Source organism: Peromyscus leucopus, chromosome 5 (genome assembly GCF_004664715.2).
Source record: "Peromyscus leucopus breed LL Stock chromosome 5, UCI_PerLeu_2.1, whole genome shotgun sequence".
NCBI classification, from domain to species: domain Eukaryota; kingdom Metazoa; phylum Chordata; class Mammalia; order Rodentia; family Cricetidae; genus Peromyscus; species Peromyscus leucopus.
The window spans coordinates 14672122-14960479 of record NC_051067.1 but is presented as its reverse complement, the minus strand read 5'-3'; the positions used below and the strand labels follow the sequence as shown (position 1 = coordinate 14960479).

The 288358-nt window shown below is 47.7% G+C and overlaps 2 protein-coding genes and 1 pseudogene across 2 annotated transcripts; all 3 read right to left on the bottom strand.

The window, feature by feature from the left end:
- Positions 1-75751: 75751 nt before the first annotated feature.
- Phf2 (PHD finger protein 2) lies at positions 75752-149708 on the bottom strand. The gene is made up of 22 exons (XM_028867662.1): positions 149497-149708; positions 111796-111881; positions 108196-108310; positions 104493-104653; positions 101361-101502; positions 98549-98735; positions 96196-96358; positions 95075-95162; positions 94591-94697; positions 94095-94186; positions 92903-92992; positions 92045-92413; positions 90958-91077; positions 90477-90592; positions 88391-88569; positions 88235-88305; positions 87441-87604; positions 81737-82008; positions 79919-80014; positions 79330-79439; positions 78403-78787; positions 75752-77691 (listed from the first exon to the last, which is right to left on the bottom strand). Exons 1-22 carry the CDS (start codon positions 149592-149594, stop codon positions 77603-77605), a joined length of 3300 nt encoding a protein of 1099 aa, XP_028723495.1. The 5' UTR covers positions 149595-149708; the 3' UTR covers positions 75752-77602.
- An 8940-nt stretch (positions 149709-158648) lies between these two features.
- Fam120a (family with sequence similarity 120A) lies at positions 158649-255405 on the bottom strand. The gene is made up of 18 exons (XM_028867661.2): positions 254688-255405; positions 234591-234837; positions 229235-229317; positions 214029-214157; positions 213033-213129; positions 205683-205780; positions 205215-205498; positions 196893-196980; positions 194639-194866; positions 192127-192301; positions 181508-181757; positions 177247-177361; positions 171870-172079; positions 170471-170654; positions 169842-169979; positions 166344-166485; positions 165645-165741; positions 158649-160532 (listed from the first exon to the last, which is right to left on the bottom strand). The coding sequence occupies exons 1-18, from the start codon at positions 255159-255161 to the stop codon at positions 160221-160223; spliced, it is 3351 nt and encodes a 1116-aa protein (XP_028723494.1). The 5' UTR covers positions 255162-255405; the 3' UTR covers positions 158649-160220.
- A 9401-nt stretch (positions 255406-264806) lies between these two features.
- LOC114692113 lies at positions 264807-267186 on the bottom strand (annotated as a pseudogene).
- Positions 267187-288358: the final 21172 nt, after the last annotated feature.

Genomic DNA, 288358 nt, shown 5'->3' with positions numbered 1-288358 from the left:
GCTCAGAAATTTTGGTTCCAGGGCATTGTCAAAAACAATAAAACAATCAGTTGATAATGAATGGAGCCTGCAGAATGGAGGATAACAATGAATAAAGGGGATGGCTTGCTAGAGCGATCAAGAAAGGGACAGTCAAGAGAGCCTGGAGGAACAAGAGCCACCCCAGCATGACTGTGTGCACTCAGGGTAATGCCCTGTGGGGAGACACACTGTCTGTAACTCTAGTTCCAGGGGATCCCATGAGCTCCTCTGGCCTCCTTGGGTACTCAAGGCTCATGGCACAGAGACATATGCAGGCAAAAACCAATACACAAAAAATTAAATAAATCTTAAAATTTAAGGTAGTTATCCAAGAACATTTTTAAAACATAATAAATGATGAGAATTTTCAACAACAATTTTCAACATGTATGTGTGGCTCTTTTACTGGGCCTGAGAGTGTAATGTATTTGGCGATACTAGAGCAAAAGGCATTGGTTGGAATTGAGGAAATGACACTGTGTGGGAGATCCACTGACTCCAGGGACAGGAACCAGTGACTAAAATTAGAAATAGTAAATTAGAAGGTTAATATAGTGTATGTGTGCATGTGTGTGTATGCGCGTGTGTGTGTGTGTGTGTGTGTGTGTGTGTGTGTGTGTGTGTAGAACAGGGTTGACGGTGGTCTCACCAGTTAGGCTAGGCTGTCTGGACACACTTACAGTCAACTGCTTTATGACAAGCTTAGTGTGACAGTTCACTAGAGGAAAAAAATGGTCTTTACTGATGCTGGGCCAACTAGGTATGCATGTGCAGAGAGACAGGAATCAGCCCTGCTCACACCATGCACAAGTTTCTTCAAAACTGACCTGGGATGGAGTGCTCAGCAGTTAAAAGCATTTGCTGCTTTTCCAAGGGTGGTGTGGGGGCAGGTGCCTATAATCTTAGCACTTGGGAGGCAGAGGTAGGAGGATTAAGAGTTCAAGGCCAGCTTAGAATATGTAATGAGTTTGATGCCAACCTGGGCTATATGAGACCTTGTCTCAAGCAAAGAGAAACAACTGGAAAGGCTAGGAAGAAAAAAGTATTTGCAAATCATGTCTGATAAGGATTTAATATCCAGAATTATCTACAAATTCCCACATCTTAGCAACAAAAAGAGAAATGACTCAGTTAAATAATAGGGAAATGGCTTGAACAGACACTTCTCCAAGGAGAATATGTGAATGGTCAATAAGACGTGAAAATGTGTTCAATTACACTAGTCATAAGGAAACTATGAGTCAGAGCTGGAGAGAACACCTCAGCCTCACTAGATGGCTCTAACGAGCAGTGCTGAGGGTGTAGGGTAGCTGGAGTCCTCACACACTCGTGGTGGGAAGTGCGGCCGCCACTGGAGAAAATATCCTGACAATTCCTCCGCGGTAAAATCCAGGCATACTCAACCTGTGACCGGAGACCGTGGTGTCCCAGGGTAGCTCTAAAGGGTGTCCCAGCACATTTGTAGATGACAATATCGTGTTCAAAGGGGGGACAAGCCTGAAGCAAATTATCAGGGATCTAGCAAATCCGTGTGTGTGTGTGTGTGTGTGTGTGTGTGTGTGTGTGTGTGTGTGTGTGTGTTCGTGCTCAGGTATATCCTGGTGCAATCACTGGTGTGCTCATGTAGAGGCTGGAAGTCAATGTTAAGTGTCGTCCTTTATTTCTCTCCACTCTATTTTTTGAGACAAGGTCCCTCACTGCACCTAGAACTGATACCAGACCAGCTAGCCACTGCACCCCAGGAGTTTGCCTCTCTGTCCCCAGCACTGGGTTAAAACTTACCAGTGTTCACACTTTACAGACTATCTCTATTGTACATAAGTTATACTTCAATAAGGTAAACAGAATTCTGTGCACGGGTGACTTTGGCAAAAAGAAAAATTGTATTTGGGGCTGGAGAGATGCTCAGAAGTTACGAACACTTTAATCTTCAAGGACCTACGTTCTATTCCCTATACCCACAAGGCAGCTCACAACCACCTTTAACTCTAGCACCAGGGGACCCAACACCTTCTTTTGGCTTCCTTGGGCACTTGCATGCGTGTGTGTGTGTGTGTGTGTGTGTGTGTGTGTGTGTGTGTGTGTGTGTGCGCGCGCGCGCGCGCACACACACACACATAAATAAATAGTCAAATAAATCCTTTAAAATTGTATCTGAAGGGAAAATTACATCCTGATGTAGTCTGTTATTCTAGCAATACAAATACCAAATTTCCTAATTCAATATAATATACTGAATATAAATATGGGGGGCAGGGACAGGAAAATCTCTGGATCTCATTGGCCAGTCAGCCTAGCTGAATCGGATCAGCAAGAAACCATGTCTCAAAAAATAAGGTAGAGGTCAACTGAGGAAGTCACTGATGTTGATCTATGGCCTCCAAATGCACACATTTGCACATGTACACTCATGTTCACCCACCCATAAAACATATATACATATAGCGTGTGCACACACACACACACAGTGCCTCCTTAGCACTTATCAGTCTGGCTGTGACTTCAGACTCAACCTCAGTTTACCCTTGCCAGCTCTATGAGTTGAGAATGGAAGTCCTGGGGCCTGGGGACATGGATGGTCCTGTGGCACCTTTCTCTGGCTCCCCAAGCCTTGGTCTCTCCATCCATAAAGTGGAAGTGTTGAGCACATCCTTCCCCACCCACAGGCCACGTGTGATGAAGGGCTCATCCTCAGGTAGTGCTGCTGCTTGGTGGGGAAGGCAGGAGAAACTGGAGGAGATCAGATCTGGAACAGGAAGTTAGCTCACCGCATGCCCTTGAAGTGGAAACCGCGGCCCTGGCTCTTCCGCCTCTGTGACTTTCTGGCTGCCATGGGCTAAGTGGCTTCACTCCACCACATGCTTCAGCCACAACATTCTCACAAAAGCTCCACAGCGAAGGGCCCAAGCAGCCCTAGACAGAACGCTGTCCTCTTCCTCGTGGCTGACAAGCATAGATTGATAGAGCATCTTCCTAACATGTCGAGGAGGACCTGCCTACGGAACAGTTGGATGTACATGGTGCCAAGGAAGATGGCCTCTCACATCCCACCATGGAAGGACACACAGTCCTGCCTGGGTTTCTGTAACAGAGCTGGAAGATGTCACATGCACCGATAAAGGGAAGAAGACAGGGAAGAATGCAGAAGGGAAAGGAGAGGAGGCCTGGGCTCCTGAGGAAGCTGGACCAGTTGTAAAGTGAGAAAACCTGGAAGGGTTGGAGCCGATTCCAGGACAAAAGGGGGTCCAAGGTGACATCCAGGGTCCTGGGACAATGGGCCCCTCAAAGTCCCTTCAGCAAATGCCCAGGGTCCATTAACATAGCATCTTGTGGCCTCCCACAGGTTTCAGCAGCCTCATCTGGGCAAGGGAGGGGTGAGGGAGGAAGAAAGGGATTACCCTACTGTAACCCACACTCAGCTTAGTGCCTCACAGCTGCCCCTCACACAAACAGCCCTGTGGTCACTCAGGAGCAAGGGCTCCCCTCTGCCCCTTAGGGTCCCCACAGGTTGCGGGGGAGCTCTTCACCCGCATGGTCCTTGTGTCCTCCAACATCTACCCCTGAAGCTGAGCCCTGGTCGGCTGCCCCCCAGGGCCCAGCTCTGGACAGCCTGACTGTGCTATGAATAGTACACGGCCCTTTTCCTTTCCAAATATAAAAATGTTTGCTTTCAATCAGGGGCGTCTAGGGAGATGAAAATTATAGGATTGGAGAGTGTCCTTGGGTAAAGAATGCTGAAAGCTCGTAGGGCCTCTGATTAGGGCTGGAATAATTCCTGCTGTAATATAAACAAGCCTCGCTGGGCTAATGGGGGGCGGGGGCGGGCCAGGAAATAGGGGCACATGCCACGTCTTTGTTCTCTCCTCTCCCCGAATGCCAGCGAGCAGGGCCTGGCCTAGTGTCTCTGGCAGCCCAGCACTGGTGGGATCATGGACTGGTCCCTGCCCAGAGGGTCTGGGGTTCCTACTATGACAGGTAGAGACAGGCTTGTGGTGTCCAGTGCTGGATTTTCAGTGCCCTCCCTGCCCCTGGGCCAGGGGAGGAAGGCTAGCGAAGTAGGCAAGATTGAGCTGAACTATGCATGTGGACTGGGGCCAGCCAAGGGAGAAAATAGGCTGCCTGGGAAAACAGCACCCAAGCAGGCATTTCCTCTACACTTCCCCAACAGTCTGCTAGCCAATCAACAAACATGCAATGGCCCTTCCTGGTGACATCCATGGTGAAATGTCCTCACCCTCATGGGTTGCAAAGTAAAGTAACAGATACACAAAGGGTAGGTCTTAGCGTCGTGGTTGGGGCAGTGACCCAGGGAGGTGGCCTTAGACATCTGCACCGATACCTGGCTGGGAGTCTCTTCAACTCTTGCTGCTGTCTTTAACAAACAAGATTATTTTTATTCTTGAGTAGGTGTGTGAGTGTACGCCACGTTCATGCCAGCACCCACAGAGGCCAGAAGAGGACAACATATCCCTTGGACTTGGGGGTTAGGTGGTTGTGAGGGGCCAGACGTGGCTGCTGGGAACTGAACTCTGGTCTTCTGAAAGAGCAGTTAGAATCTTGACTTCTGAACCCTTGCTGCTGTCTTAAATACCAAACTTCGTCTTTTTTCTCGGTGTGCAGGTGGATGGTTCCCACCTCTCTTCTTTGAAGCCCAAATCTAGATCTGGGTTCATCTGGGGGGGGGGGTCCTGAAACTGACTCTCAAAGAGATGTGGCCTGGGGTTGCAGGAAGTGTCAGGAGGATGCCGAAGGAGGCAGCAGGGGCGGGTGCGGGTTCTGGGTCACTGTTGCTGGGTCATAGTCTCTCATTTGTAAAATGGGTGCAGACAATAAAGAAAAGTAGTCTGTAGTGGCCCTAAGACTTCCGACTGGAAGTCTCCAGGCAGCAGGCACCCCTCCAGCCCAGAGGAAGGCAGTCCAGTTCCATCCTAGGTGTGCTGGGGCGGGCCTGCGTGTTTGGCAAGAGAAAAGGAATCTCCACCATGAGGACAAGCTCAAAGTGCCCACGGCTCAACCCAAAGCCTTCGGTCCCAGGGCTGAGCCCAGCAGGGAGCAGGAATTCAGGTGGCCAAGGACAGAGCCAACATGTGACCTCAGGACAGGGTCCGGTCCAGCGTGACACCTGTTCGGTCTCCCCAAGACAGGAACACACCGAGGCAGGGCAGGCCAGGGCCATCATCCGCCCTCCCTGCGTGGCGGGAGGTATAGTACGGGGGTAGGAAGCTCCCTGGCGCGCATCTTCCTTGGGATTCTGCGGCGCCCTTCGAGAAGGGCAGCACCGCGGACTGGGAGGTGGGAACCGGGAGGCGGGGACCATTCCCGGGGCGGGGGCGGCTCTGGAATGCGGCCGCCTAGCAGATGGCCCCTGCGCGCCCTGCCGGGGCCGCCAGCGGTTCCGTATTTACACTACATTAATAATGGTTTAAACGCTCTCATAAATACATGCTGATTAATTGGCAATCCATTTGCCGAGGGCCGGCCTGCCAGACGGTTTCCTGGAGGCCCCGCTCCACATCCCGATAAACACGCCGGGCCGGGCGCTAATGCACCGCCCCGCCCCGGTCCCCGAGCCGAGTGGCTCAGCTGCGCCTCCTGGGGAGCAGGAGACTGGCCGGGAGCTCCGGGGGCACGTGCGTCCCGCAGTGGCTGGCTCCCGGAACTCGCGCCCTCCTGGCCGTGCCGCCTGGCTGATCTTCCTGGAGGATCCGGGTTCCGCGCCTCCCTAGGGACCAAGAGATCCTCTAGGGAGGAGGTGCCTAGGCGCTGGGGTGAACCACGTTGCCTCACCGTGCGGGGCCACCACGGTCCTCCGGTCTTCTCAGCCGCTCAGCTCGGCCTCCCTTCTCATCACCTGGCCCAGCCCCCTCTTCTAGAACTGGGGGTGTCAGGAGGGAGCGATTTATTTCCCTGGAAGCAGAGCGGAGCCCCTAACCAAGTCTGGGTAGCGGCTGTCTTCTGAGGGCCAGTCCCGAGGGAAGACACGCCTAACTCTGCCCCTGTCCTTTGGCAATTAGCGCTGGCCCCGCCCTCCACAGCCCTTCGGAGTCCTCAGCTTCCAGCTCATCAATGCCAGCTGTTTCGGGCACATCTCTTGCGTCCATTCTGCAGGTGGAAACATTGATGATCGCCTGCCAGGTGGCCTAGCTGGCAAGTGACAGCTCAAGACACCCCCACGGGTCTGTTCCAGGCTAGAGTGTTGAAAGAATGAATGAATGAACACTGAAAGCTCAGATGGGGTGGTGGGTGAGGGAGGGGTGTGCCCCCTCTGGTCCCTGCCCTGATGATTGGCTTTTAAGCGCGGGCAGACCTCGAGTGGGGAGGTCAAAGGTGGCTGCTGATGGCTGTCACTCAAACAAAATAGGCCCGTTTTCATTTTTCACTCGGGCCCAGACCCCTCCAAACAGACAGTGATTAGGTCCTGATTGAGCCTTTCCTCCGCCTGATGACTCCCACATGTGACCCGCTCCCAAATTACATGCAAATGTTCCCGGACGAGCTGCTGAAAGCCCCAGCGGGCCCCGGAGGGGCCGAGTCCCTGCAGCGCCGCACCCCTCCCCCGCAGGTGCTGGCGGCCAGGTCACCGGCCTCACCTGCGGGGCGGGGTTTCCAGAGCGCCGCCTGGCGGCGACGCGGAGCACTCTCCGTTTGCTGCGAGTGGATGATGAAGGCAGCCTAGCTCCATGGCCTCTGTGGACGGTCAGCCCACCGCTTGTTGTGTTCCCTATGAAGAAGAAGGTGGCGAGGTGCTTGTGATGACAGTCACTGCTGTGGCAGTGTGTAACCAAATAGGTGAGCGCACAGACAGAAGCCTCAGCGAGCACAGCCTTGGTGCTGTGAGGTCCCGGAGCCCTTGGAGCTCTGGCGTGGAAGTCTCGCGCCCTCCCCCTCCCCACAACACACACACCTCCCGTACCGTGTGCTTAGAACGTGATAGCGTCCCTATTCGCACCATTGGATTGTGCACGAAGGGACATCGTGGGCAGCAGCCTACAGTAGTGCTCCTGTTTTACCCTACACAGGGATCGCGGCAGCGGGCTCCACAGCCAACGTGGCTCATCTTCATGCCTAGTCTTCCGAGTTGACTCACATAAACAATCCTCTGACCGAGGACACGGTGGTCCAGGGAAGCTCATCAGCCTGCCTGTACTCACACAGCGGGGCAGCAGTGAAGACAGCTGGGACCAGCCACACCAGAGCTGAGGCTCTGACCTCCGCAGGGCAGCAGGGCAGCTGGGGCTGACCCAAAGGCTTCAACTCATCCTGGACCTTTCTGTAGGACCAAAGCTCTCATACGGAAAGACTCCTCCTCTACAAACATGGCAGTGACGGATCAGTCCTGTGCCTGGTGGGGGCTGCAGTCCCAAGTCAATGGAGGAAAAGGCCTTTTTGCCATGTAGCCACCCCTTCCTGGGTCCCAGCAGGACCTCAGGACCTTTCTTCCTCATTTACCCATCATCCATCCATCCATCCATCCATCCATCCATCCATCCATTCATCCAGGGTCTGTCTGTTGGCTCTTGTCTGGGTCCCTGTTAGATCTCCAGTGTCAAGGGAGGAGCCAGCCTGTCTTGCCCAGCTGATCAGTCACACTAGAGAGGAGTCCTGGGGCTTGGGGAGGGGGGGATTCAGAACACTTCTGCGTATATGTGTGCAACTCTGTATGTGTGTGTGTGTGTGTGTGTGTGTGTGTGTGTGTGTGTGTGTGTGTACTTGCATAGGGAGGCCAGAAGTTGACTTCAGGTGTCATCTCTGTTTTGATTTCCACTTTATTGTTTAAGACAAGGTCTCTCCCATAATCCGCAGCTCACTGATTCATCTAGACTGACTGGCCAGTGAGCACCAGGGACCCTACGGTCTTCATCTCCCAAGGCTGGGATTACAAGGGCATGCCGCTGTGCCTGGCTTTTTACATGGGTTCTGGGGGTTCAAACTCAGGTCCTCATGTTTGCGTACACAGTTTGCTTACACTTTACCAACTAAGCCATGTCTCCAGGCCCTCCGCACACATCTCATTTATTTATTTATTTATTTATTTATTTATTTATTTATTAATTTATTTATCTATCTATCTATTTATAATAATTGTGTATGGGCTTTTTGGCTAAAATCATGTATATTTTAAACTGTTTCATGAATGCATGTATGTGTGCATGCTTGTGTGTGTGTGTGTGTGTGTGTGTGCAGGTACTGGCAGAGGCCAGAAGTGGGCATCAGACCCCTGGAGCTGCAGTCACAGGTAGTTGTAAGCTTGCAACATGGGTGTTGGGAATGGAGCTTGGGTCCTCTGCAAGAGCGGTAGGTGCTCTTACCTGCGGGGCCGTCTCTCCAGCCCTCAGCACATGTTTAAAATGCTGTCTCTCACAGGGCCAGGAGGCACACCAGACCAGTTCACGGTGACTCCTAGTTTCCAGGGGGGCACCCAGGGACGGTGACAACCACAAATGAGTAGTCATGCTGTGCCAACTGCCAACTGTCCCCACCCCAGGTGGGAGAGACAGTGAAGCTGTGCGCTCAGGGATGCAAGGAAAGACGTAAATCTGGGAAGGAGATGGCCAGCACTTGAGGCAAGAAGATGCATTTCAGAGAGGCTGGGCAGCAGATGGCCGTGGAGGCAGGTGGGAAGTGGTGATTTATGCTTCAGAGTGGGGGAAAGGGGAGCGAAGCGGGTGGAGAGGAAGGTAAGCATTAGAAACGGGAGGTGTAGAGAGGGAAACCATAGGTAGAGAGACAGGGTTGAGGTGTGGCCTTCAGCTTCACCCAAGTGGAAGCAACCAGGAGCCCCTTCTAGGGGCAGAGGGGAAGGTACTGGAGACTTGAGCACAGCCATGTGGAGGACTGCTGTGTGAAGGATCCAGCCTCCCCTGCTAGGATGGAGTGCTCTGGGGGCGAGGTTGCATCTGCCAGCCAGCAGGGGCATCTTCTCCATAGTCTTAAGGAGAAAATTAGGGGAGAAAGACCGTGAGTAGCACGGCCCCATCTCCACTCCCCACCCCCACCTCGTGGCTCCCTGCACAGCAGTGGGGTGTCACTTCATTCCATGGTAGGCAGGAAGCAGTCGTGAGCCCCACCCTCACCAGCAGGTGGGTGGCCCCTCATCAGCCTGCTGTGGAAAGTGAAATCACTTCTTCCAATTATGGTCGAATCTGGAAACTTTTTGTGCCTCCGACATTTCCTCCTGCCCAGGAGTTAATCAGCCCTCAGCTGTCCCCGCTGGGGCCAGGGTGTGGGGCACCGGGCCGTGGTGCCCTAGAAAATTGTTTCTCATCGCCAATTATTGCCCATTAGAGCTAATGGTGGCACTTAATCACTGCACACTTATCTGGGGTGTTTTAAGCCACTGGAATGGCCTCCCTTCCACCTCCCCCACCTGGGCTTGAGCACAGCTCAAGCTGTTGCCAGGAAAAAAAAAAAAAATATTTGTTTGAAAAACGATCTGGCCTCCCCTCCCTCAAGTCTGCTGGTCACACAATGAAGTGTGGGGGCAGCAGTGGATTCCTTGAGGGCATGTCACCAAGGCCTGGGGGAGGTAGGGCAGCCCTACCCAGCTGCTCTGGAAAACCCTGAGCCCCAGTTACAGATGGGGAAGGTGAGGCTCAGAGGAGGAGGAGGAGGCTCAAAGCAGAAGAAGGTCACCAACAGCGGCAGGAGTCAGAAGAGGGAGACCCAGCTCTTCCTGCTTGAGTCCAGGTTGGGGACAGGGTAGAAGGGTGGCGGTGTGGATTTACCCTTGGGACTGGGGCAAAGGAAATGGGGTGGATGGACTTCCCGGTCCCGGCCCTGCCAGTCCTAGGCATAGGGTAAGACAGAATGGGAGGCTGGCAGGATGGCTCAGTGGGTCGATGTGCAAGCAGAAAGACCTGAGTTCAAAGCCCTAGTACTCACAGCCACTAGTGCCTGTAACCCCGGCAAGGCAAGAAGGGTCGCTGGGTCTTGTTAGCAACCAGCCAACCTCCAGGTTTAGTGAGAGACCATGTCTCCGGGGTATACAGCCTAACAGCCAAAGTCCTCTTCTGTCTTCCACTTGTGTGTGCAGGCCGGGGATGGAGCCCAGGGCCTTGTGCATGCTTGGCAACTGTTCACTGAGGCGCAGCCACAGCCTTTTTATTGAGACAGCACCTCACTAAATTGTCCATATTTGGATCAAAGGTGCTCTGCAGCCCAGGCAGGCCTTGCACTTATGATCCTCCTTCCTTGGCCCCCAAGGAGTTGGTTTGGCAGGTCCTCGGTCCCCATGCCCTCCCAGGCAAGGAATCTCCGTAAAGACATCGGTGTGGTGGGCTGACAAGTGAGGGTGCTCAGATGTTCCGTTCTCACCGACAGAAGACTGTTCACGGTGCCCCAGGTTGAAATTCTTGGGCTGGAGTGCACCCCGCCACTTCTTTCCAAAGTGGATCCCTCTGGGCTTCTGCTTCCTAGTCCTCAGGTGAGGTTCTGGTTCCTGAAAGGCCTGTGAGGTGGCCCCCATGATAGTGCCAGGCTGCTTCTCCTAGCCACTCAGGGGAGTGCTGGGTAGTTAGAGCAACCGGACCGTGGATTACAAGTGAGCAAGGGTAGGTATGAGGACACCTCACGACTGCCCAGCGATGGTCTGCCCCAGGCCGGGTCTCAGAGCACGTGGTGCACAGAGCTGAATTCTTGTCAGCTACCTGTAATGAAAGCCTGATGACTGACCCGGGCAGAGCTCACGGAGCCCCCTTGGACTTCTGAAAGGTCCATGGCACCCCAAGCTCACAAAATACAGAATAAGCCAGTGTCCAATCAGAGAGGAAGCCAAGAAACAGGGAAAGTGGATCCATCACCCAGAAAATTCTAACATGTCCCACAAAGAATTTGATGGGGTGATATGCTAGAACTAACAAAGCGACGTGTGGCCTCCTCCCTCTGTCCCCCCCCTCCCTCCCTCCCTCCCTCTACCTTTTCTTTCCATAGATAAGGAAGAGAGAGGAAGAGGAAGAGGAGGGAGGGAGGAGCTGGGAGAAGGGGAAGAGAGGAGAGGAAGTGAGGAGGCACCAGGCCCAGGGGATGCAGAAAGTGGGGGAGGCCTGTGTGCTGTGTTTAGGGGGGCCCTGGAGGAGTAAGGAAACATAGGCCTCCTGTGTCTCGACTCCTGAGAGTCCTGGCTGCCCGTGGTTGCCACCCTTCTATCATCCCCTGTGTTCCCCCTCCTCTGTTGTCCCTCCCTCACTCCCTCACCCCGTGGAGGCCTGTGCCAGGCTGGGGCTGGTATCCTGTCTTTGGTCAGGAGGTAGACCCCAAAGGGCTGTGACTTCAGCTTTGGAGGTAGAGGCCTGTTCAGTAGAACTCAGGATGGATGCTTAGCTTCATGAAACTACCTCCACACAGCTACCCCAGCCACCTTAGGCACCCAGCACCTGCTGTGGGGATCTGTCCATCCACAGACCCATTACTATCCCCACCTCACCACCCAGAAGGGGCCAAGGCTGTGTCAGAGAGAGCCACCTTGAAAGCCACCAGGACACAGCCCAAAGGCAAGATGGATGGGTGTCACTGGCCACTTTAAGGCTGTGTTTATGGGACACCCAGGCAGCTGGTCAATCCCTTGGGGCCATCACTCACTGGGCTACCAGGGTCTCTGACAGGCTTGGAGATTGTGTGGTCACCGTAACTGGGCAGCACTTAGCATCTTAGCCTGAGGCCTGTGGCAGGTCCTGTCCTAGCCTCAGGCTTGACAGATGAGGCACTGTGACCCCGAAGACAAGGCGGGTACAGGCCAAGAGCAGGAGCAAGGCGGCTCGAACCAGTGCCTCCAGCCCAGCTCTCCACTGTGTTTCCTGCACCAACAGTCTACCTATGCCCCAGATGCCAAACTCGGGGCTCTCTCTAGTAGATGTCAGACCGCATAATGGGCCAGGTATCACAGTGGTCCACCCCACTCGGGACAGAGTCCCAAGCTGCTTCTTCCAGGAACTATTGGATGCCCCTCCCTCCCTCTGACTTTCTTTTTCCATGGGTGAAGGGAATAACTTGGGAAGTGCAGAGCATGCTGTTGCTAGTTCTACTAAAAGGCAAACGGCACAATCGGCCACCCAGTCGGTCAGTAGCTCTGTAGGAGGACAGAGCACTCGAGTTTGGAGGACCCCTACTCGGCTTGTTTGCAGAGGGGTGGGGGAGGAGCCTGAGGAAAGACTCACTCTGTCCCTCTGGTGGCTCCTGGTTACTTCTCTATCTGAGAAGCATGGTCCCTAACCACCAGGTCCAGAGCTGGGTGAAGACGGAGCCAGCAGATGGGTAGACACTGGGCTCCTTACAGGGAGACCAAGTCCGGGAGCGGCCTAAGCAGGCTCATGGCTCCCTCACAAAGCAGCATTTCAAGGTATTCAGCTGCAACCCAGGCACTTAGTCTCAAAACAACGTGCAAACCCATTCCGTGCAAACCTAAAGTGGATCAAAGATAGAGTGCAGGAGACAGAGCTGCCAAGCTCTTAGGGAGTCACAGGGCTAAGTCTCTGTGGCCGTGTATCTGATGATAGATCCTTAGATACGCCACCAGAATGCAGATGAAACAAAAGAATGGACGAATGGGTCCAATCCAAATGAAAAACCGTTGTGCTTCAAAGGAGGCTGTCAAGAGTGCAGAAACATGGCCCAGAGAACGGGAGGAAATATTTACAAATCACGAATGTGATAAAGGTCTTGTGCCCGGACCAGACAAAGAACTCTTAACATTTGCCGGTAATGATGAGAGCCCCGCTTTAAACCAGGCAAGGGGCCGAAGGGACATTTCTCTAGCACAGCGGTGCTCTGAAGAGGAAGGGATGGGGGATGCAAAGTGGAGGGGAAGGGAGCTAAAACCTGCAGGTTCATAATGACATTGTTTACAAAAGCAAAAACCACCCACGTCCGGATGAATGGATAAGGACGACATGGCAGCTAGGATGGCCGCTCACACCTGTAACCCCAGCAGTTAGGAGTCGGAGGCAGGAGGATTGCTGCATTCCAGGCTAGCCTAAGCTACAGAATGAGACCTACGTCTTAGTTATTTTCCTGTTTCTGTGATAAAATACACTGACAAAAGCAATTTCAGGGGCTGGAGCAGAGGCTCAGCCGCTAAGAGCACTGGCCGTCCTGCCGGAGAACCAAGGCCTGAGCCTCAGCACCCACAAGGCGGCTCACAGCCACCTGTAACTCCAGTCCTTGGGGGTCTGATGCCCTCTTCTGGCCTGCACCACATGGACATGGTTCACAGACACACATGCACGCAAAACACCCACACACAGAAAATAAAAAGGAAGGAAATTCTTAAAAAAGCAACTTGAGGAAAGAGGGGTTTAATCTCAGCTCACAGTTCAAGGTACAGTTCACCATGGCAGGAAGTCAGGGCAGCTGGAGCCGGAAGCAGCTGGTCACATGGTATCCACAGTCAAGCACAGAGGGACAGATGCATGCATGCTCGGCCACTTTCTCCATGCTGCACAGTCCAGGATCCCCTGCCCAAGGAATGCCTCACCCACAATTAATATGGTCCTCCCACATCAATTAATGGAACCAAGATAATCCTCCAGAGGTCTCTCTCCCAGTTGCTTCTAAATCTCATCAAGTTGGCAAATAATTCTATCACACCCCGTCACAAAAAATAAAGACAGAGAGCCATGGTGGGTGCACACCTGTAATCCCAGCATTGAGAAGTAGAGGCCCAAGGATCAGAAATTCAAGGTCATTATTGGCTACAGAGGCAGTTTGAGATTAATCCTGGCTACATGCAACCATATGTATTTTCTCTTCCATATATAATATGTACATATATACAGCAAAAGAAGTAACCAATTTTTTTTTTTTTAAAAAAGAAGTAACTCAAAGGGCTGAAAGTGATATGCTCCTTTTACCAGCATCATTTTATCAGGTGACACAGGCCAGGGTTGGGGGGGACAAAGGCCCCATCTTCAGCCCTCAGATGGGTCACTAAGGCATTGGAGGAGGTAATGGGAGTGTGGCTTTGCTTGTGAGGTCACGTGGTAACTTCTTGTACACCATGTCCACATGTTTGGATCATATAAACCCTCAGAGGTATTGGCAGAGCCTGCCACCTGCCACGCTGGTCCTCTCAGGAGCCCTTCCCACGCTGTAGTGAGGTTCACCTGTCCTGGTCTGCATGTCCTTCAGCTGAAGCCACGCTGGCCTTAGCCACTTCACTGGTACTTATGGACATGGTGAGTCTCTGCTTCCTTAGCCTTCCTCTCCCTAAGCCCTGTGGCGGAGTATAATAGAAGAGGAGGCCCACAGGAGCCCGGGCATTTCCAAGTGGGGTACACACCTGTGCCGCCTGGCTCGTAGGCCAAGCTGAGCTGCCCCTTTGGAAACAATGAGGTCTGGAGACCAGAGGGAAAGACTGGCCCACACAGGCCCCACACCTCTGCTACAGCTCTGCCCTGCCTGACTGGCAGGCGGAAGACACAGGCCTGGGCCTCAGTGTTCCCTCCAGACGTCAGAGGTGGCGGGCAAAGCCAGTGTAGATGGGTCTCACCCTGCCTGAAAATGTTCCAGAAAGCAGGAAGCATCCTCCAGTCCTGTGTCTGTCCTCCAAACCCTCCTTTGTGTCTGCCCTGAGGCGGGGGGTGGGGGGGTGGGGGGTGGGGGGGGTGGGGGGGGTAGAGGAGAGAGTGCACCCACAGTCACTGGAGTCAAAGGCCTTTCCTAAAAGCCTCCTGGGCTGTCAGAGGCCCATGGGCAGGGTCCATTAGCACAGGCTGGTGATTTGTGGGCTGCTCCTGTAAACACAGGGCTTAGAGAGGGGAAGGCCAGGAGGCAAGGGCTCACCCTGTGCACCTGATTCTGGGACACCCCTCCCAGCACAGGGAACCAGGCTGGGGACCACCAGGGGTGTTTCTGCCCACAGGGAGAGGAGATAAAAATGCAACCCATCAGAACACCCTCCTTCCCACCAGAGCTGGGGACAGAATTCTGGACAGGCACTCAAACACTCCCTGCCCTCCGCCTGTGCCGAGCTGCGGGGCTCACTCCTCCTCCACGGGTGCGTCCAAGTCTCGGGAGCCTTCATGCTTCCTCCCTCCAGGCTTGCTGGAGTTTACTGTGTCCGTGACTGTCTGCTTGACAAAGGGAGCTTGCTGGAGGATGCTAAGGACCCCACTTCCCCTCCCAGCGCTAACCATCAGCCTTTGAATGAACAGATGAAGAATGATTGGGGGCCGGCAAGATGACTTCAGTGGATGAAGCCTCCCAAGGTTGAGGACCATAAGTTCCATCCCTGAGACTCACGAGGTAGAAGGAGAAAACTGACTCCTAAAAGTTGTCCCCTGACCTCCACACACACCATGCATAAACACACACATGCACACACAAATAAGTAATGGAATAAAGAATTAAAAGCAAAGACTAAATGAATTCTTGGGCATCTATCCTAAGGCAGGCCCTGTGAGGAGGCTGAGGACACAAGAGGCGATAAGCTTGTGAAGGGTCAGAGAAGGGTCGATGCTGAAGAGGACGGTCCCTGGTAGATGACAAGATTGGGATGGGTTGGGCTTCCTGCAAAAGAGGCTTTGGGAGGGCGAGAGAAGCAGCTTTGTGGACTGGGGCCTGGGAAGGTGTTCTGGGGAAGAGCAGGTGCAAAGGCCCTGGGGCAATGCTGAGAGGTCCGGGCTCAAGCAGCAGCATAAAGGCAGGATGCAGCCAGAGAGAAAGGAAGGGGAGGAGGGTTAGATCCTGCCCTGGTAAATCTTGATGTCAACCCTATTCCATCTCACAGGCAAAGAGGTCTCAGGTGACCCCACCTGATTCGCTGGTTCTCAAGACAACACATAATGGATTCCAAGGTCTGGGCTTGTTTCCCTCTGTCCTTTGTTTCTTCTCCTATCACAATTGCAAGTGTTAAAATGTCTGGAGGACTCCCCTGTCCAGCCTCCTCCTGGTTCCAACCCCAGGGGTCCTGAACCCCTCCATCCCTGCCAACCACCCTCTACATTTGGGCTCCCTCTTATCTTCAACACATCTACCCAGGGGACCAAGGAATCCCCAGAGTTCAGTCCTGAGAGGTACCTTGGGAGAAAGAGTCAAATGCATTTGGGAAGAGCCTGGAAGAGTTTCCAGATACAAACTGCAGGTTCTGAGAAGTCCCGACTGGAAGCCTGTCCAGTTCACCACACTTCTCTTTCTCAGGTTTCAGGCAAGGACAGGAGGAGAGGTAAATAGATAAGCTCTTTCACATGGACATCGGACAGAGGCATAGCCTCCCAAGAACTGCAGTTCAGTGTGCATTGATGTCTGGAACTCTGGCAGCTCCTTTGTGCCCATGAGTGGAGTAGAGGATTAAAGCTGCTGGCCCTGTACCCTGGTGGGGAGGATGGATGTTCCCCTTACCCCTGCACTGTCTGAACCCAAGATCTAGTACATCCCACATGTCTCTGACCCACGTCACCTCCAGAACCACCTGATGCAGAACTTTAGACCCTACTCCATGACATGTTTTTCTTCACAGTCCCTTCTCCCACAAACACATACATTCTCTGCAGGCATCTCCTCTTGACATTCCTCATCAGAGCATTCAGCTTTGGAAGCTTGGCACATGGGTTTGCTTTTGCTCATGCAAGTGTTTATGACTTGCAGCAGGACCTGGCAGAGATCAGCCTGATCCAGACATGTGTCACCCAGTGCTTGGTGAGGGCACTTGGTGTGAGACAGTGCCAGGGTAGGAGAGTGGGGGTGGGGCTGTGCTCACTTTGAACTGCTGGTGTGTCCCCCCCCCACCTCCTAATGCAGAGGTAGGAAGAGGGCTGTGGCTCCCAGAGGCTGCTCACCTGCAGTGGGGCTGACCAGAGGAAGGAGGAGAAGGAAGACTGAGGTGGAGGGATCTCAGCCAGAGTTATTCCTGAAATAGGACGGAATGCCTGCTCCCATGTAACACTGCTACTACAACTGAAAGATGCAGGAGGAAGTCAGTGCTTCTGACTCCAGTTTCGTGTGTGTGTGTGTGTGTGTGTGTGTGTGTGTGTGTGTGTGTAGAATGCAGGTATGTGCATGCATGTTTTTACATGTGCATTTACTTATGCACACGAAGACCTGAGGTTAATGTGGGAAATAATCCTTAACTACTCTTTCACCTTATTCAAAAAGACAAGGTCTTTCTAGTAAGTCCAGAGCTTGCTGACAAGGCTGGCCTTTCCAGCCAGAGATGACTCTGGCGATCTCGTCTCCACCTTGTAAGACCACCTCACCCACCCAGCATTGAAATGAGTTCTGGGGAATCAAAACTCTGAGCCTCACACTTGCGTGGCAAGTGACTTAGCTAAGCCATCCCCTCAGGCCCTCACGCTTCCTTTTTAAAGGTGTGTCTCAACATAGGCAAGCACAGCGGGCGGGAATCATGTATGTTCCGGGTTACACACAACCGACAATGTGGGTGAGAGAATTCAGAATTCTGCAGCTTGGCTCAACACCTTCCTACATGTGTGTTACACACGTACAGCTGTGGATGGCGTATGGTGGAACAGATGCACAGTTACGCCGGAGTCCCCTGGAGGGTCGAAAGCGCAGGGTCAAAGCTTCACAGAGCAGTGTGACTGTCCCATCCCTTTGGGCTGTGGTGCAGTGGCCCTGCCCATCACGGCCAACTTGTTCCTAATCCATTCCTGGAGACAGTGTGGCCTAGGGGCCAGGATCCCCCAGTCAGGCTGTGAAGGCCCTCCCTGGATGGGTGGGGGAGGCCCGCTTACTACACTGCGCAGATCAAGGGCAGGCAGCAGCCTGGCTGGAGAGCCCTCTCAAGAGGCCGGAGATGAGGGGCCTCTGTGTATAATAAAGGTGACTGAGTGTCAGCGGGATGTTTTTATGTTCTTCCAGAGGTCCCAGCTGTCTCGTGGCCGGAAGGATGAGTTTTTAACCAGCGGCTAAAGGGCTTGAAAAGGTTCCAGGCCAAAGGGGTTTGGGGTGGGCTTGGGCACATCTTTGAGCCCCTTTCCACTCCAGTCAGCCCATGCCTCCTCCCTGCAAAGCCTGGAGGTGCCAATGGGTGTCTTTGGTGATGGTGACATGCTGTTCTGCTCTGAGGTATGGTTCTGGGGATACTCTGCTCCAGCCCAGTGTCCCAGAGACTAGTCCAATTTCCAAGGGGTGCATCTTGGGGTGGCCCCAGACCCTCAGGGCTCCTAACTGTGGGCTAAGTGTGAGTAGTCTTAATTGTTACAAGGTCTCCTGTCCTAAGGGTGCCCATCCCTGCCTTCTGTGGAAGCCAAGAGGCTGTGGTATGGTGTGAGGTCAGTGGGACCTCTTCCCCAGGATTGGCCCTTAGGACAGTTCTCCATCCCCAGGACCAGTACTTGGGACAGGCTCAGTACTCCACTAGTTCCTTCCCATTCCCAGGACTGGTACTTGGGACAAGCTCAGTACCCCACTAGCCCCCCACCTCTTGATACTTACTCCTTTCTCCCAGTCTGTAGTGAGTTTCTACCAAGCATGGGAGTCTGGTAGTGTGAGGTGCTCATCCAGGCTGGGCAAGGACTCCTGCTCACCAGAGTCTACCATCTGCATGTCTAGGGCCTCCATGACCTCCTTACAGGCATGCAGGACTCTTTCAGCCACTGCCATCTGAGGTCTCAGATCCCACCCGATCTCATGGGCCCTGCAGTAATGTGTCCCCTCACCTTTGAACAGGGGGTCAGAAAACACACAGTGAACCCAAGACACAGGGGCAAGTAGCTCACAGGGGTCTCCAGGCCCGGCCCTAGAGGGAGACCCTGAGGTACATGGAGGCGTGAGGCACAATCAGAGGTTCTGAAGTGACTATGGGATGTGTATGGCCTGTCACCTTCCCCACAGCCAGGAGCACTCAGAGCTGCTGCTGAAAGAGTAGAGGGTGAACCTGGAACAGGAATTGCAGTGTCCCAGTGTGTGGTTTTGCAGCCTAGGACCAGGCCAGGGCCACCGCAGAGCTCGGCGTTATCAGAACCACAGATGGGAAGGGACCGGCTGAGGGTGGGGAGGTAACGGCCTCACTGGCAAAGCACCTGCTGAGCGAGCATGAGGACTTGAGTGCTCCAGGACCCTGTGAAGAGCCAGGCATGGTGACGTGTGCTTGTAATCCCAACACTCGGGACGTGGAGACAGGAGGATCCCTGGGCTCAGTGGCCAGCCATTCTGGTGACCTCTGGGTCAATGAGAGACTCTGTTTCAAAGGAGTAGACAGTGTTCCTGAGAAGGACATCCAAGATTGTCCACCAATCACCACGTGTGCACACACAATACACGTATTGTACATAAAACAAAAAGAAGAAAAGAGAGAAAGACAGTCTGGCTCAGCCACCTGGGGTGGAGGAAGCAGCATGCTCATCATGTGTCTTAACAACCGGAGTCTGCTGCCCAGCCCTCAACCACTGGATCAGGGTCAGTATTAGGAATCCCCCAAGCAGGAACCTGAGCCTCCAGGGACTCCTGGGACACCTGTGGCGTCAGCCCCAGTGGGTGGGGGCAGCTTCAACTCCCCAAATATGCAGGAGTGAGACCACCCCCTTAGATCCCCGATCCCCTTAGACTCCGCTGCTCTTGGCCTTCTCCTGTACCCAAGAAATCCCCTGCCTGAGCTTGGAGGCAGATGGGAGATGCTTCTTGGGTCACCCCTGGGGCCTGTTGGGCTGTAGAAACCTGTCCCCCCAGAGCCTCTCAGGTTAGATGGGCCTCTGCTCCCTGAGCTGAAGTAGGAGAAGGTGTGCTCACAGCCAGCATGACCAGACAATGTCATCTCAGGCCCTCTGGGGAAGTCTTTGTTGAGACAGTCACTCTTTGATGGTCGTAGTGGCCGTGGGCTCATACGGGACCACAGGGTGTGCATGGGCAGACGTATAGCCCGATACACTTTCTCTACCTTCTAGAAGCGGTGATCCGTGAAGTCCCGTGACCTGGAGCTTCTAAGCCCGCAGACAGGAGGAGTGTTGCACGTCAAGGTTTCGCTCATCTGTAGGTCACCACGGCAACGGCACTGTCAGCTGATGGTAGTTGACAATAGAGCCACACGTGGAGCGGGTGGGTGCCAAGTAGAGCGGGCATGTCTCACCTGATGCTAGCGTGGCAGGTGTCTCCCACGGATGCCACATGGCAAGCATTGGTCATCTGGGGGTTGCACGGCCAGTATCTCACCTGGATATCGATACTTGGATGGCAGCATGGCAGGTGTCTCATTGGGAGATCAATAGAGCAAATGTCTGACCCGAACTTCAGTACGGCAGGAGCATCTCCCCTGGACTCCAGTACACAGGTTCTCACCTGGGCACTGGTGCACTGGAATTCCGGTACAGCAGGTGCTTCTCACCTGAATGCCAGGATGGTGGACATCTCACCTGAATGCCAGGATGGTGGACATCTCACCTGAATGCCAGGATGGTGGACATCTCACCTGAATGCCAGGATGGTGGACATCTCACCTGGATGCCAGTACAACGGGTACTCCTCACCCAGACAGACGCCAGTACAAACGTGCACTTTTCTTCTGGGAGTCAGTACAGGAGGCCCCTCCCCTGGACTCCAGCCAGTACTGCAGGGGTCTCACCTAGATGTCACTTACCAACCGTCAGCAGCAAGCAAAACCAATGCTGAAGGGCTAGGGATCTGTTCTTCGGTTTTGAATGGACAGTGCTCTGTCTGATTCAGACAGAAAGCTTACCAAATAGGAGAAGGTGACTTGTCTCCAGCCACACTTAGTGCAGTGGGCAGTGGCTCCCTCTCTGGGCTCTGGTTTGCAAGTGTCTGGGCCGGGTGGCTCACCTTCCAGGGCCACGGCCAACTGAGGCTTGGCTGGCTTTGGGGACACTCCCAGGAGTCATCACTGCCCACCCGCCCTGGGCCTCAGGTCAGGTTTCCGTCTCCGTCATTAGGCAAATGTCAAACTCAGAGGGGCAGCAGTAATTTGGACAATTACGGCCACTATTATTACTTCCTCTCCTTAAACGGGGGCCAAATTACTCACTTAAACACAACCACCAGTTGCTGGCCACAGGCGGAAGGGGCCACCGGTGGGGGGAGGGGCTCTGGGGGAGCACTTGAGAAAGAGGGGACAGTTCCGAAACCTCACCAGCCCATGCACTGGTGACTGTCTGGCAGGTTTGGGTGACATCCTAAAGTCATTCTGCCAGGGAACTCAGTCATCTTTTGGACAGGCAGGGGTCTGTTGTCACACTGGCTCAGATGGTCACTACGGACGGGATCAGAGCAGTAATGCCTCTTTGGAGTCCAGGGGATGGTGTGGGCTAAGCTTCTGCCCAACAGGCTTGGCTTAGGGCTGGGTACAGGCAGAGAACTGGAGAGCCACTGGCTGGTCTGGATTGCCCCCCATAGGCGAGTGTAAGATCATTCTGAAAAGCAAGATCATTCCTCAGGTGCAAAGCAGGTCAAGGTAGCCTTCTGCTCATGTGGGCAGGTGGCCCTAAGACCTGATCCCCAGCCTGGTGAGAAATGGGGGCCAGGGCAGGTGGCGGCATGCAGAGAAGGAAGGGGGGTTGTGGCAGTTTGAGTGTAATTGGCCCCCATAAGCTCATAGGGAGCGGCACTATTAGGAGGTGTGGCTTTGTTGGAGTGGGTGTGGCCTTGTGGAGGAAGTGTGTCACTGTAGGGGTGGGCTTTGAGGTCTCATATATGCTCAAGCCACACCCAGTGTCTTAGACCATTTCCTGTTGCCTGTGGGATCAAGATGTATTAACTCTCAGCTCCTTCTCCAGCACCATGTCTGCCTGTGTGCCACCATGTCCTGCCATGATAGTGGACTAAACCTCTGAAACTGTAAGCCACCCCATTAAATGCTTTCCTTTATAAGAGTAGCCATGGTCATAGTGTCTCTTCACTGCATTAGAAACCCTAAGACAGGTGTCAAGGCCTGTCCCACTTCCCAGAGCAAGTGCAGCCAGGTGAGAATTGCTGCCAAGGACAGCAAGCACTTACGTAGCACCTGCTGTGTGCATTTTCTATACACTAAATTCCCAGAGAAGCCTTGAAAGTCAGCTCCAATTTCAGCCCCTGTGGCTGTGGCTGCTTCAGTGAGAGGTGCTGCTGAGGCCATCCCAGTACAGCCCAGGACCTAGAATCCCCACAGACACAGCACTCCTGATGCACTGTCATTTTATTACTGTGCGTAAAGTGGATGACCAGTGTTGGGGAGACTAATAGGGTAGATCTCGCCTTGTCCTACCGTAGTTGGTCCCATGTGATGCTGGCCAGATGGATGTGGTCACAGGCAGGGTGTCAAAACCTGCTTTGATGCCGGGACTGCCCCGCTGCACCTCACCCCCATGTGAGTCCAGTGTGACTGTCCCCTCTGAGGTGTCACCGATAGCCTGGTACCTGCCCTGCCCTCACCCACCCTGGATCTGGACTCATTCCCTGTACCGTCCTAGGAAGTTAGCTCACAGTGCAGGCCTTAGACACTTGCTCTGAGTGTGTCAACATTTGCCGCTTGGATGGCCAGAGAAAGTCCGTTTGTCAGCTCTTCACTAACTAAGAGGCTGGTGGCCATGGACCTCAGAGCGCTCCCACACCTCCGGGGACCAGGACTGTGGCTCCGAGATAGACATATGACAACTGGAAGATGACTGACGGTTCCTAAGGCACCCTTGGGTGCTCTGCACTTCCAGGGTGTCATGTCCTAGCGTCATGATCTCATGGAGCGAGAGAAGCTTGACAACCTGCCCAGAGCAGGAGTGTGGCACAGCCAGGGACAGACAGGTCAGGGTGGAGTTAGTGCAACTTCCTGGCTCAAGAACTGCTGTTCTAGTTCATTTTCTGTCTCTATGAGAAAACCCTGTCCCCAAAGCCACTTGGGGGTGGGAAGGGTGTATTTGGCTTACGGTTACATCATCAAGCGGAATCAGGGAACTGAAGCAGGGACCATGGAGGAATGCAGCTTACTGGCTTGCCACATCTGGCCTGCCACATCTGGCTTGCTTATCTATTTTTGTTATACAGCCCAGGCCCACTTGCCTAGGGATGGCCCTGCCCACGGTAGCCTGGACCTTATTGCAGCAATTAGCAATTAAGGAAATACCCCCCCCCAAGACATGCCCACAGGCCAGTCTCATAGACTGATTCCTCCGCTGAGCTCTCCTCTCCACAGGTGACTCTAGTTGGTCACCTGGAAATGACTGTTGCTGCTCCCTCAAGTGTTCAGCCCCACAAGCCTTCATTATGACTCAGCTGGTTCGGCTCACAAGCAGCAGCCACAGCTCTCAGTGGGCTCAGGCTCTTCTAACATGGGGCTGTCTTCTAAAACAAGGATGCTCTGGGACTGGCTGAGGTATGGCCCTCAGAGATCCCCAGCCTGGTCTTTGGATATCAGCTCTACAGAGACAGACCCAAACACCAAGACATTCTATGATCTTTTTGTACCACAGGAAACTCCAGGCTGCCCAGCACTAGCTAATCAGGAAGGCTTTCCCTAGGAAGTGATGTTGAAGCCTGTCTTAGTTAGGGTAACTATTGCTGTGATGAAACACCATGACCAAAAGCAAACTGGGGAGGAAAGAGTTAACTTGGCTCACACTTCCACAGCATGGTTGTGATCCTTGGAGGAAGTCAGGGCAGGAACCTGGAGGCAGGAGCTGATGCAGAGGCCACGGAGGAGTGCTGCTTACTGGCTTGCTCCCTATGGCTTTTTCAACCTGCTTTCTTATAGAACCAGGACCACCAGCTGGGGAATGGTACCCCCTACCATGGGCTGGGCCCTCCACCACCAACCGCTAATTAAAATACCTAACAGGTGTAGACCTTAAGGAGGCATTTCCTCAACTGAGGTTCTCTCCTCTCACATGACTTCAGCTTGTATCAAGTTAATATAAAACTATTCAGCACAAAGGGATTCCCAGAGTAACCCTTCAGCCTCCTGAGAAGGTGAGCCGCAGGGCCCACAGGAGCAGGTATCATGTGTGTGTGTGTGTGTGTGTGTGTGTGTGAACACAGCAGGATTCACACACCAACCTTCAGGACCCGCAACTGACAGCGTTACCCCTGTGGGGCCGTCATAGGACTTTCCACGAAGCTCCCTGCTCAGGTTACACAGGTCTCACACCCCATCTGCTGACGTGCTGATTGAGAAGCAATTCCCCACAGGTTGTCTCTACAGGACACTTCTTTTTGTTTTAGTGCGCGTGCGCGTGCGTACGTGCGTGCGTGCGTGCGTGCGTGCGTGTGTGTGTGTGTGTGTGTGTGTGTGTGTGGACTTGTTCACACATGCTTCTGTGGGTGGACATTTGTGTGGCTGTGTGCACGGTTAGTACTGATGGTCGGCTCAACAAAACTGAGGAGACAAACTTCTGCACAGGCCTGTGAGAGAGTTTCCAGATTGGGGTAACTGAGTGGGAAGATGCACCCTAAATGTGAGTGGCGCCCTCTCATGGGCTGAGGTCCTGAAGCGAATAAGAAGAAAGGGAGCTGAACACCAGCACTCAACTGTCTCTGCTCCTGGCTGCAGTCTGAAGGTTACCTGCTGCCTAAACTCCTGCTGCTGTGCCTTCCCTACAGTGGACTGCACTCCCTCAAACCTGGAGCAAGGATGTGGTGCTTTGAGTAAAGATGGCCGCCCTGGGCCCATAGGATGTGGCACTACTAAGAGATGTGGCCTTGGAGGAGATGTGTCACTGGGAGATGGGCTTTGAGGTCTCAGAATGCTCAAGCCAGGCCTAGTGGTTGACAGTTCACTTCCTGATGTCTGCCAATCTGGATGTAGAACTTTCAGCTCTTTATCCAGCACCAAGTCTGCCTGTGTGCTGCCATGCTTCCCACCATAAGGACAATGGACGAAACTTGTGAACTGTAAGCCAGCCTCAATTCAATGTTTTCCTTTTTAAGAGTTACTGTGGTCGTGGTATCTCTTCACAGTAATAGAAATCCCAAGACAGAAGTTGGTACTAGGGACTGGGGTATTGCTACGATAGGCCTGACCATGCTTTTGTTTGGAGGAATGTGGACTTCCGGTCCTCAGATTAGAAAAGCAGTTGATTGATTTAAGTGGGGCATCCTAATAGGAGCATGGATGATATGGTACTGAGGGCGATTTGAACTGTGGGGGTCTGGGTCAAGAGGTTTCAGAGGAGAAGAATGTTAGTTTGTGGACTAGAAACTGTCCTTGTCATATTTTGGTGAAGATGTGGCTGCTTTCTGCCATTGTCCAAAAAATTTTCCTGAGGCTAAATTGAAGAGTTTTGGACTAATGACTTTGGCAGAGAAAGTTTCAAAGCAGGCTAGTATTGACTCTGTCGTGTGGTTATTAGTATTCACTCTTATGGAGATCTACAATGAAAAGGAGCAAGCTGAGCAAGGAAAACTACAAAATGTACAGTTCAAGGAAAAAGGGGCATGAGGAGGTGGAATGGGGCTAAATCTTGTGTTCAAGGAGACAAACAGATTAAAAAAAAGCATGATGATAAATGGAATAAAGGGAGTGGAGACCTCAGGGTAAGGCCCCACCCAGCTACGCTTCCAACGTGGGAAAAGAAATTAAAGAAAAGCTTAGAGCCAGGTGTGGTGGTGCACACCTTTAATCCCAGCTCTAGGGAGGCAGAGGCAGGCAGGCCTTTGATTTTGAGGCCAGTCTAATCTGCAGAGCGAGTTCCAGGACAGCCAAGCTTAGGCAGTGAAGGAAGGTATCGAAACAGAAAATTGGTGAAGATGTAATTGAATGAGGGGGACATGTTCCAACCCCAGTAAGCAGCAGAACTTGGCAGCTTCGGCCACATGGTTCTGGCTTTAAAGTCAAAGGTAGAAGAAAGGGATTATGGAATCTCCCTCTGTGACTAAGGACAGCTGCTGAGGTCAGGCTTGTGTCTGGAATGTCCCTGTGTGGAGGCCTAGAGAAGCCATTTTGTGAAGCTGTGAAGGTGAAGCCTGAGTTGCCTTGGAGACCCCAAGATGTTAAAGATGCCAGCGTCATGGGATACCTGCCGAGGAGAGCTGCTAACAGGGAGAGGAACCAGGCCAAGAAGAAGTGTGCTGCAGTCAACAAAGCTGAAAGGAGCTGGAGATCTGAAGAACACTTTGACATCAGACATGGAGATGCAGAGTTTGCCCAGCTGGCTTTCTGTCTTGCTTAGGTCCAGTATTTCCTCATTACACTCCTTTCCCTATGTTTTGGAATGGTAATGTATATGCTTTGCCATTATATGTTGGAAGTATGTGATCTGTTTTTTTTATTTTTATTTTATAGGGGATTACAGTTAAGAGATTGCATGAATCTCAGAAGAGACTTTGAATTTTGGACTTTTAAACAGTGCTGATATGTGTTAGACTATGGGCACTTTTGAAGTTGGACTAAATGCATTTTGCATTATGATATGACTACAAGCCTATGGAGGCCAGGGAGTGGAATGTGGTGGTTTGAATAAAAATGTCCCCATAGGTCCATAGGAGATAGGCCTTGTTGGAGAAGGTATGTCTCTGGGAGTGGGCTTTGAGGTCTCAGAATTCTCAAGCCGGGCCTAGAGTGGCATTCACTTTCAGCTGCCAGTGGATCAAGATGTAGAACTCTCAGTTACCTCTCCAGCACCATGTCTGCCTGCTTGCTGCCATGTTTCCTGCCATGATAATAATGGACTAAACCTCTGTACCAGGCTTTTTCTTTTTGGCCACCAACCAGCTCGCAAATCATGACATGGAGATTCCTTATTAGTTATGAATGCTTGGCCTAGCTTAGGCTCGTTTCTGGTTAGCTCTTTAAACTTAACCTGTTTCTCTTTATCTTTTGCCTTGAGTCTCTTTACCTTTCTTTCCTTCTGTATATTTCACTTTCACTGCCTCTCCTGTCTGGTGGCTGGTGTCTGTCTGGCTTCTGGCCCCGGGCATCTCCCTTGTTCTTTCCTCCTCTTCCTTCTCTTATTCTTCTCTCAGGCTTAGATTTCTCCTCCTATTTTTTCTCTCGGTCCTCCAGCCCCACCTATCCTTCCTCCTGCCTAGCTATTGGTCGTTCATCTCCTTATTAGACCTATCAGGTGCCTTAGGCAGGCAAGGTGAAGCAGATGGGACACATCTTCACACAATTAAGCAAAGGCAGCAGACACAAAAGTAACACACCTTCACACAGTTAAAGTAACATCCTGCAGCATAAACAAATGTAACACATTTGCCCAGTTAAAATAATATTCCACAGCAAACCTCTGAACTGTAAGCCAGCCCCAATTAAATGTTTTCCTTTATAAGAGTAGCGGTGGTCATGGTGTCTCTTCACAGCAATAAAACCCTAACTAAGACAAAGACAAAGAGAAGATAAACCCATCCTGTCCTCCTCTAAGTTGTTTCTTCCAGGTATTTTGCCGCAGCATGAGTAACTAACTAATACATCATCCTAGTATGTGGGTGAGAAACCAAGTGACCTGCCTACCTCAGGCCGACTTACATCTGAGGCCTCCCTCAGCCCTCAGTGTCTGGAGAGAAACAGTGAGGCCACAGTCCCAGCAAGCTGCTGAACCAAGTCTTTGGCCACTCCGAGGAGTGGAGATGGATGAACCAATGCTCCATCAATGAGCAGATGAAGCACATGTGGAGGGCAGAGGACAACGTGAAGGAGTCAGCTCTCTTTCCATCGTGTGAGACTCGTAGATGGAACTCGGGTCTTCAGGCTTGCTGGTAAGTGCTCTTCCTGTGGAGCCATTTTGATAGTTAATATTCTAGCTCTTTAAATATTCTAGGTACTAACCTGTCAGATATCTGGCTAGCACAGATTTCTCTCCCTTCTTGTAGTCTGTCTCTTCCCTCAATTGTTTCCTTTGCTGTACAGACATATTTAAATGTCACGTGCTTTCATTTGTCAGTTTGGGCTATTGTTTTCTGAGCTGTTGGGGTCCTTTTGATCTTGATGTGCTTTACCTGTGTTTTCCGTAATAGTCTGAGAATGTCGGGTCTTATGGTAAGGTCTTAGTTAGAGTTGATTTTTGTACAAGGTGAGAAACAGGATCTGGCTTCATTCTCCTACATGTAAACATCCAGTTTCCCCAGCCATTCATGTCAGAGAAGCTATGTGGCGTAATTCCAGGTCCTTTTACTTCATTAATCTACATGTTTGTTTTTGTGCCCGTCCTATGCAGGGCTTTGCCCCTATGGCTCTGTTCCGTGGTGTGCACCATGTGTACCACGGACTTGAACTCAGGTGTGAGATGCTTCTCTCTGCTCAGGCTTGCTTTGCTGCTCTCTTGTGCTCTTGTAGGATATTTCTGTGAAAAACTCCATTGCATTTTGGATGGGGATGCCGTTGAACCTATAGGCTGCTTTTGGCAATATAGCCAGGCAGAGTAGCACGGGCCTGCAATCCCAGCTCTCCGGAAGCTGGAGCAGGAGGAGGGGAAAAATTCAAGGCCAGTCTGAGATACGAAGCAAGACACTTAAAAATCAGTAGACCAACACACACGCATGCACACGCACGTACAAACACATGCACACATGTTATGCCTTCATAGATGCTTGAATGCTTGAAACTCTGTTTATTGTTCAGACTAGTACCTCTGTATGTATGTATTGTTCAGATTGAAGAAGTACTAGCGATCTGTCTTCGAGTTCATGGTTCTGTTCTCTGTTTGACCCAGTCCACAAGTCAACTCGAATGCTGCATTTTTCATGCAGGCACTCTTCCACAGAGCTACACCGCAGGCAGGTTCTCCACCTCAGAGCTGCACAGTCCCAGAATTTCTCCACAGAATGTATTGTTCGAGTTCTGTTTAAACCCGCTACCAAACCTGTGGTTATGTGGATTTTCTGTTCCCTTCAATAAGTTCTGTAGTTTTTGCACTTTACCTCTGGGTCTATCCAGTTGTTCTGAGTTGATCTTGTTTAAATGTGTGTCTAGGATTTTTCCTCTCTATGCATATCACAACTATTTTAGCGATACATATTTTAAAAAACATGTTCTTTCCATTAAATAGGCTTGGGCCTATTTCTGGGCTGTCTATTCTGCTCCATTGATCAGTGTGACTCTTTTTTGTCCACCAGTGTTTTAGTTATTAGTCTGCTGGAGTTGCCATGCCAAGCATTGGAGAGCGCGTGACTCTAACAACAGAAATCTGCTTTCTGAGATGAGGCTTCCTTCCCAGATGCTGTATTCTCTGACCACCATTCTGCTGTATTCTCATATGTGTCTGTGTGCATACAGAAAGGGACTGGAAGAATTTGGTCTCCTCTTTGTGTGATATATATATATATATATATATATATATATATATATATATATATATATATATATATATCTGATGCTTGTATGTGTGCTGGTGTGCATGTCCAAGTAAGATGTCAAGTGTCTCTCTGTCTCTCTGCCTTATTCTTTGAGTCATGGTCTCTCTCTCTCAGTGAAGCTGGAGCTCACCCATGTGGCCAGACTGTCTGGCTAGTGAGCCCCAGGAATCTTCTCTCTGCCTCCCCAGCACTGAGTTACAGGTGCATGCAACCACACTTGGTTTTTCACAAGGGTTCCGGGATACAAACTCAGGTCCTCATGCTGCATAGCAAACGCTTTACCAACTGGAGTCTCTCCTCAGTGCCTGTCTTCCTTTCTTTAAAGGAAATTTAAAGATTCCATCCGCTCAGAGCCTAACTCCCATGTCCTCACTTGGCCTACCTCACCTCCCTTCTTCTCCAGTCTTTGTTTGAGGATTAGGGCTTCAACATAGGAATCTAGAGAAGGGATACGACTCCATAATATTTTGCCTATAGCTCCCTCCTCCAAGTTCATAGCCTTCTCACAGGTAAAATGGTTCCACTTCTTTCTGACAGCCCCTAAATTCTTAACCAACTCCAGCATCAGTTTCCAGTCCAGAGAGTCAACAAAGATTCCTCCTACCTGTGGACTTCTGAAGCCAGAACAAGATATGTACTTCCCAAATACCAGGCACGTAGAGCATGGCATGCTCATTCCAAGAGGGGGTATGGGAAAGGAGAAAGGAGTGAAGAGCCCGGGGTTGGCAAGGTGGCTCAGTGGGTAGAGGTGCCTGCCACCAGGCCTGACAACCTGAGTTCTGTCCTTGCAGCCCACAGTAGATGAACTCACACTAGTTACACACACACACACACACACACACACACACACACACACACACAAATAATAATAATAATTAACATTAGTAATAATAAATGAGATAAAAAATAAAGTGGTGTTTTTAGAGAGTTGGTAAGTCCCAAGCAAGTTCAAAACCAAACAAAGCATACTCCATCAGACCCTGAGGATGGAGACTAACTGTCCTGAGCCGAATCACTGTCTTGTTCCACCTGTGCTCACTGGAGCACCATCACCCATTCAAGTCGGCCAGCTGCTGCTCTGTGTGGCTGGCCACATTCTTGGTGGTCCAGCCTCTGAAGCATTGAGTGGGGTGGCCTGGCCCACACAGCCCCAGGCTTCGAAAGCAAAGAGGACACTGCTTTGCTTCCTGGAACTGTGGTGGCAGTCCTGATGTTCTCTGAATCACCCGTGGGTCATTCTCACGTTTTCCTAAAGGATAAAGTGTGTTCACAGCCAGAAGCTCTGAAATGCCATCTTATATGACACCAGGGTTTCAGAGCCTTCCTTTATTCCCCTAGCACTTATGCCTTTTGGCCCCAGCTAGCAAAGTCTCTTGGGTATAGTCATTTCTAGCTTAGCGTGTGCTGACATGGCTGATTAGCCCACCCTTAATCTCACCAACACCTTTAGCATTCTTAGAAAAAAAAAAAAGCTTTTCTCTCTCTCTCTCTCTCTCTCTCTCTCTCTCTCTCTCTCTCTCTCTCTGTGTGTGTGTGTGTGTGTGTGTGTGTGTGTGTGTGTGTGTGTTGGTGTGTATGCACATTCATGCACATGTAGGGTGGGACAGAGGTAATTCTTAGGTATTTTGAGATAGGGCCTTTCATTGGCCCAGAACTTGCCACCAGGTGAGGTTAGCTGGTTGGTGAGAACCAAGGACCTAGATGCCTGTCTCCAAGTGTGTACCCTCCATGCCCAGCTTCTTCACATGGGTTCTGGGGATCAAACTCAAATCCTCAAGTTTCTCACTGTTCTGAAAGTTGAGATGTTCCCGGTCATGGTGACAGAATTATCTATGGCAAGGGCTTCATTGACTATTGGAAGTATTAGTTTATGTCCTTAGATATAATCCTATTAGAGAATCTTCCAGAAACTCCGGGACCAATTTAGTAAACTCATTTTTAAAAATCCTGTTCCACCAGAGCCACGCTGTGATGGCTGCTCTTGATTGCCAATCTGACTAGATTAAGAAATGCCTAGGCACTTAGAAAAGCACCTAAGGATGTCTTTGAGAAAATTCCAGAAAGGATTAGAGGGGAGGCCTGCCCTGAATGGCACCATCCAATGAGTTAGAGGGACAGAGGGAATAAAGGAAGAGAACACACACACACTCCCCCTCCCTCCCTCCCTCTCTCCCCTCCTCTCCCTTGTCATCACAATATGAACTAATTTGCTCCATGACTGTCCTACCATGGCCGACTAGAACCTGTGAACTAGTGAGAAAAACCAACCAGAGGATCCTCCCCTGAGCTGTGCAGGGTAGATACTTCATCACAGCAACAAAAGCTGAGAGTAACATATATTCTCAGTCCCACAATCTGTCTCAGCAAGAGTACTTCAGAGAAATGAAACCAAAGTCTATTCTAACTTCCCACGCATGTGTAAGTAGTGATCCTTATAGGTGTGTGTGTCTCACATGTACTTGTATACAATGGTAGAGATGGGGGGTTGGTTCATGTGGCTATGAAGTTATGTAAACACCTGGATCCTTATTGTAAACCAACATACCTAGGACCCAGTGAAGCCCATGGTTTGGTTCCAGGCTGAATCCCAAGGTCAAAAGAGAGTTGGTGGTATGGTTCTTGCCCTAAGACTGACAGGCTCACAACCTTGGGAGAGCCTGTGTTTCCATTTAAGTGCAAGGATAGGAGAAGAGTTGATGCCCCAGCCAGAGACATCAGGCAGGAAGAGTTTTCCTCTACTTGGTAAAGGCTGGCCTCTCTGTTGTAACCATAAGCACTTCATCTGTTTGGATGTGGCCTGTCACAATTATAGCCTCTCTTTCAGCACATGTCTTGGCTGTAACATTAAGCTACTTAGTGCTCTTTTCCTCTCCAAACTGTGCATTAAAATTCTTTGATTGCCCTTTTAAGTTGTAAACCAGTGTAAGAGTAATCAGGAATAACTGTGCCGCAGACTCAACTGTATGCTGTCTTGAAATTTCTTCCACCGAAGAAATTAGTCCACTCCTTTTTAATCCAGCCTCACGCAGACTTCCAAGACAGTCATAGTGCAGCCGGAGTTTTAGGCTGCTTATCACCAACTGTCTCTAACCCAGGTCCTGGGCATGTCCCTGCTTCCCTCTGTGACCTTGGGAGCTGGACCTTTTTGCCCACGTTTCTTTCAACATCTCTGACTTCTAAGTTTGCACAGAATATGAAGTGTTCTCACAACACTCAATACTTTTCCTGCCCATAATTTCAAGGTTTTCCACAAAATAGTCCAAACACAGAAAGGCCACACGGTCAGGTTTATCAAAAGCACTCCTGTGTCTTGGTATCAATTTCTGTATTAGTCTCTTCTCTGTTGCTGTAATAAAATAATGTGACCAAAGACAACTCAGAGGAGGAGAAAAAAGGCTTATTGCTTGCCATTCCAAAGTCCATCATCCCGGGGAAGTCACGACAACAGGAAGGGACAGACAGCGGTTATAGATCAGGGTACCATAGTTGGGTTGGTTGGAAGTTCAGAAAACACACTCTTTGGGCCCCTCCAGAAGCCAGCCTGCATACAAGCCTTCAGGGCAGGTAGCTTTCCTGAGGGCAAGTCCAGGAAGTCAGAAAGGGAAGGAGGGCTGTGATGCAGAATTGGGGAGGGCAGATGAAGAGACGGTGTATCAAGATTCTACTAGAGTCAACTAGAGCCTAAGCCTACAGGAGAACTCAAGGGACCATTGCGAAACTTGCCCTTCAGAGAGACGCAGCCTGGGGGACAAGAGAGCTGGCGTGTTGGCTGAAGGGGTGTCCAGAGGGCCAGCAGATTTGGAAGATTTGCTGCACCTAAAACAGGCAAGGCTCTGGGAACAGGGGTTTATCAAGTGTCAGGTTGGTCCAGCAGGGAGACGGAGGCTGGAGAAGGCCAGCGGAGAGGGCAGGGCATGGTGGTGGCCAAAGGCCGGCTCCAAGCAAACCTACTCTTCAGCTGCGGAGGGAAGGTGGAGAGGAAAATAGCACCAGGGGCTGGGAACAGCTCCACTGGCAGGGTGCTTGCCTGGCATGCATGAAGCCCTGGGTTCCAACTCCATCACTGCGCAAACCAGGTGTGGTGGTTCACACCTGTGATCTTGGGGGAACCTGATGGTCAAGGTCTTCCTTGGCTAAAAGAAAAGAAGCAACAGGAAGGAAGGAAGGAAGGAAGGAAGGAAGGAAGGAAGGAAGGAAGGAAGGAAGGAAGGAAGGAAGGAAGGAAGGAAGAAGGAGAGGGAGGGAAGAGAGGAGGGAGGGAAGAATAGAGGGAGGGAGGTGGGGAGGGAGGGGAAGGGAAGGGAAGACCAATTATGTCTTCTGGTTGGATTGCTGTTTTGCTGGAAGCTTCTCCACCCAGATCCCCTGGATCCATCAGTGTGGCTCTGTGCTGAGGTCTTCACCTGGAGAGCAGCTGCCTCCCCAGAGCACCCTATCCTCGAAGTACCCCAGGGAACCTGTGTTGTTTCTACCTGCGTTTTACAGGAGAAATGTGCTCGAGCTCTGTGACTTATGAAGGACAGAGGAAGGAAGTCGGATCCAGAAAAGACCCATAGCGTCCCTACCCAGGAACCCTATCCCTGAGCTTCCATGGTCCAGAAACAAGTGTTGAAAAGGCCGTGCCTCCCATTCCTCTCCACATCTCATGAATTAAAAACAATGTTCCTGAGGTCATTTCCATGGGGCTCAGGGTTGGCTGTGTAAATATTTGGCCTTCGGGGCTCTTCTCAGCCAAGCTCCTCAGGGTGCTGACGTTAAACACACTCCAGGAAAAATGCAATTGGCTTCAGGAAGCCCCCAGAGCCGGGCGCTCAGAGGGCGTCTGCTCAGAGTAATGTTTGACAACACAAAACCCATTTTTCCTATGACTTTTTCTCATTTAAGACAAGAAGGATAGCCCTCCACTCGCCAGCGTGCATACTCAACCAGTCATTAAGACGCAGGCATTTAAAAACATTTGCAATCAGAAAGGTCTGTGTTTTCTCATTGCTTTAAAGAGTCAGGGAGATTTGAGAGTGCGAGCAAGGGATGAGGGTGGGGAGCAAGGGGGGGGGGAGAGGGAGGAGGGGGAGGGGGAGATGCTCAGTGTCCACCAAGGGCAGTCTTGTGAAAGTGTTTTCTGTGTCTATGGGAATACTGCTCATCTATGTAAAGTCAGCCTAGGGACCCAGTGTAAGTGACTGGGGATATTTTAGTACAACCCCAGAAGTTCTGCCTTGGTACCAGCAGGGCTAAGGCTGTGCATGGGAACAGCCATTGAAGTTCCTCTAGGTGAGGGGTACGTTTGAGGCAGGGGGATTTTAACCTTATTGCATGATGAGATAATGACATGAATTTTCTGGGACTCCCCAAAGGACCCGAACCTTAGTGGTTTGAAAATATTCCCACAGACATGGAGTCTGGAAGGCTGAGGTCAGGTGCTGATTGGAATGTGAACTTTCTGGAAGTGCTGGGGGAATCCTCTCTGCTTTGGCTGGCTTCTGTGGCTTCTGCCAAGCTTTGCTTCTCCTTGCTTGTGGTTGTAACACTTCAGTCCCTGCCCCTGAGGCCACGCAGCCATGGTCTCCTGTGCCTGTGTCCTTATAATGATGTCCCACGTGTTGGATGGGGAGGCTGATGCAGTATGGCCTCACTGTAACCTGTCACGTACGTGATGGTTCTGTTTCCAAATGAGGAGCATCACAAGGTCCTAGGCATCCGGACTTCAGCATGACTTCTCGCAGGAACTCAGTACAGCTCATAACACTCCAAGACAAGAAAAGAGCCCTTGGCAGGTGGAGGGTGGCCATGAAGGCACCCATTGCTAGAAAACTCTGTGTTCCTGGCCAGACACAGGTTCCTCTCAGCCCTGGCTGGCGTCCCAGTGGACAGTGTGTTCTCACTTGAGATTCCATCTCTAGGGAGGCAGCCATACCCTCCTCAAAGAGGATGGGTTCCCAGGAGGCCTAGGCTGGAGAACTCCAGGACAAGGGTCTGAGGTCAGAGTCAGCTGTCCTCGCTATTGCCCATGAGTGTTGGGGAATGGTTTCCTGGGTTATTAGGAATGAGAGTGAGAGAGTGGGACCTCTCAGGATGAGCTGTTGGAATAGAGACACATTGGGGATATCGTATCAGACTATCTTACGAACACTGTCCTTTCTGAGGGCCGATCTGGGACACTGGGCCTTTCACAGAGCCAGGATTGACAGGACTCCAGCAATGAGCAATGTCATCCTCTCTGTCCAAGGATTGCCATGGGAAGGAGAGCCTGGGAGGAAGGCAGGGCCAGAGTGATCTGAGCATGACTCAGGAGAGAAGGATGTAAAATCATGGACTCCTTAATAAAGGCTCATATGAGTGATTTTCCATAACCCGTGTGTTGTATGAAACATACAAAGAAATATGCACCCAGAGCCACCATGAGCCTAAGGCAACCACACCCATGTTCCAGGTTCCAGGTTCCATTTGTTTAGACCCCATATCTCGTGTGCCTCCTCCCCTTGTGTGATGTAAGATGTCCTTTTACTATTCCAGGCTTTATTGTCTTATTTTTCATGAATGTGTGCCAGTTATGGCCATATGTCCTAAAATACCCGCCAGCAGATAGGGTGGGGTTCTAAGGGACATGGTGACCTTGAAGGGAGGTCACGGGCCACCAGGAAATTGAGCCTCCAGCTATCGGAAGGCACCTTCATACCCAGTCTGTGAGAGAAGGTAGAATCGGGAGTTGTGACTGGCAAATACCAACCAAACCACATGTATGTGGGACAAATAGGACCCATTGAGGCAGGAAGGCTGGCCCAACCTAGACAGTGGGACCCAACCGGGAAGGAAGGATGATGTTCAGCCTACTGCTGTGAGTGCCTGGGGCCCCCATGGAAGAGGACCAGCAGCTGACCTCCTTTCCGTGCCCCCCTCCCGGGGGAGGTAACATCAGCCTCTGGGTTCTCACACAGGGCTAAGGCGCCCCCTACCTGGAGAACCCATGGACCACCTCTACCCATCCACAGGAGTTCCCCAAGCCTGGCTGTCATGAATGTAGTCCACTACAGAGGAGGCACCAGCAGCTGCCCCAGCACAGGCTGAGCTGACCTCCTCTCCAGCATGGCTCCTCCCTAGGCCAGGGACCTGAAAGTGCTACACTGAGCTGCCATCTGCAGAGTGGGTCACACTGCCTCCCTCCTGGGACTGTTAGGCATGCAAATAGGACTATGGACCGCTGGACTGTCATAAGGGCCCCTTGGCTTCTGGTGACAGGTCATGCATGTCTGAAAGCCGAACCTTGAGCACGTACATGGTTCACAGACAGCAGGAGGTGGCCATGCCTCAGCCGGCTATATTTGAGACCCCGTGTGAGGCAGTGGGATGCTGGGAATGGGAGTCCTGGTGACCCAGTGCCCAGGCTCCTCCAGCTCTTTCTTCCTAGTCCATTATCACCTTCCTAGTGTTGTCAAGGACTCTGAGCTGTGGTAGTCCTGTGTCTCGCCCTGAAGTCCCAGTTTGAAACTAGGTCCTCTCTACAATTCAAATGTGTGGGGTCTTGACTCATGGCTGCCTGGCTAAGTACAGCACAGTGAGGCTAGCCTGGCAGGTAGGGAACAATTCCCATCCTCCACTCAAGCCATGTACAATGGCTTTGGACCACCAACACTGGAAAGGTCCCTTCCCAACTGATAGGTCAGACCCTTACCCAGGACAGCTTCCCTTCTGTCCATGGCGAGGCCCTGGTTAATCCTTGGTCCTGGGTAAGGTCTAGGGTCCCTTGAAAGGGGTCATGTAGTGGCCACACACACCATGAGCATAGAGAGCGGGGAGGAAGGGAGAGGGAGGCAGAGGTCCCAACTCCTTGGGCTGGGAGACGAAAGGCCCAGCAGTTCAGGTGAAATTTCTAGGGGTCTGAAAGCTTCAAGGTCAGTATCACTCTTACTCCCTGAACGGGACGGTGCCTTCAGGAAGTGTTCTCTGTCCAGCTTGCTGCAGACACCAATCCACCAGCATGTCCAGGAAGCCCTGAATTCAAAGAGTGGATGGAAAAAGGAGAGAAAACACCCGCTCAGCATCTGCTGAGGGCAGGGAGCCATCATAGGAAAAGATTACCTACAGAGGGAATGGTAGCCATGGCGACGCCTGACCCCAATCTCCCAGAACTCTAAGCCCCATTCACTGCCCTCTACCACAGAGCTATGAGGCAGGTGCAGAAAGAGCCTCAGAGGCGGGCTCTGAGGGGACACAGTGGAGGCCAAGGAGCTGCAGGTAGTCTCCATGCGACCTCTACAAGTCACCCTACTTCACCCATGCCCAGGAAGATTGAAAAGCTGGGGCCCCAGCTCAGCTGTGGAGAGCTTGCCTAGCATGCACAAAGCCTTGGGTTCGAGCCCCAACAACTCACAGAACTGAGGTGTTGGCACTCACCTGTAATCCCAATGCTTGGGAGGAGGCAGGAGTTAGTCTCAGCTACATAGAGAGTCTGAGGTCAGCCTGGGCTTCATGAGACCCTGTCTCAAACAACAGCAGCAACAACCAAAGTCCACGTGTGTAGGACTTCCCAGCCCAGGCACCCAGGAGCCCAGGAGCACCACCCCAGCACTGTTATCTGGGGTGCCTTTCACAGGCTTGACGGGCCTCTCATTCCTACCATCCCTCACCCCCTGACTCCTTAGCTGCTTATTCTCAGCTATGTGGAGAAGTCATAAACCATGGAGCCTGCCCAGGTATTTATTTTAGTTAGTAAAAATGCTTTGCACTTTGCCAAGAGCCATTTGCCTTTAATTGGAAACTTTTGAGGCATTAAGAATGCACCGAGGTTCAGGACCGTCTGCAGGCTATGGAGTCATCGATCATGCAAGGGAGGCTTTGGACCAGGTGGAGCAAAGGCAGCCTTTTAGTGAATCCGCCTCCCTTAATGGACTCATTTATAACTCACAAGACCGGGTTGCGCTTTTCCTCCAAAGCTTCAAGAAGGCCTGCCAGCATGGTGGAAAGAGGCTCACAGCTGTTGGGGGTGATTGAGGAACCCAGGAAAATGAAAACAGGAGGAGACAGAGGGCCATGAAAGGAGGGGACCCATGCCCCCCCACACACACACATACACACTGGCAGACATCTCCCCTATATTATTCAGGAGGTCAAAAGAGAAGGACCATCTTTAGTTCATTCTAGAAACATTGTGCCATTAGCCTTGATCAGGGAGTTCTCTATGGGTGCCAGACCCTCAGGGCCAGAAACAGCCCTCACCTCTAGAACATTCCACCAGCTTCTCTCAGACTCCACCCCATTTGAGGATTTTGCATGTTTTTTACTGGAGGACACCCGACCTGTCTTCTTGTCTGTGCTAGCTCACGTGATGACCCCCCAACTTAATAACTGAGAACTGTGAACCCTTATTAACATGTGGCTTTTGTGAATCTGGAAGGCAGGGACAGCTTGGCCATATGGATCTGGGTCTAGGTCTGCCCTGAGGCTGCAGACACAATGTCATGTGATTTACTGGGGTCAGTGGACCTGCCTCTGAACTCACCCTATGGCTGTTGCCTAGAAGCCTCAGCTTCCCACCACAGGGGCCTATCCCACGGCTGTCTGAGGGAACTCCAACATGGCAACTGACCTACCCTAGAGTGTGATCCGAGAAAATGAGAATAGGGACAGAACGGAGAGAAAGAGACAGAAAAAAGTATGCAGAAATATTTTATGTCAAATATTGGGTTGAACAATTTCCCTCAAGACCCAGATATACCCAGAACCTTGGAATGTGGACTGGTTGGGAGATAGGATCCCGCAGATATGACAGAGCGAGTTCCAGGACAGCCAAGCTTAGGCAATGAAGGTAATCATCAAAAACAGAAAGCTGGTGAAGATGTAATTGAACAAGGAGGCCATGTTCCAGCCCTCGCAAGCAGCAGAACTTGGCAGTTTTGGCCACGTGGTTCTGGCTTTAGTGTTAACGACAGAAGAAAGGGGCTGTAGACCAGGCTGGCCTCAGTCTCAGAAATCCACATGCCTCTGCCTTCCCAGTGCTGGGATTAAAGGCGTGTGCCACCACACCTGGCTCTGAGCTTTTCTTTAATTAATTTTCACAAGTTGGAAAGTTAACTGGGTGGGATCTTGCCCTGAGGTCACCACTCCCTTTATTCCATTTCTTAATTCGTTTATCTCCCTGAACACAGGATTTAGCTCTATCCCACTTCCTGGTGCCCCTTTTCTCAATCTATTCATTTTCTATTTTTATTTGCTCAGCTCGCTCCTTTTCATTATAAATCTTTATCAGAGTTAACACCAATAACCACACAACAGAGTCAAAACTAGGCTGTTTTGAGATTTCCTCTGCCAATGGAATTAATCCAAAACTCTTCACTTTAGCCGCAGGCAAACTTTGCAGACAAGAGCAAAAAGCAGCCACTTTCTTCACCAAAATATCACAAGAACAATCTTTAGGCCACATATTAATATTCTTCTCCACTGAAACCTCTTGAGCTAGCTCCTCACAGTTTAAAGCCCCCTCAGCACCTCGGTCTTCCATGCTTCTACTTGTTTTTGTTTTTTGGTTTTTTTTTTTCGAGACAGGATCTCTCTGTGTAGCATTGTGCCTTTCCTGGATCTCGCTCTGTAGACCAGGCTGGCCTTGAACTCACAGAGATCTGCCTGCCTCTGCCTCTGCCTCCCAAGTGTTGGAATTAAAGGCATGCGCCACCACCACCCAGCTCCTACTTATATGCTTAAAGCATTCCACTGCTTTCCTAACCCAAAGTACCAAAGTCCAAATTCCTCCAAATAAAAATATGATCAGGCCTATCACAGCAATACCCCAGTCCCTGGTTCCAACTTCTGTCTTAGTTAGGGTTTCTATTGCTGTGAAGAGACACCATGACTATGGCAACTCTTATAAGGAAAACATTTAATTGGGGTGACTTGCTTATAGTTGAGTTTCAGTCCATTACCATCATGGTGGGGAGCATGGCAGTGCAAGGCAGACGTGGTGCTGGAGAAGGAGCTGAGAGTCCTGCATCTTGCAGTCAACAGAAAGTGGTCTGTGACACTGGAAGTAGCTTGAGCATAGGAGACCTCAAAGCCCACCCCCACAGTGACACACTTCCTCCAACAAAGCTACACCTTCTTGTAGCAGGATTCTTAGAGAGTCTTATTAATAAAATCAAACCTGGAGCCAGGCATTGGGATGAAGCTGGAAAATCAGAGAAGGAGAACAAGCCACAGCTACCTCACCTCACCGGATCCTCCACTGGTCTTGTTTCCTCAGACTGGAGGCCTGTGAGTCCTCATCCAAATGGATCTCAGCTGAACTGTGCTGCTCGAAAGCCTGGAAGCTTAACCAGCCAAATGCTTCTAGTTTCTGGTCCTCATGCCTTATATACCTTTCTGCTTTTGCCATCACTTCCTGGGATTGAAGACTCACTTCTTGGGATTAAAGGCGTGTTTCACGATGCCTGGCTGTTTCCAAAGTGGCCTTGAACTCAGAGATCCAAAGGGATTTCTGCCTCTGGAATGCTAGGATTAAAGGAGTGAGTGCCACCATTTTCTAGCCTTTGTATCTAGTGGCTGTTCTGTCTCTGACCCCAGATAAGTTTATTAGGGTGTACAATATTTTGGGGAACACAATACCACCACACCTTCTAATAATGCCACTCCCTTTGTGGGCCATTTTATTTCAAACCACCACATGTGGTAACTTGGTAGCTGATCCCGCAGCCCGTCCTCCCATTTTTACTGAGACCCAGCAGCAGAGCAAGCATGGACTCGAAGGAGAGCTGCCATCTATCCCTGTCAGGGCCTTGCTCCCAAATCCCAGCAACCAGAAATTCACCTGACAAAAGTTCCAAACACCATCTATATTTGTCAATGACACACCATTGGATCTGCTGGAGCTGTGGCCCAAGTCTCCAAGTCACCTGTACAACAGCCTGGACCTATTGCAATGGAGTCCAATTCCAGACCACACTGAAGGCCTGCCGCTTTTGGGTCACTCAGTGAATAGGTCAGAGTTACATCTCCTCGGTGTAAAGAAGCCCATGAGGCCTCAGGCCTTCTTCTTGACTGTGTGAGTGGCCGGATGCAAGTTCATCCTTCACCTTGTATGATGGTTGATACTGATCACCAACATGACAGGGTCTAGAATCACCTGAAGACAAACCTCTGGGCGTGTCACATCTGTGAGGGGATTTTGAGATTATAATAAGTGAGGTAAAAAGACCCACCCTAAATGTAGATAGCGAAGCCTCGTGCGCCTATCACCATGCCTTCCCCACAATGAACGATGGACTGTGTGCCTTTAGAGTGTGAGCCAGAATAAACTCTCTTCCTTAAACTGCCTTGTCAGGCATTTTGTTACAGCAACAACATGTCCCATACACCAGGCCTGGAGAAACTTTGCCGAAGTGGAAGTCTCTGGACATGTCACACATACCACATTGTCTACTCTGTGGTGTGTCAATGTCTTACCTATCAGTCTAGATTTGTTACCATTTCCTCAAGTACAATCACCACAGTACTATCACTTCAGGAGACCAGCATAACGTCCTGTCAGGGAAAGCTGAGAAGGATTCCTGGGAACAAATTCTAGCAGAGTTAGAGACTTGCCGAGCCTCTGAGCAAGGATGATGGGTGAAGGTGTACTGCTGGCCTTGTTGGCTAACAGCAAACTACTTCTGGTGGTGTCCGTGGACAGGGATGTTGGAGAAGTATCTGTTGCATCTGATGCTACACATCAGGTCCCAGAGCATGAGTTCATGTATCCAAATAATAAAACCACATCTGGTATGGCACCTGCAAGGGGAGTCCCCACTTGGCTGAGTCTAGGGCAGTCTACATCCTGCTCCTGAATGTCTCTCTTCTTGAATGGAAATAGGAGATTTGAATGGCAGGGGGCAGAGCCACCACCCCGGGACTTATACCTCTGGTTTCCCAAAGAATTATATTCAGTTGACTGTCTTAGAGGTGGAGAGGATTCTAACAGTTCCTACTTGGCCCTTCCCATCATCATGGAAAACAAATGTGGGATTCTACCAGGCCCAGGTTCTTAAGGACCCCAGACCATTCATAGGCTGAATACCATGAGATGCTCATACTCTTGTATGATTTATGATGGATTCTTTGTTTCATATGTCAGTCAGCCAACTAGCAATCAGCATCACTCCTATAACAGCAAGCCCAAATGCCCACCCACCAGGAGGCACAGACCAACAAGCTCCTCCTGCCCGGCATTGTACCCCTCCACCGTTGTTGTACGTCCTTGGCATCTGTTCATTCTCATGTGTATTCCCCCACATTTCTGTCTGAATTGGGGCCCAGGAAATGGGTGGTTTTGGAGTAAAGCAAATTTCCTTGTTGATCATGAATACCTCTTGCCTTGCCTTGAGTGCTGCTGGGCTTTACATCTAGTTTCAAGTCAATGGCTAGCTTTTTCTTTTCTCCTCCTTTCCCAGCACCAGAGATCACACCCAGGGCCTCACACCTTGTGGGACACAGATGCTGATGTCACAGAAGTGGAGTCACAGAGTTGCATTCTCCAAATCAGCTGAAGGTCTTCCCGTACTGGTTATCTAGTCTTCAAAGATTTAAAGGTGCGAATAGCCCTGTTCTCCGTGGTAAGGAAGACAGTGCCAGGGCTCTGGGTGTAGCTTGCTTGCTCAGCAGGAGAACATTTGCCTAGCACACAAAAGGCCCTGGGTTCGAGCCCCAGCATGGCAAACAACAATGAAACAAATAGCTGGTCTGAGTCAAGATGTGGTGAAATACTGAGATTATTCCTGTCGGACATTAATAACCAGAGAGTGTCTGTGTAGTCAAATATTTGCTACATTAGAACATTTGAGTTAAAATAAGAAGGAGGATGGTACTGAGTGGTTTTTTCCTAACTGAAGGGGACTGGAAGAAAACAGGAACTCAGGCTGGAGTTCTTACTCAAGTTCTACATTAACGACACAAGAGTCTCTGCCTGCCCTGATACCCTTGTCCCGGACAGCCACGGGGCTGAGATTTCTGCAAAGTGAGCTCAGAAGCTCATTCTGTGTATGGCTGTATCACACGGCTCACGGTGGTCAGCTCTGTGAGGAGGTTCTATTCCCACCCTCACATTGCCCTCGCACTAAAGTAAAAGCATCACGTGAGAAGGAATGGGAGTCTTCCAGGGGCAGTCATAGGGGTCGAGGGGAGTAAAGCCGAGTAAACCAGGGACACCAGACTTTGAAATCCCACTGCATTCTCTCTGCTGATGGAAGCAGTCTTTCTCACCTGCCTGGGAAGGTAGACCTCTGCCTGCCACATCTGAAGGGTCCTCATTTTTCTCCCCTGCCTGGGAAGGAACAGCTGCAGAGTCTGCAGGACCTTACCCGTCCCAGACAGCTGTTTCCCAGGGCACTGCCTGCTTTCCACAGCACTCACCTCCATCATGTATTTTTGGTTTGAGGTTTGGAACTGGCCTCGCGCTTGTGTCTGCAATGAAATGATCACAGAGCTCTGCATTCTGATCTGATGTCAGGAGAAGCCTCACTAGAAACTGCGGAGTCCACGCAGAGGTCGATGAGACACATGTGCCGACAGACTGAACTGCACGATGACACCCGGGGAATAATTACAGTCTCTGCGTTGACAGAGACCCAAGCCAGGTGCAATGGCACACACCTGGCATCCCAGAGCTCCCGAGGGAGGCAGACCACAATCCCAAGACCAGCTTGGGCTGCATAGTAAGTTCCAGAACTGGGCTACACAGTGAGACACTGCCTCAAAGTAATTAAAGTAATTAATCAGCTAATTAATTAAAAATAGACACCTAATAGAAACTCCTCTAGGGCAAACACTGCTGCTGACAGGTGTTCTCTATCAGGAGGAGATTTTGTAATAAAATACAATATACTATTATTTATACACAACTATTACAGTGGATATTTGAAGTTTTCTAAATATTTGAATGTTTGTGATTTTTTTCCTATTTGGATAAAATATTATTTATAACTTTGGCCCCCTCATCAAAATTCTCCAGACGTTTTGTTATTTTTCTTTCTAAATTTTTTTTGCGATCTTATTTTTACTTTGTGTATATATATCTGTGCACTGAGTGTGTGCAGTGCCCATGGAGGCCAGAAGAGGGCATCAGATCCCTGAGACTGGAGTAATAGAAGGTTGCCAGCTGCTGTGTGGATGCTGGGAACTGAACCCTGGAAGGGCAGCCACTGCTCTTAACCACAGAGCCATCTCTCTAGTTCCTTATTATTTATTTTTTCAACTGAATATTTTGTTGTGGTCATCACAAATCCATCCAAGCAGTGATAACAATGTTCTATAGACAGATTCTGTGGACCTTTGGCTTTGCTGTGCTTCTCCTGAAGTAACATTTTGTAAATTACAGTACAACACTATACAGCCAAAGTATCGACAGTGGGTGGTATATATGCTCTAATTTCCCAGCTTTTTTCTGCGGACTTGTCCGCCTGTGTGCCTATGTGCTTGTTTAGTGCTGTGCAAAATCTAGTGTAGGTTTGTGGCTCTACCAACACAGTGGAGGCAGAGGCCCTCCATCAGAGCAGCCTTCCTGCCGTCCACCAGGGCAGCCTTCCTGCCGTCCATCAGAGCAAACTTCCTGCCGTCCATCAGAGCAAACTTCCTGCCGTCCACCAGGGCAGCCTTCCTGCTGTCCTTCCGTAGCTCCCCAATCTCCCTCACAGTTCAGCTGTGCCAACTGCCAATCTGTCTTCCATTCCCGTAATCGTGCCATCTCCAGAATGTAATACGCAAACTTTGGGGATTGGTGTTTTTGCTCAACGTAACGTCCTGGGGGGTCATCCCAGTTGTTAGGGCGTAAAGTTCCTTTTCTTTTACTCTGTGGCACGCTACAAGTACCGGCTTGTTTAGCCACTTATTGAAGAACCTTGTTTTTAACCATTTATTACTGATGTGTGTGTGTGTGTGTGTGTGTGTGTGCGCGCGCGCGCACACGCATGAGGTCGGGGCTTGTGTTAGGAGTCGTTTCTCTCTCTCCACCGTGTGCGTCCCACATGAGCAAACTCAGGTTCTCGGCTTGTGAGCAGCACCTCTACCAGCAGAGCCATCTCACTAGTCCTGTTTTTTCATTTTGAGACAAAATTAAATCTCACTAAGTTGCCTAGACTGGACTTGAACTCATGCTATAGCCTCAGACTTTCAATTCTCCTGCCTCAGCCTCCCAACCAATCAGATGTCAGGCCTGTTCCATCAGGTCATCTAAAATGGCTGTCCTATGTGGATGTTCCTGCCCAGAGGGCACAGCCCAGGGAGCACAGCCCAGAGAGCACAGCCCAGAGGGCACAGCCCAGGGAGCACAGCCCAGCGGGCACAGCCCAGAGAGCACAGCCCAGGGAGCACAGCCCAGCGGGCACAGCCCAGAGAGCACAGCCCAGGGAGCACAGCCCAGAGGGCACAGCCCAGAGGACACAGCCCAGGGAGCACAGCCCAGAGGGCACAGCCCAGAGAGCACAGCCCAGGGGCACAGCCCAGGGAGCACAGCCCAGAGGGCACAGCCCAGAGGACACAGCCCAGGGAGCACAGCCCAGAGGGCACAGCCCAGAGAGCACAGCCCAGGGGCACAGCCCAGGGAGCACAGCCCAGAGGGCACAGCCCAGAGGACACAGGCCAGGGAGCACAGCCCAGGGAGCACAGCCCAGGGAGCACAGCCCAGGGAGCACAGCCCAGAGGACACAGCCCAGGGAGCACAGCCCAGAGGGCACAGCCCAGGGAGCACAGCCCAGCGGGCACAGGCCAGAGGGCACAGCCCAGAGAGCACAGCCCAGGGAGCACAGCCCAGAGGGCACAGCCCAGGGAGCACAGCCCAGGGAGCACAGCCCAGAGGGCACAGCCCAGAGGACACAGCCCAGGGAGCACAGCCCAGAGGGCACAGCCCAGAGAGCACAGCCCAGGGAGCACAGCCCAGAGGGCACAGCCCAGGGAGCACAGCCCAGGGAGCATAGCCCAGAGGACACAGCCCAGGGAGCACAGCCCAGAGGGCGCAGCCCAGAGAGCACAGCCCAGGGAGCACAGCCCAGAGGGCACAGCCCAGGGAGCACAGCCCAGAGGACACAGCCCAGGGAGCACAGCCCAGAGGACACAGCCCAGGGAGCACAGCCCAGAGGGCACAGCCCAGAGAGCACAGCCCAGGGAGCACAGCCCAGAGGGCGCAGCCCAGGGAGCACAGCCCAGGGATCACAGCCCAGGGAGCACAGCACAGGGAGCACAGCCCAGGGAGCACAGCCCAGCGGGCACAGCCCAGGGAGCACAGCCCAGGGAGCACACAAATCCCCAGTCTTGCTAGCAGAGGCACCAGATAGTCAGAATAGAGACAGCTCATCACCATAGTGTCCTGCCTATCTCTGACCCACAGAACGCAGGAGAATAACATTGCTGCTATTTTGAGCAGCAGAGCTTTGAGGTTATACGCTATGTAGCAAAAGATAATCAGAAACTAGGATTACTGGCCCAAGATCCAACACCACCGTGGACCATTTGGGCAAATCTGAGTTTCAGTCTCCCACATGCAGGGGTCTAAGGTGATAACAGAACTTAAATGACAAATATACAGCTTACTCACTCTCCTTCCTGGGCAGACATTATTAGTTGAGCACTGTACTATGGTGATATTTTATTTGTACTGAAATATAATTTTAATTTTATGTTAATAAAGTTGCCCTGGGGTCAGAGCTATTAGAGCCATAGCAAGAGCGTGGTGGTTAGAAGAGCTATGTAGATTTCTGTGTGTTCAGGGATACAGCCAGTATTGGAGACATATGCCTTTAAGACCTGGAGGGCGGTACTTACAGGCAGTGATGAAGCAGTCATGTGGTTGGGTTTACAACCAATGAGAAGGCAGAACAGAAAGACTATTTAAACACAGACAAACAGGAAGTAGCTCTCTCAGGGAAGTTAGGAGCACTGCAGGAGGTAAGATTTTATCTCTGAGCTCTGACCTCTCGGCTTTCTCTTTTACATTGGCTCTGTGTTTCTTATTTTAATAAGACGATTGGTTACATCTACACTGTACTGTTTTCCACCCTCACTCTGGGTCCTCTAGGGACCAATCCCAACCCACTCAAGCATTCCTTGGACATGCCTTCAGTGCTAAGACTCCTGCCTTCTAGTGCCCTATAGTGACTGAGGACATCCACTCAAGGCCTGGCTGACACTGGCACCCAGCTGCAGCCCAATGGTCACAGTGCCTTAGTTCTAGGCAGGGGAGAATCAAGAAAGGGTGCTCAGGAAGGATGGTCTGGGGGCTCCGAGCGAGCTCCTGTTTTCAGACAGAAAGACAGAAGCAGAACAAACAACAGCTGTCACGATCCACTTTGTCAGAACTCTGAGATGAGGCAAGGCCTTACAGCATCTAAAGGAATGTTCCAGAAGGAAAAGGTGTTTCGTTCACCTGTTGCTGCCTTCCATCACAATCATCCATAACCTCGATTGTGAAGTGGTGACTGTCTGTGGACCCAGACCAAAACTCTGGACCCTCAGATAGAGTGTAGACAATCTTACTGACAAACTGTTGTGTGTCTGTGTTCTCTGGACCCTTGGATAGAGCAGAGACAATCCTGTTGACAAACTGTTGTGTATATGTTCTCTGGACCCTCGGATAGAGCGTAGACAATCTTACTGACAAACTGTTGGGTGTCTGTGTTCCCTGGACCCTTGGATAGAGCAGAGACACCCTTACTGTCAAACTGTTGTGTGTGTTCTAACAAGTTGAGCAGACACCTGCAGGACTGGGCAGATACTGGCCTCACCCATCTGACTCAGGCGGGAAAGTGGTAGATGCCACTTTGTAGACGCTTCACTGTAGACCCAACACCCACAAATGCCTGGGGTAAGAGGTCATAGGTCAAGACACAAAATAAACCACCCAAGACCCAAAAAGAAGCTCTGGTCAGAGTGTTTGGGAAATCAGGGAATTCAAAAGTGATCATGAGACCAGTGGGCAATAGCACTTGCCACCAAGCCCGACTACGGGGGTTCCATCTCCAGGATCCATATGATAGAAGAAAACCAATGCCCTCAACTTACCCTCTGACTTCGACATGTGTACCCTGGCATGTATGCCAACCCCCCACCACACATGCACTAAATAAATAAATGTAACAAAAAATTTAATGATTATACATAGAGAAGTTTAGGAAGTTGTGTATACACAACAAAGAACTTCTATGTAATAATCCTTCTGTACACTGTGGAAATGTGTTGCTCTCATTGTTAATAAAAAGCTGATTGGCCTCCCAGCACTTGGGAGGCAGAGGTGGGTGGATCTATGTGAGTTTGAGGCCAGCCTGGTCTACAGAGCAAGTTCCAGGATAGCTTGGGCTAGTTACACAGAAAAAAAAAATCTGTCTTGAAAGTAAGACATTGAGTTTGAGGCCAGCCTGGTCTACAGAGTGAGTTCCAGGATAGCCTGGGCTAGTTACACAGAAAAAAACATCTGTCTTGAAAGTAAGACATTGTCAGGTAAACGAGTTGTTGCCGTCAAAGTGTCCTTGCAAGAAATGCTGAGAGGATTGATCAGTCTGAAATAAAAGCCTACCAAATACAACTTGAAGCAATAGAAAGAAATAAAAACTTCCAATGAAGATAAACTCATGGGAAAATATAAACACCAGACCATTTTTAAAATTCTATTTTTTTATTTACTATAGGATCAGAAAGACCAATGAATAAAACAATGTGCACCTACTTTGTTGAGCATGCAATGTGCAAAGATGTGGTTTGTGACATCAGTTACCTGCAGGAGGGGACAGAGCTGTGTAGAGCACAGCACAACACACTGTGAAAGTCAATTTGGTGTCAGTTTGAATTAGATTGCTATAACTTGGGGCTGGAGAGATGGCTCAGTGGTCAAGAGCACCTGCTGCTCTTGCAGGAAACCTGGGTTCTGTTCCTAGTACCCACATGGCCGCTGTCTTAGGGTTTTTATTGCTCTGAAGGGATACCATGACCATGGCAACTCTTATAAAGAGAACATTTCATTGGGGTGGCTCACTTACAGTTTCAGAGTTATCATCATGGATGTGGCACTGAAGGAGCTGAGAGTCCTGTATCTTTCAGGCGAAAGGAAGTTGACTGAACAGTCACACTGAGGGAAGCTTGAGCATAGGAAACCTCAAAGCCCACCTCCACAGTGACACACTTCCTCCAACAAGGCCACACCTCCTAATAGTGCCACTCCCTTTGGGGGTCATTTTCTTTCAAACCACCACAGCCACTCACAACTGCCTTTAATTCCAGCTCTGGGGGACTCTTCTGGCCTGCATGAGCACCTTCATTCAAGTGCATAATATACCACACACACAGACATACATAACTAAAAATAGTAAAAATAAAAGGAATGAAATAAGCATGTCCACTTTCACCATTTCTGTTCCTCACAGTGTTAGAATTCTTAGCCTGACCTAGGTGTGGTGACCCATGGTGCAATCCCAGCACTAAGGCTAAGGCAAGGAGATAACTATGAGTCTGAGGCCAGCCTGGGCTACACAGTATATATCAGGCTAGCCAGGGCTGTGTATCAAGACCCGTCTCAAAATATAAAATTAAAAAGTCTGAGCCAGAACAATTAGGCAAGAAAAAGAAATAAAAGGCTTTCAAATTCAATTACTTCTTGTAAAATTATCTTTATTCAACATCATGACTTTATATAATGCATATTATATAATATACACCCTATATATAAGATACATAGAAATGCCTTATTTATATATTAGATAACATATAATACCTTAAATAATGTATATATATTCTATATAGAAATGACTGAAATTATACCTGGGGGGAAAAGTGAAACAAAAAAACCTATCAGAACCAAGAAATGAATTGTCAAAAATTCAGGACACAAAAGCAACATGCCAGAATACATTGTGTATCTAGAGACTAAAAACAAAAATGAAATCATGAAAATTATTTGATTGACATAAAAAATGACGAAGTTCTGAGAGATCCCTGTAATGAAGGGCGTGAAGGACCTGTGTACATGTACAGTCTTTCTGCTAAAGTACAGCAGAAAGAAACCAGAGAAGGTGTGAGCGGGAGACACCCGGCATCCCCTGCACCCTCTGGAAGGCTGCACACTGTCAATATCACCAATGGCCATAAATGCTTCCAGGGTCTCTATGGCATTTTATAGAAATGAAAGCCCCACATTTAAACCCATGGGGAACCTCAAAAGAATCCAAAGAAACAAAATAATCTCTAAAAAGAATAGAGTTGGAGGACCTTACCAGGAAGCTACAGGCACCAGAAGTGTGTGGTCTGGCAGGATGACAGACACACAGACCAGCGGGATGCAACCCAGAAGAGGAGCTAGGCCTGCCCATGCACAGGGAGGGATTTTCTATTTTGCTGCCAAGACCACTCACTGGGAAAAGCATTCTTCAACCAAAAATGTTGGGGAAACTCGATATCCTCCTCACAAGAAAGACCAGCATTGGGCCCTTATCTCATACCATTTATAAAAATTAACTCCAAATGAATCAAAAACCTAAACCTCAGGGCTAAAACTAAAAACACAGGGATGAAAAGACAACACACATTCCAAGAGAAGAGATTTGCAAATCGAACCACTGAGACTCGTGCCCAGGACACATTTGAAAATCTGCTGCCAGGGGCTGGTGAGATGACTCATCGGGCACTTGCTCCCAGGCCTGACCACCGGAGTTTGACCTCCAGGACTCACCTGGTGGAAGGAGAGAAACAGCTTCTGCAAGTTGTCCTCTGACTTCAACACACGTGTGCACACACATACAATAAACACATGCATGCAAAGAAAATGTTTAACCTACTACCATACAAAAATCACAACTTACAAATGGGCAAAGGACTGAATAGATGTTTGGCCAAAGACGACATCCAAATAGTCAATGAACTCATGTAAAGGTGTTCAACACTGTTCATCACGAAGGAAACACACTCAGAACATAGGGAGTAAGCAGTTCACAACCCCTGGCACAGCTTTGCTTTTAGAATGGAAAAAAACAAATGCCGGCCCGATGTAGAGAAATTGGCACCTCTGTGCACCGCCGATGGAACTCGAGAGTGGCATGTTGCCCAGCAACAGCCTGGTCGTTCTTCAGGAAGTCAAATGATGAGTGATCATGTGACCCAGCAATTCCATTTCTGGGTATGCCCCCTCGAAATGAACAGACATCAAGGACTTGAAGAACATACAGCCACATCTATAACAGTGCCATTCCAACAGCCCAGAGCCAAGGCAACACAAGTATCCATCAAGGGATCAATAGAGCAGTAAAAGGTGACTTGGACATGGGGTGGAATATTATCCAGCTGTGAAAAGAATGGACATGCTGACACACCATGGAAGAGATGAGCCTTGAAGACACTGCATTAAGTGAAAAGAGGCAGTCACTGAAGGATGCTCACTGCATGACTCTCCTGACCTGAAGTACACAGAGGAGATGGATTAAGAGACAGCAACTGCCAGTGGTTGCCAGGGCCCAGGTGTAACTGCAAATGGGGACAGAGGTCAGCTGGGGATGCTGAGAAAGCTATGGAGATAGATGGAGAGAATGGTAAACAATACTGCGATACGGTCTTTGTCTGTGCGTGCGCGTGCGTGCGCGCGCGCGCGCGCGTGTGTGTGTGTGTGTGTGTGTGTGTGTGTGTGTGTCGGGGGGTATGATGTGTGCATGTGTGAAAGCATCCATGCCACGGTGTGCATGTAGAGGTCAGAGGACAGCACTGGATGTCTCTCCTCCCCTTCTATCTTCCACCAAGGTCTCTTTGTTGTTTATAGCTGTGTATACCAAGCTAGCTGGCCCCTAAATTTCTGGAGAGTCTCCTGTCTCCACCTTCTATCTCCCAGTAGGAGCTCTGGGATGACAGGGGCATGTTACTGTGAGTGGAGTCTTGGGATTTGAACTCAGGGCCTCATGCTAATGTGAGAAGCACTTTTGTTTCTTTGTTTGTTTGTTTGGTCGGTTTGGTTTGGTTTGGTTTGGTTTTTTGAGACAGGGTTTCTCTGTGTAACAGCTCTGGCTGTCCTACAAACTCGCTTTGTAGACCAAGCTGGCCCTAAACTCACAGAGATCCTCCTGCCTCTGCCTCCCAGGTGCTGGGATTAAAGGTGCGCACCACACCTGGCTACCATTGTGATATTCTTAATCCTGCTCAACTACATAATTAAAAATGGAAAAACCAAGAAAATCATGTTGTGCATATTTTGTCACAATTGAAAAAAATAAGGGTAAGGCATGAAGGCAGCTGAACAGTCAGGTTCAGTGGCTCGTGGTATCAGATGGTTCCAGGACTAGGTGACTGAGTTTTTCTAGCTCTTCAATGAGGAAAATATCAGTCTCTGAGTGGAGAGTCCTTATAAGCAGTGGAGTCTGTGTGCAAGTAGTCGACCAGAGCTGGTTGAAGTAAGCCTCCCATAGGCTCAACTAATCCAGGCCATAACCAGATTTCTTGCGCACACCACAAGGTTGTGGTCCTTTCTTGTGTCCTGGGTAGCCCGCGGAGGTCTCTGCCATTATAATCACTCACTGTAATTTGTCCTAGTCTCCCATTTGGAGAGGGATCCTCATCACAGCCAAACATCCAAAAGGATGTTTGCATCCAAAAGGATGGCCCACCTAGTCTGTCACTGCGAATATTAAGTACTCATCTGAGTCCCTGCTTCCGATTCTTCAGCGTAAAACCTCAGTGGCAGAACAGCTGTGTCGCATGTCAATTCTGTGCTTGATCTCTTCAGGGAGATAAAGAAACGTTGTACTCCAAGTCTTCTTAGTTATTCATTCTCATTGCAAAAGTGGAAACCAATAAGAAAGGCTACACTTCCCTTCACTCCTGCCAGATTTGTGCAGTTGTCAACAATGATCACAGAAGCTTGTGGCTGCAGTGGGTAGTGGTTAATTCAAGACTGTTAGGGGCTGGGAACAACTGGAATGCTTGGCTGCAGAAACATCTATATCAACCACCTCTCCAGGGCTCTGGGAACATTTCGGAAGAGTGGCTGGAGAGAATGTAGGAGCTGGAGGATGAGGAGGAGCAAGAAATGCCTTCTGGACAGTACACAGCTGTTGTATACAAGATCTCACACCCAAACATTCTCAATGTAACCAATTGAGGGGGGTAACCAATCCCCCTCAAGGCTTGCGCAAGATCAAACCAGTTACAAATTTCAGCCTGGAGTGGGCGGGGTTCCCAAGGTCCCACCCCTCGATGAGACTGGCTGCTGAGGGAGGGTAAGTCACTTTTCCTTAAGAGTATGGACACTAGTAGGTTCCCATGACTAGTGGGTGACTCCATGCTCATGAGAATTCAGGCAGTACAAATTGTACTCAGGGGGCTAAAAAGGGAGGGATGGGGGAGAGAGAGGGGAAGGAAGGAAAGAAGGAAGGAAGGAAGGAAGGAAGGAGGGAGGGAGGGAGGGAAGGAAGGAAGGAGGGAAGGAAGGAAGGAAGGAAGGAAGGAAGGAAGGAAGGAAGGAAGGAAAGAAGAGGAAGAGGAGGAGGAAGAAATAATTATGAAAGGAGTACACAAAGTTAGGAGGAAGTTGGAGGGAGAATGTTTGGGGTAGAAGTGCTCAAATTACATTGTATACGTGTGTGAAATTTTCAATGAATAAATAGAAATTTATATTTTTGTTGTTGTTTTTGTTTTTTTAAGACAGGGTTTCTCTGTGGAGCCCTGGCTGTCCTGGAACTTGCTCTGTAGACTAGGCTGGCCTGGAACTCATAGAGATCCACCTGCCTCTGTCTCCCAAATGCTGGAATTAAAGGCATGTGTTCCCACAGCCCAGCCCCAAAGTTTATACTTTTAAAAAGAAAGCATATAGAGGCTGGGAATGTAACTCACAAGGCTGGTAGAGTGCTTACCTAATATGTATGAAGCTGGGTTCCTCCCCAGCACCCAGTAAACCAGGCATGGTGGTGCATGGTTGTATTCCCAGTGCTCAGCAGGTGAAGGCAAGGGGATCGAAGTTCAAAGTCACCATCTACACTGACAGTATGAGAACACTTAGCTACATGAGACTCTGTAATGAGGAGGAGGAGGAGAAGGAAGAAGAAGAAGAAGAGGAAGAAGAGGAGGAGGAGGAGGAGGAGGAGGAGGAGGAGTTTGGTTTTGCCTCCAAGTTCCCGGAAGCAAAGCCCTGTTGTCGCGGGGGCCTTCTCATGTCCACTTTCCCTCCAGCTTCCCAGCTGCCCCTGTATTTGAACCCACCCCTCTGAACGCTCTCCTTGGAGGCAAAGTGCCCCATGGGGTCTTCCCTGTGTATCACTGGGACCCCTGAGCCCCCACATGCCACCCCAGTCAGCCTTGCAGGTGCTGGGGCCCACTGCCTGTCGTGCCGTGGCGACGGAGCCAATTGCAGGCCACACTCGAGCTGTGGTGGGGAGTTGAGTTTCTTTTGGCAAACTCGAGAGACTGACAAAAATACTCACGTCAAAACATTTCTACTGCGAAATTCATGAAAGCATTTGAATTTGGCCTGGGCATTTTCCCCTTCTCCCCCTCCCAGCCCCCTCCCTGTCCTGACTTAGGGGCGGGAACAGAGATAGAGTCCAGATGGTGGTGGGGATTACTCCACGCTCAGCGCCTCCCTGCCCCTCTTGCCAGAGACCAGGAATCAATGGCTGCTGTGTGCCACGAGGCACAAAGGCCCTGGGCCTGCTCGAGTCTGGGTGAGCCCCGGGAAGTGTCCCCTGCCTGGAGTCTGCCCCCTAACCCCAGGGTCTGGGGTAATTGTCTACAGAGGCAGCCTGGGGCTGAGCTGGCCATAATGATTTAGGCAGGATCGATTTCACTTCAAGCCTTTTCTACTCCGAAGAGGCCTAATCGAAAGTAATCTGAAAATTAGGGAAAATAAAAACCATGCCCACAGCTACATAAATACCCATTTCCTCACATCGGCTGCTCGAAATCACCTCATTCCAGTGCCACGTGATGTTTTCCTGATGGGCAAGGCCAGGCCCTGGGGGGGCGTTTGATCTGCCGCCTGCTTTACCTGACAGCCACCAGCACCCAGGCGGAGGCGGGGTGGGGAGGGCGAATCTGAGGCTGGTCTTGGCACTGACCCGCCTGAACAAAATCCCTGTGGAGGCCAGTGCTCCTGGTAGACCTCAGTATGTGACCTGGGGTAGGAGGAAAGGGTACGGGCTGGGTTTGAAGGGGCCTCGCTGAGTCCCTAGTAACTCAGTCCTCTCATTTCTACTAGCATCCCCAGAGCCCTCTGGATGGCCCCAAGGGGCATGCTTCTCACACCCCTCTTGACTTCCTTGTTTTGGCCCACGGATCCTTCCAGCTTGGTGGCACCCCAGCGCCTTTGGCCCCTGGGACCTTTTTGTGGCTTATAACTGTTTCCTGGAGGGTCCCTCCGCAGGTCTGAGCTCCTCTCCACTTGGTGTCGGGTAGCAAGGCCTTTCTAAGGACCCTCTCTCTCTTGCAGCTTCCATCCCATCCTGCCTGCCCGGGACTGGTGTGTTCCCGTTGCTTTCTTGTCTCACACCCCCACCGTGAGCTCCAGGAAACAAGGCTCGTCCAGCTTGGCCACTGGGACTGGTACACGGTGAACATTTGTGGACAGAATGAATGTTTTTCATGCGACTTTAATAAGCAGAGGTTACCCAAGCAGAGGGTGTTCTGCACCCCAGGAGGCAGGCACCAGGGCCAAATCCCGCCTGCACTGCATGCCTGCTGCCTCAAAGGGACCCCAGGGATAGAAGCATCCACTCATAAGGTCTAGTGCACAAGCAGGATTCGGGGGCACAGGCCAGGATGAAGCCCAGGCCCAACCCTGGGAAAGGTCATGTTATTCTTGCCATCTGTGCTGATGGGACATTTGGCTGCAACTAGTTGCTACTTTTGATGTGTCCTCCATCCAGAAGTAGGGAAGTGGGGTCCACATCCCTCCCCTGGAATGTGTCCGGGCTTGGGAAGTCTTTGACCAACAGAGTGGGGGGAGGTGACTCAGTGACAGTCTTCCGGCTACAGATGCCATAAACCTTGCCTGGGCTCCCGGGAAGTTCTCCCACAGAGCCTGGCACCTCCTAACAGCCTTTATCTAAAGAAGGTCACCATACCACCACGCAGCCCAAGTCTCACAGGGTCACCCCACCCCCAGCTAGATGTGTGAGCAAGGAAGCCTCTAAATGATCCGAAAGCATCCAGTTGCCTGCATCTCTCAAGGCAGTTCCTAGCTACAGTGTGTCGAGCCCCTTCCTGGGCTGAGTCACTTACTTGCCATGGAGATATGGGGAGAAATCGATTCTCAGATGGCCATGGTTACCAAGAGAGTTGAAGAAGCAGAGTGCAGAATGAGAGGAGCACACATCCCAGGTGCTGCTGGGTACCAGAGCACTCCCATCAGCAAGACCTGGTCCTTAGTTCACGAAGGTTGCAGTATCAAAATGCCAGAAGCTGGGCCATTTATAAAGAACAGAGATTGAATTCTCGTGGTTCTGGAGGCTGGGGTTGAGGATGAAGTACCAGTGGCACCTGGGCCTACAAGGCTTGGTCTCTGCCCCCAAGATGGTACCCAATGCTTCATCCTCCAGAGGGGGGCATTGGAACCTCCAATGACAAGGCAGAAAGGCCAGTGAGCTGAGGACTGCCTGGAGCCCTTAGAAAGAGCTTCAATCCCATCTGAAAGGGGGTGGTATTCTGGAATAGCCATCTCTTCTTCATCTCTCTGTCCCTCTTTATGGGGGCCGGGTGCAGCCTGTATGTGTGTGTGTGTGTGTGTGTGTGTGTGTGTGTGTGTGTGTGTTCATGTATGTGGATGCACGTGTGGAGTCCAGAGGTTGTCATCAGGTGTCTTAATCAACTGCCCTCTACCTTACATATTGAGGCAGGGTGTCTCCTTAAACCCAGAGCTTGAGAATTTGGCTAGCCTAGCAAGCCAGGTTGCTCAAGGCATTTCCCATCTCCTCCTCCTAAGTGCTGGAACTGCAGGTGGGCTGCTATATCCACGCAGCATTTATGTGGGTGCTGGGGACCCAAACTCCAGTCTGAACACTGGGGCCAGCGCTGCTCAGCCCCAGATCTGTGCCTTGATCCAGCTTGGCCCTGAGGGATGGTCTAGGGGAACCTGGCAAGATTCTGGAAGCTAGGAAACAAGAATCCCACCTTCAGATTTGATGTGAGGCACAACCCTGAATGCCAGACCCACCGAAAGTCCTGGTGTCCACCAAAAGTCGGAGCCGGTGGGCGTCCTGTTAGCTGAGGGCCCCATGGTGTGGTGTAGAACACACAGGCCTGGGGAAAGTGGACAGGGCAAAGGGGCCCAGAGACCCAAAGCCTCTCTGCTGAAACCGGAGCAGGAATCTTCCTGCCTTGGAAGGAAGACTTGGCTTAGGAGCCCAGCTGTAGACCGCGGATTGCACCAAGCCAGGGCGGCTGGTAGGAGGCAAAGGCCTGAGGCCAGGAAGCTACCAGCTCCTTCTTGCCAGGAGGAAGCCCTTCTAAAGCCCAGCATCTGTCTGGGTGCTGGTTGGGCTGGCACGTGTTAGACCTTGAAGCCGGGGTGGAGCTGTGGGGCTGCAGGCCTTGGCAGTAGTCCGGAGGGGTGGCTCGCAGAGGCTGCGGGGCGGAGCCGGGTTCTGTTGCAATTACCCGTAAGCCTGGTGTTTACACGGGGTTTACAGGGAATTCAAAGCATATCTTCCTGTTGCTCTGGCAGCCGAGGCGTATCAAGTGCGTTCAAAAGGGCCGAGCCGCGTTCGCCAAAATAAGAACCAAATGGCTGAGTAATTTCCACCAGAAAAGAACTTATTCTCGCAATTGCACGGTCTATTTAGCATGCTTTCATAAAACCTTTTAACGAATCAGCTCAGAACCCTCCCCAACTGCTGGGCCCGCCCCACCTGTCAGGCTTGAATTTCCAAACACAGGTAGGCCTCTGAGATTGGATGCAGATCTCCTGCCTAGCACCGGGTCCTGCGGAGCAGGGGATAGGAGTCCCAGTGGAGATCCCTGCCTGGAAGAGGGATCCCAGCGGAGTGCGGAGCAGAGCATGGCTTTCTAGGAGGAATCAAAACAACACCAAACAACAGGTCAATCCTGAGATACCAAGGGCTGTGAGGGACCCACAGGGAACCAGGCTCAGCCTGGAGCATCCTGAAAGGCTTCCTGGAGGAGGCAATCTTGTCACAGACACCAGAGGAAAAAAAGGATCCAGCTGACCGAGATGGAAGGGGAAGGACGTGGAGATCAAGCCCCAGAAAGGTGTTGGTGGGTGAGCCAGTGAGTAGGTAGTTGTTTAATACGGTCTGCCCACAGGAGACAGAGGGAACATGCTGTCACATCAGATTTTGACTGGTCCAGACCTTGGCCCTTCCCTTGTTGGAAGTGACTTTCAGGATGTGTTTCAGACCTGATCAGAAAAGGGTTCAGGGACACATGGGAAAGTGTTAAAACCAACTATATTGGGCTAAGAGAACTATAATTCAGGGGTAGACCACTTTCCTAAGAAGGCTCCGGTCTTGAATCCCATGCCCAGCATTGCCGGAAAAACAAAAACTAAAAACAAGGTGTGAATTAGGTGCCACAAAACTCATTCTGTGACGAGTTGTCACCACTGTGAAGGTAGGGAGCCCTTTCATCTCCTTAAAATGTTCCCTGAAGCCCATGCTGCCCCGCTTGCCTCTCTGGTGTTGCTCTGGGGCTCTGTTACCTCTTCAGGCCCCCAAGCCCACACCTGTGGGAGGCCATCAGCTGCTCATCCATTCAGAACTGAGCAGACTCGCTGCTGACAGACCAGTTTTCTCACCCTTCTACCCCTATGTGGTTGGGCTTCTCCATCTAACTCATAAACCCAGCTACTCTGGGGGAAATGCCCACCCCCAAAAATCTTAGATGGCCTCTACAGTGTGTTTAACTTAACAGGCAACCAGCACAATGTCTCACACAGTGGGCCTGCTTCCTTCCCAACCTGTACTGCCCAAGAGTCAAGTCCACGTTGATCTCTCTAGTGCATGCCTAATGGGTGGAACCTTAGCGTAGTTTTCATTTGCATATCCCTAAGAAATAATTTCAAGTACTTCTCCATATGCTAATTTTTATTTGCATATTTTCTTAAAGCATCTTGCATCCAATGTTACTGTGTTGTGTGTCTTACTATTAATCTGTAAGAGTTCTTTGTCACTTTGGGGGTCTATACATTCTAGTTAGATTTTTTTTTCTTCTACAATGTGACTTTTTACATTTTTTAATTTGGATACTGATTGCAAACAATTTTCAGAAAACTGTACAGGAGAAATCCTGCGCACACTTCCTTCTCCCAATGGGAATGGATCATAGAAGAAGAGCAGGATATTAAAATGAGGACATGGACATCAGTTAATGTTAAACATGAGCATGTGTTTGCATGCGTACATGCTCTGGGGCTCTGCAGTTTTATCTTGCATAGTTTAAGGTGACTGTCCCAAGAATCAGCTCTCTCATCCATACTGTCTTATAAAGACTGTCCCATAACAACCTTGCCTAACTCTATCTCTGACCGGTAGCAACCTCTAATCTGCCTCCATCTCTATAATTATGTTACTTAATGAATGTTCTAGAAAAAGAATCATACCAGACATGTCCTGTTGAAACTGGCTTTTATGGCTCAAAATAATTCCCCTGAGTCACATTTCTCAAACATCAATCAGTACTAACTCCTGGCCTGACCCGGTAGCCCAGTCTTACAATTCCAACTACTTAGAAAGCTGAGGCAGGGGGATTATAAGTTCAAAGCCTATCTGGGGTGCAGAACAAGGTAAAGGCCACCCTGGTCAACTTAGTAAGACCTGTCTCATAATAAAAAGTATAAGGGCTAAAGATCTAGCTCAGAGGCAAAGTGGTTGCCTAGGATGTGCAAGATCCTGGGCTCAATCCAGCACAGAAAACAAATAAACCAAACTCTGTGTGTGTGTGTGTGTGTGTGTGTGTGTGTGTGTGTAACTGTGTACATGCAGAGGCCAGAGCAGGATGTCTCTCTCCTTAAGACTGGGTTTCTCACTGAACCAGAAGCTTGAGGTTTTCAGCTAGGCTGGCTGACCAAAGAACCTTCAGGATCTTCCCTCTCTATCTCCCAGTGTGAGGTTATGGGCATGTGTAGCCATGCTTGACTGTTCATTTGGGTGCTGAGGATTCAAAGTCAAGATTCCATGCTTGCACCCCAAGCGCTCTTACCCACTGAGCCATCACCCAGCCCCTAACTCCTTTCCATCCTCCAGACTATCCATGCTGGGGATGCTCGGCCATGTATGTCAGTGTTCATCTGTAAGGTTATCGAGGCTGTTTCCAGACTTTGTGCCATAGAAAACTGATACAAATATTCCAATGACAATAATGTTCATTTTTCTCCTCAGTGCCCCAGAATGCAAGCTGTATGTCTTCTGCTTTAAAAAAACTGAGGGTGCTTTCTTGAGTGACCCCACCATTTCCCATTCCTGCAGCAGGAAGATCCTGAGTGACACAGTTTCCCAGGTCCTTACAGCCTTAAGTGCACCCCACTTTTCAGACCAGCTGCTGTGATAGGTGTAGAGTGATACACTTGGTGTTTTCGTCTGTGTTCTCTGCTGGCTGGTGATGCCAGACCACTTATTCCTTTAGCATTTGCCATGTGCTTAGCAGTTCTAGGGAAATGCCTCATGGGGTTGGGAGTGTTGCTCAGTGGTAGGGTACTTGCCTAGCTCCAAGGTATTTGGACGGTCCTGGCTTCCATCTTTAACAACAGTAACAGAAGTCGTTACCTGCGCTAGTGTCCCAATGAGACGGCTTGTTTTCACAGTTCATTTTGAAGATCTAGATCTTGTCCTTGGGATCTCTGTGTCTGTCTGTGTACCTTCTCTGTGTGCCCAGCATCCTTTTAACAGTGTCTTTCTTAGAGGAGCAAAGGCATTTTGTTTTCACCAATTTTCCTTTCCTGGATTGGTTTGGTGTTGAATCCAAGGACCCTTGGATGAGTCTGAAAACTAGAAATATTTTTCTTTTTTCTTTTTTTCTAAAACTCACACAGGAGTGTTTGTTTTGTTTGAACTGGGAACCAAAGCCAATAAATGTAAAGTATAAAACTTTTATACTTTTATACTAAAGTGATCTGTTTTGAGTTACTATTTTTGATTATTTGTGTGCATGCATGTGCTTGTACCCATGGCGTATGTGGAGGTCGGAGGACTATTTGCAGGAAAGTATCTATTCTCTCCTTTTACCATGTGGGCTCCAGGGATCAACTTCAGGTGATCAGGCAGGCAGTCTGTGCCTTTTCCCCACCGACCCATCTTACCAGCCTGGACTTCATTTTTAATAAGAGGTGATAGTCAGGGGTATTGAGAGGTACCTCAGCAGTTGAGAGCTCTTGCTGTTCTTGCAGAGGACCTGAATTCAGTTCCCAGCACCTATGTTGTGTGGCTCATGAGACTGCCTGTCACTCCAGCTCCAGGGGATCCAACACACCTTGTCTGGCCTCAGTCACCCAACCTCACATGTGCGTATGCAGACACACATAAACACGTACATGAATTTACAAAGTGAATCTTTTTTATAAAGATGTAAGATTATTCAGGCTCATTGTCTCACCCATGAGCATTACCATTTGTTGAAAAGCTATCCTTCCTCCCTGGAGTTATTTCTACATTTCTGCCAAAAGCCAGTCACATGTGCTTGGGAGAGTCTCCTTCTGGATGCTCTCTTCCATCTCACTGATCACATGTATCCACCACTGGGGCTGTGCAGAAATTCTTGAGTTGATCCCAGGTAGCTCCTCCCACTCCACCCCTCTAGTTCTACGTTGCTTGGCTAATTGTCTTGTTTCCTAGCACTGGTGTAGCCCAGCGCCACAACACAGGTGGCTTAGAAACAGAAATGTATTCACAGTTCTAGAGACTTAATGTTCAAACCATGTTCCCTTCTAGGAGGGTCGGCTCCTTCTGGCGGCAGCGAGGGAAGGATAGCTCCAGTCCTCTCCCCATGGCGATGCAGATGGCCTTTTCTGTGCTCACCTGGCATTCTCTGTGTGCGTGTATGTGTGCATGTGTGTGTTTGTGTGTCCATCCAAGCTTCCCCAAGCATCAGTGGGATGTGTCAGGACCCACCCTAATAACCTCATCGTCATTTCCTGTCTCTTTCCCTGTCTCTAAATAAGATCACATTCTGAGGTACTGAAAGTTAAGAAATCAATGGGAGGCTTTGGGATGACACAATTCCACAGCTAACAATGCTCAATGTCCTATGCTTTTGTATATACATTTAGACGATGATTGCCTTGAGATTTTAATAGAAATTACATTATGTCTATATGTCAAGCTTCGATCATTGCCCCCGAGGGTTCTTCACTCCATGAATGTGGGATGCGTCCCCATTTGTTCTAATTGTCTTTGATTTGATCAGTCCCAGCTTTCTGTGACTGCTGCCATTTCAGAGCCCCAACCCACCTTTTCCACTGGGACCCTAGTGTTCCTGCTTCCTTTTCTTTTCTTTTCTTTTTTTTTTTTTTTTTTGGTTTTTCGAGACAGGGTTTCTCTGTGTAGCTTTGCACCTCTTCTGGAACTCTATTTGTAGACCAGGCTGGCCTCGAACTCACAGAGATCCGCCTGCCTCTGCCTCCCGAGTGCTGGGATTAAAGGTGTGCGCCGCCGCCGCCGCCGCCGCCGCCGCCGCCGCCGCCGCCGCCGCCGCCGCCGCCGCCGCCACCACCACCCCTGCTTCCTTTTCTTTGGGGTGTGAACAGAGCTGTTGGTTCAGCTTCGATCACTAAGCACTCATTGTTGGTATATGCAAACACCAACTTTTCTGTGTTAATCTTTTAGCCTTCAACTTTGCTTTGAGGTTTGTTTTGATTTGTTTCCTTTAGGTTTTCTATACATGTATGTCGTCTGTAAACAGGGACAGTTTTTTATTTCTTCCTTTGTAATTTGTGTGTGTGGAAGAGCATGCCATTAACTGTTGTAGAATATTATTTTAAGGTTTGTTACTTTTGTTTACGTTGCATTTGTTAAACTCTGTGAAGCTGTGTTACTGTGCCTGTCTAAAACACCTGATGGTCTAATAAAGAACTGAATGGCCAATAGTAAGGCAGGAGAAAGGATAGGCGGGGCTGGCAGGCAGAGAGAGTATATAAAAGGAGAAGTCTGGGAGGAAAAGGAAGAAAGAAATGGAGAGTGAGAGGAGGAAAGTAGCCAGAGAAGGAGGAGGAATCCAGGGGCCAGCCACCCAGCTACACAGCAAGCTATGGAGTAAGAGTAAGATTCACAGGTTTACAGAAGTAAGAGAACAAGAAAAACCCAGAGGTAAAAGGTAGATGGGATAATTTAAAGTTAAGGAAAGCTGGCAAGAATCAAGCCAAGATTCTTATAATTAAGAATAAGCCTCTATGTGTGATTTATTTGGGAGCTGGGTGGGGCTCCCCAAAAGACCAAAAATCCCCAACAATAATTAACTATAGGCTGCCTGTATATGCCTTTAGCCAACTGAAGGTGTTCTCTCTGCTCCTAATTTGTGGCGTTTTTTCCCCCTATGAATGGTAGTTGGATTTCATCAAAAGCCTATTATCACCAGTTGACAAACTCATAGGAGTTTTCTCTATTAACCAATCAAAACAATGGATTGTGTTGATTGGCTTTTAAACAATAATGCTAATTACTCATTAATTGTTGGCTAGATTTTTCCATTGAAAACAGATTGGGATGGAGGGGTGCAAACATTCTCTCCATGGTGAGTTTGTAGAGTTAATTTGCAAGCCTTGTCCCATTTCTGCTGTAGGACTTTGTGGCTGAAGAGTGTCTCCTCTCCAGTGGTCCATTGACTGTCAGAACTGTATGAGGCTCTGGGTTTAAACTCTCGCACCATCAAAAGGAGTCGCTACAAGTGTTCATTGCCATAAATTCCCTCAGCATGTTTTTAAATAAATCTCAAATGTTTTAATATGCTTTTATTTTTACTTATTTCCATTTATTATTGATCTTTCTTTCTTTCTTTCTTCCTTCCTTTCTTTCTTCCTTTCTAGATAGGCTCTCAGTATGTAGTCCTGGAACTTTCTATGTAAACCAGGTTGGCCTCGAACTCACAGAGATCTGTCTGCCTCTGCCTCTTGAGCACCAGGATAAATGGTGTGCACCACCGTGTCCAGCTATTATTGAATTTTCATTGTAAGTCTCTTTCTTTCTGCAAAAAAATGTTATTTTTCATACATTTTGAAATTTTCTTTTGACTTTGCCTTATAATTTCTAAATTGAATCAATTTAGTCAGAGAACACTTTCTGCATGGTTTCAATTTTAATTTGTTAAAATGTGTTTTATGACCCACAATATAGTCAATCTTGTTTAATGTTACATGGCTGTTTTAAAAAAAAAAACCTGCATTCCGTGGCTATTTGACAGGGTGGTCTGTGTTCCATCAGTTGCTGGGAGTCTAGTGTTGAGGTCCTAAACACTTGTGAATCTGTCTATTCTTTCTGCTTTATCAGAGTTTGCTTTGGATGCTTTGAAGCTGTGTTGTTTAGCACTTAAACTCTTAGGTTCATGCGGTGATATATTGTGTACCCTATAAACTTGCCTGAGGATCAGAGGACAAAGCCAGCCACTAGATTAGACATAGAGGTCAGGCAGTGGTGGCACACACCTTTAATCCCAGCACTTGAGATCTTATGCCTTTGCTTGGGAAGCACACACATCTTTAATCCCAGGAAGTAATATGGCAGGGCAGAGAAAGGTATATAAAGAGTGAGAAGACAGAAACTCACTCTCTTTAGGCTAAGGATTTCATAGAGGTAAGAACTAGTTGCTGGCTGCTCTGCTTCTCTGATCTTTCAGCTTTCACCCTGATATCTGGCTCTAGGTTTTTTATTAAAAGGCCATCTAAGATTCGAACAACAGGTTCATTGAGTCCTTCAGTAGACTGATGCTCATCAGTGTGCCAGTCTGCAGAGTTTTTTTTTTCCTCCTTTCTGTCATAACATACAGGTTCACTGCTCACAGTCAGTGCTTCTCTTGAAAGACTTGAAATGGTTGGACTGCTTCTACCTGAATAGTGTGGTTTCTGATGGGAAGTCTGCCTTCCTTGAGAAGTGGCCCTTCCTTGCTGGTAACAGCCAACTGAAATCTGATGTTTTTGAGATCTTTAGTCTCCAGAGCTTCTTCTGGCATCCCTTGTTGAAGTCGATTTCTTCAAGCTGTTCTGTATGAGACTCTCTTGGTCTCCCCGGGCTCCAGGTTTTTGCCTTTCATGGATTTTCTTTGAGACTTTCTTATTATGATTTGGCAAAAGGATTTTCTATGCATTTTGGTGAAGCCCAGTTTGCCAGTTTTTAATTTATGTTTTGTTTTTGTGTGGTGTGTGTGTGTAGCTTAAAACTTAACCCACATGTGGAGACTTTCCACTGTGTCTTTAAGAAAATACATTCTTTTAACATTTCATTTAGTTTCCTGGAGTCACTGGCCTTAATTCTTAAAAGTGATATGAGTTAAGATCAAAATTAGGGGCTGGAGAGATGGCTCAGCAGTTAAGAGCACTGGCTGCTCTTGCAGAGGACCCGGGTTCAGTCCCAGCACCTCCATGGAGGCTCATGACCATCTTTAACTCCAGTTCTAGGGGATCTGGCACCCTCTTCTGTGGCCCTTTGTCAACAAACACAGATGGTGCACACACACACATGCACGCAGCAAAAACACTCATACACTTAGATAAATCTTGAAAAAGTTTCTTTGAAAAATCGAAGTTAAGTCCCCACCCCCACACAGATGCCTTCTTTGTAAAGACCTCTTCTTTTTCATGTTACATTCCCAGGTCCTCTATTGAAAGATCCGTGCAGATTAACTTCTAGATATCATCTTCAGTTCCATTCCTCTATAGCTACTACTTTGTTCTGTTCACTTAGTTTACATAAGCCTTAAAACCATCACATCCAGTCTTGAAATCAACCACTGTGAAGTCATTCCATTTTGCTCTTTTCAAAAAACTCTTTCAAATGTTCTGGGTCCTTTGTATTTCCATGCCAACGAATTACAATAGCTGTGTAGAGCGGTTTGGGGGAAAACAGACATCTTAAAAGCACTGACTCTTCCAACCAACACATGTGTTTTATCTCTTCTTTTATTTAAATCCTTTGTAATTTCTCTCATTGGCTTTGGTAGTTTACCTTATAGGTTTGCAAATATTCTTGTTGAGTTGATCCATAAGCATGTTTTGTATTCTTAATGATATTTATGGAAATATGTGTATCATTTCAGTATCCAGATACCTGCTATTCCCATGTAGAAATTTGTTTTTTGAGGAGAGGTACACGTGCCCTGACACATGTGTAGAAGTCAGAGGACAACCTAACTCTTTCTACTTGTGGGTCCCTGGAATTACCTCCAGGTTGTCATGGCAGCAAACTCCCTGATGAGACACTAGCCAGCCTAATTCTACTTTTGAGACTGAAATAACTCTAGCCATGTAGAATACAGTGAGAAGTATTGCTCCATCTCTATTCTCAGAAAAAGATTTATATCATCATAAAATGTTCACTGCATTCACCAATGACATCATCTGAGCCTAGGCTTCTTTGTTAGAGGGCCTTTTAATTATGAGTGCAAACTTTTTATGTGCAGAGAGCTAACTGGATTTTCTGTTTTTTTCTTGATCTTTTTTCATCATTTGCGTTTTTCAAGGAACTTCCCAGGTCATCTAAGTTGACAAATGGTCAAACTCAGTTGATCATAATATTTCACTGTTGTGATTTTTGGGTTCCTTATTTTTTTTATTTTATTCACATGTCTGTGAATATGTGTGTGGTGTACATGCATGTACATGTGCACGTCTATCCATCCATTGTGCGGGGAGACTAGAGGAAGGCATCATGTACCCTGCTCTATCACTGTCTACACCATTCTCTTGAGACAGAGTCTCTCACTGGAGCTAAGCTAGAGGCCAGCAAGCCCTAGCAATCCTCCTGTCTCTTTTTTCCACAGCCCTGGAGTTAAAGGCGTGGGTGACTACACCCAGATTTTTATGTGGGTGCTGGGGATTTGAACTCAGGTCCTCATGCTTGCCCAGCAAGAGCTCTTACCTGCTCAACCATCCCAGCCCTGCACTTGTTGCTATTTTCATTTTTAAAGTACTTTTTTTCATCTTTATTTGTGTGTCTGCAAGTGTGTGTGTGTGTGTGTGTGTGTGTGAGAGAGAGAGAGAGAGAGGGGGGGGCACAGAGGCCAGAAAAGAGCATCAGACCCCCACAGAGCTTGAGTAACAGGTGGTTGTGAGTCGCCTGACGTGGGTGCTGGGGACTGAACTTAGGTCCTCTGCAAGAAGGGCTCTTAACCACCGAGCCATCTGTCCAGTCCTAGGAGTTGCTGTTTCTAGCCTTGACTAAACTTGTGGAATCTACAACCCTCACAGCCAAGCTTCTGTCTGTGGCCTTTGTCATGTGCATCCTCTCTGGGGTTTTGTCTTGTTCGTATTGGTTTTTGTTTGTTTTGTCTTCTCTAGGGAGTGCTATACTGATATTATGGATCTTAAAAATATCAATTTTTGGTTTTCATGGATTTTTCCCCTATTGTTTTTCTATCTTCTATTCCACTGGATTTTATTCTGCTGTTTAAATTTAAAGCAAAGTAATTAAAACTAAGTAAAAATTTCAACTTCCACATCCAGTCCTGTTAGCTACATCTTTGGTACCACCTGCAATGTGTGAACATTTCCACACTTGGGCCTGGGGTGATGACTCTATTTTAAAATGGTGGAAGGCGACCTTGGTGGGTTGGAGCCAAGGGACCCCAAAAAGTCACACCACACAACACAACTCACATGGAGGGTTTACTGGGGAGCTAAGAGCTAAGGAGAGAAGAAGAGGAAGATGAGAAGGGGCAGAGAAGGGGGCAGAGATCTTCCCCTGGGGACAAGAGCAGCAGTAGAGAGAGAGACAGGAGGTGGGCAAGGCCCGCCTTTTATAAGGGAACGTAGGGAATGATCAGGGGGTGCTCTTAGTGGCTGCAGCTGAGGCCATATCCTGTCAGGACCCTAAGGACAGACCAGTACAGATGCCTGAATGCTAACAACGACCCTGCTGCAAAAGGGTGGCGTTCACTGTCCAAGCAACCCCACTTCTCTTAGCTCAGCATCTTTTCTAATTTCCCCGAGGTTTCTAGGAGGACTTCTCAAATCCATCCTGTTCTCTCCATGACCCGGCCTTGGACCCAACTTTGGACCTGTGGCCACCTCCCTCCTTCCTAATCTTCACTTTTGTTGTTGTTTTTGTTTTTCGAGACAGGGTTTCTCTGTGTAGCTTTGTGCCTTTCCTGTAACTCACTTGGTAGCCCAGGCTGGCCTCGAACTCACCGAGATCCACCTGGCTCTGCCTCCTGAGTCCTGGGATTAAAGGCGTGCGCCACCACGGCCCAGCCCTTCCTAATCTTCAGATTTTGCTCTCCATTCTCATTTCTGCTTCCAGAGGCATGCCTCCCTCAGAGAGTCACATGCATCACCCTGCCTGACTCACGGCTCCCAGAACCTGGGCTCCTGTGGGCTTCCCCATCCAGAGGAGACATGACTCTCCCACAGGCCCCAGACATAGTTGCTGTTAGAAGGGGTGGACGGGATGGGCACCCTCTATGACCAACAGGGTAGGAACTAGGGACAGGAGCTGGCAAAACCAGAGTTCCTTGTGGCATTGGTTTTCACATCCCACCCTGGGCTGTCCAGAAAGACGGCTTCCATCTCACTGAGCTCAGCCAAGTTCAGGGTGACGCAGACTATTCAGGAGGTAATGAGTGACACCTTGGCCTGAGCGTGGAACGGGAGAACAGAGACTGCTTGTGTGCCATAGGTACTTTGGTAATTTCCAGACTGTGGCCTCTGGGCTTCTGGGAGGCCCTGGTTTGCCCACCAGAGGTGCAAGCAACTTGATCTGCCTCCCACTCAGGCCCCTGACCACCCGTCCAGTGCCCAGAGCCCATGAATCACCCGGCCCTCACAGGAGGAAGCGGTGATAACCCCGGACCTCAGCAGGGCCACCCGGATGCTGTCTGTCTTAATCTGGCTGATCTGGCTGAGCACAGCCTACTCCCCCGCCATCCCAGAACCTATCCAAGCTCCCAGTGTCACTCATGTTGGCTGACATACCTGTCCACTGTCCCTCCATGTCCCCACTTCCTCCTGTAAACCGTAGGGGATTGGAATCTCTTGCTTGGAATCTCCGTCCTTATTTGGCAGGCCACCATCTCTCTTTGTAAGACCCACTCAGGGAGTTCCTCTTCTAAAAACCATTACTGTTCTACTCTGTCTCTGCCAGGGGCCTGATCACTCCAACCTCCGTGAACTAAACGTCCTGTCCACCATCCTGGCTCCATACCATTGGGTATAGGGTCAAGTATGCAGACTGTCTTCTGAGACAAATTGGGCCATGGGGAGGCTTGCTTGACTGTAGAAAACTTTCTTGGACCACCAGCCCCCAAATCATGACATGGAGACTTATTATTAATTATGAATTATTGGCCTTAGCTTAGGCTTGTTTCTAACTAGCTCCTTTTTAACTTGTTAACCCATTTCTATTAATCTATGTGCTGTCCTGGGGCTCATTTACCTCATCTGCATACTATCATCTGTCCTGCTTTCCTACTTCCTCTGTGTGTGTCTGTCTGTCCCCTTTTCTCTCTGCCTAGCAACCCCACCTATCCTCCTCTATCTAGCTATTGGCTGTTCAGCTTTTTATTAGACCAGTCAGGTACTTTAGGCAGGCAAGGTGAAACAGCAACACATCTTTACATAGTTAAACAAATATTCTATTCCACAGCACTTGACTACACCAAGGATGTCATTCCCTGCTTAGCTGTGACTCTTGAGAAGGTAGGGGAGCAGAATGTTGACAGGTTGAGATGGAAGGTGATCAAAAGAGATGATGTGTCAAAGTTGAATATCAGGGTGACGAGGCAGTGAGACCCAAACAGGCCCTTGTTGGGGGTGTGGTCTCTGTACTGGGCCCCTCCTCTCTGAACCAGCAAAACGCAGCCTGAGGCCCTGGACAACATTCAGAATTGTCTCTTAGATCTGCAGTCTGTCCGTCCAAGGAAAGGGCAAAGGATTTGATGGGCTGGAGACACACACAAAGTCATGAAAACAACTAAATGATACAGAGTTTATGACAACAATAAGTAAACAAGCCCAGAGGGAAAATACAGAAGAGTAAACCCCAGAAATGTCACCTGGGTGTGCCCCCGGCCCTAGCTGCTCCCTGTTAACAGGAGCCAGCCACTCTGGCAGGCCGCTACCACAGACAACCCTAACCCAGCACCCAGAGAGTGATGGCGATTCCCCGGCAGGAGCAACCCACCCACTGGGAAACCAGGTCCCCTGTGGTACCAGTATGACACACAACATAGATCCCAAATGTGGGCGGGACATGCTGACCCCCAGCCATGAACTGCACTGTGTCCGGAAGGCAGAGCCACGCAGCTCACAGCAAAGAAGCAGGTTTTGTCTCCCCAACTCAAAGGTGAAGGGGTGGCCCAGTGACCCCACGTGGCCCTTCCAGGAGCTGGCATAGAGACGATGCAGCTTATCACTGTAATCCTGGTGGTGCCCCAGGGGATCATGGTTATTCCCAGGTCGCAGCTCATGGGAACTCCTCCCAAGTGGTCAGAGCTCCCAGATCATGAAGGGCCCTAGAAAAAGGGGCATGCTGTTCTCCTCAACTGCCAAAGGAGAAAAGAAACACTAACATTTCTCCAGCCAGGGCCAGCTGCACCCTGGAACCAATCCCACTGCCCGGGGACTCTACATGTTTGTATAAGAGTCCCTGGATGTGCATGTGGCTCAGCTGGAGGGTGCTTGCCTATCCTGCACAGTACCCTGGGTACCACATCAAACCAGTGTGGTGGTCATACCTGTAAACCCAGCACTCAGGAGATGGGTACAAAAGAATCAAGGTTATCCTCAGCTACATAGAGAGTTTGAAGCCAGCCTGGGCTATATGAGACTCTGTCTCATAGGAAAAAATTTCCCTATGAGACACATAAAAGAAATAATATCGGTCTATTACTATTGGACAATGCACAGAAAGAAATGTCCCTCTATGGCAAAAAGGAAAAAAAAAAGACAGTTGAAATGATATCTAGGTGGCCTGTGTGCTTATTAAATTAACCAACATGAATGGAAGTATCTCCAATCTCCTGTGTGACACTCAATCTGTCCTCTCCCATTCAAGGCTAGGTAGCCCCAGAAATCGGTCGAGGGTGGCATTTACACTCAGACCCCATTGCACTTGGCTCAAGCTCAACCACGTTGGGAGAATGGCACTATTGTCCCATTTTACAAAGAGAAAGCTAAGGTTCCTGCTCACTGGATTGGGCAAGGCAAAGGACCCCACCCTGACATCAGTACCAGAAGTGAGATTCACCCCCTCTTTCTGCTCCTTCCTGCCATCCCCAGTACATCCGCTGTTTGGTAAACACCATGCACAGGGGCAGGGCCGGATTCTGATTTGGAAACTACTCAGGCTGTATCAAGGGGCCCAGTGTGGCCCGGCCAACAGAGGACAATTAATTACTGGGATCATGCAGAGGCCGGGCTAGGGCCCAGCGCCGGGTGTTTACACCGTACTCGTCTGTTTGGGGCCAGCAAATCCGTGTCAGATGTTAATGGAACTGCATCATTTTTCTGCCGAGGTGGCATCCCTGGGGGGGGGGGGATGGATGAGAAGGAGGCTGGCTGGACTCAGACCGAGCAGTGGGCGGCTCAAGAGAGAGGACACCATCTGTCAGGCTGCAGGCAGACTGGCCAGCTCCCCTCCCATGGCCTTCCCTCCCTCCACAGTGGACACTACCACCCAGCATGTCCACTTCTCAATAGAGCCTGTGGCCAGGGTAGGGGGGTGGGTCTGGACACAAAAAAGAGTTGCAAAATGTGACAAAGTCTAGATTATAAGGACACCAAGACCCAGGAGCACTAAGTGTTTAATTAAGCATTGAGTCCGGCGAACACCCCAGAAGGCTCTGGCCACAGGGGTTCAAGGTTGCTTGGCATCTCTACACAGCTGGAGGCAGCTTCCACCTGTCCTCACGTCTCAGGACCAGCCATCCCGCTGCAGAAGCTCTCGGGGTAGACCTGGCCACAGGAAGGGGGACGTTGAATCCCTCTTCCAGCTGGAAACGACCTTTCATCAAGACAGCAATGCAAGAAATGGCCAGGAGGGGCAGGCAGCAGTCGTGGCGCACACCTTTAATCCCAGCACTCGGGAGGCAGAGCCAGGCGGATCTCGGTGAGTTCGAGGCCAGCCTGAGCTACAGAGTGAGTTCCAGGACAGGCTCCAAAGCTACACAGAGAAACCCTGTCTCAGAAAAGAAAGGAAGGAAGGAAGGGAGGGAGGGAGGGAGGGAGGGAGGAAGGAAGGAAGGAAGGAAGGAAGGAAGGAAGGAAGGAAGGAAGGAAGGAAGGAAGGAAGGAAGGAAGGAAAAGAAAGAAATGGCCAGGAAGGGCTGGAGAGATGGCTCAATGGCTCAGAGGTTAAGAGCACTGGCTGCTCTTCCAGAGGTCCTGAGTTCAATTCTCAGCAACCACATGGTGATTCACAGTCATCTATAATGAGATCTTCGGCATGCAGGCATACATGCCGGCAGGATACTGTATAATAAATACACAAACAAACAAATTATCTTTAAAAAAGAAAGAAATGGCCAGGAAAGGGAAATGGCCCTGCCCAAAGTCACAAAGGAAGCCAGGTCCTCTGGGAAGGATCACTTCCTACAGAGTCCTGATGGGGAGAAGTTAGCCCTAGAGTTTCTCTGAGGGAAGTCAGGGCTATTCTGCCCACTCTGCAGATGACAGAGCTGAGCCTACACAGCCAGAGAGGGCGAGGGCTTGTCAAGGGATGGGGAAGGGGGGGGGGGCTCCCAACCTCTTCTTTCCATCTACATCGCCTCCCAGCTCCTCCTCAACAAACTTGATCCTGCCCCAGGGCCTTTGCCCGCTGCCTCCCTTCAGGGTCTCAGTGCTCTGTGTGCTCGTCACCCCCTCAGAAAGGCTGACATGTACCCAGCTGCCTCTTCCATGGGCCTAGGCTTAGGAGCAAAGGAAGTCAGAAGAATGTGTGGGGGCCCTGGCCAGCACACAGCAGACACATGAGAAATGTGACCACACCAGCTACAGGGACACTTCGGAAAGCTCTGACCCTCACTCCTGATCCCCTGTGACTTACTCCAAGTTCTTGTGGCACCTTCTCAGAGGACACTTAACAGTGGACCCTCGACTCTCCTACTGAACCAGTGTCCAGTTTTCTGATGCCAGGGACCCTTGGTGGCCATGTATCCCAGTCCTGCCCTGCCTCAGTGTCCGCATCTGCAAAGTGCGACCCTTGTTTAAGGCAGAGCAGTCTAGAGTGGATGCAGACCCAGGTCAGTCTGGGGACAGAAAAGGACCCAGATGGGCGGGAGTGGTGGAGGGTGGCGACTGAGACCCTTGCAGGGGTCTAGGCCTCAGGGAAACCTTGAGAGCCTGCCTCCCGGCCACCATCTGCAGGAGAGTACCTCTCAAAGGCCCAAAAGTAGTGGAACTGATTGGGCAAGTCTGCTTTAGCAGCTGTGAAGCACTGTGCCTCAGTTTCCCCATGAGTAAAAAACACTCTTGCAAGACCTTTTTCAGAGAGTGGTTGTGTCATGTGTGATGTCCTGTGTATAAGAGATGATATTGACACTTGTGCTTAGGGAAGCTCCTGACTGAACCAATGCCATTTTTCTTGTCTCCTTCCCGGCACGTGCTTATAACTTTGTTTTATGCCCTAGGGGGAGAAGTAACCGCTGGTCACTGGCCTGTTCCCAGCCCTGCCCTGCCCCCTGGTGTTCATTCTGAGCACTGCCCCCCACGGGCTCTCAATACGATCGATTTCTTCCAATAACAGGTTCAGGGACAGCCTTCAGGACCAGGCGGACAAAGGGTCTAGGTATCTAAAGAAGGAGGACACACGGGAATAGAGAGCCATCATCTTGCTGCTCTCCTGCCATGCATAGGGAAAATGAGAACATGCCGGGACGGGGTGGGAGGGTCCCTTGCTTCTGGCTCACTTCTGCTCCCTCTGCCTACTTGGGCCAGCTCCTCAATGTGGGCTCCCTGGGGCCTGCTCAGGGGTAGCCATGTCCCTCATTTTATTTTGGCCCATGGGTCTGTCTGAGAAGCCTGAGGTCTAGCTGACCAGGAAAGTGTCAGCTCCAATTGGGCTGCACTGAGTGAGGCTCTTCTAGAAGCTCACAAAAGCCAGTGATGGTGGAGAAGGAAGGGGTCGTGCCTGGTGGGTCCTTCCTGTGTTCTGTGCCCACAGACATACAGGCTGCCTGGCACACAGCAAAAGCTCTCTACATGGCACAGGCTGGTTGGAAGGCAGCGTGGATTGGAGGAGGCCCTGGGAAATGCTGGGTAGCCTTGGGAAGTTCTTCCCAGATCCAAGATCCTCAGCTCCCCGACAGCCCTCAGGGCCACCTTGGGAAGGGGGTGGATAGATCAGCCTTGCTGCAGGAATCCTGGGCTCCAAGCCTGCCCACCTGAGGGTGGTGTGAGGCCCAGATGTTGGACTTGGGGGTATGGCTGCATGGAGGTACCCCGGGCTGGGTGCTGACTCCTGTTTCAGGGATAGGGTGGGGGCAACCCAGAGTAATCTCTGGGGGTGGGAGAAGGGCCATAAACCACCACGTGGCTCATTAGGGTTGAGGGCAGGAGAGGGCTTACCCAGGTGCCTGAAGCCTGCAGCTCAGCATGGGCCCAAGGCGCCACCTAGTGGCAACACTGGGACCCACCCCTATGGAAAAGGGGGTGTGGCTGCCCCTCCCCCACCACAGGGCTCAGTCACAGCTCAGGTCGGAGCCTCTCTTCTGAGCATCCAGCAGGCTCCAGAGAACATAATGCTTAAAGAAGAGGGGCTCACCCAAGGTCACGTGATGTGTTACACGTCAGTAGGCACGAGGGATCTCAGCCACCAGTCCATATCCCTCCCCTGGGCATCTGCTTCCAGGCTTGCTAAGGGTGTTGGCAGGGAGGTGTCCTGCTAGCTCCTTGTATCTAGATGACCTTGGCTACATACTGGCCTCCAGCTCATTCTCTAGAAAACGGGAGCCCACCCTCATGTCCAGCCCTGGTCACTATCGCTGGGTGACCTGCTCGGCAGGGGGTGGTCTTCTTTCTCACACAGTCGAGGTGCTGCCTGAGAGACTCACACCTGGTCGGTGGCTGTCCGCCTGTTGTGATCAGCTTCCTCCCGAAACAGAACTGAGCCTCATCTCAGCCTTTGCTGAGCTTCCTCACCTGCACACCGGACACCCTGTGATGACATTTCAGTGAATGGTACAGGAAGGGCGGCTGCTGCAAATGACATCCACGGTGGCCAAAAGAGGCCCCCAGGGACGCCTCTGGCCAGAGCCCACTGGAGTCAAGTAAGCCTCACACCGTGGGGGAGCACGGGAAGGGTGGAGGCCTCCTCACTGGGCTGCCACCCTGGGGACCCCAAGAGTTCTTCTGAGTGCACACTCCTGCTTGACATTTCGAGGCAAGGTGGCTTCGGAGTACCGTCTGAGGCTCTCCCCGGGGAGCGCTGCACCCACGGCCCAGGCAGGGGAGCTGGTCCCATCTTCACGTGCCCCATGGGGTGACAGAAGGGTGGTGAAGGAGGCAAGCACGACAGAGACATGGTTCTGTACAAAACCTGAAATAGTTTTACTTTTTTAAAACTTTGGTCCAAGTTGCCTTAGACCTCATGGACTCGATACAAGAGTAATATGAACTGGGAAATAGAACACTTTAATAGCCACGATAAACTTTGTTAGAAATGTACATGTCGCCAAAATAATAATAAAATTAAAAAGAGAAGGAGAGAAAACAGCTTGATGCCCGGGTTAAGATTATAGAAATGTTCACAAGGACAGGGTCAAGGAAACTTTAAAAACACCAGTTCTGAGTAAGCCTGGGGCCCGCGAGATGCCCCTCTCCCAGCCCCGGGCCCTGGGGATGGCGTCCCTCCAAACAGGTCAAATGGGAGTGGATAAGGCCTCCGCCAAGCTGCATCTCCTCATGGACAACACATCCGGGTAACGGGTGTAGAAACAAACCTCATAAGAAATGTACAAATATAAAAAGCTACAAACATTAATAAATTACAGCATCACGAAACACAAATACTTCACAAGGTGCTAGTAAAATAACTGCATCCCCGACCCCTCGTCACACAAGAAGGAGAGCCAAGAGCTGGTGTGAGATTGGAGACGCGGCTTCAGGGCGTGTGGGAGGGAATCTGTACTATCCGCTCTGAGAGGCAGAGTGTAAGGCTGCGCAGACGCCGTTGTTTTTCAGGCAATACCTTAGTTCCTACGAGGAAAGTAAGAGGAGTAACAAAAGGAAAGAAAGAGAGAAAGAAAGAGAAGGGGGTGGGGGTCGGAACCCGACCGTCCATCAGAGCCAGGGTGAGGGGAGCAAAAACTCGTATAAAGGTTAATGAAGGACTCTATAGAAAGAAATTCCTAGAGATACTTTTGCTCTTATAAAAAAGAAGTCATTTAAAAAGCTATTTACACGCTACATTCTATGAAAAATATGCTTCCGGAAATACATCTAAAATGAAAATACAGGATTGCCTGAGAAACAAACCCAGCCCCTCTGTGTTGATGGGTGGACACGCCACCTGGGTTGGCCCATGCTCATGATGCCACCCAGGGGCTCAGACAAGCGCTGCCATGCTGGCTCCAGCCCTGTGGCCCTGCCCACCTGTCTGCCCGCTCAGGGCAGGGTGCCTTGGCCTAGAAGTGCTGTTCCAGAGTGGGGCCCCTCCACGTGGCTTAGCCTGGGTCCCCTGGACCCTAAGACGTGGCTGAGCTGTCACCCTTCCCCTGGGACCCCACAGTGGCTCCTCCACCCACTAACACACCAACCTAACTGTGGGTCCTGACAACCGCAAATGTCCCCAGGCATTCGGGGTGTGACACCCACTATCTAGCCTGCTACCTGCCGGCCAGGAAGCTGGGGCGACCTCTCCTCACTGGCCAAGTGCGGTAAGACTCACTCAGGAAGAGGAGGGAGGGGACATTCAATAGCCCACAGCTCCTCTCTTTCTGTGTCCTTTCTTTCTTTGCCTTGTTTTACGCCTTTGGAGGCTGCCAGCCTGGGGCCAGCTCAGACTCGGTGAGCGTGGCTCACTTCGCCTTCCTTGAAGGCCTCATGCTCCCAAGCAGAGCCATAGAGGTCACCAGGCTCTGGTGGGGTGCCTGGAGGCTGTCCTGAAACCGGAATGGTCCTTAAGTTGGCAGGGCCACTTTCAGGAACTGGTCACTCTAAGCAACTTGAGAAAGGATGTCCATGTTCACAACAAGGGACGGCCATGCTCCGCTCGCTCCACCTGCTCAAGGGACAGATGCTCGCGTGGGGGAGAGGTGGCTGGGAGGAGGCAAGGCCCTCCTGGGCCAGGCGGCACAGCCACCCTCCTGGGAGGGGCTGATGTAGCGGGGCTCCGGGGGTCCTGAGCAGAGCAGAAGGATCCTGGCTTCCCAAGCCTTAGAGGAGCAGTTTCCCATTCCGATGGATCTTCAAGATCTTTCCAAGCCTTTGCTTGGCCGTGGCCATGCCCTTTTTCGTACGCTTTCCTACAGAGGTGAGGAGAGATTTTTTTTTTTTTAAATCAAGAGTGACAGCTAGAGCAGGAAGGGATCCCACCGGCCCCTAAGTGCCACCCACCTCTATAAAACCAGCCAGCTAGGCCGAGCCTTGGGCTCAGAAGTCCCTCATGGAGCCCAAGTGCTTGGAGGTACAGAGACCATCATGGACTTGGTTCAGGACAGTGTGGCTAGGATGTGAGGCCACCCTGGGCCCCAACCCCTGGCAACCCAGGGCCATCTCAAGGGCCACCAGTAAACAACCATGCCACCAAACTTTGACCACTAGGCTCAGGCTGGAGCATAGGTAGGTGGGGTGAAGGAGGCTACAGGGGTGCCACAGGCCTGGCTGGCGTGACACTCACCCACAGAGGGGCTTAACTCCCCAACCTGGCTCATATCATACCCATCTTCACCTGTGGCAAATGGCTGACCACGGGCCTGAGTCAGCGCCCTGAGCTGAGGACCAGTCAGTCCTTCAGTTCGTAACTGATAAGGCCTGTTCAGGCCGTATCTCCTGACTCTAGCCTGTTTCTTTCACTCGACTAAGCAGGCCAGCAGCAAACACTCGTGGGAAGGGAGGGGGCCGTGCAGATGCATGGACGTAACTGTCTCAGGTGCCCAGCACCTGCCGTCCTGAGGCCAGAACCCCCCTTACAGTGCTCTTCCTAAGGGCGGGGGCAGAACGGGCAAAGGGGGTACCTTTGGCAGCAGTGTTGTTGGGGGATGATGCAGAAGGCCGCCTCTGTGTGAGAAAGACTCCGGGGGCCATGGGCTGGGAGGCACGGCCAGCCTGGGCCCCTGAGAATGTGCCGGCTGCTGTGTATTCGTGGTCAGCCAGGCTGCTGCTGTGTGACTCAGGTGGGGGCTCAGGTGAGCTGCCCTCCTGTGAGGCCTGGCTGCTGGCTGTGCTGGTGGAGGCCGGGGTGGTGGAGGCTGGGGTGGTGGAGGCCGGGGTGGTGGAGGCTGGGGTGGTGGAGGCCGAGGTGGTACCCGTGGAGGTGGAGGTGGTGGAGATGGAGGGGGAGGCAGTGTTAGGAGTCGGCTTCCTTTTGGTGTTCTTCTTCTTCCTGTTTTTCTGCTCCTCCTAAGAACAAAGTGTGGAAGTTGTGCTACCCATCAGCTGCCCCAGATACACCACAGTGGGGCACGGCCAACTCTGCCTGCACCCAGATGCAGGCTTCAGGGGGCTCGGACCTCCACCGGGGAGGGAGCACAGAGAACAGTGGCTGGGAGGCCTCTCCACCGAGGTGGAAAGTCTGGCCCATGTGAGTTCTGCCAAGAGATGACCAACGAGAGGACATGGGAGGAGCAGGTGGAGACAGGCCCCAGCTCCTGCCTGTGCGCACCACTTAAAGCGCCAGGACCCCTGGGGATGGGAGGAGTTCCCAGAGGCATTTAATGAGGGCATCCTGGGCACCAGAGAGCAACCATGTGTTAGTGAGAGGTGCCTGTGTGGGGTAAGGGGCATGGGGCTGTGTACCTCCTCGGAATCTGGAGCCACTATCCGGCCTGACAGTCCCTAGCCCTGGCAATCTCCACACAGGAGGCAGTGGCTGAGGTGTCCAGAGGCCAGCCTAATTTCACACAATGGAGACTCACTCTTGTAAGGGCCCTCAGTCTCCTCACCTGCTGGGACAGCTTGGCTGCAGCAGCTGCCAGCCCAGTCTCGATGGAGGCCACTCTGGTCCCCTCACGCACAGGCCTGTCCTGTCTTGGCACCGACGGGCCAACCCTGGCTGTGGAAGACACGGGGAAGGCCAACCAATCAGGTTCTGGAAGTGGTGGCCCATTTACCCCAGACCATCTCTGAGTCTGGGGCACCACAAGCATCTAACTTTCTGGATGGGAAGCCATATCACATCTGTTCTCCCCAGGTTGGTGCCACGCTGAGGTATCTACGAGGGAGTATGGGAGGCCCAGCAAACTGGGCAAGGAAAGCCAGGTAGGCAGGGGACCTTGAAAGGGGTGGGCATGCCTGATCCCACCCACCACCCCAGCACGTGTCTGGTGCCCCTCCTAGATCTAACCGAGGACACTGGAAAGGAGGGGCCCAAGTGAGAAGGTTCTAGAGTAAGGTCTAGGCTCAGAGGTCCCAATACACAGAGCAGAGCCCCAGTCAGGGCCCTATGGGGAGCTGTCCAAACTCTTCTGGACATGCCTAGAGCCGCGCCTACGTCCTCAGTGGCCACGTGTCGGACCCCCAGCCTGGCTCTACCTGTGGGGCTGTAGGGGGCATCATCTGAGCCTTTCCTCTTCTTTGACCGGGACTTGAAGACAGGGTTATCTTCGTCAGACTCCAGGGAGGGGTAAACTGAAGGAGGCAATAAGAGAGCAGGCCCCTGAGTGGCTGGGTGCAGCCAGGGCTGGGGGGGGGGGTGCCGCTGCAGGGACCCAGGGATCTGCCCTTAGGTTCTCAGACTCGCTGTGCTATTGAAACGGCCACAGCAAGGGCACCTACATGTGGCAGGCGGGTGTGCAAGGGCACCTACACGTGGCAGGCGGGTGTGCACAGGCTGCCAGCCGCACCCACCCCAGGATGGCCTGGGCCTAAAAGCCCTCAGCACTTGGGATCACTGCTCACAGCTGCTTCAGGAGCCTGAGACATGCAGTCCTTCTGGAGGCCACTACAGTGGGGAGTGAGAAACTGAGGCAGCTGGGCTAATTCCACTATGTCTGAGGCCCCAAGACGCTCCTAGCAAATCAGATGAAGGTGCTTGCCTCGAAGCTTACATGGCCACTGGGGAGCTTCCCTGGTTCGGGGGCACCCCTCCCCCAGTGATCCCTGCACTGTGGGTCCTACTTCCCCGATCAACAAGGCCAAATGAGGAATCTCCAAAACTGGTGATTCTGTGGGTGGCAGCAGCACCTGGCCCTCCAAACCCACAAAGACAGTGGAAACGGGAGTTCGCTTTGCTGCCAGTCTGTCCATCAGTGTAGAGCGCGCACACACACCATGGGGCCTGGATCTGCAGCAGCTGCAGGGCAGAGCCCTCTTTCAGGAGCTCTCACAGGGGCCTAGATCAGTAAGTCCCAGCCTCTGGCCACCAGGAAGGTACTGGACTAAAACCCAGTCAGCCATGGGGGTGAGAAGCCCGGGCCAGCAACACTGTTGGAATGTTCCCTCAGGTGGGGTGAAGAAATCAGGTGCCTAAGTCAGGCAGATTCTGCTGCCAGGAGGCCTGGTGGCTGCGCCCATGGCAGAGGCCAGAGCCTTGTTGGTGTCTGACCTCACATATGGCTGCAGGGTCATCCTCAGGCCTCAGCTTTTCCATCCTACAGACAGGGTGGGTACAATGACCCCGAAGCCCTGTCACTGCTAAATGTCCAGCTGCAAAGACACCTGTCAGGCGAGACCTCAGAAAGCTCAATACACAGTGACCTTTGACCCAGCAGGGCCCACTCAGAAACACAGCAGCAGGACAAGAGTACAGGTCCCGAGAGGAACCTGTACCCACAGGTTCACATCAGCCAAAGGAAGAGGCCAGGGCCAGGGATAAACGCATGCATGGACTTACAGTGCACTTCCCACACACTGGAAAGAATATTACTCAGCCTGAAAAAGGAAGGACATCCTGGCACATGCCACGGTATGGAGGGCCCCACAAAGAGTCACATGTTATATGATCCATTTAGATAATGTGTCTAAAACAGATCACAGAGATCTGAAGAACCTGACAAGTGGTCAGGGCTGGGGGAGCGACGAACTGTGGATGGGGACAAAGTTTCCTCGCAGGGCAGACATTCTGAAAGGGACCATGGCTGGGGTACCCAGGCCACCAAAGGATCATTTGAGATGGGGTCTTACTGTGCAGCCCTGGCTAGCCTTGGAATTTACTCTGTAGATCAGGGTGGCCCAGAGCACAGAGATCCGCCTTGTCTGTGTCTCTGGAGTGCTGGGATTAAAGGCATGCACCACCACACCCCAGCCCAAGATGGATTTTACAGTCTGGACTGTGGATCACCGGCCTCCTTGACCTGTTCCTAGCCAGTGCTGCCCCCTACAGGCAGCAGCCCTGCCTGCAGCCACACTCACCGTAGTCTGAGTCCTTGAAGCAGGCATCCAGGTGGTCCTGCTCCTCGTAGTCCTCCAGATCGACACTGTTCTTGGCGGTCCTCTTCAGCAGGCGTTTGCTCGTGCCTTTGCTGCCACCGCCATTCTTCCGGGCACCGTGAGCTGCCAGCGACCCACCCTTGGCCTGGCCAGTGCCCCATGGGGTCTGCAGGCAGGAGTCCGAGGCCTGCAGGTTGGCCATGGACAGCATTCCCTGAATGGCTTCCTGTGTGCTGGGGGAGGCAGGGGGCTGGCTGGGGACACAGAGAGACAACAAGCACTCAGCCGTGGCCCTTGGCCCACAGCCCAGGACATTTGGATCACAGACTAGAGCCTGTAGCCCACGATCCACAATTTGTAGCTTGTAGTACAGTACAATTGAAGTAACAAAGGTGCCGTTACTCGAGTCCAAAGCCCAGAGCTGCACACACACTCAGCCTGGACAGCCAGTCGATGACAGAGCGATGGGCACGGGCTGGTGACGTAACAGTGGGTAAGGCCTGTCAGGCTCCTTCCTCTGTACACTCAGCCACACTCTGAGGGGGGAAAGAGGCTCTTGGGATGGAGCTGGGTCACAAGGAAATGCACAAGAGGGCAGATGGAGCAGCTTAGGTCTTACACTGTCATGCACTGGTTCTCACAATGTGAGTTGGCCAGAGGCTCAGCTGCCTGAGTCCTGTACCCTGCCAGCTCTCTATGCCCTTCCACGGCTGACCCTGACCTCAGTCCTAGCCAGGGGCATCCTTTCTCCTCACTCCTACATTGAAATGGAGAAGTCCCCACTTCTCTCCCATGACACACTATACCAAGGTGATCCACGCCCAAGTGTGAATCCATACCCTCGACACCTATACCCTTACCCACACCTGTATATATATATTTCTATACCCCATCCTATCTATACCTACACCCTCATGTCCACCTGTACACACACACACACTCACCTATACTCACACTCATCTACATCCACACCTACACCTGCATATACATCCATCTACACCTGTTCCTACACCCTCATCCATACCTGCACCCTCATCTATATCTGCACCTGCACCTAAACCTCCATGCATACCTGCATGTATACCCTCACCTACACCTGCATGTACACCCTCACCTACACCTGCATGTACACCCTCACCTACACCTGCATGTATGTCCTCACCTACACCTGCATGTACACCCTCACCTACACCTGCATGTACACCCTCACCTACACCTGCATGTACACCCTCACCTACACCTGCATGTATGCCCTCACCTACACCTGCATGTATGCCCTCACCTACACCTGCATGTATGCCCTCACCTACACCTGCATGTATGTCCTCACCTACACCTGCATGTATGCCCTCACCTACACCTGCATGTACACCCTCACCTACACCTGCATGTATGCCCTCACCTACACCTGCATGTATGTCCTCACCTACACCTGCATGTATGCCCTCACCTACACCTGCATGTACACCCTCACCTACACCTGCATGTACACCCTCACCTACACCTGCATGTATGCCCTCACCTACACCTGCATGTACACCCTCACCTACACCTGCATGTACACCCTCACCTACACCTGCATGTACACCCTCACCTACACCTGCATGTATGCCCTCATCTACACCTACATGTACACACTCATCTACCTGTACTCAGCCCTGCACTCTCAACATGTACACCTGTATGCACACCCATATCTATATCTGCAACAACACATCTGAGCTCAGCCAGGCTCCCCCTCTGGGTCCCTCCATGCAGACTTGCAAGCTTTCCCTTGCTCCCCAGTCTCCTCTCCTCTAGCTCATGGAGGAATGCCCACAGAGTTCCATGTGCATTCTTTGTGGAGTCCTTGTTGCCATGCCCTTTTTGTGCTTGTCTAGCAATGCCCTTATCTACTGTCCCATGCCCTCACCTCGGCTGCACTGGTGCCCTGACTTCAGAAAGAGCATGCCAAACTAGGTTCAGGGAGCAGTGCTTACCATTATACCACAGACCTGAGGCCTGGCTGCTGCTGAACTGCAAAGGCCCCTGGGGCTAGGTTTTAAGCCGCTCCTGGGTAGTCTCCACAATCTCCACCAGATCTTCCAACAGCATCTAGCTCCTGCTTCCTCAGCACCCTGGGCTGGCCTAGCCTGCTCACCTCCTCCAGCCTAGACTCCCCACCTGTATAAGCCAGAGCCACCTGAACTGCTTTAAAAATGCTCACACCTAGGCCCTGCCAGGAGATTCTGAATCAGGGTCTAGCACAGATCCAAATGTCCACATGATGCCCAGACAAAGAGCCAAACTTCCCATGACTCCATGATGACCTGGCCCAGTAAGAGCTCCCTCGGGGGACTTCCTGTACTTAGTTTAGCTCAGCAGCCCTATACCTGAGCCCAGCCTAGAAAAGAATGTCTTACTCCAGCTGGTGAAGAAAAACTCTACCAGCACCAGGGGTACCAGCTACATTAGCCACCTATATCAGTCCATCATGGTCCATACTAGAGGCACATAAGATCCCACTGTCCCCACCCTCTTTGGTCCCTTTTCTCCTAAGACTCTTGCATCAAAGTCCTCTTGTCTCCAGCTTCTACCTTGCTATATCCTGGGAACGGCATCCAAGTATTTGGAGCACTTTTAGAAAGACCTTTGCAGGAGAAAGATTGCCAGCCTCTGAGAAGAGGGTGTTAGGAGATGATCTCATGGCAAGCCCAGGACCAGAATGATGATGAACGGCAGTGAAAGCACACAGCACTGTGCAGACCAGGTATCCCCTCCACGCCTCCCTCCACTTGCTCAAGATGACACACGTGTGAGACAGAGGTGGGCAGACCCCCCGCCTTATGTGCAGGCTGAAGGAACAGGCAGAAGGAACCTAGAAAAGCCACTGCTCAGAAGCATGAGGATTCTGGAGACAAAGGCCCTGTTTGCAGGGAAGGGGTGTCAGAAGAGATGGAACAGCCCTGCCGGGGCTGGACAGGCAAGCTTAGACAAAAGCTGTCTCCTAGGCTAATGCCCTATGGACCGAGGGACACGTCCTGAGCCTGAGGAGGAGCGGGGAGCCACTGTCTCCACAGCCCTCCAAAGCAGCCTCCTAGTCTGAAGTCAAAATGGAGGGTCAAGTCCCACAGCCCTGAGTTCTGCAAAAAGCAATGCTGAAGTCTCACTCGTAAAGCCAGCCCTGCCCTTGCAAAATGCCTGGGCTACGTTTCACAGGCCAGCAGCTGCCTGGGCACTGCCCAGCTGTGCCAGTCTCATGGACTTCTCTGAGCAGGGGCAGATCACTGTCAAGAACAAATCGCTCACCTTATACTCACTCTCTAGGTGCAGAGCCCTAAACGCAGGTCCCAGGGAAATGCCAAGACATCCACCATGAGGGTCCAAAACACTGAGGGTAGGACCCCCACGAGAGCCCATTTGGGCACGAGCTCTACCCACCCATGCCATCTGGGTGACCCCAGACCCAGCTGGCCCATCTATCTGCAAGGTTGCTGGAGGATCAATGAACAGAGTTTAACCAGTCAGCGTGGAAAATAATACTTTAATCCTCCAATTACCATACCCAAATCCCCTCCTTTTCCCACAGCGGTAAACACCAAGCAAACCATTCACAAGAAATTAACATATTTTCCTCCGTTTTCTTCAGCTGTTTTTTCCCCAAACAGTCAGTACTTAAAACAGAGCAATTGGACCATCAAAAACTGACCTATGCTCCAAATGGGAGACTTTGGGAGAGGAACTGCCCGCGGCAGGCTGAGGGGGCTGGCTGGCCTCCGAGGCTCCGGCAGACAGAGCAGGCACATGTGTGAGGACACATGCAGTGTCTGCTGAGCACTCTCCCCAGACTTGGGGCACAGGGCCACGGCAGCTCCGGTTTCTCATTAGCAGGCGGTCCCCTCCTGGCCTCACAGATAAGGGCTCAAATGGCCCCATCTGTGTTCCATCTCAATGCCACCCAGAGTTCCCTCTCCACAGCACCCATAACAAGGTACCTGATGGCTAGGACCCAGGCTCTATCTGCCTTCATCTTGGGTGGTGCCACGTTCACCCCATGTTCTAACTTCCCAGACCTTTCCATTGAGGTCATGGGGGATCCAGGGTGTTGAGGAGTCTCTCAGACCCCAAGATGAGTCACTGAAGTGTTAGTTAGCATGTACTTTCTGCCAGAAGCCAGGCATCCCGACCACCATCGACTGTAAAGTCCTGCATGGGGCCACAATCTGGAATGTGGAGGGGCTGTCGCCCCCAATGGGGAAGAGGCCACAGCCAGGCTTCACCAAGCCCTCACCGCATCATGTCAGGCTGAGCCAGGATCCTGTGCCCAAAGCCATGCACACGTCTCCTATCATGCTTCACTCTCACTAGGAAAGCGCCTGAGGCTGGCTAGCTGTGAACATGATACTGCGTTCAAAACAGCAATCTACGAAATAAAATATGGCCAACTAATTTAGCGAAAGCTTGTTTCAATCAAGCCCTTAATCCACCTTCCCGGAATCTTCATATCATCTAGGCCTGACCTAGGCCTCCACCTGCCAGGGCAGCCTTGGAGTCGGTGGGAGTGGCTGCCTGAGGCAGTCATCGAAAAACTGCTCAGGCAGATGAGGGAGCAGGCACCCAAGAGGGGCCTATGGGACTTGCCTTCCTGAATGTGAGGGACCGTGAGGGACTGGCACTCACAAGTGGACAAAGCCCAGAACCCAACAACTCTTCAGCCACCCCAAGTTGGGCTCCTGAGTCAGGTCAATCCAGTGTTGTGGAATATTAGTTTAAGATGTGTTATATTTGTTTATGTTGTGGAATATTTGTTTACTGATGCAAAGATGTGTTGCATTCTTTTATGTTGCATTTGTTTAACTCTGTAAAGCTGTGTTACTTTGCCTGCCTAAAACACCTGATTGGTCTAATAAAGAGCTGAATGGCCAACAGCAAGGCAGGAGAGAGAATAGGCAGGGCTGCCAGGCAGAGAATAAATAGGAGAAGAATAAATAGGAGGCTCAAAAAAAGAAGAAGGAGCAAGAAAAGGAGAGGAGAGGAGGACACCAGGGGCCAGCCACCCAGCCACACATCCAGCCACAGAGTAAGAAGGAAAGAAAGATATATAAAGAAAGGTTAAAAAAAAAAAAAAAAAAAACCCAGAGGCAAAATGTAGTTAAAGAGAAATGGGATAATTTAAGTTAGAAAAGCTGGCTAGAAACAAGCCAAGCTAATGCCAGGCCTTCATAAGTAAGAATAAGTCTTCGTGTATTTATTTGGGAGCTGGATGGTGGACCCCCAAAGACTAAAAAAACACCAACTACAATCCAGAGCCTGGGCCTGCCTCTGCTACCTCTAAGCTGTGGGGCCCTAAGAAGGCCAAGTTCCCTGAGCCTCGGTTTCTTCAGCTACACAGTTAGAGTACAAAGCTGTCATGTGACTAGAGAGTTGGGAGGAACTACTGCTGCTGGTGTCTTAGGGAATGCAGGCTGTGCCCCCTCGGTCACCGGTCAGTGCCACACCTGGAAATGCCATTCAAGTTTCAGTGAGAAATAAACAACGGACAAGTGCTTGAAACTCAAATCAACGAGGTGTGACAGGAGGTGGGACCATCACGAGGGAGATGAGGCCTACCTGGCTACTCCGCAAGCCTGAGTCCCACTGCGTGACCCGGCCGGTGCCCCGGGCCAGCCATGCTCTCTGAGTGCCGCACGATGCAGCCAGGACCCACCTGTTGGGGTTGTACTCGAGCGCCCCGACCTCCTCGCTGGCCTGCAGCAGGTCCAGGATGCCTGCTGCAGAACTCCCGCTCTCCTTCTTGACTTTGGCGTTGCGGCCTGGCTTGGTGTCCGTGTCGATGTGCAGAGAGTCCTCGTCAGAGGAGTCGTCGTCACTCTGCAGAGCCAGGGACAGAGCAGCCAGTCAGGACAGGGCGCTGAGGGCGGCGGGGGAGGGGGAGCTTCGTCCCTTCAAGGGGAGATGAGTTTTCAAGAGCTCTGTTCTAATGAGCGCTACAGAACAGTCTCAGGCTCGTGCAATGGACAAGGCCCTCATGAGACAGATGTGGGTGCCAAGTCTTTCCTGGGTTCTTGAAATCACAGAGGTTACAGTTGTCTTCACACCCTATACTGCTTTTCCAAGAGGAAGCCCCATAATTCCATCAGGATGCCGTGACTAAAAGCCTCTGGCGTGGATAAGCTTATCCCAGCAGGTGGTTCATGTTCTTCCTGGGCTCCCATGGGATCTCGAGAGCCAGTCTTGGAGATCATCTTAGTATAAGAGCCCTGCTGGCGGGGAACCACTCCCTGTCACTCCTTTACTTGGGGACAAGCTTTGCTGCATTCATCTCCCATGGATCAGGTCCAGAAGTGCAGCTAGTCTTGGTACCATGGACTGAGCGAGACCCTGCCCTTCCTATGCCAACCCCACAGCTGAGCCCAGTCCACAGGCAGGGCGAGGGTGGGTATCCTGGCACATCAAGCAGAAGCAGACTGCAGAGGCTGAGGGCACAGCTGGCTGACTCACCTTGTATACCGCAGAGTCCAGCTTTGGCTTTGCGGCGGGCCTGAGGAGAGCCTCCTTCTTGTCCAGTAAGACTGAAAGCACAGCAGACAGACGTCGGTGAGGCCTCCAGGAGTCTGCCGAGACCTGGAACCTCCCGCCCACGCCCACCACACTCACAGGACAAGTCCCTTTTGGGGGCATTCTTCTTCCTCCTGATGGGAAACTCGTCTATCTTCAGCTCCCCATCATCCGATACATACTCATACTCATCGCGTACAGGCTTGGCTTTGTCCTCCTTGAAGCTCTGCAAGGTCCCAAACACACCAGGGCTGCCCGGGGGCCTGAGGGCCTTGGAGCTGGAGTAGAAGGGATAGATCAGCAGGTGACCTCAGGGCCCTGAGGCCAGCAGGCAACAGAACCTTACAGGGGCCTGGAAGAAAGCTTCCACTTGGAAGGCAAGCAGCTGCTTAGGGGCTATACAACCATTAGTTCCACTGTGGGAAGTCTGCTCACAGGGAGGCACATGGCCCAATCCTATAGCCTCGTCCTTCCTCCATGCCACCTGCAGAGAAAGATCTAAGCAACTGAAGTTCTGGAATGATCGATCCATTTTGGTTCTGACAAGCACAGCCTCCACCCTCCTTGCCAGCCTGCCAGAGTTTAAATAAATCCAACCCTCATGTCTTTTTCTCCGTACTTATTTTTGAAAAACAAACCAAACAAACAAACAAAATAGCAGCACCCAGGGCTGAGCCACAGTGCACCTCCTCTGGGCTATGAAATGTTGTTTATCTCTCTTCTTGTTACATCAAGGCAAGGATGCTGTGTTTTCCCCAGGAGTAGGTCAGACTTAGGCCATTCTGGGCCTTCAGGACAGACTTTTCTCAGTAGGAAGGACAGCAAGCTGAACAAAATGCCAGCCGTGTGGACAGACGGCACACCAGGCCATAGCAGCCTCCAGCAGCCTCAGGAAAGGCCGCCGCGCTGCAGACTTAGAGCACAGACCACCACCCCTGGGCACATGTATATACATATGGCTCTAGAGGCTTATCTATTTTGTGTGCGTTTCTAAACTACGTGTCATAGAACTGATGTTAGCGGAGAGCTGCTCTGGGACCCAGAAGGGACACTTCTAATGAAATGACAAGCAGACTCATCAAATCAGGGTAGCAAGAGCAGGCCTGTGTGGGTTCTACTCCACCGAGTAACTCTGAGGGCACCCACTTGGCTACACTGTTTCTCCATCACCCACAGGCCTTTCCCTCCATTCTCAGGAGAGAAAGCAGAGGCTGCCACTCCTGCAGGCAATGGGGATATCTCAGCAGGACACGTTCGTCACCCTACACTGTGAGGATGATGGATGCAATAAAGGTGCTTGTGTGGTCGTTCTTCCTGCTCACAACTGAAACCGAGGCCGCAGTGGCCATGCTGAGGCTCACCCAGCTCCAGAGCTGGTGGCTCCCCTCTCTGAGTTCAGTACCTCTCCTGAGGCCCTCAGCACACAAATCCACACATTCTTCCCCATGGAAGTCATGTGGAGTCATGAATTTACTGAGTGCACCGTCGTGCCCTACTGGCCACTGGGCTCAGAGAACTGTCTCCTGATCCTACTCATATCCTCAGCGTCAGCTCATGCCAGCAGCCATTCTGTCAGGGTGCCCCTGCTGCCTTGCTGGCCCCCACTACAACTGTACTCTCCATGTACCCTGCAGACTGTTCTGGAAGCAGAAACCAAGGTGTTCAATGCAACAGAGCTGTGAGTGAGATCAATGGCTTGGAAAAGAATCACTCAAGGGTGTCAACCGAGCGTGCGTGCATGCGTGTGTGCGTGCGTGTGTGTACGTGCGCATCTATGATGTGGGGGTTACATGTAGTGTGCGGCATGTATGGAGTGTAGATGTGAGATGCCTATGGGATGACTGCATTACTTACATATGTATGGAATGGGTATGTGATGAGGGTATATAACTATCTGTATACATATGGTGTGTGGATATGCATGCCTGCTATGGACAGTGTTGGTGGAGGTTATGATGCAATGTATATGTTTGTGTGTGCATGATGTCATATATAAATGGGGACGCATGGTATGAAGTACAATTTGGAACGTCCACTGGAGTGTGCATGTGACAGATGTGTCTGTGGGTACAGGATGACACACAGTATTTGTTGGGTGTGTGGATTGCATGCACAGTATGGGGACATGTATGTGATGTGGGACATCTGTACATTTACCCTCACCCCTTCCCATGCTCTCACATACCCTAGAAGTTTTCTGTTGGAGAAAGAAAAGGAGAACTTGTCCTTGTTCCCAGCCAGGGGTGATTTCTCCAACCTCTGCTCCTCCTCCATCTTTAGTAAAGAGTCAGGTTTGCTGTTCTGAAAGAAGACCAAGGTTGTCCCTGAGTCCAATGAGGGGCTAGTAGTCCAACCCATGTTATTGGACATAACTGGGAACCAGAACATTCCCAGGAAAGCTGTTCACAGATGGCTGCCTAGCCATCAGCATGCAGGACCCACCCTGGGATGCTGCCCAGTCTCAGGGAATGGGAACACGGACCAGAAATGGGACCGTGAAGAAGGTGAGAGACAGTGGAGGAAAAAATGGCGAAGGCACGTTTGGTTTCATACCCAGGGGATGGTTTAAAGGAGGTCATGGGCACTCCAGACTCACAAGACTTTCCTTAGGCCCCGCCTCCTGGGGACAGGACATCCCCTACCACAGGTCTACACCCCATCCTCACCTTGTACTTCCACTTGGCCTCTGATTTGCTCTTAGTTTGCTCTCGGATTTCCAGCCTCTCCATATCATTCTGTGTGTGGACTGTGTCCTTATTGGGAACACTCAGGACACTCTTTGGGGTCTGCAAACAGAGCAGCCATGACCCAAAGGTAGACATAGAAGGGGAATGGGCTTGGGTTACAATGTCACAGAAACCCAGTGGTCCACTCCTGCTGGTCCACACACAGCACATCCATCCATTCTTTTATCTGCCCATTTATCCATCTGTTTATTTAGTCTTTCATTTCTCATTCAACCATTCACCTACCTATCTGTCCCTCATCCATTTATCCACCTGTCCACCTGTCCATCTATCCATCCACTGCCCATCAGTGACCTAACCACCCATTCACCTACCCATTCATACATCCACCCCTCTCTCCCTCTTCCCTCCTTGCCCCAGAAGAACAGTACCAATGGAATATTACAAGCTATGAGGATGGCCCCCAAGATGTAGGAAAGAAGTGTACCCGTCCTGGAAGGGGTTCATGACCAACAGTCCTTAATCTCATAGGTTCAGTAAGACCCTTTAGTGAGCCCATCTCTCTGTCCTCAGTGGCTCAGGCCCTCCTAACAATCCCTTCTCCTAACCTTCTGCCCTCTCCCAGTTCCTCCTCAAACGGATGCCTTGTATATCTTCAGGACCTTAGCCCAGGGGTGGGTTCTAGTACTTGGGAAAACTAAGCAGGGTGGCCTCTGCCTAGAGACCACCCCGCATCAATCCAGTGGCTTCCTGAGTGCTACCCCTGCCACAGAACAAACAGGCTGTGCTACCTCTCTCGGGGGGGGGGGGCTCACTGCTCTGCAGGATCTGCCTGGGGTTTTGGCCCCATGTGCAGGCCTAGCAGCTGGCACAGACAGGGAAGTACTTTGTACAGATGTATTGATAGGCAGACCCTGGACCCCATGCACTCTCTGGAGTCCATACCCCACAGCTGGTCTCCCCTCTCCACCCAGTGACAAAGGAGAGCAAAGACATGTCAGCCCTAGTTGGCCAAGGCAGGGGCTGAAGGGCCTCAGGCCATCAGGGGGAAGAGCTCAGGCCTCACCTTTCCTTTCTTGGGTGGCTCCATCTTGGTCAGCGCCTCTTTCGTGTGGGCCTCCAGCAGGTCCAGGTTGGGGATGGTGGGTGAGGCCGACTCCTTGCATTTCTTCCCTTTCTTCTTGCTTCCATCCTTGAGCTTCAGGGTTTTGGGGGGCTTGGGGGGCTTGGGGGGTTTGGGAGGCTTGGGGATTTTGGATGGCTTGGGCATCTTCACAGTCTTGGGAGTCTTTTTTTTGGACACTTTCTCCAGGAAGGATCGAGGTGGGGTAGTCTCAATGGGAGATGGCGGTTCCTCCTTCTCCCTGTCCCCGTCACAGACCTCATCTGAGGAGGCGACAGCATTTACTTCAGGTCGGACAGTTTTGGAGGTGTTCTGGTATGGGAAAAGGAAAGGGTCATTTGTGTTCCCTCTAGACCATGCCAGGACTCTGGGGACCCTCACAGCCATGTTGGGAGAGGCTGTCAGCACACATAGCCCATACCACGTGACACACTCATCTTTGTTCCACGTTGTCAAGTGGCATGGTCATCACACTGTCCAGTAACATCAAGAAACGTTCACACAATCTACAGCCCTGTGTGACACACTCACACTGTCCCAGAGCATCATCACTCAGTCCCCACCTCCTGGGGCTATTCTGCCCTCCCCAGGCCCAGGAGGAGCCTGGCTGCCCACTTCCTCCAGACTCAGGAGAACTGGGACTCAAAGACTAGACTCAGGGTTCTCCACCCTTCTCTCCCTTCACCTCTTCTCGCCAAGCACTCTCCAAGCCCTGGGCATGACACTAAGGCAGAGGGATTTCCCTGGCAGGCTCTGGGCCCACCCTTGTCCCAGGGGCCCGCCACCCTGGCATGGCCTTACCTCGCTGAGCCTGATCTCTTTGGCCAGGTCCTTGATGAGCTGTGAGGGCCTGAAGTGCTCGGGGAGCTCGTCCTCGTGATCTGCCAAAGCCTGTGGAACAGTGGGGGCAGTGCCAACTTGGCCACTGTGTACCTCAGCCATTCCCTGTCCACCCCGCCAGGGCCACCCCCTGGGGTGAGAAGCTGCCGTGGAGCAAGGCCTGGTGCATAGGATTCTGGGGCCCTGCCCAGTGAGGCAGCTTTCTGTGAGTCACCTCTGTTAGTGAAAAATGTATCAAGACTGGGCCTTGCCTGATGCCACCACCAGCTAGCTAGCTGGCTGTGAGTGGACGTAAGCCAGCTCTCTTTTCCTGACCATGTGGTGAAGGGGAGGTGGGAGGGACCCCTGGACTGTCCCGGCTTTGAGTTTCAAGAAGATGCTAGCCACAGGATGGTCCCAGGAGAACATTGGCAGCCCACCTCATCCGGCCCACGCACGGGTGGAAACAGGCCATGGACATGGTTCCCTACCTGGCCTCTGCCTCAAGGCCCTCAAGGCCTCCTAACTTGTTCTCTCTGACTTAGAAGGGACCCCTTGTCCTTCAAGTGGCAGGTGGACAGGTGCTCTGAATAGTGAGAGCCCTCATTGGGAGACAACATCACAAGGTTACGCTAAGCTAAGCCAGACCCTGTAGCCACAGCCCAGGTAAGAGGAGAGAGTAAGTGGAAAGCTGGCATCCTTGTGGCCTTTGTCTGAGAAACAGCTCCCAGGGGCTGGAGGAAACCAGTGCACAGGATCAGAGGAGAGGATAAGGAGGAGGGAAAGGGGTTCCCAGGTCACAAGGCAGTTTGGCTGGGAGGCTACATCCACACCAGACTTTACAGCAGCTGAGGGGCACGAGCCACATGTGCATCCCTAGCACTTCCTGTCCAGATCCACATGTGTGGTCAATGTACCAGCTGCTTCCTGGGGCCCTCTCTGCCCTTTCCAGATTAACAAAGTTGTCCTTGCCCAAACTCCTGAGGGAATCTAGCCCTGGGGCCAGTGACCCCAGGCTGGCCCAGACAATCTCCATCAGGGGATAAAGGCGAGTGTCAGAGGCCAGCTTAGGCCAGCCTGGGGAGACAGTGCCTACTACTTGTGGGACACACCCTTGGTATCTTCCCCCAATTCCTTGTTCCCGCAGACAAGTACACAGTGCGCTGCTTCCTACCTGCTTCTTCGTCCATGACCTGAAAGCACCATTGAGAATTTTAGCTCCTTGAACTAAATGTGGGGGCAGCTGTTTCCCAGACTTGTGAGAACCTGGGAAGGACACGACAGGTTAGTGTGGTGGCTGCTTAACCTGCCCCAGCAAGAGGCCTGCCAGAGGCCACTGCCCCAGGCCACCCGTCCAACTGCCAACGGTTCTCCTTGGAATCTGGGGTACCCGCCCACCTGGCACCTGCCCTGCAGGGGAATGACTGACCTCCTGTCTCCTCCCATCTCACATGAAGCTTACCCAACAGGCCCCTGAGCAGGCCACTTCTTTTTCCCCTCTCTGCCAAGGAACCCTCAGCCCTGTCTTAGTGGGTCAGAGCTTACACCAAGCCCCCAGGGACCTTCTTATCCTGTGTCCTAAGGGGTCATGATCAGGGCTCACAAAGGACCAAGATGTCCCTTAGTCCAGGGCTGCCAGCTCAAGTCACCCAACCTGGAGTGACAGGTACCTTTGAATGCTTCCAATAGGTGCTTCCCCATGTACCAGCAGGCAGTTTCAAAGTTGGGAAACTGAGTCAGGCTGCCTAGTTTTAACCTTCTTTCCACCTCATATGCCCTGGAAGCCACAGGAAAGAATTAATCGGTGCAGGAAGCATCAAGTAGGCCACATCAAAGGGAGAATCCAGGCTATCGAGCCAGCTCAGGCCTCCCCACTGGGCCCGACGTAACCCCAAGTGATGGCCACCATGGGTGGAAGCAGTGGGCTGTGGTTACTAGAGAGGCTGGCCATAGTCCAGGAAGATGACAGCGGCCTTAACGATCCCAGACCACCACTGGGCTTGCTCTAGCCCAGACCATGGAACCCATCCCTCCTTCCCCTCGGCACAAAGAGGTCAGCCTAGCCCCCCACAGCTGGGCCCAGCCAGGAGTCTGGCCGTGACGCCCCCTGGGAACCCTGGTCCGAGGGTAGACAGCAGTGCAGGAGACCCCTACCTCATCTGCATCTCCACACTGAGGCTGTGGAGGAAATGTCCAGCGAAGGCCAGGCAGTCCACGGGCGTGAGCGTGGCGTATATCCAGCCTGGGAGAGACACGTTTAGCCTCTACCTTGCCCCCGTGACTGCTTTCACCTCCCCCACTCACCATGGACTCCAGCTCCTGCCATCCCAGACCTTTGCCTCATTGGTCCTCCCTGCTCACGACAGGTAGGAACCTCCGAGAAAGATGGAGGAGGGAGTGTGTCTGAGGTAACATGGTGTGTCTGCTGAACACCCTGCTACCAGACAGATAGAAACTGGGGCCTAGGAGCCAAGGGGACATAGTCAGGACACCCCTGGCAGCACTGCCATCAGGAGAGGGAGCCCAGTCTCAGACCTGCCCACACAGCGGCGAGAAGAGACGGCTGGAACCGCCACTCTCCCCAGAGGCTGAGATTTGGCTTTAGGTTATTCTAGGGGGCGGAGCTGGGGCCGGACTCCAGAGAACCTATAACTCCTCCCGAAGTAACTGTGAGGATGTCTTCGGGGAAGGGGAGGCCCTAGAGCCAGGGTCAGAGGCCACGTTTAGTCGGGTTCTAGGGCCTCATTTGGATCCTGATTGTAAGTGAAAAACCATATACATAACCACAAAGAAACCTGCAGGCGGATCAGCTCCTACACGGTACAGTAGGGGGGCCTATGCTTTACTCTCAGGATGTGGTCAAGTTACATTAGAGGGAAGGAGTCTTTTAGAGGGGACTTTTCAGCTCTGAGATTCACCCTTCCAGGAGAACAGGGCAGCCTCGGCTGCTCAGGGCATACTATATTACATTAGTTCAAGCATTCCTTAGGAACACTTCTAAATCCTACCCTCCTCCTCCAGAGCTACTGACTGAGCCAGGTCTCCCATGCCAAAGCTAGCTGGCCACCTCCCTGAAGTAACCTGGTGCTGACTAGGGCAGGTCCCGCACACAGGCCTCCTGCTGTGAAAGGCCCACTGCTGGTCCTTCCATGAGGACTGGGCCAGGGCAGAGGCCAGCCAGGGAAGCCAGACACTCCAGTCAGGGGGATGCAGTGGGGGTGGGGGACAGAGGCAGTGAGTATGATGGGCAGCCAGCCTGGGCCCTGCACACTCACCTGAGGGGATGAAGAGGGTCTGCCCCTGCTTGACTGTGCACTTATAGCATTTGTCTACCTGGTCGGCAAAGAACATCTCGCTGTGGTTGGAGGCTGACCGCCAGCGTTCATACAGGGAGATGTTGGCTGAGGCTGGCCGGATGAGATAGAAGATCTTCTCCCCCTGCCAAAAGAGCCCAGTGGCAGAGCTGCAACACCAGGGATGTGGGGCAGAGCCCACCTGGTGCTGGGCTGCTGAGGTGGAAGACAGTTTGCTGGGTGCTGAGGTGGGGGCCAGAGCCTACTGGGTGCTGAGGATGCTGGGGTGGAAAGCAGAGCCCACTGGGTGCTGAGGATGCTGGGGTAGAGAGCAGAGCCCACTGGATGCTGAGGATTCTGGGGTAGAGAGCAGAGCCCACTGGGTGCTGAGGATGTTGGGGGGGTAGGGGCAGAGCCCACTGGGTGCTGAGGATGCTGAGGTGGGGGGCAGAGCCCACTGGATGCTGAGGATGCTGGGGTGGGGGGCAGAGCCCACTGGATGCTGAGGATGCTGGGGTGGGGGGGGCAGAGCCCACTGGGTACTGAGGATGCTGAGGTGGGGGGCAGAGCCCACTGGATGCTGAGGATGCTGGGATGGGGGGGGCAGAGCCCACTGGGTACTGAGGATGCTGAGGTGGGGGGCAGAGCCCACTGGGTGCTGAGGATGCTGGGGTAGAGGGCAGAGCCCACTGGATGCTGAGGATGCTGGGATAGAGGGCAGAGCCCACTGGGTGCTGAGGATGCTGGGGTGGGGAGGGCAGAGCCCACTGGGTGCTGAGGATGCTGGGGTAGAGGGCAGAGCCCACTGGGTGCTGAGGATGCTGAGGTGGGGAGCAGAGCCCACTGGGTGCTGAGGATGCTGAGGTGGGGAGCAGAGCCCACTGGATGCTGAGGATGCTGAGGTGGGGAGCAGAGCCCACTGGGTGCTGAGGATGCTGGGGTAGAGGGCAGAGCCCACTGGGTGCTGAGGATGCTGGGGTGGGGAGCAGAGCCCACTGGGTGCTGAGGATGCTGGAGTAGAGGGCAGAGCCCACTGGGTGCTGAGGATGCTGGGGTAGAGAGCAGAGCCCACTGGGTGCTGAGGATGCTGGGATAGAGAGCAGAGCCCACTGGATGCTGAGGATGCTGAGGTGGGGAGCAGAGCCCATTGGGTGCTGAGGATGCTGAGGTAGAGGGCAGAGCCCACTGGGTGCTGAGGATGCTGAGGTGGGGAGCAGAGCCCACTGGATGCTGAGGATGCTGAGGTGGGGAGCAGAGCCCACTGGGTGCTGAGGATGCTGGGGTGAGGGCAGAGCCCACAGGGTTCTGGTAACATTATGGATGGGGGTAGAGACTACCAGGTGCTAGAGACTCTCTGCCAGAGGATACAGCCCAGTAGAAGCTGGAGCACAGAGACAAACAGCAGAGTCCAGGAGGTGCTGGGGACAACGGGTCTGGAGTGGAGCCCTTCACAACCTGCTGGGGTCCGGGGAGAGGTTCTGACTTGAAAAGCATCCTCTCAGGCTCTCCATTCACATCTGCAATGCTGCTTTGCATTTTGGAAGTTTCCCTGTTGGGAAGATTCTAGGTGTGTGAGCCCGATATGGTCAGGAGCAGTACACACATTCCACGGCACTACGTGGTGCTCAGGGAGTAATAAAAATGCAAAGTGCCCTACAGCGAGTCCTTAGCAGCTCTGTTCTCAAGAGCTTCTGGGCTTCTAGACTGGAGTAAAAGCTAGTCATCATTTCCTGGGTGGTCATGGGCAAGCCCAGGCCAGGCTCTGCATCCAGAGCAGAAAGAGCCTCATTTTTATGTTCTGGGAACAGACACCATGATGGCTTGCTCAGAGTCTCACCAGGGCCAGAAAGGGTATATGAGTCCACCACCCCAGCTCAAGCAGAACTGGTCTGGAGAAGTATAGTTTGCTGCTGTGGAGCCAGAGCTCAGGGTTTCTGCTGTTCTATACATCTTGTTCTCTGAATTCCCCCTTTGCCTCAGTGATAAGCCCCTCAGCCCTCCCTACTGGCTCAGGCACCTGCCATCTGGCCTGCTAACATCAGTGTGGTTGCTGGGAAGTCTTCCCAGCACCTCTGCATTCTACTTGGGGCACTGGTGACCCAGTGGCCTCCCCTAATTGTTAATGAGCCCAAGGACATGTTTGTCACTGGCCCCAGATACTTCTCTACCCATACACATCTTGTTGGCTTCCTGCCCCAGAACTGGCCATCCCAGGGTCCCCCTTCTCTGCAAGTGGGTAACTTCCTGGCTACAGACAGGGCTTGGAGGGGCTGTAATCCTGAGGACAGAGAATAGGAGGTCAAGGGTGAGGTATGTTTTGAGGAGTGTGGCTCACCTTGAGGACATGGTACCAGGCCGAGGCACCCCCAGAGTCTATGTGGAAGTCAGTGTAGCTGTCCTTCACACAGATCAGGCAATACTTGGTCACCTTGGGCTTGGCCAGCAATGCATCATCAGGCCAGTAGTTTTCCACCCATGAAAGTTTCTTCACAATGTCAGGTGGCTCCACAAAGCTGGACATTCTAGGGCCATAAAAGGAAGAGTAGTCAGGGGGATAGGGCCCAGAGCTTCCATTTTTAATGCATTCTAAGGTAGGAACAGTACAAGGCTCCTTCCACATGCTACCTCATAAATCTGCAGGCCCTGGGCAGCCATCTCTCTTTATAGGGGAGTAAACCAAGGGCTCCAGAGGATGGAAGGAGCCTGACCACTGTGTAGGGCTGCAGAGGCCATGGAGATTTTTCTCTACCCCAGGAAGAGAGCTGAGCCCTTAAAATGGTCCACTGGGGTTGGTACCACAAGACTTTCAGAAGAAATGTTTCTCACACATGGCCCAGTGCCTCCTGTGCCATTTGAAAAAAGACCACCTCCCTCCAGGGCAAGCACAGGCGCCCAGGGACTCCCTGTCACATTTAGTTGCTGTCAAATCAGCTACATCACTTCCGACGAAGGTGGGAAAAGGCAGAGGTGACCCGGTGTGTTGGTGAGTTTCTTTTTCAACTTGACACAAGCCAGAGTCATCTGGGAAGAGGGAACCTCAGCTGAGAAAATGCCTGTATCAGACTGGCCGGTGGGTGAGCCTGTAGGGCATTTTCCTGACTAATAACCAATATAGGAGGGCCCAGGCCACTGTGGGGGGTGGTGCCACCCCTGAGCAGGTGGTCCTGCATGTATAAGGGCAAGCCATGGGGAGCAAGGCAGTAGCAGCACTCTTCCACGGCCTCTGCTGCAGTTCTTACCTCCAGGCTCCTCCCTGACTTCCCTGCATGATGGACTACAGCTATGAAATGAAATAAACCCTTTCCTCCCCAACTTGCTTTTGGTCATGGTGTTTTACCACAGCAATAGACAGTAATCGAATACACCTGGGGTTTAGTGAAATGTCAGCACCCAGGTGCAGTGACAGAGAACCAGATCTGAATGTTCTTGCTGCCTCGGGCCTAACAGGGTCTCTCACACCTCTACACCTAGCCTCAACTCCTATGCCCCGCAAATCTCTACCTTGCCTCTGTTGAAGGCCACATACACCCTGACCCTGTCTGGAGTAGCTCCATATAGCCTCCTCATCCTCTGTATCCATCTTACATATGAGCTAGTCTTTTCCATACCTAGGTAGGACTCCAGCACCCCTGACTCAACCCCTAGTCCCTACCCTCCTTCCACATCTTCAATATGACCCACAGAAATTCTGCAGTTGGGGACTCCCTCTCTGTGGGACAGGCACCTTATATGTCCAACTCTGCTGACCCCCACATTCAGTGGGCATGATGCACACCTGTCCCAGTAATCCCTCTCAGTGACCCCCAGGGAACTCATGTCTCCAGTAAACAGACCAATAAAAACCCTCCTAGGTTTCCAATGCATTTGGATGAAGCCTAGGACCCATAAAGGCATCAGCCCCCAGGCCCCTCCCACTGTCTGTGCTCCCTGCTCCTCATGGTGTAACCTCCAGGCTTGCTGTGTCGCTCCCGGTTAGTGTACGGGAGCTCTCCATCTCCATGAAAATGCCCCCCAATCACAGTTCGGCCCTGTTGCCCCAGCCTCGAGATGGGGCAGAGCCTGTGCATAACTGACCCACAGACACCCCATCCCACAGGGATCGTGCTAATGCTAACACTTGGGGCCTGCTGGGACAGCTGTGAGTGGCCTCATATTTCAAGGCAAGCAGTAGGCCTGGGAGGTGCGGAGCAGCCGCCACAGTGCGATTCCACGTAGATGAGTAAGTGTGTGCACACAAGGGTGTTGGTACATGTGGCGGGGAGTACGCCATGGAAGTGTTGAGTGTAGTGCCAGTGAGAGTCACAGTGTGTTGAAAGTTTCAGTGGTTACGGTACAGTCAGGAGGGAACTGTGTATTCATATAGTGAATATGCTGTGGGTATCCTGACCATGTCAGTGCTGTGTCTCAGAGTGTTTATGAGTGTGAATGTCTGTAAGTATGTGTCTTGAGTGTGTCTACATCTTGTTCTATGAGTATGCCATGATTCTGGGTGTGTCACTGTGCTGCCTCAGTGTGTCATGAGAGTATGTCATCATGCTGTCTTAGTGTGTCCCTAGGCATGCATGAGTGTATTACAAGTGTGAGTGGGTGTGTGCATTGTCTGTGTGTCATGAGTGTATGTCAATGTGTTGTGCTTCTGTTTGTGTGTCATACTTCTGTGAGTTTCTGTGTGTCACAAGTGTGGGTGCCAGTGTGTCATCTCAGCACGTCATGAGTGTGGATGAGGAGCATGTGCTTCTGGAAGGGACTCATTCATATTGCTTCAATGGCTTTCTCTGGGAGGGGGGTGGTTTCTCTGTTTGCTCCTATTTCATCCGAGTTGTTTCACTGTGTTTTAAGAGACAGAGCCAAGCCTGCATGGTGATTCCTGGGCAGCTCACAGGATAGCAGCAGGCCATGCAGAGCAGGACACCAAGTCAGGCCTTGCAGCCTCCACCCAGGGCAGAACCCCAAGTAAAGCCTCACAGTCCCCACACCAGGGTTGAACCCCGAACCAGGCTTCACAACCCCAGGACCCCATGCAGGTACCAGAGCCAGCTCTCGCAGGCCTCACCTCAGGACGGTCCAACACCATCCTGAGAACTCAGGACCGGTGACACTGACCCTGAGCCAGACCCGCCAAGCCCCAACCCAGAGTAGCCTGTCACCTGGTGTCTGAGAATTCAAGGTTGGTCACATTGAGGACACGCTTGCGGTTGGTGCTATAGTAATAGTCCACAAATTCTTTCAGCTTCATTTTGCAGTCTTTCTGCTTGGTGACGTCTGTCACATCCACGCTTCTCTCTGGCCCTGGGGAGGAAGTGGAGGACATGAGCACGGGAGGAATGTGCTATGGCCTCCCTGAAGGACATGACAGGGGTGGACACTTACATGTCTTCAGTGGCCCTTGTACACTGTCCTATGGGCAGTGACCCACCCCATAGAACAGACAAGGGCTGACCTTATCTCCTCTACTTATAATAGCTGTGAATTCGGAGTAACTTATGTTCCTTTCCTGGACCAATAACACTGTGAGGTAGTGAATCTCACCTCAGCTAGAAAGACCACATCAGCAAATAAATATACAGACACATGGTCAAGTTGAGCTTCAGGTAACAACAAACATCTTTGCACAAATACTTCCAGGACAATATTAAAATTAAAAGCCAGGAGCCCTGCATTTCAAGGGCATTTGTTTGGTATAGCTATATAAAGGCTTGGTCCAAGCTTGTGCTGCTATTTGGAGGCAGTGGAACATTTAGGAAGTGGGGAGAATCCTAGGTCACAAGTCCCTGGAGAGGACTGCAGGACCCTGGTTTCTTCTTCCTTTTGCTTCCTCATATCACAGTGTATGATATGAGCAGTTTTCTCCATCACACACAACCTTATCAGGGACCCAAGGCTTTGGGGCTGATGACTGTGGACTTGCAGCTCTAGAATCATGAGTTCAAATAACCCTTTCCTCCCTTTATAAATCATTTGTCTCAGATATTTTATTACAGTGACAGAACTCTAATATAGGAGAACTAATATAGGCACCAACTTCCTGTTCTGATCAATTGATGACTAGAGGGGAGAACACTCATCTTGCCCTTTCTGGAGCTGACGAGGAAAAGCTGAGGCTCTTCAAATAATCAAGGACAGAACAGTCTTTACAAAAGAGTCATGCTCAAGAGAGGAAGAAACAACACAGAATGGACAGGCAAACATGCCCTTTTGTCGGGGTCCACAGTCCTGCTCAAACACAAGGTGAAAGCTTTTGGAGCATCCGTGGACAAGAAGCCTGGACACCAGGCCCCACTGAGCATGGCAGCATCACTGCAGGTGTGTGTTAGGCACTGCAGGTGTCCTCAAAGGTGGAGGTGTACCCGCTGGGAAGGGAGAGCCACAAATCCTTGAGTGGGAATGCAAGAAGGGCTGCAAGCTGAAGCCTACAGGAAAACACCCAGGACCCAGTGATCTGCCGGATGCCATAGCAGGGACTCTGACAACCAATCACATCTTGGATATGAGAAATTCTGGAGGACCCACCAAACTGACAAAATGGCAGGGGTGTGAGGCTGTCACAGAAGAAGATGTAAGGGACATGAAAACCAAATGCTACCCACGGGTCCTGTTTAAAGACTGAGACAAATGGCCAAATGTAAAGAGTTCTTTGTATTTCTGGAGATAAAACCCAGGACCTTACACAGGTAAACGAATGCATGCATGCATATGTCTTATGTATGTGAATGCAAGTGTGCATGTGGAGGCCAAAAGACAACTTTCAGGAGTTGGTCCACACCTTCAACTCCGCTTGGTTTGAGCAGGCTCTCTTTGTTCTTTGCTGCTACATACTCCAGACCAGCTGGCCTGTGAGCGTCTGGGTGACTCTCTTGTCCTAGGCTTCCATCTTACAGTAGGGGTGCTGGGATTATAGATGTACACTACCACGTTGGCTTTTTATGTGAGTTCTAGGAATGTGACCTCAGGTCATCAGACTTACATGGCAAGCCTTCTCCACAACTCTAAACAGGAATTTTCTGAAGGAACTGGGAGAATTAGGCCAAAGTATAAGCATATGCAACCTGCAGTCCACAGGAACATATGTCCCAGGATAGCCAAGAATGTGGCCCAACACATTTATTTGTAGATGACAACATCAGGTGACTCTATCAGGGAATTATCAATGTGGTGCAATGACTGAATTGCAATTATGTTTAAAACCATGTTCAGCTAGCATTGTTGTTAATGGGCAAAAAGAGGTAGGGAAGGTAGGTCTTAAAACACTTTAAGAGGAAAGAAGTTTGGGAAGGAGAAAATCAACACGAAGCTGGTGGGTGTGTGGCCAACAGTCAGGTACACAGGCTTGCTGTTTGTTTCCTTCATTTTGTGAATTTAAAATGTTCCATGTGCCAGGTGTGATGGCAGAAGCAGGCAGAGCTCTGGGAGTTCAAAGCCAGCTTGGTCTATATAAAGAGTTCTAGACTAGCCAGAGCTACCCAGTGAGGAGGATCTGCCTTATGGTGATATTTTATTTGTACTGAAATGTGATTTTATTTGGGGGTCAGAGTTAATAGCAAGCCATAGCAGAAACTGGGCGGTGGTATATGCCTTTAATCCCATCACTTGGGAGGCAGAGCTAGGCAGATCTCTGTGTGTTCAAGGACACAGCCAGCATGGAGATACATGCCTTTAATCTCAATACCAACCATAGAAGATCTGGAAGTCTGTATAGATGAGCAGTGACAAGGAGGTCATGTGGTTGGGTTTACAACCAATGAGAGGGCAGAATAGAAAGTCAATAAACAGGACAAACACACAGGATGTAGGTCTCTTGCTGAGGAGGACAGCAGCGGCAGTGAAGGGTAAGGTTTTTAGCTCTTAGCTATTGCTCTGACCTCTTGGGCTTTCATCTCTGCATTGGCTCTGTGTTTCTTATTTAACAAGACGGTTACATCTACACTGTCTAAAATAAACAAACAAACAAATAAATCTTCATGAAAGTCAGGGAGATGGATCATTGGGTAAAGCAAAGTATTTACATATTCTGAGCTCAGATTCCTAGCATTCATTTAAAGTGGGGAGAGTGGCCATTCATGCCTGTAATGCCTGCACTGGGAGAGAGAAGCAGGGATGGCCCCAGGAGGGTCGGTCACTGGGGCTCCAAGCTCAGTGACTGATCCTGCCTCAAGAGCCTTAAGCCTTACCTACTCTCATCAGATCATGGATAAGGCCAGGCACTTATACAAAGCACAGTTCCTCATCCCAACACCTCCCTACTCCAGGCTCCTACAAGATACACAAAGGATAGTACTCACCCACATAGTTCTCCACGTCACTCACATAGAATGTTGGGGCAGGGACAGCCAGGCCCAGTCCATCTTTCTTGGGGACAAGGATGGGCTCGGTGAAGCCATGCTCCTCCATGTAGCCCACAGTGAGCTGGCTGCCTGGCACACGGGACACCACATCTTCAGCACTGTGGACAAAGGGTGGGTCGGGGGCCTCAGGATACCTGGCCACGTGCCTCCTGTGCTCCTGGAGGTTGGCCTGTTGCAGCACCCCGAAAACTACGGAGACAGCTGTAGGCAAGTTTGTGGTGCTGATTCCAGCAACCCACCACTGAGAGCATGGCACACAGGCCCATTGGTAACTGTGATGGGGAGGTGGGAGCCTGGTACCACAATGATGACAGACAGCAAAGCTCTGCTATGTTCCTGTGTGCTGGCCACCCTTTCCACTGCAGCATAGGCAGGCAGAGAGACACCATCACCTGGGTAGATCGATATCTCTCTCTCTCTCTCTCTCTCTCTCTCTCTCTCTCTCTCTCTCTCTCTCTCTCTCCTGCATGGCAAAGAGAGAGCAAAACAAATCCCTCTACTTCATCTTGCAGAATCTCAGGTAACTTTCTTGTCAAAACTCACAAGCTGATCTTAAAGTCCACATGGACCACGTGAGGGAGCCACATGAGGGAACCACGTGAGAGGGCCAGAATAACACAGTCTTGAAAACACAGAGTAAAGTTTCAGGACCTCTTCACTTCAAACCTTGACTACAGGAGTCAAGTGTGGCCCTGGCACAAGAACAGACCTGGTACCTACCTAGGTACCGGCACCTAGAACTTTGTCCAGACATTAACTGAGGACACTTATGAACAAATGATTTCAACAGAGATGCCAAGACCATCTAACAGCAGAAGGAAGTCTTTTCAACAAGTGATATTGGGGAGAAGAAGGAAGGCAGATTTTTACTCCATTCTATATGCAAAAATTAACTCCAAATGTATTCAGGTACAAACTAAACGCTATAACTGCAAAGCCTTTAGGCGAAAACAGGAAGATAAATCGTCATGACCTTGGATTTGGTGAAGGTTTTAGATAGTAACAAGAGCAGGAGAAACAAGTAAAAGATTAGATAAAAGCACTTTCTGCTTCAAAGGCCACCATTGAGAAAGTCGAAAGACAAACTACGGGGCAGGAAGTATCTGCCAATGACACGCAAGGAATATGCATCTGGACTATGGAAAGCTAAGAAAGAACACTGTCGGGTGGCTCACAGCTGCCTCTAAGTCCAGCTGCAGGGGGGCCGATGCCCTCGTCTAGACTCTACAGGCACCTGAACTGATGAGCACATCTGGCCACACAGATACAAACACATACACAAAATTTTTGAAAGTCATTAAAATATGTTTTTTTAAAAAAAAACCTTTATAAGTCAATAACAAAAAGGTTATTTTAAAAGGTGTGAGGTGGTGGGACTGCAGAGATGCTCAGTGGTTAAGAGCACTTGTTGTTCTCGCTGAGGACCCAGGTTTAGTGCCTCGTATCTACATGGTAGCTCAAAACCATTCATAATTACAGATTCAGGAGATTTGATACCTTCTTCTGACCTCCATGGGCACTGGACATGCGTGTGGGATATATGTATATGTGCAAAACATAAAATAAATCTAAAAAAACTTTTTTTAAGTGTGAGGCAGGATCAGTGAGATGGCTCAGCAGATAAAGGTACCTGCCACCAGGCCTTTTTATACACATGAATGCATGTACACATGTACATGAATAAACGTATAAATATAGTAATGTTTAAAGTGTGAGGCAAAGGGCTGAGAGACCCCATCTCAGAGAGACAGAAAGAGAGAGAGAGAGAATCATGTCTGTTAAACAATGCCTAAGGTTACCCTCTGGCCTGCAAATGCACACGTGTGTGTGTGCACACACACACAATGTATGAGCAAAGGCCCTCAGTAGAGTCTCTAAGAAGAGACAGAAAGGCTCACATGTGAACAAAAGTTGTTCAACATCTCTAGTCACGAAAGACATGCACACCAAACTATGAGAGACCTCTTCACACCCCAGGACGGCCAGATTCAAAGTCTCGACAGTCGAGGGAGCTGGGAGAATGCGGAGAACTCCCTGCAAGGCTGGCAGGGATGTCACAGGAGGCAGCTGCCCTGCAAAGCCGCCCGGCAGTTTTCAGACAATTAAACACAGGATTTCCATCCGACCCAGAGGCTCCACACTAAGAAATGGAAACATATGACCACACAAAAACGTGTACATAAATATTTAGACACAATTATTCATAGTAGTCAAAAAGTAAAAATATAAAAACAAAAACAGAAATAGCTCAAATGGCCATCAGCTGAACGCTATAAACAGCCAGTGGTCCAGCCAGACAAGGGGAGACTATTCAGCCAAAGAGAGAATGAAGTCCTGACAAATGCTACAGGGGGGATGAGCCTTGAAAATAATCGGAATAAAAGAAGCCACCCAAACCCTGGGTCGTTCTATTTCTAGGAAATGTCTCAGCAAGCAGATTTACACATGAGAAAATGGGCTCAGCAGGTAAAGGTGCCCGTGGGTTCCTCAGGGCCATGGGGAAAGAGAGGTGACAGGATTTCTGTGTGGAGATGAAAGGCTCTGAAATTGACTAATGCAAACGTTCATCAAGATGCACACATCTATGAACATACACACATACCAAGAGCTCCTGAAGTTTATATGAGTGCACTACACTAAGTGAACTACATCTCAATGAAGGTTAGGGGAGCTGGAGGAGCAGCACCTGGCTCAGAGGACCCAGGGTAAACTGCAGCTCAGTTGCTCATGTGAAGCCACATAATAAGCATCAAAAGAAACCCAGCGATTGGAAACTCTCTGCAGCCTCACAGCCGTGGCTGACCCAGAGCAGCTTCCTGAGGCTGCTCTTGCCCGCTTCTTTGCCAGACCTCAGACAGAACAGGGTGTAGGCAACAGAGGGAGGGCAAGGGCCTCCACCAGGTGACAAGGGCATGGGGTAGGTGGCCGGACACCAGGACGGAGACAGGTACTTTGCACCCAGAGGAAGAAAGGTCAAGAGTAGTGCCAATGTCCTCAAGAGATGCAGACAGAGGACAGAAGTGACCTGTCTACAGAAGGCCTGGTCCCACAACAGGTTCCTGACAACGGGAGAACCCAGTGAAAGGCCTGTGACCAAGGGACAGTACACACAGCCTTGGGTGCGGTGATCAGAAGATGGGGGGAGGAGCCAGGGCTTCAGCAGATGGGTCCGCCCCTTAGACAGCACGGCCTGGACCCCCAGAAGGCCCACCCACCTGTGGAAGGTCTGCCCAGCTGAGAAAAGCCAGTCATCTGTGGAAGGCAGTTAACTGAAGAAGGTCCAATCACCCAATGAAGGACCACCACATGGGTGAGGACAGGGACAGGCCACCCACCCGAGGAAGGTCACCCACCTGAGGAAGGTCACCCACCCGAGGAAGGTCACCCACCCGAGGAAGGCCACCCACCTGAGGAAGGTCACCCACCTGAGGAAGGTCACCCACCTGAGGAAGGTCACCCACCCGAGGAAGGTCACCCACCTGAGGAAGGTCACCCACCTGAGGAAGGTCACCCACCTGAGGAAGGTCACCCACCCAGGAAGGCCACCCACCCGAGGAAGGTCACCCACCCGAGGAAGGTCACCCACCCGAGGAAGGTCACCCACCCGAGGAAGGTCACCCACCCGAGGAAGGTCACCCACCTGGGGAAAGTTCGACTCCGCAACTCCTTGATGAAGAGCTGGCTGCCATTCTGCACTGGCTTCATGTCCGGCATCTGCCCAGGGCCATGTTTGTGCCAGGTCCGCTTCTTCTTGACTGTAGAGGAGACAGGGGATGGGTCTGTTCCAAGCACAACTCCCACCCAACTTTGGAGGCCCCCACACCTATAAGAAGACATCCCAGCTGGGCACCACAGCGGGCAGAAAGGAAGCTAGGGAGTCCCCAACACAGCAAACTCAAAACCTCTCCCACAGAGCCTGCCAGCCCACACCTGCACCTCCTTCTCTTCATCCCCACCTCTCACAATGGAGGTCACGCTTCCACTCCAGCCCTGGCCCTCCTCACTCAGGCATCTCTTGGAAGGTTCTCAGCCCAGGTGTTTGCCATACCATAGTGGGAGGACACGTCCTGCTTGGCCTCCACATGAAGAGCTACCACCTTTCCGTCAGGACCTTCCTTATCCAATCCCTCTTTCCTCACCTCCCAGTCAGTGTACCCATGAACAGACCCATGGAGATGGCCTGAAGGGCAGGGATGTCATGCAGCGCTCTCTGCAACTGAGGGCAGTGCTGGGAACACCTGGGCTCTCACCCCAAACTCACAGGGAGCATGGCAGTGACAGCCTGAGTTAGGGACGGGCAGGGGGTCCCGTCAGCCAGCTGAGTACACTTCCCACGGATATGACTCTGCTGTGGCCGCAGAGCAACACTGCTCCTTTGGCCTCTGCCACATAAGGCTCGTGTCTAGGAGCCTGAGACTCCTGTACCAAATTTTTGTTGGTCGAATAAACGTGTCTCATGGCCGTGACCAAGACCCGCAGGCCAAAATCACCTCAAAGAACACAGAGAGACTGTGTGGGGTTGGGCTTACAACCCACACCACTGTGGCTTAATGAAGAGAAAGCAGCATGGGAGGCCCTGACCCCTGCTCTTCCCTGAACCCACCCATTGCAGGCCCTGCCCTAAGCCAGGGTGGAAGGGACACAGAGGGGGAGGAAGGCCTTCAACCTCAAGAGAGCTCCCAGTACCAGCCACAGGCCGGAGCTTTCCAGGAGCATGGAAGGGCCTTTTGTCACCAAGGCTTTGGGGATGGAAGTATGACCAGTGTCACAGACAGGCACTGCTCACAGAGCTCAGAGGCACTCGGCTCAAAACTGAGACCGTATGCTGGGAGAGAAACGGCTCGGACTTTGGACCATGGCGTCTGACGGAGTACAAGACTCTCAATAACAGCAGTGAGTCCAACCCCCAGTGTTTACACAGCCCCCTCTGAGCACACACACAAATGGACATATGTGCACACACACCTGAGCAGGCTCTGACTGGTCTGTGCCCCAGACCCATATGTTGAAATCCTTAGTCCTCAGGGTGACCAGGAAGTGGGGCACCTGAGAGGAGACTAAGTCATGAAACTGAAGTCTTGGTGGCGGAGACAGAAGCATGGGAGGTTCCCTCACCCTCTACCCTGCGGGAAGATGCCGGAGGAGCGAGTCCTTGATTTTGGACTTTTCTGTGCTCAGAACGGCACAAAATAGATTTCCTGCTACTTAAGCATCCCAGCCTGTGGCATTTGTTCTAGCGGCAAAACCAGACAAAGACGCACGTAGGCACACAGGTAAAATGACCATGTCACTCACCCCCTAGGAGCTGGTGGTGGGAATGGGAACTGGAGCTGGTACCCGGGCTCCTGGCTGACTGTGGAGCCTCTGCTCAAACCCCAGCCAAGCCCAGGGGCTGGGTCTTGGTGAGGCAGTACACACGCCTTCCCCGGTGCATAGGTTGTTGACACCGTGCAAATGCTCTTTCTGAGGATGCCCGACAGCACCAAAAGAATCAAACTGTTCACCACCGATGCAACCTGCTCAGCCCCGCACCACACCTTCACTCTACCCTGGGCAGATTCAGGCAAGAGCCCCCCAGTCAGGACCTCTCCACACATTTGGGACTGCTGGGAGAGGCTCCACCCCCGTTTCCCACTTCTTCCTCTCCAGTCTGGAGTCTCCTGGAAATGACTCCCTGACACACCATGAACCATCCAGGGTAGCGTGACCCCAGCATCCTCCAGATCACCTTCACTAGGGACCTAACCCCATCCTCCTTAAGAACACGCCTGCTGGTGTCTTTTGATCTAACCCCGCTCGGCCATGACCCAGCCTCCCAGGCCCCACAGAACAGCTCTGGGTCCTGGTAGAAGCTCTCCATGTTTGTCTCATTTTTAATAAAAAGATAAAGAAGACCCTGAGCTTAACAAGGTACCAGGAGAGTCCTTCTCATCAGTGACTTAGCTGACCCCATGGCAAGACACTCTGGGCATAAGTGCTGTGTGCCTGGGGAGGTCTGGAAGGTGCCTTAGGAGTCCTGAACTGGCAGGTGCTAAGGATGTGCTGGGGCACGACCAGAAACCAGAGCTGCCTCACCATTCCAACAATGCACATAGGCCAGGCCCTGGAAGGGCCGGGAGACAGCAGACAGAGCCTGGAACAGGGGGTGCCCACCCACCTAGTTCCAGGCTCCAAGAGTCCAGGTTCTCAGATGAGCCTTGGTTCACTGGACAGGAGTGTGGACCCTCTGCTGCCCACGTCCCTCCACTGTCTGTCCCACTGTTGCCGGAGCCCCGTGGCACTGAGTCCCGGTGCCTCTGTCCTGCACTTCCTGAGTTGCCCGTTTCTCTTCCATTGCCTGCATCCCTACCTCACCACCCCCACCCCACTGTCTGCATCTCCCCACTGTCGTCTCTCTCTCTCTTCACAGCACTTAAGCAGGGAATATGGTCTCTCGGCTTGCACTGAGTACCTGGGTGAGGTTCTCCTGAAAGGGGGACGACACAGTGAGTATGATGGCGGCTGGACACAGTCCCCTCTGACCCATCCAGATCCCCCAGTCCAGCCCCGGGCATGGGATGTGAACAGTGAAACGGCCGGAGCATGTCTACCTGTAGTGTATGTGAGTACTTCTAACACCAGCGTAGGCAGGAGCCCTGAGGACAGCGATACACATGCACGCACGCACGTACACACGCGCACACAGGTCCAGTCCCTGTATTCCTACAGGCCACAGCTCTGCTCCCTACTTGTAACTAGGACTCGGCCTTGGAGCTCCAAGCCTACTTGGATGAAATTGCACAGTATGAGCTGAGCCTACACCTTGGGTGTTCCCTTAGCACCTGCTGCACAGTAGGGCCCAGAGAACAGGGGTGGGAAGGAGAAGCATCGGATACGCAGCAGCAGGCACTGTGGGGAAGCCAGACCCTCAAAGACTTCCGGTGGGGATGCTGGGTGGGCTAAGCCGAGCTCCTAGAGGATGGACAGCAGAACCACTTACAAACATCCATGTGCAGCCTGGGTGAGCTGGAGCCCTGAACACTTCTTTTATCACCTGAGCCGCAAGCCCACACTTAACATGGGCTAACCTGCCCACTACAGGTGCTAGGGGTGGCCCCGGCAAGGCCTTGTGACGGTGGAATCTGCATGGCTGCCTCGAGGGGCAAGAGTCGCAGAAGGCAGTCAGCTAAGCTGGAGGGGTCCCCAGCACCAGAGCCGCGGGGCTGTGACCTTGGTGTTCCATGTGGGCAGAGGTACTTACGCGTGGACTTGCCGTGGGTTTTCTCACAGTTGGGACAGTGGTAGATGTCGATATCGGGTGCCTCCTCCTCTTCCACCCCAACACAGCTGAAACAGGAGGAGACACGTTAGCACGCTCCCGGTCAGCCTCCCTCAGCACCTTCCACCCACAAGCTCAGGGCTAGCTCCTGCTCACTGCCGGGGACTGAGGCCAGGGGAGCAGTGTGGGACCGTGGTCCTTGGGGACGGAGGGGAGGAAGGCTGCAGAGCCGCCCTCCTCAAGCACAAATCTGCAGTGGGATCCACATGCAGCTGCAGCTGCTCGCTATGGGGACCCAGCGCTGTGCCACTCATCAGGCAAGCCTGCCTCGGTGAGGACCACCTCCATCATCACCCTGGGAGGGGCAGTGGCAGAGCCTCTCTGGTGGTAGCCAGGGAACAGAACACACCTGGGAAGACAGGCGAACCCTGAGCTACACCACAATCACTCACCCCACTCAGTTTCAGGAGGCCAGGGCAAGGTTGAGAGACAGTGACCCATGTGTCCCCCCTTCTTTCCTCCCAGGGTTCTTCGAGGCCTGAAAACCTGCCCAGGAGACAGCCACTGGCACCGGTCAGTTGGCAGCCAAAGGCCCCTTAGGGAACGAGGACGGAATCAATGGATGCCACCCTCAATACCAACAGGCTTCTAACATCCCGACCAGCAAAAGGAAAGCATGGGGCTCTATTCCGACCCCTTCCACTTGGGTTAAGGTAAAGGAGGCAGCGGAAGAACATGGTGAGAATTCAGTGCATGGGCAGGGTGCTGGGACAGGTGAATCGCACAGATGGGAAAAAAATCACTGGATTGGAGAACACACCAACCCACCTTCCAGCCAGCACAGAAGCATGGATGGAGCTACCTGGTATATTTTAAAGTGGCATGGCCTGAGGGCAGCCACAGAGTCTCCACCCAGGAAGGGCTAAGGGAACTGGCTGTCTGGAAGCCACCACCACACACTCTACAGACGACTTTCGCATAGGGCAAGCTCGACAAATCCACCAAAAGTCAAAGTTCCCAGACTGACTCCAGCTGTATTTAGCATGACTTTTCAAACATGCTCTTTTGTCTTTTTTTTTTTTTTTTTTTTAAATATGGGCTCATGGTGTACTGGCTCATAGAGAACCACTATAAATTTTATACCTACTAAAAATGAGTAAGGAGAGCTGAGGAGATGGCTTAGTCAGTTAAGGTTTTGCTGGGCAAGCACCAAGATCAGAGATCAGATCCCCAGAACTGATCAAGAAAAGCAGGAAGTCGTGGCACATACTTATAACCCAGTATAGGAGCAGTGAAGACAGGCATTTCCAGGGGGCTCACTGGTAGATGACCAACCCTAATCAGTGAGCTGCAGGCCGCAATTAGAGAACCTGTCTCAAAAAACAAGGTGATCGTCTTCTAGGAAGTAACAGACAAGGTTGACCTCTGCCACCCTTGGGCAAGAAAGGGGAGGGCCTTTTCCTGACTTCTTGGTTCCTCAAACATCACCTGATGGGGCAGCATATCTCTGTGTCTCAGCTTGCTTTCCCATCAAATGAGGACATCTTTGTTGTTATTGTTGTTTCAAGACAGGGTTTCTCTGTATAGCTCTGGTTGTCTTGGAACTCACTTCTGTAGACCAGGTTGGCCTGGAACTCAGAGATCTGCCTGTCTTTGCCTCTAGTACTGGGATTAAAGGCGAGCGCCACCACACCCAGTATTAACTAAGGACTTGGGGATGGAGCAGAATGTGTACAAGCTGACCAAGGAACACCAGAGAGAAGTAATCAAACCAAAGTGTCCAGGCTCTTACCTAGACTGACCAAACACAAAGAGAGGTTTAAAAGAAAGATTACTGAAACCAGACTTACTTACAGACTAATAACTAGGTAGCCTAGGTGAAATGGACAAATTCCTAGGAACATACAAACTACAGAAGGCAATTCAAAAAGAGCAGAGTAAGTTGTAACTCTGCAGCAGAGTGCTTGCTGAGCACATCTAAAGCCAGGACTGATTCCCACCACCCAGCGTACGCACACCCGACAAAACAGGAAAAAGTGAACAGATCTATAAGTCATTGTGCCTCAAAAACCTCCCTCAGAAAACTCCAGAGACCAGGAAGATGGCTCGGGGTAAAGGCACTCACCACAAGCTTGACAATGAGAATGTGATTCCCTGGTGTACCGACACACACACACACACACACACACACACACACACACACACACACACACACACACGCGCGCACACACGCACACACTTAATAAAGTAACAAAAAGGAAAAGTCCAGAAGCACCACTAGTGAATTCTATAAAAAAATAATACCAAGCTGTCTCAGAAACAAGTAGAAAAGAAAATAATATTCCTGACCCACCCCCTCTTTTGATGCTGGAATGAAATTTAGGGCCTTGGATATGCTAGACAAGGATTCTATCATTTATCCCCAGCCCTCCTGATTCCTTTTATGAGATCAATAATATCTTGATCCCAAAGCCAGACAAAGGCATACAAAAAAAAAAAAAAAAGACCAACATCTCTTATTAATAGCAGTATAAAAACCCTCAGCAAACTATATAGTAACCCGGGTGGTGATGGCACACGCCTTTAATCCCAGCACTTGGGAGGCAGAGGCAGGTGGATCTCTGTGAGTTCGAGGCCAGCCTGGGTCTACAGAGTGAGTTCCAGGACAGCTAGGACTGTTTCACAGAGAAACCCTGTCTCAGAGGGGAAAAACAAAACCAAAAACAAAAGCCTATATTGTAAAATCCAGCAGCATACAAGGGGGTGGTACTCCACAACCGAGTGAGACTTATCACAGGAATGCAAGGACAGTTCCATACATAATCTAGACCTGTGCTTCAATCCCTGCGGCATCACACTGCACAAGGGAGGAGTGTGCCCTGGGGCCCCACCCTGGAGGCCACACAGCAGCAGGGACTGTGCAAGCTTCACCCCTTCTGAAGCAAAGGGCAAGGTGCACAGCTCACGTGGCCCTTTCTCCTTCACACTTCTGTTCGCATCTTTCCCAGTCCTTCCCCAACCCCCATCTTCCCTAAGATGGTCTCACCTCATACAACACAGGGAAGAACCACGTGAGCACCTCAATTGATACAGAAAAAAACACTTGGCAAAATCCAACACCTATACATAATTGTATTTATTTTATTTGGGGGTGGGAGACAGAGTTTCTCTGTGTAGCCCTGGCTGACCTAGAACTCACTCTGTAGACCAGGCTGGCCCTGAACTCAGAGACTAGCCTGCCTCTGTCTCTTGAGTGGTAGGATTAAAGACATGTGCCACAACCCAGCTCTTCATATATGTGGTGTGTGTGTGTATGTTTTTATATAAATATATAAAATACATATTTTTTAATCTATAGACTAAGAACAGAAGGGAATTTCCTCAGCAAGATAAAGGTGTAATATGAAAAACTCACAGCTAATATTACACAGAATGATGAAAAACCAAAAGCCTTTCCCCAGAAGACCTGAAATGAGGCAGGATGTCAGCCATTGCTACTTCTACTCAACACAATGTTGTTTAGCTTGAACTGTTTAGGGGGCCCCCAGGCAGTGGAATTAGGACCCATCCCTGGTGCATGAGCCAGCTTTTTGGAGCCTAGTGCCTATGGTGGGACACCTTGTGCAGCCTTGGTGCAGGGTGGAGGGGCTTGGACCTGCCTCAATGGAATGTACCAGGTTCTGCTGACTCCCCATGGCAGACCTTGCCTTGGAGGTGGTGGGAATGAGGGGGGGGGATGAGTTGGGGGGTGCTGGGGGCAGGAGGAGGGAGGACAGGGAAATCTGTGGTTGGTATGTAAAATAAATAGAAAATCTTTTAATAATAATAATAAGTGCTAGTCAGAGCAATTAGGCAACAAAAACTAAATAAAAAGCCTTCCAATTGAAATAAGTAAAATTATTTTCATTTGCAGATGACTTGCTTAAATATTCAGAAAATCACATGGAAGCCCTGTATATAAAACATGCTAGTTGGGGTTGGGGATTTAGCTCAGTGGTAGAGCACTTGCCTAGTAAACACGAGGCCCTGGGTTCGGTCCTCAGCTCCGGTGGTAGGGGGGGAATGTTAGCACTAATAAATAAAAGGGGAAGTTTTAGGATGCAAGATTAGCACACAAGCACAGCCGTGCTCTAGACACTGGCAATAGATAATCGAAAAGAAGATCTAGAAATTGATTACACAAGCATCAAGCAGGATAAACTATTCAGGGGAAATGTACCTTGAATACAGGCAAGATTTGTACACTGCTGAGACAAGAGTAAAGCCGACCTTGAACTCACAAGGAATTGTGAAGGACCCCAAATAACCAAAGCAATCTTCAAAAACAAATGAAGTTAAGAGAACATATACTTCACAACTTACAACAAAGCCATAGTAACCCAAACAGTGTGGCCCTGGCATCTATCTAGAAATAGAGAGCAGAATAGAATTAGACCCAGAAACAAACCCACATACTCTGGTCAATTTATTTTTGACAAGAGTTCTAAGATCATTCAATAAGGAAAGACTATTCCATGTGTGTGTGTGTGTGTGTGTGTGTGTGTGTGTGTGTGTGTGTGTTATACTGCATGCACATGGGTTTGCAGATGCACACACCTGTGCACATGCATGGAGAGGCCAGGGTTGAACAGTGGGTGTCTTCTTCCATTGTCCTCTGTTTTACTGCTTCGAGCAAGCAGGGTCTTTCACTGACCCTGAAACTCACCATTTTAGCTAGACTGGCTGGCCAGTGAGTTCTCAGGGTCTGCCTGTCTCTACTCCTGAATGTCCACCTGACACCCTACACAAAAACTGACTGAAAACAAACTGATCAACCAAATATAAGATCTAAAATGATAAAACTGTTAGAAGAAAACGTGAACAAAATCTTCATGCTTTGGGATCTGGCGATGGATGACTAGAAATAACACCCAAAGAATAAGAAGCAGCAGCAACTACACATGATAAACTGAGCTTTATCAAAATTAAAAACCGTTTGTGCCTCTAAGATTGAGCCAGGCAACATTTCGTCATGGATGGGGGAGGGGCTCCTGAAGCCCCACCCCTTCCTGAGGGCGCACTGGCGGCTAATGGTTACCTGGCAGCGGCAGGAGCACCATTTTCTTCGGTACTGTACCTTTGATAATAACCCCTCAGCCATGCTTGTGTGAGGAATCCCAGCTAAACTCAGTGGCTCAAAAGAGGAGGAGGAGGAGGAGAGGGCTCATTGGAAATAGATGAGCTTCAGTGGAGAGGGAACGGAAGGGAACATATAATGGGCGAGTGTGGAAAAGGCCAAAATTCATCGTATATATGTAGGAGACTGTCCAAGAATTTTTTCAATTCAATTAAAAAATACTTTTGTACATCAAAAACACTGTTGAAAAAGAAAAGGCCACTTACAGATGGAAGGAAAATTTGAAGTTACACATCAGGTAAGGAAGGGTCTAGCATCCAAATACAGAAAGAACTCTTATAGCTCAATAATAAAATAATCTAATTTTAAAATGAGCAATGACTCAAACAGACATTTCCCCAGAGAGGATGAGTAAACAGCCAACAGGCACATGAAACGACGCCGAGCATTCAAGTCATTAGAGAAGTGCAAATCAAAATCCAGCAAGATGCAACTTCACACCCAGTGGGATGTGGAGAGACTGTGACCCTTCCATAATTTCCTCAATTGAGAAAAACGTAAAATGGTGCAGACACAGGAAAAGAAGATTGATTGCCTCAGAAAATAAACGTACAATGAAATATGAGGCAGCGGTTTCACTCAGCTAAATGTCTAAGATTTAAGAACTGGTACCCCTCAATGCTGTATCCACAAAAATAGTGGGATGTTCAGTAACCAAAGGCATCCCATATCCAAGGACAGGTGGATGGATCAACAATATGTGATCATACAAATAACACATTAATTGACCTAAAGTTTACATATTCAGCAACACATATGAATAGAAAAAACTAGATTAGTTGGGGTGGGGAGCCCAATACACAGTGATAACACTGTATAACAACTCTCAGGTAAAATATCTACAACAGCTAAGTCTAGAGAGACACATGGCAAGTTAGGTGCCAGAGGGTGGGAAAAGAAGGGGTTTGGGGTTGCAGCTTGATGGGAAGTGAGTTTATGACCAAGGAACATTGGCACAGTGCCACAGAGCCTTCAAACTCACTTTGGAGCATCCACACTGGCCACAGAATATTCACACCAACTGCAGAATATTCACACTGGCCTCAGAGTATCCACACCAGCCATGGAGAATCCACACCAGCTACAGAACATTTTACACAGGCCAGAGAATTCATACCAGCCATGGAACAATCACACCAACCATGGAGCATTCACACAAGCCATAGAGCGCTCACCAGCCACAGAGCATCATACTGGTCATGGAGCATTCACACCAGCCATGGAGCATTCAAATTGGCCAGGAAGTATTCACACTATCATGGAGCCTGCGCAAAAGGTCTGGCTCTGACTTGCTTATCAGGGAATTCTATTCTGTAGGCCCCATTTATAGAATGGATTTGCTTATAGAAAACCCAAGCATGGTAGGTAGAAACCACACTTCCCTAAGTATGAGGTGAGTCACTTATTGTTACTCAGCTCTAAAGCCATGTGTTTTGTTGGGTACTCTCAAACATCCCTGATGACAATGCTCTGTGACCTTTCTAAGAAACTCAGGGTGAGCTGAGTTCCTCCCAGAGGCAGCTGTACCACTCCCAGAGGAAGGGAGAAGCCTCGAGTCACTTCAAGTTTCACTGCCACCATCCTTGCACTTACAGGACACAGCAGAGATGTCCCCAGGTCTTGAAGCAAACCGGAGCTGGGAGAATGAGTAGACATGACACTGAGGGCCAGGATGTTCATGATGACTGAGCTGACAGGAATTTTAAGGGCTGCGTTCAGGAAATCTGACTTCCAACTCATTTAAAGGTGTAAAATCACATTTACAGGGTTATTTAAAGAGGCATTTGTTGGAAAGAAGTCAGCAAGGCCCACACTTGTTATTCTAATTAAAGCCAGGTTGAGAGCTGGCTGTGGTGTGCACACCTGCAAGTCCAGCACTCTGGAGGCAGAAGTTCAAGGCCAGCCTAGTCTATATAGTGGGTTTTGAGAAAGCCAGAGCTCCCTGGTAAGAAGCTATCTCAAAACAGAATGAAAAAGCCAGGTCAGGGCTGGCTGCATGTGTACCTGAAAGAGCACAATCCCTCCCACCCACACAGACACAGACACGACACTGCCCCTCCCCCCAAGCCCAATGGGATCACTGCATCCCTCCTGAGCACAGTAATGAAGACAACTCAGGACAATGGAAAACATCAGGAACCAAAATAAATGATCACTTGCAAATGAGTCACAAGTGCCTAGGAGAGACTTTGGTCTAGTGCTGAACTGTGTGTTAAGGATGTAGCTGTGAAAAGACCATTTTCTGTAAGAAAATTGGGTGAGGAAATGGTATCTGGCTGACCAATGACTAAGTTGTAATTTACAGTTATAGAAAAGGACACACCACAGTCAGAAATGCTCACTGGAACCTGCAGTTAAAAGGGTGTTGCTGATTGTGAGTCAGCTTTCTGTCACTGTGGCAAACACCTGAGAAAATCAAAGCGCTGGGTTAAAAGAGGAAAGACTTATTCTGGCTTGTAGTCTGAGAGGTCTTGGTCCAGAGTCACTGGTCTACTACTTTGGGCTTGTGGTACAGAGCATTAAGGTGGGAACAGTAGCAAAGAAAGCTTGTCTTCCTCAGCACAGCTGGGAAGCAGACTGAGAGAGGTAAGGGGGAGGGGTGGGCATACCCTTCCAGGACACTACCCCCAAAGACCTGCTTTCCTTCCACTGGCTTTCACTTCCTTGAGGTTCTGCCACCTCCCGATTGCGTGACAGGCTGCGACCAAGCGTCCACACGCAGGTCCTTGGGGGACGTTAATCTCCAAACGTTAACACTGATGTTGTAGAAGAACAAGCAAGTGCATCAGTCTTAGCAGGAGCCCATGTATGAGTTCATGGGTGGGGACAGCTGGCGTTTTATTTGTTTGTGTATGCATGAGGTATATATGTGTGCACATGTCCAAGTGTGTGTGTGTGTGTGTGTGTGTGTGTGTGTGTGTGTGTGTGTGTAAATGTACAGTGTAAGCATACACGTGGAGCCAGAGGTCAACACTACTAGACATCTTGCTTGCTTGCTCTCCACCTTCCTTTCTGACAGGGTCACTCACTGAACCTAGAGCTCACTGATTGCGGTAGGCCAGCCTGTCCGCCCACTCCAGAGAACCGTCTATCAAGTGGGGTTGCAGGCATGTACCTAGCTTTTAAGTGGATGCTGGGGACTCAACTTTAGATCCTCATGTTCACACAGCACACACTTTACCAAGTGCGCCATCTCCCTACCCCCCAAGGTTCATATTTGTTAGCATCCACACAAGGAAATGTAAAACCTTTGAGTGTGTGATGCTAGGGTTTGAACCCAGGACCTCATGCGTTCTCGGCAGGTACTTTATTACTGAGTTATACCCTTAGCCCTTAAAAGATTTTTAATCATGAAAGTCTGATTTTGTTTCAGTCAAAGCTATCTGAATTTATAAGTATATATACATTTATTTTAAAATATTTTCTCTGTTTGAGTGTGGTGGCGCACACCTTTAATTCCAGCACTTGGGAGGCAGAGGCAGGTGGATCTCTGAGTTCGAGGCCAGCCTGGCTACAGAGTGAAACCCTGTCTCAAATACATACTCTCTGACACTCACAAGTAAGTCTTTACAGAATGCAAGCCAAAGCGGGGGCTGGTACGTGCAGAGCTTTCAGAGAAAGTAGCTCAAGGCAGCGAGAACAGGGCGCTCTTGAGCCACAGAAGGAAATGACTGTCACTCATCCAGCTCAACCCTCTGGCTGGCGACTCAAGCTCATGAAGCCCAAGCAAGAGACTTGGTCGCCCAGGACACCTTGACTCCTTGGGCCATCACCATCAGCACCACGTGAGGGGTCGAGTGTGAAGAGAGACACTTCCTAGGGTACAACTCTAATGCAGGGTGTCACAGTCATCTTCGGGGTGGTGGTGGGGGTCCTCTCAGACCCCAGTTGAGGGGGCTGATCAAGGCAGCCCACACTGCAAGAAAACGCTATGTAGGGAGGGCTTCACAGAAGCGGCTCCAGGTGGCCACAGTAGAGTTCTCACAGGTGACAATCACAGATGTGCTGCTCTAGAAAGCTCTGTCCACCCCTCAGGTCCCGCTCCTTTCTTCCCAGAGGAAGTGACTAGCGCCAAGACCCACAGATGACAGCCACCTCCCTCAGAATCTCAGAGAACTAGACAAGGCTGGTAGAGTCCTATCATATCACCTGGCCACTGCCAGACACACACACACACACACACACACACACACACACACACACACCATACATATAATACACTCCAGACATAGCACACACAAACATCACACATACACATACCACATTTCTATATAGAAACATACTACACAAAACCTAACAGCCTCAGTAACAGACACCATGGAGCTCCAGGTGGGACACACCGAACCACGTGATCTCAGCTTCCAGAAGAGACAAAGAGGCAAGCATGCAGGTATGTGTGAAAGGCCAAGCCTTCTATGTGGTGGGAAGTAAGTAAACAGAACGCTTGTTTTCAAAACTGTATATTTGCAAGAGAAAATATAAAGCACACTAAAAGCAAAAACAAACAAAATACCCAGACAGTAACGGGCAAGGCTGCTCAGTGGGTAGCGCACTTGCTGCCAAGCCTGATGACCTCAGTTCCCTATCTAAGATCCACAAGGTAGAAGGAGAGAGCATACTTCTCAAGGTTGTCCTCTGACCTCCACATGCGTGATCATGCATTCACATGCACGGTGTGCATGTTCACACACACTCACCCACACACTCACACACAAAGAGAAGATTGAGAAAAGCCCATGGGCAGGAGGAAAGCCCCTTACCTACAGAGAAGCAAGGACAGACTTACATCCAAGTTCTCAAAAACCATGGGAGCAACAAGAGTATGTAGAGAACTATTTAAAGGGCTTGGGGAATCAGGACATATGGGATCCCGAGTCTAGTGATCTCTAAATTCTTCATGTGCACATGGCAGGCAGAGAGGCTTGCACAAGCAGTTCTCTCCTTCCTCTGTGGGGTCTGAGATCCAACTAAGATCACCAGGCCCGTGTGCAACGTCTCCTACTGGCTTAGGCAGCTTACCAGCCCCCCCCCTTTTCAATTTAATTAACTAGTTTTTCTTTTTGAGATAGGGTCTCACACAGCCCACGCTGGCCTCAGTGTATATCCAAGGATGATCTATCACCATGGTGCCCACATGGAGGCTAGAGAAGTACTTGCAGGAACTGGTTCTCTCCCTCGATGTTGGGCCCAGGGATTGAACTTGGGTGGTCGGACTTGGCAGTAGTCCCCTCGCCCACGGAGCCACTGGCTCCCATTTCTCATACCCTTAATTGACCTAACTGGTAAGTATTTGTTCAAAATAATAGTAACAGTGTAAACTGTGCCTGTTGTTTATGGATAAGTCAAGTTAAAAACAGCAATGTTACAAAGCACAGGAAAGAATCCTTAAAATACTGTCTCTTCCTCTACCAAGAGCAGCTAGAGTCCTGTGTGAGAGAGGACTTGGGGTCATAAATGTACATTGTAAACCCAGAAGCAACTAACTGTACCAGTCGCTTTTTGTTGCTGTGATAAAGCACCATGACTGAGAGTGACTGACGGAGAGTTTATTTTGGCTGATGCTTCCAGAGGGAGAGTCCATAATGTCGGAGAGTCACGGCAGCCAGCACGGCAGCCAGCGGCCATGGCTGGAGGCTAAGAGATGACATCTTCGACCACAAGCACAAAGCAGAGAGAACAAACTGGAAGCGGGGTGAGGCTACAAAGGCCCCAGAAACGCACTTCCTCTAGCAAGGCTTCACATCCTGTAAGCTTCACACCACCTCCAAACAATCCACAACTGGGGACCGAGTGTTCATATACATGGGGCTCTGGGACATTCTCGTTCAAACCACCACAGCAACCACTAAAAATGTTTACGTAAAAAATATTATGGCTACACTGACAGGAGAAAAAAAAACAAACCCTATAATATGTTTAATTAAAACCAAAGAGGGCATAATAAAAGAACAAAAGAAAAAAGAAGAACAGAGTGGGGTGATAGCTCAGTGAGTCAAGTGTCACACAATGTGATGACCTCAGTTTAACCCCAGTACCCACATAAAAAGTTGGCACGGTGGTACACTCCTATAACCCCAAAACTGGGTGGTAGAGACAGGATCCCTGTGGCTCTGGCCAGGTGCTTAGCCAGTGAGCCCTCGGTGAGAAACATTGTTTCAAAAAATGAGGTGAAGAAGCAATTGAGAAAGACATGTAATATTAACCTCTGGTCATAGGCAGAAAGGTGCATGCACATCGACACATACATACCCATGCACATACACGCACAAAAATGTGTGTGAGAGTGTGTGCACGTGTATACATACATATAGCAATGAATAAGAAACAATAATAGGCCAGGTGGTGGTGGCACTCAGGAGGCAGAGGCAGGCGGATCTCTGTGAGTTCGAGGCCAGCCTGGGCTACAGAGCGAGTTCCAGGACAGGCTCCAAACCCACAGAGAGAAACCCTGTCTCAAAAACAAAACAAGAAACAGTAATAGAAACAGTAACTAGTAATCCAACTATATCAATAACCACTTTAAATATCAATGTCCTAAATGTACTAATCAAAAGGCAGAGACCAGTAGAACAGATACCAGAAAAGAAAAGAAAAAGATAAAAGCAGACCCAACTATGTGTGTTCTAGCAGAAACCTACTTTGTATGTGAAGACTCAAACACACTAAATCAAGCTAAACAACTCCATGCACTCAAAGTTTACTGACTTACCTGAAATGGACCAATTCCCTAAAGATATACTCTGCTAAAATGCACACACAGATAGACATTTGAGCAGACCGTTATTTACTGAAGAACTCAATCAGTAATTAGCAGCCTTACAAAACAGAAAGCACCATCTGGGGATGAGCTCACTAGTGAATCCTATCAAGTATTTTACTAAGAAATCACACTTGTCTCTACAATCTACTTCAAAGGATCAAAGCAGAGGGAATCCTTCCTAATACATTCCACAAGAGCAGTCTTACCCTAATACATAAACAGACAAAGATGTTACAAGAAAACCACTGACCAGAATCTCTCATGAATATTGAATATTGATACAAAAATTCCAGCAAAATACTAGCAAATTCAATCCAACATTATAAAGAATTATATACCATGATCAACTGTGATTAATTCCAGGTATGCACAGCTGGTTCAACATTTGGAAGTAAATTTACATAATATATCAACAGGTTAGAGAAAAAAAATTACATAATGAATGTTTGATAAAATGCAAGATTCATGCATGATTAACTCTCAGCAAACTGGGTACAGACAGAAACTTGTGACAAAGAACATTTACCATGAACCAAAAACCCCACAGTGAGAAAGCAGAATCCTGCCAAGATCAAGAAAATTATGATCTCAAGAAAAGAAAGGAAGAAAAAAGAAAGAAGCAAGCATCTCTCTCCCTGCTGCTTCCCAGCAATTCCATGTGAAAGCCCTGACTAGTGCAATAAGACAAGAAAAGGAAAATTACCTGGGAAAGAAGAAATCCCATGGTCACTGTTCACAGACGCATGGTTGTCTCCTGAAGCTAAAGCATAAGTATGTGACAAAGATACAAGACAGAAGGTTGCTAACAAAATCAATTTCCCTTTATACGCCAGTGATGAACACTTAAAATCAAGAAATGGAACATCCTTTTCACGGCCTCACTATCAAAATGAAATGAGAAAAGTGTAAATTTCTACAGAGGGTAAACATAAGGGAAACCACAAAACTGATGAAGGGAATCACAGAACTGAAAACATGGACGCATAATCCATGTTCATGGACAGCAAGGCTTGATGCTGTCAGATGTCAGCTATTCCCAACTTGGTCTCTAGGAGCGATAGGAGAAATCTCAGCACGTCATTTTATGGAGATTAACACATTGATTCCAAGGTTCCTATGAGAGACAAAGGGCCCAGAACAGCTACCACAATAGAACAGACAACAAGCACCATCTAGCTCCAGCCATGGCAGCGATGATGGAAACCACGTGGCCATAAGGGATCAGGCCCATGGAATGAAATACAGAGCCAGGAGCAGACCCTACAGACACAATCATCTGCCTGTGACAGAGGAACAAGGACAATACAATGGAGAAGAGAGTATTGATGAACAACTGGACATCCACGTGCAAAAGAATAAAAGAGAATCAGGCAGAGACCGAATATACTTCACAGCGAAAGGAATCATGGGCCACGTGTAAAATGTAAAACCATGAACCTCCAATAACACATGAGAGAATCTAGATGAGCCTAAATTTAGAGATGACTTTTTAAAAGTTAGCATTATTAATATGTGCAGGGGGAGGGGTGTGCATGCATATGAGAGCAAACACACCACTGAGCACATATGGAGGACGGCTCCTTCCACCTGCTCACGGGCACCAGACTTTGCAGTGAGCACCTTTACCTGCTGAACCATTTCTCCAGCCCTGGTGATGACTTAGATGCAACTCCAAAGCCATGATTTATGAAAGAGTTGGCAAGTTGGATTTTGTTAAAATTTAAAACTTCTGCACTGAAAAGGATGCTGTTATGAGAATTAAAAAGATGAGCAGCAAACAGAGACAATATTTGCAAAACATATCTGTTAAAAGACTGGTATCCAAAATTGGCAAGAATTCTTAAAACTCAACAAGAAAAAAAGCCTGATTTTAAAGTGGGCCCTAGACCTCAACTAGCTCCTCACCAAGAAGATCTCTGGATGGCCATTACATGAGCAGGCTGTCAACATCACGTCATCAGGAGATGCAAATTAAAGCAAGGTCCCACAGCATGCCCATGAGGATGGTCCAGAACACGGACAACACCAAACATTGGTGTGGAAAGGGAGCGACTGGGACACTCACTTGTCAACGGTGTCACAGCCACTGAGTATTGCAGCTTTGCCATTTCTCAGGAAAATGAACTCATTCTTACCATGTGATTTCACAGTTGCTCTCCCCGACCCCTACCAGGAGGAGCTGAAAACCCATGTCGCCATTAAAACCTGTGCACAGTCATAAGCACTACAATGTAGAAACAACCACAGAGCTCTCCAGGAAGAGAATGAATTGCTGAACCGTGGGAAACCCAGGAAAGGGAATGTGAGCTGGAATGAAGACACAGACAGTTTGAACACACACTGCAGAGTGAAAGAAGCCAGTCTGAAAAGTCTTCAGAGTGTGATTCCAACTGTAGGACTCCCTGAAAAACTATGGTGGCAGAAAAAAAGATCAACAGTTCCAGGGGTTGGAGTTAAGGGAAAGCGTGACTAGATGGAGCACAGAGGCTTCAGGGAAATTGTTCTGTGTTGTCCTACAATGGTGGACACATGGCATTATGGTCAAACCCCACAGGAGGTGGGGCTGGGGGATGGCTCAGCAGAGAAGCACCTGCTGTGTGAGCATGAGGAGCCAAGTTTGGATCAACGGGACGCATGTGAAGCCAGACGCAGCAGCATTGTCTGTAACCCAGCATCCATCCCTACAGCAAGAGGGGAGGTGAGGACAGGAGACTCTCAAAGCTTGCTGGCTTGGCACACAGTGGTGAACAAGAGGCCTTGTCTGCAGGGTAGACAGTGTGGACCAACATCTGAGGATGTCCTCCGACACACGAGCACTCGTGAACACACACATACACACACACACCACACACACACGAAAACACACGAGATTTTTAAAAACTGGATATGTGATAGAAAGAATGACTTCTAGGGGCTGGAGAGATGGCTCAGTGGTTAGGACCAACGGCTGCTCTTCCAGAGGACCTGAGTTCGTTCCCCAACACCCACATAGCAGTTCACAACTGTCTGTAACTCTAGTCCCAGGGGATTCAACACTCTTTTCTAGCCTCTACGGGTACCAGGCACACATGTGATGTATAGACATACATGCAGGCAAAACACCCATACACATAAAATAATAAAAAATAATAATTTTATAAAAATAAAATAATTTAACAAAGAATCGCTTGCTTCTAAAGCAAACTACCAACTTTGTTAGTGCTAAAACACCATTGCTGGTCCATCAACTGTCACCAATACACCACATGAATGTAAAAGATTCTCATGAGAACGGGTGCTGTGCAGGGGAGGGGCGGCATACAGGGACTTCGTTCTTCCTGCTTTTATAAATTTAAAATAGATCTAAAACTTGGCTATTAAAAGTCAGGCTGGGCCTGGTAGCACAACCTCCAGCCTCACCTACATAAGAGGCTGAAGCAGGAGGATGGCAAATTTAAGTTTAAGATCAGCCTGAGTAACTTAGGAGGTTTTGTCTCAAAAGCAAAAACGTGAAAAAGGATACAGCTCGATACAAAATCATTTACCTGGTGTGTGCAAAGCCCAAGGTTCAATTCCCAAAAATGAAGGAAGGGAATGGAGGGAAGGGAAGAGAAGAAAAAACATTGTGTGTGCCCACCTGCAGAGATGTCAGCTGGGAATGAGGGAGATACAGGGCAGAGCTACTCCTCTTCCTGAAGGAGAAGCAGGTCTATGACGAGGCAAGAGGAGAGGGGCCAGGTGTGCGGAGGCTGGGCCCGAGTCCTGGGTGCCATCATGAGCAGACCCTGGTGGAAACCAAGGGTTAACACCTGTGTGCCCTGAGAGCCTGCACTGGGTCACACAGAACTGAATGGGTGATGGGCATTGGCATGGCTCCCTCCAGCCCAGATGCACCCTAACTGCAGCCTGCAGAGGGACATGGGCAGGTGGGCAAACACCCCACAAAACACCCAGTCCTCAGTAAGTCTGGAAAGTCCCCAGGGAAGAAACAAGGGGGTGGAAATGCAGGCAACAGGCAGGACATCTGGGCTCAGGGGCAGGCAGGGAGGCAGGGGAGGCAGGACAGTCTCGGGGACCAAAGCTCGGGGTCCTGTGCCTGTCTGTTACACCTTTTCTTTTCTCCTAACTCATGTAAGCACTCTAACAGAAGCCCAGGGAGGAAGCCTCCCACTGCAAACGGGTGTCTCCTCACAACAATCCTGTCAGTGCTCTGAGGTCATCCTCTTCAAAGGCACAGCCAGAGCACAAAGCTGCAAGTTAGCTGCTATTCCAAGGCAGGACAAATGCCTCCAGCAGCAGCTCAGCCTCCCAAGGAGCCTGCAAGGGCTTCTGAGAAGGGCCACTCCTTCGGCCCAGCCACTCTGGGCCATCAGACAGAACTGAGCCCTGTCCTTGGGGCTCAACAGGGTGCTGGGATGTGAACCCAGAATGTCTGCTGCCTGCCTGGTCCTGAAAATATGGCAGGGATTTGATCCACAAGATGGCATGTTGGGTGTCACAGTCATCTTCGGGGTGGTGGTGGGGGGTCCTCTCAGACCCCAGTTGAGGGGGCTGAGCAAGGCAGCCCACACTGCAAGAAAACGCTGTGTAGGGAGGGCTTCACAGAAGCGGCTCCAGGTGGCCACAGTAGAGTTCTCACAGGTGACAATCACAGATGTGCTGCTCTAGAAAGCCCTGTCCACCCCTCAGGTCCTGCTCCTTTCTTCCCAGAGGAAGTGACTGGTGCCAAGACCCACAGATGACAGCCACCTCCCTCAGAATCTCAGAGAACTAGACAAGGCTGGTAGGGTCCTATCATATCACCTGGCCACTGCCAGACACACACACACACACACACACACACACACACACACACACACCTGTAAAGGACACATGCACATGCAGGGGGGCAGGCAGCCAGCCACATTCAACCTGTTCACACAGGATGTGCCTCTGGGCTGGGGAGATGGCTCAGTAGGTATCGTGCCTGTCACGTCAGCTTGAGAACCTGAGTTGGGACCTCTAGGACAGACATACAAAGAGGCACGGAAGGGGCACATCTGTGACTTCAGTACTGGGAAGCAAAGAGAGACAGGTCCTAGGGGTTCACTGGCCAGCCAGGCTAGCAGAAGTGGCATGTTCCAGTACAGTGAGAAACACTGTCTCAAAAACTAAGGTGAAAAGTGATAAAGACACCTCACATCAGCCACTGGCTGCCACCACACACACACACACACACACACACACACACACACACACACACACACACACACGCAGGACGTGCACCTCCTGCATGGCACTGTGTGCCTGGCACACTCGGAAAGGTCCTAAAGCATAATCAAGCTATTCCAGAGTTGGGTGTTATGTTAACATAATGCAGGTAGACAGAAAATATTCTCTGTGTCTCAAAATCCTCAATTTCACAAAGCTCATAAAAATTCTTAAGTTCTCACTGGGTGGTGGTGGCGCACACCTTTAATCCCAGCACTCAGGGAGGTAGAGGCAGGCGGATCTCTGAGTTCAAGGCCAGCCTGGGCTACAGAGGGAGTTCTAGGGCAGCCGGAGCTACACAGTGAAACCCTGTCTCGAAAAACCAAACAAACAAACAGATGACGAGTTCTCTATGGCAGTTCCTGGAGGAGAGTGGCCCTATCGACAAGGCTCCTTACATTTCAGCCTTGGGTCACCCTGCTTCCAGACGGAGTAGCTGCCCAAAGCATTTTGGCATGCGCAAGCAATGACTTAGCCTCTCTAAGCATTCAAATACCTGCTCATAATTGTCTAGAGCCACTGAGACCTGAATACCTACACGTAACTGTTCAGTGTCTGCAAACAGCCAAGTACCAGGGAGTAATTGGGTGGTACTCGGAAGAGCCCATATCTGTGAGCAGTCGTTGGCATCTGGAAGTATTCGGGAACCTGCTTGCCAGCAACCATTTGGTATCTGTAAGTACCCTAGCATCTGTGAGGAATCATGTCATCTTGGCAAGTGTGGGTTCCCCGCTGGACGCCATCCTAGCACCTCAAGCCCTACAGAAGCTTAAGTTCACCCCCAGAGCCACACAGGAGCCATTGCTGGGGAAAGCCGTGCTTAGCATGTCCAGAGCTGACTCGTTCACTCCCCTCGGCTGGTGGCAAGGCTTAGCACTGGGTCCCGAGGTGCACCCTTGGCTCAAGGAGTGCGGCTGGTGACAGGATGGCCCCACCGCTCTGCACAGCGGTCTCTGCTCTTAGGGGAGAGGGGGAAGAAAGGAGCCCCTGAGGCTGGGCAGAGCCTGCAGCAACCAGGCCCTTGGGGGTTGAGGACAAGGCAGGCAGTAGGCTAAAGTACTCTGGGGGTGAGGTCACAGTGGTAAAGGGGCAGGGCGTGCCAAAAGAGGGGGGCTACCCTCCCCTCTCAGCCTTCAGCATCAAGAGGACTGCAGCCAACAGCTGTGGGACAAGGAGAATTATTCCCACACCAGGGTCTAGAAACTTCTCTAGAAGGAGCCCGACAGTACACACCCGCAAGCTGATTTCCTTGCCTACTCTGTTTCTCTTTCTCTGCTTTGTTTGTTTTGTTTTTAGTTTTCTGAAGCAATCTCGCCATGTAGTGCAGGGTGGCCACAAATTTATGGCAATCTTCCTGTCTCTGCCTCTTGAGCCGGTGTGCACCACCACACCCAGTTTACTCAACTTCTAACTATAAAAGTGTTAGGTCTCACACTCAGGACAAACAGCCGAGGTCCCCATTAACACATCAAAGTGGACACTGTCCTTCAGCCTCTCAGACTCTCCCAGCATGGCCAATACCAGTTACACAGACATCCTGGCAGGTCCCCTGACCCTCAACTCTGCAGCCCAGGGCTGGGCCTCCCTTCTCCCAGCCTTCCTGATTCCTATATAACCCAGCCATTGTGGCTACGCTAGTTTCTTGGCCTCTTGGCCTCTGGGTCTCTGGGTTCCCAGGTTATTCTCTCTTCTCTCCCTCTCTCACTCCCCCACTCTCCTCTGAAGACCTGATTCAATCTGGACCCTTCCAGATGCCTCCGGCTGTGCTCTCTCTGGTATCTACAACAAACCTTCTCCTCAACCCACACCTAGGAGTATCATGTCCTCAAGTCATTCTTTTTCACAGCTGATCTGGAAAACCCATTGGAAAGTATAAACATGCTTGAGGGAAAGTATCATAACCCTTTAAACCCTTCATTTAAAAAAATAAAATTTTAATACTAAAATATTAAATTTAAATATTTTAAAATTTGAGCCTATTTTAACTAATTAATAGCAGCTGTCACCCTACTAATAAATACAGCTAGTCATTTAATGTTACATTGTAAACATTTTCCCCAGTCATTAAACCCGCTGTAAACACATTGTTGGCAACTGGATAATTTCCCATTGTGCGTGCACATAGCCATTTATTTAATCCCTCCTCAGCTCTATCATTCCACAGCCTAGGAGTTTGATTTATTAAATGAATATACAGTGTCTTTGTATGTACTCTAAAATTACTCTGGGTTTTTTAGATCTTCCAGATATAGGACAGGGTCTCTTTAAAAATCTGAAGCAGGCTCCAGAGCATCTATTCCAGTGGTTTCTAAGGAAACCAATTGTATGCAGATGTAGAGCAAATATCTCTTCCCAGAAGCTTTGGGAATTAAAGCCTTCTCCCTGGATGAAACCCTCAGAGACAGCAAACAAACCTGACTGGAGAGCAAATGCAGTCCAAGGTCCGATTAACAGAGATAAGGACTCTGGACAAGGGAGGTGAGCTTACTCTCTTCAGCCCTGGGCAAGGGACAGACCCTGGGGACAGCTGTGTCCTGTGGCCCTTGCAGTCAGAAGACCTCTGACAGCCCAAGAGATCCCTTGATGCTAGAGGGTGAGCTCTGTGACTCATCTTGCTGGAATGTTCTACCACTTATTCTTTGACCTTTTTTAAAGCCATGAAAGATAAGAAACACAAAGATTGGTAGAGACCTGGCTCCTGAGAGCCCCTCTCTAGAATGGGCCTCCAGATGGGGCCTGCCCCTGACTACTAGGGGTACAGCTTCAGGACTGGAGCAGGTGGTACAGGGGGGAGATGGTGCCTTCTGGTGGCTCATTCCATGAGAAGGTGACTAATCAGGAGCAGGAATGGGCAGGATGGGGTGGGGCTCTCTAGGATGGAACAGCAACAGCCAGTGAACAGAGAGCTGGCATGGGCCAGGACTCTGCAACCTCCTGACGCCCAGGAAAGCTCTCGCCATTTGCAGCCTTCATAATTGTGGTTGGTGGGAACATGGCCTCACTCACTGGGCCAGGAGCAGGTGGCTGACAGCAGGTGAGACACCTAGCCACACATCAGGTAATTAACACCAAGGGACATATGATGAGCAGATGTAGACACACACAGCAGGCGGGAGAACAAGGTCTGGGCCCTGAGTCCTGGCCATCAGAGGGGCATTCAGGGACTGTCTTGGCTGACACTCTCACCAGGGCCCACAGGCTATGGGGTACTGTGTGAGGGACCAAGCAGCGGACAGTGTTTCCAAATGGGTTGGTGGGGACACTGAATGCCATGAGTGAACAGTCCACTCAGGCTGGTCAGTCACCAAGGCATGGCACTGCCACCATCCATCCTGTGGTGGTCTCACAACGTCACCATCACAAACCTCCCCCAGGAGTGAGAAAAACCCTGAAACCCCTAAAAGTGGATAGGTCAAGAGCAGAGGAGTGGGGGCTGGAGAGATGACTCGGTGGTTAAGAGAATTAGTTCTTGCAGAGGACCCTGGTTAGATTCCCAGCACCCACAAAATGGCTCACAACCATCTATAACTCCATTTACAGGGGGGGATCTGACACCTTCCTCTGACCTCTGTGGACACCAGGCACACAGGTGGTGTGTATAAACATACAGACAGGCAAAATACTCACACACATAAAATAAAATAATAAATAAATCTAATTTTTTTTTTAAACCAGAGAGGCTGCTCCAGTAGAAAAGCACACCTGAGAGGCGTCCACAGAGCCCCTCCTGCCCCCCACCCCAAGGTGACAGAACTGGGGCTTTCCCAGAATGAGGACACTCTGAGTTGACCTGGATAAGGGCTGAGGCCAAGGTTTTGACATACAGACCTCTACCTAGGTAAAGATCCAAATGTTCAAAAGCCGAGGCCATTTGGAGGTGAGAGGGATCCAGAACAGACTGAGGGGTTCCAGTGGTTCCTGTGTCCCCCAGCTCAGAGCTCCTACATCACTGTAAACATTCAAATATAGAGATGCCAGGGCCGTGGGAAGTGAGGGAGACCTAGAGCGGACGAAGGAGTTTCAGTGGTTCCTGTGTCCCCACACCCTGACCCCCAACATCACTGCAGACAAGGAACAAACCCAGGACCCAGGCTCCTTGCAAGGTCCCCAATGAGGAACAGGGCTGACGGCAGGAGGCACACCACAGTCGGGTGGCTGCAGCCCAGCAGGCTTGGGGCAGCCAACCAACACTGCCTGCCTTACGTCTGGGGTGTTCTCAGATGAAAGCTGACTTCTGTCACAGTGATTTCCTTCAGCAAAGCAGCTCAAAGGCAGGAGCTCTGGGCCACAAGAGGCGGCAAGGACCCTGGTCCCCACAGTCACCATCTCCTGCACAGTGCCGGTTTCCCACTTGTTAGAAGCGGAGCTTGGACCAAATGTCTCAAGACAGTAAACCTGCATCCAACAAAGAGTCCCACCCAATGGAGAGTCACAGCCAAACCAAACTGTCCCAGAGTCCTGTTTTTGCCAGACGAGACTCATGGAGTTAATTCTCTCCTTTCTAGAAAGTGAGATGCAGAAGAAACTGTAAATAGGAAATGCCCCAGGCCCATAAACTATAGTCTGGCCACTTGTCAGGACCAGATAGTCACAGGTGGAGAGTGGGTTCATGACCCACATCTCAGCAGACCAGAGGTGTATATTGATATCACCATGATATCTGCCAAGTGACACTGGATCTCTCCCCTGGTCACAGCAGCTTACCACCTGGCTGGCCTAACATGGCCCCATGAGCTGTCAAGGCATCACACAGGTATGTTGGGGCTACCTGAGGAAAAGCAGCCCCTCAAAGGCAAAAGGATCCTCAGATCCAGCCTACACCGCTGTCTCACCTTCCGGAGTCATAGGACAGAGACAGGGAGGTCACCGTGACAGCCAGAGGGGCAGAGAGTACAAGCACAACTTAGCCTCCAGTGTGGGGTTAGCAGAAGGGGTGGTGTTAGCCTGTGAGGAAGGCAGCAGAGGGGTCAGCCCAAACCATGGATGGCAATGATGATGCTGGCTCCTATTCTAGTGGTGTAGAATGTGAACAGTCAGGGAAACTGAGTGCCATCTACACAACCTGTCTGCAAATCTAAAGCATCTCTAACCTTAAAAGTGTACAGAAGGGCTGGAGTGTGGCTCAGCTGGTTGAGCACTTGTTCACCATGCACAAGGCCATAGGTTCCGTCCCCAGTACCATTTAAGCAGGGCTTGATGTCACATGCCTGTAACTCAGCTCTTGGGAGGTAGAGGCAGAAGCACCAGGGAAAACATTCAAGGTCATCTTCAGTTATACAGCAAGTTCGAGGCCAGCCTGGACTTTATGAGACCTAGTCTTAGGGGGAAGGGAGGAAAGTGGATAAGGTTTGAAAAGCAAGTGAGTTCTGACCTCGAGGCAGACAAGGCTCAAACAAAACAGCAGTGGAACAGGTGGGAAGCAGCCAGCCCAGACACCTCACGTTGAACCTGCTGGCTCTTTGTCATCAGAAAAAAAGTCAGGACTGTGGGTAGAAGGCCACGGCTCTGGCGAAGAAGGATTTCAACGTGAATGGATGGCAGAATAGGAAATCACAAAATAAACCTACAGCAGCAGACGTCAAAGGCTCAGCTGCCAGAGTGTAGCAACATCAGTACGACCTGTGGTCACCTGACAACCTGGGGTGCTCCATCCTGCGACTCCGCAGCCTCAGTACCTGCTGTTTCTGTAGCACACACCCCTGCCAATATGCACTGAAGTGGACAGGTCCACGTCTCTACCTGCCAGCACTGCGGGGCTCAAGATGAGAGAGTATTTCGGGGTGGGGCCTGTCCTGTCCCTGGGTGCCACCATGTCTGCCTCCCATGGTAAAGACTGAAGATACTTGGGTTATCACAGCTCGGGGTGCTCCCAGAATCTGCATGATGGAGACCAGAATTATATGTACTACAGTGCATAGGCCAGGTCCCACTCCAAAACATCCTCTAGTCCAAATGTCAACAGTACAAAACTGAGCATCCCTTGTCCACCATAGACCTCATTTCCCTAGATGGTGTCTCAGGGGCGGGGGGGGGGGCAGTGTCAATTATTAGAAAGCCTCCCAACTTGAACACAAATTCTCCTTTTTAAAGCCTGCCATCTCCATGCTTGGACCTGTTCTCTCAGATCCGTCCCAGCTCTGCAGATGAGATGGCGCTCTGAGGGAGGAACCAAAAGAAGATCCAAGAGGCATGAGGCACAAAGCAGAAGTCCCAGCCTCAGGCTCTCACCATCCCAGAAGATCCACAGGGATAGCCCTGCACATAAATCCCATCAAGCCACTCCCAGAACTGCCTTCAGGGCCTCATTAAGCATTAGAGTTCAAGAGGTGAGAAGGGAAAGGCATCCGTCAAGCTGGTTCTTCTCTCCTGACTCTGAGTTATTCTCAAACTTGCCTGTGCCTTAAGTTGAGAAGGGCAGCATCTGGACCAGGCAGTCCACATGTCCTTACTTCTGTCCATCCTCCTTGTTCTTCCTTTCTAGATTTTTATTTTATTTTTTTAATTACATGTGTATGTGTCTGGGTCTGTGGATGAGAACGTGCATGTGAGTACAGGTGCCCATGGAGTCCAGGAGATGGCGTTGGATGCCCTGGCCTGGAGTTATAGGCAGCTGTGAATCACCCACATGGGTGCTGGGTAGTGATACTGGAGTTCTCTGCAAGCACAGTGTAAGTTCTCAAGCGCTGAGCAATCTCTCAAGTCTCAAGGCAGTTGTTTCTCACAGCTCCAGGCTAGAGCTGAACCCTCCAGGGCTGATTCCAGGCACCCCTGGAGCTGTCCACTGTTTTTTTTTTTTTTTAATTTATTATCTTTATTTTATTTGCACTCGTGCTTTTGCCTGCAGGTATGTCTATGTGAGGGTATCAGATCTTGGAGTTACAGACAGTTGTTAGCTGCCATGTGGGTGTTGGGAATTGAACCCATGACCTCTGGAAGAGCAGTCAGTGCTCTTAACCAATGAGCCATCTCTCCAGACCTGAGCTGTCCACTTCTATCCTGCAGCTCTGGAGTGTTTGAAACGGCCCTGAAACTGTGACTCTGGGACCCACCCCAGCAGTGGTTCAGAAGTGGGAGAGGAAGGCTCAAATACAGGACTGCTACCAGGCCGTGGGGAGCCACCAAGGAGACTGCCCAGCAGCTGGATTACCTCCAACCCAGAGAGCACAATTCCAAGGCCCCATCTGGGTCCCCAGCAGGCAGGGGACAGACCAGAGAGGCCAGCAGGCATCAGTTATACACATACTGGACTAAGTGGCTCACCCGGGAACACTGTACACGATGAGAACCTCAATGCCAAAGGCAGCTACTGTCTCCACTCTCCAAAGAACACTAGTGGGCAGGAGACCAGAACAGGGCCCGGCAGACTCAGACCTACCAAGAGGCAAACAGGAGGAGATACCTTCTTAAGGTGATCTTTCTACTACAGAGGAGTTCCTCTGTCATTCAACCCAGGACAGTCACTGTCATCCTTCACCCTGCGAGTCCTTCATCCCTCACCCCAGGAAATGTGGCTATCTAGATGGACAGACAAATAAGGAGCCAGGTTACCACTACGCCTTCTGACTCTAAGCATGGCCTATGCAGGGTATCTGTGCCCACTGGGATTCAGGGACCACTGTGCATGACGTGTAGTTCCCAGGCACTGCCATGGGCAGCAGGATCCTTGCTTGGCCACCACAAGTAGTGGGGCCATGTTTCAGGGGAACCTGGCTGGCTGGTTTCTTCTGAGCAGCCTCACACCCAAGGCCAACTGGGAGGTTGCTGCAAGATCAGGATGGCATCAGAGGTGCCCAGAGCCGTATGCAAAACATGGGCAGGAAAGGCTGCTCCTGGGGGCGGTCCTACAGCACCTGTCACAGGCAGCTAGGCAGAGGGTGGCAGACTTCTGTCCTCTTTTAGGCAGAGACCGCACAGGCGCTCATGGTGACAAGTCCTCACACTTAAGGGGAAGGGCACCGGTGGGCCATCGTGTGCTGTGTGACCTGCTGCATGTGAGAACTTCGGGTCCTCCCCACTCACAGAGCTTACCACATCCCTTCCTCAATATGTTCCTCTATAAGACAGACAGGCTCAAAATAGATTCTGGACAGTTCCCGGATGTCAAGGGTCTCAGAACTCGGGTTCACAGTTCTTCCCATAGAGAGACAGGGCCTAAATTCCAGGGTAGTGTTCTATGCCAGTGAGTCAGGGCACAAGGCTCCCAGAAAAGGACCCCCTGTCCCACAACAGGGCCTTGTGACCAACATGCATTCCCGTGAGGACCTCTCACCTGTCCTGCATGCTTGCCAAGGTGTCACAGAATACAGCTGCCTCAGTGGGACTCCTAAGGGGAAAGGAGATGGAGAGGCAACATCACAGACTTTCAGCCTGTGTTTGTCTGCTCCCGAGGTCACCACCACCACCACACTGCTAGAGTACTGGCCCAGGGTCTCTGTCACAGCCTGGCCCCCCAGGTGTGGCTCATCAATCCTCACTCAAGCCCTCACACCTGCCCAAATGTTGGCCTGTGCCCAGCCCAGTGTTAGGTGTAAGAATACGTGGCGGCCTTATATTCTCTCTCGGGGTTAGCTATCCTACACTCCACATGGGCCACTTGTGGGACCAGGTCTGCGTGCACAGTCGAAGAATGTGTCCCAGAGCTCCCCAGGACACAGCCCCACCCAGCACACATGCCAGCCTCCGTCCTCTCGGCTCCTTCAGGCTGCTCTTGTGACACAGGGAGGCCTGTACCTCAGACAGACAGACTGACAGAATGGGCAGCAGTTTGTCCTCGTCCTGCCCGTGGCCACCACTGCAGCATCTGCACTCTCGCTCACTCTCTCCAGCGGTGCAGCTGGACAATAGGCAGCTAGTCAGGATCCTTCCCTGATCCTCACTTGGGTCTTTAACTCTGGAGGAGCATCAGAAGAGATGAGAAAGAATGGAGACTTTACTCCAGGCTTGGAATGACGTCACTTTCCTAGACTCCCTGTAAGGTCTTTGGGTCCCTGAACCCCTCCCCCCAGAGCACCTCGAATCATGTCTCGGCCTGCCCCTGAAGAAACTCTACAGTCTATCCGGCCTACACACTCAGTGGATCGGCCTAGTTCTAACTCCAGACATTTCCCCCCAGAACATTGCTGGCGTGCTCTTCCTTGCCTGGCAGGGTCCTGTGCTCAAGCCTGGGGTTTCCTGTCACTGTGGATGGAGGGGGCTATTGCAGAGACCTGGACAGACTGCATATGGTACTGGGTTGCACTGACCCAGCAATCTGAACCCACTAAGCTTCAGCTGGCTTGTCCACCTGGCAAGAGTAACCCACCAAGCTCTCAGGGCAGCCTGCATGCTGGTGAGGCCACACACTGCCTGCAAGGAGCAGCCAGCACAGCTCAAACACATCACCGGCCTAAGTCTTGGGGGTCCCCAACATGGCTTCAGCCATAAAGGCAACCCCCAGGATGATGGTAATTGAGCAAGGAGATGGAGACTTGTGCAAGAAGACAGAATGCGCGATACAAAAGGAGTCCCACTCCTACAAAAATGCCTAGGCCTGCACCTGGCACAGGGGCCCAGCAAAGCTTGTGGTTAAAAAGGAAGATGGCAATCCTGTTTCAAAGGTATGAGGGTATGCACTGTGCACCCAGTATCTGGGTGTGCCATACCAGCATGGGCATAAAACCCAAAGGGGGCTGGGGCACGTGTGTGATTCTAAAAATCCAGTTATATGTTACAAGAGAACTATGAAAATAAGTAAAAGGGTGGTGGTGCAAGTCTTTAATCCCAGCACTCGGGAGGCAGAGGCAGGCGGATCTCTGTGAGTTCAAGGCCTGCCTGGGCTACAGAGTGAGTTCCAGGAAAGGCACAAAGCTACACAGAGAAAACCTGTCTCGAAAAAAAAAAAAAAAAAGAAAGAAAGAAAGAAAGAAAGAAAGAAAGAAAATAAGTAAAAGGGCCAGAAATGGTGCTGGGTATAGCTCAGTGGTAGAGTATTTGTCTAGTATATACAAGGCCCTGGACCCAATGTCTAACAGTAAAGAAAGAAAGAAAAAAAAAAAAAAAAACAAAACCAGGCACCACCAGTGAATTGCTGTGGGATAATTGTACACGGTGTGAAAATGTATTGCTGTGGTTGGTGTAATAAAAAAATCTAAACAGCAAATAGCTAGGCAGGAGGTATAGGCTGGACTTTGGGACAGAGAGAAAGAGAACTGGGAAGAAGGGGCAGAGTAACCAGCCAGATGGGGAGGAAACAAGAGGTGCAATCTGGAAGAGAGGTAATGCCATGTGATAGAACATAGATTAACATAAATGGGTTAATTTAAGTTATAAGAGCTAGTTAGGAACAAGCCTAAGCTACAGGCCAACCTTTCATAATTAATGAGAAGTTCCGTGTCATTATTGGGAGCTGGCTGGCAGGACAGAGAAAGACTTGTTACAGTGAATGACTTACAGAAGCACTACCCTCAAAATATCTAGGAACAAGACAAGGAAGTCAAAGACTCAGATACCACAAAGCACTGATGGGAATGACTAAAGACAACGCACGTGAATGGAGAGAGATGTCGTGCTCACGGTCAGAAGTCAAGAGTGCAATGTGCAACCTATAAACACTGCAATCCCTGTCAAAATCCAGCTGCCTTTTTTTTCTTTACTTTTATTGTTGCAGAAATGTAGCAGTCAATCCTCAAATTTACATGAAATCACAAAGGGGCTAAATACTTGTTCCCAAATAGCCAAAATAATTCTGGGGGGAATGAAGCATAAAGGCTCACTTCTGATTTCAGAACACACTACAAACCCACAGTACTCAAAACCATGTGGCACTGGCCTAAATAGAGACATAAATACCTAGAGGACAGAATTGAGAGGTCAGAAATAAACCCCATGTATATACATGGTTTTCAACAAGGGAAGACATTCAATAGAGCAGAAGTTATCTTCAAAATACCATGGGAAGCTGAGTGATGACACACACTTATAATCCCAGCACTAGGGAAGATGAGTCAGAAGGACCATGAGTTTGAAGAGAGACAGGGCTACACAGCAAGACCATCTCAAAAAACCAGGGCAGCTGGGGCTGGGGAGATGGTTCATTCGTTAAAGTGCTTGCCACAAGGACCTAAGTTCTGATCCCCAGTGCCCATGTTAAAACAACAACAAACCAACAAACAAAACCCATGGTGAGGTATTTCACCCCTGTGGTCCTAGAGCTTGGTGAGATGGGGACAGGAGGGCTCGCTAGCCAGACAATCTTGCCAAATGAGGGAGTTTCAGGCCAGTGAGAGATCCTGTCTAGATAGAAAGAAACAGAAAATTTCTAAAAAAGAATAAAAAGATAGAGAGTGATAGGAGTTACTCAACACTGACCTCTGGCCTCCACATTCACATTTGCACACGTGTGTGCACACACATAAACATGTAGAAAGCATGAATAACACAAGCCTAAAGCAATGTGGCCAAGTAACTATGTCACAAAACTCAAAAACCAGGAACCAAAAACCTTTCATCCTTTAGGCATCTACCTTAAGAATTTCACCACAAGCCGGGCGGTGGTGGCGCACGCCTTTAATCCCAGCACTCGGGAGGCAGAGCCAGGTGGATCTCTGTGAGTTCGAGGCCAGCCTGGTCTACAGAGCGAGATCCAGGAAAGGCGCAAAGCTACACAGAGAAACCCTGTCTCGAAAAACCAAAAAAAAAAAAAAAAAAAGAATTTCACCACAGCAGTGAACATGGCCTGTTTAAAAAAAAAAAAAAAAAAAAAAAAAAGGAATATCCCAAGATCCTACCTCACATGATAGATCAAATACCTAAAGATGCTTACCACCAAAGTTGATGATCTGAGTTCAATCCCCAGGACCCATACAGTGGAAGAAGAGAATTGACTCCTTCCTGCAAGTTGTCTCCTCTCTCTCTCTCTCTCTCTCTCTCTCTCTCTCTCTCTCTCTCTCTCTCACACACACACACACACACACACACACACACACACACACACACACACGCTGTGGCATGTGCCTCCTGCCACATAAATAAATAAATGAAATTTTAAAAAAATTTAAAAGCCAAGCCTGGTGGCACACACCTTTGATTCTAGCACTCAGGAGACAGAGACAGGTGGATCTCAGTGATTCAAGGCCAGCCTAGTCTACAGAGCAAATTCCAGGCCAGTCAGGGCCACACAGTGAGACCCTGTCTCAAAAACAACAACTACAAATAAAAGATTTTTAAAACCTAAATCAAAGAGTTGAGGGCCAGGCAGACTGCTTAGTGGCTAAGTGGTGCTTGCTATCAAGCTTGGTAATACGAGTTCAATTCCTGGGTCCCACATGATAGAAAGAACAGCACCAATTCTCACAAGTTTTCCTCTGACTTTCACATGTATGTGATGGTGTTCATGCATGCACACACAAGCACACACACACACACACACACACACACACACACACACTGACATACATGATGGTGTGCATGTGCTCATGTGCATACACACACACAAAATAAGTAAATAAATAATGTTTTTAAATAAAGAGTTAAAAGTATGAAACTTCAAAAAAATCACTAGGGTAAACCTTATAACAGTTGATTTGACAAGAGATTTTAGGACATTAAAAGCATGAACAAGAAATATAAATAAATAAGTAAGTTAGATTTAATTAAGGCTAAAAACTTTTACGCACCAACAGATGGTATCAAACCACAAAAATATAGCTGGGGTGCTGACAGCATGTGCCTTTAATCCCAGCACTTGGGCGGCAGGGGCAGGCAGATCTCTGAGTTAGTTCAAGAACAGGGCTACTCAGAGAAACACTGTCTCAAAAAACCAAAAGAAGAAAAGGAAAGGAAAGAACGTGAAACGTTAATTCAGGGAAATAGAAAACAAACAAACAAACAAACAAAAACACTTGCAAATCATGTATCTGATGAAGGTGTAATTGCTAGAACACATAAAGCACCTCTAAAGCTCAGCAATAAAAAGAAACAATCCAATTAAAAAAAAAAGAAAAAGGAAAGGGCAGACAAGATGGCGTGGCAGGTAAAAGTGCTTGCTGCCAAGCCTGGCGACCTCAGGCTGATGCCCTGGATCCAATCGATGGAAGGAGAAAACTAGCTCCTGCAAGCTGTCCTCTGCCCACACACATGCTGCCGTGGCATACAGGCATGTACACACAGCCCAACACACATAATCAATAAATAATTAAATAAAGTGGACAATGGGGCTTTGGGAGTGAGTGTGGCTCAGTGGTGGACTCCTTGCCTACCAAGTGCATAATTGTGGACTCCGTGTCCAGCACTGGGAGACAGGGGACCTTAGGTAGACGTCTCTCAAAGCCAAGGACCAAAACACCAGCCGGCAGAGGCAAGATGCCCAACACCATCAATTATCAGGGACAACAAGTCAAAACCACCAACAAACACCACTTCGCACTCACACCCGTGAGGATGGTTATAATAAAAAGACGGGAAAACAGCAATCACTGGTGCAGATGGGAGCATGGGGCAGGCCCTGCAGCAAATACCCTGTTGGTTACTCAAAAAGTTAAATATAGGGCTGGGGGTGCAGTTCAGTGCTAACACATGTGGTTAGTATACCCAGAAAAACTGGAAACAGGTGTTCAAGCAAACGTTTGTGCACAAATGTGCATGGCAACACTATTTACAACAGTCACGTGTGGAGATAACCCAACCCAACCGACAACGGAGAACTGTGGCCTAGTCACCCAGGCAGTAGAATATTATTCAGCCATTAAAAAAACACTCAGAGCCAAGCGTGGTGGCGCACGCCTTTAATCCCAGCACTCATGAGTAGGGGCAGGTGGATCTCTCTGAGTTTGAGGCCAGCCTGGTCTACAGAGCTAGTTCTAGGACAGCCAGGGCTATTATACAGAGAAACCCTGTCTTGAATAAAATAAAATAAAAACACTAACAATTGAACTTGAAAAATATTAGCCTCAGAAACAGAAATGAGTGTCAAATTCAAAATGTTCAATGTTGTATGATTCTGTCCACACTAAATATTTGAGTGGGTAGCCCACAGAGCTAGAAGGCTGCCCAGTCAGTGGGGATGGGGACAGGCAGGGAAAGAGGCATGGCTGCTTGCTGGATAGAGGGGAGGGTCGCACAGCACACACGCACTGAATGTCACTGAACTCCTCCTTGGGTGGTGCAGGGGTAAACTGTCTACCTTAAAATGGTCAACTTCACACTAACTGCATTTCACCTCTGTGTTCTCAGAGAGGCAAGAGGCTGACGGCTCCACTTGCCTGAAAAAGACCTCCAGGTCTCAGGATCTGAGATGACGGCCAACCAAGCTGGAGTCCCAGACAGGTTTTTCTGTCTCTTTAAACTCAGTGCTTTAATACGGGCAGCGGACTACTACAGAAGTCCGGGGCCACCGAACCACAAAACTAAAAGTGGAAGTCACCAGAAATAAGGGAACTAAAGATGAGCAGCAGGGAAGGACGGGGGCAAAGGTGACAGCCCCTTCCTGAGAGGTAGGGATACACTGAGACCCAGCAGGGACCTCTCCACACTCAGCACTGCCTGTGACTCTCCCGTGGGGCCCACACCACACCATACTGCCACATCCATGAATTCATGTGGTTATCAGCACCCAGTGTCTGTTCCAACCTTGACCTAGAAGAGCACAAGCAAGGCACCTCTCCTCGCCACAGCATCTTAAAGGTGAACATCTACCTGCCCTGGCTCACAGTTCAACTGCTGGGGTCAGGAAAGCCATACGTGCAGAGACTTGGCTGCCTCTAGGTCAGCGCTGGGAACAAAGTTGACACTGTGACCTACTAGACCAGACTTCTTCCACTCACAGTTTGTGTGGAGACCAGACAGGATGAGGCGTGCCGAGTCCCACAGGCATTCCGCATGGCCTAAATACAGTAAGCACCTGCAGCCTCACTGTCACCATCATGGTCTGGGCACCCAGCTGGTAGACTTGTTTTACTCACAACGGAGGTTGAGAAGTGAGTAGATTCTTGCAGGGCACCTCCCCATGCAGCATTAGACGGTGGCCCGGTTCCAACAGCAATCCCTTCATTCTTTCTAAATCAGAGTCTGGCAAGTGTGAGGTACTATGAGGAGATGGTAAAGAGAAGAAGGTGGCCCAGGATAGTGGAGTTGGCACCGGGCATCCCAGATCTTGGGCCATCTGTAATTATGCCTGGTGCCCAAATGGCCCCAAACAAATATGGGCTGCAATCCTGTGCTTGTACCATGCCTGTTGCCAGCCAGATATTTCCAGTAGGGAAAAAAAGCAAACATCATAGAGATTAGGATGAGGCTCACACCAAGCTGCTCCCCTCCAGACATGGGCACCCTCTCAGGAAACACAACTAAGATCCCTAGTCTCCTCTGATACTGAGTGGACATTCTTCCCACTTTTTCCAGAACTTTGCAAACTCACAGAGGGAGAATTCCTCATCTTAAAACGATGGGTTAGTGGCTGGAGAGATGGCTCCGAGGTTAAGAATACAGAGGTTTCAAATCCCGGCACCCATATGGCAGTTCATGAACGCCCATACTTGCAGTTCCAGGGAATATGACATCCTATTCCGACCTCCATAAGTACCAGACATGTACATGGTACACATACACATGTACAAGCAAAACTCATTACATATAAAATAAATAAATCTAACAAAAATGATGAATTGTTTTTCCTAAATATATCTCCATGCCATCTCAGTGGAGAGGGTCTCTTGCCCATATTCAGTATCAGCGTCTCTGATAGCCCAGACAGCTCTTGGCTGTGTTCCTTCCTTCCTGTGGGACGTGGACTCTGCTGGCCAACAACAGAGCCGGCATGCTGAGCACTGCCATGAGCCCCCTCCATGTCTCCAGGTACCCCAGATGCAGCTCTGCTCCAAGGACCTTAAGCCTAAACTGACACAAGGAAAGCCCACACAGGCCACCTCAGTCTGAGGGAGTTGGACATAGAAACAGAACCCCCAAGAAGAGGGCAGGTAGAGCCCAGGGGGACAGACATGATGTCCCCAGGAGCCCCACCTTCTCACTGAAATGGTGGCTCCCTACCCCTACCTTGCATCTGTCCTAACACAATCACTAGGATTCTGACAAAACCTGTCTCAACAGGTAGGGTGGTACAAACCTTTAAGTGAAGCACCCAGGAGGCTGAGGCAGGAGGATAAAGACTTAAAAGCTGGCCTAAGAGTGACACACAGTGAGACCCTGACTCAAAAAAAAAAAAAAAAAAAAAAAAAGAGGAAAAAGAGGAGGAGGCGAAGAGAGACAGACAGACAGACAAAAAACAAAAGCGATCCTCAGAGCCTGCTCCAGCCACTGCTTGGCCCAGGTCCCCAGCCCAGGCCCCCGGCCTGACCCTACGGTGCACTTTCTGCCTATACCTAAGTCCCTCTCCCTTGACCTCCTTGCCTCCCTTCCCATTTCTCTGCTCCCACAGACCTCACTCGCCACTCTGAGACAAGACACCCCACCCCCCAGAGTAAGCTGGAAGTCCATCTGCAAGTCTACACCACACACAGGAGCCTAGGGACAGACAGGCAAGCGGCCCCCTGGCCAGCCGCGGAGGTCTCACCGCCATCCCTGAGCCCCTCCTAGAACACAGGACAAACATTTCCTGAGGGACGGGCGAGACTTTTGTCGCTAAGTCACCTGCACATCTCTTTAGCTTTCTGAAGTCGATTTTATTGGCAATGCCTCCAAGGAACCTTCTGATGGAATGAGCACCCATAAGAGGGTCAGGGGGTCAGGCTTAAAGATGTTGGATGAATTAATGCAGCCATCCCTGCCTCTCAGAGGTCAAAATTCTCCCAAGCAAGGCAGTGACAAGTGAGGGGCCGGGTCCTCCAACACATGTGGCAGGCAGGAGTGCTACACAGGGGTCTGCTCCCGTCCCCCCACGAGGAAGGACTGGGGCTGCGACCCCAGAGGCCCTGCACAAGGGTGAGACTTCTAAAGAAGATAGTTCCCAAGGCCTCGGTAGGGCTCCAGGTTCCTACCAAATGGACCAGACATGACACCTCTGGGGGGCAACTGGCCTCCAGCTGCTTCCTACAGGGTCCTGCCTTTGAATCCATCCCTTCTAAATCCAAGCCCCAAATCTCAGGCACCAAAGAGGTCCCAGGAAAGCAAAGGGATATGAGTCATCATAGCCAAGGCAGGATTGGATGAAGAATCCTGCAGGGGCCTAGGGAGAGGCCACTCAGACTCAGCCAATACATGTCATGGACTAAAAGGTGAGGGTCCTTCCCCATGCTCCCCAAACCCTATCATCCTCTCCAAAAAAATGCAGGATAAACCATCTTCAGTGTGGCACACACCTCATCCCATCCCACCAGGACGGTCCCCAAAGAGATTGCCTGCAAGGGTGCGGTGGAGCTTGGTCCTCTACAGAGGCACACTCATCGTGGAATCAAGCTAGGCTTTAGTAAGCAGCCATCCCAAGCAAGTTCTAGGCCACAGAAGCAACCGAGAATCAACATCCCATCATTGTAAGCATAGGAGACTTAAGAGATCCTCATTCCAATTGTCCCCAAAGGCTTGCTGGAAATGTGTAATGTGACCCCAGGTAGGACAAATTGAGGCTTTTGGGTTACTATGGAGTTTTGTTTTTGTTTTCAAAATGGGTTCTCTGTGTAGTTCTGGCTGTCCTGGAATTTACTCTCTAGGCCAGGCTGGCCTCCAACTCAGAGATCCGCCTGCCTCTGCCTCCCAAGTGCTGGGATTAAAGGTGTGCGCCACCACCGCCTGGCTACTGTGTTTATTTTTATGGTTACTGTGTATGGCAAGTTACAATAATGCTCCATTTTGAAGAATGACACAAAGTTTCCTTTCAAAAGAAACATTTGCCAGGGCAAGGAATCCAATTCCGTGTGGGATCTGGAAACAGGAAAAGTACTTCAAGGAGCGAAACCTGGCTAAAGAAGTCTGAGTGAAGTGTGCCGTTCAGTCCCTAGCATTGAGCCAAAGTTCTCGCCCTGGTTTCAAAGTTGGCATAGCCAACTAAGTCCCTTAGGAGAAGTGGATTGGAGGGTATGTGCAGCAAACTTCTACCCTTCTGTTGTTATTGGTGTTTGGGTGCATTTTTTTACTACTTTTTAAATTTAGTATGGAGGGAAGCTCACGCCGTGGTGCACATGTGGACATCAGAGGAGAGCTTGCATCTACCGTGTGGGTCCTAGGAATGGAACTGGGGTCAACAGGCTTGTCAGCAAGAGCCTGTATCTGCTGAGCCATCTCAGCAGCCTTTCTTGCTACTTTTGAGACAGGATCATATACTGGAGGCTGACCTCAAACGTGATGTATAACCAAGGGTGGCCTTGAACTCTTGATGTTCTTGCCTCCACCTCCTGGGTGCTGGGATTATAGGTATGCTCTACCACTCCTGGGGATACTGCTTTAAAATTTTCTTCAGTAAGTCTTGTTTCCTCAAGACCAAAAGTGTAAAGGCTGTTTAAAAGTGAGGTAAGATGTAAACTCTGAGGGAATTAACAATCCAGGTGCTACAAAGCTCTGAAGAGAATCGTCAAGGGTCTTCCAAGAATCTCTGGAGGGAGAAACACATGTGGAGCTGACCACATGCCTTCCACTCTTGGATAAGGGAGACTTGAGAGGGGCCCAGGGATCTGTCCCAGGCTACAACAGGAAGAGACCCAGGTCTTTCCCTCCCTGCCTCACTTAGGCCCCAACCCTTGACCCTGCACAGAGCTAGCCAGAGGTCTAAACCCACGAATAGGCACCACTCGGGGTGCACTTGAGCATAAGAAAACACCTGCCATAACTGAGCCCTTTTATAACCCAGAGCCCAGATAGGTGTAAATGCATCTGGGCTAATGAACTGCCTGTCTCAGATCAAACTGAAATCCTCAGAGAAGTAGTAAGGTGACTAGGCCTCCAAAAACAAAAGAAAAACAGACAACAAATCTCTTAAAGTACCAAGACTGGTCACTGATCTAATCTCCCCTTTCTTTGCCTGCCTGGGCCGAAGCCCAGCTGACAGGTACCCAACTGCAGGCCCTGGACTGAGACAGGAAGAAGGGGCTCCACCACTCTTGGGGCTACTCAGGACCAGATTTCCAGCATGTCTGCATTTGGGGAGGCCTCTAGGCTCTTAACCACTGTGATCTGTCCACAGCCCCTTAGAGACAGATATCAGTTGGTTGCTGTTTAGAGTGGCCCTGTTTGGAACAGAATCCAGGGGTCACACAGCTTTGAGGGCTCTCCACAGTCCTAAATATTTGGGGGAGGCAGCACAGGATACTCAAGAGATTTCAGCGAGCCATAAAAGGCCACCCCTCCTAAGACCAGTCAGGTTACCCCATGAGGGTCAGCCTCTGTCCCAGGGCCTACAGATGTGAGCAGGCCCATCACATCCCTGCTTCCTAGTTCCCCATACTTGACTAGATCAGAGGCCACAGTTTTCTTTTAAGATTACTAAAGATCCTGGATGTGAGCAAACAGGAGGGTCTTCTCTCTGGAAGGAAGGTCAGAGACCATCCAGAACTACACACGCTTCTCTCCCTCCAGCCTGCTACTAGCTGCTAAAAACTCACACCCAGGGGACAGACAGACCTGTCCAGCTTCGGGCCAACCCTCTTGAGGCCCAAGCACATCCCACAGGCAAAGTCAGACACAAGAGAACCTGTTGGAGCAGTTTAAGCAGGATGATCACCTCTTTCTCCTCCTCTTACTTCTGAGTAGGAAGGGACTTAGGCTCTTGAAAAGTAGGCACAAGGCCAGGTCATGGCCACCGACAAGGGCCGAGAGGGCGGGTTTAGTATCTCCGGGGTTACCTCCTTCCCCCTCCCCACCTTCCTTAAAGAGCATAAGGTCATGTCAAAACTGGGGTGTCCCTGCATGGAGAGGAGAGGAGGAAAATGGGGAACTGAGCAGGCCAGGAAGGAGGTGGCCAAGCCACAACACCCCCACCCCAACACACAGACAGACACTCACATCGGTCTGTCACTGCACTCGCGCCTAGGCCCGCAGGCCAGCCCGGGCCGTAGGCGCGCAGGGTCCCCTGAGGGGTCCTGCCCAGCAGGACAAGGTCCTGGGGAGGTTTCCCGGCTCCGGCAGGGACTGGGGGCATCGGCCACCACCTCGCTACCGTCCCCGGGTCTGCCCGAGCCCTGCCAGCTCCGGAGCCCGCCAGTCGCGCCTCTCGGGGGACCCGCGCCGGGCCGCGCCCCCGCCTCTCCCGGCCCGGCCGCCCCGAGCCCGCGCGGGGAAAGTTCCTGCAACTTCGCAGGGGGCTGGCGGCGGGGGCCCCCGGGCCTGGGCCTCGTCCGGCTCCGGGCCTCCGCGGCCACTGCGGCCCCGCTGTCAGGCTGCCGGGTCCCAGCCCCATAGCTGCCGGAGCCCCAACTTCCCCGCGCCCCTCGCCCGCCCCGGCCGCGGGCCTCGCTTTGTGCGCCGCGGCCGTACGCCCCCGCCCTGGGCACAAAAGGGCGCGCGGCCCGGCGGCCGAACACGGCTGCGGTGCCCGGCGGGGCCCCGGGCGCGCGGCTGGGGCGCGGGGCTCGGTGGGCCGGGCGGGCCGCGGCGCGCTCACCTGCCGTGGAACCAGTCCTTGCAGGCGTCGCACTCGATCATGAAGCGGGTAACGTCGTAGGGCAGCCGGCAGACGCAGTACACGGGCACCGTCGCCATGTTGCCGCGCCGCCGCTCGCCCCGCCGCTGCGCTGCCCGGGTCGGGCCGGGCCGGGCCGGGGGCCGCGCGGCGAGGGCGGCGGGGGCGGCGGGCGCGGGCGCCGCGGCCGGAGCGGACGGGGCCGGGGGCGCTCGGCTGGGCCCGCGCGCGCGCTCGCGGCCGGGCGCGTCCACACAATGCCGGCGCGGGCTGCTGGGGCCGCGCCGGGAGCCGCCCGCCGGGCCGCGGGGCGCAAGGCTGAGAGTGCGCGGGGGGCCCGGCCGCGCGCGGGACACAAAGCGAATGGACGCGCGGGGGCGGCGGGCGGGGAGCCGCGGCCCCACCGAAGGGACCCCCGGCCGCCGAGCGGCCGCTACGTCAGCGCCCCGGGTGGCGCCGCCTCCGCCCGCCGGCCTGGGCCCCGCTCCCGCCGCCGGGAAGGCGGGCCGCGGTAGAAGGTGGGCCGCGGGCCCGGGGGAGCCAGCAGCCAGGCCGGGGGGGACCCGGCGGGGAGAGGGTGGCCCCGGGACGACAGGGGAGACGAGCCGCGGAGCCCCCTGCCTCCGGCTGCGTGGGCACAGTCCGCAGAGCCCTGCCTCAGCCAGAAGCAACTCCTTGGCCTTAACTTTCTTCTGACCCCGAAGTGGGATGGACAGGGGGATTTTCCTCCTCTTCCTGGGCCCAGCAGCTTCCCTCCCATCCCGAACTGCGTTTGAGTTGCTGGCTCTTGAACAACCTCCCCTTCCCCTACTCCCTAACTGGGGGCTGCCTTGCTCCCTCGCGCGATCCGGTGAACTTTCCTGATGCTCCGGCCCCCAGAGGTGGAGGACAAAAGTCAGGGGACCCGAGAGCGAGCTACTGTGGGACACAGCTTACCTGGCATTGGTGCCGCCCAGAGCCCTCATTACAGCCCCTAGACCCCCAGACCTTAGGGGCGGAGGACTGTCCAGTGACTCGCATCTGAGCCACTGGATTGGGGAGAAGACAAGGGGTTCTGTTGTCACTCTTGCCCCTGCAGCCTTGCCCTCAACTGGCTCTCTGGTCTCACCTGTCCTACTTAGGGCTTGTTTGTTCATTTGCTGGTGGGATTCGAGTGGGGGGTCCTCTATCCCCTACCCAGATCGTCCCTGTTGAGCAGTGTGCCACATACCCAGTAAGAAACCTATCTGCTAGATTTGCCTCCTTTCTGCTTGTCCCCACATAACACTTGGAGATGCTAGTCTCTGCAAGTGAACTCTAGAGTCTCAGGCCTCTGCTTACCTTGTCAAGGCAGAGTCCTCAACATCCCTGCCCAAACTGCAGCTGCCAAGCAACCATTTGCTCCATTGCTGGAGATCATCTCATTGAGCCAGAATCTACCCTCAGCCACCCCCTACCCTCCCCAAACTTGTGAACTCAGGAATACAACTCAGGAAGGATCTGGACCAGGACAAACAGTGCATTAGCTAAGGGCACACATGTGGAAGGGAAGATAGGAAAAACAACCTGGGAAATTGGGGGCAGGCAGGGTACCCCTCAAAACTATACAGAATGAACTCAATTCAAGCCACCTGTGTGAATTCCAGCTGTCACCTTTGGTCTCCTTTGTCCTGGTGGTCCTTCTCATGAGAAGGCAAGGAATAACTATTAAGCCACTGTCCCTGGATAGCATCAGCACCAGGTGTGAATTCCCCACAAATAAAGGTCTATAGGAAACCCAGAGTGAGTCCAGGTAGGGGCAGACACTACCCTGTTACCTAAGGGACCCTCCGTTTTCCCAAGAGGTGGTGCTGATGCCATTTAGCAGAAGTGAAAACTGAAGCTCAGAGCAGTTTCAGGCAGGAGAGAAGTGGCCTGCCAAGGGTTGGGGCAGAGGGAAGTCCCGAACCTGTGCCTCTCACCTCACTCTTCTTTTAGAAAGCCTGTCCTCCTCCTTGTGGGGTCTGGCCACTCGATGCCTCCATCTACCCTCCCTACCTTCTGATGTTCTCTCTGGCAGCCGGCTGTGCCCACTCTAGCTGTCCCTGTGCTTGGGGGCCAGATATTTTCCTGATTCTCGGGGCTCTTCCGGGGGTTGCTGCACTGTGTGGCAGCAAACAGACCCCATCCCAGGCCTCTGCCTCCAACTTCTGTTCTTTTTTTTCCACCTCTCCTCCCACCTCCTATCTTTAGATGTTTATTGAGCACCTACTGTATGCTGACAGCTTTACATCAGAGCTGAGAAGAGTCAGCTTTCCTGTTCACTGTGGAGTAGAGAGAGCCAGGGATGGACTTTAAATTTGAGTAGACAGTGGAGGAAAGCATGGAAAGGCTGAACAGCAGGTGAGTCATCCTCTGAGAACATGACCCAGGAGAGGGGACAAGGAGGCGATAGTGGGATGCTCCTGCTGGCCAAGAGGAAGAGGCGCTCCAGAGCAGGGGCAGTGTGATCTGGTGGCCCCCTCTACTGGCGCTTCTACCCCCTCCACTCCTTAAGTGCCTGGGTTCCCACACCACCATTCATCCCCATTGGCCTGGCCTGTGGCCCTGTAAGGGGAACTGGCTCATTGGCTATGTGATCCCCACACCAGCCTTGTACCCAGGCGCTCCAGGGGCACCATGACCTTGCTACCGCACAGAACCTCAACTTCTAGTCATAGACAAGACTCCCCGCATTGAGGCACACTGAGCAACTCTATTGTTTTGCTTGTAAATACCGGGTTTCCCAGAACCATTCCTAAAGAAATGGACCTTTCCTCCTGGAATAGTGCTGGCCTCCTTGTCAAGGTTTTCCCCCAACCCCATTTATGTGTTTAGTGTATGTGTGTGACCATGCATCTGACACAGTGTGTGCCTGGAGGCCAAAGGACAACTGTGCAGTCATCAGGTTCCCTCCACCATGTGGGTTCCAGGGACTGAACTCAAGCTGTCAGGCTTAGTGGCGAGCACGTAACTGGCTGAGCCGTCTTATCTGGCCCCTCCTTTATTGAGAATTCTGACACGGGTGGCTTGTTTCTGGGCACTTCCTTGTATCCAGATTGTCAATGTATCTCTTTATGCTGATGTTACATAGTTTTCATTACTGTACTTTGTAGTAAGCTTTGTCACCAGGAAGTGTGAATCTTCTAACTCTTTTATAAGATTTCTATGGCTACTTGTGGTTCCTTAAGTTTCCTTAGGAGTCGGGCAGTGGTGGCACGTGCCTTTAATCCCAGCACTCTGGAGGCAGAGGCAGGCAGATCTTTGTGAGTTCGAGGCCAGCCTGGTCTACAGAGCTACTTCCAGGACAGCCAGGACTGTTACACAGAGAAATCTTGTCTCAAAAACCAAAAACAAACAAACAAACAAAATAAAAGATTCAAACAAAATGAATTTGAACATAGATTTTTTTTCTTCCTTCAATTTTTGCTGGGGCCAGGTAAAGGTGTTTGTCATGCAAAGCTGGCAATCTGAGTTTGATAGATTCTCCAGAACCTGCATTAAGGTGGATGAGAGAACTACACAAAATGATCTTCTGATCACCACATGGGTGCCATGCCATGTGCGCACACACACACAAAGGATTTATAAAGACTTTTTTTTTTTTCTTTTTGGTTTTTTGGAGACAGGGTTTCTCTGTGTAGTTTTGTGCCTTTCCTGGAACTCACTTTGTAGACCAGGCTGGCCTCAAACTCACAGAGATCTGCCTGCCTCTGCCTCCCGAGTGCTGGAATTAAAGGCATGCGGCACCACCACCCAAAGACTTATTTTTAAAAAATGAGATTTTGCTATGGATAGGAAAAGCTATAGATTTTAATTAATTAATTAATTAATTAATTACTATTTATTTTGGAGAGGACAACTACTCTCTTGTTCTACTTTATGGGGCCTGTGGATCAAACTCAGGTTGTCAGACTTGGCAGCAAATGCCTTTACCTGCCAAGGCATCTCGACAGCACTATACAGTGCTTTTAAGTGGCTGTGTGTGGAGTTTTCTAATCTGTGAACACAGTCTGTCTTTCCATTTAATTACTCTGAGCAGATCTGGTCATTTGTCTTGCCTCCTTGGTTTATTCTTGAGTTTTTTTTGTTTTTTGTTTTTTGTTTTTTTTTTTCCGAGACAGGGTTTCTCTGTGTAGCTTTGCGCCTTTCCTGGGACTCACTTGGTAGCCCAGGCTGGCCTCGAACTCACAGAGATCCACCTGCCTCTGCCTCCCGAGTGCTGGGATTAAAGGCCTGCGCCACCACCGCCCGGCACATTCATTTATTTTTAACATTTACTTAATGTGTGTGTGTGTGTGTGTATCTGTATGTGCGCAAGGGGGGGGTACAGAGGACAACTTGGAGGAGTCTATTCTTTCCTACTATGTGGATCCCAGTGTTCAAACTCAAGTGGCCATCAAGCTTGGTGGCAAGCACCTTTATCTGCTGAGCCATTACACTGGTCCATTGCCTGGTATATATGTCTTTTTTAGTTTTTATGTGTATGGGTGTTTTGCCTACATGTATGTCTGTGCATCAGCTCTGTGCCTGGTGCCCATTGGGGCCAGAAGAGGGTGTTGGATCTCAGACTGGAGTTACAGGCTATTGTTATCTGCCATGTGGGTGCTAGGACTTGAACCTGGGGCCTCTGGAAGAGCAGCCAATGCTTTTAACCACAGAACCATCACTTCAACAACATCCCTCCCCCCTTCTTAAAAAGTCTCTTGTAATGTAGATTGGCATCCAACTTAATAGGTAGCTGAACATGACCTTGAACCCTGTATCCTCCCACTTCTAGCTCTTGAGTTTATGACTTATAGTCATGTATCACCACACCTGGCTTCTGGTATGCTGGAACTGAAACCCAGGACTTCATGCATCCTAGGCAAACAATTTACCAACTGAACTACATCTTTAGCATCAGAATTCTCATTTATTTATTTTAGGCTATTCATTGTTAGTGTATGGAAACAAAACTGACTTTCCATGTTGATCTTGTATATTGCTCTTTACTGAAGTCATGTATTTTAACAAAAGGTGTTGTGTGAGGGTGCACACACATGCACGTATAGTGTTTAGAGCTATCCTGGACACATGCACTCTGCCTAACTCCTGTCCTCCAGATTGTCCCCTAGTGTGGCTTACCTGGTACCTTGGAAGTTTTCATTCACTCTGCTGTTTTTCCTGGAACCTTCTCCTCTCTCTCTCTCTCTCTCTCTCTCTCTCTCTCTCTCTCTCTCTCTCTCTCTCTCTCTCAAACATGGATTCCTTTTAACTTGTGTGTTTGTATAACTGCTCCTGCTCTCCCTACTCAGGTGACGTTTCCCAGCCCCAGAGAACTGTGCCCTCTGTAGCCCTGTAACTCTCCTGGAGTGATTAGACAGGGCATCGAAGACTGGATGGGTATCCCTCTACCTAGGGGAAATTGGGCCTTTTGATCTATGGGTTTGGGGATGCTTGTGCGGGACTCACTATGGTACTTGGTTCAGACCCTCAGCCTGAAATCCCATCTCCCCTTGTCCAAAAACATGACCACTGTAGTTTTGGCTCCTTAGGTATATTCATTCTCTATGGAACCACAAAACCGTTCACATTCTACCCTGAGCCATTTCTAATCCCAGAAGCCGGAGGGTGCAGGGTGGGGGTACGTATAGGCTCTGGGTGAGCAGAAATGACCCTACTATGGGCTCAGAAGCTTCCCCTTACCAGGCATATGAAAATCCAGGAGGGTTTAACAAAGGACCAGAGACTGGGTTCCCTGGATGCAGGCATTTACCATCTCTGTTTCTGGAAGCCACAAGCCCCTCTCAAGGGTCTGCAGGGCTGCAATCCTTTAGAGGCATCAAAAAAGGATCTGTGTCTGGCCTCTGTCCACCTTCATAGCTTCCTGGCCTAGGACAGTGTCATTCCTGTCTTCCCATGGCCTTGGCCCTGTGCTTCTGTGTCCAAGTTCCCTTTTTATAAGAACACCAGTCATACTGGATAAGGGCCCATTCTACTCCAACATGACCTTGTCCCAACTCCTCAGCTACTTGTATCTGCAGAGGCCTTATTTCCAAATAAGGCTACATTCTGAGATCCTAGTAGTTATGTCTTGGCCCAATGAGTTGAGGGAGGGGGACATGGTTCAGACCCTAACATAGGGTGCTACATCTTTACAAAGCTTCAGTATGACTTCACCTGAGGGCCTCCAGGTCACCTTAGTTTGAGCCATATAGCTTCCTGGAAGAGCTCCCAGGGTGATGACCGGGAGCCTGAGCACCCCACTGTGGTTTGGGAAATGCAGAGCAGTACCTAGCCACCAGGGAACCATGTGTGGAGGATATGGGCAGGGTTGGCAGCCCCACTAGGACAGGCCCATGACAAAAAGATCTCTTCCCTGTCCACCCCACCACATGAAGGGCTAAGAGCAGAAAACATGTGTCTAAGATATCATGGGGAGAGGTAGGTTGTGGGGGAACAATAAATTAGCATATTCTCAGAGCTAGTCACTAATGCTTGCCCTGCAGGAAGAGTTGAGATAGGCTGACTTCTTTGTGGGGTTTTGTTTCTTTTTCTTTTCTTTTTTCTTTCTTTCTTTCTTTTTTTTTTTCTGGAGACAGGGTTTCTCTGTGTAGCCCTGGCTGTCTGGCTGTCCTGGAACTCACTCTGTAGACCAGGCTGGCCTTGAACTCATAGACATTCGCCTGCCTCTGACTCCTGAGTGCTGGGATTAAAGGTATCCGCCACCACACCAGACTTCAGGTCTTCTTAGAGATCCAGGCAGGGACAGGCTGATTTTTGTCCCCTTTGTTCATGTAAGTGATGTGTGTGTATGAAAGTATAGACAGGAATTATCAAACATTCTCTGTCAGACAGAAAATGAAGAATGAAGCTACATTAACCATAACCATCAACATGTTTACCCTCCCTAGAAATCAAGGTCATATAATGAAAGCCAATTTTTGCCTGTCAAAATTGGCAAAACACCATCAGACTGGCCTTGCCACGCAGCTGAGCTTGTTCATACAAACAGCTCCTGGACGCTGGGGGCCAGCTATACCAGGAGTAAGAAGCAACAAGGACTCACCTACAGCATGGCCTGTCCACCCCTCACCCCATCTCCTGTCCTTTTATTTTGCTTATTAAATGTGAACACCTGTGTTGCTCCCCCATTTTAACGGAAATGCTTCAAGGTGCAGGCCTTGTGCCTTGTCCCTCGAAGGGAGAGCAAGGCCTAGTAAAGGTGCTACACAAGAGCCTTAAGTAAGCAGAATGTCCCCTCTGTGCTGAAGAGGAAGAAAATTCGTATTACAACAAAAAAGAAGACCATACCAAAAAAAAAAAAAAAAAAAAACTGGGCGGTGGTGGCACAGGCCTTTAATCCCAGCACTCGGGAGGCAGAGCCAGGCGGATCTCTGTGAGTTTGAGGCCAGCCTGGGCTACCAAGTGAGTTCCAGGAAAGGCGCAAAGCTACACAGAGAAACCCTGTCTCGAAAAACCAAAAAAAAAAAAAAAAAAAAAAAAAAAAAAAGACGACCCAGTGTTCACAATAGTTGTTTCAAGATGGCAAAGAGTTACAGCAAAAACCATAAGTTTCTTTTTAAAAAATGAGAAAAACAAAAGATGAAACAAAGCAAAAACCCAGGGGAGCAGCAACCCGACCCCAATCAGCCATCAGACCAGGAACACCACCAGGTCGAGTTCATCTTGGGTGTGTACAAAGCCTCAGATCTGTTCCTGAGTTCTGGCCAGTGCTACATACCGCCAAAGTCCTATCCTGACACCGGCCTCCTAGTGATCTCCTGCAATTCCAGTGGTGTGTGAAGAACATGAGCGTGTCTCTGGCGAAGTGAGGGTCCAGTTCCATATCCCTGGAGCCTCCAGGACACTCTCCTTCATGCTCAAGCCTAAACTTCCAGTCCTTAAGGTGGAAACCTACCTTGGAGCCAAGAGTGGTCTCTTAGGCCTTAAAGACATGCAATTTAAGTGATATGAAAGCAGGGGAGTGGGGGGTGGTGGTGGGGGGAAGAGATCCCATCCCTGAGATCCCTGGCTTTGAGACTTGATGGAGCACAAAACTACTAGCCCTCAGTTTAAGCCAGAAGGCTGTTCTGGTCAGTTTGCTGACCTCAGGTCAGTTGGACTGAGGATCCAGAATAGTGAGGTTTGTGGATGTCACCGCGGGGAGACCCTGCGAGGGTTCCACGTGTGAAGGCTTATTCAGACTAACAGTCTTCTACTTCGGTTGCAGGGCCATTCTTTTGGAATCCAAAGTGGACTGGACTTGCTCCCCATAAGCCAGTCCTCGCTGGGACCATGGCTTTGTAAGATGATATAGGTCCAGCTACCAACACAGCCAAAGGTTCTGGTGGCCTGATAAGGGCAACAAGTACCAAGGTTCACCGTCACTGAGACCCTGGAGACCAAATTAATAGAATCAGTCAAGAAGTAATTTCCCCCGGAATTTGGAGGTCACGGCATAGTAGGTAGACGCCGGTGGGTCCCGCCCGGCGGCTGGAACTCCGGTCCTCCCTGACGCCTCCGGGGGTCGCAGAGCAGCGGAACACAGGTAGTGCAAGGCCGCAGACGCGGCTCTTTAAGTAGCAGGGCCTGACCGACCGAGCAGGCGCAGTCCCAGGCCTCGTCACGCGGTTCCGCCCTGGCGCGGCAGCCTGAGCCGCCAGCAGCCTTCGGCATGGTTCGGCCCCGCCCCTAGACGCGCGCGCAACTGCCGCGAAGCCCCGCCCCGCCCGCCGAGCAAGCGGCCTAGGCTGGGAGTGCTAGCTGCAGGCACTTCCTGGCCACTAAGCCAGACACGCCTAAAGCAGGCTGCAAGGAGATGGGAGGTAAAAAGATGGCATAAAAAGCAGCCACACTTGTAACTGCAGGTTTAGGAAGGATTTAATGCAGATCAATTTTTCTCCCTTAGACCTCCAAAAAGTCACTTTTGACTTCTCAGCCTGATTGTCTTTAATGGAACTCAAAACGTTGTGCTCAGAATAATCTTCATATTAACTAACCACTTTCTAATGTCCCTCTAGAATTACTCTGACAGGGCACCATATTTCTGAACTTTTTGTTATCTGATGAAGCTCTTCATAAGCTACCCCAATTTGAAATAAACCTCTGTAAAATTTATGCTTTTACAAGTGAATTTAAAAGCCACACCATACTTTATACTAAAAGAATAAAGATTTTTATTAAGCATTGTAAGTTGCATTCAATAGCCTCCAGATACACCACACCACAATCCATCGACAGTCAATCAGACCCAACAGCAGTTCATTCTTCACAATCCATGAGTTAGGGCGGAACTCCCTTCAACTTACAGTAAGATCCTACTTAGCTCTTGCGGGCAGGGGCTGGGGAGTTACACCTCATTTCTGATCACTAATGTGATGAAGAGCATCGGAAGTATATGAAACGTAAGAAGTGATTCTGATTCAAAGTACATTGTTTGGAAACAGTAACAAAACATCGAAATGATAGAAGTATACCTGCTTCTACTAAATTCCTGATGGGAAACTTCTCAAGAACAAGCAATCTGTTTCCTGCTACAGTAGGGGAGGGGTGTTTTCTTTTTTAAGATCAAAGGGGTTTTTTTCACAGAATTTCATATTTCGCTAATATGAAGGCATAAAACAGCAACAAAGAACAGTAATGCACACAGCAGTGAGTACACCAGGGAAATGTCGATATTCCAAACGGCTAGATAATTTTGGGGGTTTAGAATAAATGCAACAGAGGTCAATAATCACAAAATTTTAAGGTTAGAGCAAGATCAGTCAATGACTAAACAGAGTTAACATCTTTTATAGGACTATTACTGATTATTAGCATTTTTGTTTTGCAAATGGGCACATACTGGTAAGAATGGAAGAAAGGACAATAACATGCATAATATTAACTACACACTTTAAAAATTATGAACCATGCAGAAGTTTAGCTCAAGTAGTAGTACTAATGGTCTACATCCGATTCAAAACCACATAGCTCATTGATCACAGATGCATGGTATTAGTCACGAAGTTTCAGAACACATTGTGTTGATTTTGAAAGGTCATTTGCATCTTCTATGATTTCAACTTTATCTCCATTGAACTTGCTTGTAAAGTATGTATGATGTACTGTGTATTCAAAATCAGCACAACAGTAGTTTACTCTATAATTTTTTTTAGTTTTGATAGTTGCACTTTTTTTTTAACACAAAAGAACCACATCAACAGTGATGGAATTTAAGTAAGAAAGAAAAACTGTGGTTGTGCCTTATTTCTTTCATAATCATAAAAATCAAAGCCTTAAAACAAAGCTTCATTGTGAAACAGTAATGCAGAAATCAAATATAATGGCATACATATGGTGCCAAATGCTAAAAATTATATTTTAAGCTATATATACTTAAAGACTGCCAAAATTTGTTTTCTTTATAGTTCAAGAAACACAACTCTAGGCTTTTGTCGTAACCAGTTAAAACTTTGTGTACTTCATTTTAAGTGCGGGAGTCAAATGCTCTTCATTTTCTTTCTCTCTTTTTTGTTTTATTGTAGCATTTTGACTACAACTGGTTAAAACTAAAAAAACTGTGTTGTTTAAATCTCTGATATCAAAGAGGGATCTGAATTTCCAAAGTCCTCATTTTTCTCTTACGGAAAGGACAAAATGTACGTAACTGCAGGCTCTCTTTCTCTCCAGATATTCCGAAATCCTTACCCTTCCAGCGTCCTTCACCCTCTATAAAAATAAGTTTACTCTTCTTTATTTAAGACAGCTGCCTCCAGAGCAGCCTCCCTGCGGCAGGCGCTGTCTGTACTTAGTGCATTTAAGTGAGGATTTGTATTGCACGTTTTAGAGTCATTGTTCAAGGCACTTTCAGAGTGGCTGGGGGCCCTGGAGTCGCCTGTGCTCCCATTCATTTGGGGCACTGGCTTCTCCTCGGCCATCACTCCATTTTCAGCCAGGGACCCTTCTGAGGACACGGCAGAGGACTTGGATTCCCCCGATTTTGACTTCAGTTCCTTGGCCACTTCTTCTGCTGACGCAGCATAAGGAGGCCTGCCCTGTTGGGAAGGAGAGGTGACAAGAGCCTTAGGAATGGAGGAGTCGGGGCTGGACTGGGGACAACATGGACGGACAGGGACACGGCTTGGCCATAATGCCTCAGCCAGAGAATTCAAAAGCAAAATGTGAGAGGCCCCTGCCTCTGTTCTGCTTGGCCTTCAGCTGTCATGGCTAGTTCCTTCTGTGGCCCCTTCCTTCAACATCTCTGCTGGTAATGTTTGTTTTGACATGACAAAGTCCCTTGGAGTGCTCTATCTAACCCTTTACATATTTATTTAATTTTATTTATAAATATATTTATAAATATATTTATTTAATATTTATTAAAGTTACAAGCACCTTCCGGTGAGTCTCCTCTGAAATGGAGGCTGTCCGCATACTTTCCAAAATGCATAGGTCTCCAAACACACACGCCCCATCTTTATAGAGTAAACAAACTCAGTCAGGCAACCTCCACACAAAGCAAGGCTGTATGAATCACAGCACAAGGGCTGTGAATGACCTCTTCTGGATTGCCCCTCCTCCTCTAAGCAGGTTGACAAATAATCCCCTTGAAAAAAATGGACCTTGAGCCTGACACATTTCCCAACACAAGGCTCTCTGAGATGGTGATGCCTACATACTGACATGTGACAGACACTGTGGCCTGGCAGATTTCTGCTGCAAGTCTTCTCCCCTTAGAAACCAAGTTTTTAAGTCATCAAGTTATGACAATCTAGGCCTATAAAAGTCCCTTTAGACAAATGAGACTGAGTGGGAAACAGGAGCTGAAGAGAGGGTCACGGGTGGGGAGTGACTGTCCACAGGGTTCTCTGGGAGTGAGAAGGATGGTGGGACTCATAGTGACACTTGCTCAAGCTTGAGGACAGACGAAAAGCCACCAAACTACAAACAGCATCAAAGATGCTCCAAACCTTAACAGGCATTTCATCACCGAGACAACTGAGAAGTGACAGCAATTACACACGAAAAGATGTGATAAATACAGGTCACCAGAAAAACACACGTTTAAACAATGTATCACTACACAATGATTAGAATGGTCAAATGGCCAGGATAAGAAAGGGGTTGTTTATTTTTTGCTCTTTTAGGAAGGCCTACCACCCAGTTCCCAAATAAAGCAGACATGGAGGCCTATTCTTAATTATAAATGCCAGCTCTTAGCTTGGCTTGTTTCTTGCCAGCTTTCCTTAACTTTAAATTATCCCATCTACCTTTTGCCTCTGGGCTTTTCCCATCCTCTTACTTCTGTAAATCTCCCCCCCACCCCCCAGATGAGGACTGAACCCAGGGCCTTGCACTTGCTAGGCAAGCGCTCTACCACTGAGCTAAATTCCCAACCCCTACTTCTGTAATCTTACTCTTACTCTGTGGCTTGCTGGCCCCTGGAGTCCTCCTCCTTCTCTGGCTACTTCTTTTCCCAGATTTCTATTTCTATTTCTACACTCTCTCTGCCTTCTAGCCCTACCTATCTTTTTCCTGCCTCACTACTGGCTGTTCAGATCTTTATTAGATCATCAGATGTTTTAGACAGGCACAGTAACACAGCTTCAGAGTTAAACAAATGTAACATAAACAAAAGTAACACACCTTAAAATAATATTCTGCAACAGTAAGCAACTCTCCCTCACTAATGGCAGAAATATAAAACAATGCTGCCACTCAGGAAGGCAGTTCAGTGGCTCAGCACTAAGCTAATCATTGCCATGGGATCCAGCTATCTTACTCCTAGTATTTACCCCATAGAGATGAGAACTTAGGAAACTATAAAAAGCCTACACTCAGTGTTGCTCATTTGAGGTGCTAGGAATCAAACCCAGGGCCTTGCCAGCACTATAGCACTGAACAATGCCCGCAGCTCCACTGAGATGTCTACACAGTTCTGTTAATTCAACTGCCCAAACTGTAAGCTACCAAGACATCCTTTAGCAGGTGAACAGAACAAACTGAGATGTGTCTAGACAATGGAGTATTACTAAATTAAAAGGAAACAGACTCTCCATTCACAAAAGGACAAGGAGGAACTTAAAATACATATTGTAAAGTGAAGGAAAAACAGTCCGAGGGGCTAGAGAGATGGCTCAGTGATTAACAGTACTGGCTGCTTTCCAGAGGACCCAGGTTCAATTCCCAGCACCCACATGGCAGTTTACAGTTGCCAGCAGTAGTGCCACATGCCTTTAATCCCAGCACTCAGAAGGCAGAGGCAGGAGGATCTCTGTGAGTCTGAGGCCACCCCAGTCTACAGAGCTAGCACTAGGACAGCCAGGATACACAGTGAAACCCTGTCTTGAAAAACCAAACCCAAAAGAGTCTGAAAAGACAATAAATGTGTGTAATTCTACCTATTTACCCTTCTGGAAAAGGCAAAACTTGGGGGATAGTAAAAATAATCAGAAGCTCCCAGAAATCTCAGACAAAGTAGCAAGTGGGCGGAGGGCGTAGCAGAAAATGTTTAGGGTAGTGAAACTTATGCCACAATATGGGAATGCAGACCCTTCAGCACATTTCTGTTTGAACTTGTGGAATGTATAGCACCAAGAGTGATGTCTGACATAAGCTAATGTTGTGGAACATTTGTTTAACTAGGTAAACATGTGTTACATTTGTTTATGCTGCATTTGTTTAATTCTGTAAAGATGTGTTGCTTTGCCTGCCTAAGGCACCTGGTTGGTCTAATAAAAAGCTGAACAGCAAAAATAAAAATAAAAATAAAGAAAGCTGAACAGCCAATAGCAGTAGAGGGCTAAGCCAGGCTGGCAGGCAGAGAGAAGAAAGAATTATGGAGAGAGAGAGAGAGAGAGAGAGAGAGAGAGAGAGAGAGAGAGAGAGAGAGAGAGAGAGAGATATGCCCAGGGCCAGCCAGGCAGCTGCCAGACAAACAGACACGGAATAAGACATACAGAATGAAAGGTAAAAGCCCCGAGGCAAAATGTAGATAAAGAGAAACTGGTTAAATTAAGTTCTAAGAGTTAGTGGGACAAGCATAAGATAAGGCCAAGCATTCATTACTAATAATAAGTCTCCTCCGTGTCATGATTTGGGAGCTGGTTGGAGGTCCAAAAGAAAGCCTGCTACAAGCTATGAACTGGGGAGATTCTGTGTGTCCTGGAGGTGCACCAACTGTAACAAAGGCATCACTTGGAGAGAAGAGTAGACAGTGGGAAGGCAGAGGGGAGTGCAGTAGTGTAGGGAAGTCTACCTTTCTTAGTACTGTGAACCTAAAACAATCCTGAAAATTAGTCTTTAAAAACAAACCAAAAAACAGCTGGGCATGGTGGTACATTCCTTTAATTCTAGCAATCAGGCAGAGGCAGGCAAATCTCTGTGAGTTGGAGGCCAGCCTGGTGCACATAATGAGTTCCAGGACAGCAAGGGCTATGTAGAGAGACCCTGTCTCAAAAAATAAGAAATAAACAAACATAAACAAACAAACAAACCCAAACAAGTAGGGCTCAAGTGGGTAAAAACACTGACATTCTGATTTCAATCCCAGGAATGTACACAAAGGTGAAAGAAAAAAAACTAATGGGACCAAGTTGAGCTTTAGAGTGCTACGTGGCCAGTGTGGTTCATGAATATATACACATGCACCATACTCACACACATACAATAATAAATAAAAATAAGTACATAAGGTGTGACATGGTGGTTCATATGGCACAGTGGTCCACAACTTTAATCCCAGCACCCAGGAGACAGTAGCAGGGAATCTCTATGAATTTGAGGCCAACCTGGTCTATATACCAAGTTCCAGGCCATCCAGGACTGTGTAGCCAGATTGTCTCAGAACATTAACAACAACCAAAGAAAGGAAAAAGGGAAACAAAACAAAATAAAAACCCTATAGATAAACTGAAAGCTGAGTTATAAAACAAAAGAGAAGAGAGGAGACAAGCAATGAGGAGCCTGCCAAGTATCAAAGGCAGACATACAAGAGCCAGCGAGGGCTTCTGGGAAAGGCAGCAAGGCTTCATGGGAAACCAAAACCAATCGGAGCACATAGGTCTAGCACACGGCTGAGTTCAATGTGAATGACATTAGGGTAAGTTGAAGAAAAGGGAGTAAAGCAAGACAATAGTGGAGAAAGTCTACAAGTCGGTGTCCTGATTAGGAAAACAATCTTCCCACTGAACAGTTTCCTTCAGTCCTTCCTAAGGGGCAATTCTTCAAGTACCCACTGAGAAAAGGGCTTCAGAGACCAAAACAGATGCCTATAGCCTGAAGGGGACGTGGGGACAAAAAGGTATTTATAGAACCAAGACAAATGAGGTACATCATGGCTCCCCGCCCGGATACCAAATGAGAATAGCACAACTAGTGCTTAAAATGAGGGTGGTGCAAGAATGCAAGGGGCACATGCGTGCGAACACACACACACACACACACACACACACACACACACACACACACACACACACACATTTTTGAGACAGGGTTTCTCTGTAGAGCTCTAGCTGTCCTGGAACTTGTTTTGTAGCCCAGGCTGGCCTGGAACTCAGAGATCCACCTTCCTCTGCCTCCTGAGTGCTGGGATTAAAGGCATGCACGATCACCACAGGACCGAAAAATAAGCAAATCTCAACACACATATATCGTATGTACGTGTTTAACCAGGAACTGTGATGTAGCCTGTGGACTGAGTAACTGTTGGTATCTAGCCTATACTCTCAAAATCCCATTTCCATCAGATGGTGGTGCAAGCTTTTAATTGCAGCAACACTCAAAAGATAGAGGCAGGCGGATCTCCATGAGTTTGAGATCAGCCTGGTCTACATAGCAACTTCCAGGCCAACCAGGGCTACATAGTGAGACCCTGAATATTTTCCACTAAAGAAGTTGCAAACTCAGAGATAGGTAGCCAGGGGAGCCTGGCTTCATCTGGTCCAAACAAGAGGTCAAACACCACAGCTATCACCCTGGTGAAGTTCCTCAATGAAAAGGAAGGACTTGGGCTCACAGGGAGTTTTATGTAAACATGGAAAGCACCTATCGGCCAGGTATCAAATTGCCAATGGACCTCACTGTCCTACAGTCAGGACACAGGCAGGGGAAAGAGCCTGGAGGGAGACATGGGCAGGAATGACTGAGGAACACCGTGCTGGCATTACCTGAATGGCTCCCTGGCTTTTGTAGCCTCTGCCATAGTACCTTCCACCTCTTCCAAACGTTCTAATCACTGGAGTGGAAATAACTCCCCTTGGACGCCTGGGTCAATATAGAAAGACAAGAGCAAACAGACTTAAATCCACCAAAGATTATGTTTAAAATACTTTCAAATAGATCTTATGCTGTGCAAGACAGCGAGTATTAAGTATGGTCATATCAAATCCAAGGAATCATTTTTCTGGTTCATACCCAAGACATTTGACTCCAAAATTGTTATAAATATTTTTAAAATATATAATAATGATTAACCAAACAATTATACAATGTTATCTAAGAGGATTCCATGGAACACTAAGAATAATGTTAAACAGGACCTATCCAGTGACATAAGAACAACTCCTTTGCTGGGCAGGGGTGGTGCACACCTTTGATCCCGGCACTCAGGAGGCAGAGGCAGGCAGATGTCTGTGAGTACGAAGCCAGCCTGGTCAACAGAGTGAGTTCTAAGAGAGCCAGGGCTACACAGAGAACCTCTGTCTCAAAAAAAAAAAAAAAAAAAAAAAAAAAAAAAAAAAAAAAAAAAAAAAAAAAAAAAAACAACCCAAAAAAGGGGGAAAAATTCCTGCTCAAGAGGAGAAGCCAGTCAAAGGCTATTTTTTTGCCCTTACACGAAGCACACACCATCCAGGTCCAGAGCTTACCCTCTTGTTGGTCCTCCCACAGATACCACCTGCAAAGGGAAGGGTCCTCGGCTCCCACGGCCCCGCCTGCTTCCAGCCCAGTGGCCGACCACGGTGCCAGCTATTTCTAGCTTCCCTCCCTGAGAAGGAATAGGTTGGACTCCTGCACACAGAAACAAACAAACAAACAAACAAGAAGATAAGATCTTTATAACCACGCATTAGGATCAACAAAGAGAAGCAATTCCCACTCAGTTCTGCTTCCTATTTCGTAAGATGCCATTTACTCTGCTTTATGAAGACTTTATTACAGAAGGTTCTCTGTGCACACCATGTAATTTCTTTATTATTATTATTATTATTATTATTTCTCTCTATGTAGCCCTGGCTGTCTTGGAACTCTTCAGGTTGTAACACAGGCCATCTTCAAACTCACAGAGATCCACCTGTCTCTACCTCCCAAGTGCTGGGATTAAAGACATGCTTGCCCTTACACCATGTGATTTCAAGCTCTAAAAACCCGTAACACAGCTAAGTATGGTAGTAAACACCTGTGATCAAAACACTTGGGAAACTGAAGCAGGAGGATTGTGGATTTGAGGCCCAACAGCAGTATATAGAGAGAGCCTGTATAAATTTAAAAGGGGGTGGGGGGGTGGGGAGAGGGACGCGGACTGATGTGATGGCTCTTCCATCCAGTAATGGTGCTTGCCACTAAGTCTGATGGACGAGCTGTGTTCTATCACTGAGGTGATACCACCCCAGGTTTGAAGGAGAATCAACTCCTGCAAGTTGTCCTCTGACCTCCATAAGTACGCAGCATGTTCATACACACAATAAATAAATGTTTAAAATACAAAAACAAATGGCTCTGCAACTGAGTTGGATCCCAACTGCCCAAGTGAACTCCTGTTCAGGGAAATTCCAAGTTGAAGTGTAGCTGAGTGCAGCCGGCTTGCCTTCTACACTACCAGATGGACTTGTGCAACCTCAGGATGCCTTTATCCAGGTAAACACTTCCATATTTGTATCATTAGCCAAATGTTAGGGAAGTTAGTAAATCTAGGCGCAGCCCTTCCTCTCTCACTCTCACAGTCCTAGGAATTGAACCCAGGGCCGGGCATAGGCTGGGCAAGTGCTCTACCTCTGAACTATATGCCCACCCCATGAAACAGGGTCTCACTGTGCAATCCAGGCCTGCCATCAACTCTTGACCCTCTTGCTCTGTGTGCTGGGAGGAATTATAGGTGGACTACATGCATTCCATAGTTACCATAAGATTATTACCTTAGATTAAATTAGATTACCTTAAGTACAAACTTAAATATACACTGTATTCACCAACTTCTATTAATCACTGATATTGTGAATATTTCTTCAAGTGTTAAGTATAGGAAAACTGTTCAAATGAGCCTGACCACCCTACTCCTGAACTTATCACAAGCTCCCTACCATCCTGGTGTCAAGACGTGTGCCTAGGACTGACTCACGAAGCTGAGGAGGCACTGGAAACAGGTCTGCCTACCAAGTTACCCACCCTTTTTAGGAGGGGCCTATGTTTCCTGTAGCCACATGATAAGAGTATAAAGAAACAGGCAAGACGGGTCTCATTTTCTTGAGACAGGGACTTAGCTGGCTTGGAGCTTGCTATGTAGACCAGGCTGGGCTCAAACCTGTCCCTGCCTCCAGTGTGCTAGGATTGAAGGAGTGTGCCACCATACCCAGCCAGACAATATGTTTTAATAATAGCTTATTTTATGCCAATATTATTGTACCAGTTACTTAAATAATGTTCTTTTGAGACACAATCTTACCACGTAGTATTGGCTGACCCAAGACTTGCTATGTACACCAGACTAGCCTTGAACTTGTGGAAATTTTCCTGGCCTGTCTTCTTTTTATTTTACTTTATTTTTTTCCTTTTACTAAAAATAGATTTTTTTTTTGTCTCACATAATATACCCTGATTACAGTTTTCCCTCTCTCTCCTCCTCCCAGTTCCTCCCCACCTCCCCTCCCATCTGGATTCACTCCCTTTCTATTAGAAAACAAACAGGCTTCTAAGGGATAATAATAAAATACAATAAAAATAAAACAAAAACTGACACATTGGAATTGGACAAAACAAACAAAAGGAAAAGAGCCAAAGAGAAGGCACAAGAAACAGAGATTCACTCGTTCTCACATTCAAGAATCCCATAAAAACAATAAAGCAGAAGCCATAATATATACTCAGAGGACCTGGTGCAGACCTGTGCAGGCCCTGTGCATGCCGCCTCAGTCTCTGTGAGTGCGTGTGTGCTTTGCTCCTGCTGATTTAGAGGGTCTTGTTTTCCCGGTGTCCTCCATCCCCTCTGGCTCTTACACTCTTTCTGCCTCCTCTTCTGCAGGGTCCCCTGAGCCCTGAGGGGAGGGATTTGATGGAGAAATCCCATTTAGGGCCTGCCCCTGTCCAAGGGCTGGGATTACAGGCATCACTACCACCGCCCTACTAAGACTGAAGTTTTACTAAGCTAGTTTACATCTATTTTCTGTCGTGAACACCTTGCATGCACCTGTACTCCAGGTCCACAGCTGATATGCTTCAGGCGCACAGTGCACAGGATGAGTGTGAACAGGACAGCCAGGAGGCAAGGGAAGCTCCTTGGATCTTCTCCTCACACTGTCCCAGGGAGCATTCTCCCCCTCGTTTTCCCCAGCCACAGGACAGACAGCATCAGTCAGCTCCAGAGGGAGCTCAAACACATCAGGATCAAGAATTACAGGAGCAGCCAGAAGGCAGAGAAGCCCTCAGGAGGCTGAGCAACAGGAAGGTCAGGGCCCACTGGGGCTGCAGACAACCGATCCTCAGCCACATCTTTCCATGCACCATGCCTCTTGCTGGCCACTCTAAGTGCCCAGGTAACTGAGTTGGCAAACGTCACCATCCAAAAAGGTATGCCTATCCTGAAAGTAACTCAGAATGCATCAGACCGACCCTGCACCATGACTTGATGGCTTCAAGTGACAGCAATATTGCAATAAACTACTTCCAAATCAAGACCAACACAAATGAAGAAAGATGTAAGGAAAATTTACAATAAGCTACATTAGATTAGAATTTTCTTTAAAAACATTTCTGTAAAACAAACTATCAGAAGCTTTTGTGTGTCAGGAATTCCGCACCTGCTGGCATCTTCTACACAAGTACAAGCACCTTTACCAAAGGATGGCTGCATGACATACACCACTATGCAAAGCCGGCAGCCTAGCCTGTGAGCACAATGTGCTGGCCAGGTCACACTGGTACACAGACAAGTTCTCTTCTAGGTGGACACTTAGTGGCCTACCCTGGAAACAGAGACAGGACAGCTACAACAGGGTCACTGCACAGACCTAAGAGCAGAGGGTCAGTCAGGGACCCATGAGAAAAAGCACTACATTAGAGGTGGCTTGGGAGGACAGCCAAGGAAGGAAGGTGTCAGATGCTGGAGCAGAGGAAGTGCTGGCAGGCAGAAGTCCGGAGTGGGTAATAATTACCGCCCTGGGACTTGCTAGTCCTGCTGCTGTCACTGCCTGAGAAGGCTCCACAGTGTCCCGATGCTGCTGCCACCCGGAAGGCACGGTAAGGGCCTGTTGCGACCGTTTCCCCATAGTGGCCTCCAAAGCCACAGACTCCTGTGGGACCCGGGGTAGAGAGAAACAGGAAACGCATGAGCAATGGAGTTCAGAGGGACCTCCCACACACAAAAGAGGGCACAACAGTCCATATCTCTTTCCACTCAGGGCCCTTGTGCTGTCTCAATATCCCACTCCACCCTAGCCAGAGGACATCACTAAAGGCCAGCCTCCCTCAGCAGTCATTCAATAGAGCACTGGCTGTGGGCTCCTACAGACCCTGGAGATGTGGTTCCAGAAGAGAGCTCCCTCTGACTCGGAGGGATTTACTTTCCCATACATATGAAAGATGACTGAAATCAAGGCGACTCCCTTTTTCTTTCTCACCATCTTCTTCAGGATCCTACTCTCTCATCCCTACTTGGAAGAATTACCCCATAAGATAGATTCCTAAAATCCACTACTATAGGTCTCCACATGGCAAACTATGGTGCCACTAGAAGGACCACACACTCTGTCCCCACTTAACAGATTTCCAAACTATGACTCACCTGCAAAGCCCCTACCCCTGCCCTGTGAGGGCGGGACTGGCCCAAAGTGCCGAGGGTACACAGATGCTGGATAGAAGGGCAGAGCAGGAGGTGGTGGGAAGGGGAGTGGGTGGTTCTGCCGGGAGAAGTTGAGCCCCTCCAGGATGCTCTGGCGCATCTTTTCCACCTTGGCAGCCTGCTCAGCCTGGAAGTCAAGACAGGTAGGTAAAAACATCATCCACATATCAATACATCTGAGCAGTCACTAACAAAACAAAGCCACTACTGTTCAAAGTCCGCATCTGCATGTTCTCCTAATTCTTTATTTTTAATTATCTGTCTCTGTGTGGGTATGTGCATATGTATGAAGTGTCTGTGAAGTGGTCAGAGCCCCCCTGGTGCTAGTGGTTGTGAGTTGCCTTATGTGGGTGCTGGGAACTGAACTTGGGTCCTCTACAAGAGCAACACATGCTCTTAACTGCTGAGCCATCTCTCCAGCCCCTTACCTACTCCTGACGCTTATTCTTAACACCTAAATCAACAGTCGGGTGCTTCCCTGGCCACTCTAAGACCTACATATACAGGGTGTAGGACACGACAAACTGACCCTAGCTGAGCTCCCGTGGGACAGCACTGCTACTTAGTGCAGCTCATACTGAAAATGGGGCTCCCTGCTGCCCTAGTTCTGCATTTTTGCCCCCTTTGGTGGTTGCACTGGTTAAGATACTCCCACAGTACTGAAGTGTTCTTCAGGGCTTGAAAAAGGATACCAGGCTATGATGTGCTGCCACAAGCTTATCCTATTGGTGAAATTATTAAGGCCACTCCACGTTGGCCATGAGTTCAACGATCACAATCAAACAACATATATTACCTCTTAAGTAATGAGAATCAATGATCTGTTGAGAATGATCCACTGGGACACTCAGTTTAGATAGAAGATGGCAGATGTAGTGAATAGTTTTATGTCAACACGAAAAAAGGCTAAAGCCATCTGAGAGGAAGAAGCCTCAATTAAGAAAAATGCCTCCATAAGATCAGGTTGCAGGCAAGCTTGTAAAGCATTTTCTTAATTAGCAACTGATGGGAGAGGGCCCAGTCTATTGTGGGTGGGGCCATCCCTGGGCTGGTGGTCCTGGGTTCTATAAGAAGGCAGGCTGAGCAAACTAGAGGGAGCAAGCCTGTAAGCAGCACCCCTCCATGGCCTCTGTATCAGCTCCAGTTTCCAAGTTCCTACCATTTGAGTTTCTGTCCCGACTTCCTTCAATGACATGGTGACGTGGCAGTCTAATAACCCTTCCACCCCAAGCTGCTCTGTCACGGCGTTTCACTACAGTAATAGTCTTGACTAAGACAGCAGATGTCGCTTGTACACTGCATCCCACTGTAGTTCAAGATGGCCACCCTGTCCCCAACATACCTGACCATCACAGAGGTCGATGAGTGGGGTCTTTTCCCGGCTGGCTTTGAGAAGTTTGGACTGGAAGAGCTTCCCATCAAAATACATCCAAGGACAACAGTGTTCCCAGGGGATGGGTTGCCCACACGCATCATTGGCAAACAGTGCCATGTCTACTCCGCTCATGAAGAGAGCCGACAGCTGAATTCCTCGGGGATCTAGGTTTTCAATCTTTAAATTGAAAGAGTAATTTATATAAAGTAAGAGTACTACAGTATCACACTTTCCCACTAAAACTCCCCAAAGTTAATATGGCACAATCCTCAACAAGAGTACCACCTTGGCTTTACCCAGACCCGGTCTTACTCAAAGCAAACAATGGTTTTTGTTACTACAATAGTTAGGAGCATGTTTGATGAACACACTGATAGCGTGACATCTGTAAATTACTACACAGTATGGACACTATGGTGCTAAGACTGGACGTGACAAAAGGACTGACCAGGCTCAGTCCCCTTCATTGCACAGAGCCCCACAATTCCTTTGGGAAAGCCTAGATCTGAACACCAGCCCTGGGCTAACAGAAGGGTGTCCAAAAGGAATGTTTTAAGATCCTGCATTTTTCAAGTAGCTGTATTAAGAAATTACTTGGCATAATTTCATTTTGAAATAAATTTGCACTATATGTTTATTGCTTTATATGTCGTTTCAAAGAAGCTTAATTAAACTGTCAACATGTTTTAGCTCATAAACAAAAGAATGCAAAGAGAGAAACACTGTACTTGAACTGTGCTTCTGGTATTCCCAAAACCTGTGTATTCCTAGGCTGACTCTCTTCTCAGACAACAGGCAGGGTAAGACACTTGACATAGTCCTATGGACTCTTAATCATCTGTGTGCAAAGGACCTAGTTTATGGACTAGCCAGGACAAAGGCTTAATTCTGCTCTGGTTTCTTTCTTCTCACCTCAACAGTTTTTCAAGAATGAAATCTTTGAGGGGTATGCGTCCAGGTAAGGCCGCACTGTGGCAGGGAAAATGACTTTTGGAAAATGGCATTATATGAAACAAAAAAGAACATTTCAGTGCCAAATGCTAATGAACTTATGATTATCTGCTATTTATTTCCCACTGTTTTTGTAACAATACTTCCCATCATCAGCTAACATTCTTGCCAATCTTTTCTAAAGTTTTTAAGTCAATATAATTAAACTTGCAAGGCCTAGAGGAGTCAGGTCATAAATTTACAAACACTATTTATCTATAGCTCTGGATCCTATTTGTGAGAAGCACGAAGTACTAGGGTAGTAGAATTAAACACATTTTCATATTTATGTGCAATAAAGAGAAAGAGAGGGTCAGTCTGAAACACATGAATGCATATGCTTTATTGAGATTCTATCTGTGAGCTACAGAAAGGAAGGAGAATCCTCACCATAGTGAGCTGGCCTGCTGGAAAGCAGCCAAGCAAAGGTGGGCTGTAAACAAGCAGAGCCAGCCCAGCACACAGGTCACCACTACCCGCCCCTCCCCCCTGGGGACAGTGACTATGAATCCCTCCTGGGGACAGTGACTATGAATCCCTCATCTGGACCACTGCTTCCAGCCCGTGTGCTCTGGGCCCTACACCAGAGAATGGAAAATCAGGATCAAGGCTTAGGCAGAGATATGGTGGTACTCTAAGGGTTTCTACCTCTATGAAAATACCATACTGCCTGTCTGTGGACACAACTGTGGCAGTCTGCAGGCAACTCTTGAGGTTATGGGTTACTACTGGTCATATCCAGACACAAAGCCCCGGTGATTAAAATCCTGGCCATATCACAGTAAGTGGAGTTTAACGGAGTATAGCAGAGGTATACACCACAGAATCACCCTGTTAGAATTACTTATTTCTGAATTTGTTCAGAGGAATGGAGCAAGCCCTTGTGTGCGTTCATTCATATATGAGTTACACTGGCCACTGAGGGACTGCTCCTGTGGATTTAAAAAATGATGTTAGGTCCGAGGATGTAGCTCAGTGGTATAGAACTTGCTTAGCATGCATGAAACCCTGGGTTCAATTCTCAGCAATGAAGATAAAAAGTATACTTTCAAGATAATTATCAATTTTAGTAATGCCAACTATTGTTAATTTAACAGGTAAAAGTTCTTAAAATAAAAGCTATATAATTATGTGAATAAGATTTCCATTACTGTGTATATTTGACTTCCTTCAAAATGTTTTTTATTGTTTTAGAGGTAACAGCTTAGTATATACCCCAGGATGGCCTCAAACTCTTGGTTCTCCTGTCTCTGGTTCCTAAGCATGTGCCAAAATGCCTGCCCTAAAGCTTCCTAAAATTCATACTGCAGTGTTTTATTTCCTTAAATGTTAATTTTTAAAAAATGGTTATTTATGTGTTATATACACTACATAAATGCCCAGTACCTACAGAGGTCAGAAGAGGGCGTTAAGTTCCCAGGAACTGAAGGTACAGACAGCTGTAAACTGCCATGTGGGTGTTAGGGCAGCAAGTGCTCTTAACTGCTAAGCCACCTCTCCAGTTCCCTTAAATGCTGACTAGAACCCTGAACTGTACAGATATCTGTACTTATTGTCCTATGCCAATGAAAATAAAATATTCAACATTATCCAAAGTTCCTCAACTAGAGAAACAGACAGAAAAATTCTGGCTTCACAAGAAATACAGCTGCAGAATTTATTCTCTGCCCATTTAGTTCCAGAAGCAATCCTAGTGAGGTGACTTTGACTTCTACTTACGGGCTACAGACTCTTACTCTATGTCATATTTACCTATATGCAAAACAATTCTTACAGGTATCACAGACATGTTGCACGCCCCTAATACTGTCTTTAAAGCTCTTCATTTTCCATCTTTTATATTCTGCACTTGGCATGTGAAACTGTTAAAAGAATTATAGGGATGTCAAGAACAAGGGAGAAGAAACTGGACAAATATCACAACGGTAAAAGTTCCTTCTCCTCGTCCTTCACCCACCCACTTTGAATCCCTGGCTCAGTGCTAATTTTACCTTAACAATTACACTCATGCTCAAAACCTAGGAGAATGGCTCAGAAAATATAACAGGGAAGAAAATGAGGATCATCAATCACTGTCACAGGTACTCAGGGAACCACACAGAACATGCTCAATTATTCATGGACATGGTGGACAGAGAAAGCATGGATGAGATGAATTCTTAAAAACTCATTTCAGCTAATGGTGCAGTGTCTCTTCCCACTAACCCTCTCTTCAGAAAAGCTAGTAGCAAGAGTCCAAACTGGCAGAAGTAGGATCTGCCTTCCTCTTTTCCTGCTCTGATGGCAAAGCATGTGTGGGACGCTGACAGGGACAAGAGTGACAGGTCTAGGCAATCCACAAATGGGGCGACAGCCCAGCCCAGCAACAGCGACAGTCGAGAGGTGACTGTGTCTTCAACAGTGAAGAGGCGTCTTACAGAAAAGCACCGTTGTTGCTTTTGACATGTCAAAAACTTCAATGATTAAATGAAAAAGCAGTTTTAAAATTTAATTTTCTACCACTGAATTCTGGAACACTGAACTCTACACAGGAATTCTGGGTAGCCTGAAATAAGAACATTCCCATCAATTCTCAATGCAATAGCTGAGAGGATGCTTAATCTTTAAAAAAACAAAAAAACAAAAACAAGCTGCCTTCCTCTCCATCACATGCTATTTTTCCCTGACAGCTCTTTGGAAATGTGTAGTAATCTTGACAATGAATAGTGTGGGCTGTGCTTGTGAAAACAGGACCACCAACTTCCACACAAGAAGACCCAGGCTGCGATGCATCAGACAGAAGGCCCCTGTTCGTGGAATGTATCTCACTGATACATCTGTAGAAATGTCTCGCCTTAGATGAAGAATCAGGAGAAAACCATGAAAGCACTAAGGCCTCAAAAGAACCAAAATGAAAGTTTTCAAAAGGTACATCCTGCATGTGGATCCGAAAATGAAAAGGATATGGGAGAGAAGATGGACTTTGGTTAAAGTAACTTGATGGTGAATAAGGAAGGCTTGGTGGGCATACCTGGTCCCTGGAGGTCTGATTTTCAGAACTGGGATGTCAATACTGAAGGAATAATCTACACAAGAGAAACAGGAGGAGAGGTAGAGGGTGGCACCACACTCTAGGGCAGTGATTCCACCCCCTGAAGCACAGCCTGCGGCGAGGACGGTGGTGACGGGGCACCCAGGGAACACGCGGGAGGACCTGACTGGGTCCGCCACACTGCCTGACACCGAAAACAAAAGGGTTAAAGACAGCAACAATTTCTGCCCAACAAACAGAAAAGCTTGATCCACAAAGTAAAGAACACAGTTGGAGGGCAAGTCTGCCAAGCTTTGGTTTTTGTACTTAGCTTGATTCAAAGTCATCAGAAGCCTCAAGGGAATTCCAGTTAGCACCAAAATATGTAATTTAACATAATAATTTTGGGAAAAACCTGAAATTTATTGAGAACCACCTGTCAAATACTAAAAAAAATAAATAAATAAAAAATACAGAGCTAGTCTAAAATCTTTGCCATAAGATGCGTTCATAAAGAACAGCAAAAAGATCTAAAAGTGAAGGTAATTTTATCAATAGAGATTAGCTGACTTTAAATCATATCTGATAAAAAAAATTAAATAACTGTTGACAAAGAAAAACAAAACCCTAACTTTAAAAAGAAAAGGCAGAGCTCTGAGTTTAGCTACCCTCGAGGTCTTGAACTTTCTAACATTTAATACAGAAATAGGAAAGCAATTATAATCATGAACACAGCAACTAATGGTGTAGTGAAAAAGATGACACTACAAACCAGGGCCAACTTAGGAGAAAATGAACACTGCCAACACAAAGAACAAAGGAGTGCGAGAAGGCAAAATCAAAAGGAACATGACATTACAGGCGCACGAAAAGGGGGGTCGGGATGATGGTCTAACACCGTTCTTCAAGTGGCTCTTTTAAAAGGGACTGTGCAACACTAGAAGGGCAAAGAATATGCTTTAGAGAAAACTAAAGTTGCAGCTAGGAACAATGGAATGAAATAAGAAAAAGAATCCTGGCTAGATGTTAGAAAATTCCTAAGATTGAATTCCCTGGGAAAATAAAAAAAGAGAAGTTTATTTTCTGATGTGAAAAACAAGAATAAACATCCATTGATAAACATATAAAATCTGATAAACGTGGAAATTGACTGTTTTCCTGCTTACAAACCCTGATGGCACAGCCATACCTAGACAGGAATATCCCCTTTGCCTTGAAGGCTTTGACACAGGACATTAGTATCATTAGTTTGGTGCCCAAACAACTGTCTGGTGAGGGTTAGCAAAGTTACACCAAAATCCAAAGCAAGACTTCCCAGGACAAGGAAACAAGGCTGATTGGTACCTTGAGTTCCTGCAGCTGGTCCGGCTCATAGAGTTTGGGGGACAATGCCTGAGCCAGGAAGGCATCCAGCTCCTGACGCCGCAGAATGCGAGCTCCGGGCCACTGCACCATATACCTGGTGAGAAATAAAATGAGAGTGGAATTACTGGAGCTGTTAGCCAGGACTTGGAAAAACTGAGGTTCGAAGTAAATCTGGACGGTGCAAGCCAGGACACTGCCTTTGTATTCTCTTTCAACCATTCAGTTTCTATGAGCGAATGCCAGCTGTAAAGTGCGTACCTGATCAACATTCAGCATTCAAGAATGTTGTGTTGTGTAGAGTCATTAAAAACAAGGTGCTTTGCCAGACCTGGTGGCACACGCTTTATTCTCAGTATTTAGGAGGCAGGGGCAGGTGGTTCTCTATGAGTTCCAGGCCAGCCTGGTCTACACAAAGAGTTCCAGGCCAGTCAGGGCTAGAGTGAGATCTGTCTCATTTGAATTGAGGTCTCCCCAGCAGAAGCTGAACATGGGAATGGTGCACGAAGTGTCCATGAGGAGGAGTTACTCAATGCACTGAGAGCACCTTCACATTTGGAACATCCTGGTGTGGATGGATGTAGGGAATCAACTTCCAATAGGATAGATCTGTCAGGCAGCCAACAGCCTGTATCACTACAGAATACAACCCCAAGTAGCTTCTAGTGTGGGATAGGAATGGCTGACTGTAATAGTCATAAACCCTCAAGCCTGCTAGCATGGATCCTGTACCCAACAAACCTTAAGGAGCACCAGATCAGGTTACTAGCTACCACTTAAAACAAAAACAAACAAACAAACAGCTCCTGAAGACAGACTGCTTTGTGAGTGCTGGAGAACAACTCAAAGGAGTATGGAGAGTCATGATAGCAAAACAACACTCTTCCCACTTTTGCCTGCTGAATAGGCTTTCCAAGGCTTAAAACCAAGTTAACAAAACCAGGACCAGAGCTAGCATTCACCCATGGGAATGTACACTACGAGAAGGCATGGGTAGGTTCTAATGAGACTGATAAGCAACGTGGAATTTTACATGCTCACTAAGAGGCAGGCATTAGCTATATATTTTACAGACAGGAACTTATCTATTGTCCTAGCAATTCTGAAGCAGAAATAAGTCTCCTGTATCAAAGATGAGGAAACTGAGAGAGAGAGACATACACTTCATGGTACAATTATGTAGCATAAGTAGATGGGCAATTAAATTTCCTTGTGAAGGATACTAAATATTTCTACTGCACTTAAATAAAAGTGAATTCAACTATCAATATTTGCACTGACAAAACTTACATCCTTTGGCTGGAAATGGTGGTGCATTCCTTTAATTCCAGCACTGAGGCAGAGGCAGGTAGACCTAAGTGAGTTGAGGCTAGCCTGGTCTACATGAGGAGCTCCAAGCCAGCCAGTTATAGTGAGATCCTGTCTCAAATAAATAATTGGATAAATATTACATATTTTGCAACTAAGTGCCAGAAGTCATACAAAATGGTCCCATTGAGGTTCAATAAGCTTAATGGAAAAGAACAAGTAAATGTGACAAAAGCCCCAACTATTGACTGATAAAAATATTGTTGTAGATATTATGATCAGTATCCACATATCTATAATATACAATATTCTTTACCTTAAATAACCATGGTTTATGTTCCTCTCTTTTCTTCATGTTATCATTTGTATACTTCTACTCCTTTATTAATAACTCTATCTATTTGTAGCACTATACATATAACACAAACTTCCCTGTACTGTGTCTGTCCCTTTCTGAACCTGCAGGCTCCAATGGCATTGGCACATTTCCAATGTCCTACAGCCTCACTCCCCTGCTCAACTCCTTTCATCTCTTCGATGCAGACTCTGACCCGTGAGCACTAACTTCTCAGACTCCACCCTGTCTCTAGGTTCCTTTTAAAATTCTGGATCAGAGAAAGTTGGCAGTCATAGTTCCCAATTGTTTGCTGTTTTTCTGGAAGGAGACTCAGAACTCAGCATAGCTGGAGGAATCCATGTCCCTGTTGGTCAAAGTGTGCATTTCCTGCCCTTGCCCTTCTATTTGGTTACCTATAGCTCTTCTCAGATAGAGACAGATGAAGAAAACATATTTATGAAAGAAAGCAAGGATCAGAGCCCACAGATAACAGAAACAGCAACTCACTCTGGGGGATCTCGTTTATTCAGTGTTTCTTATCTGCACGTTTAGAATGTTATCAAATACTAATTGCATCACCAATTTATCTAAGAAATTTTTGGTGTCTTTTCTGTGCAATTAACTGGGCAGAGTATAAAAGGTAGAAGCAGGAGAATCTATGTCCATGAGTTCCAGCCAGTCAGGACTACACAGCAAGTTATAGGTCAGCCAGAGTTATATACTGAGACCCCTGACTCAAAAAACATATTTGGTGAGTTTGTAGCAATGGACTTGAAAGAGCTGTTTACATCGTCCCCTTCTCTGTTCTACCCCAGAGGCTAAGGGGCAGTCTAGACTGTTCCCACCCACGCCTTCAAAGACTTGTCTGCCCTCTACATGGAAATTGGGGAAAAGGTGGTTTGACTTCATCCTGAGAACACACCTGGCACAGTCTGGAGCATCTCCAAACACAACCAGATAGCTGAAGCCTAGCTATGGGACCTTGGCCCCTTCCTCCTTGAAAAATACTCATGTATATGTAGTTGGCTCTTTTGTTTTTTGAACTAAGAATCTTACTTTGTAGACCAGGGTGGCCTTGAACTGTTCACCCTCCTCCTCTAGCCTCTCCTAGTGCTGGGACTACAAGTGTACATCAACACATGCAGCCTCCTCCTTTATATTTCATACTGACTTATGAACACTTAACTTAAGCCCAGCCTGTATCTATTTGTCTGAGGTCTTGTCTCTTCACTTTCAAAGAAGCTCTTCTTGGATTTAGTTTGTGTGTAGCATGACAACAAACCTTCCAGTCTTCTCCCCACATCACACATCAACTTCTGCTCACATTCCTTGTTTCCTCATCTCTGGTTCCTGGATTCTAGAGACTGTACCAACAATGCCCCCTATCTATCCTATCTGCTGTCTTACTATGACATACACAACATGGTAATGCCCAATGTGATCTTTCCCAGGGTGGAGACTGAGAACACTGGCAAAAGCTGCCTCTGGAGAACGGGAGAACGCCACACCATCTCTGTGGTTCTCTGCCAAAGTACACGAAGGTGTCAGGGATAAATGATGATCTACATGGGGAGGCAGAGGCCAGAGAGATACTTGTGTTCCTCCACCTCATCATGCCCATGGCCCACTCTTCCTTATGGGGCCAAGAGAATAAACAGTCAAGATATAAAACTATCATCAGTCCAAGAAGCATGAAGTTGTCCATTAGGCAGACAAAATGTGAATGTCACTCCTCATCCATAACTAACAAATGTGGCTGTGTGCTGCCCAGAAGTGACCACAGATTATATATCACATGGGGTCCAGTGTGCTACCTAGGACAAGTCACGTGTTACACATCATTTCATACTTGGAACAAAGACTATAAACTGACTGTACTTGACACAAACCTAGACATACCTGGGAGGGAGAATCTCAACTGAGGAACAGCACCCATCATATTGGCCTGTGAAGATGTGTGTGTTTGGGGGTGAGGGATGGAGTTCTTGATTGCTAATTAATGTAGGTCCCAGGACACTGTGGGTGGTACCATCCCTGAAGAAGTGAGTCTAGGCTGTTTAAGAAATGCAGCTGAGCAAGCCTGTAGGCCGAGCTCCTCCATTGATCTCTGCTTCAGTTCCTGCCTCCAGTCTTCCCTTGATGACTATAAACTATAAGCCAGAAAACCTTCCTCCCTCAAATTGCTGCTTTAAGTCTAGGTGTTTACCATAGCAACAGAGAAATGACTAGAACAATAACCAAATCCACTTTTGCCCATGATCACAAAGTGCACATATTTTCTGTGTGTGTGTGTGCGCGCGTGAAGTGTAGAGGTTGCGCACCTACACGAGCACACATATTTTCACACAATGACATAGTATTTACAAGCTATATGTTTTCCAAATATACCCATTCTATTAAATGTACTCTACAGTGTAAGTATTTGTTGCATTGATGTGACCTCCATCCCTAGACTATACATACGAACACAGATCTAAGACAGATCTTAACAGACAGCACAATTCCTATACAGGAAGCTTGTCATTGTTCCAGAAGACTGAACATCGTGATTGTGCCCCTGCTCTGTAGCAGCCCTTAGTCCCATGGACAGTCACGCACCGTAAGACGCAGCAGAGCACCATGAGGTGAGTGGGCACATTGGCAGGGTTGAGCATGGCTGGGGTATCGGACCTCATGCAGGCCAGGAAGGCCCTCATCCGGCGGTTCTTGTCCTCCACCGCCTTGCCCAGCCAAAGCCTCTTCAGGTTAGGGCAGGTCCACTCCCGGAAGGCCAGCGCTTCCACTAGTTCTGGGGTCTGAGGAGACTTCCCCTTGTAAGCTGCCCATTCCTTAATGATCACTGGCGAGACTGCAGAGGAAGAACACAAAGAGGCTCATTGCAGCTTGCTCACTGGCCCTCCAGTCTGCACCAAAACAACCTGCTCTAGCACCAGGCCTCAGGACTGGCCTTCCTCACAGAGAATGAGGCCTTCTTTCTTTAGCAAGCTTCTAAGCATAGGGTTTCTCCGACCCTCTGTACTGTGATTAACAGCTCACTTAGATCTTCAGTCAGGCCACACATAAATTTTTTCTCAGACAGATCATGACTTGATTTCCTATTTGCTGAATGTAGAGACCATAGATGTGAAATTTGTTGCTACTTTAAATCTATTAGGAATTTTAGTGCTAACAATGGATGGAATACACAAAACTATGGGATTCTCTGGTAATCCAATATCTCTACCCGAATTAGGCATTCTCTTTTTCTCTATAAATACTTCCACAAGTCAGATCTGAGAAGCCATTTACATTTTGCAACAACTTTACTTAAGGATTTCTATCTGAACAGGCAGTAAGTACTACACGGTGGCCAGTACGACCATGGAGAAGGAACATTCCAACTTCTGAATCCCAGGTGGTGGCAGAACACAGCAATTATCTTCAGCAGGACTTAAGACTGTGCAAAGTTCTCCAAAACTTCATTGTGAAAGAGGCAAATTGTTCTAAATGCACGTAACAGACAATGATCTCACATTCAGGGTTTCATCACTGCTGGAGTCAATTCTTACAGACACAGAAACATAACATAGTCCCATAGTCTTCAAAGACAGCACCAAGGGATAGTTATAAGAGGGGCAATCCAAAGACAATCCAGCCTGCAATCTGCAAATTGAGATTCCTCAGTTCTACTGAGATAACAACCTGATGAACAAGTAGTGAACTCCAGAGACAGAACAGGGCCTGTATGCAAGGCTCCCCCTGGCTTGACAACCAGGACGGGGCTCAGGATAGCCTACCAAATAACCTTACCCTAGATTCAGTTCTCTAATGAAATACCTAGGGCTGTGGAGATTCGGAAGACTCCAAAATTGTGGGAGAATCACCCAAGTAACTGGCCGACCTCCAGTTCCACTCTGAGTCTAAATATAGTTGGGTGATATGACGATTTCTTCAAATATAATAAAAATTGCTAGGAATTAGGTACTGAGAGGTACAATGTATCAGTAACAGGAAAATAAAATATGCTTGAACACATTTATATCTCAACATGTAAGCTAACAGGGTCACACATGGGAACATCACAGGCAGGCACACCTTCAGGGAGAGCTCCAGGCAGGGCCCCTGTGGCATGCAGGCCATCAAGTCCAGCAGGGAAACAAGTGCAGACAGTCACCGAAATGTCCCTTTTACAAGAAGTACTGCTGTCATGAGGCAAATTCCTTTCATTTACATTTCTTAGATGGAAATATAAGTATTAACACGTTTAAGGATATCTAATATTGAATAGTGTTAGACAGATAGCTGAGACAACTTAAAATGCTTACTTGACAGTTTATCAACTCAGAACAGACACTCTCTCTATATATATATCAATATATACTTTTGTTTTTTATTGAGTATTTTAGGTGTCAAGAAAATCAGTAAAACTGCCATCAGCAAGCAGGGCCTGTCCGTGGACGCACAATCTAAGACATCACCACATCCCACCTGGTTCCCACTGAGCTCCAGCACAGCTCAGATCCCCAAAGCTTCTCCAGCTGTACCAGCATCAGGACATATATAACCACCACCACTACCACCCCCACCACGCAGCCATTTTGGAAGCCCATTCCTCTCCCTGCCTCTTCCCTCCTGTGTCCACCACAAAGGACACCTAGTACTGAGAGGAAAAGGCAGGCCAGGGCCCTTCAAACTGAGCTTGACCAGATTCCCACATCTGTGACAGTACTCATTTGTTCCTTCATGCGCACTCTCTCTCCCACTCTCCTCTCCCTACCCCCTACACACACACACACACACACACACACACACACACACACACACACACCACAAAATCCACAAACACACTCTGCTTACAGCATGCATTTTAGTGGATCATAAAAGACAGATTTCCTGTGTTTAGACTCCTTTGGGGTTTTCTTAAAAGAGGCATTCTAATTTATCTCTTTGTCGTATTTCTTTCCCTTTCCTCAGCTGTTTTTAGTCTATCTTTAATGATTTTTTTTAGCACACGTTCTGTTTTATTTATTTGGGGGACCAGATCTCAGTATGTACATGTCTTAGTAACAAGCAATTGCTTTACTCGGTGTTTTGTGCGCATTCTAGGCACTGCCTGCCTAGTACCCATAGAGCCAATTCCTCCAGCATCAGGACCCTGACAACTTTTGGCCTAAGGCTCTGAGGGCCAGCAGTGTCCGGAATTTGCCTCATCTGATGATACATTATGGACCCTACACCTTGGGGATCCCATGGGTACAGAGGGTACCAGGCAAGATCACAGATGCAGAAGGGATGGATGAGGAGGCTTCTGCACTCTCACACAGCACTAAGCATTTGGTCATCCACCTGCAATGCTCACGATAAGCACAGTTCACACCTAATAATAAACACACAAAAGGCAGCAGTGCTCAGGATTTGTTTTGTTTTTCCCAGATGTTCAGCTGTTTTGAAATAGTTCAGTATTTGGAGACCTTTTGAGTACATCACTACTCAATAGCTGTGCAATTGCTGGCCAATCACTAAACACAGCTAGTGGGTACTTCATATGCCAGGCAGGGACGGGACAAGAGCGACAGCTTCAGCACCAAGTGCAGTGCATGTGCCTTCGCTTCTCAGTCCTGGCCTGGCTCCAGGGCTAAGGAAAAGGGCTGAACCCTGCTATGCAACAGAACACTGATTAGTAACAGAAGAAGCACCTAGCACTCTCTCCAGGAAGGGAAAACTGTGTATCACAGCTTATAACATGTTAAATTTATGATTATACTTATATTGATTACAATCAATTAAATTTTAACATAACATTTTATTAATTCCTTTGAAAACTCCATACAATGTATTTTCAGCATATTCACCCACCACTACTCCTAGATCTACCCTTAGCCCTGTAAGTTCATTTTAAATGACAGACTAAAGAGGGGGCGGGGTACTGGGTTGCCACGGGGGGGGGGGGGGGGGGGGGGGGAGCGGTCACTGTCTGGCCTGGGGATAGGGTGTGCATCAGTGGTAGGACCACTGCCGAAGTCACGCTCATGTTGCACTTTCAGGACAGAGAAAGATTACCCAAGAACTATGATCTGTCAGCTCAACAAACATGAATGTCATCTTTCCTACCACAGCAAAGCCACTGCTTCTAGAAGGAGCCCACTTCTAGAAGGTGATAGAGCGTATCTTTCTGACCCTACCCTAAACCATACTTTACCTTAGCAAAACCAGTTCTAGGAGACCAAGTGTTCAGGGAAGTGGAAGCTCAATTTCTAATCCACTTACTTTAGAGAAAGCACACCCTCCAATGCAATTCGGGGCCATACAACACTGCCCTACTCAAGCTGTCCATAACGACCCAGCGTTTGCCATCAGATGCTGATCATGCCCTTGTATTATGCCTAGTATACGACCCCTAAACACTCCGGGCATCTATCCCCAGCCCAAGAGCAACAGGCACAGTCCACTTTGTAGAGCAGTGTCTACTGGCTGGTGGTGGCTGCCTCTACAGCCCAGTGCCACAGAAGTACCATGTCAGGGGTGGCTGCAGCAAGCCACACCACCTCTACAAGGTGGGGGTGGGGGGGAGATGCAGCAAGAGGAGCAGCTTCCAAACTTGTGACCTGTGTGCATGCACATGTGCTTTGTGGAGAGGCGCTGCTGCCCCTGAGATTGTTCAGGGGAAACTATGTAAACAGCTTCACCTCAGGATAGAAAGAAAAACTGCATACTATGAAATCTGTTCTTTCCTCCTCATGGATGTTGCCCACTCCCAGCACCAATGAGTGGAAGGCAGAGAGGAGCACAACACTCTAGTTTCCTACTCTGAGCACTTCCACATCCTCAAAGGGGAATGAACTAAGAGTTTTCTCTTAAAACTTTCATTTCATTTCTGGAGAGATAGTGCTCAGTAGGTCACAGTTCACAGGTAGGCAGGCACACTAGCAAAGATGGGGAGATGAGCGCTGCTCAGTCCTCTTTAGTCTCCTCAGGCACGTGGCTCCTGGCATTTTAGAAACTCAAAAAGCCAAGGACTTAGGAAATAATAATCAATTCAAAAGAATCATCTTACAGACTGGTGGTGGTTATGATCCTGAGTAACTACTTGTGTTGGTTAATTTGAAGTCTGTAAGAAAACTGTCTGTGCTAGTACTGGAAAGCTGTACAGACAAAAGAAATTCAGAGTGATCTGTAAATAGGCTTCATAGAAACCATGGGAATGTCTGGGTGAGGGGGCACACAGGCCTATAATCTCATATCTGGGGCTGAGGCAGGAAAACGATTAAGTTCAAGGCCAGCTTAGGCTACACAGCAAGATTCTTTCTCAGTAAATACAACACAAATGAAGCTAGATGGACATAAAAGCAACTCTAATTCTGAAATGCATCAAAATATTCTCATATTTCCCCGCGCACACACACACACACCCCCAGCATTTAGGCATGTGCATAATGCCCCCACACCCTCCTCCATAAGCTCATCTACTTTTTTTTTCCTTTCTGCATGGCAGTTCTGGGACTCAAACCTGGGCCTGGGCTATTGCTAAACTACACTGTCCCTGCCTCCACATTTCATTCTTTAATAAGCCTAGTTCCTCTGCATCATTCTGAGACAGTAGGGAAGACTTCATATGTACTGGAAACATCAAGCAAGGAAATAATGGCTAATCTAATAAAATGGATGGTGGTTTTGCTCTGTTTTATTTGAGACAAGGTCTCATTGTGTAGTCCAGGCTAGCCAGGAATTGACTATGGAAGCTCACGTCGTGATTCAGCCTTCTGAGCTAGGATTACAGATATGTGCTAACACACACACACACACACACACACACACACACACACACACACACACACACACAGCTCAAGTGTATCATGGTGAATGCATTCATCCAGCTTTATATTCTGAACAATGCACTTTGCAGTTGTAGTAAAGGTTCCTCATCCCCCTTTCTGTTGCTGAAACCTGCATTTTACTCTCATGCCTCAAATCATTTAACCCTTCCCATCAGTCCGTCCTTGGAGAACACCAGTGACTGGGGATAACTGAGAGGCCACAGGTAAATAGGCTCAGGAGGGCAGCAGAGTCACAAAGCTTTCTGACCAGCAGGGGTGAACCAGGAAGCTCCAGAGCTTTACCTTTTCAAAGGGAAAACTTAAGACAGGAGATGTGGCTTCAGCGACTGCTACTACTTAGGCAACAGAAACAGGGCTCCTGCCTCTATGACAGCAGGGGCACTAAGCCTATTCTCAGTGTGGGTGCCCGCCCTGGATCCACCAACAGGGATCAGAATTTCACTGAAAAACTTGCAATCAGCAAAGATCCTTAAGTTTATAAGAATGAACTACGTCAACGCTACACAAGATGAGTACACTATTATTACTGGGTTACATCCCCAGACCTCCCTGGAGAATGTCCTTTGTTTTTAAATTTTAAAAAGTACGTGTGTGTGTGTCTGTCTGTCTGCCTGCCTGCCTGCCTGCAAACATGTAATAGAGAACAAACTTTCAGGAGTCAATTCTCTCCTTCCACTATGTGGACTCCAGGAATCAAACTTAGATCATCAGGCTTGGCAGCAAGCTTCCTTACCTCCTGTGACCATCTCACTGGCTTGCTTTCTGATAAATTTCTTAAAAGCAAAATTATAGAGTCGAGGCATAAATGGAAAGAAATAGGAAGTAAACTACCAGTGCAATGCAATGGCTCTGAAAAGGCTGGTGTGTGTGTGTGTGTGTGTGTGTGTGTGTGTGTGTGTGTGTGTGTGTGTGTGTGTGTGTGTGTGTTTTCTTCTCTTTTCGTCTTCATCTTTCGCAGTGCTGAGATTAAACTCAAGGCCTCCCTCACAGGTGCTAGGCAAGTGTTCTTCCACTCGGCCACACTCTAAGCCAAAGCTGAAATGTTTAAAGTGACTGATATTCCAGTTTAAATTAATTTTAGGTAAATGAACCTTAAGCAAAACACTTAAAGACTAAGAATAAATTATGAACATGTCCACATGCCTTAATCACAGGACTGTATTTACAAATGGGTATATGGGTGTAGTATTTTTAAATAAGGCATAAGATTTCTTTATACACTTTGGATAGTTCTCTCTGCTAATAAGGCCATCTTGGACAAATTTTTATTGCCATGGTGACCACTGACAGGCGCTTATCCCTATGTATTCTGAGGTACTTTGCACCATCTAGAGTCTACCCACATGGGTCATACATGGAAAGAACCATCCTACAAGGATCTGCCCTCATAGGACACTTTCGTGGCTTATGGCTCTCCTTCCATTTATCAATAATATCATGTACACTACAGGTCATTCATGATTGGCCACAGGTTAGAGTGACATGCCAATAAGACTGAAATCCAGTCATGGCTTCATCATGGCAAATAAGCGCTCCTGAGTAGCGTTGTTAGGCGCTTCATGGCAGCACAACGCTTACTTTCCTGGCTTGTTCAGAGCCTTGGGAAGCGGCAGCAGTTACCTGACACTAGAACACTCAGCCAGCAATTAGCTACTGCAGATAATAAAGCTCCATCTGATGCTCAGGGTAGTCAGTACTCAGTTGGGTAAAACTCAACAGAGAGGCTATAAAAGAGACACTTTCAAGCACACACTGTAAGCATTAGGAGGCTGTGCCAGTCATACACACACTAAGTTCTCATACACTTTGAACAAGAGAAGAGGATTCAGGCTCAAAACGTTCAAGGGATGATAAAGACAAGAGTGTCTCTGCTGAGGGCTGGGAATCCAATGAGACTATTCTTTGGTGGGAAGGAATTACTGCCATAAAAATTGATGCTTCTGGTGGTAGTGTTTTCTTTTAGTTTGGTTTTTAGAGACAGGGCTTCACTATATACTCCGAGTTGGCCTGAAACTTAAATAGGCCAGGTTGACTGCATACTTGAGGCAATCTTCCTTCCCACTTCTGCCCCTGAGTGCTGGGACTACAGATAGGCATCACCACACTGGGCCTATAAAAAAATATTTTTTAAAGACTTGTCAAAAAAAATGCAGTAAGAGTTTTTTGGGTTTTTTTTTTTTTTTGGGGGGGGGGGGCAGGGAGGCTGGAGTGATAGCCCAGCAGTTAAGAGCACTGGCTGCTCTTCCAGGACCCTGGTTCAATTCCTAGCACCCACATGAAGGCTTACAACTGTCTGTATCTCCAATTCCAGGGGAGCTGGCATCCACACAGACATACATGTAGGTAAAACACCAATGCACATAAAAATAAATAAATCTTAAAAAAAAAAAAAAGGCTTGTCTATCCACTCTCTTCCTCCCTCTTCCCCTGTGAATTAACTGATACAGAAAGTAAGAAATCTATTCCATTTAATTAGTTCTCCACAGAAGTCTAGATTCCAAACTGGTGGCTCATAAAAATCTTCCCTCGTATTTACAATACTAAAGTCCTTCAATATTAAACACTAATGATCAAAGTTACATTACCATTTCCATTCAGAAAGTTTCTATTTATGTTAGCACAGTAATAATACATTTCTCCAAACATCTGAAATTCTAGGGGTCTCATTAACTAACTACACAGCATCTGCAGGGACCCTTTCTTTACCATACAAAGGCCTCATTTGTTTTGAAGTCTACACACAGCTACCCCACATATCTTTCTACACAGCAGCAGCACTGACCCCAAACCTTGAATGACCCTCTTACTCATATACAAAGATTGAAAACAAGGAGCTCAAACACAAGGAGGGGATGACCCAGCACTGATCTTTCAAAGAACCTCAGTAATTACATGCTCACATGGGGATTTTAATTTCCTAAAACACTAAAAGAATTCGTGTTTCTATCTCAATGAATCATAACCATACATTGGTATCAATCATTCGCTCATTCTTTTCTTTCTTTCTTTTTTTTTTTAAAGAAGAGGTTTCTCTGTGTAACCCTGGCTGTCCTGGAACTCTCTTCATAGAACAGGCTGGTCTCAAACTCAGAGAGCCACCTACCTGCCTCTGCCTCTGCCGGAATTAAAGGCATGTACCACCACCACCACCGGCCATTCATTCATTCTGTGATTGCCTGTTAGACACTCCTCTCTCTAGGAGTCACACACTCAGAAGTAAGACATGTTGACAGAACTGATTTCAAACACTTCCACCTAAGCACAAAGCCACAGCTGACAAGAGGCTGGCTCACTGTTGTGTGAGGACAAGATGCCCTTTGCACCAAAGCCCACCTGGCCGGTCCCACTCTTTGGCACAGTGTTACTTGGTTCCTTTTCCCAAACCAAGCCCCAACACTATGTCATCCACACTCCTCCTGCCCTTTCCAGGAACAGTGGCTCCAAAGAATGGACGGACACCTCCTACCTCTCCAGTCTGCGTCCAGACACTGGCTCCATATTTACACTTGTTTCTACTCTCTAGCACATACATTTTCTCTCTAGAGATCCTTCCTGGGGGATAAAGGAAGAAGGAAGGAAAGAGGCAGCCACAGTCATATCCAGGCAGCCTGTCTGTCATCTCAGCTGTGTCTACAGAGAAGAAGACACAAAGAACAGTTTGTCACCTGCAATCTGTACATTCTTCCATGTTCCTTTATCTTCCAAACAGGCCAGCAGCCTGCACACCTGAGATATGTGCATGAGTCACTTCATACTTCCTTACTCCAATCTTTTCTCTCCTTGATGGCTTATTCCATGGGATTTCTAAGGCTGCTTGGAATAAGGTTAGAGGCAGGCAGGCATCTAAGGAAAAGGCTTTTGTGGCCCCTAACATCCCCCATTCCTCATGTACTTTGCACATCAGCTTTGCAAAAGACTCGTCCTTGCTGCCTGCAGACTTGCAGCAGGACATAAGAGGTCAAGATTGCTCTCTGAGTGTCTCTGGCATGGCAGCACACCCTGGCACTGAGCGGAAGAAGTCAGGCACACCAGTTCTGTGGGGTGGCATAATGGTTACTGGGAACTCTTTAGACAGTAGCCCTGTTTTTGAAAACATAAGCAAATAAACAAAAGAACATCTACTGAGAAGCCAGTCCAGTCCTTTGGCCCCAGGAATCTTTAGCCTTTTGGCACAGAAAGGTAGAGCAGAAGGGCTGGTTTCACATCTGTCAACCACAAAAAGGGAAACAAGGCATTTGTTTTAAAGCCTTACAGGTTCTAACTTTGGCACAAGAACAACAAAAAGAAAATTTAAGAATCTATTGAATTTAAACCAGGTGTTTTGGCTCATAACCTGTCATCCCAGACCTCAGGATGCTGAGGCAGGAGGGCACTCTGTGAGTTCAGGCCAGCGTCTGTAGATGGAGCTTCAAGTCTCCGTGCTCAGAATTACAGTTAGTCAGGGAGCAAGGACCATCCTTGTCACCGCCTAGTGAGGCTAGTAAGGCGGACATTTGCTCACCACAGCCAGAGCCACAACCAAAGGTCCTTGCTCGAGAGACTATTCCAGGAATTTATGAATTCACAACATGCTGATTTTAGACTCTATGTTTTAAAGATAAATTCTGTACTTCCTAGCACATAGTGATTTTTATTTTTTGAGATAGGGTTTCTCTGTATAGCCCTGGCCATTCTGGAACTCACTCTGTAGACCAGGCTGGCCTTGAACTCACAGATTCGCCTGCCTCTACCTCCCGAGTGCTGGAATTATAGGCGTGCACCACCACTGCCTGGCCCATAAAGTGGCTTTTGTGTTCTTAAATTAGCAGATAAAAGTGTCAGGAAGAAAAGTGTCAAGAAGAAAAGGCGGCTTTCCCCAAAAGATGACCCATGCCTCAGGAAGGGCAATGCTTTGGACCTCAACTTTGACCAGCATTCCTAACAGCGCTTTCCAGTGTCCACCCTCCCTTACAGTTGATGAGCTGAAGTGGTTGTACCCAGGTAAATCATGGTAGTCCTGAGGTGAGTCCATTATGGGATCTGTTCTCCAGAACTCTGAGGGACTGGAAAGCACAGATCTGTGCCTCATGAGCATAGAGCAGATACATATGCATCTTGGGTATAAAACTGGGTAATTACAGAGAGTGATGGCCATCCAAGATGTTTTCAGAGCAATATCAAGTTTAACATGGAAACCTGCTGTTTATTCTTTTACCAGATAAACATCATTACTAAAACAGTACCAAGTGTGGCTTCTCCTCCTGTTCTGAGGGTTCTACCCTGGACTACCGCCCCGAGAACAGCCCACCTCCTACTCAAGGAGGGTCTCAGGCAACTCAGCCATGGTTCTTCTACGGCTTAGAAAATGCACAAGAGATTACGAGGTACCGAGGGAAACAAACAATGGATTGTTACAGTACATACATTCTGGTGGAAGTCTGTTCTTTCTAAAAGCAAGTCTCTCAGTTTTCTTTCTGCTTTCTGCCAAACTAAACAGGACTCCGTAAACATACTGACGAACTGGCCTATAGAGCAGGGCGGCCGGAGGCAGGTCTTTGTTGGCTTCATCTTCAATAGAAACAGCAATTTTGATTTCACCCTTTGCATGGAAGAAAGCAGAATAATATTGCACATTTTTCATGTTGAATTTACAAGAAACTCACAGCAATATACTGCATCATCTCCATTAATGATATAGCTATTCTATTCCAGGTCAGTGGCTTTACAACTTGCCTACAGTGAGATGTTTAGGAGAGTTCCCTGGCAGTCTGTGATCCAAATGTATGTCCAGAGACTCAAAATTAATCCTATATTACTTTATCTTTAACCCAAAAACCAAGAACAAAAGAAAACCACATAGATGAGCCAAAGTCTTTTAAACATTCTACACAGATAACACCAGACAACAAATACAGAAGAAAGCATGAAGAATCTACAACTTTTATTCATGGATCAAGATGGTCAGATGTAATAATATTTGTAATTTTCAATGACCTGTACAAAATCAAAGAAATTCAGTATTCTGAAATGAAAGTCATATTTTACCAAGCTTTTCCATAAAAAGTGACCACACGTTAGAAATTATCTCCTAAGAGAGCTCTTCTTTAAACGTGCCCTCCGCCTTCCCCCAGTGCAATAGCAGGTGCTTACCACAGGTCTCACCATGGTCGAGCCAGACAGCCGATAGGACAGAAAATGAAAGCGTTCCACCCCCAACTCAGGTCCCACCATGGCAAGACCTTCATCTGACTCAAGAATATGCCACCAAGAGACAAACGACTAGTGTCTTTAAGTTCAGCAGCTTAGGTTGTTGCCAAACTTCTACTGCATGGCATCACAATACAGCAAAATGTTCAAGGAATTTTATTTATGTATAGTTGTAACAAAACACACACATGACCTTCAATGCCTATTAAACATCATTTGTAAGTTCTCTTAATAACAACCTTGTATATTTGCTCTTTCACACAAATTTCAAAATTGCTTTTCTCCTTATCCTCAACACTTTCCTCTTCACTAATCCAGTAGTTAAACGTTCTCAACATTACTATGAAGCTTCACGTTACTGCAAAAGTCCCAGCCTTGACAATTGCATATCATGGCTATTCAGCTCACAAGAAATAGTATGCATTGTAGTCTAAACTGTCCCCTATACTGAAAAAACTTAAGTAGCATTTTTAAATTAAGAAAAGAGAGTTAAGTTTACTGTTCCCAACCCTGGACATTCTGTCAGTCTTCCCCTGAAATTTGTAAGACAGAAGAAAGCTATTGGTACTATCTGTACTCTTCGCATGGATCTCCTCAACTGCCTGACATCAAGGCTGGCAGCACAGACACAGAAGGCAGCTCCAGTATCCCTTACATCTCAAACAGTCTCACGAGGAAAGAGTGTCATCTCTGTACATGTTCTTTTGAAAAATGTCTTTTAAAATTTTGAGCTCTTAACTATACCAAAACAAAACTTGCATTTTGCATAATTTTTGGTGATTCTCTAAAATGTTTGTCTTACAAGCACAATCTGACCACTGCTATTCATGCACGCATATTAAACAGTAAGACGAGACTTGAAGGCAGTGACAACTAAAAAGTCAAATGAATTAAGAGTTGAGTTATAGCATTAGCTAAATATTCTCTGTGTTTGGATGAGTTGGCCAACAGTCCACCTCATGAGAACTATCAAATAGGAAGGAGCCTTTTGCATTTACTGACTCCATTTTACAAGCCACAAATGGATTGCAGAAAATGGGGGCAGGGGGTGGGGGTGGGTGGAGAATAGGGGCCATGTAATAAAGAAAACATGTTGATAATAAGATATTAATAAACCAATTCTTTATGACAAATTTGTCACTAAAGTGACCTGTGCCAACATGAAGACCATAAATCACTGAGAAAATTTAGTTACACAGAGATACACTGAGACATAAGATTAAAAAACAATGTAAACTATATGCCTATATTGAGCTATACATTTGGTAAGACACTAATAAGGTAAATTATGCCACTCCATAAAACGATTTCTAAATAGTACATTTTAACAAATTCCTGTATTGCAATTGGGTCCTATCATTAAAACTGCAGTCAATGAAGTAGAGGAACAAAGTCAAAATGCATTAAGTACTATACGCTCTTCAGAAGAGAAGTAATTGCCTAAGGACAAATAGTAAAGAAGTCCGATATCACTTACGACATTATGACTAACCTGACATTACAACACAAATATGGTGTAAAAAAGTCTGGTTTCAAAAAACGTTGTATTAAATTGAAGAGGAAAGTAAGATTTCATTACTTGCTTTTAAATTGCATTTACAGGTACAAATTTTGTTTAATGTTTAGAAACAAGAAATACTTTAGAAAGAAAAAAAAAGTTTACAAAAGTTAAAAAAGTTACGCAATGCCTGCCAAATACTTGAAGCTACTCCAAGCCCCTGGATAATACCTTCGTCAGGACGTGGAAGATGTAGGGGTACATCAGTCCCTTCTTGTGCCTGTGTTCAGCCACTCTCAGCACCTCAGGTGCGACGGGGGGCAAAGGAGGTGTGGTAATGTCCATGTGGTTCCTGGTGGGCATCGACAGGAGGCATGGGATTGGCTGAACAGTGCCCATATGGCTCCCTTTGCCTTCAGCTAGCTGGCTTCCTGAAGAGGCAGTGGATGAACCTTCTGCCTACAGAGCAAAGGGCAGATGGGGAAAAGAGTTCATGTCCCATTCTCATTATCTCAAATGTACAAGGCACTTGTGCACCTAAAAACCACAGAGAGCACAGAGATGACTCCTGCCTGGAGTGGTCAGATCCAGCGCCAACCAAAATGCAAGGTGGCCAGGGAACACACTCACCTCTCTCTTCTGACTGCCTTATGCACAAAAACACCACCAACACACGCCATGCCAAGGAGGACAGCACACACTGCCTTCTGTAGTGTGGGGACTGGAAAACTCATCTCAGGAAGCTGCTACAGCTCTCCCAACCCTGGGTTTCCTGCACGGAGCTCCCAGCTCTCTGAAGCTGCCTTACTCTCTGACCATCACTATGTGTTCTGGCTCTCTGTGTTTCTGCTGTCCTTAAGATTTTGCTAATGTTTTACTCATTAGGAAACCAGCACTCGGGAAGACTATGTATTTGACCACTGTTCTATAATCAGTAACTCAAAAAACTGAATTCATACCAAGTCTGACTTCAGTCCTATAATTCAAAGCCACTGCTTGGTACTCAAGAACAAAATTTCCATCTAAAACTTTCTCTATAGTCATGATAAAACCCCTCATGTAATTATACAGAGGCAAAAGTAAAACAGAATAGTAACAGCAGCAATGCAGGACACCACAAATCTTCTCTCTAAACCCATCAAAACCAATGACTCAGACCTACAAATGCCAACTCTGAAAAGTGGGTAAGTGGAAAATGCCCATTTTGTTAACAAATGCTTACACATAGCAGGCACAGGCACAGGGCAGGAAAGCTGAACTACGATGGGTTAGCTTAGGGTGGCACCAGTGCCAGGCAGGATGCCAGTGAGAAAAGAGGCAGAGGCAGGTGTGTTGGCATACTCTGAACTGTCTGAAAAACTGCCCAAGAATAATTATTATTTGCACAATAAACTTTCTTTCTTGGTTAGAATGCTGGAAATAAGAACAGCTTATTGCTTGATTTGATGTCACCCTAAAAACGTGTATGTTTTTCTGTTTTGTAATAAATGACTTCATTACAAGGCTATGTAATTGAGTGCTAATTCTATCCTTTAACATACAAGTGCCAAATTTGGTCTTAGAAGAACCTGTGAAATATTCATAAGGGCTTTCTACGCTTTCCCTCTTCCATAAGAATAGATACAAAACAGTACAAAGTATTTTGCTAGATTCTTTCATGAACAACAGCTCCTCCTGAAGTTATTTTTGTTCCTTATTTCTAATTGAGTCATCATCATTAGCAGACTCAGGGTTTTAAATGAATTTCTGGTACCCAGATGATTTTGCCCAACCCTCTTAAAGCAGGAGTCTTGCTCTTCCTCGGGCACCACAGGTGGCAGACATGATCTTGCAAATCAAAAAAGTATTCCCAGAGGTCACTACTAGTAAACAAAAGTAAGTATGGGAAAAACAGAATTTTGTTCACTCCTAATTGTTTTTGTTTCGTTTTTTTCGAGACAGGGTTTCTCGGCGTAGTTTTGCTGTCTGTCTTGGCTCTCGCTCTGTAGCCCAGGCTGGCCTCGAACTCACAGAGATCCGCCTGGCTCTGCCTCTCGAGTACTGGGATTAAAGGCATGCGCCACCGCCGCCCGGCACTCCTTTTGTTGAGACAGTGCCTCACTATATAACCCTGGCTGGCCTGAACTCACAGATCCACCTACCTCTGCCCCTCTAGTGCTGGAATTAAAGACAAGCACCACCACACCCAGCTACTTCTCTACTTCTAACGAACATATTCCAGGTGCTTTCTAAATCAGTCTTCACAAAGTCCCATTAAAAGGAGGCACAAGAAGGCTCAGGTACCATGTCCTGGAGAGGAAAGAGTGTTCTGGATGCCATGCTTCCCAAGCCAAATAGACTGAGGCAGTTTCAACAATTCCTTCCCTTCCTGAACCCTCTGGAGAACATGTGACTCAGGACACAAGGCAGAAAGGATTTCTCTAACTCTGTCACCAGTGCGCATGCCCAGTCAGAAAATAAGCAGCAGAAGGTGTGGGTTCTGTACCTTCACTTGGTCTCCGGGGTCTCCCCGTGCCAGTGGCTCTGCGTGGCTTCCCGTCTTCTCCCAGCCAATCTTGTTCCCGCCGATGTGGCTAAACATAAATGAACAGGATGTGACTACTATGGACTAAATCACCTCACAGTGAGAAGAAGGGCCCGAACTAAGTCCGCAGAGTCAACATCAATAGGAATAACTCTCCATGCTCTAATGGCCTTATGTTTCCCCCATAATTCTATTTCGGGACTATTTCCTCCTACTTCAAAGGGAAAAGGGGTGATCAGGCACTAACTAAGCCATGAGAAAGCAGTCCAAAGGTACGCTCACTTGAAGAGTGTTGAGACACAGACAGACTGTGGCTCCAAGGCACCATGATGGAAACCAGGAGAGGAAATCAAGCATCACACACTTCCAGCAACATCTCTCAGGCAGGACAAGACTCAATGTTCTCTGGCATAATTTCTCAGTGTAAGATAACAACACTCTTAAAGGCACCCCACCTTCATGGGAAGGGAAGAAAAGTGGGGTGTAGGCACAGGAGATAGCTGAACTCAAGTTCAGAGAACAGAGACAGATTCCTGTTTGGAAAACAGCCTGGCAAAGAAGAAAAACAGGGTATGGAAAGAGATGGGACAGTCAGGAGGACATAGTTCAAGCCCCACCTGACAAACTGCAAGGTGACTCGTGAGCTGTCTGCAGCCTCCGAAAACACTTTCCTGAGTTTAGACAGTATTTTCAAAATCTGAAATGCAGCAGACGAGTTGAGTGGTCTGGAGAAGCATTACTTCATAAATCGTTTGTTCACTTGTATTTAAGGGACACAATATTAGCAGGTAAGTAGTCATGGTCCCTAGCAAAGGTAGAAATAGGTAGCAGGGACACAAAAGGCTTGAGACAGAGAGGTAGGGCATACAAGAATAAGCCAGTAGGCAGGGTGATTCCAAGTAAGGATAGCTGGGGCCACTCTGGATACATGGTCCCAACACCCATCCTTCACTGGCAGCCCTTTTGCCTAAATTACCTGTAACGACTACAGAACATGTTGCTTCAGGATATTGGCTTGCCTTCCTAATTGATCCACACAGCAAAGGGAAAGATTTAAATACTCATTAATTCTCCTACCTATTAATCAATTTCATTTTAGTTTTTTCCAGAAGCAGTGAGGGAAGCATTCTAGGACTGTCCCATCCATCTTAAATCATGAGTGCTGTTCCACACGGTGACACCCCAGAGTTTCCTTGATCCCACTCACTACATAGCAGGTTCTTCTAGCCAAAGACCGTACAATCAACATGAAAAGGTAAAGGGCTTCCTTCCACTGCGCTGCTGCTTCCCAGGGTCAGAGAAAACCACTCTTCTGTACAACATCACCACTGTGTAAAAACTCAGTTGCAGCTAAACACACAGTGGGGACCAAAAGGCAAAAGGAGCACAGTCACCTCTGGAGAGTAAAGGGCACATCACCAAAACCACAGACACCCAGAACGCAGAGATGGGACACAGGTGACAGAGGGAGGCCCAGGGCATGATGAACCAATCACTCAGTGGTATACAGCCAAGGTACAGACCTTACTTATCTCTTATGTGACATAAAAAACAGCAAAGGTTCTCAATCTGCTTGTAAGCAGAACTGCCTGGAATGCTCACTGAACTCACAGGTGTGTGTGTGTGTGTGTGCAGTGTTCCTGGGGTGCCTGAGGTTACCCAAAAACCAATGGCAACAGTAGGAAGGAAAGCAGAAGGAAAGGGGACTCACTTCCCTGATGGCTCTACAGCCGAGGTACAGTACCATGCTACCTAACACCCCAGAGAATCTACACGTGCCTGTTTGGTTATACACATACCATCAGTTGAAAATACAGTAATGCCATCATCCTGATGCTCATGAGACAGACTAGCATTATTCTTCCTGGAAAGCATCTTAATAATAGCCAATGTTCAAGTGGTCTAATCCACTTCAATAGGCTACCCATTACTTCACAATGTAAGAAAACAAAGTATGTGGCCGGAATAAATGCTTTGCTTTTTGAAGAACACACGTAGTTCAGCACTCTGTAACTCATCTGACACAACTGGCAGCACCTTAAGCTTATTTTTAGAACCAGATGTCTCACCAGCCAGCATGAGCTCTCTCTGAATCTCACCTATAATCCCATGGCATAAATCTCTGATGATCAAATTGAGGCTCAGAGAAGGAAATCTTCCCCTCAGCCCCCAAGAAAAAGGCGCTGGACTCAGTCCCTGACCTATTATTCCAGACTGCACCACATACTGTGATAAGACAGCCATCTGCAGATGCAATATACATGCAAAAATACAGCAAGCAAGTAGTCACTTCAACTCCAACTCTGTGGAGACAGCTGCAGGGGGAAGAAAGGCCTTGAGGCAGGGCAAGCTTTGTAGGCTGTCAGAGAGCTGGTAGGCAGCACTGTACTGGTGACACTTAGGTCACACTTAGGTCACAAGCACCTGTTGAAGGTAGCAGTGTGTTCTAGATGTAAACAACCCCATCCCATCCACGATCTCCCTTCAGAACATGTGGCAGTAGGACCTGGCTCACACTTTCCAAGACACCAATGCCTGTGAGCTTCCTACTGTGATAAGACTAATGTGAAACAGCTGACAACAACTAGAACGTAGATTCTCTTGCTACAGGGAAGGTCAAAAATAAAGATCAAAAAATTTTTCCCAAAAATAAAATTCTGAATTGCCTCAATGAAAAGATCTCAGAAATACGTTAAAAGAATCAAAATATGGGCTCGAGAGATGGCTCAGGGGCTAAGAGCACTGGTTGCTCTTCCAGAGGTTCTGAGTTCAATTCCCAGCACCCACATGGTGGCTCACAACCATCTGTAATAAGATCTGGTGCCCTCTTCTGGTATGCAGGCAGACATGCAGGCAGAACATTGTATACATAATAAATAAATCTTTAAAAAAAAAAAAAAAAGAATCAAAATATAAATGTAAATTCTGGCACACCAGCCCAACCAATGGAAAAAAGCTCATCAGGTGCACAAGCAAACCTTTCTCTCAACCCTGTCTACAATGTTCTTGAACCCCAGAGTAGGGAAACATGAATTCTCTTTGTTAGCCACCAAAAATTGATTGATTGATAGAGAGAGAGAGAGAGAGAGAGAGAGAGAGAGAGAGAGAGAGAGAGAGAGAGAATCTAAAGTACAGGTCAAAAAGGTGAGCAAAACCTTTCAGCTATTTTACATTAAAAAATCAAATCATTGTTTTAGTTTTATATTGCTCCACTAGTTAATTTTTGAACAGTGTGACAGCTGCCATTTATTCCAGACATCTTAGCTTATATAATTCACAAGCAACTCAGACACACACACACACACACACACACACACACACACACACACCAGCCACCACCAGCCACATTTGAGTGTGCTGGGGTTTGGCAAGCAGGAAGCTACATAACCACAGCTAAAAATGCCAACCCAGATCCTGCAAGGGCAAGAAGCAACTCAGCAGGCCTTTGAATGTTGGCACTCAGTAGCCTACCTTCTTGGGCTCATTTTTCACAGGTTAGATGTGATCCTCTGGGAATCATGTGCTATTAGAATTGGTGGAGGAGAGTTTATGCAAGAAATACTACCATATTACTAGGATACTGTAACTCAAAATCAACAATATATACTGTATATCCTAGTACACTGGACTCTTTGCTCCATGCAAGACATACATCTATGTTCACAAAACAAAACAAGCCTGTACAAAGTCACAAAACTGAAAAGTTCAACCTCTCTGAATAAGGACTTTTACATACACATTTAAAAACACCAGTAAAAAATTAGCAATATTTATCAAAAGCACATTATTGATTAAACATCAAGTATTCATACATTTTATTTACATGCACAAATATGCTTAAATAACATATCAAGTCAAGGACAGGAAAAGTATAAAAAAGGAAAAGGGCAAGCTGTCCCTAAGACCTCATTATTATAAAAACGGTTTTTAGTATATGCAGAGAAAAATAAGGTGCTGCGCATTTACAAGCTTTGGCTGGTCACCATCTAGATTGGCCACTGTGTGGAATTCTTTGTATTTTCTAAAGTTTTAACTCTACATAATTCTGTCTACTAAAAGTGGTAATTAGAAAAAAATGCATAAATGAAGAATTTAAAATATCCAAGTTATTAGTCTCCTTTGATTTAAATCTTACAAGCCCAAATAAACCTCTGAAAGTAATACAAAATAAACACCTCCAATCCAGACCCAACTGTAATTTTTAGTCCAAAACATAGCTACAAAGGTTCAATAGAGGCCAGATGATGATGATGATGATGATGATGATTTTGAAATTTTAACAAAAAGTAGAGCAAGAAGTATGCTCTGTTGCTATTCTGATGGGGGGAGAGAATAATTTAGTTAGAAAGTAGAACACTTCTTTTTGTTTTTGTTGGGGTGGGGGGAGTTCAACTACCTGTCCTAAGCCTAGACAACTGGCTGGTTCAGTTGCTACCCAAGGCACAGATAAGCCTGTTTTCCTCCACAAACAATGCACGAGAAAAGTGCAAGTCTGTGCAGAAGTCACCAATTAAAACTCAGGCCTAGACTTTCCATCAGCATGTCCATGCAGTTCACCTCTTCCGGTGTCCTGGCTGGGTGGCAAGTGGCCACCCACACCACAGAAGACTCCAAGGGAAGGGTGGGGCAGAGTCACCTTACCATTCATCCCACTAGAGAAACCAAAATGCTAGGCGAGCATTAAACAACTAAAGGGCAGTGAAGGAGTAAAGAGAGCATGGGGACGTTCAGCTCTTGCTGTCCACAAACCTGGCAGCATGGCCTGCCCATCTGCGCAGGAGTCAGCTAGGAGCATCTGAATCCTCTGTGGCCTCATGGGCACCTGCAGTTCTTTAGGACATCTCTGCAGCACAGGCGATGTTTCCTGTACATATGGTCCCTGATGACAATAGTCCACACTCACCTTCATGCATGCACATAACATATCTCTACCAAGCAGCCCTTGCCACAGCAAGGCCAAGAACAAGGGTAGAGACCTGCTAGGAGTGGTCTCAGCTGCATCCCACTCTTTTTGTTTATCTTTAAGAACAAGTATTTGATGGTTTAAAGGTTTTAAGCTGCATTTCATCCCCCCAGGGAAAGAGGCCTTCCTTTTACATATTTAATGATATCAGTGTTACTGCCAATTCACAAGTGTCTTATCTTTTGCCATTTAAAATATTTTACTATTACTTGTATGTGTATGTGTGTTTATCTGTTTGTGTGAGCACGACATGTACATGGATATCCATGAAGGCCAGAAGAAAGTGTCAGATCCTCTGGTACTAGAGTTACAGGTGGTTGTGAGACACCTGATGTGGGTGCTGGGAACCGAACTCCAGTCCTCTAGAAGCCCAGGAAGTTCTCTTAACTGCCATTTTTTACAGGACCTTATCATTTGTTCTTCGAAAATATTTACCTTATCATTTGCAGGAAACTCTTCTTGCATTTCTATTTCTTCTGTAACAGTCCCCAGTCAACGATTACTTGATTTAAGGTTGGAGAAACCAGACCATTTACTCAGTAGATCATCCTATACCAGAATCTGGCTATTATTCCCAAATACAGTATCACACAACATATACCAAAGGAAATATTTCTAAATTAGGAACCCACATTCTGTTTTGTGCCGCAGTTTTTCATCCTAACTAGTGAGTATTTACTGAGTATATTGTGCTTGTCCCTAAGCACAGCCAAGTAGTCTTGGGGGTCTTAGCTGGCAAGGAGAGTCATGTGCACATTATGAGGAAACTGGAAGGACTCTCTTCCCTGTTTTTTTGTAGTATAGAAATTGTAAGAGTTGATAGTGCCCTGTTGGACAGGTTAAAAATTAGACTTATGAAGTTCAACTGTCTGTCTCAGAGGCAAATGGCACCAAAAAGGAAGTATACTCCTTTTAAAACAAACAAACAAACAAAAACAGCAGATCTCTACAGACTAGGTCCACTCAGCTCTGCAAGGCCAGATCTAGAGACCAGCACTTAATCCGTCCTCTGCTCTCTGATTTCCTCACATGGTCATCCTGTGGGAGGGACCCTATTGCCATCTGTAGACTGTCCTCCAGCACAGTACACCATTAGAGCACACTTCCTTCCCCAAACATTTCCAAACTGCAAGTGCCCAAACATTTCTTGGACAAATGAACAGAAAACTTCCTTTCCCTCAAGACTCTCCTAAAAGCACAGTATTGGTCAAGCCCAAATCAAAGGTAAAATCCTGACTTACCATTCCTACTAATATTTTTGTTTTGCTTGAGGTTTTAGAAACAGATCTTACTCTGCAGCCCAGACTGGCCTGAAACACTATGTAATCACACTGGCCTCAAACCTATAGCAATCCTCCAAACTCAGACATTCAAGTGCTAGAACTATGGGAATGAGATACTGTACCGGGTATTGCCTTCATGTTTGAATACAAGGTCTCACCATGCTACCCAGGCTGCCTGAGCACTTAGGCTCACAAGACCATACTGCTTCAGTCTCCTGAACAGTTGGGACTACATTATTGACCAGGGTGCAGAGCAACGAAGAACACAAGACTCTGTTCTCATATGCAGACGTGAGCTGCATGTATCACACTCTACATGCAATTCATTGCATAGCCTATGATCCTCCCTAAGGACTGTAACCCCCACCACCACATTTATAAACCCAAACTGTATCACAGCATCCACCACAAAGCTTGGAGTACAGGGCTTCAGGAACAGGCTTCTTACCTCCTCTGCTACCTTCCTCACATTTCTAACACAATTTCATATTCATGGTCATACATGAGGCCACCAATTAAAGGAATTAAATTCCTGAGTCACACAACTCAAGTCCAACGTTGATGTGAGTCTGTGTATGTATCAAACTTCCTGAAGGACACTTTATCCACAACACTGGCAAAACAATTAACTGCCAGAATGAGCAGTTTTTACATCATCTTTGCAGGAACAAGATGTATAGGGAATAGTCAAATAAACGATAGCATTCTGGAGAACGATCACAGGAACTTCAAGAGAGTAATGAGAACCCGGGAACAGCTAGCCACCGTCTTTTTTAACAGCAAAGAGCTGAAGACACTCTCATCCCAACCAAAGAGCAGCACTCTTCCCAATGTCCTCCCCCTCCACATCTGGTAATCACCATCCACCTCATCCAAGCAACTACTTAGACCTGGTTTCCATAGCTCTGTCACTGCAAGGCTCAAAGCAAACGCTTTCTTCTTTTGCCTTCTGCCAGTGTTTCATAACTGACAACAAATGCTCCCTGTACAGATGCCTTGTTCTTACCGACCCTGTGGAATGTCTCAGAATTCTAGACAGAGAACTTCTTAGACCACCTGCCAGTTGCCTTCAGGTTGGATGAGAATCAGTGTACTTGTTTAAAATGCAAATTTCTAGGGTGGCAACCCAGAGATTCTGGTTCAAAAGACCAAAAACCTATCATCCTGCTAAACAACCCGTTTAAAAGTACAAATACTAAAAAACAATTCTTAACTTCATTTGGAATTTGCACATCCAGCCAGTGAGTATCCAGACAAGGTGTGCAGATTCAGTAAACACTTGACCCAGGTCAGCAGACACCTGCTTCCATTTTGCAGGTAGACACACCAGTGAAAACTTGCATTAATGCTGGAAACTGCACCTCTCCAATTTCTTATGTCTGAGGGCAGAGGTAAATGTAACAGGCTCCAGCCCTGCTGGCACCCATGCAGTAGTAGCCTGCCCTGGCTGGTTACCTCACGTAAACAGTGCTCAGAGTAAGGAGATGGACTCACAGGAACATATTTAGTCCCCTTTCTTCCAATCAGAATACTTTAGGGGGCAAAGGAGGATACAGTATGATTTCTGCCATCTGATTTTAACCAACTGTGCATTTGTGAATTTTAATGCTCTCTAGGAAGAAGTCTGATCTGAATCCAGGCAGCATTCTATACTTTTGGCTAGGCAAATGGTGTTATTTCAAGAATGGTGCCTTGAGCTGCTGAGTTTGGAGGAGAAATTCGGGGCTCTCTTCTGCAGGGAGCCCAGAAGTTAATGCTGTCAGGGGACTTGGTGTACATGATGAGCCTGTGGTGCCACACAGCAACCCCCATATTTGAGAAGTAACATAACTGAGTTACTGTTAAACTTTCCCAGGTTCCTAGGATCTCCAGCCACAGGACTAAAACAGCAAGACTTGACACTGGAAAGACCTCCTCTAGGTACACACAGCACCCACTTGTGGTAGACAACTTTTGGCATAAATTCCAAGTAGCTGCAGAATTAAGGAAGCCCTCAGGTCACGGCACCTGGAGCACTCTGTGACTGTGCATACTCACTTGGTTGCCCCGCCACTGCCCTCATCATTGTCTGATGATGATGATGTAGAAGAGCCAGGAAAGTAGGCAGAATCCACGTGATTGGGGCTGCCACTCTGGGCTGGGTTGATGGGCGAGGAGCGCTCATACAGCGGTGTGTGCTTCCCCTCATGAGGAATGTTGCTGTAGCTGTTCTGCTCTGTCAGGTTCTTCCCGCTAGTATCCAGGGCGAGGGCAGGCTCAGGGAGGCTGTATGGGTATGGACCCTGGCCTGGGGCACCCCCTGGGCTGGGCACCTGTGGGATCTGAGGTGTAGAACACAAGTCAGTGCACAGGGCTGGTAGGACCTGAGGCAAGCCTAGACTGGCTGTGTCCTCTTCAGACATTTTTAATTGGACAAATTGGCATCTACCTTATATATCAACCTAAGAATTTAAGAAAGTTCATATCCAAGGCCCACAGCACTACTTGACTCAGGGGATACCTTACCGCGGGCTTTGCTTGCAGAGAAGTCTGTGGAATGTTGAGCATCTGAGGGGGAACATATGGTGGCACCATCCCAGGCATTCCAAACGGATTTGGTCTGGCTGTTTTGTCAATATGGGAAGAAAATGATAAGACAGCTGTGAAGAGAATGCCATATCTCCAGGACACCCCGGGGAAAGCCCAGGGTCCATGTGCCCTGCCCTTTTCAGATATACCACTGCCTATAAACTTTTAGAAACTCGAATTTATCGTGTGGCTTCAGATGCCATGACCTCCTCATCTTGCTTTAGAAGTGGAAACAAAGCAAGCCCAGAGCTCCCAAATTCAGTGTTCTCTTCAGATCAGAGGGCTTTCTAGCCTCTGCTCTGAACAGCACTGGGCAGGGGAAGCACACGTGACCACCACCTCTTAACCCAGCTTCTAGCCAAGGAACCTACCCCACTCCCAGAGTTCTTCACTCTCCCTCTCTATGAAAGAAAACCTCCAATTCCATATTGCAGGAGTGATTCAGGGTCACACTAGGACTATAAATGCAATGCTAGCCTCACTGCTCCAATCTGGCAGGCACAGGGTCTCTTGAGAGCCACGGTGCAGCTCACAAACACTGGAAGAAACGCACAGATCGCTGCACACTTTCTCCTCTTCCACGAGGATGCAGGAGCTAAGCTCACAAGCTTCCATCTCTCTAGCATTCTCATCTCCAAGAGCCTACAGCTCTCAGCTCTGAACTGCCACACAGGCCTTTGATCCTGGCTCTCACGAACTAAATCCTGGCACAGCTTCCCCTTTATACTGAACAAAGAGGTCTGCCCTACAAACAGCTGGGAAGAGTCAGCCTGGCATGTGTGCTCAAAGGGCACATTTACACATGCAGACACACCAAACATGCATGCACCTGCACACAAGCAACCAGTCTACCAGTTCTCCAAGTGTGAGGTAAAAGTCACTGCACCTGCTAAAGACATTCTATGGTAATTCAGAATTATAGTGGAGTATCAACCAAAAAAAAAAAAAAAAAAGGCTACAAAATCCAGTAATGCTTAAGCACTGTCACTGGAATCACTATAGAAAGCCTGCTTAATTTCTGGTAGCCGACCTTTTCTATTTAACTTGGGAGGCGGTGGCTGAGACAGGGTTTCTCTGTGTAGTCCTGGCTGTCCTAGAACTCGCTCTGTAGACCAGGCTGGCCTCAAACTCACAGAGTTCCACCTGCCTCTGCCTCCTGAGTGCTGGGATTAAAGGTGTGCACCCCCACCACCCGAGGCTGGCTAACTTCTGAATAATAAAACGAGGTCTGGGCTCACAGCTTACAGTCATCCCTTTCACCTGAAGATAACCACTCTGTGTTATGCTACTTTTAGCTGGAACTACTAATACCTCCCTAAAAAGCACAAACTTTCCTTTGAACAAACAAATAAACAATATAACATAAATTCAAAGATTCCCTCTAAATTGTATTTCTATTATTTTTATTTGTGTGCACACATGTGTGTCATATGAGTGCAGGAACCTGTGGAGGCCAGAAGTGAGCACCGAATCCCCTGAAACTGCCTGACATGGGTGCTGGGAACCTAACTCAAGTCCTTTGCTGAGACACCTCTCCAGTGCCCTCAAACCACACACTGTAGTCAATGGCTGCAAACATGCGCTGTGTCTCCACAGAGCAAGCTACTGTTCTCTCATGTCAGTCCTGTGGTGACTGAATGAATTTGTCTGCATATTCCTGAAGAAATGCCTGACCACTCAGGACCTGTCTCGGGGGCCTCTCTCTAAATTGGTTCTTGTTCTCCATGCCAGTGCAGAAGCTGAAAAGAACCATGGTCCCCCTTCTCTATGACAAGAGAGTCTCAAAAGAGACACAGGGCCCAGTGTACAGGCAATATTGCTGCTTTCCAATTTCCTTTTTACCACCACATACTAGAGGCAGGCTTTTGTTAGCAAAGTATGTACAACAAAGGAGAAAAAGAATGCAGGAAGAATGTTTACTTAATGTAGAGTATTTTTACAACTTTAAAAAAGTGTTAAGTATTACAGACTTCTCCAGGAATGTACAGAAAAGCAGCACATAGAGCTGCCTTTGAGGTGCGTTCACTGACTTTTCTCCCCAAGACCCCAAAGCTCAGTTCCATGACCCACCCCAGTGACTCACACTGCCCATAGAGCTGCCTGGCTTCTCCTCTATATTAAACTAGATACCTGTTTAAAGGAATGGTGTTATACTAGAACCACTTCCAGCTAACTGCAGACATAACAGCCCAACCCCCACTCCCAGCCCAACCTAACAGAGGCTATTCTGTTAAACTAGAGATGCTACATTAACCCAAACACAAAATAGGAACAGTAACCTTTTAAATGTTCTGGGACTGGGAGATGGCTGGATGGATAAGAGTGCTTGCTCTGCAAACAAGACCTGGATTCAAATCCCCAGCCCCCACATGCCTACAACCTCAGGATGAGGTGGCAGAGGTCAGCCAGGCAGCCTAATGGAAATGGCAAGCTTCCAGTTCAATGAGAAGCCTTGTCCCCAGGTAATAAGGTAGAGAACAAAAGAGGAAGACAAGCTATATCTTACTTTTCCAAAGATGTTAAAAATGGAGCTTTGAAAATTGATTCAAAGACTAAAACAATGTAACTCCTGCTGTCCACATTAGTTTTCAATGATTGTTTATAATTGGCGGACTCTCTTTTTCAATGGGCACATTTACTGAAAAGTGCTTTAGGCTTTACCTGGTCATTGCTCCCTTGTTATAACCCTAGAACCACCGATCTTTTCACTGTCTGCATGGTTCTGCCTTTCCCTATGGAAATATGGAAGTATATTCCACACAGCTAGAATCACGTAGTACGGAGACTTTAGTTTCGCTTCTTTTACTTAGCAATGTACACCTAAGGTTCCTTTGTGACTCTGCATGGCTGAATAATGCTCCACTATACCAGTGCTATCGTTATCCACGTAACCCATCTTTAGAACATCTTGGTTGCTTTCAAGTTTGGACAGACATAAATTAAGCTGGTATGAGCATCCATGGCAGTCTCCACAAACATGACTGCTGGGATCATAATTGTCAGAGTATGTTTTACTTTGTGAAAAGCTGCCAAATTGTCTGATAAAGTGTCCATCCCATTTTACATTCTCTCCAGCAACAAAGCTCTTTTTTTTTTTTTTATTACATTTTTATTTATTAATTTTGTGAGGGTGCATGTGTGAAGGTACCGGGTACACATGACACAGTATGTATATGGAGGTCAGAGGACAGCCTGTAAGAGTCCCCTCTCCCTCACTCACGTGGGCCACCAGAAGTGAACTCAGGTTGTCAGGAGTAGCAGAGAGTGCCTTGACCTGCTGAATCATCTCAAGAGCAGCAACACTTCTTGTTATTTCACATCCTCAACAGCGTTGGACAATTTAACCTTCTGGACAAGAGTGTACTAGGAGCTCATTTACTTTTCCTAAGTGTGGTTCAGAATCATAGTGGAGTAGCGACCAAGAAAAAAAAAGAAGCTACAAAATCCAGTAATGCTTAAGCCCACAGGCTCATATGTTTGACTACTTGGTCCCCAGTTGGTAGAACTGTTTGAGAAGGATTAGGCATGGCCTTGTTGGAGAGGGTGTGTCACTGGGGGGCAAGCTTTGAGGTTTCCAAAGTCCATGCCATTCCCCAGTAGTGTTCTCTGCCTTGTCCTTGTGGCTCAGGTGTAAACTCTCAGCTATTCTAGTGCCCAGCCTGCCTGTTGCCATACTCCCCGACGTGATGGCCACGGCCTCACCCTCTGGAACTGAGCCTCAATAAACTTTTCTTTCATAAGTTGCCTTGGCCATAGTGTCTCCTCACGGTAACAGGAAGGTAGCTAAGGAGGGCTCTCGTGTCACTCATGCAGCTTTTAAATGTGCACAAGCACTAGTCTGTGCTCAAGTAACTAGTAGGACATTAGTACTTGTGTTATCTGTCACTTTAAACCACAAATTCTGAGAACCCAACTTAAGCCTTTCTCACGCTTGTGTTCAAAGTGGTGATTCATGACAAGCTGTAACGGATAGTGTGCTAGGACACAAACCACGCCACCCCTAGTGTGTGTGTGTGTGTGTGTGCGCACGCGCGCGCGCGCACACGGGCGTGGGCGTGTGTGCTGACATGCAGCACAGCACATGTGTAGAGGTTGTCAGACAACTTGCAACAGTCGGTTCTCTTCTTCCACCATGGGAGTTCTGGGGAATCACACTCCCCGGCCAAGCCTTCTCAATATGCCCTGTACTTACTTTTAAAAAGCTAAGAGAAGGCACAAAGACATTATCTGAACACATACTTTTTCCATTCTTCAACAATGCCTCACACATCTAGCTCACGGGTAGGATAGATACTGATGTCTCTCCCGGCCTCCAGGGTAGTAGTATTGAAACGGTAATGACCTTTATCAGGTCAGGCCCAGAGAGACCCTTATAAGCTGAGGGTGCTGTCCTTTGAGTGGATTAATACAGAAAACGAAACTGAATTTCCAGTCAACTCTATCCATAAAACACTTAAGTATCATTTAATTACTGAAAACATGAATCCACTTCACACACACTGTAACTTAAAATTTACCTTGTTTACAACATGGTCTCTAGCCTTGACCAACCAATGCAATATCATGTGTACAGTCAGGCATCCCTCAGTATCCCCAAAGTATTCCAAGGGTGTCCTGATAACTCCATTATCCCAGTGGATACCAAAAGCCATGGCTGTCCAAGTCCCTTCTCTATATGGTACATTTACAAAGAACCTGCATACAGAGAATTCATACAGAGAGAACCTGTGCACACAGAATCCATACACAGAACCTGGGCACACCCGCCTGTGTGCTTTACATAAAAGACTAAGAACAACGACTAAATACCTACAAGGTAAATGCTGTATATACAGTTGCTATGCTGCATTATTGGGAGGAAATGACAGGGAACAATCAGTACATTTTCCACACAATTTCCTTTACAAACATTTTAGGGACTCAGATATGGAGGGCTTACACTATCTTTCACCATACTTCCTGTCCTTAATACACTGTGAGGCACCATTCTGCTCTCATAATCTCCAGTAACTGCTTAAAATGGTAGCTGCTGCTCACTGTTCCATGTGCTGTGGTCTGGACATGCTGTCTCTAAAAGGGTCACGTGATGGACACTTGGTCCTTAGTTTGGTGGTACTGAAGGTGATGGAGCACAGTGGGAACTACTAAAGACCCTTGGACCCCAGCAGTCTGTCTCTCTCTCCTGTCTCTCACAGCATGCTCTCTTGTGACAGCACAGAGCTATCACTGTGGCCCCATCTGCTGCTCTCTCCCTCCACCACGTGAGACCTGGAGAGAGAACCCAGGTCATCAGGCTTGGCAACAGGGACAACTTTTACCTGTGATCCATCTTGCCAGCCCAGTCTTCTTTTCTTTAGAACGCTACTCAGCCTTAGACATTTTGTTATAGCAGTGAAAACCAAAGTAATATGCAGAGAGCCAAATGTCGACACCTGATGATGCCGTCCTACTTCCTCGAACAGTCAGGCCTCCTGACTATTCATTTAGCATTCCGTCACTGATTCAATTGGTTGGTGCCCTTTAGGCCATTCTGCCTGTAACAAATACTTCACATACACTTTCTCTTTTATATTCATGCAGTGATGCCGCTACAACAGAACATAAATCCAAGGCCAGCAAGTAGTTGTATTAGATGGGCCAGACACAGGGTCTAGTGTTGATTTCATGCTTTCTATCACCTCAACAAGCAATTATGAAACATCTCTTGTGTGCAAAGCATACAGCAGATATATCCTAACTGATGGAACGATGTATACCTGTTCCATTTTATAAACTGTGTTCCTTTTCCAAGAATGATACCAAAATACACCACATTACTTCACTCCCTTGATTTAAAAACGTAATGGTTTAATTCATTCAGCCAAGTATTTATCCACAGAGGATGAGAACAGGCCCTGGTTCCCTAGTCCCTGTAGGTGGAAGAAGGTACAGAGGCGAAGCCACCAAGAGATGCAGACACTGTGTGAGGATGTAGCAACTGACAGAAGACACTGGGTGCCCTCGGTGAATAGACACCCACATTTGGGTCTCATACACCAGCTGATTCCAATCCAAGGCAGTCAGGGAGAGGAACGCCAGATATACTAGTCAGTGCAAAGGGCCACCAGCAGAAGCCAGCTTCGTCCACTCAAGGCAAAAATGTTCCTGCGCCATCGGCCTAAGGGGCAAGCTGTCAGCAGGCAGGGCGGAGCCAGGTGCAAGCAGAGTAAAGACATGGAAGTCAAGCCGAGTGTGATGGAGCCAGCTCAGGGATTTAAGTGTAATATGTCATATTTTGAAAGATTGCTCTGACTACTCTGAGAAAAGTGAATTGCACAGTATACAACTGAGTAAAAGGAGTATCAGGAGAGAGAGAGGCTGGGTGAACAAATGGCCAGGCTCCCCTGGCCCTTCAATCCCATCTCCCTCAGCCACAGTGTCTGAGAGGTACACTGACTTGCTCAGGTCCCAGCTGTCATGCCGAGCCCAGTACCTCTGCTCTGCGTTCCCAGTGCCTAACACACTGACAGAATCATACCTGACTCCTCCACAAAGAACAGCTCTTAGGGTCTAGGTAACAGTGCTTTCCACACAAACCTGATGACTTAAGTCTGAGCTCTCCCATTAGGAAAGAATGTCTCTCGAGCTGTGGCACACATGTGCCCCCACACACACACACACACAACAAACAAAGATAAAAAGAACTTTTGAAAAGTATAATTCCCACATATATCTAAGGAACATTCTATTTTTGCTAACAGCTGCCATGAACAAACAACAGCAACAGGCCTTGGTGCCACTTCTTAGACTTTCTTATCTCTATATTGAACCTGCCCTTCTGCAAGGAAAAGCAATGGCCATGGAGGGAGAGGAAGAGGAGGAGGAAGAGAAGAAAAGCAGCAGGATAGCAGCAAAGGGGCGCTCCTGTCACTCTACCGCACTGTCTGTGTCCTCAGGAGACCCGTCCCTGCTGTGACCTGCAAGCCTGTCTCCCTGGCCTCTACTTTTCCCTTCCAAGTCTATACACTCCCTCTTAGGAACCACTAAGAAAGTGGGCCACACTTGTACGAGTGAGAAAATCAGACTTTCAAAGAACAAAGCTGCCATATGTGGTGTGTATATCTTTAATCCCAGCACACAGGGGCTGAGGCAGGCAGATTTCTCTGAGTTCAAGGACAGCCTGGTCTTCATACTGAGACCTTGTCTCAAAATAGTAAGTAAGATAAACAGATAAAATCTGCTGGAGAATAACGAACTCTCAGGATTTATACACTTAACGGCCATCGCACAGAGGCTCTGTTTACTTACCTAAGTAATGTGGTGGGTGAAATGGCATAGGCTTGCTAGTTGCTGAGTAATATCCAACTGCTCTCTTAAATCGAATGACTTTGTCATCTGTTCGAGACTGAAAGAAATGTGGGAAAGCCTTAGTTATGCCACTGGTCATATGTATGAACATTTTTATCATAAATCAGCACATGAATAATTTGTAACCTTTCAGGTTAGATAAGAATGGAGAATGATATGAAAACCTTCAGATCAAACACAATAGATTATTGCCAAACTTTCAAACAAAAACTAATGAAATGTAATCAGAATCAATGTGGTCAGAAAGTAGGCTTCTCAGCTGGCAGCAGGGATGGGTGCTGTTTCTATGGCTTCTCTGACCAACTCTGTTTGGTCTCTGACGCTCTCCCCACACGGCCAAGCCTACCACCTGCTGTGGGATGGACGGCATAGACTGGAGGGGTAACATGAGCGCGGCTGAGGCTCTTCAGGCCGAGTCTCAGCATCTCAATCCTCATCCGCTCTACTGAGCTGACTTGTCTGCATTCTTTATTTCCCAAAACAGAAAGTCTAATCGTCAATCTACAATGCCATCTGACCAACATGCAGTTTATCTTTTGAAAACTTTGGCATGAGCCAGGCATGGTGATGCATAACTTCAGTCCCAGCACTGAGGAGGCAGAGGCAGGTGGATTGCTGTGAATCCAAAGCCAGTCAGGGCTATACAGAAAGACCCTGGCTCAGAAAAAAACAAAAACAAAAACAAAAACAATCACCTGGTACACACATCTTATGAGCACAGAGCACCACAGACCCTGGCATCACTACACTGACTCCCTCCTGTTCACCAGACAAGCAAGGTGACATGGCTGAGACCACCCAGCTGCTGAAAGACACACTGGACATACTAATCCTCTGACCCAAGGTCTACAGCATCCTATCTCAAGCACAGCCTTCCAACCTATCCCCCTGAGCACAACCCATGCAAAGCCCAATTCTTCCGATTTGTGCTGTTACCTGTGAATGCTGAAAAACATCTTTAGCTATGGCATCCAGGTCAGAGGTGTCGTGAATGCTGCGGACATAGTCAGCAACAGCTTTGATCACTACATCACAGGGTGGCAAGACCAGCTGGTGGGCTCGGACCTGGAGGACAAATCACATGTCAGCAGCAGGCAGGAGGCTCGGGGATGGGTAAGTCTGCAGGCAGGGCCCCGACACTCCAAAGGGTGCCTACTGGACCCCTGCTGGGACCTGCATACCTCCCACCCATGAGATCCTGGCCTGGGCTCCTCTAAGAGTAGCTGGCTCTACCCTGTGGGGCTGAAAGAGCAGGGCTGGGCTTTCATCACTCAGCCTTCTACACCCCACAAACTCAACAGCCCCACTGGAAGCCATTAGCTTCCTTTCTGTATTAACAGGTTAGGCCAACATAGTGTGACCTTTGAACCTGCACCCAAGGCTCTCTGAAACTTGAAGGATGAACTCAGTTACCAAGTGCCTACACCCACCACATTTATGTATGAACTTGACAACAACGGTAGTACTGTCAGTGCACTAAAGACACACTTGAAAAGAGAGGACTAGAGACTGTAGTCTAACATCCAATAATGAGAGTGGGGTCTCTCGTTATCCAAGAATAGCTCCTACCAGCAGAAGGCGGGTTAGTATTAGAAGGAAAGCAAAGTTGGGGTAGACACAGCAATGGCTCCCACGACTATCTCCATTCCGCTATCCAGAACCTGCACGTACAATGTGGTGTGCAGGATAGAGAGGCTGCCAACTGGCTCACCTAAAAATAAAGTCCTGTCTTAGACTGTGTGGATGGCAAAGTGTAATCACAGGGTCCTCCATGGGGGGCACAATGTCCGGGAGGCGGCATGAGAAAGACAAGACCTGCATTGCTGGTTTGGATGACAGAGAAGGAGCCAAAAGCCAAGGAATGTAAGCAGCTGCTGGAAAGTCCAGGGAGAATTCTGGACTGCCGATGAACACAGGCCTGTTAGAGCTTGACTTTAGCCCAGTGAGACCCATTTAAACTTCTAGTCTCTCTAACACTGAGATAATGTTCGTGGCTTTTTTTTTTTAGACCAGAGGTGTGTGTATAGGGAGCGTAATGATTTAAGAAAAGTTTAACCTTAATAAATAAAATGGAAAATACATGCATTTATTACTTTGAGATTACTATGCAAATTTCCAGATGCCCAAAGCTACATTAAATTTCCCTTTTAAAAAAAAGAAAAGGCAATGTAGTTTTCCCCCTTAAAACGTGGAATTTTCCATGTGGATCACTGTTTTTCACCCATAAGAGCAGCACTCTTTGTTTGGTTTGTAGACTCTGGTTCAGGGAAAAGACCATGAGGGCTCCCTGAGTGTGACTGAAGTGTTTGCTGATGTTGACCATCAGCACATTCCTAGAAGCCTAAAGCCCCTCTGTGTGTGGCAAAAGACTACTGCCACCCGTGCTCCCAGAAGACATGCAGAAGGGTGAAAGTGCTTGAGACTGCTCTAGGTGGAAGGGGCTATGCTCTGCCTCCTTTGGGATGTTTCAACAAGCTCAGGACAAGGCAAGTATGGGGTCACCCCAGCAGCCAGAGAAGTGAGGTCAGGACAGAAATCCTGAGCTAACCCATACCACCTCACTCTCATGTTCCTGCTAACAGACATTTGGGCACCTTGCTCTCAGTGAGTGTCCCATCAGAAAGGGCAGCATGTGGGCTGAGGGGCTGGGGAGTGTCTTGATGGCCTGGCTTCAACCTATAATCCACAGGTTCAAACAGGTGTTTGTGGCTAGCTGGTCACTCAAATACTAGATGCACCACTAATGACTTAATGCTTAAACAGTATCTGAAACACTAGTTATTTAGGTGGCTTTATACATTAAAAGACAATAACTCAAGATGGCAAGAACAAAAGTCACTGGATATAATAAAATAGCTTCTTGATTGCTCTTTCAAAAACAAAGGCAGCCCATGGCTGGAGCCTGAGACCTCCTTGCTGTCACTCCACCCAAGGCTGCTGCCCCAAGAGTCCTGATCTGAACAGATGGTGCAGTAAGCATACCCAAAATCTTTTAGGTGGCCCGAGCAACAACAGTCTACTCTTAGTTCCATTTTTAAATTTTAGCTTAAAATATAAGGTTAGGAAAAACAAACGTCAAATAAACTCCAGCGACTCCGAAGTTGGAAACAATTATTCTGCTTCTGAGGAGAGTATAGATGATTTCTGCTTCATTAAAAACTGTTTATGGTCAAGTTCACAATCATGAAATTGGGAAGAATTTTACTGTAGATCACTGCTTTGTTCAAAAAAGGAGGGAGGTATAAAAGAGCCACAGGGTTTACCCACCCTGTGCTTCCCGGGAAAAAAAAATTAAATAATAGGTAATGTTATTTTGGTAAAAATGATAATTACCTAAGCATAAAATTTTCATGTAAACTGGGTGGTGGTGGCACACACCTTTAATACCAGCATTCAGGATGCAGAGACAGGAGGATCTCTGAGTTCAAAGCTAGCCTGATCTACAGGGTTCCAGGGCAGCCAAGGATACACAGAGAAACTCTGTCTGGGGATGGGGTTGGGGAATCTTCCAATGTGAATTTTCACTTTGAGCACTGTTTTCCCAAAATGAACCGTTTTCTACTGAAAACTTTGTGCTATGATCTTCCACACATCTGTGACAGATAGCTATAACACAGAACCACCACACTGGAATCAGTGAGCTGCCAGAGTAGCCCCAAATGACAGATTACAGTCAATGAATCAGCAGACAAGACATCCCATTCCCTCATGCCAATGAACATAAGCTCTGTCCTTTGACCTCTGTTTGAATATGAAATGCCCCCTCCCTACACACACACACACACACACACACACACACACACACACACACACACACATTTAAACACTTGGTCCCCAGCTGTAGTCCTGTTTGGAAAGGTTACAGACCCTTAGGATGTGGAGTCTTACTAAGAGAAGTATTATCACTGGGAAAAGGCTCGATTTTACAGCCTCACTACACCTCCCATTTGCTCTCTCTCTGCTGCCCATGTATAAGTGAAATATGATCAGCCAGCCTCATGGTCTTGCTGCCATGCCTTCCACGCCATGATGGACTCTATCCTCTCTGGAACTATTAAGTCAAAATAATCCCTTTCTCCCCCAAAGTTGCTTTTTGTCAAAGCATTCTATCATAGCAATAGAAAAAGCAAATAATACATTTAATTTGAATTAAAAAAAATTCTCCAGGAGACCCAAGCACCAGGGCTGGGTCGGTGATGTAGGCACTGGCTGCATTTCCTAGCCTGTCCCCAAAGCAGGTATCTAATCTCTACAAACACTATGTCCATGCCATCTGAGGTTCAGCTATACCACCAAGCAGCTGACAGTCCTGGGGCTGCTTTCATTCTTCCTTGGAGTGCGTGTAGAGATATCCATAAGGTGGTAGGATGGTGAAGGATGGTACTCACACCACAGGAAATCAAGGCAGCCTCTAGCAACTAGATCATGGGGTTCTTCGTAGGATCTTGGAGGGGAGGGGGCTCTACAGCCAGAGATGCTGATTCTTTACAATCACTAATTTTGGTCAGTTATTTCAAAGGACATCTTAAGGAAGCTAAGAAGAAACAATACACTATACCAACAAAGCACAAAGGAAACAATCTCTTCCAGATAAGACAAAATATCAATGGCACCTGTTACAGAAGCATTTATTCACTGCGTATAACCCTGTAGCTCCAATCTTGACTACACTGTAAAGCTCTAAATTCATTTAACTAATGTCACTATATTATATTCCAGTTGTTAGGTTAAGCCCACCACAACACAGTATTCAGATATTTTCATTATAACCAAAGACTCGTGGAATATCATTGACAAAAAAAAAAAAAACAAACAACAACCAAAACCACCAACCTCTCAACGCTTTCTAAAAATCATCATTAGAAAGGATAACTTAGGATAACTTTAATGCTTCTGTGCAGGGGTGAGGTTCAGGCCAGTCTCCCCAGAAAGCTCCCACTGCACAGGGAGCTTATAGGCGAGCTGCTTTCCACAAAACCCAAGGGGAAATCAATACACTGTTTCTGATAGGTCAGACACTGAGACAGCAATTATGTTTTAATCAGGCACACTTTCTTCATGAGGTCAATCACTGCATTCCACTTGTAGACAAACACTGCCTCAATTCTAAGTGGTCTCAACATCTCATCCAGAATAGGATTTGTGTGTGTGTGTGTTAAGACAAAAAAAAAAAAAAATGGACACTTACCCAAATATATGTACTTTTATGTTGGGTAATATTCCTTCCACCCCACTTTTTGAGACAAGATCTCACAATGCGGCTCAGGCTAACCTGAAATTTGCTATCCAGCCCTCTCAATACATAGCCTTGTCTAGCCTCCAACTCATGTTCTTGCTGCCTCAGCCTCCTGAGTTTCGGAATTACAAGTGTGTGCCACCAATCCTCATCACTTCAAAATTCTTCTTCAAAAATGTTCTTTTCTTTGTTTATTTTTACCTTTAAACAACTGTGGATGCCCATTTACCCTATGTATGAGAACTCACAATGTACACTCAAACAGAATGCTGCCATCCATCATTTGGGTCCTGCACCATGCCACCAGACCATCACTCATATCCATGCTGCATCTTAAGGAAAAAGAACTTCAACATTAGGATGGCCATAAAACAAAGGAGCACATTTATATACCAAACTGTTTATTACAAAAAAAAATGGGTGCCCTCAGCCTGGAAGCTGTATGAGACTCAGCTGAAGACGAAAAACACAAGGAAATGTCGGCACTTGGGGTTCAGAAAAAAGGTGCCATTTTACTTTAAGCAACATTTATACCAGGCATTTCTCCTCATCTAGAATACATGATTTTTAGACATTTGCATACTTTTCATCATATAGGCAGAAATTGGAAAACAGCTGTTTACAAATTGAAGCCTGTGAAACAGTAAATAGCTTTGTGGCTCACCAGATTCTGTGTGTATAATGGTATGTGGATGAGGAGCACAATTCATTATACAAGTTTTCCCCAGTCCACACAAATCAGCTAGATATCGGGCTTTAATAAAATTGCTAACTAAGTGCTCTTTAACTGTTTAAGTTGGTATGAAAGTGGGAGACGGGCACACTTGACGCCACAGTGCTGTACTGCATGGCATACTCGTTTCGTGGGAAACAACAGTTTGTGACTTTAAACATTTTCTCACAAAGGTGTTCAGAAAACCTAACAGTTTTAAAAATCCAATATTGAATGCATGAAGCAAAATTAAAATAATGCCACATGTTTGTTTTGTTTGAAAAGATTGCAGCTTTGTATCAATTCTCTTGCTGCTAAGTATTCTTTTGGTGTTTTGTTTTGGGAAATATTAAAACGTGCTATAAGAGATTATGTAATAGCACCCATATTTTCAAGTTTTACATTAAGTATTTGTATTTTACATGACACTTCAGTCTGACTAGTCTGAAAGCTTCTAGGCCAATCCCAAAGCAGCCTAGCCTCCCACTGATCTGCCTCCTGTCACCACAGTAGTCTTCTCTACAGACTCACAAGAGTGCAGCATATCGATTTCCTCTGGGTCTACAGATAACACTGTTGGGATCTGTGTATGTTACCAAGACCTAACTGTGCTCCTTTGGTAGCTGTTTATCCACCCATCATCTTTCAGTAAGAATTATCTCTAGGCTGAGGCCGTAATAAAGCTGCTATGGACGTTCAGGTAGGAGTCTGTGTGAACATGGTGTTTTTTTATTCTCAGGAATGAGACTGCTGGGATGCGCAGGGTGTGTCTGACTTACAAGAAACCACCATCCTGCCCTCAAAGTGACTGTTATTCCGATGCCACTCCACAGCAGCAGAGCTGCAACTGCTTGATACTCTCCCCAGTCGCCCTCATTTAGCCCAGCATACTAGGTTAGAAGTGGCCATAACTGCTTTAACATTGCAATACCTCTTGTGTACCCTTTGAGCATTCTGTAAAATGACTGACTCAAACCCGTGCCTACTGTCTTACTGGGTTATCTAACTCTTGTGTCAATCCCCATGTACCATGGATGTAAATTCTTTATTAGACACATTCTATTTTGCAAACAGTTTCTCTTAGTGTGGTTGTTTTTCATTCTCTTAACTAAGTATATGGAACTCATAAAGATTTTCTTCTAATTTTTGGGTTGGTTTGTTGTTGTTGTTGTTTTTGTTTGTTTGTTTGTTTAGAGACAGGTTTTCTCTGTGTAGCAATCCTCACTGTCCTGGATCTCGCTCTGTAGACCAGGCTAGTCTCAAAACTCACAGATATCCGCCTGCCTCTGCCTCCCAAGTGCTGGGATGAAAGATGTGCACCAACCATCACTGCCCTGCTACTTTCTTCTAATGTTAAATTCTATTTTGCACATGGATATTCATTTGTTATAAAGTTACCTTGTAGCATGAATCTTAAATGGTCTTATTAATAAAAACAAACCCGGAGCCAGGTATTGGGGTCAACGCTGAAAGATCAGAGAAGCAGAACAAGCCACAGCCACCTCACCTTGCCAATTCCTCAGCTGATCCTGTTTCCTCAAACTGGAAGCCTCTGAGTCCTTATCCAGAATGAATCTCAGCTGAACTGTTGCTCAAAAGCCTGAAAGCTTAACCAACCTAGTTCCTGGTTTTCACGCCTTACATATTTTTCTGCTTTCTGCCATTAGTTCCTGGGATTAAAGGCTCTTGTTACCTTGCCTGGCTGTTTCCAGTGTGACCTTGAACACACAGAGATCCAGGCGAATCTCTGCCTCTGGAATGCTAGGATTAAAGGCGTGTATGCCACCATTTTCTGGCCTCTATATCTAGTGGCTGTTCTGTTCTCTGACCCCAGATAAGTTTAGGGTGCACAATATTTTGGGGAACATAATATCACCACATTACCTTGGAATTTCTGATGAAATAACTGACAATACATATGTGCTATTTCTGGATTGTTTCACTCCACTGATTTACATGGTCATCCTGGCTGACAGTGGTAGCTTTAGTCTTGAAATGTGACAGTATTAAGTCATCCTACTTTGTTCTTCATATTGATAATTGTATTTGGGGCTGGGGAAATGGCTCAGTGGTAGAGGACTGTCTGTCGATATGCTCAAGGTCCTGGGCCTAGACCCTAACACAAGAGAAAAAGGGGTGAAGGGATGGTAGTTGTTATTTTCAGTCCTTTAAAGTTCCATATGCATTTTTAAATCAATGTATACAGAAATTCTGGCTGCAATTGTGATCAGAAAGGACATTTTGACAATGGGCTCACAGGCTCTTTCTTTAATTTAGACCGTGTCTCCACAATGACATCCACCTGTTCTTTAAAAGCATGGTAGGAAGGTAAGATGGATGATGTAGGGGTAGCGGGTGCATGATGCTTATCAGGAGCTCCCTGGGTGTTCTTGTTTCAGTACTGGAGGTAAAATGTCATGGTAGCAGAAAGAATTATATTATTAGAATTATTAATTATTTAGAATTAAATCAGTACGTGGAAACTCTGGCTCTAGAGACAGGAGGCTGCAGTAGAGTACAAGAGGACCCAGAGTGCAACTCGGATGTCTGCACTAAACCAAGGCACTGAGGAGGTGGGGATAGGGCAGATGACGAAATGGAACCGAGTCAGTGATGTGGGGATTAACAGGACACCACGGAGAAGGAGAAAAAGGCAACAGCAGGCTCAGCATGGAGGTACATATATAAAATCCCAGCACTTGAGAGGGTGGAGACTGGAGGATGGGAAGCTTGAAGCTAACTTGACTCACTGTTTCAAAAATCAAAAACACACAAAACATTTGCAAATTTTGTATCTAACAGAAAAATTGCATCTGAATATATTAAAATCTGTTTTAATTTGATGAAGATAAATAACTCAATTTCAAAATAGGCAACATGCCGGGCGGTGGTGGTGCACGCCTTTAATCCCAGCACTCAGGAGGCAGAGGCAGGCAGATCTCTGTGAGTTCGAGGCCAGCCTGGGCTACCAAGTGAGTTCCAGGAAAAGGCTCAAAGCTACACAGAGAAACCCTGTCTCGAAAAACCAAAAAAAAAAAAAAAAAAACAAAAAAAAAACAAAATAGGCAACGGATCCAAGTAGACCTTCACTCAAAGGAGGCAGGAAAATGGCCAAGGGGCATAGGAAAAGATGTGCAACATCCTTAGTTATTAGAGAAAGTCAACTTGAAAGCAAAATGAAGACCTCAATAAGCTTAGGGACTAAACACAAGAACAGACAGTAACAAGTGCTCTTAAGGACATGCAGAAATCCAACCCTCCACATACTGCTGGGGGGAGAGAAATTGTGTAGCCACTACACAGCATAAATGGTGTGATGAACTCTCAAAACACTAAGCATAGAATCAGCACACAGCCCAGACACTAAGGAGAAATGAAGAAATGTATAAAAAGGTGTGCCAATGTGTTCATAATAGAATTTATTTAATTTTTTTAAATCTTTTGTTTTTGTTTTTTGAGACAGGGTTTCTCTGTGTAGTTCTGGCTGTTCTGGAACTCACAGAAATCTGCCTGCCTCTGTTTCCCAAGATTGAAGGCATGTGCCACCAATGGCTTACAACAGAATTTAAAATCACCAGGAAGCATAAACAACATAAAAGTCCATAGACTGACAAGCAAACAAAATGTAGCATAAACATACAATGGGATGTCCTCCAGGCCCAGGAAGGAATGTGGTGCTAAGACATGCCACAGTATCAGCAGACCCTGAAAGCATTATGTCAAGTGAAAGCAACCAAATAAAGAACAGTACAGTGTCTGATTCTATTCAGAATGAAGCGAAAGAGTTTAATATCAAGGAATTGGGGTATATTAATAAGTACATAATTTTTGGCATAACAAAAATATTCTATGATGGTTTCACAGCTTTGAATGTTAAAACCTTTAACATGTACAAAGTCCTTGATTTGACAGTATGTGAGTGATACATCTTAATACAGCAGTTACTGATAGGAAGACTGGGCTACTATAGAATTGGAGATAGGAACCAATTGTGTCTGAGCCTGAGCCTGAGCCTAGGCAAGTAAGAAAGGGAGGGGAATCCTATATAGAAAGCCATATTAAACACAGCCCACAGGAAGGACAATGTCTCACTGGGGAAAAGGCTAGTTTCAAGAGGCCAACTTGGACAAGGCCTAAATCAGAGCCTTGAAGAAGCCAGTAAGCACACAAAGCTGGGCTGGTACACCCTCCATTTCTGACCTAAGTGTAGTCTTGAAAAACCATGTCTGCACTAACTGACACACCCACACAGTGTTAAGGATAAAAGCATCAGCATATATATATATATACTGACTACATCCCCAGACCTGTGGTCTAGCCTTAACAAATGATATTCTCTAGGGAACAGAGGATTGCCCTGGAGCCTCCAGTGTATGGATGTAGTGTAACAACAGTGCTGGCCGGCCATCTGCTCAGGGTGAGGGGCTGGCACAGATTAGAGAGCAGCACTGAATGTCACTGCACCCCAACACCGTCCGACTTTCAGAGGAAGGTGAGTGCTGAGCAGGAAGCACTGGGGCCCACCCGGTTTGGAACAGAGCCAAAGCTATGGACTCGAGTCAGGACACGAATTACTGCCACTAACTACACTGCTATTTCAAATGAAACTAGAGCACTGCATGGTGAGCACAGAAGGTACAAACACCAGCCTGGAGCCTCCCTCTGCGCCTTTCCTCCTGGCTTTCTCCAGGGTTCTCAGAAGCACCACCCTCCATCCCCAACCCTATCACAGACCTATTACTAAGTCTGAGCAGTTGCCGCATGAGGTTCTCACTCTCCCCATGGAAGAGCAAGTCCCTCTCTTCCTATCATGAAGAGGGGGACCCCATCCTAACCTAAAAAGTATGGGCAGAAAGCTACGCCTGAGTCCCAACAGACTGCAGCGAATTCCTCAGAGCTGCACATTTCCCACATTGATTTTTTAGGAAACAGAAAGCCTCTGAGTTGTCATGTACTTAAAAGCATCCCACTTAACAATTCAATTGGTAAATTAAAAATGAGCAAAGAATAAATTTCATACTAAATCTAGGTTCTCAGGGTTCGTATTAACCACTGAGAACATGTAGTAGGCCAGCAGTGGTGGCTGTTGCCTGTAATCCCAGCACCTATGGGGAGAGACAGGAAGACTGTGCTGAGTTCCAGGCCAGCCAAGACTACACAGCAAGACCCTGTCTCAAAACAAACAACCCAACAACACAAATGCCTAGGTAATATACATCATGGCCATAACTCAATGCTAAACAGTAGCAGATACAATTACTTCTGGAAGACCAAACACAAACATGCTAAAGGCAATTCTCTTCTCTAGAGCAGGATTTTAGGTGGCTTTCATTTCCACATTACACTTTTCTCTACCATTTGGAGTCTGGAGAGTAAAAATGTTAAAAGAAATAGGAAAATCATAAAGATCAACTAATAAGAGTAAATGTGTAGTCAAACCACCTCAAGTTAGGTGACTACATTTTTTTTCTCCTCTATTCAGGCAATGTTTTGTTTCTGTTGTTTTTTTACAGGCAAAGAAGGAAGAATGGTCAGTTTATTTGCCTTTCAGTCTCTACCATTGTTTTCTCCAGAGTCCAGGAAGTACTCACATCTCAGATATTGTTTCTTTGCTCTTACTGAGCCAGAGACTGACTGAAGGTAAAGGATGCATTGTGCTAACTTCAGCTTGACACTAACATACAGGCAGGAATTCCTTCCCTAGAAGATTCATGGAGACAAAACTGTCCCCTTGTGCTAGGACAAAAAGCAAAACAGGTATTTATTGAATTTATATCCAACTGAATTTTAGAGACCATTCCAGAACAATAAAGCCACTAGTCCACCAACCTAGCTCCAGTACTCATCTGACACAAAAGAAGCCTCTAAACACTGGAATTTTGCTGTTCCTCCTGGAGGGAGGCTGGCTCCACACAGCGACATCAGCTTCATGGTCCTCTGCTGCCACCTTTCCAAGGACAAGGTCCAGCACCAGACACTGAGGTTAGTGACACTGGACAGTAAGCATCATTACACACACACACACACACACACACACACACACACACACACACACCAGGGGTGAGGGATAGTAAATCATTCCAGAAACTCCAAATTCTGGAAAATCAGCAACAAGAAGAAATTATATATATTTTTAAAGCTAGCAACATTGATAAGACTTTTTAAAAATTAAAACAAAATACCCACCCAAAAGTTAAAATTCCTGTATCTGGTAAGGACACAAAAATCATAGAATAACATAAAACCCACAAAACACACTTGGAAAAATCACTTTTAGGGTGTGTCTGTGGCCAGGGCCCTATGCCAGGCTAATGTTACAGCCTCGCACACCTGTGCAGAACACTTGCAAGGGCTGGGTTGTGTGAGGCCAGTCGCCAATCTTCATACGCAGGCAAAGTGGCCTAATTATCCCCAGGGCACAAGGGAAGCAGGGTCAGGGGCATTGCCACAAAGGTAATGGTAGCGCACACACTTCAAGGCATGAGGCTAACTTGAGAGAACCCTCTGCCCCACCAAGACCAACCAAGTGGGCACAGCAGGATGTCCAGCAGAAGCCACTTTGGCACGCCAAGGCACGTTGATCTGATGTTCATTACTGTAAGTCAGTACAGAAAGGTTCTTCACAATTACATAACTAAGACTAAAATATTATATACTAAGAGCATTTTCTTCCACCAGAAGGTTACAGTGAGGATTGCTCTGTACTTAAAAAGAGGGTATTCCCCAAGTATATTCAGACACTCCAGGTAAACGGCATACTCTCCTTTTACAGCCAATGAACTCACATACAGCCTCAGGTCTGGGAGTCCGACCAACCCTCAAGTCACCTACCCTGCCACCGGTTACTTTCTTTCTGCCATTATCAGGGTCCCCATTAACAGGGCCAACTCAGCCACTGGGCCTCTAAGACTGAAGCAAAGGACCTCAAAGCCAAGATCCTGATTGTGTATAACTTGAAAAGCCACTGAGAAAGTGCACAATCCAGCAACTGGGAGGCAGAGGCAGGTATGGATCTTTTTAAGTTCAAGGCCATCCTGGTCTAAATAGCAAATTCCAGACCAGCCAAGGTTACATAGTGAGACCCTGTCTCAAAAAAAGGAGGGGAGGGGAGGGGAGGGGAGGGAGGGAGAGAAAGAGAAAGAGAGAGAGAAAGAAAGAAAGAGAAAGAGAAAGAGAGAAAGAGAGAGAAAGAAAAGAAAGAAGAAAAGAAGGGAGGAAGACTGACTAAAAAAGCTCTAAGTGCCGGGTGATGACTGCGTCCAACCCAGCACTCAGTCTAGTGATGAACACAAGGCACTGACTGACAGGGCGGCACAACCTTCCCACCTAGCTGTCCTCTTTGCAGGTGGTTCATGAGTTCCTCAGCTGTTCAAGAGCAGCTGGGCCACAGAAAACCTGTAAAGGGAGTGAAAGGAGAGAAAAGGGAAGAAGAGTCCCAGCGTTGAAAGCACACTGAGGACTTTGAGCCACATAAACTGTGGACTGCTAGCTTCTTATCCATATGTGATTTTATTAGGTATTTAAAAGATGAAACTTTCTCGAGACTTTGAGTTTTCTTTTTAGCATACTGTGTCAGATTCTTTTAAAGATTTTCAGTTTATATGCTCAAGTGTGAGTCTTCACCTATTTCAATCTTTTATCACACCACATTTGGCACATTTTGCCAGAATGAAATTTATTACATTGTTGTTCACAGTGAGTTGGTCCTATATGAATTCACTGTCTAACAACTCAAGGCACAGGAACCTGGGAACAAGATGAAAGAGAAAGGGGGTCTCAAGGAGCAAAGAGCAAGCTGGAACAAGTAGCAAAAGAATTCTACTTGAGCCCTGAGGAGACAGCAAGGTTAGGTGCAGATTACACATCGGGAGGAAAACTTGAATTTGAAACTAAGTATCAATTTTTAAAACCAATTAAAATTCTAGGAGTATTATGGAGATAAGCAACAAGTATTCAAATTTTCAAAAGATAGAATTAATTTTATAACTGAAAAAATGAGAAAGATTAAAATAGCAGCTGGGATGCATATCAATAATGTTCCAAGAGAAAAATCATCCCATTCAGCTCTCAACCATGTTAGGATGATTAAGACAGTGCCACACACAGAAAATGCCTACAAAGAAATCTAAACATAAAAATTGGCCAACAACAGCTAGAGAGATGGTTCAAATGGTTAAAAGTACAGGCTGGATGGTTGGAAAACTTGAATGTGGGGCCAGCAGCATCGCTCAGCCTGGGTAACATGCTGGCTGTCAAGCCTGCCAACCTAAATCCAATCTCCAGATTCCTACATGATGGAAAGAAGAAAGCAATTCCTACAAGTTGTCCTTTGACCTCTCCAAGAGATATGTGTGTATGTATGAGCGCACACACACATATAAAATATTAGTAACTATAAAAAGTTTTATTAAATATTTTATTTAATATTCATACATTTATAATGTATTTGGATCCAACTCATTTCTCATTCCTTCCCCTCCAATTCTTCCCCTAACCTCCCTCACTTTTTCCTCCCAACTTCACAAAAATAAGTTTTTTTTTAAAGGAAAAATGGAACATAGACCTAATGCTCAAATTTCTATTTGTGAATTGCCGGGAGTTTTGTTACTGGTAACATTAATACAGAGAAGACGCTCTCAGTGGTAGGTGCAGTGATGCAAGATGGAATACGCATAGATGGAATGCTGCGACAACTGCATCTTATTTCCAAACAGTCTGAGTTAAAACAAGACACAGACATGTCTACATAATTTATGGGGAAATGTCAGCAAGTACTGAACCAAGATGGTGGCTACCTGGACAAACATTTTCTATCCTTTCAGCATTACATATACTTACTAAGCTGGTTTCCCAACAATCCTACGAATTACTCTTCATATCTAGGCTTATGGAGGGCAAAGCAAAGGCGGTCCAGCTGAACATGTGACGATACATGCATAGAGCGGGAGGTTTCCACTCAAATCCCTTACAGAAGTCCCCACTTATAAGGACCCAGTGCTTAACAGGCCAAATGTGCACAGGTGCAGCAGCACCGGGAGCCCAGCTGTTAGAGACCACACCATTCCAGCCTCTACTCCACTCGCCATCATCAAGATAGCAGGTCCTGTCACTTCATTCCTAAGAACACACAGGAGACACTCCATTACCAACAGCAAAAGGAAAGCTTTGCAAAAGTAAAAGGGAAACAAGTGATTCCTAAAAGGAAGGGGAAATTAACCTTCAAGAGAAGTTGAAGGTTACTTAACCAAGAAATATTACAGTGAAAAGAGAATACTTCGAAGACACAGCTGAGAGAGGAAAAGAGGTTCTGAGCAGCAAGAACTAAAAAAAGGAATCCTCCTTGAGAGATTTTCCTTCAGGAAATCAACAATAATGCAAAGAAAGAAAAACTTACATTTAAAACTGAACATCAATTGCAACATTAGCAAATGCAGATTTGCGGCACGCCTCTGGAGACCACCCACTCTGCCCTTCCCTTAGTCTAGGGAAGCTGGTCCCAGAGCTGGAAGTGACAGTGTCCAAGTCCCCACCTAAGGCACCTAACAAGTGAGAATGCTAGTCATAGTGTCACTGCCAGGTGCCAGAGAGTGTCCTCACGGCCCACATCAATCTCACTCCTTTCTTTTAGGCTTACACAGAATAGACAACCTCCTCCCTTCAGAACCCCCTGGTGAAATGTCTCTTTTCTGATGTTCATTGCTATCACACACGGAGAAAAACAAAAGGGAAATGAGAAAGAAAGCGCTGTGTTAATAAACCAGTGCAAATGAACCGTCCTCTCATTATTCAAGAAGCACTAAAACACTATTTTATAATTGTAGAAAGGTAAAAAGTTATGACTATGTTAAAAATTCTCACTGTGTGCTAAAAGATGTTGATCTAAGTGACAGATGACATTACCTATTAAAAAATTAGTATTTTAAGTAAAAATGTGAATTTATGAAAATTACAGCTCAAAGATTTCTTCTTGTCTAGCTAGGCACAGGACATTCTCAACACAGGTGTTGAGAGCAAGGAAGGCAGCAGGTTACTTATGAAGACAGAGCAGATCCCCAGGTGAGTCACAAACAAGACACTCTACCCACACAGCATGTCCCTCCCTCCCTTCTTCAGGAAAGTCACTAAGGCACCGTTAAAGCAGTAGCCGAGTCACAGTGGTGAGCCACATGCTGGAAAACCAATCGACATTTGTACCTTCAGTGAGGCGAGTGGATGTTCTGGACCAAGTAAACTCCAGTGAAAGGAAGCCAGATCCTCATCAGGTAGTATGTGATTTCCTAGAATATAAATGTGGACAATGTAAAAGCCATCATTATCAGAGACACAGGGTAACATCCCCACCACTGTATGCTAGCTAACTTGCATTCAGCTTTCAAGCAGACAAACATTTCTTCACACTGTTCTATGAAGCAACACACAGCAGGCAGTCCTTACAGCTGACTCAAGGACCAAGTGAATGTTCAGTACAGTCTGGACATCAATCACACGAAGGACTTCCCAGCACTATGCAAAAAGTCAGTCTAAGGATTCCAGGAAGTCACATAGAGACCAGATCTAAGTTTTCATGTGTTCCTGAAACACCTGTGGTTGGAAATGATTTGACAATTATTTAGCCAGATGTGGAGTCTGCGGTTATAAAATCTTCCCTAGAAAGATTAAAGGACGACAACTGTGTTCCAGTACGAATCACCACAAGTGTCTGTGACAAAGCACAGACCACAATATCTGAGCGGTCTGTCCTACCTCTAGGGCTATGCTAGTCTACAAGTAAGAACTACATTCCTGAAGGGTATTCTACTTTCACAGCAGAGCATGAATGCCTGAAACACTAACATCTATACGGTGCTGGTACTCTCGCTGCAATTCAAAAGTAGTAATTTCCTAAGTAACTCTGTGATGTTTGTACCATGGTTTTATCACTTCCCCATTAAAACATCCGATTCATTAACTACCTACTAGCAAGCAGTAATAGAAAGGCAATCCTGTGCCGCATCGCTACAGCACAGTACCCACCCCAACATGCAGTACGAACCAGGTCATCAAACCAACAGATAGCCCCAGCTGTGCATACAACTGGGCTCTGTACTGCTGCTTGCTGTTAGTGAACTGCACAGAATCTTACTGTGAAATAAAGTCTCAGAGTTATTTTAAAGATTCAACTTAAAAAAATATGAAGTTAATTCCAGTATCAGTAATGGACTTTGTAAAAACTCAAACTTTTTTTTTCTTTTTTTCTTTTTTGGTTTTTAGAGACAGGGTTTCTCTGTGTAGCTTTGCACCTTTCCTGGATCTTGCTCTCTAGACCAGGCTGGCCTCGAACTCACAAAGGTCCGCCTGCCTCTGCCTCCCGAGTGCTGGGATTAAAGGCGTGCGCCACCACCGCCCGGCAAAACTCAAACATTTAAATGAGTATTCCACTCAACTTTCTAAAATAAAACTTTAAGTAGCTGCACTTTTTATGACAGAAAAGGAAAATAGCTTTATTTAAAGATAATGAAATTTTTACAAAATCTAAAATAAACAAACTTACTCATAATTTGCCTAAACTTCTTAAATAGACTAGACTCTTATACCTCAAATTAATTGGATGACTTTATTATTATTTTTTTAACTATTGGGAACTGAACAAGGGCTGATATCATCCTATCACTGAGTTACACTCCAGCCCCCTTTTCACTTTTTTGTCTTGTGACAGGGCCTTACTAAGTTGCCCAACAGGACTTAAATTTATGATCTTCTTGCCCCATTCTCCTGAGTAACAGGGATATACAGAGCTAGCTAAAGTATTGCTATGGATTGTTTCTTCACTTATTTCAAATTTCTCTAATATAATTATCTAGAAAAGTATGAGTTGATATTACCTCAAAGAAATATACTCAGTATTTCTTAAACAGAAATCAAATATTCGTCCATATTTCAAATTCTAGGCAAAAGACATTCTGCTTAGCACTTAAGTAAACATTGAATCATCTACATAACGTGTCACCTACCTACCAATATATATGTAATATATTAGAGCTTTTTACTGGGGGGGGGGGGATATTTCAAGACAGGGTTTCTTTGTATAACAGTCCTGGCTGTCCTGGAACTAGCTCAGTAGACCATGTTGGCCTCGAACTCACAGATTCTGCCTGTCTCTGCCTCTCTCCCAAGTGCTGGGATTAAAGGCATGTGCCACCATCACCTGGCTATAAAATAGGTTCAGATACAACTCTGCTGACCTGGAACTAATATGTCAAGGTCACCCAGGCTGACCTCAAATTCCCAATCTTTCTTTATCAGCCTTCTAAATGCTGAGTATGTATGCCCAGCTCAACACATACTTTTAACATCAAAAAAAGTATCCATTTACATTATAACTTCTGAAAATATATTTCATTTCTTTTAATCTTCCAAATCTCAAAACACAAAAATTCCATAAGAATTTTTTGCTATATTTGCAACTAGATCTAAATAGAGACAGATCAGTTGGCAAATGCTTACCTTACAAGCATGAAGACCCAAACTGTAACCCCAAAACCCACATAAAAAGACATATATAATGGCACATCCTATATAACCCCAACACGAGGGGCATGTGCACCAGACACAAATGGACCCTCCTTAGGGCTCACTAGCCAGCTAGCCTACACTTACTGGTGAGCCCCAGATCCCAATAGGAAACCCTGTCTCAAAATAAAAGAAATCAACAACAAAAGTGGACAGTTGTCCAGAGGAACGTCATTGGAGACCGACCTTTGACCTGCATACACCTATCTTTCTGGTAACTAGAAATTTATAAAAATAACCCACAATCTAATTAATTTCCCAGGATGGGCTAACTCCATAGAAAGCACAGTAACTTCACTAGAGACCATGCAGCTCCCCAAAGGGCCCTGAGTATCTAAAGTAGAGAGCCAAGGGGTTAAGTCTCAGGAAAACCTCACTCCAAAAAACATGCATTTCTACTTGGACACAATTATGCAAAAAAAGTTAAAGAGATGAATTTTAAAGTAGCTTGACACATACACAAAGACATAGGAAGGGGAGGCTAACAGGAAAGGAACTGCACAAGGCAGGTGCAAAGTAAAAGGTGTATATGTGCAGCTTTAATCCCAGCACTCAGGAGGCAGAGGCAGGCAGATCTCTGTGAGTTGAAGGCCAGCCTGGTCTACAAAGCAAGTTCTTAGACTGCCAGGGCTACACAGAGAAACCCCATCTGTAAAAAAAAAAGCAAAAAAGCAAACAAACATGTGTATATGAACATGTTACTACTTGAAACGTATTTAAGAAATATAAATTAATACATAAAGTATATCCTTTCTGGAAATATAGCAAAATAATTCTTTCATGGGATGTTTTTAATCTACTTACAATAGTTTGTTTTTATTTTAAAGTAGTTGTTTTTCTGCTAGGTGTGGTGTCACGCACCTGTAATCCCAGAGGACACAGGAAGACCTAAAGTCCAAGCTCATCCTCAGCTACAAGGTCACTGGAAGCTAAACTGAGCTATATAAGACTCTTGTTCAAAACAAAATACAACAAAAAGGTACTTGTTTTCTTTTATAATAGTGGCTATCATGCAAAGGAAAAGAAATCATAGCAATGCTTTAGCCCTGTGGCATATTTTCTTTGTGTTTAAGATTTGTGTGTGTGTGTGGTTTTCTTTTCCCTTTAGTTTTTTGAGATAGCGTTTCTCTGTGTAGTCTTGGCTGTCCTGGAATTCACTCTGTAGACCAGGCTGGCCTTGAATTCGGAGATCCCCCTGCCTCTGCCTCCCCAAGTGCTGGGATTGAAGGTGTATGCCACCACTGCTCAGCAAGATTTTTTTTTCTAATTTTAAACTTATTATTTTATTGTATGTGTCCAAGTGTTTTGTCTACATGTATGTATATCGGTATGTATGTGTGCCATACATGTGTGCCTGGTGCCCACAGGTCAGAAGGGGCATTGGATCCTTTAGAACTAGAGTTATAGATTGTTGTGAGCTACCATGTGAGTGCTAGCAACCAACTAGGGGTGGGGGGTGGGGTCCAGTGCAAGAACAGTAAGTGCTCTTAACCTCTGAACTATCTCTCTAATCAAAGATTTATTTTGAAGTGTGTGTGTGTGTGTGTGTGTGTGTGCGCGCGTGCACTTTCTGTACGCTGTGAGAATGCACTGCTCTGACTGGTTGATAAATAAAGCTGCATTGGCCCATGACAGGGCAAGATAAGGTTAGGCGGTACATTCAAACTAAAGACAAGATGAAGAAGGGTGAGTCGGGGGAGACACCAGCCCACATGCCCAAGGAGCAACAAGATGCCCACAGACCAGTAACACCATGGCCATGTGGCAATATATAGATTAATAGAAATACGTTGAGTTGTAAGAGCTAGCTAGCAAAATGCCTGACTTACAGGCCATACAATTTACAGTTTGTAAATAATAGAAGCCTCTGTATGTTTACTTGGGACCAAGCAACTGCAGGAAGCAGGTGGGAGAAAGCAGTTAGGAGAAATTCATCCTGACCACAGGGCCAGGCATGACCGGAGAAATTTCCAGGGTGTGTGTGTGTTATGTCATGTGCATTGGTATTTTGCCTACATATATGCCTGTGTGAGGTGTCAAATTCCCTAGAACAGACAGTTGTATGCTGTTATGTGGGTGCCAGAAACTGAAACCAGGTCTTCCGAAAGAGCAGCAATTGCTTTTAACCACTGAACAATATCTCCAGCCCATGTGTATTTCTATGTGGAAATATGCACATATGTGTGCAGGTATTTACAGAGGCAAGCCACCCAACATGGGTGCTGGGAACTGAACTCAGGTCCTCTACAAGAGCAGTGCACTCTTTTATTAAGAAATTTTTTTCATTCATTTTACACACCAATCAAAGATTCCCCCTCTTCCTTCCTCCCGCTCCCCCAGCCTTCCCCGACCCCCATAAGAAGGCAAGGCCTCCCATTGGGAGGCACATCCAGTAGAGGCAAGTCCAAGCCTTTCCCCTGCCTCAAGGCTGCGTGAGGTGTCCCATCATAAGTAGTGGGCTCCAAAAAGCCCAAGAGCAGTACACTCTTAACTGCTGAGTCACCTCTTAAGCCCATTTGTTTTTTGAGAGAGTCTCACTGGGTAGCTCAGCTCAGTGATTCTCCTGCCTCAGCTTCCTGCATGCTGGGATTACAGGCTTGTGCCACAATGCCAGGCACATATTTTCTTCATTTATAAACACAATTTACGATACCAGTTTGATGATCACTAACACTGTCATAGTGGGCATGCGTTCAGAAAACATAGTGGGCATATGTAATTCAGAAATGTTATTGCTCTAAAATTTGGAGTTTATCACAAAGTAAGTTTTTCAGCCTGGACAGAACATATAAACAAAAGCTTAGAAACAAGAATAATACGTTACTAGCAAATAAAGAAAAAAATATCCAAAAGAATGCAATTGAAGAGCCCATTCTTTCATTCTTAAATGTAAGTATCAGATATAAAACCAAAGCACTCAGGCAGAAAATCTTCAAAAGATACATCAGTATGCTTACTGTACCACTCCCTTAGAAAATAGTTTTCACACTACTCCACCTACCTAACAGAGCAGCAAAAATAGGAAAACGATTTGGGTTCAGGTCCAGTTGCTTGGCAACTTCGTGCATCAGATATTGGCTTGTGGTGAGACTCTTCCCATTGCGGCTCAGTTTCAGGGCATGGGCACTGAAGTAGTAGGGGATGTTGCACAGTGCATAATCAGAGTCATACGCCACCAAGCCATGGAAACCATTCTCTCTGCAGAAGCCAATCACTTCTTGATGGTGATCCTCAATGCTCTGTGCAACCTACACACAAAAAAAGGAGATGCCATCAAATGCAGGCTCTAACTGCAGCAGCAGGCTCAGCAGGCAGTCTGACATAAACATTACCCAAATGATCACAAAGCGCCAGGTCCAAGTGTGTAGCACAGTGCTCCAACAGGAATCTCATAGGAAAACTGAATTAAAATCACCTCTCAATAACCTACCATCCCATATAGACTGCAAATTAATTCCCACTCATGACAATCCAAACTCATCCTACTTAAAAACAGGCAAATCTGACTGATCCCTCTGACAGTATCTAAGAGAAAGGAAAATGGAAGGGGTAGGGGAGATGAAGAAGAGAATAAAGCAGAAAGAGTAAGGCAAAGGAGGCACCCACATTTGCATAGCCAACAATCTCCTCAAAGTACATCAATAGGGTTGGAAAGCAGCATCATACTTTCTCCCCTAAAGAAAGGCCTGCATTACCTGTTTCCTAGTCTATGCTCCTGAGGTGTTCATTACAGAGGGGCCTCGGGGTACAAATGAACACCCTAAAGATAACTGTCCCTGTGCAAGCCACATCAGGACTGCCACTTAGCTAACTGCCATGTTTGTGAAGAGAAGGAGCCCAAGCACTCTCCCTCTGCACCCCACTGTCAACTAGACACAGCAACCTAGCCTGGAGGCTCACCGAGGAGCAGAAGACACCTAAGAAGGCCTCTAGAGTCCTGGACACATACCCACAGCACTGAAAACTGCTCTGAAAGGTTAAAAACCAAAGTCAAAATCATTGTTAAAATCTTAAACAAGGTATAACACTTCAAATCCCAAACTACTGATTTCCCTCTCTTATTAATTCTCAAACTCAGCCGGGTGGTGGTGGTGGTGGTGGTGGTGGTGGTGGTGGTGGTGGTGGTGGTGGTGGTGCACGCCTAATCCCAGCACTCGGGAGGCAAAGACAGGCGGATCTCTGTGAGTTCAAGGCTAGCCTGGTCTCCAAAGTGAGTTCCAGGAAAGGCGCAAAGCTACACAGAGAAACCCTGTCTTGAAAAAAAAAATTAATTCTCAAACTCTGTCCAACTAAAATTCTAGAAAGCTATTTGTTTGTACAATGAATGAAGGTTTGTTCTTTTTGTTTTGTTTTGTTTTGTTTTTGTTTTTGTTTTTTCTCCTAGACAGGGTTTCTCTGAGTAATTTTGGAGCCTGTCCTGGATCTCGCTCTGTAGACCAGGCTAGCCTCGAACTCACAGAGACCCACCTGGCTCTGCCTCCCGAGTGCTGGGATTAAAGGCGAATGAAGGCATTTTAGAGACTAGAATTTACATTGAAGCAGGAGACTCAGTTCAATCTCCACAGAGACTTAGGAGAAACACGTGCCTCTTTAACCTGAAATTTCTAGAACTACAATCTAATGTATGGATGTAACGAGTGAAATTTTAAGTTCCAGCAGCCAAGGGTCAAGTGACCAGCAGCTTTCCTACTGCACCTAAGTGACACAGAACATCTGTGTCTCCTCAGTGGTGGCCATCATTAAGCTCCTTGCTGGCTTTCACAATGGAAGTGGTTTCCAGGTCTTGCTGAAATTAGTTGTAATGAAATCTCATCAAGAGGCAAAGCAAACTGTTGAGGATAATAGTTAAAGGAAAAATAACATTTTGAATTCTCTTGGGGAGAAAATTTAATAAAACATACGTTATAAGAAAAAGCAAAACTACAATTAGGTAATGCTATCCCTAGAATAAGAGAAATTTATTTCATCCTTAATCTAGAAACATACCAGCTAAAATAGAAAAGCTGAAAAAAAAATTTCTAAAATTAATCCCATCTAGAAATGGTAATCTTAGTCTAGTCCAAGTTCTTTATCAAACATTCTTCCACACTGGTTGTTTTCCAGCCATCCCCTAAAAGATTCCATGAGCTTGAGGAGATGGTGCAGTCTATGCAGTCCATGCTTCTATCTGCAGGAGGTTTATCAGCACCTTGTTCCAGAAAACTGAGAGCAGACAGACCCACCTCCAAGGTCACAGCCAGAAGGGCTGGGCTCAGCTCCTGGTACATCACTCTCTGAGCTCCTAGACTATCGGCTTCACAGGGCAGGGAAGTGGCTACATCCCAAAGCAGGAGAGGCTTCTCCTAAGGAAAAGCTTTTCAACCAAAGGCTGAAAGAAGAGGCAGTTCCGGGTGGGTTTCCACGGCCATGCCCATTCACATCTGAGGTAAAAATCAAAGACCGGGAAGTAGAACTCCACCTGGGCTCAGAAGGCAGAAAGCGGAAGGTGAAGACTGAGTCAGCAGGGGTCAGGTCTAACTTGTCAGCTTTCAAATAATGCTGGGAGTGGTGTGAAACAGTAGGCAATATATTTTAAAAGCTGTAAAACCTTCATGTTCTTTGACCAGTAACCCTACTCCAAGAAATAGACTAAAAATTAATCTACCAAATAAAAATCATTAGAACCATGAAAAGAATCATAGTAACTCCTACAGGAGAAAACTAAGCTTAAACTATGAAACAGGTAGTCACTACAATGTTTTGTAGAAAAACTTGAGAAAAGTTTCATTAAAACATTAATCATATTAGAACACAATAAAATGTTAATTATAGCTATGCAAAACTGTGTCTGTGGAAACAGACTGGAAATGAAAAGTCCCAATAGAGTTGTATCAGGGTAGTGGAATTATGGGTGCACAACTTTTTAAGAGAGAGAGAAAAAAAAAAAAAAAAGAAAAACAAAAAACAAAACCTGCTTAAGGGCTGGGAAGCAGGTTAGTGGCCAGGAGGGCCTAACATGTGCAAGCCCTCAGTTCCATCCCAGCACTACTACAAAAGGAAAGAAAGAACTGTCCCACTAGAAAGCAGACCACTCTCTGGTCCTCTCTGCTGTAGACTTCAGACAGGTTCTTACAGTTGAAAAGTCTGTCTCTACAAAACACAAGGACCTCCACTCATCCATCCCCTGTAGCCACTCATGCATCCCCTGCAGCTAATCATCCATCCAATGCAGCTAATCATACATCCCCTGCAGCTAATCACACATCCCCTGCAGCCACTCATCCATCCCCTGCAGCTAATCATACATCCCCTGCAGCCACTCATGCATCCCCTGCAGCCACTCATGCATCCCCTGCAGCTAATCATCCATCCAATGCAGCTAATCATACATCCCCTGCAGCTAATCACACATCCCCTGCAGCCACTCATCCATCCCCTGCAGCCACTCATCCATCCCCTGCAGCTAATCATACATCCCCTGCAGCCACTCATGCATCCCCTGCAGCTAATCATACATCCACTGCAGCTAATCATACATCCACTGCAGCCACTCATGCATCCCCTGCAGCCACTCATCCATCCCCTGCAGCCACTCATCCATCCCCTGCAGCTAATCATACATCCCCTGCAGCCACTCATGCATCCCCTGCAGCTAATCATACATCCACTGCAGCTAATCATACATCCACTGCAGCTGGCTATTTATTTAGGGCTTTATCTGTCTTTGTTGAAGAATCACAGTATTGTTAATCATTTGCAAATTAGAGTTGGGGTAAATTACTAAAGTTTGTGAGCTTTTTAATACATTGGATTTTGTTGTTCCTTTGTTTGAAGCAGGATTTCACTGTTTTTTCAAGCTTGCAATCCTCCTGCCTCAGCCTACGAAGTGCTGGTGTTACAGGCCTTCATAGTCATACCCAGTTACACTTTGCTTTTAAATGCTAATCTGAAAACCAACCAGTGTTGAGAACAAACAATTCTGCTGGGGTGGAGGAAGAAGCTAAAGGGGGAATTGCTGCAGACCACTCAGCGACTGCGCATACTGTTGCTGCTGGAGAGACCACCTTGCTCATCTGTAACTTAAGAATCCTGGGGAACTCACAAGCTATAGCATTTCTCCACCTCAGTGATTCCCCGGTGTCAGGCAGCAAGTCTTCTCTAATTCAAAGATTGTGTGTGTGTGTGTGTGTGTGTGTGTGTGTGTGTGTGTGAGAGAGAGAGAGAGAGAGAGAGAGAGAGAGAGAGAGAGAGAGAGAGAGAGAGAGAGAGAGAGCGCAGGGGTCCTTGTTCTTTGTAAAGAGAGTCCCATAAACTGTAAGAATCTGCGCCAAGTTTACAGCAGAGAGAGGACCAAAGAGTGTGTTTCTTTTTCTAATCAGACTGTTCTTCTTTCTTCTTTTGTTTTGTGTTGTAATAGTGCTGGGCAGAATCCACCCTCACCCCACCACTAACCTGCTTCCAGCCTTTAACCAGGACTAACTGACTGAGTGAATAATGGAAGGAAGGAAGGAAGGAAGGAAGGAAGGAAGGAAGGAAGGAAGGAAGGAAGGAAGGAAGGAAGGAAGGAAGGAAGGAAGGAAGGAAGGAAGGAAGGAGCAAGCTAGATAACTATGAATGTTTATAGTGGCTGAATACACAATTCTGCAAGCTTTAAGCCAATGGTAGCTGATACAAAGACCTAGCAGAGGCTGTGATCAGAGTGAGAACGGCACAAAGAGGAGCTCTGAGCGGGAGAGGGGAAGAGGGCCGCACCACAGGCCGTCTTCATCAAATGTAGTAATGCAGAAGCTGCACGTGGTGGCACACGCCTGTAACCCCAGCCCTTGGTAAGTGGCAATAGAACCAAGAGGTCAAGGCCAGCCTCAGCTACATAATTACTGACTCAAAATAAATAGATTGGATTGTATTTTTTAAAATCTTAAAACAAGGTTTGGGGAGATGGCTCAGGTGATGTGCGTGCCATAGATGCAAAAGAACCTGAGCTGGGATCAGGGCACAGTAGGGCAGAGACAGAAGGCATGGTGGGGGGGGGGGTTGCTGGCTCCCAGCCTGGCCAAGAAGGAGCCCTGGCTGTAAGGACAGACCCTGCCTGAAAAGGAACAGGCAGAGATCTCTTCTGGTTCATACACCTGCACATACACTCACACAGATACACACACAGAAGTCAATTAATTAATCTTTGGTATGGGGGTGGAACTCTAGGGTCAAGTGCTTGCCTAACAAGCAGGAGACTCTAGCTCAGTGGTTCTCAACCTTACAGTTCTTCATGTTGGGTGACCTCCAACCATAAAATTATTTTCATTGCTGCTTCATAACTGTAATTTTGTTACTATTATAAATCATAATGTAAATATCTGTGTTTCCTGATGGTCTTAGTGACCCCTGTGAAAAGAGTTGTTTGGTCCCCAAATGGGATGACACACAGGTTGAGAACCTCTGTTCTAGATTCAAATCCCAACACAGGGGGAAAAAATGTATGTGGTCAGTTGGTGACAGATGTCTATAACTTCAGTGTTCAGTGTGCCAAGGCATGGAAAGTTCAAGGACAGTCTAGGTTACATAGCAGGACCCTTTCTTAAAAAATAATAAATAGCTGGGCAGTGGTGTTGCACCCTTTTAATCTCAGCCCTCAGGAGGCAGAGACAGGTGGTTCTCTGAGAGATCAAGGCCAGCGTGGTCTACAAAGTGAGTTCTAGGACAGCCGGGGCTGTTAACACAGAGAAATCCTGTCTCGAAAAAACAGAAAAGAATGCTATGAGACACAGCATTGAGAAGATTGTTACTGTTAACCCCCAGAAAGCATACAACAAGAGAACGAAGCCTTCACAGCTACCTAGAGAGAATCCATCTGTCATTGGAAATCCCTTATCAGAAGCCAGAGACCATCTGCCATGTTAGAAGTAGTGCATGCTTCCAACCAAGAAAGTGAAACTCCAGAACCCCTGAACACACTCAAAAGAATAATCTTCTTCAGCTCCAGCTGAGGGCAAGGCCAGCGACCCACACAAGGTACCCGCCTAAGCCAGCTCTCCCAAGAAACAGGGAAGGGAAGGTTAATGCTGAAAAGTTTAAGTGGCAGCAAAATGTACCGGTTTAGCTCTCAAGGAAGTACCTTCTATTTAGCTTAGGATGATTTTTATTCTACTATCAACTTACACAGAATTCTGGGTTGATTTTTAATGTCAATATGGTGTTAGATGTTATATTAAAAAAATAAATAAGAAGTTGAAGAGATGGCTCAGATGTTAAGACCACTGGCTGCTCTTCCAGAGAACGAGAGTTTGGTTCCCAGCACCCACACAGTGGCATACAAGAGTCTGTAACTCCCATTCCAGGGGATCCAAGGCCCTCTTCTGGCTTCCGTGGGTACCAGGCACACAAACAGCATACAGACACATGTGCAGGCAAAATACCCACACACACTAAAAATAGAGGGGCAAGTAAGTCAAAGCTGCTTCTATAAAGAATAACGATTTAAAGTTTCCAAGATTAGCTAGCAAGTATAGTAATTAATCTATTAACTGTGAAATGCAGACAAAGGGACAGCCCTGGAGGCAGCACTACTACTCACCCCTAAACTCCAGGGAAAGCACGCTCTTAGGTCCCTGCTAAGCAGGGGGGTAAACTGCCCACTTAATAGTGGTGTACTTCTGTGTTCATTACAAGGAAACTGGGATGAGTGGACACATTACATGTGAACCTCACAGAATCATTTCAAGTAACAAACAATTGAAATGTGTCAGGCACTTCTTCAGTAAAACAGGACATGTCACAGAGAAACACTGTGTATAACTTTTCTTAAATGCTTTTACAATAACTCAAGGAATAATTAATCCATCCTCCAGCCATCCAAGAAGATACAAGTTAGCCTGATCATATGAGGATGTAGATGAACCTCACTTCTTCTATTTAAAAGACGAAACAAGAACAGGCTTTGACGTATGCCCACAAAAGTCCAGTCAAAAGGTATTAGGTAGTGAAACTCACTCCTGGCTTCTGTTCCTGCCCTCATCCAACTCACAAATCAGACACAAATTGACAGAACCCAATTCCAGCTGGTGAGGTGGGTTATTGCTTCTGACTTTAAAGGAGAGATTTAGCTGTAATAGCATTCATTCCAGTTTCTCCCTCTAGAGAAACTGCGATCACAGCTGACCAAGCAGATCCTACATGCCTCATTTATTCCATAAGAACAGAAGGCAATGGTCCTAAAAGCAATGAAAAATATCTGAACTCCACCACAGCCAGCAACATTTCTTTTGAAATAAAAGGAGAGGCACCAAAAAAGATGCACAACTTTGGCAAGTACTAGAGAAATGCAAACCACACCACAAGTAACCATGCTCAGCAGGATGGCTACTATTCAAAACAGGTAAGAAGTATAGGCAAGCATGTGGGAAAAAAGTCAGAACCCTCGGAGAGTGAGAACAAAAAGTGGTAGAGCAAGTATGAAGCACAGCATAGTTCCCAAAAAGGTGCATCATCAGGGCGGAGAGGCGGCTCAACAGGGGAAAGCAGCTGCCTTGCGACTGTCCACCTACCCACACCCATGTAGACGTGGGGCCATGGTGGCCCATCTGTAATTCCAGGGATCAGAAGGTGGAGCTGAGATTCCTAGGACAAGCTGGCTAGCTAGACTAATGGAACCCTCAGGCTCTGACTTCCAGTGGGAGACCGCCTGCTCCTCAACACAGAAGGTGAAGATCAGTAAAGGATGACACTCAACATCAACTGGCTTTCACATGTACACATGCACATGTGCTCACACAAGAATGCACACTACACACATATATATGCAAAAACTGGCTAAGGTACCAAATTATGTATACCATACTACAATTGTAAAAAGACAATAATAATAATAAAAGAAGGGCACCACCCCGACTCCTGATAGTCTTAGAAGGCTTAGGCACTTAACTCCAAGACAAAACTTTTTACTTAATAAAAAACACAAACCTTATTTTCCTTGTGGATATATGACAATTGAACATGTATGTAATGCCTTTTCTGAACTACCAAAGGGTATGATTTTTTTTTCCCCTTTTAATTCCTTTAGCAGGATGTTTGTTACATGACTGCAGTTTGACTCTGCTTATTCAGTAACAAAATTGTTTTCTTTCTCTTCTTTAAAAAACAAACAAAGGAGTAGATATAAAAGAAATGCAAGTTAAACTTTACATTTTTTAAAAATTAAAAACCTAATAAGAGACATTCATAGTATTTTATATGGATTCTATTTAAAATAGCCTACTATAAAAACCTCCAAATGACTCGACTAAAACTTAAAACAGATTTATTTTTGTTAAAAGTCATTCTAAGAGCTGGAGAGATGGATCAGCAGTTAAGGGCACTGGCTGCTCTTCTAGAGGACCCAGGTTCAATTCCCAGCACCCACATGGCAGCTCACAACTGTCTGTTACTTCAGTTCCAGGGGATCTTCACACCAATGCACATAAAATAAAGTTAAATAAAATTATTTTTCAAAAAAAAAGTCATTCTAAGCTGGGCACAGTGACATGCACCTGAAGTCTCAGTTATAACATAGCAACATCTTGTATCTAAATAAATAAATAAACGGTAAAATTTTAAATTCATTCCAAAATTTAAAAGCCAAAACTTAATTCTCAGAGTTCAGAAGAAAAAAAAAAAAAAAGAGGAAGAAGAATTTTAGATTGACACAATTTACCCCAGCAATGTTTGCAAAGTTCTATGGTCCAACAGCTTGCAGTGGTCTGGGCAGGGTCTAGAGTAGCTCAGCTGTCTCAGTGGTCCTGTCTCTCTCTCCATGAATGGGCTCTAGTTCCAAAAGGAGCCTACACTGGCCTGAGGAGTCAGTCCATCAGCCTCTGGCTGAACTGCCTGTTACTACACCACACTAGTGCAGTGTTTTGTAGCGCGGCAAAATGACAACAGCACGGGAAATCCACTCTTTCCCAAACCACTACTCTAGTTTTTTGTCATGGTTCTGTTTTGTTTTTTTTCTGAGACAATAGCAAAATAAATACCAAATGACTAGGGCACAAATGGATCCTGTCTTTCAAAGGCAGCTCAGTCCACACTCCCCCATGATGCCTCAAATCAGGAGCAAGGAGAAAAGCAGAAGCCAGTTTACCTACACAGCCCTCCTTCACGCCTTCTCAACAGAGTACATCTGAGTTAAGAAGCATAAAAGGATTATTGCAAGATAAACCCCAGGCACCAGGTGGCTGGGATGAGCTCAGTCAGTCACCTTTGGAATTAAACTGACTCTGGGCTGAAAAACCGTCTACTTCCTCCTCCTGTCAGACAGCCTGCAGAAGGAAGCTCCAGGGTTGGGTGTGTCACACTCAGCAGGTAGTCTGTGAACAACGACATAAGCCAGGGATTGTTCCAGGAGCTGGATGACAGCCAAGGTCCTCCCTCATAGAACTTACTTTCCATAGAGGGAGGAAAAAAAGAAAAAGCAAAATAAATGATAAGCTACACAGGCATCTGGAGAATTTTAAAACATTGCATGTTGTTATTTATTTAGGTGTACATGTATATGTCCACATGAGTGAGGACAGGGATGTAAGATCCCCTGGAGCTGGAGTTACAGACAGAGCTGCTAGATGGGGAGCTGGGAATAGAACTCAAGTCCTCTGGAAGAACAGTATGTGCTCTTAACCACTGAACCATGGCTCTGGCCCCAAACTTTGATTCATTTATATGTCTAATTGGCTTTAGGGGTTTGTTTGTTTGTTTGTTTGTTTGTTTAAATTCTGTCTACAAATACACTAGAAAATAGCCTAATCATTCTAAAATACCTTTCTTCATATACAGTCTTTTGACATTTACTCCTACAGTTAATTGCTTACCAAAGTGGAATGTGTACTGTGTATTAATTAGCTTCTTCTCGTTAGTATAAATTTCAGTAAACTCAAATGAAGAGTAATATAAACCTAAAAATATCTTAAAGATAGGATTTATATATATATATGTATGTATATATGTATGTATGTATGTGTATGTATATGTATATTTTAGTTTAGAAACGTGAGCTGTACTTCTGAGTTCTCTTCCTGGCGTACAAAGGACCCAAAAGCCCTACAACTTAGAACCCTTGATTTGAGTGCATCAAGATTTCCTTGACTTGGCACTACTAGTATTCAGGACTAGGTAACTCTGCTGCAGGGAGCTGTTCTGGACTTCTGCAGTATCCCTGGCCTCTACCCAATTAACATCCTCTGCCCTGGGGGCCCTGATGACACAGCCAACTACCTCATCTGTCAACCCTAACTAAGAACTACTCCCAAGTCTTCACAAATATGTCATCTTATGGCATCAAAGAAGTTCTAGACACTAATATGAAAGACTTACTTGGATGCTGGCTAACCCAGGGAAAGCTTCCCAAAGGCTTCCCTAATTCTCAATTCCCTTCTCTGCTCCATGACAAGCAGTAAGAGGCACTCAGTTGGCTGCTAAAATTAAGCCCCTTTCGGGGCTGGAGGGATAGGTCAGTAGTTAAGAACACCGGCTGCTTTTCCAAAAGACTGAGAGTTTGATTCCCAGTACCCACATGACAGTTCACAACCACCTATAACTCCAGACCTGGGGGAACCTGATGCTTTCTACTAGCCTCCGTGGGCACCAGATATGTACAGATATGTATACATGCAGGCAAATGGTCTATACTCATAAAATAAGTACACATAAAAAAAAGGAACTAAGCCCCTTGAGTAACAGAAAGAAAGCATAAGAAAATACATTTTAATGTATATTGATCCAAATGTTGAAAGAAAATAAAATTTTTCTGGCTATATAAAAGAATACAGTAAATATTTTAATTTAAAAAAAGTGAATGTTGATGTATTGGTGCAAACCTTTAATCCCAGTACTTGTGAGGCCAAGACCAGCCTGGTCTGCATAGCAAGTTCTGAACTAGACAATTCTACACAGCAAAACCCTCAAAAAAACAAAAACAAAGCCTGGCATAGTGGCACATTGTAACACAAATCTTAAAAGGTCTTATTAATTTAAAACATGGTGCCAGCTATTGGGGTAAATTCTGAAAGATCAGAGAGGCAGAACAAGCCACAGCCAACCTCACCTCGCCAATTTCTCAGCTGATCCTGTTTCCTCAAACTGGAAGCCTTTGAGTCCTCACCGGAATGGATCTCAGCTTAACTGCCGATGAAAGCCTAAAAGCTTAAAAAGCCTCTAGTTCCTGGTCCTCACGCCTTATATCCCTTTCTGTTTCCTGCCATCACTTGCTGGGATTAAAGGCTGTTTTCAGTATGGCCTTCAACTCACAGAAATCCAAATGGATCTCTGCCTCCAGAATATTAGGATTAAAGGCGTGTGCTACCACTGCCTAACCTCTAAGTTTAATCTAGTAACTATTCTGTTCTATGATAAGTTTACTGGGGTGCACAATACATCAACCACAGCACATGCCTTTAATTCCAGCACTCCAGAGACAGACACGGGCAAATTTCTGGGAGTTCCAGGCCAACCAGGGCTACACAGTGAGACCCTGGGGTTTTGTTTGTTTGTTTGTTTGTTTGTTTAAGTAAATGCTGGGACTATGGCGATGGCTCAGTGGGTAAGAGTGAGAACCTGAGGACAAATCTCCAGCACTCACAGTTGCATGCTTCTGTGACCTTTGAGGGGCAGAGACGGCCAACCTAGCCTAACCAAAACAAGCTGCAGTTCACTGAGAGACCCAGTCTCTAAGCAGTTAGGTGGTCACTAATACAGGAAGATACCCAACAGGACATCGTGCTCAAGCCTCCAAATGCATGAACATGGGTACTTACACACACACACACACACACACACACACACACACACACACACACACACACACCAAGGAAGCAAGGTGATGTTTGAGACAGGCTTTGAAGAGAGTATAAGTTTGCCAAACTCAAGTGAGGTAGCAATCAGAAAAGATGGGATGACAGACTCAAATAAGTTAAACAGGTAAACAAGGTAAGGATGGTATGAATCATGAAGCATAAGATATAATGGCCAGGGCTGCAGAAGGGTCTACAAGTCTGAACAGAGCTGGACTCTAATGGCTTTAGTCAAGTCTGAACACAACAGAGGCCTCCCTGAAGATGTGGTGGGTTGCTCTGCCAGGGTGTGAAAGATGAATAACCTGGGGTAACTAACTGTTCGAGCCCGAGGCCATTCTGACATATCAGCAGGAAATGGTACTAGTTCCTAGTACATGTCTTACATTTCTAGATTCTGGTTGTATGAGTCTATATCATTTCTTAAATGCCAATAGATAGAGAACAATTTGGTTTCAGAACCTGCCAATGGGTTTGCAGAGCAGCTGTGTGGTAGGTAGCCTTCTGTGCCAAGGATGCTGGGAATGAGGAAGAGGAGGAGGTAAGAAGATTGTGGTGCTACCATGTGTCATTAGTGTAGGGACTAGCAGAGTGGGGGGTGGAACAGTCAAGTGATTGAAGCAGTAGAGACTGATGGGAGTGATCTGGAGGCTCAAATCTGTCTGGGTAGAAAGTAAAACTACAGAATTGGGAAAAGGAATGTTAGAAGGCAAGGGAAGTCAGGGAAGACGTCCAGAAAGGAACACAGAACACACGCCTTGAAGGGATTGGCACTTCTTATCAGGTCCAAGCTCTGGGACAGCAACAATGATATTAGAAATTTATTCAGAGTGAGAAGCCAAGAGGCAGATTAAGAACATAGCTGGTGGGGGTGTGAGCATGTGGGATGTGGAGAACAAGCCTGGTTGGTAGAAGGGGGAGAAACCACTGGTTAGTAGGGCAAGGAGACAAGACACGAATCAAGAGCTTGGTGAGTGTCAGACATTAAGAGCATGTGGCTGGGATACCCCTCACAAAAGGTGATACTGGACACCAGGAAAAAAAGGAGCATGTAACAGAGAACCCTAAGGCCTTTGGCCTTTAGGGAAAGTCTCTAAACTGCTTTGGCCACTGAAGAGCGCTCAAGGTGGGAAGAGAGAGTGGGACTCTAGAAAAGACTTTGGTGAGGACAACAACTTGATAATCATCAGTGCTCAATGACAAACTTGTGCTCCAGAGCTGAATCCAGCCTAGAGCACTGTTTTGCTTGGCTTGACAGTTTTTAAGTAGAATAACTTTAAATAAAATGTGGATTTCTGGTTTACTTGAAAAATCTAGACATCTGGCAACATGGATACACAGTCCCGCTTGGCTTTCATGCCATTGGGCAAGGTGGCTCACATCTATAATCCCAGGAGGATGAAGCAGGAAGGCTGCCATTAGTTTGAGGCCAGCCTAGTCTACACAGTTAGCTCCAGGCCAGTCTGAGCTATACAGTGGACCTTGTCTGGAAGAGAAAAGTAAAAAGGCAAAACAAGACATGAGAGGAGATGGGAGGGTAAATGAGGAGGGAGAGGGAAGAGAAGAAAGGGGGCGTGATGTTGCAAGCCTTTAATCCCAGCAAAGGCAGAGAGGCAAGAGTATCTCTGTTGAGACCAAGACCAGCCTGGCTTACATAGTGAGTTCCAGGACATACAGAACTTTATAAATAGAGAGACCCTGTCTCAAAAAAAAAAAGACACAAAGATTTTTTTCACATATTAAAAATTGCTGATAATGTGTAATATAACATGACATAAAACACATAGCTTCTGTAGCCACTGTGGTAATAGCAAAGCACTTTTGAAAGAATTAAATAGATGACTGATGTAACTTAGTGACAAAGTTCTTGCTTAGAAAGCATGAACCCTTGACTCAATCCCCAACACCACTAATATGTGGTGTGTGTGTGTGTGTGTGTGTGTGTGTGTGTGTGCATGCTAAACAAAACTGTCAATTACTTGGCTATTCTACGTCTGAGTACATACTTAAAAAGAAATAAAAGCAAAGATTCAAATCTATTTGCATACCACACTCATTTTTCACAATTATCAAAAATTATCAAAAAGCAAGGGAAATTCAGACGTCTAGCTATGGATATGTACCACACAGATGGAACACTGGTTAGCTTACAAAAGTACTGACCCTGAAGTGGCGAGCTGCAGCCATGGGCCTGGACAGTCAGTGTCAGCACACAGTGTCTAGCTTCCTACTGCACCTTTTCTGTTCTGAGCTGGAAATACCATTATGTCCAACTGTCTCTGGTGTTCTTACAGTCAGACACTGTACAGGCCTGCAGCTGAGAGCAACAGGTCTCCATATATATATATATACATATATGTATATATATATGTATATATATATATGTGTATATATATATATATATATATATATCTCGCCTGTAGGCTACACCAGTTAGGTTTAAGTATACGTCAAGAAACCAACTGAATATGTATTCCTACTGTCATTAAGCAACAGAGGACTAGTTACAAAACTGACATATGAGAGAAAAATATTTATTTTGAATGGATGAGCAGTTTCAGTAAATTCTCAACTGTATTTCCTGGTTACTTAAAGGTCCCTGAACATTGCTCTTAGTTCTCTGGATCTAGTGATGGAGAGCAGAAACCCTGCTGCTCCTATTGTAACTGCAAACGCCTGCTCTCAGAACAGCCAGGGCATGAGCACTATGTAGGCACACCCCTAAAGTACTCATACAATGGAACTGGACTTTTGACTTTAGCCTGCACTTCCCTCTGCAGGGTGCCTAGTCCCCATTTGTAACTGAATCAGTAGACACTGTTTCTCACCATGTAAAATAGCCAGGAAGATAGATACTGAGTACTAAGGACAGAGTGAATGTGACTGAGGACCAGGAAGCATCCAGGCTGACACTGGTTATTCCTTGCCACTGACTCGCAAGAAAAGATCATCAGCCCTAAAGACAAATGTGTTTCCTTGGCGTGGCTGAACACAGGAACACCATTTTGTGTAAGCTCTGAGGAAACAGACCAGAGCATTGATTTACCAGAGCCCTACTGGAAGGAACTCAGGATGAGGTCTGAGGAACCTCAGGATAAACTTTCACACCTACACCTCCAGTCTGGTAGGAGAGGTGTTTAGACAGTGCCAGTGAATGAATGTCACCAAGATTTTTAAATAAACACAAGTCACTCCTGAGGCTTCAAAGGTTACCATGACTCAAGGCACACAAAGGCTACTCTCCCAGTGACTAGCAAATGCCATGTTCAAGTAATGCTGTGTAATGTCCACAAGAAAATTATCTCTAAACCAACTTCTAATGGTCACAGACCCACTAACTGTGCAAAACATGCAGTGAGGGCCAGCAAGACAGCTCAGCAGACAAAGGCCAAGTCCAACAACCTGAGTCTGTCCCAGGACCCACCTGGAGAGAGGCCCAACTGTCCTCTGACTCCACAAGTGCCCCAACACACGTGCCCACCACCAAATAAATAAATTGAAATGCAATTTTAAAACATAGTTATTACTCTATCAAAGAAGCATTTTCTAAATCAAAAAGGATTTCTCTAAACAAAGATGACAGAAAATTATACCTTTCTGCCAATTTATAAAACACTAAAAAAGGTAGGGGAGTGGGAAAAGGGAGAAAGAGCTGGAGATGACCAAAAGAGATGGTTTACATGTATGAAACTGTCAAAGAATAAATAAAAGATATCCTATTTTAAAAACACTAGAAAAAGTTAAAAAGATGGTATTTTGTATTTTTGTAACAGAAATGCTTTTTATACAATATAATATATGCATAGGCATTCATGTCAATTTCTTTACCAAAATTTATCTTTTTTTTGAAATAGTAACTATCATACAGTAAATTAATTTTTATTTAGCTTTGGTGTAGTTTTGATTTTGAAGTGTTATTATCACCAGAACAGACAGTTCTGCCCTCATCTCCAAGCAGCTCACTCCTGCAGCCAGTGTTCACACCCTCTCCCCTCCTGACTCTCAGTCACTTCCTGGACTCCCATCCCTGTGGCTTTCCTTTCTCTTTCAGAGGAGGTCATATAAAAAGAGAATAACACTTTGTGAATCTCTCTCTCTCTCTCTCTGTGTGTGTGTGTGTGTGTGTGTGTGTGTGTGTGTGTGTGTGTGTGTAAGCCAGAGGTTCAGGATGGGTGTCTTCCTCAAGTACTTTCTACCTTTGTGAGAAGGGTTTCTCCCTGAACATGGAAACTCCTGGTCAGCAAGCCCCGAGGATCTCCCCATGTCCACATGCCGCACTGGGGTTAGAGCTGACACTGCCATGCTCAGCTTCCTCTATGGATGCCGGGGTCCTGCTTCAGACCCAAGCTCTTGTCTGTGCAGCAGGCATTACTAACTGAGCCACCTTCCCAACTGCTACAGGCTTTCTGTTCTATTTTGTTCTCCAAGACAGGGTCTCATAGAGCCTAGGCTGGCCTCTAAGTGCTATGCAGCTGAGGTTAGCCCTGAACTTCTGATTCTCCTGCTTTTACCTCCCAAGTACTGAGACTAGAGGTGTGTGCCACTATGTCCAGTTTATACAGTGCTGGGCATGGACCCCTGGGCTTCACACACACAAGGATGCTTTACCAACTGGCTATATCCCCAGGCCAAATGCTAGTGTTTATGTGAATAAACTTTTATTAAGAAAATACCCATTAGTGAGATTTGGTAGAATATGTACACTTAGTAAGAAACTGCCACTAGAGAAAGGGCTCAGTGGTGAACACTGGCTGCTCTTCCAGGGGACCCAGGTTCAAGTCCCAGCACCCACATAGTGGTTCACAACCATCTGTAACTCCAGTTCCAGGAAATCCAATGTCCTATTCTGACCTCTGCAGGCACCAGGCACAGAAGTGGTGCTTGTCTACCACGCACAGTTGTGTCCTTCCTGAATCTAATGTCCTCACTTGAATGCTCTAGTGTTTGAGCTATGTGAAGCTGCTTGTGATGAAGAGTGACCACAGGGAATGGAGAAATCCTGCTGCTTGGTGTCAGTTTTTAGGTCTAGCATTGGGACTAAGAGTATATGTGTACATAGGGTAGAAGGACAGGGCTGCGGAGGGAGACACATCTACATCATGCAGGCAGAACACCCATACACATAATAAAATAAACTGCCAGCCCAATTCCAGATGCTCAGAATCCTGCTAGCACCTGGTGCTGACAGTCTTTCCTATTCACCTATTCCGTCAGACATGTAGTGATAGCTCATCACTGTTTTACGTTTTTATGAGCATTCAAAAACAATTAAAAATCCAATACACACATGCACACACAAACACTAAAGGTAATTTTTATGACTCAAAATCATCCTTTTTAAAACATGTACAGTACATTATTACTTTTTAAAATTATTTTTAGATTTATTTATGTGTGTGAATGTTTTGCCTGTTTGTATGTATGTGCACCACATTCACAGCTGGCGACTGAGGAAGTCAGAAGAGGGCTTCCAATACCCTGGAACCGGAGTTACAGAGAGCTGGGAACCACTGTGCGGATGCTGGGAATCAAATCTAGGTCCCCTTCAAGAACAAGTGTTCTTAACAGCTAAGCCACCTCCCAGCCCCTGAAAATCATCCTCAGAGGATAATACTGCACTACCCTCAGGGGTACCAAAGTGCACAGGGTTGTTTGCTTGTTTAAAAATATCCCCAGAATCCCGTCTGCTTTCTGCAGTTCCCCTCTTCTCTCTGGTGTCTCTTCTGCTATTAATGGTAATCCTGCCTCCAGCAGACTCTCTTCTTCACTCGCTCTCTCCTCAAGCAGAGCTGAGAAAATGGACAATGGAGTTGCTAGAATTACCTCTGCAAAGGCTAGAGCAGGCTGAGAGAGGTCCTTCGGGCAGGAAAGACAACACTATTCTCCTGTCATTCTACCCCATGCTCTTGAGATTGTGCTTGGTTGCTAAGAAATTTCTAAAAGCTAAATCTCTTAGGCATTTTTCAAAAAAGTGAGGTTGCTAGGAAGATCACAGGTTCTCACCCTAAAGCCCATGCATGCTAACCTCAAACTCAGGATCCTCCTGCCTCAACTTTCCAAGTGTTGGGATGACAGGCATGTCCCACCAAACACATCGAGACTGTCTTAAATGTGGCTTACATCTAGCTTCTAAACACACACTACATTGGTCAAAACTCCGAGGTATGGGAGGCATTCACAAGGGCCCAAAGATGTTACAATCAGCCAGATATGGTCGTGTGACCTCAGGAGGCAGAGGCAGGGTCAAGCGGACCTCTGTGAGTTTGAGATCAGCCTGGTCTACGTAGAGTTCCAGGCCAGCCAGGGCTATATAGTGAGATCCTATCTTTTAAAAAAAAGCTTACAATTTGTAAGAATTCAACATTTCTTGCAAAAAGGTAAAAGCACACACGAACCCACACACCCAGATTCTAATCTGAAGTAATTAATATTCAATGTTTTCTTGAATGTGGGCCGCCTTAGGATACAGCCCTGTGCTGTTAGCAAAAGGGGGTGATAGCTCCTTGTGTGTTAAATGTCACTTCCCATCACCTTTTTCAGGCTGTCCACTAGAGGTGGGTCACAGAGGAACGGCTCCCCTTTCCCCTTCCGAGAGCCCCAGGCTACAGAGAAAAAGTGAAAAAGCACACATTGCCTCTCACACGAACTAGCTGAGAAATGACACGCGGTGTAGCTGCCACACTCCCGGGCCAATCACCACTCTTCCAGCTGCCTCCACCCACAGACTTAAACACAACTTCACCAATTGCAACAGGATCCTGGGTGGGACTTCCGCAATCATTTTAGGCTTAACTACCACCACCATCTCATCACTGCCAGCAGGGATGATCAGGAAGAGGGAGACAGTCTAAAACTTTCAACTCAAGCTCAGTTTCCAAAGAAAAGAACAAGTTGGAAGACAGTGGCAAATATTAAAAACTCAGACAGCCTCATCCACCCTGCAACCCCCCAAAAACAAGTGTTTTAAAGAAAACATGAAAATGCAAGCTATCCAAACTTGAAGACAAGTTAGGCGCTCCGCTTTCAGGAACTGCTGGGCCCTTACGCTCTCCTCTGGCCCAGTTTGGGCTGCAGTCCTCTGCCAAAGGGCCAGCAGCAGGCTGACAATGTGCCGCTCTCCTTACCCACTCATCAGGGCCCGGTGAAGGTCACTGAATGCTTCCTGTGCAGCAGAAAAACAGCTCTAGCAAGCTTGTGCCTATGCCAAACGACCCCCAAATTCTGACTCCTGATTCTGAACTACTACCTTCACATCAGACATACAGAACTGACAAGACGCCATCTCATCAAGTTTTACAGTACCTTGAAATCTAACACCAAAATTTTACCATAGCAATTTCTCCAAACATCTCATTTTCCAAGGTAGAGGAGCAGGGGGTCTGCCTTCAGAATCAGAGGCCAGCAAGGGGCTGCACACAAGGATTGCCTCCCACAGCTTTGGAGGCAATCTCTACTTTCAGCTGCCTGTCCCTAAGGCCATGGCCATCCACTGTCACTATTCTACAGGCTTCCAAGATAAACCTGTTGCTGGGAAAGAGCGGGTTAATTTCGACAGATGCATATACAATTAAGTCTAAGACCATGGAGTGGCCTGCCAGCCTCCAAGAGGGGAGAGACTGGGAGGATGTTGGAGATGACACCACCAATCCCTCTTGGGTGTGGGTCTGTTCACAAGCCTTAAGTGTCTTACACACAAGTCCACGGGCCCACAGCAGACCAGAGAGAAAGTGGAGAGGAATGGCTGTGGGCGGACTCCAACCAGGCTGGGCCCGACATCCATCTTGCTCCAGGCCCCCTCTGCGGACTTCGCACCGAGCTTGAGCATGGTGACACGCTGTGTCCCAGGGGGCCCCTAAGAGACACTGAGGCCTGCTCCCTGGCCTTCCACAGGCAGGGGCACCCAAGACTCAGCCTGGGCCAGGCTGGGCTTCCCGGAACTAGTCCAGCCCTGACACTGCCCCAGGGAGAGGCCCACAGGCCCAACCCAAACCCAAGCCCGAAGGGACTCTAGACCAAGCCTTGAACCCTAGCACAAGGGACCCGGGGCCCAATTGTAACCCTGGCCCGAGGGACCTCTGGCTCAACTCCGATCCCTACCCCCATCAACTCCAGGCCCAGCCCAAACACAAGCACGAAGAGGCCCAGAGCCCAACTCTTGACCCCTGCCCAAGTTGACACCAGACCCCAACCCTGACCTAACCCCGAAGGGATCCCAGTCCAAAGGGCACCAGGCCCGACCCTGACTCGAGCCCGAAGGGACCTCAGACTCAACCCCGAGCCCCAGGCCCGCTGGCCCCCAGCCGCACCTTGACGTGGAAGCGGATGAGCGCCAGGCGGATGCAGTGGGCCATGCAGACCGGTGGCAGGAACCAGACCTTGGGCGGTGGCGTGCCCTTGTTCTGGACATGGCTGACGATCTGCTGCGCCGTCTGGCGCTCGTTGCCCTGCCGCTTGACCCACTCGTGCAGCCGGGCCTTCTCGAGCGCGCCGTTGAAGAAGACGAAGAGCTCGATGTTGCCGCCGAAGCAGGCCTTGGCCAGAGCCGCCAGGTAGCCGAGCATGTGGTTCCACTGGCCGCCGCTCACCCAGTCGGTGTAGAAGCCACCGTACAGGCGGTGCAGGCAGTTGTCGGCATCCACCAGCAGGCGCAGCGGGGTCTGCGGGGGCCGCTGCCGCCCGCCGCCCACCAGACTGCCCCGGGCCAGCTTCTGCAGCTCCACCGGCACCACGGCGCTCGGACAGTGCTTCTCGATGTAGTCCTGGAAGCCCTGCACGCCCATGGCGGCGGCGGCGGCGGCGGCGGGGCGGGCGCGCGCGGGCGGCGGCGGCGGCGGCGGCGGGGCCGGCGGCGGCGGGGCGGGGCGGCGGGGCCGTGGCGCGGCCGGCGGGCGCGGGCAGCCTCAGGGCGGGCTGGGGCTGGCCGGGGGCGCGCTCACGGCCGCCTCGGCCGCCATGTGCTGCCACCTCCCAGGGCCATGGCTGGGGAGGGACCTGCGCCGCCGCCGCGCTGCGAGGCCGAGGCCGAGGCTGGGCCGGGCGGGGCGGCGCTGACGTCGGGCCCGCCCGCGCGGACGCGGAAGGCGGAAGAGGCGGCGCCGGGCCGCGGCCGGGCTCCCGGGGCGGCGGCGGCGGCGGCGGCTGTGGGGCGCAGGAGGAGGAGCGCTGCTCGGCTGCTCGGGCCCTGAGGGGGCCACGGCCGGGCGGGCTCGGGAGGCGCTTGGGCCCGTGCAGGCCGCGCCCCGAGGCCACGGGCCTCCGAGGCCGGCCCCGCCCCGCGCGCGGCTGCGGGCTGGGGAGGCGTGGCCGGCAGCCTGCGCCCCTCCTCCGCCGCGTGTGTCGCCCGGCGAGGCGAGGGAGCCGGGAGCCTGAGAGGGCGAGCCTAGGAGTGCGAGCCGCTGAGGAGGACAGGGCCGGCAAGATGGCGTCGCTCCCGGGACGGGGCCGTGACTTCACGGCCTCGCGTCAGCGCCCGGCTGAGGAGACTTTCCCCGGGAGCCGCAAGCCTCCCCGCGTTGCGCCGCCCTCCGGAGGCGGGCGGACGTGCGCTGCCTCGGGGGTGCCCGAGAAGGTAGCGAGGACCCCGCTAAACCCGGGCGGCGACGGTACGTAGGCTGTGCTGGGACCGAACGCCCTGACAGAGAAATCTTTCCCAGCGCGCCTGGGCGTCGGAAAGGGAGCTGGGGATGTGGCTCGCCTGACATGGTGCTTGTCTGCCGGGCACGGAGCCCAGGGTTCGAGCCCTGTGTATTGCGCAGGCCGTCCTCCCAGCATTCTGGAGGTGGAGGCAGGGGGATCAGAAGTTCAAGGTCATCTCCATCCAGTTGGAAGCCAGTCTGGGCTACGATAACCCTGTCTCAAAAGAAAATAAAGTTTGAAGGAGCGTTTTGGGTTTTGCTTACCTCCAATTCTTCATCTGTTCTTTTTCTGGGCAAGCCCGTGCTGGAGCGGGGTGCAGCAGACACAGGAGTCGCGCAGAGTGAGCACCAAGTCCATGCAGACCCAAAGGCCCCCCCAAAAGAGTCTCCGAGAAAAGGCAGACTGAGTTCTATAGGGGTTTTTTCCTTTTAAAGAAATATCTTTTATTCTTTGGCAGCTTCGTACATGTATACAATGTATCGTGATCATAACACCCTTTTCTTAATCTCAAGCACCGGCCCCTGTGACGTAGATAAAACACTCGTGGTGCCTTGATGGATTTTGAAAACCCGATAAATTATGCCTCTTATGTATAGGATTAGTGATGAGGCCAGAATTACATGTTATTTAGAAACTGGAGTTGCACTTAAAGCCTCGCTAAATAATAACACCCCCAAAATAGCCAAAATGTTTTGGAATTCATGGTTAGTACACAAGATTGAGTCGTCGTCGTCGTCGTCGTCGTCGTCGTCCCGCCCCCCCCCCCCCCCCCCCCCCCCCCCCCCCCCCCCCCCCCCCCCCCCCCCCCGTCACTTGTAGTTTCACTGACGAATACATTCCACATATTTCCATCCAGTTGTTTAGGTTTGGGCTTGTTGTGGTTGAGGTTTCTTGTTTGCTGGTCTGTTTGAGAGCTGGTGGACCAGCCTCGGGCCTTGCATATGCTCCGCCACCCTTTGGCCCCTGCTGACTCCCCATCCTGTTTTTATTTCTTTTAAACATTCTTGCTTTTCTTTAAAAAAGAGAGAAGAACCTTTTGTGCTAGTATTCATGATTCTGGAAATAAATGTACTTTTCGTCTTAAGACGGGAACGCTAAGGTTGTGGAGGTGGACCACAGAAACTTCGTTCTCTTCACTCTGGACCTTCTAAAAACCACTTCGCCTGTGAGAACCCTGGCTTTCACTGGCCGCCCAGGTTGTTACACAGATGCTAATAATACTGAATTTGTAGTCACTTCCTACTCCTGTGATTGTGTAGACTGTGGAATTTTTGCAACTTTAAAATTCATTTTCATAAACAAAGCCTTCAAAATGTAATCATGCTTACTTTCCCTACTTAACTAGGTATGCACTTCAAAATAAACAATTTTTGAGTAAAATTTATTGATGCGGTAAATGTTTGGCTAACAACACTGTAAATAAAACTCAGGTTGAGTGACATTTAAATTCTCTAAATACCAAGGTAAAAGCAAGCCCTATTGAAAAATACTAAAACTTTTTATCTACTTATAAATACAATATGATTCGGGACTTTTTTCTTTGTTTAGTCTTTGGGTTGTATGAGAGGAACTTTTCATGAAGAGATTACCAAGCTATTGAGGAAAAAAACAGCTGAAAAATAAAAATGTTAAAAACTGCCTAAGCATAGGCTTCACAAGAATTACCAAATAAAAATGCTGGGGGGCACATACCTTTAATCCCAGCATTCGGGATGCAAAGGCAGGTAAAGCTCTGTGGATTTAAGTCAGGTCTACATAGTGAGTTCCAGGCCAGCCAGTGCTACATAGAGAGACCCCAGCTCAAAAAAAAAAGTTATGATCACTGGATTAATGGAGAAAGAAAGCCAGCCACAGTGTATAAATTTACCCAGCCAGTGGGAGAAATGCTTGCTTTTAGCTTTTTTCCATTTTAACTTGTGTCTGATCAGTTAATTCATCTATAGCTTAAAGCAGGAAAATATTGCCCAGTTTTGGTTTGGGAGTTTGGGCTGGTTTTGGGGATTTCCTTTAGACAGGGTTTCACTCATAGCCCGGGAAGATCTGGAATTCACTATGAAGTCCAGCCAGCCTCAGTTTACAGCAATCCCCCTGATACAGTCTCCTGAGAACTGGGTCACAGGTATGAGCCACAATGCCTGGCAAAAACATTGGCAATAACAGTTGAGTTTTTCTTCAAGTGGTGGAGACCGCTTTCCTGCCCAGGTAGTCAGTAGCCAAGGTTAGAGGAACTCCAGGACCCTGTGACCATGAAGAGACACAGTAGTCCCTGCTTGGGATTTGAACCTGTGCTGTGTTCCTAGACCTGCTCTGTTTTGTTTGTTGTTACTTCCAGGTCTCCACAGAGCACAGGCTTTTTCAGCAGTCTTGGGGCTTTTCTTGCTTGGGGGTTTCGGGTACTCTGGGATTAGGAAGCATTTTCTTGTCCTCCTCAGGTGGATTAAAAATGCTGTTCTGTTCACAGCTGTCAATTCATTTTCCCTTTGAACTATTTTAAAAATACATTTTAAAGTTTTAAGTTACAAGCCAATGGGAAGGTAAAGTTAGATCCTGTAAAATCTAACTTTGGCAAGTGTCTGAGTTATTCTTTCTCTTGCTGTGATGAACACCATGACCAAAAGCAACTTGGGTTGGAAAGGGTTTGTTTGGCTTATACTTCAGTTTCACAGCTCTTTATGAAGGGAAGTCAGGGCAGGAGCTCAGAGCAGGAACCTGGAGGCAGGAGCTGATGCAGAGGCCTGGAAGATCACTGCTTAGGGCTGGCTCCCCGTGGCTTGCTCAGCCTGCTTTCTTTTTTTTTTTTTTTTTTTTTATTTCCCCCCGAGACAGGGTTTCTCTGTGTAGCTTTGCGCCTTTCCTGGAACTCACTTGGTAGCCCAGGCTGGCCTCGAACTCACAAAGATCCGCCTGCCTCTGCCTCCCGAGTGCTGGGATTAAAGGCGTGTGCCACCACCGCCCGGCCAGCCTGCTTTCTTATACAGTCCAGCACCACCAGCCCTGGGATGGCATCACCCACAATGGGTTTTGCCCTCCCAATTTAATCACTAATTAAGAAAATGAGTTCCAGGACAGGCTCCAAAGCTACACAGAGAAACCCTGTCTCAAAAAACCCAAAAAGAAAGAGAGAGACAGAGACAGAGAGACAGACAGAAAGAAAGAAAGAAAGAAAGAAAGAAAGAAAGAAAGAAAGAAAGAAAGAAAGAAAGAAAGAAAGAAAGAAAGAGAGAAAGAAAGAGAGAAAGAAAGAAAGAGAAAGAGAGAAAGAAAGAGAAAGAGAGAAAGAGAGAAAGAAAGAAAGAAAATGCCCTGCAGGCTTGCCTACAGCCTCATCTTATGGAGGCATTTTCTCAGTTGAGGTTCCCTCCTCTTAAATGATTCTAGCTTGTGATAGGCAGCACAGCACAGATAGAGAACAGAGTCCTGAAATGATTATTATATGATGAGTTATTTACTATCTCAGCCAAAAGTCCCTGCACTTCCATGATTTCTGGAATTGCTCCTTACCTGCCTGTCCACCCTAGTGGAGGCTGCTTGGGGTCCTTTGCTTGTGTCTCACTGTACCACTTCTTGGCATCTAAAACCGTCTTCTCCAACATTCCTCTTTACTGAAGCTAGAGATCTGGGCATCATGCTTTGTGGACTCCTCACCCAGTACTGAACTTTCACTGCTGTAGGCCAGGGTAGGAAGGAGAGGAAAAAACAGAACTGTCTGACTTTGCACTGGAACCAGGATCCTAGTATGATCTTCTGAATGAACAGGCCTTTTCCCCTCAAATAATGAATGGGATTTAGGAGTGTGTTGCTCTCCTTTGAGAACCCATGTTCCTGTTTTCCTCCCGGTTCCCATATTGGAGTGAAAAGGAAGGAGAGTCACTCCTAGCCTTAAATTATTGAATCTTTTGCAGACTTGGGAACTGCATGGGAAATGGAAGGTCAGCAACTACTCCCTTGAGCCTTTCAGCATGCTCCCAGTTCTGTTTGGCTAGCATGAGTGGAGAAGGCTGGTCAACATGCATTGCATATTCAAACAACTGGTGTAAATTACCTTTCTTTCTCTTTTCAGATTTCCAGAGGCTGTTGTGTTAATTGCAAAGTCCTGCCAGGACCAAACAAAAATAACCTACTCAGCAATACCAAGGCTCATTTCCAAGGCCACCAGTGTAGATCTGTCCCCCAGGTCAGCTGTTGATGCTGACTCTGCTGAGAAAGGAAACTAGTGTCACCACCAAACAGGGACAGTTTTCTCAGGTTGAGTAAGACAGGTCCCCCCACATGGGTGAGAGCAAGGAGCACTGATGCTGAACTTAGGGTCTCAGAGTTTTGTCTTACGTTTTCAGCCTAAAGAACACTGCCTGCTTCTGACATTTTCCTTTCGGGGAGGGTGGGGAGAGGATGTGTGTTTGCCCTGACAGGTTTGTGGAGGCAGAAGTCAGCACGGGTTGTCTTCTGTCTGCCTCCATCTTTTGTTAAGTGTCTTCCCTCTGAACCTGAAGTTTGCTGTTGCGGCTGGCCTAACTAGCCAGTGAGACCCCAGGACTCACCTGTCTCTGCCCCCCTCCATGCTGTCATGACAGGTGATACCACCATAACTAGCTTTTATGTGGGCACCATGGGCCAGAAAACATGGGCTCATGTTCACACAGCAAGCTCTTTCTCCCCAGGTAACCTCCCCAGCCCCTTTTGCTGTGTTTCTTGTTAGTTAGCCATCATGCCATCCAAACTTGTGTCCAGATGGCTTTGGGCCAAATCAGAAGTAGCTGTGCTCAAGAGAAGAGTTGCTGAGGACTTTGAAATGAGGGCTGTATGTTCCCTAGGCAACTTCCAAGAGGTGACCCGAGCAGCAGCAGTAGCGGAGGGTGTTGTAGCGTAATCCTATTTGGAGAAAGAATTTATTCTAGTCATTCCATAAATACTGCCTGATAGAATGCAGGATGAGATCTCTAGGTTTTGGGGAGAGGCTCTCACTAGAATGCCCAGGCTGGCCCCAAACTCATGGTCCTCCTGCCTCTGCCTCTTGTGTGCTACGGTTTCAGAAGTGTTGCCACCACCCTTAAATTTTAATTTTTAGTATGATAGGAATCCAATGGAAGTTTTTAAGAAATTCATTCAAATATAAAGTGATTTTCAGGTTTAACCATTTCTAGATGAGTTACTCAGTAATCTGTTACACTTGTGCAAACAATAACAATATATCCAGAAAAATCACTGCTCTTAGATCAGAGTCTGAGAAGCTATCCAGGCTGGGACACATGAGCCTGATTCTCTCTGGAAAGCACAGTCATCCTAAGAATGGTGGACACTCCCTGCTTAGGTCTGGGACGACAGCCAAAGAGATTTGGGTTCCTTGAGCTACAAGAACCAAGTGCATTCTACATGTAAGTAAGTTCTGCCTCACATTGAGAAGGCAGTGGGGGTGGGGCTACTGACAGCATGGGAAAGCTCCACCCTAAGACACTGAGTCCCCTGCCCATCATTGCTGCCCCCTAAAGGTCCCCAGCATGTAGAGTAGGGAAAGCTGCCCTGGGAAGTGGGGCCTAGGGCATCATCTACCACATATGGCAGCCCACACCCAGAGTTTCATCACAATTACAACACCTAGTCCTTTGTGTAAAAGCCAGCCTTAGGCTGAGCATGGTGGCACACACACCTTTAATCACAGCCCTGGGAGGCAGAGCAAGATGGATCTCTGTGATTTTGAGGCCAGCCTAGTCTGCAGAGTTCCAGGACAGACAGGGCTCTGTTACACAGAGAAAAGCCAAACCCTGTCTTAGGGTTTCATTGCTGTGAATAGACACCATGGCCATAGCAACTCTTACAAAAGAAAGCATTTAATTGGGGCTGGCTTACAGTTCAGAGCTTTAGTCCATTATCATCATGGCAGGAAGCATGGCAGCAGGCAGGCACATAGGTGTTGAAGTAGCTGAGAGTTCTACATCTGGATTCTCAGGCAGCAGGAAGACAGACAGCCACTAGGCCTGGTTTGAACATCTGAAACTTCAAAGCCCACCCCCCAGTGACACACTTCCTCCAACAAAGCCACACCTTCTAATAGTGCTACTCCCTATAGGACTATGGGGGCCATTTTTATTCAACCCCCCCCAAAAAAAATTACCTTCAGGCAAGCATGATGGTTCATACCTTTAATCTTAACACTCCAGAGGCAGAGACAAGCAGATCTCTGTGAGCTCAAGGTTAACCTGGTCTACATAGTAGGACCTTGTCTCAAAATAAATAAATAAACCTTCAAGGGGCTAGAGAGATGGCTCAGGGGTTAAGAGCACTTACAGTTTTTCCAGAGTCTCTTAAGATTTTATGTTACACTGTCAGTTTGGACCCTCAGGTCATAGGCAACAAAAAGTACAATATAAACAGTTCATTTCTTACAAAGATTAGTCAAAGCGCCAGTATTCAAATGGTGAGAATTTCAGTGGTAGCTTGACCAAGCAGTCTAAGGTACTGGGTTAAGAAATGGTGGGTGGGTATCAAAAATACAGCTGGGGTGCTAGTGACTTGAGCAGAATGCCATTAACCCAGCAGTGAACGTCACTCTGGTCTTCAGTAAGGAAAGAAAGCTGGGTAGTAGTAGCACATGCCTATGATTACAGTACTTGGGGTGAGGCGGCAAGAGTTCAAGGTCATCGTGGCTACATAGTCAGGCTACCCTGGGCTCCATGATAGCCCCATCTCAGATTTAAAGCTAGCAGTGTGGCTTGGGTGAAACAATCTGCCATGCAATCTGGCAACATGACTTCAGTCTCTACCTGGGGGTTGTGACCCCTTTAGAGGTCAAAGAGCCCTTTCACAGGGCTTGCCTGAGACCACTGGAAAACAGATGTTTACAGTTCAGAACAGCAACACCATTACAGCTGGGAAGCAGTAAGGAAAATAATTTTTATGGTTGGAGGTCACACTATGAGGAAAGGGTCACAGCATTAGCAAAGGTAAGGACCACTACTCTAGAGCCTACTCCACAGAGTTGTCCTCTAACCTCCATATGGCTCAGGAACACATACACTAATGAGTCTGGAGAGATGGCTTGGCAGTTGAGAGCAGTTGCTCTTGCAGAGGACCTAAGTTTGATTCCCAGCACACAACATGGTAACTCATACCCATCCTAACTCCAGTTCCCAAGGGGTCCAACACCCTCTTCTATCCTCCACAGATGCTAGGCAGGCATGTGGTGCACAGAGATATATGAAGGTTAAAACATTCATGTATGTAAATCTAAAAAAAATTTAAATGTTACAGCATGCCTGACCCGTGTAAGATTTGTGGAGACCCAGTCCTTAGAAGACAAAGCAGGCCATGCCTTAAAAATCATAAGCCCTTGATTATAAATTGATCTGCCACCAAGCCAGATGTCTAGAAGAACTATCCTGTTGTAATTTGATCCACTTGACTTTTTTTCTTTTTTGAATTTAACACCATAAATTACACTGAAAGCCCAATGTCTGCTTTTAATACAAAGACTCTCAATAAAGATGCATATGCATCTCTTGGTGTGAAAACACTGCATGCCATTTCCATCACTTAGGAGACTAAAAACTGCTGTGGCAAATAGTTCAATGGCTCAATCCTTCAAGTCTATGCTTATTAAGCATTTGTGTGTGTGTGTGTGTGTGTGTGTGTGTGTGTGTGTGTGTGTATACTTCCAGGGTCAAGTTTATTGTTGACAATGATTGTAGCAATAACCACTAAAACATGCTTAAGATTGCTAGGTGAAACCCTGGATTTTTCATAATAAGCAAACGTGTAGCTCTCTACAAATGGCATGGTAACAGATGAAAGGGGAGAAGTGATCTGAGAAGGTAAAACAGGAAAATCTCTTTAGAGGCTTAAAATATATATGTGTATGAACTCGGAGCAAAACAGCAGAGGAGATGGCCCTTTTCAAAGCTAAGTGCTGGCAACATTCCCCTATGCCAGCTCAAGCCTAGAACAACACATTTTCCATATATTTGGTAATTAGTAGCATACAAGAAAAATACTCACTTGTTCTAGAAGGGCTACTTTATATAAAAAGCTAGAAACACATGTACTCAGTATAGCCAGAGCTGTTAAACAGAGGAACCCTGTCTTGAAAAACCAAAAATAAATTTTAAAAATCTTGACACATAAATTTACTGCTCTTTTAAGCAGTCCTGTGTGTGAGGTTTCTTCACTCTGGACTTCTCCACTGGGTTAACGCCTGTGTTTTTGTGCTGGGAAAATAGAACACAGCCACTTGAGCAATCCACACTGGTACATACAAACGGCTCTTGACGTAAAGGTTCTTCAGTCAGTAGCTCCAGAACCCCCTTTCCTTCATCCATGTCTTGACTAGTCGCTCTGTCATTTTCCAAACAATTTAACATCATTGACAGCTTGGGCTGTTTCTTTTGCTGATCAAGGAGCTGTTTCCATGGTTCAGTTCTCACCAGTGTTGATAGATATAAATAACTTCTCTCTGGTGTCAAACCTGTTGGGATATCTAGTTTCAACAATAAGCAATTAAGGTTATTCAAACGAGTTTTTATAGTTTCATTAAGCCCTAGACTTTACTATTCCTTCCTGCCTCTGCTGAGACATGCACTACCACACCTGGCCTAGCAATAATTTTTTAAATTCTATTTAAGTTATGTGTATGGGTGTTTTGTCTCCATGCATCGGTGCACCATGTGTGTACTGTGCTGTGGGGGGAGGGGTCAGAAGAGAGCATTGGGTCCCTTAGGAACTGTAGTTACAGACTAGTGAGCCTCCAGGTAGGTGCTGAGAATCAAACCCAGGTCCTCTGGAAGGAGCCGGCAGTGTTCTTAACTGCTAAGCCATCTCCTCGGCCTCAGTAAGTTTTTACTGTGTGTTGTTTTATTGATTACATCTGTTGACTTCCACTCTGTGTCATCTTGAGTACTATTAAGTGGTTTCTGGCCATTTTCACACTTTGTCTCCAAAGCACAGAATCTCTCCGTCCAACTATTGATTAACTGACGAATTTCCCGTGAATGGGTTTCCATTGCTGCCTTCAAGTCTTCATTTAAGTTTCCACAAAGCTTTTGTGATTGAACCAAGGAAGAAACTATATTTTCTTAGAGTCCATGTAGATTATTATACAATACACTGAGAAAACTTTTCTTTTTCTTTTCTTTTTAAATCTCCTGTCTTTTTCAACCATTGCCAATAAAGTCCTGAAACTGTGTTGCAGTTGTCTATTGGTTTTCAGTGTGGACACCACACCAGGGGATGAGACAGCCTTGAGGGAACCAGGATGGCCAGTCACAAGCTCAGTAATTGATTTCTGCAGAACAACAGTCTTACTTTGTGCAGCTAATGATCGCTCTTCTCGTAGCACATTAGAAATCTGAGACACACTAGCTGCCACATTTTCTTGCTGGTGACTTGAGATTTTGCCTATGTTCTTTCCAATGTTAAAGAGACGTATTCCTCTCTAATAACTTGGAAGTCTATTTCTTGTGAATGTTTCTGAGTGGTTTCATGTCCCTGCGCCTTATTTGCAGCTCAGATTTACACTGGTCAAGTTCATTACCCACAAATAATTAACACTATTTATAACAAATAATTAACACACTTGAGCCCCTCCTCAAGAGCACTGGTACTTTTTTCAACAATTTGAAAATTTGATACCAGTTTACCAATTTGTTTTCTGAACAGTTAATTTTCCATTCATGGCTCTTTAAGATTTCCTTCAGAGATGCACACTCCATTTTTCTCATGGGCTGTATCGAGCGCTCCTGTCACACACTCCATCGCTTCTGTGGCATCCTTAATAGGTTCGGCGGCAGGTTTCTGATCAACTCCAGGCTTACTCAACTTGTTCTTTGAGCATATTCTAATATACTCACAGGTTCCTCAAAAATGAGAGATGCAGGGGAACTTGTTACAATTGTAGATTTCTCATACACACCCCCCCAAGACCTTTGCAAGATTCTAATTAGTTTAGACTCTCGATAAAGAACATGAGGTATTATTTCCACAAGAGCAGCAATAACTCTTCCCAAAGTCAACAGGGACTGATGGATATTTCCAGCATCCTGGATGCTCTTGTCAACAGCTCCAAGATGGCCAAATTTTCATTTCCTGCAAGATGAACCAAATGCAGCTTTCCAGTTTTAACAAGCTGCTCTCCACCACTTGTCGCATCTTTTCGTGTGTTTTTTATAGAAAAACTGGAGGAAGCATTCACCAAGGTTGCTCCAGTTGTCCTTTTTGCTGTTCTCTTCTCCAAAGTCAGGTAGACTTCACCTTGGTTGTGCTCTGTAATTTCCTCTAAACCTTTGATTATCACTCCGCTCTTATTACAAAGATCATCAAACAAAGCAGTCTCTCAGAAGAAGATGGTCAGAGAATATCAAAAGTTCTTTATTATAGATATCCAATAGAGACATTGGCTGAAAATTCAGTACCATTATCAGTAAGGTTCTCAAAAATTAAATGAGTTTGTGAAATTATACCAGCCAAAGGATCTTCCTCCCAGGTGACCTTTCATTTTCCGCTGTAAAAGTTTTTCCAGTGCCAGTCTGTAAAGATGGTCCAATTATGGCCCATAATAACTTCATCTAGAATGGACAAACACCACTTTTGTAAACATCGGTTTGCTCAGTAGATATTCCAAACACCAGATCGAAAGGAAATGTTTTCCTCGAGCTCCTGTCCGTGAGTCCTACAATTGATTCACTAAGGTCTTTTTGTGCACGATCACATTCTACTACTGAATGCAGTTAGCTTTCCTCCCTTACAAATTACATGGTCTGCATCTGACCACCCCCTGGATGCTCTTGCCCTTCTGCTCTTTCTTGGGAGAGCTCTCCTGGGACGTTGTCTTAGAGTTACTATTGCTAATGATGGAACACCATGCCCAAAACCAAACTGGGGAGGAATGGGTTTATTCAGCTACACTTCCACATCATAGCTATCGTTGAAAGAAGTCAGGACAGGAACTCAAACGGCAGAAACCTGGAGGCAGGAGCTACTGCAGAAGCCATGGAGGGTGCTGCTTACTGGATTGCTAATCATGATTTGCTCAGTCTGCTTTCCTATAGCACCCAGGACCACCTGCCCATAGGTGTCCCTGCCCACGACGGGCTGAGCCCTCCACCATCGGCCACGAAGCATTTTCTCAATTGAGGTTCCCTGCTGACTATATCTTATGTTGACAAAAGTATCCAGTACAGACATATTGACAGTCCCGCCAAAATCTGTTGGCCTGGAGATGATTCTGACACTGGGGGGGGGGGGGAGAGGCTGGGCACCCACATCTTTCTCCCAACTAAAGGCTTGCATCACAGTACCCCCATTGTTCACACAGGCCTCTGACTGTGGCAACCAACCCGCACCAACTGGAGAAACTGAACCTTCAAACTCATCTCTGTCCAGAAACCAACAACAAAGCATTCAGATTTTTAAAGCACTGTACCGCAGCTTACATTCTTTCATACTCTCTAGTCCACTGGAGGTAAAATAGGCCCATATAAAACTTGTAGCTGGGTGGTGGTGGCGCACACCTTTAGTCCCAGCACTCAGGAGGCAGAGCCAGGTGGATCTCTGTGAGTTCGAGGCCAGCCTAGGCTACCAAGTGAGCTCCAGGAAAGGCGCAAAGCTACACAGAGAAACCCTGTCTCGGGGGGGGGGGGGGGGGGGGGGACAAAAAACTTGCATTAATACAATAATTAATTTGTTTAGTAGATGCTCCAAAGGTGTTTGGAAAGGAATTATTTCGTACCTAGAAAGCATATGAAATATATTTTAAGATTTTGATTCAACAAGTGAATCTTAAATTGAATCCTTTCACTTCTGGCCATGATACAGCACTGAATTCCCCACCCACCTGATGCACTTAAAATACCAGACAAGAGCTGAGGAAATGACAGTGGTAAAGCTCTGGAAGTGCAAGTATGAGGACCAGAATTCAGGTCCCCCCCCTGCACCCCAAAAATGCCATGCAGGTATGTAGCCTGCCTATAACACAGCACAAGGAAGGCAAACAAAACCCCTAGGGCAAGCTAGTGAGCTAGACTAGCCACATTGGTCAGCCGTGGGTTCAAGTGAGAGACCCTGCCTCAATATATAACGTGGCGAGCAGTGGAAGACCTCCGACATCAACCTCTGACCTCTACATGCACACATACACCTCCACTCCCATCCACTCACATACATGTGAGCCTATACACCTGCACACACACCTGCCCAAAATATAAATAAGAAGAAACAAAATAGCATACAAAATATATTAGATATTCAAAATATCAGGCAATGAAGAGCAGGGGTCCTTCGCTGATTAAAAATCAGATGAACTTCCCCATGGCGACTGCTCCAAGCCTGGAAAAAGTTTTCTGGCCTTAAAGTGAGGGATAGTGCCTGAAGTAGGGCCTGTTAGTCCTTGGGTTGGGGGCTGAGCAGGGTGATTAGAAAACAGAGAGATGGGGCATGGAAAGAGGGATGCTGTTCAGAAAGCATGTCTGAACTGGGCATGCCTTTAATGGCAGCACTTAGGAAGCAGAGGCAAGAGACTCTCTGAGTTCAAGGCCAGCCAGAGCTACATAATGAGACACTTGTCTATAAACAAGCAAATAAATAAATAAAAACAGTATGTCTGCAGAGGCTCCTCTTAAAGCATGCAGCTGCTCTTGCCACACTGAGTGACCCTGTGACCTTTCCAAACTCAAAACAAAACAGTGCTGTTCAGTTAAGTTACCAGGTTTGCAACAAGTATGAACACCTGCAGTGGAAAGTGCCAGTTTTCTACGATAGCCTCTGTGACAGATCCACAAACTCAATGGCTTAAAATAACAGATTAGGGCTGGGGAGATGACGAGCTCTAGGACAACCCATAGAGATGCTGGGTAGGTGATGGCCCACCTGCAATTCCAGCCTTTAAAGGTGAGATCCTCAGGCAATCTGGCTAGTAAGACGAGCAAGCAGCTCTGGCCTGGTTTAGAGGTCCTGCCTCAGTGAGTACAGTGGAAGAGCAAGCAAGATGAATCCCCAAATGAACCCCAGGCCTCCACATGTGTGTGCCACGGTGTGCATGTTATTGTATAACAGTTTCCTTGGGTTGAAACTTTCCCTCCAGGAGGGAAAAGGAGACTCATAAGACCCGGGAGGAAAGTCACAGGTCTGGGACAGTGGAAACTTGGAGGATTCTCAAAGGCCGGTCCCTAGCTTTATAGGAGTAAGTAACTCCTGGGGAAGGAGACGAGGCAGGGCACAGAGAGGAGACTACTCGGACTAACGGGCAGCATGCAGGCTCTGCAGACAGCATGCAGACAGCATGCAGGGTGTGCAGACAGCCCCCTTGCAGCTTTCGTGAGCCGGCACGCATGCTGGAGTGGGATTTTCAGAGACGTGTGGCTGCCTTTGGGTCTTCCTGCTTCTGTCACCTTTCACCCACACTCCTGCTAGTTACCAAAACAACAACAACCTCATTACTTCACGGAGTTGGACTTCTATGCAGTTTTTACCGTTGTCTTTTTATGGGTCCCTTTGGCGAGTTGGTGTATGTGTTGAGTCTTGCTGGAAAAGCCTGTAACACATTAATGTGTACAAACACACATGAAAATGAAACATAAAATGACACAAATTATTGGTTTTTTAGACAGGATTTCATGTATGCCAGGCTGGCTTTGAACTCAACATGCAGCTTATGTTGAACCTTGAACTTCTGACCCTCCTACCTCCACTTTTTTTTTAAGTGTATGTGTGTGGGTCTTTTGTCTACATGTAAGTCTGTGTCTATTAGCAGTTGCATGCCCAGTGCTTGCAGGGGCCCGAGTGAAGTTAAAGACAGTTGTAAACGGCTATGCAAAGACTTGGAATCAAACCCAGGTCCTCTGGAAGAGCAGACAATGCTCTTACCAGCTTTGCCATCTCTGGTGGTTTCAATAAAAATGACCCCAATAGGCTCATATAATTGAATGCTTAGCACTATTTGGAAAGGATTAGGAGGAGTGGTCTTGTTGGAGGAAGTGTGTCACTGGGGGTGGGCTTTGAGCTTTCAAAAGCCCATGCCAAGTCCAGAGTCTCTCTTGACCTATGCATCAGGGTGTGTAGCTCTTAACTACTTCTCTGGTACCACACTTATCTGCCACCATGCTCCCACCACGGTGATAATGGACTAAAGCTCTGAAATTGGAAGCAGGCTCCCAATCAAATGCTTTCTTTGTAAGAGTTGCCTTGGTCATGCTGTCTCTGCACAGCAATAGAATGGGGACTAAGACACCATCTTTCTACACACACACCCCTCCCGGGGCCTTTTTTTTTTTTTTAATAAATTTCTCTATTTTTAAAAAATAATTTCTTTAACTTTATTTTATATGCATTGGTGTTTTGACATGGGTGTCAAATCCCCTGGAACTGGAGTTACAGACAGTTGTGAGGTGCCATGTGGGTGCTGGGAATTGAGCCCGGTCCTCTTGAAGAGCAGTCCGTGCTCTTAACCACTGAGACATCTCTCCCACCCCATCCTGACTCCTTTTTTGAAGTTCTGGGATTTACAGGTGTAAACACCAGTTTAAACGGTGCTGAGGATTGAACCCAAGGCTTTATAGATGCTAGGAAAACACTCTACCAACTCAGCCACATCTTCAGTTCCTACAAATTAATTCTTAATTTAGAGATGTTGAAATCAGAAGTTGTCTTAGTTACTGTTCTGTTGCTATGAAGAAACATTTAACTTGATGGTTTCACACTGAAAACCTACCAAGGCTGGCGGTGGTGGTGCACACCTTTAATCCCAGCACTCGGGAGGCAGAGGCAGGCAGATCTCTGAGTTCAAGACCAGCCAGAACTACACAAAGAAACCCTGTCTCAAAGAGAGACAGAGAGACAGAGAAAGAGACAGAGACAGACAGACAGAGAGACAGAGACAGAAAGAGCGAGAGAGACAGAGACAGACAGAGAGACAGAGACAGACAGAGAGGGGGCGGGGGGAGAGAGGAGCCACCTGGAGGACTAACAACTATATAATAACCATGGTTCTGAGAAGAAACATCATGAAATATATACAGTGGAATAGCATTTCCTTGAATTAACAGGAGAATGACTTAGGACTCCAGCCTGCTGAGGATCAAAGGTGTGAGCACCACACCCCAGCAATAACAGATTTTAAAAGCTCACCTCCAAAAGTAAACATTGTAACAGGTGCAGACACCCTTGCCCCACATTAACCGAGTGACACAGGAAAGGCAGCCCATCTCCATGAGAAACAGCACCACCTACTTTCTGAAAACCAAGAACTGTTGATCTGGCAAAGCCTTGTTTCAAGGGTCAACAAGATGACTTGTGGGTAAAAGTGCTTCTCGTGCAAACTTGAGGACCTGAGTTAGATCCCAGGGTCACACACACGGTGCAAAGAGACAAGGGAGTCCTGAAAGTTGTCTTCCGCCTTCACAGGTCAGGACATGTGCGCATGTGGCACACACAAACACAAAATAATAATCTTCAAAAGGGGAGCTTTCAGGAACAAAGGAAATATAAGGACCCTTTCAAGCAAAAAACAGCAAAAGACTGGCCCCCATAACATATGCTGGATGAGGTGGCCACGGGGGCTCACACCTGTGATTCCACCACTTGGAGGCTGGGACAGCACATACTGAGACCCTGTCACAAACTAAAAGTTGAATGATATCCTTCTGGCCTGAAAGAAGTCATACCTGATGGGAATCTAGGCCTACACAAATGAAAAGAACAGAAACAATACTGCCTAGCTAGATGAAGCCAGCCTACCTTTCCTCTCTCCTTCCTTCCTTCTTTTCCCTTAAGTTTGTTGAGACAGAGTCTTGTTATATAGCCCCATTTTAGCCTGAAACTCACTGTGGTAGCCCAGGCTGGCCTCTAAATCTTGATACTTCTACCTCAGCCTTCCTGAATGCTGACATTACAGGGGGAAACCACCACATGTGGCTAAAATTCTCATTTAAATTGTTTGAGGGAAATTGAGTGTGGCAATACACACCTGCAATCTTGGCCCTCGGAAGATTGAGGTAAGAGGATCATGAGTTCAACGTCAAATAGTTGGACACTGCCCCAAACAAATCTCTTCAGGAAATTATTTATAAACTATTTGTGGTAGTTTGAATGTAATTAGCCGCCATAATCTCATAGGGAGTGGCACTATTAGGAGGTGTGGCTTTGTTGGAGTGGGTGTGGCCTTGTTGGAGGAAGTGTGTCACTGTAGGGGTGGGCTTTGAGGTCTCATATATGCTCAAGCCACACTCAGTGTCTCAGACCACTTCCTATTGTCTGCACAAGATGTAGAACTCTCAGATATCTCTCCAGCACCATGTCTGCCTGCACACTACCATGTCCCACCATGATGATAACAGACTGAACTTCTGAACTGTAAGCCAGCCCCAGTTAAATCTTATCCTTTATAAGAGTTGCCATTGTCCTCTGAAAACTAAGTGACTCAAATAAACCTTTATTCTCAAGACATTAAAAAAAACAAAGTTGCCATTGTCATGGTATCTCTTCACAGCAATAAAAACCCCAACTAAGACGCTATTTATCAAAAGTTTAAACCCAAATAATAATAACATATATTGGTTTAGGATGCTGTTTTAACTATTTTAACGGGGTGGCTTAGATAAAATAAGTAAGCATTTATTTTATCACAGTTGTAAAAGGAAAAAGTGGGAACTCAGGGAGCCAGCATGGTCAGGTTCCGGTGAGGGTTGTTTTCCTGGCTCGCTGATGGCTACTTTGACACTGAGTCCTCACATAAATGGGAAAGAAAAGAATACCCCAAGCCTCACTTACCTCCTTACGGGCTGTAATCCAAAGTCACATTTGGGTCAGAGCACAATTCGGTCCATCAAACTCAGATTATAGAGTTTGTAACCTACAGAAGTAAACCTTCCATATATACATGACCAAAACTCTTGTATAATATTAGAGGGACCAGCCTTAATATTATACATCCCAGGGGCTCGGGAGAGAGAACTACTAATGGCGAGGACTATTTTCAGGAAATAGAATCTCAGCACACCGAGCTCTATAGTCCACTTGCTTTAATTCCTCTGGCATAACATCCTGTATACACAGCTTCAGTTCTGTTCTCGTGCCTAGCTCCTTTCTTGCCTGATTTCTCTCTATATTTATCTACTGCTCCCTCTTAAGTTCTATCTTAATTCTCTTGTCTAGGTCCTTTTCACCTTGTTCTTACCCAGCTAGTACTTCCCCATCTGGCTCTTCCTCATCTTCCATCTCGTTCCTCTAGTACTCTCTTCTAGCCCTTCAATCTAGTTCTTTCCCATCTCAGTTTGTTCCTCTCAAGTTCTTACCCATCTAGTTCTTCCATTCTCTTTTTTCTTCTCCGTCCTCCACGTGCCCTGGAAGTCCTGGTATATAAAGGGAGGGTCCGAGCTAAATTGTGTAAAGCTATTTACTTAACATCCACCTCACCTAGGCAGTGTCTCCTTGTGGAATTTACCTTAAGTCAGGAGACTTGCATGTGGGCTGCTATCACTGTTAGTGGGCGGTGTCTTCTGTTAGTCCTTGAAAGTGGCTAAGGGAGATAATCTGATTCCAGAGAAAGCCTCTCCTAAACCTGTTCTCCAAATTCCTGGAATGTGTATGTCCAGAGAGTGATCAGTCCACACTGTTAGCCCTTCTAAGGGAAAAGTCAATTGGGAAAACTATGAAGGCACACATGATTTTCATAACAGAAGACAGCTGATATATAACAAGCCAAATAACACCAAAAACTCCTTGGAATTTGGCTTCCTCTGGAGGAATTCCCTGATCCCTCCAGGTAGTGACTTTGCCATAACCAGCTGAGTACTTAGGATATATTCCTGCGGCCTACAGCACAAAATACAACAAATGCTTCAACCTCTCTCTCTTTTTTTTTTATGTATACAGGAGAGGGTACCAGATCTCATTACAGATAGTTGTGAGCCACCATGTGGGTGCTGGGAATTGAACTCAGGACCTCTGGAAGAGCAGTCAGTGCTCTTAACCTCTGAGCCATCTCTCCAGCCCCCCTACAACCTCTCTTGAAAGAAAGCTGTTGTACATGAAAACCTGCATCTGCTGAAGTCAGCGGCAAAGAATACACATCACAGAAGCACAGAGGACAATGACCAGATCACACAGACATGCTGTGACCAAGCACATGTAGAGAAGAAAGGGAAGGTCAAGGACAACAGCAATGAACCAACGGCGAAGGACAGCTGCCGGAAGTGAAGCCACGCTCAAACACACTCAGAACCTGCTTCCAGAAAGATGGAGTCAAGGAAGCTCCTCCTGTTCTGCTAAGCAGACTAAAAGCACTACCTAGAGGACAAACCTAAGAGAAATTGAACATAAAAATCAGGGGGAACAAACAAAGGAAAACACTAACAAGTAAGAAACTAACAGACTTCAGTAGAAAGAACCAGGAAGGCGGCACACTGAATTTACAGTGCCCTTAGATGAGAACTACTCTTTTCCAAACAAGGATTGCAGAAGAAACTTCAGCCTGACTTACACACACACACACACACACACACACACACACACACACACATGAACACATGCATGCATACATATGCACGCTCATAATTAAGAGCAACTTTTTTAAAAGAAATGAACAAATATAGAAAAGGAGCAAAAAGAAAAAATATAGGGGCAAAAGGGGAACCCCAAAGACAGTGTCTTAGAGCAGTTTCTTCCTGAGTTCTCCAGAATATTCTGTGGTCAGGTGGAAGATGACATCAACTGAAGTTGAGGCTCTTCCGCTTCCTGTTGTTCAAACTGGGGTGGCTCACAGTCATCTGCTTCACAGGGTCACAGTCATTTTAGGTGCCTTTGCTCACTCTCCTGAGGCTGCTCAGTCTGTGTGTCTTGGGGTGGCTAATGACTAATGTCTGGGGAGTGTGGAGGTTTCTGGGAGCCTTCAAGAGCACTGAGATCTTTACTGCCCTCAGTGATTTCTAGTTCTCAAAACCACACGTCCTGGAGGATGGAGGAGGTTGCAGAAGACATCCACTGAACCTGAGATTCAGGCTTTTCAGTCTTGCATATGGAAATCCGCTTGGCAGAGAGGAAGGCATGGAGTTGGAGAAGCTTGTTGACCTCTGACTCGGGATTGGCAATCTCCTCAGTTACCCTGTTCTCAGTCAAGGAAGGTAGGGCTCCTGTCCTCTGACCCTGTCAGCACAGAAGCCTCTCCCTGCCTGGCCTTCTCAGCATATCTGTGTCCAGCCCTCCTTGACCCATGACTGCTTCCTGCACACCAAAGAGGCCCACCAGACAGCAATCTCAAGCAATGCATCCCCTCTCAAGATGTGCTTGAGCACAGCCCTCAAAAGTATGGAGAGTGCCCAAGTGGACTTCCCCAATGCCAAACTATTCCATAGGCATCACTGCCATACCAAATCCTACAACTGAATTTAAGGCTTATAAAAAACTATGGGCTTGTCCCATGACTGGGATTAGCTGTCATTCTCAAGACCAATGCTCCTGACCTATGTGGTGGAAGAATCTGTGACTTCCTCTCCCCTGCTGGAGTGCTGGAGTCAGCTTCATTCTTTCTGCTTAGCCTTTCTAGTTCTCCAGGCTGTTCAGCCATCTGGCGACCCTCTATGTGGTCTGAATGAAAATGGCCTCATAGACACGGAGGGAGAGTCACTTGCTGGAGGTGTGGCCTTGTTGGAGGAAGTGTGTCACTGGGGATGATGGGCTTTGAGGTTTCAAATGCTCAAGTCAGGCCCAGCGTCACTCTCTCTTCCTGCTGCCTGAGCATCCAGATGTGGAACTCTCAGCTCCTTCTCCAGCACCATGTCTGCACACGTGCGCCATGCTTCCCCCCTTGGTTTCTGACAGGCTTCTTCTCTTCAGACATCACCCTTGAAGTCCCTGAACTTCCTCAATCTGGCACTGCATAGAGATTACTCCACTCCTTCATTATTCTGATAGACTTTCAAAGTGTTCTCATTACTTAAAATTTTCTTTTGATTGATTTATTTTATGTGCATGAGTGTTTGTAAGTGCCCTGTGTGCATGTCCACAAAGGTCAGAAGAGGGCGTCAGATTCCCTGAAAGTGATAAGTTACAGATGGTTGTGAACCCCCATATGGGTGCTGGGAATGAACCCAGGTTCTCTGCAGGAGCAGCAAGTTCTCCAAACTGCTGAGCTGTTTCTTGCTTAGTGCTTAGTGCTTTTATTACCTTTTACTTTAACTAGCAATTTACAAAAAATAAAAGAGAGAGGGAGAGGGGGGAAGGAAGGAAGGGAGGGAGGGAGGGAGGGAGGAAGGAAGGAAGGAAGGAAGGAAGGAAAGAAGGAAGGAAGGAAGGAAGGAAGGACTAAAGCGAGTGAGGAACACACTAAATCGGACCATGCAAAGTAGAATCCAGACTAGCATGATGATTCAAATTCTTCTTTTGGTATTTTTCCACAAAAAGAGAGAAAAAAGAAGGAATAAACAGAGGTGGAAAGCCAATCCTCAACAATTTTGAGAGAATTCAAAACATAAAATGTGTTCTTGTGTGTGTGTGTGTGTGTGTGTGTGTGTGTGTGTGTGTGTGTGTGTTGTATGATGTGTTCACATGGGTATGTGTGCTGTATCACCATGATACCCAAACCAAAGACATATTAAAAATAAGACACTATAGACCAGTATTCTTCATTAATACAAACATGAAAATACTTTAAGATATATTAATGTTTAAAATGTTATATGCATCAATATTACTATGCCCCTACTAGACTGACTAAAATTTGCTGCTCATTATCAATTTTTATTCTTATTTAATTTTTATCAATTTAAATTTTTTGTGTTAATTATATATCTATACCACAAATGTGACTAATATCATGAGTGTAATTAATGAATATAATGAGTGTAATTTAAAAAATAAAAATTAAAAAAAATTATATATCTATGTGGGTATGTGCACATACATCCAAGTGCCCTGAGTCAGAAGGGGAGACCAGATCCCCTGGAGTTGGAGTTATAGGCAATTGTGAGATGCCCAACGTGAGTGCTGGGAACTGGACTCAGGTTCTCTACAGGAGCAGTATGTACTCTTAACTGCTGAGACATGTCTCCCACCCTCATTATCAGCTTTTAAAAATGTCATCAAATCGAGGCCAGCTATATAGAAAAAGAATTATACCCATGACAAAGTGAGGTTTCCTCTAAGAATGCAGGCTGAGTTCAGCACTGGGAAGTGAAAAACAGACTGAAAGAGAATATATATCTGCCCATATAGGGCAGAGAAGAATCTGACAAAATAAGTCTCCATTCATGAGAAAAAGTCTCCAAAGAATAGAAATAGGACAGAAATGCCTTTGTCTTGATAAAGATCATCTACAAAGACAAAACATCCAACTTCTGCAGTTAACACTAGGAGAGACTGGCCAGCCGGAGCCGTCACCCTCTCTGTGGACATTCACAAAATATCGAATGTTCCAGCCAGCCCATTGGAAGGAGAAGGCATTAGGTGGGAGAGGAAGAACTAAGACCTTAACAAAACTTCAGCTCTAAAACTAGAAAATTCTCAGGGAAAAAGTAGATGAAAATTCATGGCTCTGCATTAGGCAATGATTTATTTACTTTTAAAAAAGATTTATTTTATTTATGTGTATATATATAGATGTGTGTGTGCATGAGCACACAGTGAGCGCCCCATGTGAGTGCTGGGAACTGAGCTCAGGTCCTCTGGAAAAGTATAACACACTCTTAGCCCACTGAGCCAATTCTCCAGCCTGGTAATAATTACGTAAGTATAAACAGAAGCATAGGCTAGAATAACCATAAATAAGTAAATTCATGGAGACAGTATGTAATCAGAGTTTCAAGAAGTTGGGGATGAACAATGGAATATTATTGCATAATTTTATAGCTTTTAAAATTTATTTTCATTATTTTTAATTAGATAGAAAGATAGATGGATAGATGGACGGGCGGGCGGATGGACAGATGGATAGACAGACAGATGGATGGATGGATGAGTGCGTGCGTGCGTGCGTGTGTGTGTGTGTGTGTGTGTGTGTGTGTGTGGTGTGTAGGGACCCATAGAAGTCAGAGGCATCAGTTCCCTTTGGAGCTAGAGTTACAAGTAGTTTTGAATTGCTCAACATGGGTGCCAGGAACCCCTCGGCAAGAACAGTATATACTCTTAATCACTGAGCCGTATCTCCAGCCCTGAATTGTACAGCTTCTATGAAAATTAGGGAACTATACATTGGTGACAGATGTGCAACACTGTGAATAAAAATCTATGAGTTGCATACCTTAAGATGGCTAAATGGGAAATTTTATGTCATGTGTATTTTACCAGTTTTTAAAAACCTGATATTGCTGGGGCTGGTGAAACGGCTCAGGAGGCGAGGGTGCTTGTGGGTAAGCCTGGCAAGTGAGTTGGACCACAAGGGGAAGGAGAGAACCAACTCCAGAAAGCTGTCCTCTGATCTGCACACAAGCATTGTGGCATGCACAAGTGCCCACACTCATATACACACATCATGCACACACATAATGATAAATATGTAATTTTAAAAAACTGATATTGTGGTACGGCAAAACCCATTAAACTGCACACGTAAGAGCTGTGTGTGAATTACGTCTCAATATCTTGTGTGTCTGGGTGTTTCCCCTGCATGTTTGTCTGTGCGTGTGCATGCCTGGTGCCTTCAGAGGCCAGCGGGGGCAGCACTAATTGGACTCAGTGGGTTACAAAAAAAGAAAACAAAGAAGAGCAGAGAATGTGAAGGAGTAGCGAAGATACATTGTATATATGTATGAAATTATCAAAGAATAATAGCTAATCCTTTAAAAACATCTGCAGGGACTGCAAAGATAGCTCACCAGTTCTCGGACCGAATTCTACTCCCAATACTCTCCCTGGGTGGCCTCATAACTAGCTTCAGCTGGTCTGATACCTTGTTCTGGCCTCCAAGGGCACCTACAGGCACATGTCTAAGTACACACACACACACACACACACACACACACACACACACACACAGAGAGAGAGATTAATTAAAGAGGAGGTGTGGTAAGATGGTCCAGTGGGTAAACGTGCTTGCTACCTAGCCTGCTGACAACTTGAGTTCAATCCCTGGGACCCACATGATGGAAGGAAAGGACGGATTCCTGCAAACTGTCCTCTGATCTCCAGAAGTGCTCTGTGGTAGGTATATGCCTCTCTCTCTCTCTCTCTCTCTCTCTCTCTCTCTCTCTCTCTCTCTCTCTCTCTCCCCCCCCCCCCCCCGTCTCCTGGCCCTCTCTAAATAAACTAATGTAAAAAATGTTTTTTAAAAAAGTTGTCCTCTGACCTCTGCGTGGGCACCCTGGAACATACGCCCCTCCTCACACACCAAGCGCACACGCATATATGCACATACACAAATAAAAACGAACTTTTAAAATCAAGTCAAACCAGTATGTAACTTTTAATAAATGTTTGATTGGAAGTATACATTGTCAACCAGGCTGTAGCTAAAGACAGACAAAATTCTACCGCTCATCCATAACACTGCACAAGAGACTATTTGTGTATTTGTTGGACAAATAAGTGCTGTGGAGGTTCTGCTCAGCTCTTTTGTCATGGGCCACAAAGAGGAAGAACTTGTTAACCCGTTGCTAAGCAACAGTACTTCCTGGACCAGGACTTCTGCACAGAGTACACAGCGAATTGTCCAGATCTACAAAGGAAAGAGCGGGTGCAGTGCACGCATGAATAGAGAGACAGGAAGCCACCTCTGGAAACCAAGCGGAGGATTGAAGTGAGCATCTGAGAAATGAGGCCCATTCTCAAGTCCCCCCAACTCCTAACTCCCACTGACTAGAAGACTACCCCTGCTAGAAGACTACTCCATGAAATCAAAATGAAAAACAGTGATGTGAATTTTATGAACATGTTTGTTTACAAGGCTTTGCCGAGACTGCCAACTTCAAGGGTTCAGAGATTAATGGTGCTTGCCACCCCCCCTGGAGACCTGAGTGTGATACCTGGGACCCAGTCCTACAAGTGGTCCTCTGACCTCCATATGAGCACTGTGGTATATGAATCTCTCTCTCTCTCTCTCTCTCTCTCTCTCTCTCTCTCTCTCTCTCTCTCTCTCTCTCACACACACACACACATTAAATGTCATTAAAAAAAACTACCATCTTCACAGTGGTAAGAGAAAACCACTAAAATTTTAATTCATTAAATTCTGAATCTGAAGTACAAAACAGTCCACTAACCTAAGGCTAGCTTCATTAAGATTTGGGACTTAGCCGGGCGTGGTGGCGCACGCTTTAATCCCAGCACTCGGGAGGCAGAGGCAGGCGGATCTCTGTGAGTTCGAGGCCAGCCTGGGCTACCAAGTGAGCTCCAGGAAAGGCGCAAAGCTACACAGAGAAACCCTGTCTCGAAAAAAACCAAAAAAAAAAAAAAAAAAAAAGATTTGGGACTTAGCCGGACAGTGGTAGTGCACCTTTAATCCCAGCACTCGGGAGGCAGAAGCAGGCAGATCTCTGTGAGTTCAAGGCCAGCCTGATCTACAAAATAAGTTCCAGGACAGCCAGGGCTACACAGAGAAACCTTGCCCTGGGTGGGTGGGGGTGATTTGAGCCTTAGATTTTCCTTTAAAATTTAAGTTAAAACATTAATTCTATAAAGTACTTACAGAATAATGTTAATACTTCTTTTTTTAAAACAGGGTCTCTCGCTGAAGCTAGAGTTTGCCAAGATGGCTGGCCAGCAAGGTCAAGGGATCTGTCTGATTTTGTACTCCTCCTCCCAGTGGCGGGGTAACAGACATACTACCTGGCTTCTTGTGGGTGCTTAGGATACAAACTCAGGTCCCCACGATTACTCAGCAAGCACTCTACTCCCTGAGTCATCCTCGAAGCCCTAGGCTTCACGTCTTAATGACCCTGCTGCCTTGCACATCATCAGCTGAAGGCCAGGTTCTGAAGACGTGAGCTTCCAAAGGATGCTCTCAGTCCTGCCCAGACCACAGCACAGCTGCAGGTGAGATGGGGGACAGACTCTTCGGTAGTGCCGAGTACAAAGTAAAACGAGGCATGTCTTAGTGTTATCTTCCTGCTGCTGTGATAAAATACCCTGACAAGAGCAACTTAGAGGACAAAAGATTTCCAGCTCACAGTTTCGGGTCATAGGTCCATTGCTGGGGGGAAGATGAGGTAGCCGGGAGTCCGTGTAGCTAGTCACATTGCGTGCAAGGTTAAGAAGCAGAGAGCATTTCAAGCATGCTTAGCTCACTCTCTCCACTCTAACACAGCCCAGGATCTCCTGCCTAGGAATGGTGTCACCCATACTGGGTGGGCCTTCCTACATCAATTACTGGAATCGAGACAGACATGCCTGTGGGGTAACTGTTCTAGACAGTTCTTCATTGAGACTCTCCCCAGGTAATTCTCAATTGTGTCAAGCTGACAGTTAAAACCAACCACCTTGTGCTGTTGCTGTGGGAAACCACTTGGTAGCTCTGCAGAAAGTTAAACTTAGAACTGTCATATGGCTCAGAGATTCCACTTCCAGGCATTTACCCCCAAAACTGAAAGCAGATACTAACAGACATTTTGTGCTAATGTTCACTGAAGCTTTATTCCCAATAGTCAAAGATGAGAAAAACACAAATGCTTGCCTATGAACAGGTAAGTAAAAATAAAAATGTTACATATATGTTAGATGGACTGTTTTAACAATAAGAATGGAATGCTGACACACAAGACTACATGAACTGTGCTAGCTTCCTTCTCTGGAACACAGAACCTTGGAAAATAAATTTACAAGATGGGAAGATTCAGTTTTTAATTTATATAAATTCCCTAGCCCAGGCTGACTTCAAAATCACCACATAGCAGAGAATGGCATTAAACTTCTTTCAAAAAATGCTTAGATATATTTATTTTATGTGTATGAGTGGTTTTTTTGCATGTATTTATGTGCACCATAAGCATATTTGCTGCCTGCAGAGGTCAGATGAGGGCATCAGATCCCCTTGGCCTGGAGCTGTCAGCCACCATGTGTGTCCTCAGTGACCCAACTTCCAATAGATCTCACTTCATAAGCTTGTACCCAACAATGCCATCACCTAGCTAAGACTGAAATTGCCATGTGGGTGCAGCATGGAGACTCTGTGCTAAGGGAAACAAGCCGCACACAAAAGGACAGACAGTGTACGGCTCAGTGAATTGGAAATACTTAGAACTGGTAAATCTGCAGAGAAAAGGCAGATAGAGGTAAACAGGCTAAGGAGAGGGGTAAGGGAACAGAGCTTCAGAAGGAGGAGTTTCTGGAACAGCTGTAATGTTTACACACGACTATTAATGTCATTAAAGCCACAGGATTTTAAAATTTAAAAGGATTAAATGGTAGATGTTACACTGTATATATTTTACCAAAAAATTAAAAAAAAAACAAACTATATTGGGTGTTAGGACCCGCCCAGCATCCTGACGTCATCTTACACAAAGCCCCTCTAAGAGGAAAAAGCCCTCCCCCTTCCTCTCCTTCCTCTTTCCCTCTCTCTTCACGAGGCTGTGCACATCTCTGCTTCCTCTTTCTTTCTTCCTCTCTCTTTCCTTCTTTCTCTCTGTCTCTGTCTCTCTCTCTTCCCTTTCCCCTCCCCCTTTAATAATAAGACTTTTCACGTGGACGCCATGCCTGCATGGTGTGTCTCCTCGGCTCAAACCCACCAAGGCCTCTCAAGCACCATTTTTGCAACAATGGGGACATTGGAGAGATGGCCCAGTGATTATGAACACTGGCTGCTCTTGCGAAGGACCCAGGTTCAATTCCAAGCCTCCACATGATGGCTCACAGCTGTCTGTAACTCCAGCTCCAGGGGATCCAAGGCCCTCCTCTGGCCTTCTGGCCCTCTTCAGGAACTGCACACATGTGGTGCACAGACATACATGCAGGCAAAATACTCATATACATAAAATAAAAATCTTTAAAAAAATGTTGGGGACTGGGATCTATCTAGCTCCATCCACAGTGATGCATTTGCCTGGCAGGCAGGAAGCCCTACATTCTGTCCTTAGCACGGAAAACAAAATTCCCCATCTTCAAAGGAAAGGCACTCGCTGCCTTCGGCCACAGGCACACTCCCAGCTGCACAATGGGACAAGTGATGGAGATGTCACCACCTGTGCAGACCCCACCCACAATTCTCCCTCACAGCCTATCTCCTCAAAGCTGTATTTGCAAGAAAGAACCCCAGGCCTGAACAATCCTCCAACAGCTTGTCTGTTACATAAGCCAGCGAGCCAGAAGTGGCTTCTGTCTGTTGGGTCTCTAGGATTTTTATTTCTTCACAGTGAGCTAAAATGTGCTGGCCAAATGCCTACCAATACCAGATTCAAATTTGGACACACCCACCTGTTTTAAATATCCTTCAGATAAACAGATTAAGTCACTTAGAACCTGACTGTTCTGCATACTGGGAGAAGTTGTGCCCAGCATCTGCTAAAGTTAAGATTAACCCCCAAACTGTGATGACCCCAAATCATCGCTGCCTCTAGGATTCTGTGACCTGGAGTGTCCCCTCCAGGCTGCTGAGTCATTTCACCCAGCCTGGCCAGCACGACCAGCACTCCCCCAGTCCTACAGGGTCTCTCCCCTCCAATGTGTTTCCCAACCCCTCGCAGTCTCCTGCCCAAAGGACCTCCCTGTACTCATCGCTTCAAGTTTTTGAGTTCTACTGCCACCTTGTGGTCATATTTTCTTCTTGACCCCCACCCCCGCCCCCAGCCACAGCCCTGATTCAGACCTCATGAGCGGAAGGGCTTCCTGGGGAGCAGCCAGCAGGTAGGGGCAGCTAGACAGCCTGTGCTCCAGTCTTGTCGTCCTGCAGGCAGTTGGCTGTGAGCCTAGACCTGGACTCAAGCTCCCTGAATCCTCCTCTATAAAAAAGGGCTAACAGAAGTACCTGTCGTGAGGTGCCATGTAAGGATTAAACAGGTTGTCTATAGAAAGAGTCTGACCTAGAATAAACACTCAAGAGGTGGAGCTGTAGTCTTTTGTGCGAATAAAAGGGTATTCGGGTTCTTCCAAACTCATCAGGACAGAGCTTCATTAATATCACCTCTGAATGCATTTCACGTCACTGACAGCCATTTCACAGACACACACACACGCATAGACACAGTCTGTCAACAATTTTGCAGTCTCTTCAATGCAATAACATATTGAAAGAAAATTTCACGTCAAACTTATAGATTCAGATGCTAACATTTGTGATCCCAGAAGCCCCCAAAACAATGCATGCCATTGCCGTGGCTCACCGGAACTAGATGATAAGACTGTTGCTGAAGACACCAGGACATAGAAAACTCAAGCTGGAAGTGAACCAGAACTCTCTCCCTTGCTGGGTGGCTTTCATAGCCATGCGAGTGCTGTATGGGCCTCTAGGGCCTCAGCTGTCCCACCTCAGAGCTCATCCTCCACGCTACAATGCCAACTGTACGCAAGACGTGCCAAATGGCCGGACAGTGGGCATGCACATCTTTAATCCCAGCACTCAGGAGGCAGATGCAGGTGGATCTGTGAGTTTGAGGCCAGCCTGGTCTACAGAGCGAGATCCAGGACAGCCGGGGCTACACAGGGAAACCCTGTCTTAAAAAACAACAATAGAAAGATGTGCCAACTGCACAGTAGTGGCATGTTAATGGGGTAATCAACTGCTTTCTGATTGGATTTGATGTCCACTCCGTCGGAGGGAATTCATGCCTGGTACTGGTCCAAAGCCCACAGCTGGGGAGGGCATACGCGGAGTGGGAAACCTACCAACATTGTTTGGCTAAATGGACATAGCTCTTGTAAAATGTAAAAATGCCTTCTGAATGTTCATTTATGTCCACAGAATAGTGCTGCTCTCAAGCTTGGTTACAGAAGCTTAGTTTGCAGTGAGAATGTTAATGCCGAGACGTGTAACTAGTCAAATTACTAAGAATGGATAAGCGTTGAGTGTTCAACCTGAACAGGACAACTTCATCCACCCTCCTTTCAAGGCTCTGGGAAGTCATGGAAGAATGAATGTAAGAGCTGGAGGGGAAGGAGGAGGGCCGTGAAATGCTGTTCTCTGGACATGACATGGGTATTGCACTCATAGCTCACAGCAGCTGTGGTTACCTGCACAAGACCGACACAAACTGAGCCCATCAACATTCACAGAAGAGGGGTTTATGAGGCACCCCCTTAGCTGAAGAGCTTTTCCACTAATGCTGCTGGGGGAAGGGGAGTCATTCTTTAGGGGTGTAGTCACTGGTAATTTTCCCATGGCCCAATAAATAACCCCAAACCCAAACCAAAGAAATTACAAATTGTAAAAAGTAAAATAATAGTAAGAGCAGCAACAATTAAGAACTGGGAAACCGGCCCAGTTGGTCAAGTACTTGCCTGGAAAGCATGAGGACTAGAACCCACGCACAGAAAGCTGGACATGGTAAGTCGGTACAAACACACAAGTCTCATCTCAGGGAGAGAAGAGTTTGTTTATTCTGAAGCTAAATATGAGTGACCTTGGCCCGAACACAGATTCAGGTTTCCCTGAACTCCATATTCCAACATGGTAACAGTTCAGTGAAGTTTTTATGGTAACAGAACCAAGAATGCTTTCACATACATTGATGGAGACATTACAGAAGAACAGAGGAATCTCAGCTAGAGGCTCCAGATGCTATCTGATGACACTCTTACCCTTCTGACTGGTAGAAACTGGTTTTTTCAGTTAATACATTCGAGAAGGTTCCACCTGTTAGTCACAGGATGTTTGGTCAGACTCAGAATAGCAATGAATGGCTGTTGCCGGGTTAGGGGCAGCCTAAGATAAACTGTAATTTGGCTGTGGACCTGTAACATCCCAACCTCTCCACGGTCACTGGGGTTAACAATCAGTTAATCGGTCTTGCAGAAGGGTCAATGGATGGAATGGCTTCTCTTTGGGTCCTTTCATCAGCAGGGATCCCTAGGGCTCCATGTGCAGCGAACCAATGAGACAGCCTGTCATGGTGGTGCCTGAGGGAACGGCAGCCCTCTGGCCGTCATAAATACGTGCACATCTGCACCCTCTCCTCACACAAAATCATTCTTTTTTGTTGTTTTGAGACAAGATTTCACTAAGTAGCCCAGACTGGCCCCAAATTTACAATCTTCCTGCCTCTACCTCCCAAGTTTTGGAATTACAGGTGTGTGCTACCGTGTCTGGTGTGAGATAGTTTTAAAATAGTTATATTGCAGGGTGATAAACATACTTAATCACTATTTGGGGGCAGCTAAGTGGTGTGTGTGTGTGTGTGTGTGTGTGTGTGTGTGTGTGTGTGTGTGTTCTTTTTGTGCTAGTGTGTGGTGTTAGGACACATCTTCTTTTGGGGGACTACTTTGAATCTTTATTATTAGTACAGTGGACTGGACTGGTACATAAAGATGGCAGAAATGAAGCAGAGTGGCCGCGACACCATCGCGGTGGCAGAGTCAGTTGTGGTAACAGCCATGAGAGGCACTGAAGAGTTCCAGAGAATGGCCAGGGCGGAAACCACAGGGAACATGAGCGATGAAGAGGAGGGCTGTGAAGAGCTGAAGAAAGAAGCCCCCTGGAAACTGCCACGACTTCCAAGCCAGGCAAGGGCTTCGGACACACACCCAGGGCTCCAGCATGTTTTTCTGTGGGGCCCAAACTGCTAGCAAAGGAAGCCTTGCCTGCCTCTAATTCCTGCTTGGATAGAAAAAAGGCCCCCGGCTGATTGGTTACAGGGAGACTTCAGAAATAAAAGCTGCCCCATGTTCGCAGAAACAGAGGCTATCCGTGGACTCTGCCTCAGCAAGCAGGAGCTGAGAGCGTGGGAGACACTTCAGCCATAGAAGATTATCACACACTGTCCCATTCAGAAGCTGTTCTGTATGACGCTGAGTGACATTTCCTCAAGTCCCGTAGACAACCGGGAGTCCAGACAGAGTACTTCTCCAATACAAGCTCTTTTATTTTTATTTACTTTATTTATGTATTTATATATTTAGGTATTTTGAAACAAGATCTCTCTCTCTATGTCATCCAAGTTATCCTGGAACCTGCTGTATAGACCAGGCTGGCCTCAAACTCACAGAGATCTGCCTGCCTCCGCTTCCTGAGTGCTGGGATTAAAGGTGCGTGTCACCATGCTCAGTCACTACAGGTGTGTGTGTGTGTGTGTGTGTACATGAAGGGGCCAGAGGTCAATTTTGGATGTTATTCCTCAGGGGCCACCCACTTTATTTACTTATTTACTCTGCATGTGCATATGAGTGTGTGTGTGTGCGTGCTCATATGTGCACATTTGTGTCTGCGAATATGGGTGTATGCACGCCACAGCATGCATGTGGACATCAGAGGACAATAATGGACGTTGCTCCTCACCTTTACCTTGAGGCAGGTTCTCTTTGTTGTTTTCCTACTGTGTGAGCCAAGCTAGCTTCTGGGATTTTCCCTGCCAGAGTGCCGGGGATTACAGACAGTTCTGCTACGTGTCCCATTTTTTATGTGGGTCCTGGGGATTCCCACCCTCATGCTTACCCAGTACTTGTTTTTACCTGAGCCTTTCCCCCTCGGCCTAGGGTTTATCAGTCCTGCTGTGTTGGTAGACTCAGAGTTTTTCTTGTCCCTGTCCTATCTCCACCCCGGAGCTGGCAGTACATGCATGTGTCATCATGGTTCTAGTAATCAAATTCAGGTTCTCACGCTTGCAAGGCAAGCACTTTACCAATTGTGATCTCCCTAGCACTCCCCGGCAGTCTTCTTCTCATGGACACATTATCTCCACAGTGCAGACCTTCCGGAACGAGCACAAGTAATTTATTTTCAACTAGATAAATGGCTCCTGTTACTAAAGCCATCCTTGAGGTTTGGTACGGACAGAGAAGTTTAAGATGACATAGACTTTATGTATGCTGTGGACTGCCAGAAGTAACCCTTACAGATGAACTGATCTGAATATATTTGGTCAGTTTAAAACATGATAAAAAAAAAAAAAACCAACACTAAGCAATACCAAGCCATTCGAAATGTATAGTTTTCTCATTAGGTTAGCACCATTGTTCAAAGATGAATTTAGGATCCTGTCACTAGCAAACACGGTTTCTTGTTAGGCTTGCTTTTTCCTTTTTCTCCACTTGAGGTATCAAGTTCTATCTTTGTGTGTGTGTGTGTGTGTGTGTGTGTGTGTGTGTGTGTGTGTGTGTCCACAGATGAATAAGGCAGCATGTGTGAGGAGGTCAGAGGGCACTTCGGAGGAGTAGGTCCTCTCTTTCCACCACGTGGGTACCGAGATTGAATCTAGGTGGTCAGATTTGGCGGCAGGTGCCTTAAACCACTGAGCCATCTTTCTGATCCCTTTTTTTGGAATTTAAAAGTAATTTTTGCTGTTTTAAGTAT

Bases quoted from the DNA above. Each gene is read 5' to 3' on its own strand.
- Fam120a (XM_028867661.2), bottom strand. From the start codon at position 255,161: ATGGGCGTGCAGGGCTTCCAGGACTACATCGAGAAGCACTGTCCGAGC. The intron at 194,867-196,892 runs GTACAGAACCCA...TTTGCTCTGTAG, and splicing joins ACCCCGGAGACCAAGTGAAG to GCAGAAGGTTCATCCACTGC. The intron at 192,302-194,638 runs GTATTATCCAGG...TTCCATGCAAAG, and splicing joins TCTTCCACGTCCTGACGAAG to GGTGAAATCAAAATTGCTGT.
- Phf2 (XM_028867662.1), bottom strand. From the start codon at position 149,594: ATGGCGACGGTGCCCGTGTACTGCGTCTGCCGGCTGCCCTACGACGTT. The intron at 90,593-90,957 runs GTGAGGATGGGG...GTCTTCTTTCAG, and splicing joins AGGCCAAGTGGAAGTACAAG to AACAGCAAACCTGACTCTTT. The intron at 82,009-87,440 runs GTGGGTCCTGGC...CTGTGTCCCCAG, and splicing joins CTCGAGTACAACCCCAACAG to CCAGCCCCCTGCCTCCCCCA.